This window comes from Meles meles, chromosome 9 (assembly GCF_922984935.1).
Source record: "Meles meles chromosome 9, mMelMel3.1 paternal haplotype, whole genome shotgun sequence".
Lineage (NCBI taxonomy): Eukaryota > Metazoa > Chordata > Mammalia > Carnivora > Mustelidae > Meles > Meles meles.
This window is the reverse complement of record NC_060074.1, coordinates 77,393,967-77,682,324: the sequence shown is the minus strand read 5'-3', so window position 1 is coordinate 77,682,324 and position 288,358 is coordinate 77,393,967. Positions and strand designations below refer to the sequence as shown.

At 39.3% G+C, this 288,358-nt stretch overlaps 3 protein-coding genes across 6 annotated transcripts; 2 read left to right on the top strand and 1 right to left on the bottom strand.

Annotated features, from left to right (window-relative positions):
* Positions 1-48,027: 48,027 nt before the first annotated feature.
* Positions 48,028-52,148, top strand: NEUROD1 (neuronal differentiation 1). Its single transcript, XM_046018081.1, has 2 exons — positions 48,028-48,155; positions 49,766-52,148. Exon 2 carries the CDS (start codon positions 49,777-49,779, stop codon positions 50,845-50,847), a length of 1,071 nt encoding a protein of 356 aa, XP_045874037.1. The 5' UTR covers positions 48,028-48,155; positions 49,766-49,776; the 3' UTR covers positions 50,848-52,148.
* Positions 52,149-66,038: 13,890 nt separating this feature from the next.
* On the top strand, positions 66,039-185,249 carry CERKL (ceramide kinase like). Its single transcript, XM_046018634.1, has 13 exons — positions 66,039-66,308; positions 110,826-111,065; positions 152,207-152,338; positions 160,647-160,710; positions 168,509-168,651; positions 173,667-173,741; positions 174,547-174,724; positions 174,812-174,871; positions 175,482-175,507; positions 175,595-175,703; positions 178,570-178,666; positions 183,951-184,126; positions 185,116-185,249. Exons 1-13 carry the CDS (start codon positions 66,071-66,073, stop codon positions 185,195-185,197), a joined length of 1,620 nt encoding a protein of 539 aa, XP_045874590.1. The 5' UTR covers positions 66,039-66,070; the 3' UTR covers positions 185,198-185,249.
* A 28-nt stretch (positions 185,250-185,277) lies between these two features.
* On the bottom strand, positions 185,278-264,902 carry ITGA4 (integrin subunit alpha 4). 4 transcript variants are annotated; one of them, XM_046018631.1, is made up of 28 exons: positions 264,562-264,902; positions 264,079-264,200; positions 247,140-247,246; positions 246,916-247,045; positions 244,915-244,982; positions 243,402-243,531; positions 241,806-241,891; positions 241,072-241,134; positions 240,838-240,975; positions 237,213-237,324; positions 230,628-230,722; positions 229,334-229,424; positions 228,702-228,747; positions 228,168-228,322; positions 225,463-225,617; positions 213,558-213,707; positions 211,383-211,459; positions 200,048-200,198; positions 198,355-198,450; positions 197,596-197,675; positions 197,157-197,246; positions 195,172-195,262; positions 192,712-192,819; positions 191,810-191,935; positions 190,789-190,908; positions 188,595-188,693; positions 188,094-188,213; positions 185,278-187,675 (listed from the first exon to the last, which is right to left on the bottom strand). In XM_046018631.1, the coding sequence occupies exons 1-28, from the start codon at positions 264,756-264,758 to the stop codon at positions 187,577-187,579; spliced, it is 3,102 nt and encodes a 1,033-aa protein (XP_045874587.1). In that variant the 5' UTR covers positions 264,759-264,902; the 3' UTR covers positions 185,278-187,576. The 4 variants fall into 4 exon arrangements, 3 of the variants coding, with proteins under 3 accessions (XP_045874587.1, XP_045874588.1, XP_045874589.1); XM_046018632.1 differs by lacking the exons at positions 185,278-187,675; positions 188,094-188,213; positions 188,595-188,693; ... (8 more) ...; positions 211,383-211,459; positions 213,558-213,707 and adding an exon at positions 224,852-225,331; XM_046018633.1 differs by lacking the exons at positions 185,278-187,675; positions 188,094-188,213; positions 188,595-188,693; ... (8 more) ...; positions 211,383-211,459; positions 213,558-213,707 and having other exon boundaries at positions 225,469-225,617; positions 228,168-228,192; positions 228,278-228,322.
* Positions 264,903-288,358: the final 23,456 nt, after the last annotated feature.

Genomic DNA, 288,358 nt, shown 5'->3' with positions numbered 1-288,358 from the left:
AGGTCCTTAATGCCACTAACTAGACATAATACAGGAAATGTTATTTAAAAGAAGTCAGCACTTGCCATGCATAACAATTCAAATTCCTGGTTGTCTTTCTCCTGTCCTGAAAATAAGGAAATCATCCAGAAAAAGTCACCTGGCCAAGGTGAGTTAGTTTGAGAGCATTCAGTTTGGCTGATTTCTTCTGACTTGCCTACACTCTCACGTTCCAGGGAATCAGAATGTCTCCAGATCTTGTTGGACAGGTGCAAACTCTCAATCAGACCATACTTGCCTCTAATTTGATCATGCCAGAGCGGCACAGACTTAATTATCTTCTATTGCCTTTTTAAAAGGGCAGGAAACAAAAAAGCTCTGTTGTTTCAACAACTGCCCTTTGGGTTCTGTGCTGAGGCACCTCTGCTTGGCTTCCATTCCCAGCTTGGGGGTTGGAGCCCAGTTGTGTTTTTCTCATAACTTCTGCCTTGTGGTTTGGATCTTGGCTCTTTTAGCTACTTACGTGACTTCTGACTTTAACCATCTGCCATGTTCTTAGACTGACAACTTGCTGCGCTGATTTTGGTTTCCTGGCTTTTTTTTTTTTTTTTTTTAACCTTCTCTAGACCTAGGCTATGACCTTGATGTTGATTTGTAGAACTTCATCCTAATCTTTGCTTTGATTTATGGGGTAATTAAAAAAAAAATGTTTTAGGATGAATCTGCTCAGATCTGCTGGGACAGAAACTCTTTCTAGTTTTCAGACCTGTGCTTAAATACTTGTCCTATAAAAATAAGCCATTTTTCTTTTGTCTTTCCAAGTATGAAGGAATCATTACAGTAGCTATCACTGCCGCAGGAAGAGAATATAGTTTAAATGATCATTTAAGCTAGAAGCTATTAGTTATTATTAGTCACTGTTATTAAGGGCTTTTTTTTTTATTACGTACTTTTTTTTAACCCAAAGAATTGAGGTAGTGGCTTTTTTTTTTGGTTTGTTTGTTTCAGTAGGAATAGTGAAAAATATAAGCCTAGAATAATCATGTAACTGATATATCCAGTTGGTTTATAGAGCCTTATGCACCACAGCTTATTATGTGTACTCTGTAATTTTCTTGCATAGGTAAATTGTTATTTCTTTTAAGTACAGCTGGCATTCACATTTTTCCTCCCTCCATAATTTAGAAATTTTGATCAACAGACAGGTAAATAGATGGTCTTTCTTGATGAGTTATAATTAAAGTACCAAACACTTACTTATGTCAGGAAATGGAGTATCTTAAAATATACTTATGCATACGTCTCAAGTGGACCCATGTGACTTCAGTAGCAGAAAGTACTTATGATAGAAAATTGCAATTCTAAACTATGGTGGAGTACAAATTTTAAACCCCAATACTTGCTAACACTATGCCACAATTTACAAGGATTCTCTGATTTGCAGAAATATCAATGAATTCTTCCCTTATTCTCTGCTGTTTTCAGAGAGTAAGTTGGTAAAAATAGTGTCATTTAACACAATTGCCTAATCTCTCCTTGGTAATCTGCTTTAATTCTCAGAGTATGTGGCTGGGCTGTGGAAGATATAATGACTTCTTGACCCATCCATGCTTTCCTACCTGTAACTATCTGACATGGCCTTCCAGGCCACATGAGCTTTGGATCTGTCTAATCCAGTAATTTTGCTCCCAAAGTGTAAGCCATAGACCAGGGGTCAGTGTCATCATTTGGAACTGCATGAAACCAGAAAGGACATTTCTCCTCTCTAAATCACCATGCTATGCTTTTGTTGTTGTTGTTGTAGATTTATTTATCTATTCTTAGTTCTAAATAATTACCAAATTCCTGAAGCTTTATAAGTCTAGGTGTTTGTGATGTAAGATTCCTTACTTCATTCTTTTTCAAGATTGTTATTTCTATTCTTGGTCTTTTGCCTGTCCACATATGATTTAGATTTGTTGTCAATTTCCACCAAAACAAAGGTGAAACTTTTTTGCAATTCCATTAAATGGATAGACTAATTAAAGTACATTTTATATCATTACAATATTAAATCTTCCAGAAAGAAAACTTCTCCATCTAAATCATCATGCTATGCATTTTTATACATATAAAGCAATAAAGAGATTTTAGTATGTAAATATCAGATCCTAAATCTGAATCTTATAAATTTCAGGAGGTAAGGGGTAATGATATCAAGTGTTGTTAATAATAACTGTTTAAATCACATGTAATTACCTCTTTATAGACTGAAAGACTCAAATGTTGGTGGCTTCAGAGGTGTAACTACATAAATTCAGAGCATAATTAAAAGAATTCATTGAACACAACTATGTGCTAGACATTTTATTAGACACATATATTTTTTAAGATTCTATTTATTTATTTGGCAGACAGAGACCACAAGAAGGCAGAGAGGCAGGCGCGGGTTGGGGGGAGCAGGCTCCCTGCTGAACAGAGAGCCCAATGCGGGGCTTGATCCCAGGACCCTAAGATCATGACCTGAGCTGAAGACAGAGGTTTACCCCACTGAGCCATCCAGGCACCCCATTAGACACATACTTTTATTATATTGGAACTTCACAAACCCCTGCAAGGTAGGTAGTTTATTATTCCTATTCATAATAGAGAAAATGATGTTATTTGACAAAGTTGACATTGCCATCAGGTTTTGCTTTAAACCTACGTCCCTCTCATTGTGCACTCCTTTTTTCTTAGATTATTTGAGTTGATCTCTCTACTTCTCCCCCAACTAGTATATGAATCCTATCTAAAATATTCCTAAAATTTAGTCAAGAAACCTCTTGTTAGATCCATCAACGTGTAACCCTCCACTGAACACTCACTACCTTTAGATACAACCCATTCCAATTTTGTATAACTTTGTTACAAAAGCTTTATTTCTGTTGAATCCAAATCTGCCTCCCTGTAATTTCTACTTCCTGTTTCTGCACACTGAAACAACTCAGAACAAGTCTAACACGCGCAAATAGCAGTCTTTGAAATATCTGAAGGTAACTGTGTTGTGCCATGCTTCAACATCCCTAATTCTTAAAAACATTTTTATATCACAGAAATAGTTGATTTTCCAATCATGGTTTGTTTAATTCATTAAAAAGAAAATGACAATGATGTCCCCTTATTCCTGGGGGAATATTTCAGTTACCTGCTTTTCTGGATGAAGTATTTTGTAGGAAAATAATGAGAAAGACATCCATGTAAGCAGGGATTGGGTTTATGTACATTTCCTTTTTGAAACATTGAGCAAAAATGTAAATGTGCCTGCAAAAAAGACATTTCTGAATGCTGCCAAGTTTGGCATCTTGGAATACGATATGTGTTCCTCCTGTTTATTGATTAGAATTGCAGTTCTAGTTGTTGAGGGATCAAATAAATGTAAAAGATGAGGGTAAGAGCAGAAAATACATAACTTGTATTTTCAACACAACGTAGTCTTGAAAAGGCTTTTTAAGACTTGTTTCATATTTAGGGCATACAGTGTACATAGGTCTGAGATTGAGGAAATCATTCAGCTTGAGGTCAAATTATGACATAGTTTGATATGGGGGGGCAAGCTGAACATGGACAATGACAAGGGTGGTCTTAAAAGATAATGGGGAGAAAGAACTTTCCCAATGGACAGAGCTGAAAGCATGGCACTTTACTATCCTTTTAATGTACAAGAGGAAGTGGCCCAAGTGGATCATTAGATTGCTGGGTGGTGGCCAACTGTCCGTGGCTTAGAAGGAAAAGGACTAGAAATTTAAAGGGAAGGAGATGTGAGGAATGGCACGTGAATGAGATGTACGAAAGTGGGCAAAAGTGTGAAATTTCTGTATTACATGTTAATGGCCACCAGAAAACATCTATCATGGTGAAGGCATTGAACAACCAAGTGAATAAATTGACTTGTCTGGTTGATATTGGACCATCATTTGTCGCTGGCCACTCCATAAACCAACACATGGGTCCATGAGTGGAGGGGCCACCATGGTAGTGGAGGAGGCTATATATGAGCCCACTAACACGGACTCCCATTTAACAGGCCAACGTGAAAAAATTACTGAGATAAATAAATTAAATAAATAAATAAATGTGTGACTATGGCTACACTGGGCTTCTTTTATCCTAGAATGGCCAGTGGTTCATTATCATAGGGATAGATACCTATTCCAAGTATAGGTTTGCCTTTTCTGCCTTCAGAGTCTCAGCCAGCCCTGATTTGTGGGGACTTATAGAATGCCTTGATTCACAGGCATGGGTCCTAGACAACATAGCATCCAACCAGGGGAACCACTTCAATGTAAAAGACATATAGGATATGACCATAGGATCTATTAGTCTTATCGCATACCACACTGACCAGAAGCAGCCAGCCTTAGAGAGAACTGAACAACCTTCTCAAGGCACAGCTGAAGCTTCAGCTCAGAGACAGTTCTCTGTAAGGGCAGGGTTCTGGGGGCACCTGGGTGACTCAGTCGTTAAGTGTCTGCCTTCAGCTCAGGTCCTGATCTCAGGGTCCTGGGATCAAGCCTCGAATTGATCTCTTTGCTCAGTGGGGAGCCTGCTTCTCCTTCTGCCTGCTGTTCCCCCTGCTTGTGCTCTCTTGCTCTCTCTCTCTCTCTCTCTCTCTCTCTCTCTAATAAATAAAATCTTTAAAAGGCGGGGCTGGGGGGGATAAGTTTCTATCCTTCAGGATGCAGTGTGTGCACTAATTCAGAAATTTCTTCATGGTTCTCTATTCCCAGTAGGAAGAATGTGTGGATCTTGGAACCAAGGACTAGAAGAGTGATTGATTTACCGTTCCTCCAAGTAATGCACTGGGGACTTTGTGTTTCCAACAACTAGAAACTCTGCAAGGTCAAGGATATATTTACCTAAAGTTATGTCTGCTACCAGGGTGCTTTGAACCAGCAAGCTAGAAAAAGAGTGACCACAGTAGGTCACTGATAGGGTAATATACCTTGATCAACAAGAGGAGGTAGAGGAACTGTTACATGATAGAGTCTGGGAGGAATATGTGTGGAACCCAGGTGATCCATTTGGGCACTAACAAATACTTCTTGCCCCCCTGTACTGGTTAACATTGCTGTAATGTGCAGCAACCTGGCCTGAAAAACATGATGGCCAATGACCCGAACATTTAAGGAATAAAGATTTAGGTAACACTACTAGGTAAGGCACTTAAACATTACAAGATGGTAACTGAGGGGGAGGGGAATTTAGAAAGCATAATGGAGGGGTAGGAAAATGAATACCAGTTATAGCCTTGAGATTAACTGCCATGATGAGAACACTGATATATCCCATGAACTTCTCTGTGTTTCTCCTAATAAACAGAGGGCCATGGAAACCATGGAGGAACTTTTTCCCAAACCTAAATGGAGAAGTAGATCTGTGCAGTATGAGGGTGGGCTGTCCTGGCACCTATCTCTTGCTGTTGGCCGCAGCGACTGCTGGCCCCATTTCTTACTCCTCTAGATCTATTACTGTGTTCACACTGAGGCCAGACCTTCCACAGGGTGCCTTTGACCTATGCCTGAGGAGAATGAGGAGACTATTCCTAATCCATTCCTACTGGACACAGACTTCCTATGATTAGACATTTTGGTTTGAAAATTCCTCAAGGCCTCAAATGTCACTAAAACTTTCCTGGAACTACACTATAATCTGAGATTCTTTCTACCCACTCCTCTTGCTTTCCTCCACTCATCCTTCACAGGTGCAAGACCTCCATCATAGTCTTGATGCTCTCCCTGTTTACCCTTTGCCCGTCATAGGTTTTTTTTACCAAATAAATGTCTTCCATATATAGTGTCACCTTGGTGACTGCTTCTCAGAAGACCTAAACTAAGATGGAAACCAAACCCAGTGCAGCATCCCTCCTTGTCATCTCCGGCCGGAAGTGGGCAGTATCACAGCATTCTTCAACCACGCAGCCATACTCTGCCTCTTTCCACTGATGATAAGAACCATAAGCTCCTTCTCAGAAGAGAATAGAGAACCCGTTTCCACTAAATATCCTCCTAGCCCAAGGGAGCTGAGTGTATAGGAGATGGACAACAAGATTAATTAGTTAAGATGTTTTTACATCTAATCTTTAGGCCCAAGTAAGTTCTTTTATAACCATAATCTGTATCAGCAATGCTCTACCTCTTCTGTCTTCCAGCTCGTAGGTCATTGACAAATATTTCTTGAGTAAATCCTTGTATTTCTTTCTGTGTCACCAGGTAAGGGCTTCAAAATACTCGAAGTGGTACATGCCAGACAACCTCCCTTACTTTATTTTCTGTCATAGAAGAATCCCACCAATAGACTCCTGCATCGTGCTCAGGCCACTTGCTTCCAGTCTATGTCTGCATTTTGGAGTCTCTCCCAAGGGGCACCTGGTGATTTTTCTCACTTGTTCTTTTCAGTATGTAAAGCACAGAAAGTATAAAATTAAAGCAGATTGTTTAATCCTGGTTCTGACACTTATTCTGAAAACATAGACCAATAAAAAATATAGGCCACTTAAGCTTCAGAGTCCTTATTGCTAAGTAGAAGTGATGATATCTCCTTTAAGTGGTTGCTATAAGTATTAAATTAAATAACAGTTATAAGTTGTAAAAGGACACACAAATATTAGTTATTATTTATTACTTTCCCCTTCTCACTCTTCATTTAAAGAGATCTTATACCATAAGCTGTTCCTTCACAAACTTTTTTCAGGTTGACTACATGGAGATAAATTTCCTGAATTCTTTGTTCTCTGCTCTGAACATGAATTTACTCTCATTCTCTATAAGATTTATAAGCACAATACTGCATATCTATCCAGAAACATCCAGTACTGCCTTTATTCTCATCCTGTTTTCTCTTTGTCCAAAACAGTGTTTTCTCTCATATTTTATAATCTTCCAAAGGGAAAACAACCTAAGCGAATAACTATTTTAACACATCTAATCCAGTAATCTACACAATTAAGCACATAATACATGCTTAAAATGATAACTGTGAGAAGATATTCACTGCCCTTCCCTGCTGGGTTCCTCCTAGTGGAGTCTCTTCCAGTGACAGGATTATATTTCCTACACAAAGATACCAGACTTGACTGCATTACTCACTTTGTCCAAGGATGTATTAGTAGATGCGACATAGGTCACTTCCAAGCAGAAGCCTTAAGAACAGATATGTGATTCACCATTGCTCTTCCCCCACTTTGCCATAAGAAAGCCCATATTCCAGATAGAGGTCTCTCCTTCAGCTTGGATATCCAGTAATGAGGACTCTGGGCAGACATTCAATGTGAGTTAGAAATAACCCTTTGTTGTTGCCAGGAGACTTTGTACTTGACTGTTCCTAATGCACACTAAAGGCCACCCAAGCTGACGGACACAATCATGATAGCATAATATCTAAGTACACTCTTTAACTTCAGTGTTTGCATTATTCCACAAACTTAAGTATGCAAGGGAGAGTGCGTGTCTTCATTTTCTCTGTACTGAATGACTGCTTTCTTTGAAACCTAAACTTTTAGAAACCAAATTTAGGAAGCCTTGGAACTGTTCATGCTTTTCCCTCTCATATGTATCCCCTCTCTGCTGATGACTACAGAGCCCACTGCTGGAGTAAATATGGGAAAGGGGGACTAGAAAATATAAGAAGGAAACAAACAACCTCAGATTATTATTTACCCATTTACTAAGGTATAGAGTAATACAAAGTGAGAAAAGAGTTCAGGGTTACTGAAATCAGATCAGTGTGGTTTTTGTTTTTTTTTTAAATCATGAACAATTCCCTTTCCTTAAAACCCTGGGAACTCTCAGTTTACTACTGCAGACATACTAAAAAGAAACATAAAAAGAGTATTCTTACATTTTGCTCTACTTTTATTTTTAAAAACTGAAGCATGCTTGTAATTTCCATTATTCTACAATTTTCTATAAAATGAAACTAGAATTAAACATACGGATGAAAAGAAGTTTCATTTGTTGCCAAATATCTTCTCTGCATAACATCTGGATATTTAGAACATCTGCACAATTGACAGTCTTTCAACTTTTCATCTGGATGTTTGGCAAATATGGGGAAAACATTTCCTTTATAAATCTAATTGTTATTCTTATGCCGTGTTATTCTAATGACATATTTGTTAATATTGCTATCATCCTACTCTTTTATCAAATAAAATATGGATATAATTTTGGAGCAAACAATAAATTGTTTAATATTATGGTGCGTGCCAACATACAGGCCCTGACAGTGAAAAGGGAAAATTTTGGGTGAATTCTTCCTCCACAGCAATCAATCTATTTCAAGAGAGATTAACAATAGAATGTATCAAAGCACTCACTCCACATTCAGTGTTCTCTATTGTGTATGCCCTTTATGTGAGATGAGAGAATTCTATTCTTTGGCCAGATGCTGATATAGTCCTATAACATCTGCATGGATGTCTGCTTGGCACTTAGGGTAAGGGGGAAATTTGATTGCACTCTGGAGGTTGTGGAACATGGAGACAAGCATCATAATCACCCTTTGCAAAAACTCCAAGGGGCCTAGTTACATGTTTTTCCCTTGTCAACATCTGTCAAGAACCACATGTCAATTACTATTCCATCTTTTCTCAGGTAATAAAGGAACAGAGAACTCCCAGATGAACAGTCTTTATCTTTCCAACAATATGCCCCAGGCCTTTGCTTTTGGATGTAACCCTCATAAATTTTTGTCATTTTCTACTTACAGGGATCTTGGCAGAGAAAGAGGTCTGAATGGAAGAAAAAGGTGATGCTTTTTGCACAGCAAACCATATACGAGTGTTTGTTTTAGGATATCTAATACAAAGAAAGGCAGGGTAAATCTAACTGAACTATTTCACTTTCTCTAGAGCCATCCCTGCATCTTACTGATAAAATCACCTAACAGCTGATTGATATTGAGTCTCATTTTTTTACGCTTGTACAATTTTATCTTCTTTTAGTTGTTATCGTATTTGTTGGCTTGTATAGGAGTGTGTGTTTGTGCATGCATGTGCCATACCTAGCAGAAAACACTTTTTAAGTAGTAAACAGGTATAGACCATTGCCCCATTGTATGCTGAGAGTGGGACCTATAGCCATCTATGCTTCAAAATAGGTAGTGTGAGAACCAACATACTTTTTAATGTATACTTCAGGAAATTTTATTTTCTTCTAAGAGATAGCCAGTGTAAACAGGTAGAGACCTTATTTTAGCAGAATCTTTTTATTTAGTTGTTAATTCATTGGAAAGTGTCTCATCATTTGGCCTAAATTCCAAATGTACAATTTGCCATGATTTTCAGACATGAATCAACAGAAGGGCTCCATATTTCGCCTCATATAGGCAGGTGAACCTCTGAAACTAGGTGAGCACAGAAGCAGAGAACTTAGAAAGGGATGTCAGTGCATTGCATGGTTTCTCTGCTAAGACAGTAGTTGGAAAGAGTTCTCACCAGATTTTACAAGTGAGGAGTCCTGAGGGCCTAAGATGTCCTGAGGGCCTGTGTTCTGTTCTGTGTTCCAGGTCACTTTTTCTGAAACCAAAATTGTGTAGGTGATGGTTTTTCCATAGTTGCTCAATTGCCTTTATTGAGACCCATTAGTCTTAAGGGCTAAAAACAAATTGCAAAATCAGGAAGACCCATATCTTGCCTTTAGGAGTTTATTCGGGATGACAGTGTCAGATAGTCCCACAAAGAATGCTGTGTGGTGGATAAAAATGGCCACAAATTCCTTGTTGTTCATCCTACCAATGTGTGAAGTCTCTTTTCCTCACTCCTTTAATCCAGGATGGCTTCATGGCTCCTTTGACCAACAGAATGTGGCAGAAGTGATGCTGGGCTGGTTCAAGGCTAGACCTGAAGAGGAATGAGAGCCTCTGGTTTCTCGCTTTGGGAAGACAGCTACCAAGCTATAAGGAAGTCCAGGCCATTTCTGTAGAAGGAAGCCATATGGAGAAGTTCTGGAGAGGGAAAAACCATGAAGAGTGAAGTCACACAAAGGAGAACTGAGGTAGGACAGCTGACGGCACCAGGGCCCAAGACGAAGGAGGGTGGTCTTCTTGGGCCTGCTGACCAGGGTTACCACCAGTTGGGTGCGGTTTCCTGAGTGACTCCAGCTAATACTATGTGGAATAGAAGAACCATCCAGTTAACATACAGAATCATGAGAAGTAAGTTTTTCTTGTTATAAGGCCCTACATTTGCAGAGTGTTTGTTACACAGAAGTAATTAACTGATATAGTTTACAAATCAATGTACACACCAAATTTGCATAGAACCACAGAGGAGAATTGAATGAGTATATGCAAGGAATTCTGAATTGAGGAGTGATCAGAAGTCATAAGGGGCAATAGAGTCTGACAGTTCTGGAAGTGAAACCTGTTTGAATCTCTACCCCACTGCTTCCTATCCTTAATATCTGGAGTAAATCAGGACCTTTCTTGGGATTCAGTTTATTAATCTATAAAAGAGAAATAATATCTGTTTCACAGTAGTACAGTAAAAGTAAATAAATTGGATAAGATGTATAAAGCTCTTAGCACAGTGCCTCACACAGATTAAGAACTCAATACTAGCCACTATTCTTATAATTGTGGAAGGACTTTCTGGAGTAGATAACTTTGATTTGCATAAGAATCCATCAATTTTTATTTTGTAGTAAGGAGATAGATTCAGTTCATTTGTCCCTGAATCTCCAGGTGCAATTTAAGTTTTTTGACATTGTTCCCAGTTAGATTATGAAATTGTATTGATCTGCTTTATGAAAGGTGATAGAGTCCTTTTGTATAAAAGTGTCAGAGGCAGAGACTATGATGAGTTTCAAAACCCACATCCTTTCCTTTTGAGTGTACAGTTAAATGTAGTTATGACCATGAGACTAAATTCCATCTAATGGAATAGGGGCCAAAAAAAGCCCCACTTCCAGGCCCAGGCCCAGGCCGTGAAGACTTTCTACCTCCAAAATCCCAGATGATTTCCTCTTCCCATTGATTGGAACATAAGTCCCCACAGAGTGACCCATCAGATCTATGCGTTGAAGACGGTGTCACAGATGGGAGGGGCTTGGACCCCAAAACCTGCTAGAAGAGAGCGGCCCAACCAGGAATCACTTCACTGGACTGTGACATCAGGAAGAAATACTTCTTTTGTGTTAAGCCAGTGATAATTCAGCAATTTTTGTATCATAGCCTCTAGTGTTATCATAACTAGCCATGTTCTGGTACTAGCCCACAATCATCTGTCTTACTGTTTCTCTCCACACACTATCCCTCTTTGTTTCACTCTCACTACATGAGAAGTAAACCTACTCACCTTTTGTTTTATTCATCATCTCCCTTCTCATCTGTGCCCTCTTCTCTCTCTCTCTACTCTGTCTCCACCAAGTCCACCAAGTTACATACCTTCTCTCCTTAAGATCTGTGGGGATTCCTCCCAATAAGCTGCCTTCAACTCAATGGAGATAGAAACTTGGTTTTTTCTCCTTCTCAATTGCCATTTTCATTCATTTGTAAAAATATGACCTAACACTCATAGGAGCATCTCTGCATATAGGCAATGTTTACTTTTCTGTAAAATGGTAGATTGTTTTTAATGCTATAAATAAATGAAAGCTACTGTTTATTGAATACTCGTTATATACAAGACAATATATAAGTGTTTTATGTTGATTACATTATATAGGTCTCATAGCAAACATGTGCTAGGTGTCATTCTCTCCATGCCACAAATGAGAAAGCCAGAAGTCAGAGCATTTGGCAGCCTACACGTTCATGGAAGAGCCAAAAAATCTCAAAGCCAGAGCCTGTGCTCCTGGCTATACCTTCCAGGCTTCTCAACACGTGGTCATAGACATCATGTCCTTTCATGGTGTACTGCATGAATGTGTACAAAAAATAGACAGCTTATGGAAAAGAAAAAAAGGAAAAATTGCTTGTTCATGAGGTAGACTGAAAGTCACTGGCAATATCCAGTTGCATATTTGACATTAGTCTACTGCATGGATTGCATTGTTCCTTGTGTCCTCTTTGAGAGAGATTCTCACTCAGTAATATATAAGACCCTCCTGTCCGTAGGACCACTCTGCTTCAGAGAGGAAGTAGCCAACCAATTCCTGTGATCAGTTTGCCCTTTTCAGTGTCACTGATCCCTTCAGTTCTGACTCCAGCGGTGATAGCATCCTATGCTTTTTCAGCTGGGAGCTTCTTTGCCATGTTAACGATTTCACTGCCATGATTTCACTTATAATTTGGGAAAAAACAACCACTCCGAAGATATCATGAAGGCTCAAGTGCATCAGTCACTTACTATATGCCAAGCACTAAACTAATTACTTTACATATACCACATTTAATGGAACCCCATATGACTGAAATTATTTTATCTCTACTTTTAAAATGAGAACCACTTGTTTCTCCATAAGAACCACTTGGTAGCTGACTTCTTCCCCCTGGTAGAGAAATACTCTAACTCCAGAACATGGGCATGTCAGTTATAAACCCTTTTCCTGCACATATCCTAAGGGGCACTATATTGGGTCAAAAGAGAGACCTGCTAGATGGGGCTAAGAAGAAAAGTGCCATGTTCTTTAGGATTTTTAGGACCTAAAGAACACACATACCAAAATCTCAAGGAAATTATATATATGATTTATATAGGCCAGGACACATTTCTTCTCTCAATAGAGACATAGAACTTCATCTTTGGTCTAGGTATTCAGCTAAAATCTATACTTTTCCTTTGTCTTTGGCCTTGGTCTTTGGAAGATCAAATAACCACGTTCCCTGTCATCCCTGGAACCCCAGGACTGGATGAGACCAGGGACTGTCATGATGTTACCATCATATATAATTGGCTTAGCAAAATCAGTAACATTAACAAAGCAACAAAGCATATTGCTTGGAATATTGTTCACATGTGACTATTCACTTTCCAACATAGGGAGTTATTCTAGATGCAGTCTGGAGTCTCATTACAAGTTTTTGTTCTTATTGCTATTCTATCATTTCATTGAAAAGTCAACGTTGTCCAGGTATTTTGCCTTCAAGTAACATGTGTATTTCTGAAAGAAAAAGAAAAGCCAACTCAAATCTTTAAAATCCCATACAAAAAAATGATAAGGTTTATGGGCAAAATAGTGTCAGGGCTGAACCATTCAAATCACATTCAATTTCCACTCAAAACATACAAAACTCTATAATGATATGCTAACAAAAATAATCCCTAATAAAAACACAGCACAGTTTTTATGAAAAACTATTGTGTGACTAGTAAACAAAGAAATGCTACTAATATACCTTGCATTAGAAAAACACTTGCATTAAGAAAAAAATCAGTGCAAGCAGCTTGTGGAAGGGCTGGGCTGCTGAGTTATGGAGATGAGTGCCAAGGATACAAAGAGCAGGAAGGACCTCTCACAGGCCCCTCCCAGAGACCATGGGACCAGATGGAGGCAAGAGGGGGAGCGAGGATGAACGGGCACCGTGCAACCCAGCCGGAGATGTTCAGCCATCCTCGTGCACTTTGCATTCAGCTGCGGTTACACAGTGGTCCAAAACATGAACGTGCTGGGAAAAGTCACATGTGAACTAATGTGACCTCCAAGACAAAACTGCTCCCTGATCTCAGTTACACATGAGCTGACTCACAATGCAGAAACACATAGACACAGTAAAGCAAAACAAACTGTCAGAGGAGAATGCAACAATAAAAATGATGATTCCAGAAGCTATTAATCATGCACAAAAACAATTATTAAAAACTTTCAAATAGAGGGGGAAATAGGTTATAATTAATCTGATTTTTAAGAGATAATGTATTAGCTAGTTAGCTTTGTAAAGTATGTTATGTAGAATTTGAGTCCATAAATGTGTATAGAAACTTAGATACTAACATTAGGTACAATTAATAAGAAACGAAGGAAAGAATTATAAAGGAAGATCACACACCCCCAAATATCTTGTTTCTCCACCAACTTCAGTCCAATTGTCATTCATGTGGAATCACCAGTTTGCATTAGAGCTACTAAGATATTACTGTTTCTGTCCTATTCAGTACTATTAGAAATTTAACCACTAATTTTTTTATAACACATTTTTATAATAAATGGTAAAAATTCACATTGCCATGTCCCCGAAGTTGCTAGTAGGATGGTGATATTCGGCTGTGACCTGGCTTCATCTTAATATTGATTTAAACATTCGGCCCTATCACATACTTGATTTACCTCTGTCCCTAATAAAGAAAACTATGAGGATGATTTCTGAACAATTTCTTATGCATGATAAAACAGAATTCAAAACTCCAAAGGTAATATTGTCTCATATGGTAGCCACTAGCCACATGTGATCATTTAAATTAATGAAAATTAAGTAAAAGTCCAAGTACATTTCCTCCGTCACACTCGCCACATTGCAGGTGCTCACTGGTCACATGTGACAGTGGCTACCCTACCGGGCAGTGCAGATGTGCCATGTTTCCATCATCACAGGAAGCTCAACAGTGAGACAATCGTTCTATGGACCTAGACAGCTTCTGCCAGATTTCCGAAACAGCGCACTAGTTCATGGGTCAATTCTGCCTTTAGCCTCCTTGTCGCCTTCCTTTATACTGATAAGGATGGGAAGATTCTCTCTTGGTTTTGCCCTGGGTGAGGGGAAAGATCGAGCCCACCCAGGCGCCCTTGGACACAGCGGACCACCTCTTGCAAATGCCGTCACTGCCCTGCCCGTAGTTTTGGCTCTTCCGACGTCAGTGTGCTCCAGCCATCTCCCACCTGCCAGTATCTTCATTTCTTTGCCCAAGGTCTTTTCTGAAGCTGCTACGAGACTTTCTGCCTGGACCCTTGGCAGGTGAGAAGTGCCAGGAAATTAACACCCAGGAACAGAAATCGCCAACCAATAATCGATGGAAGTTGGGGTGAAAATACTCTAGCTCTCTCATCCCTTAGGTGGGGAACCACTGAAATGTGTGCTTTGCAGCACTTTCCAGAGTGGTCAGAGGTGGTAGCTGGTTGAGTAGTCGCCCTACCTCTGCGATATACGTCGGCGACCTTGCTTCTCCACAATCACTTTCCACACTTCACCCTGTGTTTCCTTGCACCTCCAAATAAGCCCTTCGCATTCAAATCCTTGCCTCAGAGTCTGCTTCTGAGGAAACCCAAACTAAGGTGATATCCAAATGGAGGGGTGAGAGGGATAATCAAAAAGAAAGGAGGATTCACAATACTAAAGATAATCAACATTTATGTATCTTTAGATTGTGAGCTCCTTGAGAGCAAGGATTGTATCTTAATATTCTATTCCGAATATCTAGCACATACAAGGAGCTCGAGGAGAATTATAGCGTATAGTGTTTCACACAGAATTGTTTTTTGATAGTCCAACAATTCTATTTAGTAGCTATTACCATCATGTTTTTAGCTGAGTAAATTGAAGATCAAATAACTTAAATGAATTATCCAAAGTCACACTGTAAGTCACCATGCTCAGTGTGAAACCAGGGCTTCAGACTCCAAACCTTGTGCTTGTCTCTGTAGCTGGGGCAGCTCATGGGCTGGCCACTCCATTGACTTTTCTGTTGGCCTCTTTGTGGGCCTCAGCCATGCCCGTGCCACAGTCTGTGCACCAACCTCTGCCTGACTGGATAGAGTGAAGTATGTTATTTGTTTCTGCTCCTGTTTCAATGTGCTGAGTGCCCTTAACCTTGTACAGTGGTTTCTATTTTCATGGACCATGGCTCTTTATCTCCAGACTTGATCCTAGAACAAAATGTAAAAGAAGATAACAGTGAATTCCTCAGTGCCCTACTCTCTGATCTCTGCAAGTCACAGTCTCTCCTCAGAGTCACCCTGGGGGAAGTCTCAAGGAACTAATTCTACCCAGGACTTCCCCATGAGGGCCATGCCAAGAGTCTGGAACTAGTGAGAGGAGCTTCTGCATCTCAAGGGATCATTCCAGGTTCCTTCAATTCTGAATCTTTTGCTCAGACCATTAGCTAGATTCTTGATTAGTGCTATTTTCCTTTTTGTGGATATGATTTCCCTTTAAGGGATCGTATGGTGTTTTGGTCAAGCTGGTTGGCTCTGGCGTGAGAATGCCCGGGTTAGAATTTATTTCCATAGCTTTAAGAGACAATGAATGTGAGCCTTGGGCAAATTATTTTAAATTCTCCAAGCTTTAGTTTCCTGATCTGTAGAAGACAAGTGATAGTAAAAGTGCCCACCTATTTAAAAAATGCACCTGAAGTTCTGAGGATTAAATGAGATAATCCATGTAAAGCACTCAGCACAGAGTGAACATAGTTACTATCAGATACTACAACTGGCCATACATTCTGTGTGTCCCCACCCTTCCCCTCACTCCCCATAAGGCTAATTTGTACCCCAAAACCCCAAGCCTATCACTGAGGGCAGCCTGGCCCCCATTTGTCCAGAATGGAATTTAGATTAATTTGTTACCTCTTTCAAAATTAACAGGAACTCTGGGACTTACAATTCTTCAACTGAAAGACATGCATTTTTAATGAGTGCAGTCTAGGAAGAAAGCCCATTTGCAAGCAGGGTGCCACAAGATGGTAGAAACCATTTGCCTCCACATAAAAGCCAAGCTGTTTATCTCCCAGTTATTCACAAGACTGTGCTAAATGATCAGTGTAGGTTAAACAGTGAGCCCTGTACACGAAGGTGGCAGATATGTTCTGGTAAACACATGTATTTGCCTGTTTTTACATCCAAACCCTGCAAAAAGAAGAGGCGGAACTTCTTCAAATAGAATAATTAAAGGTTGAGAGAGTTTTTAAAATAAAAATCATCTTATGGGTTATATGATTCTTCTTTACGTGCTTGGCTAAGGGTACAATACTGATTTCTTATTTGTGACCTTTCATTTTTAAGGTAGAGATCGTATAAATTTGATACCATGCTTCCTGAATTTGCCTACAACGTCTGACAAATGCTTTTTAAAAAATTGTTATATTCATGCAAACTGTCACTGTTACAAGTACATAAGAATTAAATTCCACATGGCTGTACATTTAAGGAAGCATCTAGCCAAGAGCACAAAACTATGAAATTAGAAAGGCCCCCGAAAATCCGGATGCCACGGTAGAAAATCAAGTCACCCTGCCTTAATTTCCTTGTCGAGGCTTTTCCACAGCGAAGTTCATTGTCCAGCTCACAGACTTTCAAGCTGGTGTGATTAGCTAGGCCAGCATCTTTACTATATCCAGTGAGAAACTATAGTTTTCAGGAAAGCAAGGATGTGGTCACGCAGTCGGAGTTGGCAGAAACATGTTTGCAGCTTCTTATTTTGAAACAAGATGGAGTCATACACTCCACAGAAAAGTGTTCTATCCAGCTTGCCTTGGAGTCTCGTTGGTTTATAACCTTTCAACAAGCTGTCCTGAAGATGGCGCCACGTGCTTAGCTATGTTACATGATAACCGTTCCGTGATTCCCTCTGAAACCGAGTCCCTAACAGCCAGATTTACAGAAAGCGCTGTAGGAAATGCTACCTTGAAATGATATTCCTATTTTAAAGAATAAAGATTAATCTAAGTCACTCAAGAGACCATCTGATTAAATCATCTCTAAATTTTCAGTTAGGAAAAGGAATTGCAGAAAAAAATACAGCATAATAATGCTATTCGAGTTAAATCAATGGCAGGTTCTGAAAGCCAAAGTCCATCCCCGACCTCGTTCCTTCGCCTTTGTCCCCTGTTTGCAGTCAGATTGCAGAGCCAGCAACTTGAATGACATCTTTGATCGTTTTCTCTACTTTAAATCTCCCCTCCCAGCAATGCTACACCCAAACCACTCAGTCCCATCTCTTCTGGTCTGTAAATGTCCACATCCTTCTACTCGCTCTGTCCCAGTGCCGTCCCAAGGCGCAGTCATCTACTCCCTGCGGCACTGAAGAGTATGTTAACCATTTTCCCTTCAATCTCCTCTCTCCATCTAGAATGATCTTTCAAAAGACAGCCTCAGTCATGTAATCCCTTGGTTTATAATCTTCCATGGCTCCCCAGTGCTCTCACATGCAGTTCAGGCTCTTAGATAGCCTGTAGTATTTTTCATAATGTAGCTGCCCCTCCCAAGCGCCCTCCCCCCTCCCCCCATTTCTCCAGCTTCCTCTTGCAACTCTGTCCTACTTGTTCTCTTGCCTTAGTCATAATAGACTCCTTTTTAATTCTGGGGATATTCATCTCAGGGCTGTTTATTTGTTTACTGCTTCTGCTTGTGTCTCCAGGGACAACTGCATCTCACACCTCCCCATAATCTGAGTCATTCCCACCTCTAGCCAACTCGTTCTTCTCCGGAGGGTCTCTGCGTATTTACCATTTCTTCGCGGAAGAGACCCCTCCTGGACATTAGGGCCCTGTGCTCCCTAACGCCCTCTACTGTTCTACTTTTAATAGTTATCTCATTTTGTCGTTATTAATCATGCAATTTTCCCTTGCTAGATTACAAGCCCTTGAAAGCCCTTGCATAACATGCTTACAGTGACCTAGGAGGCCCTCAATCGTCTGCCTCCCTCACCTGCCTTTTCTGCTTGTTACCTACGTTCTCTCCTCATTCCTTTGCTTGTTCCTCTGACTTGTTTTCTCCAGCTTGGCCTCTTTGCTCCTTCTCTAACCTTCCAGGCATGATCCTGCCTCAAAGCCTTTTTACTTGCTACCTCCTCTACTTAGAATGTAATTTCTCCAGTTTTCTGTGTGGCTCTCTCCCATGCCTGCTTCAGAGTTTTATTGAAAGGCCACATTCTCAGTGGAGTCTTCTCTGACCGTCCAATCCACCACCTCCCACCAATATTCCCGTCCTCCCTGCTTTGTTTTTTTATTCAGCTCTTACCACTGTCTAATATGCTTGCATGGCTTATTATCAATCTCCCTACACTAGAATGTAAGCTCCATGAGAGCAAGGAACTTTGTCTCTTTGATTCAACCATTGTTGTATCCCTAGCACCCAGAGTTACGTCTGGTGCAAAGTAGTCAGTTGAACTGTTCATGTTAGTCCCACCCTAGTGATTTTATAATCTAAGTCGTTCGTCCTTTTAGGTATCAAATTGTTCTAATTTATGGGTTGAGAGAACTGTGTGCACCTGGAAAGGCTTTCCTCTTCCTGATTACTTTCGCTTCTTACTTTTAGAACACATATATCTTTGGAGGGGTTGGAGAAATTAGAATTAGAAATCAATCTTCTCATGGAAAGAAGAAAGCAGAAATTTACTGAGGTCCTTCCTGTTTCAGTTGTATCTGAATAGTAAATACCCTGAAAACTAACAGAACATTTGGTGTGAGACCAGGGCTACTGGTCTCATTGAAAATGTCTCCTCGTGGACCGCTCCTAGGGTGGTGATTCCTTATCTTCCGGTTAACTGAGGAGACATTCAGAGAAAAACTGATTCTCTCAAGTCACTGATGCCCTTTTTATGTGGAAAGCCATGGATTTGTCTGGCTGTACAATCAGCCTGACCATTTGGGTAGAAATGTGAGGTTTCTCAAGCCAAACCAGCTGTGCAGTGAGAATAGAGCCCAATTTCCTGAGCAGGAAATGGCAAAGAAGACTCTGATGAAATGACTGCAATATGGGTATAGAGTCATTTTGTAAAATTCCAACACCTTGCAATGATCAACAACTCTAGAGGAAAACAACATTCAGTCTCACAATATGTAAGACTGATTCATGGCTAATGATTTATCACAGATGTTTGATTCAACTTCCATTTTCAGAGTTAGAAGACGAGCAAACAGATGCTCACCACTCTGTAATTTCAAGGGAATATCGTATTCAACTAAAATTAAGCATAGTTTCTATATGAACATGTGAAAAATTGTTACAGAGAAAAGTGAAAATGATCATTATAACAAAATAGAAGTGAAAGTAAATACATGAAAATTTGAAGTTTTGACTGAAGGTTAAGATCATAGTTACTTAAAGCCAAAAGAAAGGAGAAAATTGAACGCCATATTTGATTGCGAGTTCAAAAACACGATTTGAAAACATAGCTCATGGTACGTCATCTTTACAAAATAACATGACTTGCCGACAGAGAGGAAATCATGTGCGTGCAATGAGGAAAGGGAGATGAAGAGGTTGCTATTTAGTTAGACATTCTAAGAACGCTGAAGATTTGGGTAACAATTGGGCTGTAAATGGTCAAGATACATTACGTTTTGTGGAGAAGAAAACAGCAGTCATCATTTATGTGTTCTTGGAGAGAAGTTCAACAGGAAAGAAAATGGAAGTGTACATGGTAATTTAATTAAAATAGGCATCCAGACCAGCAGAGACGGAAGGAAAAGAGAGACGGAGAACTAGAAAGGATGACTTCTGGAAGAATTCTCCACAATTGGGAGAGATCAGGTGAAACAACGGAGGTAAGGTTGTAGTTCAGAAGAAAGAATAAAAAAGTGGCGGAGACATGAATGATTTTATGCAAACTAAGCTACATAATGACCTCTTTCGTTCCAAAGGACTCATCTTCGGAACTGCTAATGGAATTACATTTTCAAAGATACTTCAAGTTAACAAAGAGATGAAAACCAGACAGGAGAGAATAGATCTTCTGGAAAAGAAAAGCATTCCTTAAAATTCCAGAGGAGATTTTGCACAACGGAAGCCTAAATGATCAAATGAGGGTTACGGTAAATGCTAGGGAAATCTACGCCATTCCTATTTGGTTTTGGAAGTGATTACCCCACATCCTGACCAGAAAAAAAATTAGAATATATAAGTCCTAGACTTGGTTCAAAGACAACCTGACTGGGGGCGCCTGGGTGGCTCAGTGGGTTAAAGCCTCTGCCTTCGGCTCAGGTCATGATCCCAGAGTCCTGGGATTGAGCCCCATATCGGGCTCTCTGCTCTGCGGGAAGCCTGCTTCCTCCTCTCTCTCTGCCTGCCTCTCTGCCTAGTTGTCATTTCTCTCTGTCAAAAAAAAAAAAAAAAAAAAAGACAACCTGATTGGAAGAAAGTGGTAAATCCTAGAAAAGAAACTGCCTGCTTGGTCCCACGTTGGGCAAACTCTCCCTTATATGGATACTATTACAATAAATTTTAAAAAACCATGGAGGAACCTAAAATGAAACACTGACCCATGTCCGCCATGGGGAGTCCAAAAGCATGAACAAATAGAAATCAGCTTCCTCAAAATACGTTCTACCGCATGCTATTGTTCGGTGAAGCGTGTTGGGAATTTCTGGGTTGAAGAAAACGAAGCAGGTTTTGTTAGACTTAGAAGAAACAATCCTCGGTGGTCCCCGAGCATACCCGGACATTCTTGCTGGTTATGCCAACATTGCAAGGCCCTGGTCATTCCTTGCCCAGGCTGTTTCTCATGGGTGTGATGCAGTGAGCAGCCTGCAAAAGGCCCACTTCAGACAGGAGGTGAAGTCTCCCTCTGGGACAGGAACAGCCTTGGTAGAGAAGAGATGGATTCCCGAGCTCAGAGGGAAGTTCCTTAGCTGCAGAAAGACCTGCCTTCTCTTTCAATGGTCTGCTGTGTTACTCACAATTCCCACCGTTTGAATTATTCTTCGGGTAAAATGCGTTCTTTCCAGAAGGCTCCCATTAAAATGCAAACACATTACCTGGAGGTGTGAATATATATGAATCTATTTATGCTTTAGTATATATTTATTTATGCTTTAGCGTAGATTAATACCTTCGCATAGAGGAGATTTGGAGAAGAGAGCTGGGCCCTGAAGGCACGTGGAGGGTGGGCTGTGAGTTAAGGAAGGTCCTGGGCTTGAGTTTCTGGGTGGGTAGAAGAGGCAAAATAGGAGTTTTGCAGTGACAGGCCCTCCTTTTTCTTCCTATCTTTTCCCCAAATACCGGACTTTGGGCCAGGATTTATGTTTAAAATGAATTGTAAAAATGTGTATCTTGCTCTTTTCTTCTCTCTTTTTAAATTTTCCCTTTTTCCTTTTGAACTAGAATGTAAATTTATCGGTCTCACCAGGTAGGTAAAAATGTGAATACTCGGTTTTTAAAAGGAAGCTTGAGTCAGCATCATTTTAGGCAGCAGGGGAGGAACAGACAGGGCTGTCTGGCAAATATTTCAAAACAGGGGCGCCTGGGTGGTTCAGTGGGTTAAGCCTCTGCCTTCGGCTCAGGTCATGATCCCAGGGTCCTGGGATTGAGCCCTAGGGTCCTGGGATAGCGCCCCGCATGGGGCTCTCTGCTCAGTGGGAAGCCTGCTTCTCCCTTTCTCTCTGCCGGCCTCTCTGCCTACTTGTGATCTCTCTCTCTCTGTCAAATAAATAAATTAAATCTTTAAAAAATATATATTTCAAAACAGACTCTTCATGTCCTTGAGGACAGTTCTGGAGGGGTCCAAAGAGGATAAGCAAGGGCCTGGACCTCAGGCTTTTGTTTCCCCGACTCTGCCAAATGCCAGCCTTGTCGGTCTGGTGTTTTTATTTATGTTTTAGCTTTGTTTGTTATATGCGGTATTTTTTTAAGCGGGAAACTGGGAAGCTTATAATAGATATGGCTCAATAATTCTTTCAATTATGACAATTTCTGCCTGAAAACAATGCATATTCTAGTGCTCCTACTTGACTCACAGCTTTCTAGAAGCTGTTTATCACAGTTACTTAACTTGTACATGATTTTGCTATGTTCTCACCACCATTTGGGGGAAAGTTATTCAGAGAGAATAAATTAAGAGTTTTTGTATTTGCTCTTTAAAAAAAAAAAAGTTGTGTGTACTCAGCACTCAGGGCATTGTGCAGCAAAGAACTGTGATTTTCCGTAAAAAAAAGGAAGTCTTTCCCTGCAGTGCTTACAATGTGTTCCACACATACCGGGTTTTATGCCAGAGGAAGGACCAGCATCATGTCATCCTGCAATGGCATTTCAAACATCGCCATGCCAGATGGGCTATTACAAGAAATACGTAACATGTTCCAAAACAGCCAATTAAATTTCTTTGTGTTTTATAACCAGATCTAGCATCATGTATTCTCTCTGGACGAAAGTATTCCTGGATCAACCAGCTCTCAGATCTGGTGTCATATCCAGGGGTCATTTGCATTCGTGGAAAGCCTCTGAAAAGTCAGCAGAAAAGCTTGACCTTGGTGTTAAACGTTGTACAAAGTGCTGGGTCATGGGGACCTGAGGAATTCTAAGTCTCCAGGGTACATGAGCCCCCACTTTTGCATGATCCTCTTCTGTATTCCTACATGCTGAATGTCCAGACACAATGAGAAATAAATATCATTGCATATAGACTCCCTGGTTCTCAAAAACGAAATTCATGAGCAAACCGTGAAAGACAAGACCGCCTGCAAGGTATTTTCATTTCTGATTACAAATGGGGCACTCCTTTGGCTCCTTATAATTCACATCCCAAGGTGCTAGTCCTTCCAGGAATGTAGGAGCATAAGAAGATCATTTAAACATTGAGGATTGTCAGTATACTGGCATTGAACCTAAGATAAGTCACCCACTGACAAATTCACACCAAAAAAGATGAATTTTCATTTTACTTTTCAAAGACTCAAGAGAGTATTGAAGATCTTCCTTCCACTAAAATGGATGGAGCAAAATATTTTAGCAGTGGGCAGTGGGTTTTTTTTGGTTTTTTTGGTCATTTTGTTTCATTTTTCTCTCAAGGATTATTATTTTTTTAAGAGGGGAAAATGCAATTTGAGTCTACTCAGAATGAAGAGTTAGTAGGAGAAGCAGGAGTGGCTCTTCAAATGCCACTAAATTTCATTTCAGTGGCTTAGCGTCCCTTATGTTTAGAGCAGGCTACTTCTAATAACTCCTTCTTGCTGGTGACCACAGCTGCTGGAATGCTCTAAGTCACTGTAGATACCCTGCTCAGAAAGTTCCCTTCAGTTCTAACGCCCCTTTTATTTTGACTCTTCTTGCTTCTTTCTGGCTGCCCCCATTTGTATCCCATGGCCTTCCCTTAGCTGCTGTTGTTGCCCTGCCCATAGCCCCCAAGAACTTGCCATTAGGGTTCACATAGGCCAGACTGTTCGCTGCCAGCATCAGCATCTCATAGCATAGCTTGGCCCACGTGCACGGCAGGCACACGCCCTCACCAATGATGGACAGAAGTTGGTATATACAACATTAAATATCTTACAGTGTTGCTATTTACACTTCAGTAAAGCGGCGGGTTGGGGTGAGTGTGAAATTGGTGTATACCTATCCCAGCTCTCTCAAACTCAGGTGGAATATCTCGGAGGCATGTGGTCTGCAACGGCCCCATGATTCCTCCAGCAGCATGAGCTTCAGTTTCCCCCTGTAGTAACTGCCTGATGATGCCTTCTTAATTAACTTTAATTTTTGTAATCATATCTCCGTTCCCCTACCTATGTTTCCTAGGATAACGTCCCAAATAACTACTTGGGTTTTGTCTTGGGACCTGCTTTTGGGGAACCTTCATCAAGATACTGGCACTGGATTTCCTTCTTTCCCACGTGTTTCATGTGCAAATTAGGCAGCCAGATATCCCAGGACCGGAACCCTACATATCTTGGGATAAGGCTGGCGATTAGATGCCATATTTATATTTGAAAGGTATGATTTCATACGCAATATGGTTTTCTTTTATGATATTTTTGTCTTCCTAAATGAATTGCTCTATTATGTTAATAGCCAATGATTCAGAAATGTGAGTCTCCAATCCAGCTAGAACTCTCTCGTGTTTTGAACGTGCATATTGGACGTTCCATGTGTCCCTTGGTTATACCCACATCTATTACACTTAGCATAGACCATCTTTAGCCCAACAGACTTCCATTTTGCCCCCAGGCTTCCCTGAACCACTCACCCAGTTGCCTAAGTCAGAAACCAGAAAAAAGCCTTTTCAGCTCTCATTTAACCTAATATCAAAGAGGCACATGTTCAGCTACAAGCAGTAGGCAATTTTTACATCCTTTATTAATAGCAGCTTAAAAGATATTGCTTCATTTTTCTCACATAACAAGTAGGTTCAAGGTAGGCGGCTGTGGTATTGATTTAGTAACTAGAAAACACCCAGCGTTACTTCTGCAGTTTACTTGATGTTCCCCACTGGGATTGATACAGAGCTGCATTATTTCTTTTTCAAGGAAAACAGAAGTAGAAAGACACAGCAACAGGCATGAGTCCCTTCCACCAGGGGAAAAAGCTTTCCCTGAAGAACCTCCTAGCAGGTTTCTCTTTCTGGTTTATTGGTCAGAACAGACCAGATGACTAGCCCAGCTCCAAAGGAGACTGAGAAAATCAACAGCAGGATTGCTACGATTGGATTACCCCAGTTGAGATCCGTCGCCCCAGGATGGGCACACTGGGACTTCAGAGAACCAGGAAGAAAGAGAAAAATAGATGTTAATTAAGTAATTTGTAGCATTTGCAACAAACTCCAAACTTCTTCCAATCAAGCATCAGGCTGGGTCTATTCTATGCCCTAAATATCTCTGAAATATATCTGCCTCACCACTACCCCCACTTTAGTGTAAGTGATTATCTCCTGCTCAGGACAACAGCAACAGATTCCTGCTCTTTTTTTCTACACTTTAAGTCAGAGTTTCTTCCTCCTGAGATCTTCTCCCATCTTATCCAGAGTGATCTTTCATGGAGAGAAATCTGAACTTGTTATCCATTTGGATTAAACCACGGCAGTGGCAAACACCAGCTACTTCTTTCCTCTGGTTGTCTTCTCTCCCTTGTTTAATATTTGTTTCACCAACCACTTTCACTTACTGCCATTAGCTAATTCTTTCCATCACATCCCTCATCTCCCAGCTGAGGTACATGCAATTTTATAGGTTCTCAAAGAGTGTATTGGTATTGTATAGTTGTTCGTCTAATACAATGTTGTGTTATCACTGTCTCATATTGTTATCATCACCATTAGACAGACTTTCTTTAAAAGCAAGGCATTTGTTTCATTGACATCCAGGTCGTCACCATATGCCACCAGAAGTATATGGCATATGGAGTTCAATTAATGCTTCTTTTTTTCCCCTAAGATTTTATTTATTTATTTGAAAGAGAGAGAGAGAGAGAGAAAAATGGAGAGTGATCAGGGGGAGAAGCAGAGGGAGAGGGACAAGCAGAGCATGGAGCTTGATGCAGGGCTCGATCCCACCCCCGTGAGATCATGACCTGAGCTGAAACCAAGAGTTGGCCACTTAACGGATTGCACCACCCAGGCACCCCTCAATTAATGCTTCTTGAATAAACAGATTCATTAATTAAAGAAGAATATTTGCATGTTGTTAATTGAAAAAGTTGGGTGGTAACTATTTCTTTAGACAGCTGTAATAAAAGAGTGAACAAGAGACAGCATAGCAAAGTTATTGAGAGGATGGATGCTGGACCCCCCACAGACTAGCTTCACAAGGTCAGCTCTGTGACCTTCAGTTAGTTAAGTTAATCTTTTTGTATGAATTTCTTCATATGTAAAATGTGGATAATGATAATACTTAAAAGATCATTATAAAGATTTTAAAAGTTAATGCATGCAAATTTTAAGTAATTCATAGAATAATACCTGATACATGGTGAATATTACAAAAGCTTTTTTAAGTAAGTGAATAAGACCATCATGATTCCTGTCCTCACAGAACTCACAGTAGAGGTCTGTGCTGTCCAACAGAAATATAAGGTAAGCCACATATATAATTTAAAAATTTCTAGTAGCTACATTAAAATAATTGGATTATAAGCAAAGTTAATTTTACGAATTTATTTAAACCAATCTACCAAAATATAACCATTTTAATATGTAATCAATATAGAGTCATAAGATATTTTGCATTCTTTATTTTGCACCAAGTCTTTGAAACACAGAGAATATGTTATACTAATAAGACATCTCGATTAAGATGCTTAATTGTTAATTATATTTAGACCTTTATATAGATTTAATAAACTTACAGTTGAAAAAGTAGATTCACATATACAAGTAATTCCAAATATATTTTTACAATAACTGATTTGAATATTATTTTCTAAAATTGAAGCTTACTAAATTAAATAAAGTTAGGAAGTCATTTTCTCAGTCACAATAAGTTATAGTTTATCGTTTAAGAGCCACATATTAGATGGTGCCGGACTAGAGAAAAGTATGATACATAAACAGGAAATTATAGAATGTGGTAAAGTGCTATGTTAAAGCAAGGATAGAGTGCTCTGGGAGCACATATTAGGGGTGCTGATATAACTTGGGCAGAGGAATTTAATCAAAGAAATTTTCCTGGAGAAAATGCTGTCTATCCTGAGACCTCAAGCAAGAGCCAACCAGCTGACAAGGAGGAAAGGGTGTCTAACAAAAGAAAGATACTAGAAATGAGGGTAAATGCATTTTCACAGACCTGAACATATTTCAGAGTGGCCAATTTGGAGTGTACATGTATGTAATAAGTAGAGAGCAAGTTAGAAAGGAAGAGGTGGAAAAGGGAGAAGTGGAAAGGGGAGGCTGGGAAAGTAAGCAAGGGAAAAAGACCTGATGGGTTTCCTGAGACATATGAGAGGGGCCAGACTAGTCTGAAGGTAATGAGGAGCTACTAAAGGATTTAAACAGTGTAGTGGGAGTGCCTGGGTGGCTCAGTGGGTTGGGAGTCTGTCTTCGGCTCGCGTCATGATGCCAGCCAGTGAACTGGGATGGAGCCCACCTCAGGTTCCCTGCTGGGTGAGGAGGCTGTTTCTCCCTCTTCCCCCTGGTTGTCTTCTCTCTCTCTCACTATCTCTCTCCCTGTATCTCAAATAAGGATAAAAAATTAAACAGGGTAGTGACATGATCATACTGTATTTGTTAAATATCATTCTCACTACTATATGAAAAATGTTTAGATGACAAAAACTGATGCTGACACCTCATGTCCATTAGAATGGATACTATTAAAACAACAACAACAACAACAAAATAACAAGTGTTGGCAAGAATGTGGAAAAATTGGAACTCTTACGCTCTGTCAGTGAGAATGTGAAATGATGTGGCCACTATGGAAAACAGTATGGACGTTCCCCAAAAAATTAAACTAGAAGTACCATATGATCCAGCAATTCCACTTCTGGATATATATCCAAAAGAATTAAAGCAACATCTCAAGGAGGTATTTGTGTATTCATGTTCATAGCAGCACTATTCACAAGAGCTAAAATGTGGAAACAACACAAGTGTCCATTGACAGATGAATGAATAAACAAAATGTGGTGTATACACAATGCGATTATTATTCTTCCTTAAAAAGGAAGAAAATTATGACATTTGCTACAATAGATGAAGCTCAAGGACATTGTGCTAAGTGAAATAAGTCAACCACAGGAAGACAAGCAATGTCTTTCTTGCCACTTACATGAAGTACTTAGGGTAGTCAGGAGCATTAAGACAGAAAGTAGAATGATGGTTGTCAGCGGCTTCAGGGGGGGGGGTAGAGAATGGGGAGTTATTATTTAATGGGTATGGAGTTGCAGTTTTGTAAGATGAAAAGAGGCTGTATTGTACACTTAAAAATGGTTGGAAAGCCAAATCGTAGGTTATCTGTTTTTGCCACAATAAAAAAAAAAAAAAAAATTGTAGGTATCAAGTTAGAAGAGGTTATCACTGTGATGTCTTCAAAAGTAAAGATGAGAGCTGAAATGGGGTAAGAGAAATATAAATGGAAAGAAATGAGTTGATTTCAGGGATATCAGGAGTACAGATAAAAATTTGTTGGTGATCGATTTTAGTCAAGTATGAGGGAGAGTCAGAAGTCAACCTGTGCCCCAGGTTTCTAGTGTGATAAACTGGGACAGAAAGTGTTGACATTCTCTGAGGTAGGGAACAAAGAGGAGACCCAGGTTTGGCTGGGGTTGAAGGTGAGGAAAGTAAGGGTTCACCATCAGACACACTGATTTTCAGGTGCTTGCAGCAAATCCAAGGGAAATTGTCTAGCAAGGAGTTGGAAATAAAGGTTATAATTTCTGGAGACACATCTGGAGCCCCTCTCTTTTTTTTTTTTTTTTAATTTTATTTATTTGTCAGAGAGAAGGAGAGAGAGAGAGAGAGAGCACACAGGCAGGCAGAGGTGGAGAGAGAAGCAGGCTCCCTGCCGAGCAAGGAGACCATGCGGGACTCGATCCCAGGACCCTGGGATCATGACCCGAGCCGAAGGCAGCGGCTTAACCCACTGAGCCACCCAGGCGTCCCTGGAGCCCCTCTCATATGGAGGGTAATTAAAGCTGTAAGAGTTGATGTTTAACAATGAGTATGCCATGGACATTTATGGTTTGTCTGTCAGCATATTTCCCTTGGTATTCTTTAGTGTGCTTTGTACACTCTCATCAACAGTGTGTGGTTTGGGTGGAGAATTCCCCTCCCGCTCCAAGGATAGAATGTGAGACCTAGGTTGAGGTCAAGCAGAAGGTCACAATGATTAGAGTGGAGGATTGGCAGCCATTAAGTGGGAACTGAAGGACTCATACTGGAACTACTTCTTTTTAAAAAAGCTTCTTCTGCTCTATCCATTGGTCTAGAGCTTGGAAAAATAAGGAACTAAGGCTACTGCAGCCATCTTGCCACCATGAGAGTGAGACTCACTTAGAGCCTGAGAAAGAAGCAAACACACAGATTGGAGATAAAGAAAGCTTTTCTTTTTAACGTCATTTCAGCCCTGAATCCAGCCATGCCTGAAGGAAGACCTAATCTTGGACATTTAAATTATGTGAGCTAAAATATATATATATACCTTTTCCTTCTTAAGCCAGTTTGAAATTTTTGTATCTGCATTATAACAAGTACAGGCAGTCCTCACTTTGCGTGGTAACATGAGACCATAAAAATGCTCTTTCAAGCAGAAACTATGCAGTGATCTTAAAAATCAGTAAGAAAATTACAGTGGTCTGTGACCTTTAAAATGCTCTTGTCAGGGCACCTGGGTGGGTCAGTCAGTTAACCTCCAACTCTTGATTTTGGCTCAGGTCATGATCTCAGGGTCCTGAGACTGAGCCCCTAGTGCCTCGGGCTCCACACTTAGTAGGGACTTTGCTTGAGATTTTCTCTCTCCCTCTGCCTGACCCTCACTTGCATGTGCATGCACTGTCTCTCCAAAATAACTATGTAAATCTTCAAAAAATATATTCTTTTCAAAACATTAAGAACTCTCATGGTTAGGAAATAAAAATAATTATAAAATTAATATTTATTTAGTACACTGAAATTTTCAACATTAGAAACATTGAGAATTAAAGTTTTATTTCTTTGTACAAAATGTATCAAAAGGAGTTTGAGTAGTTTTTACCTTCTTCTTATGATGTAACCTAAGATACAGAGTGTCTTTTCTAGGCCTTGGTGAACTCTTGTATTCCTTTCTACATTTGGATCAGCTTCCAACATTTTCTCTTTTTACTTTTTTTTTTTAAGATTTTATTTATTTATTTGACAGAGAGAGAGAGGTCACAAGTAGGCAGAGAGGCAGGCAGAGAGAGAGAGGGAAGCAGGCTCCCCGCTGAGCAGAGAGCCAGATGCAGGGCTCGATCCCAGGACCCTGAGATCATGACCTGAGCCAAAGGCAGAAGCTTAACCCACTGAGCCACCCAGGCACCAATCTTTTGTACTTTCAATACCATGAAATTCTCCGTGATTTCCTTTCCTTTGAGGATTTTTGCCAGCATTGCTTTCTCTGGGACATCATCCTTGCTGTCGCAACAACTCTCCTCATTTATGTCAGTACATTTTTCTTCCTGATGGTCCCATGGCTGCACGTCTAGTCTCCTGGACAGGGGGCTATTTCTTTTATAACTCTATTTACTTTCACTTTGAATTCTGTGAACTCATGCCAATTTCTGAAACAATGAAAGCCTTTACTGGCAGTAAAATGTTCTTATTTGGTTATTTGGTTGTCTTATAATTACTGTTTTCTTTCAATGTAACACCTCACTTCAGTGTTTGGCCTAAATGTTGTTTAAACTGATTCGATATGTGTTTTCATTACAGTCTTCAAAGTAGAAGTAAACACTCCTTTTCCACCATTTAGTTGATTTCTGTTCTGAGAACAACTTAAATAGTGTTGAAGCCACTTACCTTGTTTTTCTTTGGTTCCTGGAACTTTTTCCAATGTTGCATTCATTGGCTTCATGCAGACCAGGACTTGTCTTATCTTTGCTCTGCTATCTCCTCCCAAATCTCCTAGTCACATCCTATTTTACTTCCAGTGTTATCACCTTTAATTTCTTTGTTGCACTTCCAGGTTTTTCTTTTTTTTTTTTTTTTTTTTTTTTTTTTTTTTTAAGATTTTATTTATTTATTTGACAGAGAGAGAGATCACAAGTAGGCAGAGAGGCAGGCAGAGAGAGAGGAGGAAGCAGGCTCCCTGCAGAGCAGAGAGCCCGACGTGGGGCTCGATCCCAGAACCCTGAGATCATGACCTGAGCCGAAGGCAGCGGCTTAATCCACTGAGCCACCCAGGCGCCCCCAGGTTTTTCTTTTATTCGTTTTTGTAAAATATCATGTGGGTTTATCACTGAGCGACAAGGAGGCAACCCAACTCCAGGCCTTGGTGTCTGTGCATGACTAAATAACTGGTATGTAATGGCCAACCATCAACAGACTTTGAAAGAGGGGGTGTGGTTGGTCACTGATGTGTGCCTGTTACTTATCTGGGGCTTGTGGATCTGGCTGTGAATTTTATATTTTATGCAACTACAGTTCATATATAATATAACTGAAATTTGAACCATGTTATTGGGATACTGGTGTTATTTAACTAAACCACAGTCAATAAAATTTGTAAGTATCAGGTCTGTTCAAAGCAATGACTCTCTTGCAACCTAAAGCAGTGATTAAGTAAGAAGAAAACAGAAGAAAGCCTGGAAAAGAACCCTAAGAAAAACCAAGCTTTAAGGAATGGCAAAAGAAGAAAAATGTGTGCAATAACTTATAAAGAGTGACCAAAGAGGTAGGAGGAAAATGAGAAACTTATGGTATCACTACAAAGCAAGAAATGAGATATTGCAATGCATTTTACACTTCTTTAAACTGAAATATAATTCTCATCCTATAAAATTCACCATTTTATTCTTAAGATTTATTTATTTATTTTAGAGAGGCTGTGAGAGAGATAGAGCATGGAGAGGGGCAAAGGGAGAAGGCAAGAGAGAGAGAACATCTAGAAGACTCCCTGCTGAGTGTGGAGCTTGACATGGGGCTCCATCCCAGGACCCCGAGATCATGACCTGAGACAAAATCAAGAGTTGGACACTTAACCAAGTAAGCCACCCAGATGCCTCAAAATTCACCATTTTAATGTAAAATCCAGTGATCCAGTGGTGGTTTTCAGTTTATTCACAATTCTGTGCAACAATTACTACTATCTAATACCAGTGTATTTTCATCATCCCCCAAAGAAACTCTGTACCCATTCACATTTTGCCTCTTCCCAAACCCTGGAAACAATGAAACAACTTTCTTTCTCTATAGATTTGCCTGTTCGTGACATTTTTTTTATAAATAGAATTATATAACATATGCCTTTTTGCACCTAACATCTTTTACTTAGTATAATGTCTTTAAGGTCTAACCATGTTGTAGCAGCTACCTATACTTACTACTTTCTATAACTGCATCACACTCTATTGTGTGGATATGCCACATTTATTTATACATTTATTAGGTGATGGACACTTGAGTTGTTTCTATTTTTTACAAATGTTACAATGAATGTTTGTGTAAAGTTTTTGTGTGAACATACTTTTTCAATTTTCTTGGGGATATACCTAGGGGTGGAATTGCTGGGACACATGGTAATGAACTTTTTGAGAAACCATCAGACTGTTTCTGCAGTAGCTGAACCATTTTATATTCCAAAAAGCAAAGTATGAGGGTTTCTTCGCTTCTTTTTTAAAAATCTTATATATGAATATTTCCTCTTAATTTATTCTGCTTGTCTAATTTCTCATTTTATTTCACCAAGCATACTTCCTCCTTGCATCTTTGACTTTTGCATCCCACATTTGTTAAAGTTACTTCTACCTTTACATATGATACATTTCTTCATACTGCAAATCACTTATGGCTTCCTTTTCCCATATCATCTACAATTTAAGGCATAAGGTCTCTTTCAATTCACGTGTCCAAGATGTTCATAACTACCAAAAACATTTCCAAAGTTGGTTAAATATAGATAAGAACCCTGGCTTTATTTACCTTCCTTTCCTCTTCAACTAAATTTGTTTAATCCAATTTAAGAATTTTGGATTAAAAACTTGCATAATAACCTGAGCAGTAGGTGATGCACAATGAAGAAAATAACCCTTTACTTCAAAAGAAATATCTCAGTGTGTCCCCCATTATTGAATGTAATCTTCACTGAGGTATCAGTCTCCTAAATTTTCCTTGAATTTACTTCCCATCCTCTGGCATGTATGAACTTCCTTAATGCATCTAAAGTATCTGTCAATTCCTACATTCCACAAGTAACAACATAAACGCCATTGACACAGTAGACCAGCATGACGTTCTACAGAGGAGTGAGATGATCACAGTCCTCGAAGGCTAAAGTACCTGAAATAGAGTGTGTCAAGGAAAGCTATTTCTGCTGTTCTTTGCTTATCAGTATTAAAAAAAAATTATCAGAATAGTAACTGGCTACCAGGTATCAAGGCTGTGTTGACTTACTAAAGAGATCATGTGAAATAGCATCTACTTTAAAATCATCACTGGTTTAAATTTATAGTAGCTCACTGACATTCTCCAAGACTGATTGATCATCTGCACAAACTAGAAAAAAAAAGTGTGTTTTTTGTTTTTGTATGAAGATATGACAGGAATCACTACCTAAGTTTGTTAGCACATGGATTCATTTGCTGGAGAGAGATCCAGGGTGATGGAGGCATTAACAAGTTTAACATTTATTTCTCATTAAATACAAGTCCTTATATAAGTATAGCTGGCATGATGGTACTCTTAGTGACCCAGTTTCTTTTGTCTTATCCTCACACTGTCTCTAGGGAAGTGCCTTGGTCTGCCTTCTAGTTAGCACCAGGGGGAAAAGGAGAAGGGGTAGCTATATTGTCATCACTTCATTGTGATGACAAGATCCCCAGAAATTGTTCTCATCACTCCTCCTCATGTCCCATTGACCAAAATTTAGTCACATTGCCATACATGGCTACAATATGTCAGAAAAATACTGACTTCTTCTGGAGAGGCTATTTTTCTAGCTAACATTTGGAGATATTACTTCTATGAGAGTAAAGGGGAGCACAACCATTGGGGAACAACTAGTAGCTGCTGCCATATCACCTTAATCTTTCCAAACCAGCGATGCTGGACTCATCTCTGCAATTTCCTCAGTGTGCAGCTTTGCTTTGGGTAAGGTCAGGAAGTTCAAGACATTTGTGTGGCCCATTGTTGCACAATAATCCTCATTTTGGAAGTCAAGGAGCCAAGCTGTGTATTCAGTCATCTCTATATGCAGGAAATGTGGAAACAACCAGAGTATGGGTTTGCAGACCCACAGGTACTACTGAAGCAGAATTTGGCCCCCAAAATCTAATTGTCATCTCACCTTCATATGCCCCCATTATTCCAGGTAGATCATAATGACATCCTGGACAGTGTTACTTCAAGGTCGGGGGATAATCATCCCTGGAAGAACCAGCTATTTCCCTTTTCCAACTACCCAGTTACCTTGGTAAATAGTCAAATATCCTTTTGGAGAAGGCTGAAAGATTTATAAGATGTACTTGTGATAATATTACAAGATCTTCCTTCAAGGTTGGCTGGTTTCCTCTACATTCAAAGAGTTGTGGGTTTGGGGATAGACTCCCGTTTAGAAATTGAGTGAGAAGCCGTGGTGATACTTTTGTGACTTGTGATAAGCCACTTTAGGTGTTATCATTCATTCTTTATTACTGTTACTATGAATTTGACCTAATTCATTCCTATGGAATCCCATGAAATGTTAAGATGCCACAAAGGAATTCTCTTTTAAATCACCACAATCACCACTCTAGCTCTACTGTACATTGCGGTTAAAATTCCACCTTGCTTCTGATTTTTTTTTTTTGCTTCTGATTTTTATATGATGCTCCCTGGCCTGTCAACCCATCATCACAATTGCTATCAAGGATCCCATTCAATAGTAACATCACCCTCCTTCCTTTCCAGTCTGAAGAGGGGATTTTAAAAAGATACTGTTGGTCCCAAATCAATAATACAGTGCTACTGGTCATAGTTAGGCATAGTGAGATGGTCATCCAGCAGGTTGCAGATAATGAATTCACTCTGACCTTTTCTGCTTAAAACTTTGGATTTCTGGACTATTTTTCTATGTCATTTCAAGAAATTTTCTTGTATTTCAACTTCATGCCATGTAGGTGACTTTGGAATGTACATTTAGTCAAGCTCTGAGCACTCTTCCCCAGGGCTTCATCAGCACTTTGAATCCATAATGATTAATAATTATACCAGTATCCCTACACTCAGCCTGATCTGAAGTAGTGTTCTATCCTCCCTAGATCAGTATGTTCAGAATCTGTTTCCACACATTGGCCAAGCCATTTAGAAAAATAACAAACAAAACTTTGCAATTATTTGCTGGTCTCCTGCGTGTGCCATTGCTCTTGTCTCACGTGCTGGAGTCTGACACGCTCGTCACCGAGAGGCAATGAGAAGTGAAATGAGTGCGGCAAGAAGAGAACTTCTGCTCTCTTGCAAGTTGCGTACTTCGGGCAAGCTCTTCAGCAAATCCAGGTCGGCCTCGCTCGATGTGGCAGGAGGAGACGCTATCAATTGGACATCAGTTGGACATGGGGAGACTTTCAGTATAACTTAAGGTTCAGAGTAATCGGAGCCATCTCAGTCTTCCCTAGTGTTGACATTACAGTCTCAGTTTTTGTTCCTTTACAAAAGAGATCTGCAGGTGGTTGTGGTGAAATGCTGAGAATCTTTAGTGGTTCTTAAACATTACTATGAGTCAAAATCACATTGAAGATTTCTTCAGACATAGGTGTCTGGGCCCTACCTCCAGAGTTTCTGTTTCAGTAGTTCTAGAATGAAGCCCAAGAAATGCCTTTCTTAATGAGTTCCTGATAGTCGCTTAGGCTACTGACCCAGGGACCAAATTTTGAGCACTACTGCTTTACCCTGTAATTCAGTAACCTATCTTTGGTATCTGGCTATAACAGTTCTGTAGTCACAAATGACTGCAGTTTCTTTCAGAGAAATCAGAAATTCCTAGCTTTTTGACTGTTTCTTGAGTAAGTCCATGTACTTTCTTGAAGTTATTCAGTATAGTTAATGGCAGACAGCCCAAGTCTTCATCCCTTGTATTCCTGTGGTCCCAGGATGGTTAATTGCAGTAGCTACTGAGTGTGGCATTTCGCTCCAGGTGACCACAGGTGAAAAGTTAACTAATTTATTGTTGGGTGTCATGAATTACTATCATCTCTTAAAAGATTTATTCTAATCTTCTAACTTATTCCAAATACATATATATGTATTTTTCATTTCCTAATCACATATTTCCACCTTTTTAATATTCTATTGCCCATAAACCCTTCTGGTACCAATTACTAAACAGGAAATAGTTTTTAATGACAGATTACATAGTAAACGCTACTTGGAATCTATACAAATGGATTTCTTTGACAGAGATCACAAGTAGGCAGAGAGGCAGGCAGAGAGAGGAGGAAACAGCTTCCTTGCTATGCAGAGAGCCTGACGCAGGGCTCCATCCCAGGACCCCAGACCATGACCTGAGCCAAAGGCAGAGGCTTTAACCCACTGAGCCACCCAGGCACCCCTCAAATGGATTTCATAATGGTTATAGAAAATTCACAGAAATATTATGAGACCTGACAAAAAACTGTAGCCTGAGAATTCCAGGGATGAGATCCAAAAGTGTATCACAGAAGTAGGTTATTTTTTTTTTAAGATTTTATTTATTTATTTGACAGAGAGAAATCACAAGAGAGGCAGGCAGAGAGAGAGGAAGGGAAGCAGGCTCTCCGCTGAGCGGAGAGCCCGATGTGGGACTCGATCCCAGGACCCTGAGATCATGACCTGAGCTGAAGGCAGCGGCTTAACCCACTGAGCCACCCAGGCGCCCTACAGAAGTAGGTTATTAAGAAAAATACTGCCTTTCTAGATTCAGAATGCTGACAACTCAAAAAGCGTCACTACATCTGCTGGCTTCAGTATAGTGCATCAGAATTTGTGCCAACCGAATAAATCCCCTGTCCTCTGACTCCCCCATGTAAATTTGTTTTAAATTAAGACCTAATGCATACGAATAGCAGAACACATACCACATCTAGGGAGTGTAGGAAACATTTCTGATCTATTCCTTTGTGGTGGCTCTCCAACCTTTTCACTCTAGAAGAGCATGCAAAAAGGGAACGAGATTAGGTGCTGAGTGAACCAGTCCATTGCATCTGCTACAGGTGGAAGGTGCAGCCCATATTCTGCACGATTGTGCATGGCTGGCTAAAAGAGAAGAAGAATTGAGAGAATCATAATGCTGAAGGGAAAGTGTAACCACGACATGGTGGGCCATGAAGTTTCCCAAATATTTGCTGTTCTTCATACTGAATTAAATTGGTAGTCAAGTAATCTGAACACAAGCGGAAGTAAAAAGTAAAAGAGCTCCACCTCTTTCTAGATATATAACTTCAAACAAGTTATTTAACTTCTCTGTCTCCTCATCTATAGAATGTCACTAATATGAATATAATAATACCTGCTCATAGAGTTGTGGAGGATTAAATGACATGACTTTTCTATATCATTTAGCACAGTCCCTAACACGTACATAGGAGTTTAATGTTTATTATGAGGTGTAGCTACAATTTCAAAACTCCTGAAATACTTGTAAGTGCGGGATATTGATGGAAAGTCTCACCTGAACAGGTATTTTTGATATTTTGATTAATCAAAACATCCAGATCCCTGAGCCATCTGGAAGAAATTGAAGTTTTTCAGAGTAGTGTATCATTTAACTATTGCTGCATGGCAAACTACCCCAAAACTTAGTAAATGAAGGAAACAAACTATTATTTCTCATGTATCTATGCTTTTGTTGATCTGGGTTGTATTTGTCAGGATTCTTAAGGAACCCTTCTTTCTGTTCTCACGGACCCTGGTACACTTCCAGGTACATTGCTTTATAGAACTCTCTTCCTCGTGTACTAATATTGATGTTTGATTATACACGGTGGTTTGTAGATACTCATATAATAAAAAATAAGAAATTTTACAACATATAATAAAAAATAAGAAATTACAACAGCCAACAACTGTCAAGATCCAATTGCTAAAACTAATATTGAAGTATTTATGAACATAGATTTATAATCTTCAATAGAAAAATAGCATATTTGGCTATTATTGTCAATAAAATAATTCTATTGCATGGGAAAAAATAACGTTCCAGTTCAATTATAAATATAAAAAAATAAATTCCCATAGACTATGTACTATAATAAAGCGAAATTTCCCCTAAACCCGTGGTTTATTCAGACACTGAAGGATAATCTGAAAAGTTATGTGGGAATTGAAGGAAGGCAAGGCTTTAGTGACCATATCAGGGGCTAAATGGGAAAAAGGTTCCAAGATGACCCATGCACGTATATGTGTGAAGAAGGGAGCAGACAAGGAATATTGTATATGTGTGTATGTAAAACTAAGAAATGCTAACATGTGTATAAAGAACCCCAAAGACCACATCCAGTGTGCTTTCTGAATTAGACAACTTTTACAACAAAGTTTTCATAAAACTGACACAGACTTTCTTCAGAGAAGGAAAAATGATACTTTATTTTTCTGCTTTTAAATTATGCATTTGATGTATCTCTTTGTCAGCTACCCAAATTGAAACACACATCATTGAGTTTTGGGATATTTTCATGTTTAGAAGCTAAGAAGCTCATCAATAAATTAATTTGTTAATAAGAGATTTCAGTTACAGCCTTTCCTTTGCCCTCTCCCCAACTCCATGTGAAAGTACACGCTTTTAGGCAATGAGTTTGCTAAAGAATAAGGACTGAGCTGCAATTAAATAAGACAGTTTTTCCAAATAAAAACAAAAATCTTTGATTCTTTATTAAAGGCCAAAGTAGGAGCATATTAAACAAGGGTTACTTGTTTTGAACTAGATATATCCAGAGTCCAAACAATTTGAGGACTTCCAAGAAAAACAAATTTTAGTGTGATTCTTGAATAATGAGCTTTCAATGAGAATGGATATTCCTACGATGTCAAACAACTTATCTATATGATTTCCTCCAACTTGATCTATTCTCATCATTTGGTTCACTATAAAACTTGGCTGGATATAACTGACTAAATTACTCATTATCATTCCCCCATTCTTATTTCCAGAAAGACTCAGCAATTTATAGTATAGTTGTATTTATTAATGTTATTTTTAGATTAATTGAATGATTAACATCAAGCTTAAAACTATTTGAAATAATATTAAAGTGTGTATCTGTGTGTTTACAAAACATAACATACAAATAGATCTTGGTCATCTTCTTTTATTGGTACAATGTAGTGGCTAAAAGATACAAGCTTTGGAGTCAAGTAGACCTGACATTGGTCATATCCCCTGACCTGCATAAGCCAAATTTTTCTCAACTGTCGATGAGAATATCATAGTTGTTAACTTAGTGCACCTGAAATGTCTTAAGTGCCCATTAAATGTGTACTGTTGTTCTATTACCTGCTTTGCAAGCAGGCAGTACTGTTAGATTGTAATTTTTAATGGGTTCATACATTCTTAATGAATTAAATTAAAGTCAGCATGTTACTTCTGAGGAAGCCAACAATATTGCCACAAGGCTGTAAAGAATCATGGTTTTTAGTGGCCATTGGGTAATTTGTGCGGAACTAGGCTGTGGTTTCAGGATAGTCTTTCTTAGTCTATTGAAATGTGCTCTCTAATTTCTTCTGCAACCAGCCTAATTTGAGTACCACCTTCTCCTGCTAGGAAAGCTGAAATAGCCTCTTTTTATCCAACCCAGCTTCTATGCAATCATATTTCCAGACTGTGGTTAAAATGATCTTCTAAAAATGCAAATCTTACTCAAGTCTCATTCATACTGCGTCCAGCAGCTCAAAGCTCTTCAATGGAAAGCAGGTTCTGAGACCTGTCTTTCTTTTCGCCACCTTACCTCTTACCATTATCCCTCATCTTCTTAGTGTTATGGTGAATGTTTTTAGGTTTTTAGACTTCTCAGCCTGTTCTTGCCCTTTACATATATTCTTCCCTGTGCCTGGAACACTCTCTCCCGGAAGAGCCACTTTCACACCTTCACTGGGTAGAGCTCTTCTCATTGCCTCAGCTCTGCTAATGTGGGGAGCCCTCCCACATTAGTCTTTTGCCAGTCCTTTGCCCTCAGTTTTATGCAGTTGTGGGTTTTGTTTTCCTTCCATGCACTTATCTCAAGTCAGATGGGTGTGTACTTGCTTGTGAGTAAATCTTATGAAAGTCTATCTCTTTCACTAAAAGGATTTGAGAAAGCAGACTATTGACTGTTTCCATGTATGCCTAGCACCTAGAAGCACAGCGCTTAACACATAGTGACCCTTGATATAGATTGCAGAATACATTTATTATGCAGTGAAGAAGGCAGTTCCTGAAAGGAGGGGAATGAAGAGACAAGCTCTCCAAAAATAAACTGAAGCCACTATAGAGTCTTTGCTTAGTCCCATCCTGGTTCTCTACATAGTCTCTATATCCCAGCACTATGAACTAATGTGAAAAGATAGGACTTCACTCCCCGCATCAGAGATGATCAATCTTTTCCATGTCAAACCATCTGAGGTAGGATCCAGGAGTGAATGCAAAGGGGCGGGGGGGGGGGGGGGGGAAGCCATATTTGATTTGATAGAGGGCTGCTTTAAATCATCAATCCCTCTCTCGGCTTAATTTTTTTAGTTCCTTGAAAAAAGTTTTCCACATCTAAGATAAATAGATAAAACGTCTACAAGATGCATGGCTTTCTCCTTGAATCATCAAACCATCTGAAAGTTTCAGTAAATGATGGCTACAGAGAGAACCTCCCTGGAGTCTGGACCCTCCTTTGTCCCTAGCCGCGTATGCCACCACCTACCTTTGAGACTGGTAGGCAGAGAGATTGTAATCTGCTTAAGACAACTGCAGCAGAGCATGGTGCTCCAGCCTCCATCCAAAATATAACTCCCTTAAGTTGTATTCATCTCTGAATGTCAATATCAAGTACTCATTTTTTTCTTCTGCGCCTTGTTACTTCGCAAGTGCTGTAGGTAAAGGCATCAAATCAATTAACATTTCTCTTTCTCTCTCTCTCTTAATCTCTTAAAATGCATGAATTTACAGATTCCTTTCAACAATAAGTATGGGCCAGAAAGAGTATATAGTTGCTTAGAGCACCTGAGGGGACTTGGGAAGATGTGTTCAGTGGCTAGAAAACAGGAACATGTAAAGGGTTGGTGGAGGGCACTGCAGCCACCAGGGTCTAATTTATAATCTTGGCAATATTGGTTGTAATCTGCCTCATCAAACTGAACAGTCATCAAAGAAAAGAGAAAGAGTTATGTCGAAGTTCATATAGTTACCTGGGTAGAGGAGAATTTGTCTTACTTACATCAGTCCATTATGGATACCTCACCTCACAGCTTCTCACGACATATTAGGATTATGGGAGTGGCCAATTCCCCTTGAGATAACTCTCAGCATTCATACTCCTCTCCCTTATGCTTTTCTGCTCCCTCTTCCTTCTTGCAGAGCCAGCTTGCCTGCTTAGTGAAAGAATAAGTCCATGAGAATGAGTGAGAAAAGTCTCAGATCATCAGAGTATCTCACAAAAGAGCAAAGATCTCACAAGAGGAAAATAGACTGCAGTATTTCTCCATAACCTGGGAAGTCATTTTTAAAATCTAGTCCCATTACAAGTAGATCCTGTTATAACATCATTGTTTGTAAAATGCCTAGAGCTTAGGCACATTTGTGTCACTTAGGCATGTATATATGTATTTAAGTATTTATCTGTTTATTTATTATTAGAACCTAACTTCATAATCAGATTGTCCTGTTTGGGCTCCAAAAGTGGCTTGTCACTGAATAAAAGTAATTTCCCATGGCAGGTGCTCCCAGCAGGTGGCTGCTCACAGTACCTGCATCAAAAAGGTAGATTTAGTCAGAGATTTTATTTTAATATGAAATCTGTATTACAGCCTGAGCCACTACTGGGTGATGTGCCAAAATTCATGTCTGCAGCATGATTTATTATGTGAAAATACCACAGAACTAATCAGTGGAGTTACTAATTAATACAAATCTGCATTTTTTGCATAAGCAATTAGTGCAAAGAGAGAGCAGTGAAAGAGGAAGTTTGACTCCTTTAATCTCAGTGCCTACTCAAGCAGAAAGACCCACCAGGGCCAAACTCCAACATCTACATTTGGAATTTCCCCCCTTTGGTTAGTTAAAGACATAAAAGGTCAAATTATCAATATTTAATTCAGGTGAAAATATATCTGTTAAAGAAGAAAACATTTTATTTAAAGAAAGTGAGACTCTAGGTGTAAATTCTTGAATCAAAAATAATTATATTTTCCATTTCAGTAAAGTCTGAATAATACTTAATAAGGATTTTAGTTGCTAATAATGGCATTTAAAAATTACATAATAATAGCGGAAGGGGTGTGTGGCGTATGTTTCTAAGATGTTGAAATCACCAAAGGTGCTTGTTCTTCTAAGTCACATCTCTGCTAGATTTTTTTCCAGTATGTTTTGGATATAATGTGTTTAAAGTGCAGTATTCGGGGCGCCTGGGTGGCTCAGTGGGTTAAAGTCTCTGCCTTCTGCTCAGGTCATGATCCCAGGGTCCTGGGATCGAGCCCCACAACAGGCTCTCTGCTCAATAGGGAGCCTGCTTCCTCCTCTCTCTGTCTGCCTCCCCATTAATTTAATAGAAATTGTTTATAATATGAAATAACTTGAGAGTTGAAAGGGTAATGGTGATGAAAAAAGACTTATATCATCAATAAAATGTATACTCCATACAATAAAAGCAAAATTAAAAAATAGTTTGATGTTTTATTATTTCTATGCACAGCAAAAACAAATAAGAGTTCATTTTGATTTTGATACTGTGTGGCAAACAAGTGCAACTATCTTTCTGAAAGTTACTCAATATATCATTTCTTTGTTTCATGCTTGCCAGTTCAGAAGATAATTTAAGCCCTTCCCTCACTCCTTAACCTGGATATCTAGTTTTCCAGGAAACGTATTCTGAAAAGAAGGTGGCTAATTAAATGCAGATTTACAGGGCCCTCTCATTAAAAGTTCGCATGTGGTGGTCAGTGGTTTTGTGAAAGAGGGCAAATAGGAAAAAGCAAAAGCTGCTGGAAGGGGTTCTTTTGAATCTGGGTACTGAGTTTTTTAAGGCCGCGAAGTGGGAATTGTCCACGGTGCTGATACCTTGAGGAAACTGTTTTTCCTACAAGCTGCCTGGGGCTCTAAACCTGGCTCGCCTGGCTTCTCTGTAATCCAGGAACTTGCCGGGTCTCCTCCCCCAACCCCGCGGCAGCCTTTGTTCAGGGAATGCTTAGGCATCGTCGGTGTTTTTCTGCTTTCGGTACCGGCAGCTACACCCAGTTACGGGGGCTTGTTGTTTGCTTGCTGCTCTCGGTTAAGGCGAAGGTTGGCAAACACGGGGCGCTTGTCAGTTACCCAGCCAGCCCGCGGCCCCCTTTAGACCTCAAGCTGTTGCTCAAGGCCCTTCAAACAGACGCGCGCCCTCCGTTTATTTTCCCTACCTGAGAACAGGAGCCCCCACGAATACACACTCATGCACACACTCACACACACTTAACTCACAAAACCCAACACACATACTGACACAAGTCACATTCACATCCACACATTCTCACATTCACACACAATCACACACGTTCATACATTCATGTACACACTCCCAATCTCACACACTTACACACTCATTCAGATTCACACACACTTGTACACTTAAGCACACTCACAGAGCGCATCTAACGCACGAGGCCTTGGGCAATCATGTGGGTGACCGACGCCCGCCACAATGCTTAGAGCCGCGTTGATTTTACATTGTGGATTTGTATGTTGGATGGTTTAAGGAAAGCCCCTCACTTCTGACGGAGAATCAGAGACGAGGTCCCTCTGAGCCCTGTAGGCGCCCTAAGGGGAGCCACCCAGGCCCCGCGGGGCAAGGAGGACGTAAATAATAAAAGAGCACAGGCAGGCCTAGCTGGGGAAGCCCGGTACTAAATCACTTCCCAAATCACAGCCGCGTTGTGCTCCATCCAATAGCTCTAAGCGATTTGTGGGGCTGGGGGTTGGAATCAATTTTTTTCCCGTTCTCGCAGGTGCAATATGAATCAATTATCTTAATTAAGATTATGCCGCAAGCCCAGGAGATTTGGGGAGGACGGGTTTTGCGCTCGGGGCGACGGCAAGGCATTTTAATAGCTTCTCTCTTGCTCCCGGCTCTCCCCCCGCCGCCTGACTGTCGAGCCCGGGCAGCTCCAGCCTCTGGCCAGGACCTGGGCGCCCAGCGGCCTCCCCGGAGGCGTAGGCGCAAACCTGGCGCCGCACAGACGAAGATGGGGGGAGCCCATAACATTCCCCTCTGGCTTCCCAAAGGTCCCTGAGCTGCCAGGCCTATGAAATACCTACCTACAGCTTTCTGACCCGAGACTTCTTCGGCCCCAGCGCCCTACGGTGTCACCCGCCCCGAAGCCTCCCACCACTCCCGCTTCTAGAACAGGATGAGGCCAGGACACCCCCTCCTGGGATGCGCTGGGAGAGGACGCGGGAGCCTCTCAAGGTCGGTGGGGCCACCCGGGCTACACTTGATTCTTTCAGCCTCACTTTGCAAAAGCAAGCATCTGTTTCCGCGAGAAACAGGTCACCGCCAGGGACGCCGGCCCTGCCCCTGCTCTTTATCTAGGCCCGGTGAATGCGTCGAACACCCCACCCCCACCCGCGCCGCCAGCTACACCCTTCCCACTCCCTACATCCCGACCACACGCCTCCATCTCGCCTCCCCCCGCCCCATACACAGTGCCACACGACCCCCTTCCCCAGTCTCCCCACCCCGGCCACACGCCTCCTCCCGCCCCCCTTCCCGCCGGCGCTCCTGCTGCCGCTTTAACGGCCGGGACCGCCCGGCCCGCGCCGCGCTCTCCAAGCGGGGACCCGGGGGGCGACAGATTTGGGGCATTGCTCGAGGGCAGTGAGTCATGAAAGCCGCTTTTGTTACCCGCGCGTGCGGTTCGCGTGCCGCTCAGCAGCCTGCAGCGCCCAGTGGGGACTGGAGCTGGAGGAGTACCGCTAACTGGCAGCGCGGGCAGAGGGAAAGGGCGAGAATTTAGGCAGTCGGGAGGGGAAAAGTGTGCAACTGTCGAAACAAAGTCCAAAGAGGGAGAGGAAAATAAAAAGGCGGGGCGACTGTGCCTCCTACCGAGCCCCACAGCGCTGGCACTCCATCCTCTTCCAGCGTTACCGCCACCACTGTAGTCCGGCCTCACTTTCTCGCCCCGTCTCTCTCAACAATAAGCGCCTCAATCTAGGTCTAGTTTGTACTTTTCCCCTCCCGGGCCCGACTACTAGGCTGCCGCCTCGGGAGGTCCAGCCTGGGCTCTCTCGGCGCCAAGATTCCCTCGCTGGGGGACTGACATCCCCCGCGCAGAGGAAGGTTTGCTCCCAAGCTCTTGTGGGCCGTGAGGCTCGTTAAGAGCCAGTGTGACCGAACTTCGCCAGGTCTCTAGAACATCCCAGAGTGGTCTTTTCTTTGTATAAATCCCAGGCACTGGATTAGGGATGAATTTATTAGAAGGAAAGGGAAAGAACGGGTCTACTAATTTCTGCACCTTGAGTATTTGAGTATCGGCTGGCGAAACACTCAGTCCTTTTCTGCCCTGGAACATTTGGTTCCACAAGAATCTCTATTCCACAGGATGTTGCAAACTGAGGAGGTTTCCGCTTCCCTGGGAAGGAGGGATCCCCTAGTCATCCTCGGGTCTTTGGGCAGCTGGGACCATCTCTTCCATTCGCCCCTAACGTTTCCCCTAAAGCTCCTCTAAGACTGAGAAGGAGAGCCAGGGCGCGAGTAGCCGCACGGTGAGCTAGCCTGTGGGGCGGCTGCCCGGAGAGTGGGGAGCACTTGGTCCGCCCTGCAGCAAGTGTCCTCAGACCTGCGAGTTGTGGACTCCTCTTGACTTCCACGCCCCTTAAATTTTAACCCATCACTAATGATACAGACGGTGCAGGGGTAAATAATGAGACTAGGTTCTGAGGTGAATTATTTGACATTCTTCTGTGCTCTTTGTACACTGAAGAGTGAACGCAGAAAAGCAAAAACTCCTTATAGCTCTGGTCTTGGAAACTCAGCATAATTCACGTCATGCTTTCAGTGGACCAGGAATGTTGCAACCACCGCCTTCCAGACACCAGTGATCCTGTTAGAACACTCTTCCCCTCTCCACTGCATCACCCCTCCAGTTCCCAGAGGCACCTAGCTTCTGCCGCTCAATCCTGACATTGTTTGCAAACTTGAGGGGCTTTTAGAACGATTACCTTTAAATAAACAATCCAAGTTCGAGGCATTCATTTGAAGGGGCGATGGGTCTGGGAGGGATAAGGTGTTAGTTAATGGAGGATTAGAGAAGAAGCTGGTGGAGAAGGAATGGAAAAGATGGGATATGTGACTAAAACCTGCCTTGGTAGGAATGAATAAATAGAGAATCACCATTCAAATACAAATATAGCTCCTTCAGAATTAGTCAGGAATCTCTATGATCTTTGTTTGACGGACAAGGTGGAGGTCGCATCAAGACAGTGTCTTTGAGGTATAGAGGAGTCATGGCCATTAACCCCTTCCAGTGTTGTGTTACAGTTCTTTCTTGAAAGAGGAACGAAAAGACTCATTTAGCATAGGCCGGCTGCATCCTCCTATTGAGGAGGCTTGTCTGAGCCAAGTACCCACTTACAGGCCTGAGAGGGTGGAATGCCAGCCTATGGCAAGGAACAAGGGGCATCAGATGAGGGCATCCTTTGCAACAATCCAATGGCCTTGGCAAAGAGGCAGAATCCAAGCATCAAAGGAGTGACCCAGCTTTCACATACAGAGCTCTGAGGCCGAAGGAGCCAAGGCCTGAGCTTGTGGACTAGCTCGCGCCAAGGGCCAGGACTTCTGTGGGGAAGCCTTCAGGAATAGGGGTAGCTGAAGGTGGGGACACACCGAGTTATATTATATATGGTCGGGTAGAGTGACTGGTACAAAATTTCTGGACTATAGAGAGTGGGAGTGGACGATACAATTAAGGAGGCTAAAGAACTAGCATCAAAGCTGCGTTTACAGATGAAGCCATTTTTACATGGCTTATATGTTTTCTTAAAGGTTTGGTGGAGATGAGGAGAAGCCACCCTTTGGCGCCAATAAGCAAAGCGTCTGGCAAGAGGAGGAAACCCAGAGATGGACTACTCAGAGAGGGCAGGAAGTCTTGGTGCTCTGGAGACCAAAGCCTGGAGGAGACATCCAACGGAGTCAGGACGCTTCCCTGCACGCCTCAGTCTCCACGCTGCTGCCTCTTTCACCTCTGCCCTACTTCCCGCCCCAACGCGGGCCACTCACTCTGATCTAAACGCACTCAACGTTAGCTTTCCCGCTCCCTTCCCTCAATTCTCCTCCCCCCTTGCCCCCTCTCCCTTCTGCCGCCTGAAAGGGTTAATCTCTCCTGCGGGTAAAAACAGGTCCGCGGAGTCTCTAACTGGCGACAGATGGGCCACTTTCTTCTGGCCACAAAGGGGCCGGAATGGAGCGCTCCGCGGCATACAAATGGGCAGGTCACGTGGTCCCCGGCTCCTGGCTGGACGGGGAAGACCATATGGCGCATGCCGGGGAGGAAGGAGCTGGGGCGGGGGTAGGGGTGGGGGCTAGGGGAGCTGGAGTCGCAGGAGGGTGGGAGAGCAGCAAGGCTGAAGGGGCGGGCGGTGGGGGAGGGCAAAGGGAGCGCTCAGCTTGGACGCGTGCGCAGGCGCCGGGCGCAAGGACCTGCTAGCCGCTCCGCTCCTGGCCCCGCCTGCGCTCAGCATCACCAACCCGCCTATATAACCTGAGCACCCGCGCGGCCGGGAAACGAGGAATTCGCCCCACGCAGAAGGCACGGCATCCGGAGGCCCCTGGGTTATGAGACCATTACTGCTCAGGACCTACTAACAACTGCAGGTAATTACAATTCTTTCATTTTTGCCTGGGAATAAAAGCAGTAATTGAAGACCGGATATACCTACACATATTCTGAATGTGTGCGTTTGTGAGCGTGTGTATGTGTATGGAAACAGGACTCCTCCTTATGATTGCGGCAAATACGCACACATTTCGACTCGCATCACTCAAATAACCACAGCAGGCTTTATGATTTTAAAAAAATGTTTTAGTATATTGGTTTTGAGGAGGGGAGAAATTATAGGAGCATCTTTGGATTTTTAAAATAATGCACAGTAACTCTGATTATTTGCTAGTGGTGATTTCAAAGTCAAGAAAGCAAATAACTAGTTCACTTTCTCACTTCTTCCAGTAAGGAAAAAGAAAAAAGAAAAGCCCTGCTACCAAGATTTGTTTTGTGTGCATCTATTTTATGCACAATGGAAGTGCCAACTTATTTTTTCAGTGAATAAAAGGGACACTTGATAGCCAGAGTATACACACCCCGGGGGGGAAAAATCCCATTGACAAGTAGTTTAGTTAGGGGGGAGGGAAGGAGTGTGGAGGAGAGAGGAATCAACTCCTGCTACCTGTTACTGCTCCAGAGGCTGCCAAGTCTCCAGCAGCCACTGAAAAAGCCAGAAATTCAGTTGTCTCACTAAAGGCTTTTTATTTTCTTTATTAGAAGCGGCAACTTCTCTATTGCCAATCGCCGACCATTATAATTACTCATTCTTTTAAAAAGAGGTTTGAGGCGAAGTTTGAAAAGCCCCAATAAAGAGCGGGCAGCTCTTTCAATGGGCTGTTTATTAGAGAGGAGCCTTCCGCACCTGATCCCAAGTGCGTGGAAGGGCGCTCTGCACCATGCCCTCAGCCCTGGTCATGTAGCCAGAGCTTTTGTAGAAGGTGGAAATTCAGCAGAGGGACTGTGGTGGGAGTCGAGAAAAAAAAAGAGGGTGGGATGGAGACCCCGACCACTTTTGTTGCCAAATGTTTCGTTAATGGTGAAATAATTTGGTGGATACTACTTTTTCTCCGCCAAGCATTTGCTTTTCAATCTCCAGTTAGTATAATCTTCTTAAAAATCACTGCCACTGCTAGTAAATTACGTAAGGGCTCTTCAACTGTAATCGCTAAGTACAAGAAGCCAGGGCAGAGAAGGGAACAAACAAAATTGGGATTTTCAAACTCCTCATTTTTTGTGGAGTTGCGAGTGACTTTGAACTCATGCAGATAAATGTGAGGCAGTCAGGGAAAAAAACAACAAACATGAAGTAGTCGAAATGTATGCTCATTTTCACGCATATTATTCTGCCACATAATCACCATTAACACACTTTTACCAACCACTAGGAAACATACTCACAGGAGTGTACATATACACATATTTACTCTCTCCCCCGCCTCCAGCCCTGCCCTGTCTCCTATGTGTCAGTGGGACACACGCGCGCCATTATAAAGCAGAGCATTAACTTTTTCTTAGGAGCATCCATTTTGTAGTGAGCTGGTACTTCTCTTCACGTGCATTTCTACAAGGTTAGGGAGTGGGAGCTGAAGGCTTAGGTAGTTTTTGAATGTAGAGTTTTCCTCCTTTTCTTTCTGTTCCTCTCTCCCACCCCTGTTGAATGTAGGAAACTGAAACATGACCAAATCATACAGCGAGAGCGGGCTGATGGGCGAGCCTCAGCCCCAGGGTCCTCCCAGCTGGACAGACGAATGTCTCAGTTCTCAGGACGAGGAGCACGAGGCAGACAAGAAGGAGGACGACCTCGAAGCGATGAACGCGGAAGAGGACTCACTGAGGAACGGGGCAGAGGAGGAGGATGAAGACGAGGATCTGGAAGAGGAGGAAGAAGAGGAAGAGGAAGACGATGACCAAAAGCCCAAGAGACGGGGCCCCAAAAAGAAGAAGATGACCAAGGCGCGCCTGGAGCGTTTTAAGCTAAGGCGCATGAAGGCCAACGCCCGGGAACGGAACCGCATGCACGGGCTAAACGCGGCTCTGGACAACCTGCGCAAGGTGGTGCCCTGCTATTCCAAGACGCAGAAGCTGTCCAAAATCGAGACGCTGCGCCTGGCCAAGAACTACATCTGGGCTCTGTCAGAGATCCTGCGTTCGGGCAAAAGCCCTGATCTGGTTTCCTTCGTACAGACTCTCTGCAAGGGCTTATCCCAGCCCACCACCAACCTGGTTGCCGGTTGCCTGCAGCTTAATCCTCGGACTTTTCTGCCTGAGCAGAACCAGGACATGCCTCCGCACCTGCCTACCGCCAGCGCTTCCTTCCCTGTGCACCCCTACTCTTACCAGTCGCCGGGGCTGCCCAGTCCGCCCTACGGTACCATGGACAGCTCCCACGTCTTCCACGTTAAGCCGCCGCCGCACGCCTACAGCGCTGCGCTCGAGCCCTTCTTTGAAAGCCCCCTAACTGATTGCACCAGCCCTTCCTTTGACGGACCCCTCAGCCCGCCGCTCAGTATCAATGGCAACTTCTCTTTCAAACACGAACCGTCCGCGGAGTTTGAGAAAAATTATGCCTTTACCATGCACTATCCTGCAGCGACCTTGGCAGGGGCCCAAAGCCACGGATCAATCTTCTCGGGCGCCGCTGCCCCTCGCTGTGAGATCCCTATAGACAATATCATGTCCTTCGATAGCCATTCACATCATGAGCGAGTCATGAGTGCCCAGCTCAATGCCATCTTTCACGATTAGGGGCATGTCAGTTTCACCATCCCCGGGAAACGTACCCACTGTGCTTACAGTGACTGTGGTGTTTACAAAAGGCAGCCCTTTGGGTACAATTGCTGCAAAGTGCAAATACTCCAAGCTTCAAGTGATATATGTATTTATTGTCGTTACTGCCTTTGGAAGAAACAGGGGATCAAAGTTCCTGTTCACCTTATGTATTATTTTCTATAGCTCTTCTATTTTAAAAAAGTAATACGGTTAAAAAAATGCACCACAAATTTGGTGTAGCTGTATTCAGATCATATTAATTATCAGATCGGGATAACAAAATCACAAGCAATAATTAGGATCTATGCAATTTTTAAACTAGTAATGGGCCAATTAAAATATATATAAATATATATTTTTCAACCAGCATTTTACTACTTGTTACCTTTCCCATGCTGAATTATTTTGTTGTGATTTTGTACAGAATTTTTAATGACTTTTTATAATGTGGATTTCCTATTTTAAAACCATGCAGCTTCATCAATTTTTATACATATCAGAAAAGTAGAATTATATCTAATTTATACAAAATAATTTAACTAATTTAAACCAGCAGAAAAGTGCTTAGAAAGTTATTGTGTTGCCTTAGCACTTCTTTCCTCTCTAATTGTAAAAAAGAAATTGCACAATTTGAGCAATTCATTTCACTTTAAAGTCTTTCCTTCTCCTTAAAACGAAAACCAGATCCATAACTCTTAAGAGGATTAAAAAAAAAAAGAGAGAGAGATGTAGTCCCTATCAAAACATATCAATTCAACACATTACTTGCACAAGCTTGTATATACATATTATAAACAAATGCCAACATACCCTTCTTTAAATCAAAAGCTGCTTGACTATCACATACAATTTGCACTGTTTCTTTTTAGTCTTTTACTCCTTTGCATTCCATGATTTTACAGAGAATCTGAAGCTATTGATGTTCCCAGAAAATATAAATGCATGATTTTATACATAGTCACACAAATGGTGGTTTGTCATATATTCATGTAATAAATCTGAGCCTAAATCTAATCAGGTTGTTAATGTTGGGATTTATACCTATTGTAGTCAATTAGTACAGTAGCTTAAATAAATTCAAACCATTTAATTCATAATTAGAACAATAGCTATTGCATGTAAAATGCAGTCCAGAATAAGTGCTGTTTGAGATGTGATACTGGTACCACTGGAATCGATCTGTACTGTAATCTTGTTTGTAATCCTGTATATTATGGTGTAATGCACAATTTAGAAAACACTCATCCAGTTGCAATAAAATAGTATTGAAAATCTGACCAATTGTTGCATTTCTTCTTAAAGTGATTTTTAGGTATAATTCTTAAGCAGAATAATTGCTTTATTTGCTGAATTAAAAAATACTAAATGTTAAATGTAGAGTAAAAATAAAAGACAAAAGTTTACTTTAGCATACTCTCTAGTCTGATATCTTGATTAGGGAGTCACCAGCTCTTTGTAGATAATGAAAGAACCTAACTCATATTTCATTACATGGAATATGAGGTGGGGGGTTGGGGTGGGGTGGGAAGATAAACGGTTGTGTTTGTTTTTCTTTGTTTTAAGTGTCATCTCTTTTAGCTTTTTGATTTTTATTCTTTTAAATGATTATATTTCTTCCCATTTTTTAAAAAAAGGGATATTTAATTTATTATTAATAAGCAGACACAAACAAGTACCCTAGCTTAGTTTGTCTATACATTTAAAAATTTTTGAGAAAACTTTGCCATTTTCTTAGTGCATTGTTATCTGTGCATTTTCCTGAACAGAATTGAAAATCAGTACTATCATAAAGTACCATTGCACTTGGCAAACATGTATTATACAATAGTACTATACAATATAGTACTGGTTTGCAAACCAGTACTATCCCCAAAGAAAGTTATGTACCTTTAGAAAATGCCAGGGGGGATTGATTTAATTAATTTAAAGAATCCAAGAAGTAGCATTTTGTAATTACCTTATGAACCTCTTGTGATGATTACCAGGAGAAAATGTAGTGAGTTATTTGTACTCAAGAACATACTATGTGTAATGTAATATATTTTAAGATGGTACAATTGTGTCCCTTCCCTTTTTGGAACATTAAATAGAATTCTGTGGAAAACTTACAGATGACTCTGTCCATTGTTAAGTCCACCAAAAACAAAGTTTGGCATTTCTCTTCGTCTGGATGTACTGACTGACAGGAATGCTTCCTAGGGAATAACACTTTGGCACTTGTGTCCTGGCTCTACCATGGTGCTCTGATTACTGTCATTAGTAACTCCATTGTTCCTCCTCTGATTCGGATGCCACATTGGATGGCTACCTCTCTTTCCAAGCTTGTTCCTTTAATCTCCTTCTCATTGGTGATTTAGGGGTTCCAGAAAGCTGACCTCATTTAGCAAACTGCTCCAGAAAAATGTGAGTAATCTAATGGACAGGAACAATTAGCCATACTAATAACATTGCCAATGGGGCTATGTCAAGCTGTGACAGTAGCAGTAAGGAATATTTCAACATTAAAAAATGTTTGAGTTCAATTTAAAATATATCATTTTAACATGTTTTCCATCAGCCTTCATCAGATGACAGAAATCCTCTTAAGTTAGTCTCAACTTTATCCAAAATGCAGTAATCTCATTCCAAGTGAATCAGAGTTGTTATTTTGAAATCAAGCTGTTGCTTCTAGGATTGCTCTCACTGTTCTTACTTTAAGAGATATAATACTGATAGGATATCTGAACATTGCCAGCCTTCTAGCCTACGGGACATGAAGTGAACATTCAGATCTGATGTGATCTATTCAGCAGCTTAATTTCACCTATAATTAATATTATACATCTTCATTCAAACTAAAAACTCTTGCTGTAGTAAACAGAAGAAATAATAAAAGAATGGATTTTAAGGATTCCAGCTTTTAAAACATCAAGCAAAGAAATGTATATTGTGGATTTTTTCTTTTTTTGTAAAGTAGAAATGCAGGATCTTAAGTTAGATTGTTTTTCCCCCTTTCATTTTGCCTATATAACTTCATTCTAAAACATAAGGATTCTTTCAGTCAGTCAAGGAGTAACTCACATGCCACCATCTTTTATTCAAAGGCAGGCACAGATGTTCCTTCTGCAGGGGAGGTTTTAATTTATGAAAATGATATTGTTTATGCATGAATGAACTGAATGCACTCTGCATAACACACAGCACTTCCATCTGATCAGAGAAATACCACAGAACCAGTGCCAATGTCAGAAACATATTCTACAAATTTACTCACTTAAATGTTTAATGAATATTTGGAAGGCATTTTCAAACCACAAGAAACCTTTTCAATTATCTTTTTCTTTTCTTTTTGAATTGCCACCAATATTTAAAAGAGACTTGGTTTTTATGATTTGCTAATACCTATATCTAGCTAATAAGAAAAGAAAACATTTTACTACGTCAAAAACCAACCAAAAAGAAGAAACACTGACAACTTTGATTTCATTCGAAAAAATATATTTTTTAGTGTTGTTGTATATTGTTTGTTATGAGTAACATTTAGGGTTCTATGTGGACAATTACTATTCCTATTAAATACAAAGCTTAGATCTACTTATCTAATGTGAAAATGCACTAAAGAGTTATTTCCAGGAAAAAAAAAACTGGTATTTAAAAATCAGCAACCAGTTTTATAGTGGGAGATGAAATTTGGCTAAATATTTTAACCAGTGCATAATTCCCTTTGAATAGAACACTGCATAACTTAGATTTCATTTACATCACCAACTGCATTCATACAGTATGATCTACCTACTTTTAATCCTAAAAATTACAATTAAATGCAAATTAAAATAAGGAATTAAAATATCTTAAGAATGTTCTGATAATTTTAGATTTATAATATGATACAGTAAAATAACATTTGCAACAAATTTTAAGTGTTCTGATGTATTAATCTTAAAAACACCCTATGTTTTTTACATTTGAAAGTGTATAATTCTTACAAAATTAATGCATTTCTGAAAGAAGCTAGCAATTACTAAAATGATATCTGGATCATTAGCTAGCAGTTTGAAGCAAGCTGTTTTAGTTCTATAATTAAACAAGAGATTTAAAGTGAAAATATCTATCCAACAATTAATAAAACTAGGCTTCAAATGTGGACCAATTTTGTCCTAATGGGAATTGTAAAACAGCAAAGCTGTTCTTAAACTACTCTAAAGCCTCCTCTCTTCCCTTTTCCTCTCCTCCACCACCACTTATTTCCTAAAAACTATCTAAATAAAATCTTTAATTCCAGGGTCTGATAAAGAATAAAAGAGCCAACGCAACATCTTGTGGAACACCAGGACTGAGAACTCTTGTTGCTACCATCGCACAGAGGCATTCTGGCGTCAGATACACAGTGATTTGTATGGTGGCATAATCATTGGCACTTGGCCAGGCATTATGTTTCAGAGGACACTATTGTCAAGAACCATTCAACTAGAAATCTGCACTGTATGCACTCAAAAGTTGAGATCATCTGCCTTCCCATGTCAGGAAGAATTTTGTGCTGGCAATTGACTCCTAGACTCTTCACACACACTAACACTTGGTTCAATGACTCTGATGGAATTAGCTGGGTAACCAAACTAGTGGCATTGACAAGGCTACAGCCTCTGGGGACTTCTGTTTAAATTGTGAATTTTAAAATATCTTAAAATGCAGAGTATTAGACTAAATCTTCAGATACAATAAATGTGGATTTGGCCATCTCAACATTGCTGTGCTATTTGCCCAACTGATAGAGAGGTAAGTGGATAGTGACAATAATCACTTTTATAGATCCCCAGGTATAGAGCAATCCAAAGGGATGGATCCACTTGTAAAATAACATCTAGAGATTGGAGAATAAGTTTAATCTCACATCTATGGGGAAACTTGGTAACTTACTTTGCCGTTAATAAGATTAAAAGTTAACCCTACTTTAGGCTTTGATGCATTAAAGACACACCTCCAGGAAGATGGCCTCACACGCTTACTAGGTTGGTGCTAAGTGCTCTCTGTTCATTTACACATTTCATAACCAAAGCAGCCCTGTGCCTTATTTCACAGATGAAGGAATTGCAGGAAGCTGGGTTACCTAGATACTTCAATGATTGGTTTCCTTTGTTCATTCAGGTTCTGGTTCAAATGCCACTTCCTCAGATCCCATCTAAAGCAGCAACCACTTTCAACCTTAGCAAAATCAAAATTATATTGCATCCTCCCTTTTCCAGAGCTTTTATCTGATGTTTTCTTGCTTACTTATTTATATCACTTACTTTTGCATTATCTAACTCCCCCTGTAGAATGTGAGCTTCATAAGAACAGAAAACTTGTTTATTTGCTGTTTCTCTGGTGCTTAGAAGATCTAGAAGATCCTCAATAAATATTAACATTCCAAGAAGAACAAACCGCACTAATCTAATGCTAAAACTGTGTTATCAATCGAGTCAGCTGAGAATGGGAAAGGACCACAAATGATTCTCAACTCAGTGAAATTTATAAGCATTAATTCAAGGAAAAGAGAAAAATTGACACTAGTTTCATTTTTTAAAAGAAAAAGATTTTATTTGTTTATTTATTTGTCAGAGGGAGAGAGAGAGAGTATGCGTGTCAGGAAGAGGGAGAAGCAGGCTCCCCACTGAGCAGGGATTCCTGACATGGGGCTCCATCCTAGGACTTGGGATCACGACCTGAGCCAAAGTCAGACATTAACCAACTGAGCCACGCTGGCCTCCCTTGACTCTAATTTCTTATAACATGATACCAAACACCTTTCTCCCACTCTTTCGGAGGATAAAAATCATGACTGATCAGTTCTTTCTTTTGATTTACTATCAATTTTTAAAGTATGATTTGGAACTGTAATAAATGAGGGATCAAAATATTATAGGTTCTTTCCAGACCCTGCCTTTTTTTTTTACATTCCTTAAGAACTTGAATGCATGCTACTGTTTTCTTTTCTGTTCATCATTCTTTCAGCAACTGTTCTTGTTCTATTGTTCGTGTTATATAAAATTGTCCCAAACGTCCTTATCATCACTGAAGAATTTAGATAAGGACTATGTATATAGGCCCTCAATGAGCTTGAGAATTTGAGCAGCATTCAACAAATTAGAAAGTAAAACTGGTCACCCCTAGGTAGATGATAGCTCAGATATAGAAATCTACAACATAAAAGAGTACTGTATCATCACAATAGTTGTTAGTTACACTCATCTTCCTCTAAAATATCAATCAGAATAGAAAAGTGGCAAGTTTGTGGCGGATATGATCTTCTTTGGCAATGCAACACAATAGAAGAAAAACGTAGAGTGATTGTGGTCAGAACACCAGGTATGTATTTTAGCGTGACACATAAGTTATTAGGAGAGGTGCTTACAGACCAGAAACATCAAAGGATCAGTATTCTTGGAAGATGATTTAATTTAAAATCACTGAAAACTGAAGGGTAACTAATGTTCTTTATAGTCATGATATTTATGCACAGTATGTGCTATTGGTTGAGATAAATGCTGATGAATTACCTAACCTGTAATTTCTACTTCAAAATGTTCACTGTGTAAACCTAACACATCAACAGTATTTCTTTAGTGTTCTCTCTGAATGATGTCAATTAGAAGGTCATCCCCACTTTCAGTGACGTCAATGAAGGGGTGTTACAATGCTTGGGAAACTGTTAATTCCTTACCACTGGTGTCACTAACAACTGTAGTGCTTGTCTACTCATAGCAGGATATTATAAATTTATAATCTGTGGTAGGTTGCAGGTATGTGACAAGGTGACATTCACATCCAAGACCATCGAGGATAACGTGAGTATTCTAAAAAGGAGAGTTGGGCTAACTTCACTTGTCCCTGCTAGATCCTGAATAAACTTTATTCCAGCTGGTGATTAAATACACGGTAAACAATAGTCACAAATGCATGTAAATTATAACTGGAATCTAAGTAGGATTCTTTATCAAACTATTTCTTTACTAAAAGAATTTCTTAGTTAACAGAGGCAAGCCTGCTTATTTGGATAACTTTAAATTCCAACATGAGCTATTTGGTTATAGAAATTGCATTTTCATGCTCCCTTGACTCTGACTAGCATATTAAAATATTAAAGAATAGGATCTTTTGCTTCCCAAGGTTTCATTTTTGCCTAATTAACTAAAAATCCATTTATCTTACTTAAAATACATTATATATATATATTCTCTCTATGTATTGAACTGAGTTAAATAGTGCCTTCCCCCAACTCCAGAAAATTCATGTTCAGCCAGAACCTCAGAGTGCGATCTTATTTGGATACAGTGTCTAAATAACACATCCTAATATGTAGGATGTAAATTAACATGAGGTCATACTGGATTAGAATGGTGGTTCAGGAAGGGGACTGACGTCTTTATTAGGAGAGAACAGAACACACAGGGAGAGCACACAGGGAAAACGGAGATATAGGCAGAGACCAGACTGACATTTCTATACACCAAGATGTGCAAGAATTGCTAACAATCCCTAGAAGCTAGAAAAGCAGCATGAAACAGAACTTCCCTCTAAGTCCCCAAGAAGGAACCAACTCTGCAGATGCTTTAATTTTGGACTTCTGGTCTCTACCACTGTGAGCAATACTTTTCTGTTATTTAAAGCCATGCAGTTTGAGCTAACTTGATATAGCAGTACTAGGAAGCTAATATACATGTTGAAGGCTACAGTAAATTGGTATGTTAAATATGCATAAATATAGGAGAGTTCATTTGAATTCTTATGAAAATATTACTATGAAGTTTTAGTGATACAATATGTAACAACCAGCTTATTTCAGTTAATTCCAGGTTTGATATTTGAATAAGCTGACAAATTATAGCTATTTCATAAGCATCTGAATTATGTTAAAGTTTTATTGGCTTTTATTCATGTGAGTTATTAAAGTGACATGTAGATTTAGTGTGAGTGGGCCTACCTAATAATCTAATTTTGTTTAAAATTCTTATCCTAGAATTTATAAAAGCATGAAATATAAACTGCTATTTATTCTTCATGTGAAAAATAACATGCTTATTTGATATGTGGGGGAAGTGGGTATACTAATAGACCTCTGAAAAAAGAAAGATAGCATTTTCTTATTTCACAAATAAGAATATTTCACTCATTTAACACATAATTGTATGACATGTAACATTACATAGTTTTTAAAAATTATATAGTCCAAATGAATTTAAGTGCCATGACCTCTAAAAGTTCTACCTACCTTCCCCACGTTATTTAGAGCCTTGAGCCAGTGCTCCCCTTGTGAGCTTAAAACCCTTATACAACCTTAGTTGTATAGGGCCATACGTCTCCTTATCTGATTCGTTTCATTGCTCAAAATACCAGTTACTGATTATATCTTCTGAAGGTATTCAATTAATCGAAGTTTTAGTTTTTATAGATCTGGGATGCTACCTTGTTTTTAATCTTTTTCTTTTCTTTTTGGATTTGTTTGGCAGAATATCACAAGTGTTATTTGGCTTCTTTGAGGGTCTTATAAGAGGCTGATGAGCAAGCATAATTTAGGGGAACTAGAGAAGGCCCAGGACAGACCCAGACCCTCTGGCAAAATCAATCAATCAATCAATCAATCAATCAATCCTAAAAGCAAGAAGTGGCCTCAAATTAAAGATGAGATGTAGGCTGCTTCCAGTTAAACAAGCCTTCGGGTCAAATCCTAATCAAAGGTATGGTTGGAAGACATAGTATACCTAGACAAAAGTACTTCTAAAAACAACTGAAGCATTATACCCCAATATCCTGACTTGGAGTCCAAAGTATAGAGAGGACAGTCTCAAAGAGATTTGTGGGAATGGCTTTTGTATAATATGATATAATACACACACACACACACACACACACACACACACACATAGATATAGATATGTGTACATATAGTTATATACACATCTATATATAAGGGATGGACAAATATTACATATCATATATGATATATATAACTGAACTACATATAAAAAGCTTACATAGTTTCTAAAGGAGTTATACCTATTTGAACTAAAAGTTCAAAATTAAACGAAGCCTCTTGGATAGTAAAAAGGCTGAAAATCTCCTCAGCCGTCATCATGGTCAATTTCCTGTTGAAAAGAAAAATGGTATAAAGGGCAGAACCAAAATCCCAGAGGCTGGAGCGAAGAGCTGCTGAGAACAGTGAATTAAGGAACCGCTACTAGGGAGCAGAACTGGATGCGGGATAAGGAACATTCTCTTTCTGAGTCTCTGGAGCTAACAACACATGCCTACTTGGATCTCAGAATCGCTCTGAACAAGTGACTGCGATGTGCTTTCAATATCTTGTACCCCCGCCCCGCCCCCTGTCACCGCCTCCGTTTTCCAATGGGAGCATTTTCTGTGGTTATTTTCTGCTTGTCTCACCATCGCGTGTTGATGTGTGGGGGCAGATAATTCATATTCTTAGTTCACAGTTTCCCAGAATAAGAGGCACACTTCCAAAAATCCTCATCTATGAGGTCCTGGACTTTGAGTCTGATTCTATAATTTTTGCAAAGGCACAGTGCTCTCTACCTTTTAGGCAGCAAGAACTAGAGTAGCAAGAGCATTCTGACAAAATCTCCACTCAGGATGAGAGGGAGGCAGACCCCAGGAGAAGGTGCACATTTTATATTAGAAATGACTGAGAGTTGGACATAACTAAAGCTCATTTCACCTAAAATATATTTTGATATGGAGAAATTAAATATGTCAAAAGTTTTCTTTTTTCCTCATCTATGAGATATAATATATTCAATGATTTCAAAAATTAATACAAGAACTCAATTTAAAAGGTTAATTTATTTCTTCATGGATTCAGCAAACATCTACTCAGCATCTATTCTTCTAAAGGTCCTGTTCTAGGCATAAGAGACAGAACCATAAGCAAGCAGACCAGGTCACTGCTGTCATTGAGGTACCCATCTGATAGGACAGGGGATACAGACAAGAAAGAAGTAGGCAAATAAAACAATGATATACACCTGGATAGTGGGAAGACAATGAGGAAAATAAGCTTGAGTAGGGGTGAACTTCTGATTGGCCAGGGAAGACCCTCGGAGAAGGTGACATGAAGATGATCTGGGCACCCCAAAAAGCTGTGCTATCGTAAAAATGGTTCCACACTGAGTAAATGATAACAGCAGGGGCCCTGAATGAAGAAGAAACTTGGTTTATTTGAAGTATGGAAAGAAGGCCAATGTAGTTAGACATAAGCGTAGGAAGCATGGAAGGAAGAATGATGATAGGAGATAGAACATGAGTGGGAGGGGAGGAGGCCGATCACAAGGCATCTCATAGGTCATGGTGAGCGTTTGGATTTGAGTCTACCTGCAACAAGCAGTCCTCAGTAAAAAATATTCTCTGAAGTAAGCTAGAGTTTGAAAAAGGTTGTGTTGATGGTAATTTGATAACACCGGTACTCATTTATGCTCACAAACATCAAACTTTGAAGCCAGCAGAGCCTGTGGGGGATCAAATGGTGTGATCTAGGATTATCCACTGGCCAAAACTCAGGCCTTAGAATTCCTTGTCCTCTGTGGCGCCTGGGTGCCTCAGTGGGTTGGGCCTCTGCCTTTGGCTCCGGTCGTGGTCCCAGGGTCCTGGGATCGAGCCCCGCATCAGGCTCTCTGCTCAGCGGGGAGCCTGCTTCCTCCTTTCTCTCTCCCTGCCTCTCTGCCTGCTTGTGATCTCTGTCTGTCAAATAAATAAGTAAAATAAAATTTAAAAAAAAAAGAATTCCTTGTCCTCTGCCCTTGATGCGGTAGATCTGGATGTCTCAGTTGGCTGTAATTTCACCTGCCTCCATCTGTGGAACTGAGAAGGGGTCCCTGACTTAGGAGACTGTCCCATTAGGCCTAAATCTCTCAGATACTTAATAACCTCCTGAAAACAATGTTAATAGCAGAGAGTTTTCCAAGGTCTTCTGCTCAGATGTGAATTTCTAAGAACAAAACAAAACCAAATAAACAACAACAACAAAAACCAGGGGTGCAGACTGTGTTTCCAGACCTAGTCAAATGCCTTCCAAACATAAAGCAACCATGTGCCTGCTGAGTTAGGACTCTTCCTGTTTAGTGCTCTGACAACAAACAGCCAAGCTTCAGCCAAAGCCGGGAAAGCAATGTTCAGGAAGCTATCTAAAAATTTTCAGAGAGCAATTTTCATGCATTAGGGTATCAGATATATGCATCACTTATGGAACAACTGAGCCTCAGGAACTGAGGGGAGCAACTATGGCGGTACATTACTATTACAGATATTTCTGGAGCACATACTGTGTGCTAGGTGCTCTGTCAGTTACTGAGACTTCAGTGGAGAACAAGAGAAATTCTCCGACATCACGGAGCTTTTATTCCAAGAATAATAATAATAATAGCTCTTAACATTTTTAAAAAGGTTTATTTATTTATTTATTTATATGTCAGAGAGAGAGAGAGAGAGCTCTCGCACAAGCAGACAGAGTGACAGGCAGAGGGACAGGCAGAACGAGAAGCAGGCTCCCCACTGAGCAGGGAGGTGGATGTGGCCTTGGATCCTGGGACCCTGGGATCATGACCTGAGCTGAAGGCAGATGCTTAACTGACTGAGCCACCCAGGTGTCCCAACACTTAACATTTGTTGTTTCTTACATTCCAGCACTGTTGCCAAGTGCATTAACTCATTCAGTGGGCTATCTAGACCATACACATACAAGTAAATGGAGTAAGAGGTAATGATAAGGCACGTTAAGAAAAATAAAGCAGGGGATGGTAGAGAGATCAATGGTGCCCTGAAGATGTCTATGCCCTAATTCCCAGAACCTCTGAAAATATTACCTTACATTGCAGAGGGGACTTTGCAAACACGGTTAATGATTATCCAGATAGGTCCAATGTAATCACAAGGATCCTTATAACAGGGAGGAAAGAAGGGCAAAGTCAGAGACATAAGAAGGAAAGATGGAAGCAGAGAGAAGATGTGATGGTGCTAGCTTTGAAGATGGATGTGGGGGTGGGGGGAGCATGGACCAAGAAATAAAGGCAAGCTCTAGGAGCTAGAAAAGGCAAGGCAATGTCTTCTTCCCTGGAGCCTCTAAGAGGGATGCAGGCCTGTTGATGACTTCATATTAGTCCAGTGAAACAGAGTTTAGGTTTTTGAACTTCAGGAATGTCCGATAATACATCGTGTTGTTTTAAGCCACTAAGTTTAGGGCAATTGGTTGCAGCAGCAATTAAAAAAACAAAAACAAACAAACAAAAACGAATCCCCATGGTTACAGGAAGGTGAATGATGGAGGAAATCAGCCATGTTCTCTTAGAGAAGAAGATCTTTCAGCAGCAAAGTAATTGAGATGAAGGAGGGAGCTATCTGGTTGGCTGGCTGGGAAAGCATTCCAGGGAGGGAAGAGCAAGGCAAATGCTCTGAGAAGGGACTAGTTTCAGTCTGTTTGAGGACTAGAAAGGAGGCTTGTGTGGGGCAACAAGGGGAAAGGTGTTAGAAGGTGACCTTGGAGAGGTAGCCAGAGCCCTGATTAGGTAGGGCCCTGTACCCTTGCCAAGCATGTTGAGTTTGTTCCAAGAGTGATGGGAGATCACGGGAAGTTTGTGAGCGGGGAGTGATATGATCTTGTTACTTTTAAAAGGAGCAATGTGATTGCCAAGTGGAAAACAGACTCTGGGCTGGAGGAGGGAGTACAGGCAAAGGGGAAATCATAGAAATGGGTGGGAGGCTATTGAAGTGGTCCAGTGAGAAGTGTAGAGGTGCAGACTAGGAAGACAAGAGCCTGAAAGGAGGCTTTTTTGCAGATGGAATTGACAGGATTTGCCAGTGGATTGGATGTGAGTCTGAAACGATGAGAAGAAATAAGAATGACATCAAGGATTCTGATAACAGTATTTGCTGAGATCTGGAACATTCTGGGAGGAACAGGTTTATGATGGAAAATCATGAGTTTGGGTTTAGTTACGTTATGTTTCAAATGGTTATTGGATGGCTGAGTGGTCATGTCAGGTAGGCAGCTGTACATAGAGCCTAAGATTCAGGGGCGTGATTGGGCCTGGTGACTTCATTCCAGGAACCCTGTATTATATGCAAAGCCAAGGCCCTGAGGCTTGTGTAGCTAGATGCTGAGGACAGAGGCCACGCCCCCCCCCCCCCCCCCCCATCAAGAGGAAAGTATGGAGTACAGCTATTACTGTCATCCTCAAGAGAAGCAAAGTCAATTGTTTTGACTGTCTGGCCCTATGAAGCTTGAAAAATGGCAACTTGGCACTTGCAAAGGTTCTAAGAAATAGCCACTGCCTTGGCCTATTTGCCCTGGCTCTCAGTGAACTTTTAAAATGCCAGGGAGCTCTTTGCTGATGGTCTGAAAGCTGTGAATACAAGATGCTGACTCCAAAACAGGCAACTCGGCAACTCGTCCTGCAAGGACCCCGGCCTCCCCACTGATGAGGGCTCGTCTGAGCCACCTGAAGCCTGCATGGGGTTTCACAGCAGCTGCACTTCTGCTCCAAGAACAGCTCTCTGGGATCAGATCAAACAGAGGCTCTTCCCTGCTTTGCCTGGAAGCTTGGGTATTTGTTTTCAGAGCATTAAACAGTCAGAGTCCCAGCTTAACTGACACACAGGCGCTTTATGTCTGAAAGGGATTTGGCCAGGCCTCCAGTCTTCCGCCCCGGCTTGTGTGAAATCCAAGTTTGAGCAGAGAACCTTGAGACACTTCTGCTTCCACGAGCTCTTCTGTCTGGCTTTGCAGCGTGACTAGGACAAGCGCAGGAGTGAGGAGAGCCTGAAGTCACTGGTGAGGCCCAAGCACCCTGCAATGAGAATTCACAACTCTGCGAATTTAATTTGCTCTTTCAGTCCCTCGCCCCTAACTTTTTCTCAATACAATTATTCTGACGTTATGAAAAGGCTGCTGATTTACCTCCCACTCCGCTCCTCTTCCAGAGAACTCCGTTGTTCCCTGCTTCCTTGTCACAGATTGTCAGCTCCCGGTTCATCCACCCCTCAGAGCAGCGATTCCCAGGCCTAGCCGAGCACTGGAATCATCAGCGAAGCTGGGTCCCATCCCCCGAGATTGCAATTTAATTGTCTTCAAGTGCAGCCTGGGCATCTGGATTTTTTTTTAAACTCCCCAGATAACTCTAATGTGCAGCCATGATTGAGAACCACTGGCCTCCAGACTCTCTGTGCTTTCCCAATTAACCATCAGCTAATTTCATGACTCTCCACTCCCAGAAGAAAGTGACGGATGAACCCCTTGGGGCCTTCTCCATTTCCAGGTAACACTGCATTACAGCGGTAGCCTTCAAGAGAACAAGGCCTGCTACTTGTAAGCTCCCTCCAGGGAGTGCCGGATCCAGGCAAAGACAAGATTGCCATGGAGAGATCTTGAGGAAAGTAGGACCGTCCATACTGATAGCACAAAGGCACTTTTTATTGTCTTTCTCTTTCTTTCATTCCAGTATAGTTAAGGGTGTATAATATAGTGGTTTAATAATTCTACACGTTAGTGCTCATGGTGATAAGGCACCTTCTTTTAATACTATGTTTGTCAGGTGAGAATTGGTTGATGCAAACCCGAGACTTTGGCTTCCCCTCGGGGCACTTGGGAAATGCGCGCTTTATACCAGGTGCGAAAAATCAGCTAACACTTGCGGGCGTGCCCACAGCGTTAGGGAGCGTGACCTCCGTCTTCCAAGAGAGCCCACCGGGAAGGAGATGCAAAAAACAGAGGCCCTTGCAACCCGAAGTTTGCTTTGCAGACCAGGACGTGGGCGTCGCCATCACCCAGAGCTTCTTAGAAATACAGTATCCCGGACCTCACCCCGCACCGCTTCAGTAGAAATCTGCATTTTAACGAGATGCCCAGAGGCTAAGTAAAAGTTTGAGAAGCAGTGTGGGCAGCGCAATCCACTAAATCCCCGCGAAGAGTAAGGTTTGGTGGAGGGAGACACTTTTCCTCTTCCCGAACGGGGATCTTTTTGTAGTGAGCGGCAGAGACCCGCGGCCCGCAGGCCGAGGTGCAGGACTGGGTCCCGGCGGCCCCGCCTGCCCGCCCCGCCTCCCTCCTGGGTCTCTGCCCTGCGCGCCGTTGCTGTGGCAGCGCCCGACGCAGCCGGAGCCGTGGCTGCTGCGGCCTCCACTTCCTACTCGAAGGCCTCCCCAGACCCCTGGCTCCGGCTCAGCTAGCGTCTTCGCCATGCCCCGGGGGAGGCGCGGAGGCCGCGTGAGCGCCCTGGAGGGCGGCCCAGAGGAAGAAGCGCCCCCGGCGGCGGCCGCTGTGCCCTCGGCGCTGTGGGCGTCCAGGCTACAGCCGGAGGCGGCGGCCGGGCAGACTCTGCTGCGGGGCATCTTCGAGATCGGGAGGAGCAGCTGCGACGTGGTGCTGAGCGAGCTGGCCCTGAGGTGGTGGCCCATCCAACCCGAGCGACCCGCGGGTGAGTGGTCCCGGCCCTTCCCCTCCAGCTGCGCCCCCACCCTCTCCTCCTCCCTCCACCTTCCGCCCGGCGCTTCCACTCCGCTCCCCCCAAGCTCCTCCTCTCCCAGCGTCCCGACGCCACCGCCCCCTCCTTCCCAAACGGGGAGAACCTTATCTACCCCCAGGGGCCTCGCGCTACCTGCAGCCTCTAGCCTGGCTTCCCGCCTCCGGAGCAAAGTCACGCTCAGCTTCTGTTTTGCGACGCAGAAAAAAGGGACCTGAGCCCCAGAGGGGCCGTGTTTTTCAAGCTGCTTGGAAGGGCCTCCTTCCCTCCAAGTTGAAGTTTTAATCCATCCACTTCCGCTCGTACGCTGGGAGTATAAGCACTTTGCAGAGTACACCAACATGTGGGTTCTGAATCCACCTCTCCTTTTGCTGACTTCTGACCCCTCCCCCCGCCCCCCGCCAACTTTGGGCTCTCTCTGGACTTCGAAGTCCCTCGCATTCCTTGCCATTGTCTAGAATCAAGGCGTCTACAGGCTTAGTCTTAATGTTAACTTTAAAACTTTCATCATGCTGTTGACTTGCATTCGTCTTTTATTGACTTGAGTTACTTAGAAATATTGCATGCCATATATACAATGAAACTATTTCAAGTCAGTCTAGAGATGATTTCTCGAGAAACTGGGATGTGACGCTGTCTCACCTAGCTGAATACCAACTTAAGAAAAATTAAAGATAATGTCTTTCTGGGTTGGAAAACCGGCCACCCTGTACTAGTACTATGGAAACCTGTTACTGTTTTAAAGTGTCTTGTGCAAAAAACTAACAAAATGCCGCCGACTAGTCAGGGGCTCAGCCCTGGTTGAGTGTGAATTCCGCCTCCGCTTCATAAGCCATCCTGGCTCACTTATACTTTAATTAAAAAAATGTTTTCAGGTGTTTTGACAACCAAGGTAGACTATTTTATCAAAGCTCTGAGTTGACAGAATTCTACGTCCATATCCCTAACTTTTAAGTTTTTAAGTCAGTTTGAATTGGGGAGGATATAGAAGTTATAGAGTTTAGCCTACAAGAGCCAATTTTACAATGAAGGGGAAACACGACAGAATTAAAACACGACCTTGCTCAATGATCGCTCATACAGATTGGTGTTGCGGTGCCCCTCCAGAAAAAGGCAAATAATGACACAAGAAAGGAAGTGTTTTAAATTGAGTGGTGATGGAGGAAAAGTATGCTTACTTAGTTAGTGTTCCTGAAGTAGAATTTAAAAACTATAAAGGTTGAAAGTTTGTTTTGTTTTTGTTGTTGTTTGGCTCTGCAACCCCTCTTCTTTCATCTAGGTGTATTACTTTTTTCTTAATACCTAGTGTGCCACTTTAGGCCCTTAAAATGGGAAGGTCGGAATCCTAGCAGCTTCGTAAGAACTTCTGTTTTAGAAGAAGTGGATGTTTTACTTAGTAACTGAGTGGGAAAAGCAAAGGTACCAAGACACAAGTTTAAATGTAAGAATAATCTCTGATGTGGAATTAGGTTAGAGGTGAGTGCTGAAAGACCAGTGAAATTGGTCCAGTTCATGGAGGAAGAGCTGTATCAAGGTTATCATACCTGGGAGGCTGTGGTGTGGAAGGATGTAGTCGGGGGGACTGTGTCCAGCGCTCCTTGGCCAGTGACAGACTATTCCAGGAAAGGGTGGAGTGGGGTTACTGGGCATTATTAGGTCATACACAGGGAAGAGTTGCAAGACCACTCAGTTTTTAAACCTTCATGATTTTTAAAAGTAGGTTTTATTTTTTAGAGCAGTTTTAGGTTCACTGGAAAATTGAGCAAAAGGTACAGAGATTTCCCATATGTCCTCTGCCCCTTCCACATGCACAGCCCCCCACCCCCCCAGCCACATTGCTCAACAGAGCAATTACCGTTCATGAACCTACATGAATCCATCATTACCCAGAGTGGATAGTGTACATTAGGGTTCACTGTTTTTTTTAGAATTTATTTTTTTTATTTGACAGGGAGAGAGAGATCACAAGTAGGCAGAGAGGCAGGCAGAGAGAGAGGGGGAAGCAGGCTCCCTGCCAAGCAGAGAGCCTGATGTGGGGCTCGATCCCAGGACCCCGAGACCATGACCCGAGCCGAAGGCAGAGGCTTAACCACTGAGCCACCCAGGCGCCCCTAGGGTTCACTCTTGATGTTCATTCTTGATGTTGTACATTCTATGGGTTTTGCAAATCTAGAATATGTTTGGGTTCTCCGGAGAAATGGAACTTGGGCTATAGCTTTGAGGAGATCTACTGTGGGATTATGGAGGCTGAGCTGTCCCCCTTGCATGCCATCTGCAAGCTAGAGAACAAGGAAAGCCAGTGGTAGAATTCAGACCCAATCTGAAGGCCTGAGAAGCAGGGGGGCTGATGGTGTAACTCTCAGACTAGATCTAGGTGGGGGGAAAAGATGTTCAGACCATCGGTTTGTTAACTGTCAGCACTTGAAGAGTGTCTGACACGTGGATGATCGTTGAATGGATTTGCTAACTGGTCCCATGAACTTTAGTTTTGCCTATTGCATTGTACTCTTTATTATACTACTACTTAACAGTGGGTTTTCATCACCTGCAGGAGTATCCCCTCCATTTTTCTTTAAAGTATTGGAACTCTTCTAAAAAGAAAAAAAAAATTAAGCTAATGTTGGCCCACTTCTCCAGAGTGGGTGCCTTGGCTAGAAGGTTCCATCTTGTTCAGCTGCAGGGTGGTAAGCACACCTGGGCATAGGTTGACCAGGAGGCCACCACTACAGTGTAAAAGTATGTGCACAGAAGGGCGTCATCTGTTCAGAAAAGGTTGATGATCTGCAATGTTACTCAATGATCTTTCTATGGGAATTTTAAAATCTGGCCATTTTTCTTGTGTAAATATAAAATGAACAGTTTATTCCTGTGAATATAAAGTAATTACCCACTTAGCTGTGACCTAGGAAGGAACAAAATCCTGAAGAAAGGGGAGAGGGATCAGGTGAGTTGTCTGAGACCAGATAAGCCTGGGTTATGGGACCCTGTCTAGGCAAAGCGGATTAAGAGTAGTGCTGTCAGGGGCGCCTGGGTGGCTCAGTGGTTTAAGCCGCTGCCTTCGGCTCAGGTCATGATCTCGGGGTCCTGGGATCGAGTCCCGCATCGGGCTCTCTGCTCGGCAGGGAGCCTGCTTCCCTCTCACTCTCTCTGCCTGCCTCTCTGCCTACTTGTATCTCTCTCTGTCAAATAAATAAATAAAATCTTAAAAAAAAAAAAAAGAGTAGTGCTGTCAGTATGGGCGGCTCCCAACACAGTGCCTGGACCTGGGTTGGGGAGGGGAGGCATCAGAAATGAAGGGTGCACAGGAAAGGGGACATGGGCACATGTATTAGATCTGTGTATTTTACAACTTAGTCCTTATGCTGTTGCTGGATCAGACACTTTCAGAGTTCAAGGTCTTCAAAAGCATCACCAGTTGCCTGTTGGCATTGTTCTAGATCTCAGCCAAGGACATATTTCTTGGCATGTTTGCTTAGCAGGTAGTAAGCTCGATGAACGCAGAAGATAGAAGCATTTTTGTGCCTTCCCAAAGCCAGATCTGCTTATTGTACTGTGTGACCGGGTGGATCATGTTTTACCATAAAGGAAAAGCTCCTGGTGGGGAGAGTTAGGAATGGGTAGGATTAAGCTGTATTAAGCTCAAATTTTAATACAGTTAAGAATGATCAATTTAGGAATTTCTATGACAGGAATACCAAATGCCCACAGATCTCTCTGCCTTTTCACACTGGAAGCCTCACCATTTACTAATGGATAGCGTCCTGATGTATGAAAAATGTGATGGGACCTTTTAGAGGTTCCCCACTCCAGCTGTCTGTAATCTGCCTGGTGCAGGCATGTTCTCAGGACTGGGCACCAAAGGACCTGCCATCTTATCTCTGTGACTACCAGGACTGTAATTGACTTGGGGCACGTGATTTAACCCCACTTAGCTTCTGCACCTGCAGAATGAGACATTTACATTACAGTTGACCCTTGAACAACTTGACTTGGAACTGCACAGCTCTATTGACACATGAGTTTTGTTTTGTTTTTGATGCAGTACAGAAGTATAAATGTTCATCTTGAAATATACATTTTTCCTATAGCTTACTTTATTGTAAGAATATGGTATATAATACATTTAACACAAAATATATGTTAATTGACTTATTGCTGGGAAGGCTGCTGGTCAACAGTTAGCTATTAAGTTTTGGGCGAATGAAGAGTTAAACGTGGATTTTTTTTGACTGCACGGGAGTCAGCACCCACGACCCCCGCATTATTTAAGGATCAACTGTATATAATCGTCGAAAACCATCAACTCTGAAGTTGCTTTTTAAAGAACATACCTATTTTCATAGACTTCAGGTGTTAGGACATAAATAAGTCTCAGGTTTGAATGACCAGTGGGGTCAACCGTCCAGTGCCTGCAGATGAGTCGTGTTTGACAGCAGGAGCCACTCAATCCTAACGAATTTCTAATTAGAAGAAACACATGGGGGAAAACAGGCCCCTTCCTGCCCTTCCACAGCTTCAGGGCATAGTGGAGAGAGGTGGACAGTCCTCTCAGCCCCGGGCCTATCTTTGGAAAGGAAGAAACCATTTTCTGATGGAAAAATGTTGGTTAGTGCTAGTCATCAGCACATTTTTTGATGATGGATAAAAAGACTAGCTTATCCTTGATTTCATTTACGATGCCTTTTTAGCAAATTTCAGGGCAAGGATTTTGTAATCTGATTAGCATATGAATATTATGTATTAAATAGGAAAAAAATGAGAGTTTCAAATCTTGTGGTTTAAAATTCTGTTTTTCATGGACTTCCTCCTTCAGGTTACACAATTTCATGATCTGTTTCACCAAAGGGTTATTCCTACCCCAGCTCTGAGCTGAGTTGAATTAGAGCAGTCATCAGAAAATGTGAGAAAGCTGGGCTTCAGAATAAGGTCTTGAAAGTATTTCTTTTAGGAGCATTAAAATGATTAGCTTTACATGTATAAACATTTGCTGGAAACTTACCAGTGTGAAAGGTAGTGTGGAAAAATGTGAAAATGAGAAAAAATAATTTAAAAACAACAAGAGTTAATGGTTGTTTGGGACTTAGCAGAGCTGGGTGCATTCTAAGTATTAATCTGCCTAAGCTGTTCGGGAACAGATGTATGTGAAACAGATCCCAGTCTTCTGTTGTGTACATCCAAAGTGAGACATCTGTCGGTGGACCTTGTGGTCAGAAATAATGGAAGCAGGGGTTAAACCCCAAAATGACCTGTTGTGTGAATTATTGAAGGATTAATTACTCGGTAAAACATGCTTTGATTTATCAGTCTACATATTAAGAAAATACTTCTTTTTAAAAGATGGTCAGTCTGATACTAAGATATCAGATTTGAAGGACTTTTAAAAAGATGGGTAGGAAAAATCAAGTTTACCAAGGAACTGCCTGTATCGTTTATGAAGTTTTTTAAATGCTTTGAAAGGTCTGTTAAGCTATTATAGAAATATTAAATAGTCCTATTGTATAAAAGCTTCTTATTAAAGTAAGTTGGCCCACACAGAAAACAAATGTTGAGTGAATCTCTAAGCATGACTTGAAGTGAAGCTTCTGTGGTGATGGGATATTCTGTGTCTGAACTGTCCAGTACCCTTGTCACCAGCCACACGCAGCTAGTATGCCTGAAATGTGACTACTGTGATTGAGTAACTGAATTTTTAATTTTAATTGAAATTAATAGCCACAAATGGCTAGTGGTGATCACATTGGATAATGGGGCTCTAATGCATCCAGAGTTGAAATTGTTGATTTCCTTTATTCCTAAGGTGTCAGTTTTAATATAATATTTACTTCTCCAGGACGGTACCGTTTCCAAATCATGTAAAACTGATACAGTCCTACAACTCGAGCAACCAATTTAGACAAAGCCACAGAGTCTAGAGACAGCCAAGTCCTTTAACATATTTTGTGAATACAAAAAAAAGTTTTTGTTGCAAAGTAATAGTTGATAGTAAAGTTGAAATCTTGTCTCTAAAATGATTGTGTTATTCCTCTTGGTGGCTATGATTTACTTGAACTGAGATTTGGCAAACTTAATGTTTCTTACTATAGAAATAGTATATACGAAACAACTGTCTTTAGCCTGCATACCCTAGCTCCCTGAGAGTCTCCATATTGATCGTGTTCCTCAACCATATGGCACCGTCCAAAGGCAAGTACTTTTAGAACCCTGATCTACTTTTCTGTCTCCCTTTCTTTTGCCCTCCCCCACATAGGGATCTTTGGGGCTAGACCTGGCACATAAATATCTTTTTATGTGGGGAACTGGGGAACTGTGCTTGTGCTGAAGCCAAGGGACTTAAAAACCGAGAGTCAAATGTCTGGATCACAGTCAGTAAACCAGAGGCGAGTCCAGCTGGGACTCTAGGAAGCAGGAGGACCTGAGTGAATTGCAAAAGTCTAAACGTGGAGCTGAAGAATCAAAGAGCCAAGGTAGTAGGTAATGGGATTGATGGGTAGGCTGGATACACAGGAGGATGGATGGTATTGCCTGGACTGGGCATTTTCGTGCTCTCTATAATTTGGGAAAAATGGACCATCCTTGTTTAAAGGGCTAGGGAGGTGGTAGACCTAATTCCCTGTGAACTCAGTACTGCACTGCTCTTTCTGAACCGTATCGCCGCTCCTGCTAAGCCTCTTACTTGACTAGGTCATTAGATTACATTTCAAATACTGACAAATCTACAAACATCAGTCCTTAACATGGGCTTCTAGACGTCTTCCATATGAGTGTATCCTGCCCAGGTTTTGGAAGAACTGAGCCAAAGATGTAGTACATCCTGGGCAAGTGAGATCTGGCTGTATGTATAGAATGAGCAAAAGGAGGGGATTCCTAGTAGCCGGGACTATTCATATGCTCTTAAGTTTTCCAAAATCAGTATGTGATGAGAGAAGTAAAAGGAAAAAGAAATGGAGTTTGAAGGGAATTAAATTTTATGCTAACTTCTGGCATGTGGACCCAGAAGTTGAGGATGTCGATGTGATAAATGACTAAATTAGGAAGCAGAGAGGCCAGCAGGTATGCATACCAAAAAGAAAAAAAAATTGGCATAGTGCTGTGGACTTATGGTAAGCCTAAAGATAAATCTAAAATAATATACCAGCTGGCATCAGGGAATTCCTGTGTACATTGCAGGATTTTAATCAGAAACCGTGTTCTGGAAAACTGCTGCTGCACAACAGTGTCCAGTGTTGGACTGAAAACAGTGAACGCTTATTGATGTTTACTCTGCCAAGTCCTGTGCCAAGTATCTTTTTTTTTTTAAAGATTATTTCTTTATTTTAGAGAGACAGAGTGAGAGAGTATGAGAGGGAGGTCAAGAGGGGGAAGCAGACTCCCCATGGAGCTGGGAGCCTGATGTGGGACTCGATCCCAGGACTCCAGGATCTTGACCCGAGCAGAAGGCAGTCACTCAACCAACTGAGCCACCCAGGCGCCCCTGTGCCAAGTATCTTATCTTGTTTAATCTTCCCAGCAAGATTATGTAGTCTAGGTAGGATTTTTATCCCTAGGGCCCAGAGATGTTAAATAACTTGTCCAAGGTCATACTAGCAATGGAGTTCAAAGCCAACCATTCCGACGGGTGAGCCCATACTGTGCCATTAGGTTCTGTTGCTTCCTGGATCAAGCAAGAAGGAATTCCCCCTCATGCCATCAGGAGTCTATCTTGTGTGTGAGTGAGCATCATAGCCCAAACAAAAACAAAAAACCTTTAACACAGTAATGTCATCAGACTTCTTTCAGGCCTTGAAGACCATTCTACCATGGAAATCACATTCTTCTCGGGGTAGTTCCATTTCAGAGTACATGATGAAAAAGAAGTGGGAATTTTTATAGTTAAAAAAAAATCCGGTGTTTTTATTACAAAAAACCTTAAACATAGTCAAATGTGGAAAGAATAATAGAAGTCTTTATATAAAACCCAGAGAAGAGTGAGGCTCTATAGAACACATTGACCTTGAAATTGTTTAAACTCAGTCTTGTTTTATCTATGACCTGGCTTTTCCCCTTATTTCTCTGGAATAGTTGGGAGCAATTCCTAGACCTCATAAATCGCATCTATACATATGAACATCTCAGCGTGTATCTCTAGGAGATAAGGATTTTAAAAATAGGCACAATATAATCATAAAACCACTATTCCAATTTAAAATAATCCCCTATATCCTTAAATATCCAGTCCGTATTCAGTCTCCTGATTGTTTCTCTTTAAGTAGAAATCAACAGGGGGAGGGGTGCCTGGGTGGCTCAGTGGGTTGAGCCGCTGCCTTCAGCTCGGGTCAGGATCTCGGGGTCCTGGGATCGAGTCCCACATCGGGCTCTCTGCTCAGCGGAGAGCCTGCTTCCCTTCCTCTCTCTCTGCCTGCCTCTCTTGTGATTTCTCTCTGTCAAATAAATAAATAAAATCTTTAAAAAAAAAAAAAGAAATCAACAGGGGGAAATAAGGGCCATTTTGCAGTTGGTTGCTGGGTTTTTAACATTTTTTAATCCACAGATTTCCTCTTTTTTCTCTTGCAGTTTTTTTTCTGAACAAACTGAGTTGTCTGGCCTGTAGTTTCTTATTAGAATATGAGAAGTTTATTGGGGGCAAGTATCTGTGAAAGATACAAGTGGGGGAGACTGATAGGGAGGGATACCCTTGTGACTTTGAGGCCAATCCGACACCTGTAAAGCAGACAGGGACAGGGAGAGCCTCAGCCCATAATGCAGGTCTAGTCAAGTCTTTGCTTACCTATGGTGAGATCCTGGGGGAAAAGACTGCCCTTTAGGAGCCCTGCCTTGGCCAGAAATGGCTGAACCTCAGCTGTGTTTAGTCGTGGGATAGTATGACCTCAGCAATGAATCAAGGTGGAGCCTGAAGGGACCAACAGCTGGGGGCCAACAGGTAACTGCCTTCTCTGCAGCAGAAAGGAAAGTTCTTGCTCAAAGGGAGATGACAGCAGCCATAATGACCAGTGAGGTTTATTACGATTGTTAAGAACTTAGGTATTGAAACATATAATATAGGTTTCAATTAACAGCAATGCCAATTCTTACTAATTCTCGAATTGTCCTAATTCTGGCATTTGGGATGGGTGGGAAGCCCTCCAAGTTGACTTCTAAGTTCTTTTGACATTCCCTCTGCTGTCTCTGATCGTTTTCTGGCTTTCTGGAATGGTGGTAGGTCATGCCTCAGACATGGTATCAACCTGATCATCAAGGAAGCTTAGTTACTTTTATTGGGTAGTGGTATTTCACGACCACAGTTTGAGCACTGGTTGTGTTCATTGCCAATATTTCCCTTCAATGGGCCTGTTTTCCCAGGGTTTGTTTTTTTTGTTTTGTTTTTTTTGTTTGTTTGTTTGTTTGTTTTGGTTTTGTTTTCCAGAAAACAGCTAGGAAGGATGTATTTTTCTTCTGAAAAAGAAAATGCATCATGGAATTATACTTCCAGTTTCAGTTCAGGACTAAAAGGTTTTTGCTTTATCTCTTTTCTGCTATCCTTAAATCTTGATTTTTTTTTTTTTAGATTTAATTATTTATTTTGACACAGAGCGAGAGATCACAAGCAGGCAGAGAGGACGGTAGAGAGAGAGGGGGAGCAGAGAGCCCGATGTGGGGCTTGATCCCAGGACCCTGAGATCATTACCTGAGCTGAAGGCAGAGGCACAACCCACAGAGCCACCCAGGTGCCCCTAAAATCTTGATTTTTAACTGCAACAATATACCTACTTGCTCCCTCACTTTATCTTACAACACCTGTAAATCACAGAATAGTAACACCAATGCTGCCATTAACAGTATAACTTCTGAAAACCATTTAAGATCATTCTGTAACTTTTTGTTATTGCTTTTAGGGTATATACCACTCAGGGTAGATGGTGTGTGTAGACAAAGTACTGTGTTTTAAAGACATTAAAAATCATTACTATATGTGATAGTCTATCCTCAACTCAGTGCACAGAATTATCTGTTTAACTTTGTTTTTAATTTTGGGCATTTTTTTCCCAAATCCAGTTTTATTCTGTAATTATGTAAAAATATAGGGTTCCAGAGTCAGACCTTTAAACAAACTATATTCTGGGAAGTGTAACTTAAAAAATTTTTTTTTTTTAAGATTTTATTTATTTATTTGACAGACAGAGATCACAAGTAGGCAGAGAGGCAGGCAGAGAGAGAGAGGAGGAAGCAGGCTGTCCACAGAGCAGAGAGCCTGATGCGGGGCTCGATCCCAGAACCCTGGGATCATGACCTGAGCCGAAGGCAGAGGCTTTAACCCACTGAGCCACCCAGGCGCCCCGGGAAGTGTAACTTTTTATCTATGTCTTTTCTATGCTTTTTCTTCCTTCGTATTATAGGTGAGCTTATTTGTCTTTTCACATTTTTGGCTTTTTCGTTTGTAAATATAAGCAAACGTATGTGTGTGTATGTATGTGTGTGTGTACATGTTTGCTTATATGTATATACTCCTTACCCAACCCTTTCCTACTTTCTTAAATGCATGGTAGCCTACCATATTTTTTCTCCGCTTTGATTTCTTTTTAAATTAATAATATACCTGGCATATCACTCTATAGTGAGAGTCCACACTTGCTTTTAGATCTGCACAATAATCTGTGTACTGTAGTTTGTTGAACCAGCTCTCCATTGACGGATTTGGGTTGCTTCTAGTCATTTTTGTTGCTGGAAAAAAAAAAAAAACAGTGTTGTAATGAAAAACCTTATGTATCCTTTTGTGTTTTTTTTTTTTTCAGTATTTGTTTGGAATAGATTCCTAGAAGTGGGATTGTTGACTCAAAGAATAAATATCTATATAATTTTTAATAGATTTTATTTTTTAGAATAGTTTTAGGTTCATAGCAAGATTAAGCAGAAGTTGGCAAAGATTTCCCATGTAACCCCCGACCGCTTGCATAGTTTTTCTCAATATTTCCAAATTACCTCATAAAAATTGTACTGTTTTGCCTTTTTATCATTGTATGAGGGCACCCGTTTCTGCGAAGTTTCTTCAAAAGACTATGTTGTAAAAGTTTTAAAAAACCTGGTAGATGAGAAATTGTATTTCCCTATGGTTTTAATTTGTCTTTCTCATTAAATTATTCATACTTGTAGCTTATTTCCCCCAACATTAGGGGGCACCTATTTCGTGCTGGGGTGGGGGAGGCTCCAGGAATGCCGTAATCAATTTGACACAATTTCTGCTTCCAAGTATTCACAATCTGCAGGGAGACTTATCGGCAAAATTATTAGTGGCCTATCTTATGTGCCTTTGAGATATTATAGGGCATTATAAAATACATGGAAGTTATCACTTTTAGTTATGAAAGAGAAAATCATATTGTTGGGATGGGTAGAGGAGGAGGTCAGGGAAAGCTACAGAGGGATGTGAGTGAGGGTAAACTTGAAAGTATGACTAGGAATTGGCAACACAAAGGTGTGGAAAAAAAAAAAAACCATTCTACGAACACGATTTTGAGGGAAAAATCTCAGGAGAGAATGCTTTGACCTATTCGGAAAATCAGCATAGGGTATAAAGAGCGTGTATGTGTAAATGAGGGAAATGACAGCGCTTTGTGGTCAGTCAGTAATTTGTACTGACTTGAATATCAGGCCAGGAAGCTGGTGTCTCACCCTGAATTGAGTAAGGGGTGGCAAAATCTGAATGTCAGAGGACGTCAAGTTTGTTTTGTTTTGTTTTTTTAAAGCAAGCGAGTTTGGATTTTGAGAAGACAGGTATGGCATCAGCAGTGGGTATAAATGGGCTCCACACTGAAGAGCCCAGTTCAGCAGCGAGTGTAGCAGAAGATCCAGGAGACCGTGTGCATGTGGCGGGGAAAAGGAGAGGTGAAGCTAGACGAAGGGATGTTGTCAGAGATAGAATTTGGAGGATGTGGGGCTTGAGGGAAGGGGAAGAAATAATGGTGAATCCGAGATTTTTAATGTGTATGACAGAATGGATAGTGGGGCCGCTGCTAAAATTCTCAGAATAGCAAAATGAGAAAGTATCTTACTTGAAATGCATTGTACCATGCATCAAATATGCCAGTGACTAGCGAAATGTCCAAACAGAAGGGAAATTGAAAGCTTGAAAAATGCATAAGCTGGAGAAATGGCTCCTGAAGGACTGTAAGCTGAACCCTATCGAGCTTCAGATCTATGTTTTTCATGAACCTTGGGCTGTCAGCTGTGTCATGTTTCTTACTAGGCTGAGGCTACTTTAAGAAAAGAAATTGAAGCTATTTTCAGAAAACATTAAATATTGGAAATTTATGATCTTTGTACAGCCATAATATTTAGGTATTACTGAAAATTTAAAAATCAATGAAGCTGTTTAAAACACATTAATTTTTGCATGTAGAAAAGGACTTTTTTAAAAAAAGATTTTATTTATTTGACAGATGGAGATCACAAGTAGGCAGAGAGGCAGGCAGAGAGAGAGGAGGAAGCAGGCTCCCTGCGAAGCTGAGAGCCCGATGCAAGGCTCGATCCCAGGACCCCGGGATCATGACCTGAGCTGAAGGCAGAGGCTTTAACCCACTGAGCCACCCAGGTGCCCCTAGAAAAGAACTTCTTACGTATCACTTTAAACTCAGAAAAAAATTCATTTCCTAAAATTAGAGTTTGTCTAATACAAATAATAGTCCAAATTAACCTTCTAAGTGTACTGAATGTTACACTTAATTCAAAGTACTTTCTATGTCCACCTGTGCAGAAAGAATAAGATCAATAAAATCGAGCAACTGTTGGCATGTACGTTTCCTTATATTAGGCATGTTTTCATGTACCGAAAGTGTAAAGGAAAGTAGAGTTTGTTTTGTTTTCATTATATACATAGAAACTTGTTACACGTAAAATCTTGGATAGAATGCATTTTTAAAGTCCCATTCATAACCTACTTATTTCAGATAATTTGTTTAAATACTTAGGGTAAACTAAAAAAGTATAAATACATTTTTGTCATGGGATTTGACAATCTCTTATTTTATAATTTTATAATCTCTTATTTCAAAAGTAGAAATTTTTCTCTAAAAATAATATTTCCATTTGGTAAATTAGCATTTTTCATATTTGGGTGGGGGAAATGTCTGGGTATTCTAGCTTCTGAATTAAAGACAAATCTTTTTCCAAGTTGCTTGAGTGTTTTATACTGGGATCAAAACTCCTCTGTCACTGGGCTTCATGCCGTGGAAATATCTTATGGGTACATCTAATTTTATCCAAATCTCCTTGATACTTGAGCACTTTCCTAGGTGCATGCTAGGTTCATTTTTCCATGCTGAAGCAGTGGATGCAAAATATGTACATTGTAACTCTAACACCTTTTTCCAATTCAACTTTCCTACAGTATAATGTGAATCCCAACAATTAGTATGAAAAGTTATGGCATGCCAGGGTGCCTGGGTAGCTCATTCGGGTAAGCGTCTGCCTTCAGGTCATGATCCCAGGGTCCTGGGATTGAGTGCCCCCCATTGCACTTCCTCTTCAGTGGGGAACCTGCTTCTCCCACTCCCTCTGTTGCACACACCCCCACCCCTGCTTGTGTGCTCACTCACTCTCTCAAATAAATAAAATCTTTAAGTTATGGAATGCCTTTTGGCTTTGGCTTTTCAAAGATCTTTTAGTCAATAATAATTAGCATCCGTTGTGTACACCATATACGACGGTTCCAAAGAACTATCCTTGAAGATCTCAGACTTCTGAGATTGAAGCTGATAATACATTTACTAAATTATTTGCAGCTTTCCACTACAATAATGACCTAGTAGTTACCAGTTGCTTAAATACTGAGTATAGGATACCAGGCTGAACCATGGATTTGAACTGAAGAATTCCTGTTCATATTCTAAACTAATCAAGTACTACCATTAGCTTTGAAAACAACAACTATCTTCACCATTATTCTTAGGAAGCATGAAGAAATCAGAAAACCCATGTCAGAGGTGCCTATAAAAACTTGTGTTCTTAGTCGGTTAATATTCTGCCTTTATAAGAGTCTCCATGAAATCAGTGAAGTGCAGACTCTGAAAATTCAACATACTGTCTATCATCTTCAGTTTACTGTTAAACAATACTATGCCCTGGATATAACCTTCTAATTTTATTTTTTCACCATAATGAAAGCACTGGTCATTATTGCTGCCACCGATGCTCTTTTGTCTGCACATACTGTTGCAACATAATGTGTTGTGCATTTGATACGGATATTACCATATTGCCATAAGGAGCTGCTATTATTTTAGACACCAACTGATTCCATGATAGTGTCAGATTTCTTTAACATATGCTTATGTTTTTGTACAAATGACCTCAAGAAACATCTGCTAGTTTTGTGGTGGTATCTACTGTTTCTTTTTCAGAATTTGACCTGTCAGTCACTTCTAAATGTGAATCTACAGTATTTCATTAGAGTAGGCTCACTGTCTGGGTTTTTTAATGCTGTTGATATTAATTAATAACCTCCATGGCATAATTCAGAAAGAAACCGAAGCTTTCTGTGCGTGTTATTTTAAAAAGCTATCTCGTTTAACTTTATTTTTTTGTCATTGATCCTTCAAATTAGAAAAGAGTCCTTGTATGGACCCTTTAGGATCCAAAATTTGTAGTCCAAAATTGCTTTCTGATGGTTCTGAAATTACTCTTTGAGTTTTATGAACGTGTGTAGTAGTTGTGACATATCATTGATCAGTTCATATCCTGTGCTGATCACTAATCTTTCTTAGTATCTTTGATGGGTTTGGAAGGACAGGCAAAGGAAGAGGAAGTGAAGTTTCTACGAGGTCATGATATTTTTGCTTTAGGATATGGGAAAAACCTCTAGAGAACATAAGCCACTGATTGATTTCTAGGTGGGATCCCTTCTACTCACTTTGGTATGACCCTGAACTAAAAGCAACGACCACACATTACTATTGTCTGGAATTTTCTTTTCTGCACTCCTCTTTGTTTCTCCCATTTTTTTTGAAGACGTAGCTATTAATTCAAAGAAAGCAATATGGCTGTATATCGTATTTAAAATCTCAAAACGAAAGAATGGTCTCTGACTTGGAATATTGGTCCATGTTTTCCAGAGGAAGATGTATAAAAAGATTTTTTTTCCAACCCCATTTATTAGAGGGTATTGTCAATAAAATTCTTACCTACACATTTTATACTAAATCTAAGCCCAACAAAGTAAATATATGTAAGAGATACAGTCCTAGTCACAGTGTATGTCTGTGTTGTTCAGATAATAGCTAGAACAGCTTTTATTTTCTACTTTTCTCTTTTCCATGCATCAGCTGTTGTTCTCCTTCAGACTCTAAGCATGTCCTCATTTACATTTCTCTGCTCATTCAGTCACCCTTGCTGCTCTTAGGCTCTCTCTGTCCCTTGGGTGACTTATGTCATTAGGACAGCCTTCTGTCCCCTGCTTGCCATCCCTTGGCTGAAACCGAGTGGAGGCTCTTGCCAGTTACCTGAGGTGCTGGACCTCCTGTGGCTCAGTTTTGGCCTCTGTGAGGTCTGTGTGCCTTCCATGCCAAAACTTGGTTCAGTGAGGGGGACGGGATTATTGAAAGCTTTATTTGCGGTGGTAAAACCGAGTGAGGCTGTGTTGAGTGCCTAAGCAGCTTTCTTTTAAGCCTGAAATAGGAGAAGCAGGGGCCTCACTGTCCCTTGAGAAAGAGGGATTTCCCTCCACCTTCTGGACCCAACACTCAACATTTAAGTGGGCTAGTGGCCTGGACCCAAAGGGTAGTATAATTCTCCCAAACTGTGGTTGAGTTTCCCTCTGGGTATGATGAGTGTAGGAACAACTAAGGGAGTCTCCAATGACTTTTTTTTTTTTTTGCCTGTTGTAAATAGGCCTTTTACTTTCAGTCATCGCTTCCAGGACAACCCCCTACCCGCACCCCCTTCCCTGTGTAAGACGCTGGAGAAACTAGAGGGATAGCGGATGTTCATAAAGAGTTTTCAGTTGCTGGGTATATCTGGAGTCCTATTTGAAGTAGACTACTTAGTGATTTTCTTTTAAATACGTATTACTGCCTATACTTTTTGTTGTTCGTTTTTAGTGCAGGGGATTTTGTCTGTGATCATGGTGGGATGGAGGAGGGGAAACAGAAGTAAACATTTCCATTAACATTGTATGGTGCCTGGTATGGCATCACGAACAGGTGAAACCATAATTGTTTACTTGATGTGCTTTTTAAGATGTCAGTTATATCATGGGAAATTGAAGAATAGCAAAATTAATTTGTTGATTGCATTCTTCAGGAAATCTTGTATGCATGTTCGCCAGAGAAACAAGGGGTTTCTCTCTTAAAGGACAAGGCTTTGTTTTGTTTTTAACAAGACACACTCTTTATAATTAAAACAAAATCCTAGAGTTAAGGGATTACTGTCTTAAATAATTGGATTTCTTTCATTTGTTTCCCCGATCCGCATATATGAGAATAAGTCTAATGGTGTCTTAGGATAATACATATTTCTAGATTAAATACTCTCTTAACCACAGAATTTTATTAACGCCTCTCAAAGTTTACAGATGATATAGAAAATAATGTAAGGTCAGGAACTTATTTTAGAATTGGGAAGGGCACAGATACAGAAACTGGTTAAGGACAGTGGAAGCTGTGAATTTCGGAACACTGAAAAGAAATAAGAAAATAAAAAAAACTTAAAAGAACAATGGAAGCTGTGGAAACACTTTTGAAAAATGATGCATGGATCTTTGCAATAAATTATTTAAATATAAACTCATTATTTGTATAATTTCTTTAACCCTGCCCTTAAAATACTAAATTTAGTGTTATTTATTATTTCAGGTAAATGCTTTTCTTGAATGATATTTTAATATCTGAAGGTGGTTTAGCTTAAAATGGTTAAGGTTTAAGTGATCTGGGGGAAAAGCAAAATGTAAATGTCCAGCAATTATTACTTTAGAAAATCACAGAATAAGCTCTGTTCCCTCTCCTTTCTCTCTCTCTCTCTCTCTCTCTTTTTTGTAGCCACACTTCAGAGCCCTTTTCTAAGACTCTTAAATCATGTGTGAGTCTGGCAGAGGACAAACATTAGGATGAGTGGTAAGAAGGGGGAGTATTTTGCTTAAGGCAAAGTATTCCTCCATATGGGACCTTCTTAAAGCCTTCCCTTCAGCCCCTTAAATCAGAATTTGAGCTCCCAGGGAGGAGGCTGTCATAGGGGCAGCAGTTATAGGGGTCAGGGGAAGTGAGGGATGGAGGGAGATGAAGGGCCATTTCTCTAGGTGGCTTTGATGAACCTTTTCAAACTAACTAGTTTCTCCACTTAATTCTGGGTCAGTCTTGACCCCAACTTTCCAGGCGTCGCTGTCCTCTGTCTTCCTGGGTTTGGAAGCTCAAGGAGGCACTGGTTCTAGTTCTGTTGGAGCAAAAATATCAAGGACTTTTGGAAGATTTTCTTTTTTTTTTTTTCCCAAAGATTTTATTTATTTATTTGACAGAGATCACAAGTAGGCAGAGAGGCAGGCAGAGAAAGAGGCAGGCTCCCCGCCGAGCAGAGAGCCTGATGTGGGGCTTGATCCCAGGACCTTGGGATCATGACCTGAGCCGAAGGCAGAGGCTTTAATCCACTGAGCCACCCAGGCACCCCCGGAAGATTTTCTGTGTGATGCTGCAGAAAGACAATATGAGAAATAATTGTTAATGGTACTTTCATATCTTCCACAAATTTTTCAGCTAACTTCACCTGTCTTCTCAGGGCCAGACTGAATCACTTGCTATTTTAATTAATTCTCACCTAAAATAATTTAGTGTCTTCTCAGTGTAAGTCTAGCATGTTAACTAATGATAAACTAGGCAATTAAAGCTTTTTCTCCTTTTGGTGTTAAATATTCTTCAGTGTTCCTGCCTGGAAATAATGGAATATAGAAGGGAAAAAAGATGTATGATTGGTTTCTCTGCCACGTTTTGCTTGATACGGTGATGAGATGAGACAAAAGTTCACCTAGCGTGTGGTATTTTGTTATGGCAGCCCCAGAAGACCAATAAACCATCCTTCCTTAAGTTTTCTTTTCTTCTTTTCCCCTGTTCCCTTATGCAGCCTGCTTCCTGTGCACAGAGAGAGAGAGAGCTCTGTATCCTTCTCTTCTCATAAGGATACCAGTGCTATCAGGTTAGGATACGGCCCTTAGGACTTAATTTAGCCTTAATTACTCATTAAAGGCCCTGTCTTCAAATGTATTCACTCTGGGGGATTAGGACTTCATCATACGTATTTTGGGGTGGGAGGCACAATTTGGTCTATAACAGGTGGATTTATTTGTTTAGCTAAATCTTTTGCAGTCCTGAAAGTAGATTTTATCCCCTCTCCTCCAAATTTCTGTTAACAGTGTGATGTATTTTGTTGTTGTTTGATTTTTTTTTAATATAATGGTTACTGTATAGTTACTTTCTCATTGTTTACAATAAATAATAATTGTTAGGAGTGTTGACCATATGAAAATGGTTTGGAAAGATGTGTTATTTCTTTTATTTTTATTTTTATTTTTTTAAAGATTTTATTTACTTGACAGAGACAGACAGAGATCACAAGTAGGCATAGAGGAAGGCAGAGAGAGAGGGGGAAGCAGCCTCCCGGCCAAGCAGAGAGCCCGATGCGGGACTCGATCCCAGGACCCTGAGACCATGACCTGAGCCGAAGGCAGAGGCTTTAACCCACTGAGCCACCCAGGCGCCCCTATTTCTTTTATTTTTAAGTAGGTTTCCTCCACTCTAAATTTCTGTGAACTTGGGCGATCTCATCAGTCTAAAAGCAGCCCAAACAGTAATCTTTTAGTTCTATTATAGCAGCTCTCAAAAGAGCGTGAAATACATTTGAGTACCACTAACACGGTCATGAGTTTGCTTGACCTCCTGAACTTTTCTGAAAGCGTGATGAACTCCGAACTTCAATTTTTTGTCAGTGGTTGCAAATGTTTGGTGAGAGATGACTGTGTCTGATTTGTTTTCCTCATGTTCAGGGTTCATTTCAGGTTTGGTCCTGAAATCAGTTTTTTCCATCTTTGTATCTTTCTGGAAAATCTTGTCAATAAACAATTATCTTGCACATGGAAAAGTTCTCAGGATTATCAGATTGGTGGGTAACCTAAGAAGGCCGTGCAGAGAAGTGATTTGGGTCAGTATTGCTCTGCTTTCTTGAAGTCTGAACGATTCACTTCTGTGGTACAATCAAAATACTGACCTACATTTGAAAGTGCAACACTGTTTTGTCATCGAAATCCACTGTGCTATTAAAGGGTGAAATACAGAAAAGAGGTCACCAGTAATTATTTTTTCTTCTGTCCTTGATTACAGGTTGCTTCGGTTGAGATGGTTAGATGGCCTGAAAGAGAACTGAAGTAGAAAATTCACTAAGGTTTCTATATGAAATCTTAGTAAAGATAACTCAGGATTACTCAATAATATTAAAAATGCTGCAGCCATATTAAAATTTATCTAAGGACCGAAATGAGTTAATTCTATTTGGAGGTATTTAAATTAGAATTAGCTTTCACTTTTGATAAATACAGCCTAAAAACCCTCTTCTGCATATTTAAGCTTTTAATACTTGAAACATTCTCCCTAAGGTTGGCATACAAGCGTGTCCCTTACTTCGGCTTGGTAAGGCTCTGAACATGCAAAGTGACAGATGTTATACCCAGCATAATTATATGTATCCTGGAAACACATCTTTATAGAGTGGAATCGGTTCTTGGGAAAACAAGAATTTGGCAAACAAAGGGCATTAAATTGCTGATCTCAGCAGTAATTACCTGGGATAGATTATAATAATCTTGTGTAGGTGGTAACAGCATCTATGTATTAGAAAAATAATTCTAAAATACATTAAAAGGAAAATGAACTAGTGTAATCTTTAGCTCATCTATGCCTTTAAAAAGCAGGAAAAGCACTCAATTTTTCTTTCTTTCCTTTTTTTGTTTTTGTTTTTGTTATTTTTTGAAAATTCTTACATCTCTTTAAGAAAGATTTCCAGTGTTCCAAATCCTGATAATATTGGTTTTTGACAAAAAAAAAGTTACTCCCATTTTTTCTTTTAATGCCCATTGAAAATAGACCATTTTATTTTATTTTATTTTTATTTATTTTTTATAAGATTTTATTTATTTATTTGACAGATCACAAGTAGGCAGAGAGGCAGGCAGAGAGAGAGAGAGGAGGAAGCAGGCTCCCCACTGAGCAGAGAGCCCACCACGGGGCCAATCCCAGGACCCTGGGATCATGACCTGAGCGAAAGGCAGAAGCTTTAACCTACTGAGCCACCTAGGTACCCCGAAAATAGACCATTTTAAATAAGTAAATTGATCCCTAATCTTCAAGCATCCAAGTAACTGTCTAAAACAAATTGGGCACTGTAAGATCCATAGTTATTTGAACCAACAACCACACTGAAGTTTCTATAATTTTGGTCTCTTTGTTTCAAGGGCATCTTAAAGCACCTGCTCTCTCATCCACCAATAGATAAAGCAAAGCAGAGCTACTTAGGTCCATGTTTTGGAAGATCTAGAATTATCTGAAGGTCAGTTCGAGAATTACTGCATCGAATGTTTCTTAAGTGATCAATACAAGGTTCTTGAGTTCCTTAGAAGACTTCAGAGGGGGGCGCCTGGGTGGCTCAGTGGGTTAAAGCCTCTGCCTTCGGCTCAGGTCATGATCTCAGGGTCCTGGGATCGAGCCCCACATCAGGCTCTCTGCTCTGCGGGGAGCCTGCTTCCTCCTCTCTCTCTGCCTAGTTGTGATTTCCCTCTGTCAAATAAATAAAATATTAAAAAAAAAAAAAAGAAGAAGATGACTTCGGAGGTTGATTGTGTTGGTTTTTGGTCTGAAGCTTTATACAATAAGGGTTTGTCAGTAGTTGTAGTCTAAGGAGCCAGTTAGCACCATGATCATCTAAATGCAGTGTTGTTTCCTCCCCCGCCCCCCCCCAACTAAAAGATTTTGAACACTAATGAAATCTTTAAGACAAGACATACTTTGAGAATGTCCCGAAATAATTATGCCGTGGATCTTGTGTATCTCAGAGAATGGGCGCGTATTTCATTGTTATGGATGATCTTTTAGATACGCCATCACCTCGGCTCCAATTTCTAGCAGCTCCTTCACTTGTAAACTGTTGTTACGGCATCGTTTTCATATCTGTTGAGAAGCTGAAACGGTGATTAAGGAAAATAGCCCATTTCAGGGCTGTGCTCTCATGCCCAGGGTTTCTTTCCAATCCTAGAGTGTGTGAAGTTTTTCTTCTTCACCACAGTCTCTGTGTTTCCATAAAACAACCCAGGATTCAAAGAAGAACCACAAGATGATGAAACCAGGTGATTGTGATTAAATTTCGGTTCCATACTCTGTGCACATACTCATTAGTGTTTCTCAAAAACTCTATCCCATCCTAGGGTGACATTAAGGGAGAACTTTGTGAGTAGGGCACATAAGCCCTTTCAGGATGGATACATATGAACCTGCTACATTTCATGAAGTATTTGGGGAAAATACTTGTGCCTAACCAGGATCAGTGGGAGCAGTGGTGGCATGCAAGTCAACTTCCAGTGATTTTCATTTTTTACAATTATTTCTAATCTATCTGCCCATTATTTTCTATACTCTCAATTCCTACTTTTCTCCTTCTAATCTGTTCCGCGAATACCTTAGTAGACCCTTTGACCGAGGGAGGCTTCCTAGTTTGCTTTAGGGACGGTGCTCAGGATGCCCCCGGCTAACAGGAGCTACCTTTGTGAACTCGAAATAAAGCCACAGCATTTTTGTTTTCTAAGTGTAAGGTAGAGTCTTACTCAAATCATTCCCGCCTATTACCTGTCACACATGCTTCTTTTTCTGGCGTATCTAATTCAGGTATTGGTGTGGTGACTGCAGATGGTTTGCTGAGTTATTTCAGGTAATAATAGTCAACACTTACATAGGACATAGTACGTGGCAGGAACGGTTACCAGCATCTTACTAACTTACTGAACCTTCAAACAGTCTTGGGAGGGAAGAGGCTATGATCATTTGAATTTTCTAAATGAGAAAACAGAAGAGGAAGACTTTAAGTAATTTCTCTAAGGTCATACAAGTAGTAATAAGCAGATCCTGGATTCCAGCCCCTTTCAGAAGAAGTTATCTCTGCTGCTTCTCTTTGGTATCTTTTTTTTTTTTTTTTAAAGTAGGCTCCACACCAGAGTGGAGCTCAGTGTAGGGCTAAAACTCTCAACCCTGAGATCAAGACTTGAGCCAAAATCAAGGGTTGGATGCCCAACTGACAGAACCACCTAGGCACCCCTCATACCTTTTTCTTCTAGAACCTGAAGTGTTGCTTTTAACACTTGAGGTTTCAGAGAGATAGCAAAAGATACACTGAAATGGGAATCTATTCTTTGACATGAACCACATCTTGTTGAAGTTTAATTATAAAGCATGCAATAAATAATATTGTTATAATTACAGTGTGGTTCTTTACAAGTCTGGCTAGCTTATAAAACTAGAAGGAAAGAATATGAGCTTTAGAACCCCATCTTAGGTAACAATTAAGGTTTTGCCTTTTACATCTGTAATTGATAAGCCCCTTTTGCCTCTCTGCGGATCTGTTTGGTATTCTCTAAAATCAAGAAATAGGGTTGCCTATCTTTTTAAATTCTCACTGTAACCTGAAAATAATTTATATTTAATGAGATGGAGTGTCTGACTGGGGACCTAGCTTGTCAGGCCCTTCATTGGGATTTCCAGTCCCTGTGTTTCCGTGCTGTGCTATTTACAGTAAGAACTGGCTGCTTCTTGCATGGCAGGGGCACCTTAATGGGATGTATGTATAGAAGTTAATTTGGCAAAGAAAGAGAAGTTTTATTACTTAATATTAACATTATACCTACTGAGAATTTGGGAAATAGCTGAGCCTCTGAATACAATATTTTCTTTAGTCCGTCATTCTTAGCTGCCTTTAGAAATTAATGAAGAACAGAAACGTGGACTGGAGAACTAATTTTAGGCAATGTAAAAGCTACAGGTTTGAAATATTTGGTTTTTTTTTCTTATTATTTTTCTGATTTGTTATTTTTTCTGATTATAAATGGCACTCAGTGTAGAAATTTAGCAAATGAAGAGTATGTAGAAGAAAATATAAATAAAAGCATGTTTCGCAGAGGGAAATTTGGTTCTAATTTTATCTTTTAAAGATTTTATTTTTATTTATTTGACAGACAGATCACAAGTAGGCAGAGAGGGAGGCAGAGAGAGAGGAAGGGAATCAGGCTCCCTGCTGAGCAGAGAGCCTTATGCAGGGCTTGATCCCAGGACCCTGAGATCATGACCTGAGCTGAAGGCAGAGGCTTTAACCCACTGAGCTACCCAGGGTGGATTTTACCTTTTGATGCAGACTATTTTTGAAGAGGCCTATAGAGCACATGAATGAATTGGAATCTCTGTCGCAAAGGTACTCTGTGGGAAACTAGAATGATGAGTAGAGAAATGGATTGGGTTGTTGTTTCTTAAAATCTCCAGTGGGTCTCAGTGTCCCTTTGTGAAACAATACTTTGGGAATAATCTGGTGAAGTTCCACACAATGATTAGCTATCCAGTGTGCTTTCATTCCCCACTATACAGGGAAAGAACGGTATCTAATCATCCTTCAATTACTGTTTCATTCAGAAAACACCTGGCCTATGGCAGCTACTCAAAATTTTGAAACTAGATTATTGATGGATAATACATTTCTCTCTATAATTTATAAAGCAATATGATCTTCAGAGTACTGGGAAAACGTGCTAGCTCTAAGAATAGTTCTGAAAGTAAGAAATCCATTGACTCTAATATCACCATTCTCTGTTGGAATCTGGGGAAAATAAAATGGCTGCTAGCTATTGAGGCTTCCCTATGCCCCTGGTCCTGCCTGGAGGTCTCTAAAGGGAGGGGCTCGATATTGGCCCTTTGCTGAAAATCAGAAGGAGGCCTCCATGGTAGTAAGACCAGAGGACCCCTCTCTGCCTCCTTTCTCCTGTTTCCTATAAGGAGTTCGGCTCTTAACCCTTAAGAACTTAACTTTTTAACGTGGTTGGAACAAAAAGTAGGAGAAAGTATCCTTTCTGAAATATTTTAGGGGATGTATTCAGTTGGTTAGGTTTGTTAGAAGTGTTGATTCTTATTGGGCCGATAGATGGACAACGGTGCGGGAAGAGCATGGGAGAAGCCAGACTGTTCTGTTAGAGCAACCCCTGCAGCCATGGTGGATGAGGCCTCACCGTTGTCTTTTATGGTTAGGCGTATGGTATCTGGTGGGCCACCCTCTGAAGGGCTATTGCTCTCTTTCCTTCTGTGCCCTCCAGACCTCTTTTTTGTTCATGTTACTCTACTACTTTGGTTTTCTTGGTTTTTTTGGTTTTGTTTTGTTTTTAAACTTTAGATCACTGTTCACTTCTGCAGTTTCATTGTTTTTCTTTTTCTCTCTCACTCCTCACTGTTTGCCATTTTGAACATTTAGAGACCATCAAGAAAAGTAAGATAACAGGAAAAGAAAGTTAAGCACGGTAAAAGAAATACTCAGATAGGAACTAACCATCTATTGAGAGCAACTGAAGGACGGGTTTCTGGAGCTGGACTGTTAAAATGTCAGCTTTGTCATTTCATGTGTGTGTGACTCCCCCTCCCTCCTGTAAAAGGGGATATAATCATAGTACCTAGCTTACAGTGCTGTAAGGTTTCAGTGATACAGTAAATGTAAACCTCTCGGCACTAGCCTAGAATGAAATTTGTCTATTAATATTTATTACATAACTATTAAAGCATTTAGAGCTGAAAAAAATGTTAGATTCTTTGTCATCTTCCTTACTACAGGGTAAGTTTCTGCCTTTAAAAATAATTTTTTTTATCACTGTTTAGCACCTAGGATAGTGTTATGCAACAAATAAGGACCAAATAAATATTTGTTCAATGAGTAAATAAATCTGTTCCCATCTCCTTGTTTTAGGAATGAGCTATCAAGCTCAAAAGTTAAGGGATTAGCCTCAAGATAGGTGAGCAAGCTAGAGCTAAAATTAAGGTCTCCTAACTCCCACCCCAGTGTCCTTTCTGGGAAGACTATGGCATTTTCTCAATATTTATTTCATATGGCAAATTCATAGGAAGCTGTACAATAGTATGAGGATAAGCTCTGATAATCAGATATGCTTAGAATCAATCTAGCTTTTTCATTAAATCATTGGCACACTACTTATCTTAGTTTGTACACCTTAATCTATAAAGTGAGATAATTTCCACCTTTCAGAACTGTTATGAGGATTAATTAAGATTATCTATGTAGGGGCGCCTGGGTGGCTCAGTGGGTTAAGCCACTGCCTTCGGCTCAGGTCATGATCTCAGGGTCCTGGGATCGAGTCCCGCATCGGGTTCTCTGCTCAGCGGGGAGCCTGCTTCCTCCTCTCTCTCTCTCTCTCTCTGCCTGCTTCTCTGTCTACTTGTGATCTCTCTCTGTCAAATAAATAAAATAAAAAATCTTTAAAAAAAAAAAGATTATCTATGTAGAGTACTTGGTCCCATTTCTTTGGTCTTTCCCACACCCCCTCATTTATTAGTCTAGACTAATTATACATTTACAGTCTTCACTTTCTTCTTAAATCTTCTATGATCAGGCTCTTGACTCCCATCCCTCTACAGCTCACTTGTCAAAGTCAGTACTCATCTGTCTTGACCAATGGACAGAGTTTTAAAATATTACAATGTGCTCTTCAATACAACTTTCTCTACCTACCTTCTGTGATGTCACAATTTTGGTTCTCTCCTCTCCCACTGGCCTGCTCCTTCGCAGTTTCCTTTCTTAGTTGTCCTCATTTTCCCTTGTCTGTCCTCTGACTTCTTAGTCTTTCATTCTCTCTCTGACTCAACCTCTCTGGTTGGTGGCTTCTAACACTATCTAAAGGCTGATGACCTTCAAATTTATATCTTTAGTCCAGGCATGTCAGAATTTCAGATTTATAAACCTACTTAGTTGCCAACTTAGCATTCTAATAGATTTCTCAGACTTAGCATATTCTAAAATTCCAGTTTCATCCTACAACCTACAACTATGCACCTCCTATGGGTCTTCCCATCTTAGTATACGAAGACTCATCATTATAGTTACCCACGCCCAAAACACTTGGAAATGTGCTAGATTCTACTCTTCCTCTCTCTGTGTCTAGTCTGTCAACAAATCTGGTGGCATTTCCTGAACTGTATCCAAAATTGAGCAGCGTTACTGCAACCATGTGAGTATGAAACATTATTTCTGACATGGAGTATTGGGTTACTTACTGTTTCCTTTGCCCAGAAACCTATGGAATAAGCTATGTCTTAAAATTCTGATGTTTACTAATTTTAGAAAGCTAGTGTGGGGCATATATTATATGTGTATGTATCACCCACAGTGAGCCTCAAGTATCATCCCATAATCAAATATTAATATTCCTGAATGAAATATGAAGAATATCCATGTTAAGTGGGATAAATAAAGACTTAAAATTTCATTGTCAGTTTGGTTTTAGTTTTGCTACAAAATGAGGTCAGCTCAGATTTTGCTCCCAAATGATTTAAGAAAAAATGTACAATTTTCAGAGCTTTGGGGATTTTGCTATTGCAAATGAGAGATTCTGAACCTGTATTTATATGGCTTGTTCCGTTATATATATATACACACATATATATATTTTTAAATCTTTCTTCAGTGATTATTGAGTAGGCAGGGAATATCTTTAAGAGGCTTTTCTTTGTAGAACCGGTCTGGAAAGTGTCCAGGTAACAATTATTGAAGGAAGGAATGAAGCTGATCCTTTTTTTTCAAATATGTGCTATTTCGAAGAGTGTGACCAGTTTAAGAATAACCATTGTCGAAAACAAAATACTATTTGATAGTTCAAACATTAATATTCAGAGTATCAGAAATTCTTTTTTATTCTACCAAACATTTTATTTATTTATTTTTAAAATTTTATTTTATTTGTTCAGTGTTCCAAGATTCGTTGTTTATGCACTGCACCCAGTGCTCCATGCAATTTGTGCCCTCCTTAATACCCACCACCAGGCTCACCCAATCTCCCACCCTCCTCCCCTCCACAACCCTCAGTTTGTTTCTCAGAGTCCACAGTGTCTCATGGCTCATCTCCCCTTCCAATTTCCCCCAATTCACTTTTCCTTTCCTTCTCCTAACGTCCTCCATGTTATTCCTTATGCTCACAAGTAAGTGAAATTCTTAATGGATGAGTCATCTGTGCACACAAAACCCATTATCTACCTTAGTGCTGGGTAGCCTAATTGATTGGAACCTGTTTCATTGATCTATTATTGGTTTGGCATGTAACTTGAAACCCCTTTTTAGTATAACTCAATCTTTTTCTGATCACTCTGTGTCTTTGAGCATTTCAAACAACTGATTGAGGATATTGCCACTATTCTGATCTAATTAAAATGAACAAATTTAATATTTCTATCCATTTTAAGTATCACTTGTAAAATTAAAAATAGAAGTAAATAATTCTTATTAAAACAACCTGAAATTTTAATATCCATTATATGCCTTACATAAAAGAACTTATTTCTCTCTAAAGAAAATGTAATAAAGTACTGTAGTGTTATTTGTCTTAGTTTTGGTTGGATATCCACAGCAGACAGTTAGGTATGAATAGAATTATTGGAGTACCACTTTTCCCACTGGTAATCCAGCAGGAAAGATTTTATATACTTTTAGAAAGGAATCATTTTTCTCTTCTTTTGTGCTTTGAGACCATAATTTTATTTAAATTGCTAATCTGTTTTTGAAGGATACATAATAAATTGTTTAACATTTATATTCAATCAAATTTGTAATTTGTATGACTTTTTCAGAACATTGGAAAAATTGAATTTAAGAAGATGAGAAAATGGAAATGTGATTGGAGTTGTACTGTATTTTAAAAAGTTGGCCCCTGATCTACAGACTGAAATCATTCTTCAATTATGAATTTTTATTGCTTTTCTCTCCCAGACTAGATAGAGCAGATGTGATTTTATTTTTTATTTCACATTATGGGGAGAGCTTTCTTTGGGTTTTATGGAGAGGATTTTATTTATTATGGTAGTGATACTCAAGTAGCATAAGAAAATGCTGTTTTAAGTACAAGCAGCAATTTACTTGCAGCCTTCAACTTAGCAAACATGCCTTTAGGTAGTCCGTATTTTTGAAGGTTTTTATCTGATCACAATGGCTTATATTCAACAGTGCTATTAAATGAAATAAACATGGATGCCATTTCTGCCACAGAGGCACAGGTGGACATCTTGGTAGCAAGCCTCATGCGGTGTGACACATGGCACAACCCAACATGGGGGCAGAGAACATGCAGCTTGAGCTAGGAGTCATTTTATGGATACTTTGTTGTAGATTTGTGTCTTTCTATGGGATGGCCGTTATTCAAGACATTTACATAGGATAGTGTTTTTTACTAAATGTTTGTTATTTCTTAAAACAGTCAGGCTGTGACTAGCGCAACCTCTTTGGGAGCCAACGGTCCTTCACCCCTCCCCTTGCTATCTATATAAATGATATTTTTGACTCTGTCCTTTATAATGTTGGCACCCTGTGCATATTAGATGTAATCAGGGCTGAAAGGAAACTTGAATCCATCTGGAAGCAATAAACTTTTCTAAAAGACTGCACAGTGTTATTTAATCCTGTGACTTCTTACTGTGAGTGAAATTAAGGTTTGATGCAGTTGTGTCACATCGTATTGGTATCAAATTTATCTTTCTAAAAAAAACCTGACAGTAGTACAACAGTGCAGAGGAGATGGCTTGCTGTAATCCCATAAGCTATTTTGCTTTGATTACGCATTCTATCGTGTAGCTAAGAATATAACATCCTTGATCTGGAATATTTAAGTTTTTTCTAAAATTTTTACACTTTCAGGTAACCATTTCTTTTATCTTTAATGTTGTCTTTTTATTGTAGTACTAGCTACCTGGTAGAAAACCTAGCACGATGAAATGCATGGAGGGGAAACTATTTGAAATCTCTGTAATTGGGAACACATTTGCATTAAATACCATAGATATAGAACACCGAGGTCAAACATGGAACTTATTTGCATACTGGACTCTTTGAATCACTATAAAATTTTTCAGAAAAAAAAAAAAATGAACTTCTAACTTCTACTCCAAAATAGTTTAAAAAGATTTTTTACTTCAAGTTTCAGGTAGAGGATCGTATTTTGTGTGAATAGATTAGATGGTATCAACTGACTAGTATAATTTATAGTGTGTGTGTGTCTGTTTACTTAGACTTAAATTTGTTCTTTACATTTTGCTTACATCCAGCTGAAAATTAATGAGGAAATCTAACTACATTTTATAGGTAATTTCATTGTAATTTTTTTTTTCTTAGTAAATCAATTCTTGCTGGATTGACTTAGCCAAAGTTTTTGAATGTCAAAAGCAAAACAGAAACCAAACATGTTTGTCAACTATCTGCTGTTAATGGTGGAAATGAAATAAAGGCCATATCCCCCATGTGCCTAGCATATTAAAAATAAATATGAACTTTGTCTTGAAAGTTAATTAGATTTTTTAATAAAACCATGATAAGCTATATTAAAATTGTGTAACACTTTTCCTTTGTCTCCACTAAATCTAGGGCTTACAGATGAATAAAGGCTTATGAATATTTTTAGAAAAATCTCAAATTATATGTATTTTTTATTGACATGTAATTGACATAGAACATGGAAATTTCATGTGTAGAACATAATGATTAGACATTTGTATGTATTCTGACATCACTACAGTAAGTTTAGTTAACGTCCATCACCATACATCATTACACATTTTTTCTGTTACGAGAACTTTTAAGGTCTACTTTCAGCAACTTTCAAATATGCAGTATAGTACTCCTAGTCACCACACTATACCTTATATCTCCATGACTTATTTATTTTATAACTGGAAGTTTATACCATTTGACCCCCTTCCCTCATTTTGCCCACCCCTCACCTCTGGTAATTATCAGTCTGTTCCTTGTATCTATGAGCTCAGTTTTTTTTTTTAAATTCCATATATAAGTGGGATCATGTAGTATTTGTCTGTTTTTGATGTTTCCCTTCTTAGCACAGTGCCCTCAAGTTCCATCCATATTGTCACAAAAGCCAAGATTTTTTATTTTTATGGCTGAACAACATTTCCTGATGTGTGTGTATCACATTTTCTTTATATTTATCTATCCGTGGACATTTAGATTATATCCATATCTTGGCTATTGTAAATATGTGTATTTGTTTTAAGTTTGTTTTCGTACGGTTAGTATTTGCAGCTTCTGGCAATCTCTCTTTATCCTCCCTTCCTCCCACACACGCAGTGATTCTTTGCCTGCAGGAGGGCCATTTCTGGCATCAGGAAGGTAGACTGATTGTAAGTTCAGGTGTCCTGCAGGCCGATCATGTGAATCTCTTCTAGTTCATTTCCGGATGGTCAGGATTATGGCATTCTGTTCCTGAGGTGTCTTGGCTCCTCAGATGAACTTCTTCCTTTCTGGTACTAGGACTAGTCTCTTCATCGAGTAAAAATTACTATGGAGTCTCTCACGTAATGGCCCTGTTCCCTTCCAACAACACAGAGCTGCACGTGCTAATAAGTTCAGTTACCCTGGACTTTGAGTAATTACTCTATTTTTTTGTTATCTTGGGAGCGAATAATGACCATCTCGAGGGTAAACCTGAATGGGAGTGGTAATAAAAGTGAGCCTCTCAGTGTCTGTCAGTAACAAACCCATCAGATTATCTGGAGGACTGTGAGAGAGCTTCATTGTGACTACTGTGAGGTAGTGCGGGATTTGAACTGCACAATAATGTGTTGATTGATAGTGATGGTAGAGGTGAAAACAAAGATTGAAAAAAATCTTTGAGGTCCTCAGAAGAAAAAAGTGTCTAGGAGTTGAAATATAAGGGCCTTTACAAGCTGAAATCCCAGATTCAGGCTTTTTTAGATACTGGCAACAGAGGCTATCACTCTGGCTCCGATATATATATAGTTCTGTTCCTAAAGCCCAGCAAGTTCCAGGCAATGAAAGATGAAAAATTCCTTTACCTTTGTTCTCGTAGAAACAGTTGTCCTTGGAGATTGTCAAGTTCATATTAGCATTTAAAAATTTTTTTTATTTGATGTCAATTAACATACTGTATTATCAGTTTCAGAGTAGAATTTAGTGATTCATGAGTTGCATACAACATCCAGTGCTCATTACTTCAAGTGCCCTCCTTATTGCCCACCACCCAATTACCCCATCCCCCCACCCACTCCACCTCCAGCAACCCTCAGTTTATTTCCTATGGTAAAGAATCTCTTATGGTTTGCCTCCCTATGTTTTCATTTTATTTTATTTTTCCTTCCCTTCCCCTATGTTCATATGTTTTGTTTCTTAAATTCCACATATCAATGAGATCATAGATACTTGTCTTTCTCTGACTGACTTATTTCACTTAGCATTATACCCTCTAGTTCCATTCACATAGTTGAAAATGGCAAGGTTTCATTTTTGCTGGCTGCATAATATTCCTTTGTGTGTGTATATATATCATTTCTTCTTTATCCATTCATCCGCCAATAGACATCTGGGCTCTTTCCACAGTTTGGCTGTTGTGGACATTGCATCTATAAACATTGGGGTGCAGGTGCCCTTTCTAATCACTATGTATCCTTTGAATAAATACCTAGTAGTATAATTGCTGGGTCATAGGGTAGCTCTGTTTTAAACTTTGAGGAACCTCCATACTGTTTTCCAGAGGGGCTTTAATGTGTACACAAAAGTGCCTGGAGTATAGTAGGTGTTCAAATATGGTGAAATAGTAAATTTTTGGGCTTAGTCTAAATTATTACATTTTCCTCTTTATCTAGCCCCTCTCCCATTAGTATTTTTGAACCATTGTTTAGTTAGTATGGAAAAAATATATAACTTAAGTTAGTAAGAGGCTTTGAAAGTCCTTTGTGCCTTCATACTCTGGTAGGTGAGGAACTTCTGATATGTGACTGACTGTGATCTGTGTATGGGCCATAGGATCTCAGAGGGACTGGGAAATGATGTTTGGTAATGTACTTTGATAGATGGTTAATGTTTGGAAAAAATAGAGTCAAGAGGACCTTCCATTTGCTAGAAAATGAAGGATCAAAGGTTCAGAGGTTGAAGTGCATATAGTATGATTGGGATATTATATGACTGATGGTAAAGACAGTCAATGGCAAACTTTAATTGGAAACCAAGCCTGAAGCATAGAGCTAGGTGCTAGGATACAGAGATTAGGGACAACTAAGAGGACAATTAAGATACTGTTAAAGTGATTTTCTGAGAATAGGAAAGGAAGACGAATTACCATACTTCTGAGGTTCAAGGGGTATCTGCACAAAGGCCATCTGGTGTGATGTGTATGAACTGTATATCACATGAACTGATATACATACCTGAACAGGAAATGCCCCCAAACAGCTAGAGTAAGAGATTAAGATGAATCAAGACCCTGTTTTATATTGGTGCTGTTTATCAATGTTTTCCTTAGGGAATTATGATGGAAGTGGATATGTAAAATACTGAGGCAAATATCCAATCTAAGGGGCACCTGGGTGGCTCAGTGGGTTGAGCCTCTGCCTTCGGCTCAGGTCATGATCTCAGGGTCCTGGGATGGAGCCCCACATCGGGCTCTCTGCTCAGCGGGGAGCCTGCTTCCTCCTCTCTCTCTGCCCGCCTCTCTGCTTACTCGTGATCTCTCTCTGTCAAATAAATAAATCTTTAAAAAAAAAAATCTAAGTAGATCAAAAAGTTGAGGAATAATTGCCCCAATGAAAAGAGCACAGTGTTGCTCCTGCAGAAGTGAAAATGACAAAACCCAGTCACATTGCATGATAAGGCCTGCGATAGAATGTGATCAGTGAATATGAAATATAGGATATGAAATTTTGAAATGTACTTTTATTTTGCTAGGTTTCAGATGTAATAGGGACTCATAGCAGTGTCTAAAAATAATCTAGTATTTTAGATATTTGATTCAAAGTGATTGAAGATGAGGGCATGAACCATGCCATCTTTAGGCCACATTTTCTTAAGGTTAGACCTATGCTCACCACACTACAGATGAGGGATTCTTGAGGTTTTCAGTCTCAGGACCATTTTACCATCTGAAATAATTGAAAACCACAAATAGCTTTTGTTCCTGTAAATCATACTAATTGGTACTTACTAGGAATTAGACATTTAAAGTATTTATTAAATAAACAGTAATAAATCCATTGCATTTTAACATAAAATATTTTTATTAAGAATATTTTCTAAAATAAAAAAAATTTAAAAAACAATGCCACTTCATTATCTTAGATTTTTTTCAAATGTCTTTAATAGAAAACATAGCTGCCTTTAATAGGATGCTTAATTTAAGATAGCTGAATTTTCAGGATTGTGCTTATATTCAATCTGTTGTGAATATGTTGTTTTGGTTCAAGTGTATAAGGAAAATCCATTTTCACATAGATGTGTATTTGGAAGAAGGAAAGTATTTTAATGTTTTCAGATAATTGCAGATATCCTTCTTTGAAACTACAGCAAAACTTATGTGCCAGTTTATTAAGGTTAGTGACAATATTGAATCTGAAAATATTCTAATGAACTTTTGTAGTCTATTTGAAAATTTATTGGTCTGTCTTGCACTTTGAATGAATCTTTTACTCATGCATGCTTTTGTAACATCCTGCATTGGTTGTATGGAAAGTTAGGTGTATGTACTAAGTTAAATAGAGTTTCCAGATGTTGACACATTATATTACCCAAGATTTTAAAAATATCAGATATATTAATATGACCACCAGTCTCATGAGAAAATTCTTGAAGTATAGGGAAGCTGTCAAGCTCATTGTCATAGATACAAGTTTTGTAAAGTTTTCATTTTTGCTCTAAAGCATGAATTTTGTCATCGACAACATTTTTAGTTGCTTTTCTTGAGTGATTGGCTCACTTTGCTCTTTTCCCAGAAAATGTTCACCAAATACTCATGTCCGAATACCATAGTCTGCCAGTCAATCTTTGAAGTAAAAATAGTGTTCCACAAAACCAGCTAGTTCAATGGCCGCTCAAATGGTGTAAGTGCTTTTCCTGGAGAGAATCCTCACTGTCGTTTGTAGCAGACATGCTGGCTGTATAAAGCACGTATATTAAAATTACATTTAATGTAATTTAAAAAGAAATATAGTGCAGGGTAGAGATTTCTATTTACTTTTATTTTATTTTTTTAAAGATTTGAGACAGCAAGTGCCTCCATGCGTGTGTACAGGGAGTGTAAGGGCAGAGGGAAAGGGAAAGACTCTCAGACAGATTCCCTGCTTAGAGCCTTTCCCCACTCTGGGCTTGAACTCATGACCCTGAGATGATGACCTGAGCTGAAATCAACACCAGAGCTTAACCCACTGAGCCACTCAGGTGCCTCCCAGGGTAGAATTTTTTTTTTTTTTTTTTTTTAATTAGCACTTCTACTTCATAAAGGACAGTTAAGTGAAATGGACCTTTTTTTTTAATTTATTTTTTTTTAAAGATTTTATTTATTTATTTGACAGAGAGAGATCACAAGCAGACAGAGAGGGAAGCAGGCTCGCTGCCGAGCAGAGAGCCCGATGTGGGACTCCATCCTAGGACCCTGAGATCATGACCTGCGCCAAAGGCAGCAGCTTAACCCACTGAGCCACCCAGGCGCCCGGACCTTTTTGTTTTTAAACTGGGAGTTTGAGGTTTGGTGAAGAATGCAGAATTACTGGTAAAAGTGTCATTGCTTTAATTCATGCTGACACCAGAGGTTTTTAACACTTTTGCACTTGCACCTTCAGTGCAAATACCAACATGGTGGAAAAGACAACTAGCAGGTTGTCTGAGTGGCTCAGTCGGTTAAGCACCTGTCTTCCGCTCAGGTCATGATCACGGAGTCCTGGGGTCAAACCCCATGTTAGGCTCTCTGCTTTGTGGGGAACCTGCTTCTCCCTGTCTGTGCTGCTCCCCCTGCTTGTGTTCTTTCTCTCTGTCAAATAAATAAATCTTAAAAAAAAAAAAAAGAAAGAAAAAAGAAAAAGGCAACTAGCATGTTTAGTAGTATGATAAAAGTCATTTTGATCCTATAGAATCCCTGAGACTCGACACTGAGAATTGCTGATGAGTGTTTTGGTTTAAGTATTGAAATGATTGACCTAATTTGCCAGTTTCTCCTGATGAATTATTTGTCTGTATAAAATAAAAGTACTGATCTGCCTTTCAAGTAACGGTATAGTAGTAAAGAGATTTAAGGGAAAACTGATTTCTACGAGCTTGCCAAGATACTTAGAACATGAATAAGTTACATATGAAGGAAAATCTTTAGAACAGAAAATTGTCTATGACTAGAAATTACACTAAATTTTCAATTTTATGCTTTTTTAAAGTATCAGTTTTATGTGGTGTTCATGATTGATTATACAGACCAAGTAATTTAAAACTGCTAACATCACTTTGTATCCTAGGCATTAAATGTTGTTTTGAATAAGGAATTATATGTCGTGTGTATTTCACATTTGTAAATCAAAGAGTAATACTTATATATTTTTGACTGACTAGTTCATTTTGGACTTCTTTTTTTTTTTTTTAAAGATTTTTTATTTATTTATTTGACAGAGAGAGATCACAAGTAGGCAGAGAGGCAGGCAGAGAGAGTGAGAGGGAAGCAGGCCCCCTGCCGAGCAGAGAGCCCGATGCGGGACTCGATCCCAGGACCCTGAGATCATGACCTGAGCCGAAGGCAGCGGCTTAAACCACTGAGCCACCCAGGCGCCCCCATTTTGGACTTCTTGAAAAAATACCTAACTATCTCCAGGTGCTTACATTCTTAAAAGTGTCTAAGCTGTTTACAGGTGATAAAAAGAACTAAGTAGAAAAAAACTACAGATAGAAATTGAGTATTAATTTTTTATTTGGTGTGAGAAAAATGTGACTTTTGGATATTGGATTGGCAGTTTATCTATTTCTCCCTGTAAATGATAAGTTTAAAATTTCCTGCATAATTTTTTTTTTTTTGCTATTTAGAGTGCTATTTCTTTTCACTCTTGATATTTGTATGTATTTAGACACTTTCTCTGCTAACAAATGTTATGTCATGATTCTTGAAGATAGTAATGCATTGTGAAGCTTTTGTAGTAAACTACAGGAACAGCCCTATTTGTTTAAACCCTGGTTTAACCTGATTATTAACAATTAAATTGTGTTTTCTTCTTACAATTAAAGTGTATTCAAATTTATTGGTCCCCTGCTTCACAGATTTATCTCAGTATGTGGTGTATTCAAACAGAATTTTGTATTTTTAATTAGGGGATTAGATAAGTAATTCTGAAGAGCCAAAAAAAATTGTTAGACATCACATTGCTTAACCATCTAATATAGCATAAGCGTGTGTATACACTATGTTGTGGGAGCCATCTCTCAGGCAGGCCTGTTTTTCAGGCAGTATTTTAAAGAGTGGACATGTGCAGAAACTGTGAGCACAATTAGCGCCAAGCAGATAAATCCAGCTCTAATCCTGTTTACGGTCTGCATCAGACAGATGTGCCAAGATTGATTTAGACAAGCCCTCGGCTTACAGTAATATTTTTAAACGTGCCATTCACTGTTCTATTTTTGTTAAACCTTTGTTAAATATTCTTAAGTGTTGTTGGTTTTACTCTTCTTGTTAACCACTGTAACCTACTCCGAGCAGGTCCTGCCTTGCTCTCATGGTGACGGGGTAACCTGCTAGGAGAGGTTATCTTTATTCCCTGTAATTAAATTGACTTTTCCCCCCAAGAAAATACAACAATAGGAAGTGGGTGCTGAATTAAATAAATAGCATGATATCCAATAGACATATACTTAAATCCCTTGCAAGAACAGATGGTCCCCAGTATCTCTGTAAGTAATGTGAGAGGACAGTTAATGTTCTGAAACAACTAGCTATAACCAATATGATACTAATGAACCAATAGATTTCAAATAATAAACCACATGCCACATAGAAAAAATTATATGTCATCTGTAAGGTTTACGTTTTCATAACCTGAAAAAAAAGTATACAGAGGATTTCCGTATTTTTATCTACTATTATCAGATATTATTTTATGGATGAAGGTTTATTCCACATTTTTCACCAATAAAGAGATCTCTTAACATTAATGTAAAATTAATATATATATATATTTTTTTAAAGATTTTATTTATTTATTTGACAGAGAGAGATCACAAGTAGGCAGAGAGGCAGGCAGAGAGAGAGGAGGAAGCAGGCTCCCCACGGAGCAGAGAGCCTGATGCGGGGCTCGATCCCAGGACCCTGAGATCATGACCTGAGCCGAAGGCAGCGGCTTAATCCACTGAGCCACCCAGGCGCCCCCATTAATGTAAAATTAAAGTTGAATTTAAAATACATGCCCCAAAGTTTTTTTGTTTGTTTTTTTGTTTTAACTCATCTTGTAACATGCTGTCTGCCCATGTTCGGTTGTACATGGAAATGTGGCTTTTGCATCCAGAAAACATTTGCTTTTATTTGTGGTGGAAATGGGTTGTATTACAACAGAGGTAGGTGGCATGCAGATCCAAGCAGTTCTCCTGTGGATGAAAATTTAAGCAGAGATACAGGACCACATTTTTTGTTTAGCATTTATAAATAGTTTATATATAAAAAGCAGTATTTTTCTGGTTGATAGGAAGAGTAAGACGAGTCAGAATCATTGTTAAGGTATTACTACAGAAGGGTATAGAGAAGTGGTGAGTTTTATAGACCTATAGCAGTAGTCTTCTCTCTCTGAGTGGTTTTTTTTTTTTTTTCTTTTCCCCTTTAATCTTGTTTCTCATAAATGTTTGTGTATTCTAAGTGTGTCACAAAGAGTAAGTGTTTTTGAGTGGGGATCAGGGAGACATAATGACCTTGGATTTTTCAGTTTATCCTATCAGATGATCTCCAGAACCTTCAGCCTTCACTGAGGTGTTAGCCACAGGGCTTTCCACCTAGAAACCTGAGGAACCTTTGGCCTTCGCTCTCTTTCAAGTCTGGGAAACCAGTGTTCTGCTGCCCCACACAGCCGGCTGGTCCGCTGCTCGTATCTTAAGAACTTCAAAAACAGACCTAGAAAAGCACCACCTAATGTAGTATCTGATTAGTCTGATTAAACAATAGTTCGGCAGTTCCAAGCCTTTAAATAAAAAGTTTAAATTCAAGTTCACAGAATTCTAACAAGTTTTATTCCCAAAGACTATATCAGAATGAAAAAACAGTTTTCTGTAAAGCAGTGATACTAGACACATCTTCAAGTGTTAGGAAACAGCTATATTCAAAATTAAATGAATCCCATTTTAGAAAATTGGGCAGATTTACTTATGTAAATGATTAGTATTGCAGAAATAACCAGAAGTTCTACGTAGGAAACTGGTACCTGAGAGATCAGTATAGCTGCTGAGGAAAATAAAGGGTGAGGAACATTCATCTATTAAGAAATTTGTTAAATGGGGGCGCCTGGGTGGCTCAGTGGATTGAGCTGCTGCCTTTGGCTCAGGTCAGGATCTCAGGATCTCAGGGTTCTGGGATCGAGTCCTGCATCGGGCTCTCTGCTTGGCGGGGAGCCTGCTTCCCTCTCTCTCTCTCTCTCTCTGCCTGCCTCTCTGCCTACTTGTGGTCTCTCTCTGTCAAATAAATAAATAAAATCTTTAAAAAAAATTGTTAAATGTTTTTGTTGTTGTTGTTTTAATTAATTTGACAGAGAGAGATCACAAGTAGGCAGAGAGGCAGGCAGAGGGGGAGAGGGAAGCAGGCACCCTGCTGAACAGAGAGCCCAATGTGGGGCTCAATCCCAGGACCCTGAGATCACGACCCAAGCCCAAAGTAGAGGCCTAACCCACTGAGCCACCCAGGCGCCCTGTTAAATGTTTTATTCACGGATCAATTGCCCTTCTTTTCCTTCCAAATTAAAGGGAAGCATTTTCCCTGAACCTGTAGGTCTTTCTTTTAGTCTCTTCACTTCAGCAAGTAAAAACCCTGAGTTTGAATGTGGACGAAAGCAGAGAAAGAGATGAGGAGCCTGAGTAAGGAGAGCAGGAACAAAAGATCAGGGTTACAAAGGTTCTCGGAATGTTCACTCTGCCCTCCTGGTTGCTACAGTCCCACTTCCTGTTCCTCAGAAGGTCACCTCAGTCTGATCACGTACTACTCTGTTAATGGATACATTCGTTGTCTTGCTGGTAGAGACGCCGTGATGGTTTGCCTAGTGTTTTAGGTTCGACTGGATTTAAAAAACAGATCTAGAGGGTCAGATGAGAACGTGTTTACTTGAAGAAGGCGTTTATGTCGGCCTGGTGTTCTTAAGGAGTTGTGGTTAAGACCAGCCAAAGTGCTGGGATTGGAATCTTGGATGTGCCCCTACCAGATTTATGACCACCGAGAAGTCATTTAAACTGTCCTGAATTTCTTTTCATTTAGGAAGCAGCTAGGATTGCTGTGAGGATTAAACGAGACAATAGTTGTAAAGGGTTTAGGGCAATATGTGGCATATAGCACATGCTCAGTAAATGTTAGCTACCCTTTTTAGGGGATGGAATTTTTTAAAAAACAAGTAACATTAAGGAACTATTTAAGGATGAGCAAAGGAAATCATCTTCTTCAATTGATAACGGAAGTATTCTCATTGTAGAAAAATCAGAAATTCATATACGCAAACTAAATCACAATCTATTTCGAGTTTTCATATATTTTCATATATTACACATACATGATGTATTCAGTAAATATATACAAAACAGTAATGGCAATGTGCTTTGCTATTTTAGACACTTTTCTAGTCCGATTTCTACATTTTAATGGATGAATAGCATTTTATTATATAAATAGATTTTACAGAACCAAAATTCTGCTACTCATTTAGTTTGTTTCTAAGTTTCACTCAATGCTTGGGGAAGCATTCTTTTAGCTAAATTGTGCATATTATTTATTCCCTTAGGGTAGTTTCCTGAAAGTAAATTGCTGGACCCAAAATATAGGTGCATGTTAAAGCATTTTTCCTTTTCTACATTTTTAAAAATTATAAAAGTAATGCTGATTACGGAGAGGGAAGTTATGGAGGTTTACAGGAAAAAATTAATCTCCTACTCCCTCATATTTGTCTTTAATAGGACAAATTGTTGTGTGTTCTCTACTGGAGTTTGTTTTTCCTCCTTAATGAAAGTGAGATTAAATTCCTCTGATTACTTTGTACTTTGCTTTTATTCTCTTTCTTCATACCTCTTGCGGTATGAATGTCTCTAGAGTTCTAACTTGCTGGTTTATGAGCTGCAGAAAACTATGATCCAACCATTCTCCTATTGAAGAACAGGAATATTGCTTTAAGTATTTCTGCTATTATAAACACTACTGCAATTAACATTTTGAAATCTTTTGATACATATTTCCAACTTGTTCTCCAGCAGTTACCATTTTTGCATGCTCACCAGCTCTGGGATTGGTTGCTTTTACCAGCACCATTGTGAAGCAGGATTTTTGATCTTGTGCCAATCTAAAAGGCAAAAACTGGTATCTTGTTGTTTTAATTTGCATTTCTTTGATTACTAATTAGATTGAACTTTCTCATATGTCTATTGGTCAATTTGCATTTCTTCTTTTGTGAAATGCCTGCTTGGGTCTTTTATGTACTTTGCCACTAAAGTGTTTTGTTTCTTGATTAAATAGATTATTTAACTGTCGTATGTTGCAGATATTTCTGCCTGGTTGGCTTCTGCTTGTGACATCTATTTATGGTTCTTTAGGTCTCTATAGGCGATAGAATAATTTTTTTCTTTCTTTATTGAAGTATAATTAAGATACTGTTATATTAGTTTCAGGTATGCGTTGACTAATTTTTATGCTAAGTATCTCAGTCTCTGTATGTCTGCCTTTACTGTCGCTCTTAGGGCTTTACTAATTTATGGTTTTATAAAGTTCTTTCTAATCTAGAAAAACTGGTCCATATTATGAAGTAGGGTTCTATTTTTTTCCTTTTCAAAAAGGAACCCATTCTAAAAAAAAAAAAGTAACCCATTCTAAATCACCTTTTACTGAATATTTCCCACAGAGTTTAGATGCCACCATTATCACATTAGTGACTTTTTAAATTATACATGTTTCTTTGAACCATTCTTTTATCTATTCCTAGATGTTTTAATTATTACAGCTTTACGAAATATCAATATCTGATGAGGCATATACTCCCCCTATTACTGTACTTTTAAAACATTTTCTTCATTGATACAATACATTTATTCCAAGAAGATTGGCAAATCATTTGATTGGTTTCCTTGCCCCTTACATCAAAGAAAATACCATGGAGATTTTGACTGGAATGTCACTTATAGCATTATAAGTAGTTACTTAATAATGAGAATGTGCATGGAAAAAAATGTAATCTCAAAACTTAATAGCTCTTCATTTATTCTGTTCTTTGTTCTCAGTATGTTTGGAATAGCATTTGGAATAGCAAGTCCAGAATCATTTTGCTGAATTTATTCCTAGGTATAATATGTTAATTGGCAAGGGATCTCTTTATCCCCATTCTGCCTTCTTCCTGGGTATTGAAATATTTGTAACCAGCTTCCTTACTGGGTATTCTTATTAGATCTAGTGATTTTAAATGGATTGTTGTGGGTTTTGCAAACATATTGTATCATCTATAAAGAAGTTATGATTTTAGCCTCCCTTCTGCCCCTTTCACCACTATCTCTCTTTTATTTTATTTTTCTTTCATATAGTATTGACCAGATGTACAGAATTATTGGGAATAATAAGAGTGATAATAAGTATTCCTATACTGTTTCCAGAAATTCTTCTGGTATTTACTACTAAGTTTGATCTTGGTTGTTGGTGTAGTATCTTTAAATTTTCAATTTGCAAGAAGCTTTAAATTAGAATGGTCCTTGAATTGCTTATTGCCAAAGTAAAATACACACAGGGTAAACAATTCAAATTATAATATAGGTCTTCTAGTGAAAACAGGACTTTATTTCATCCTTTCCATTCTTTTTTTCTTTTCCTCAGTGGTTCTTGGTTTCCTTTCATCCTTCCTTGGAGCACTTACTGTATGTTATTCTAAATAAAAATTAAATTTGCATAAGAGATAAGGTCATAACCAATATTATGAGATTAGCGTGAAAGAAAGGAGCACCTTTGACAAGGCTGCTTCCTTTCATCCTTGAAGGTAGTGGAAAGATGTAAGATCTCCTTGTCCCTCCCAGGTGTTGTAGAGACCCTGGCCATATATCTCTGGCTGACAGTAGAAGTTCACAAACACAGACTTGAAGCCTGAACTTTCTAAGGAAATGATAGGCCCAACAAATTAGGGTTCATCTTAGTTCACCACCATAAATACTGAGAAAAGGGCTTGTTTCTTTTTCCATGCTTTGTGTGCTTTATGAACAATTGGATGTAATTTGCAGAATGGTTGGGAGAGACGCACTCAGAATACAGGGAAGCAACTTCGCAAAGCACCTGAAAGTCCTTGCTTCACTGGACAATGCCAGTGGAGTCTGGGAAAGGATGAAGGAAGCTGAGAGAGGGCCTTGTGTGGCTGCTGGGCACTGCTGTTATCTCTGCAGCTGCTTCTGTTGACTTTTTCCCTCTGGATAATTTTTTTCCTGCTTTCTTAAATGCACTGTGATTTTTTTTTTTTTTAAGACATATTTGAGAGCAGGTGCAAGTGCAAGTGGGAGGGGGCAGAGGGAGAGAATCAGGAAGCAGATTCCCTGCTGAATGCAGAACCTGATGTGGGGCTCAGTCTCATGACCCATGAGATCATGACCTGAGCTCAAACAGCCAGATGCTGAACTGACTGAGCCACGCAGGCACCCCATGCGTGCAGTGGGATTTTTTTTTTTTTTTTTTTTTTTACAATTTTATTTATTTGAGAGAGAGAGAGCATGAGCTGGGGGTGGGGGGGGTGAAGGGCAGAAGAGAAGGGAGAAGCAGATTCCCACTGAGCAGGGAGCCCCATGCGGGGCTGGATCCTAAGACCCTGAGATTATGACCTGAGCCAAAGGCCTCAGCTTTAACCCACTGAGCCACCAAAGTGCCCTGCTTTTTTGATTGAGTGATCTTTGATCAAATGAAAGAGATTGTGAATTTTGCTGTGTACAGTTGGTGGTTATTTTTATATGCCTATAAATCATCTTGAGCTTTATTCTAGGATGTAGTTAAGTTACTCGGAAACAATTTAATCCTCTTGAGGTTTGCCTTTAAACTTTGTTAGGTGGAATCAGAGTGACCTTTAGTTAACTCACTGAGGAGGCCATACTCTCCCAAGTACTCTCCTCAGTGGCTCACTAATTTCCATATTCTTCCACTTAGGCAGGTGGGAGTGCCTGTGTGATCTCTGAGCGTTGTTTTCTCTAATCCTTAGGGTAGTTCTCTCTCCGTGACTTCTCACATATGTCATATATACTCAGCTGAAAATTCAAGGAGGACCTCTGCAGAATTCACTTTCCTGCAACTTTCTCCTCTCCAGTAGTTGGCTTAGTGAACTTAGTCATTGTGGCTTTCCTGGACTCTTCATTCCAGCTTCACGCATGAAGACAACCACACTCCACCAACGGCTCTCTACTTATATGGAGGCCTGGCAACGGTCTCCAGGCAGTAGCCTGGGGCAGTCCTGTGGCTCCTGCGTTTGCCCTCTCTCAGGGACCACTGGCCTGGACTACTTCCATGTTTCGTGTATCCTGCCACCCTTTTAGTTACTTCAGGCAGAAAGTTAACCAGTCCCTGTGATTCTGTGTTGGCCAGGGTGGAAATTTTGGAAGTACTCTTTGAAAGTATAAAACACTCCTTCTTTGAGAATCTGTTAAAATGGTCTTTTGCTACAAAACATGTTTTCTGACCTGTGGTTAAACATAGCCAGTAAAATTTCATGGCACTCTAAAATACAGTGTGACTGTGGTAATATTCAGGTGGCTCGATCTTTCTAGACTGGCAGGGATTCACAGTGTTTCATACAGGAATTTTACTCGGCTTCCTTTTTACATGTTTTACTTTACCTGGAATGTGTTTATCCTATTTCTTACACTTTGCCTTTTATAATTCTTATAAACTCACTTCTGTTAGTGAATTCTCTTCTTCCCATTATTTTTCCTGTCCTTATGAGGGCCAAGGAGTCTCTTGCATAATGCTAATTTTCTATTACTGAAATATTGCTTTAAGTTCTTGAAATTCTTCTGTTGAATATCTTCAGGTTTTGAATGGGCTGGGTCTTGTGTATCATTCTTGGGAAAATAGACCCAATTTTTCTTCTCTTCCCTCCCCAGCTCACATAGGGATTGACATAAAACATGATCAGTAAAATTAGACATGATAAAGATTTTGTGGATTTTCACTTCTTGTTATTCATACATAGAAGATATGGACACAATGGTTTTGATTGGAAAAATTTTTTTTTTCAGGTGACTCCAAATATGATCAACGTAAAGAAGAATTTATTGAAGTCAAGGACATATTCTCTGTCAAACTGAAAAGACGTTGTTCTGTTAAGCATCAGGGAAATGGTACTTTACTAGGTATCACACTCTTCATTTGCTTGAAAAAGGAACAAAATAAACTAAAAGATTCTACACTTGATCTTATTAATTTAAGTGAAGACCACTGTGATGTATGGTTTAAACAATTCAAGAAAATTTTGGCAGGTAAGTACTCCTCATGGGGAATTTTTAATGAGTCTAGTTTACTTGCTGTAGATTATTAATCTGAACCTGATACTGTATTTGTGAGTACAGCAGTCCTTGATTATGTGAAGATAGTTTGGTTTTTTTCCTAGTTAACTGAGTGTTTTTATCATGAAAATTGAATTTTGTTATCTACTTTTTCTATATCAATTATAATGGTCGTGGGTTTTTTTTTCCCCCTTCATCCTGTTGATGTGGGGTATTACATTGATTTTGGTATGTTGAGCTATCCTTGCATTCCAGAAATAAATCCTACTGGGTCATAGTATATAATCCCTTTCATATGTTACTGAACTTGGTTTGCTGGTATTTTGTTGAGGGTTTTTATATCAATATTCATAAGTGATATTGGTGTATAGTTTTGTTTCTGGTTTGTTTTTTTTTTTTCCTTTCTTGTATCTTTGGGTTTTGGTGTCTGGGTAATGCTAGTCTTGTAGAATGAGTTGGGCAGTAACTCTCTTGAATGATCACTTCCATGAAGAGGCTTTAATAATCTGAAATAATAGTTCTTAAGTAATTTAGTTCAGTTGAATTGTTTTTGAAACTGTGTTTTTCTATTCCTATCTCTTGAACTTCTATTAGAATTATTTTCCTTCGGGGCGCCTGGGTGGCTCAGTGGATTAGACCGCTGCCTTCGGCTCGGGTCATGATCTTGGGGTCCTGGGATCGAGCCCTGCATCGGGTTCTCTGCTCTGCAGGGAGCCTGCTTCTTCCTCTCTCTCTGCCTGCCTCTCTGCCTACTTGTGATCTCTCTCTCTGTCAAATAAATAAATAAAATCTTTAAAAAAAAAAAGAATTATTTTCCTTCAACATATGTACTAATGGCAAGTGCATATAGGAATAGGGTGACTTGAGGATAACAGTTTGTCTTTATAAGGGTTGATTTTTCTAAAAGTTAAGTTCTAGAGGACAGAGAACATATGTACTAAAATATTATCTCATAATGAATTTAGTGTTTCTGAAATTTCTAAATGGCATTTGTATTTTATATGCTAAATAAAATGCATGAGTAGACATACGCAATTTAGATTTCTAGAACATATCTAGTAAAATATAATCAAATTGAGTTTCAAGATGGATTTTTTTTTCCTCCTACACTTGTAAATCTTTTTTCCTTTTCAGCCTATTTCTTTCTGTTTGCCAGTTGGATCAGACAGAGTAGAGGCAGCTTATGTAGTTGATGGTGCAGCTTGGTGTAAGGTGACACAGGGCAAAGAGAGGTGCCAGAGGTAGAGTAGCCACATGGTGATGTTAGAAAGTTGCAGGCCAGGCATCATTGATCAAGAAGACCAAGGACCCAAGTTGACCAAAGGCAACCAACTGACAAGTTTATGCTCATAAACAAGGAGCTGAACTGACATATTAAAACTAGGAGATCCTGTTACTAAGTTACCCATGCTTCCTTGTTAGTGACCCTGGAACTTTTAAGGAGAGCTGATCCTTTCAAGAAGGCAGGAAAATTGCCTGGGCTCAGTAGGTTAAGCTGCTGCTTTCGGCTCAGTCATGATCGCGAGTCCCGAGATCGAGTCCCACATCGGGATCTTTGCTCAGCAGGGAGCCTGCTTTCCCCCTCTCTCTCTCTGCCTGCTTTTCTGCCTACTTGTGATCTTTCCCTGTCAAATAAATAAAATCTTAAAAAAAAAAAAAAAAAGGCAGGAAAACGACAGTGGGCATAGTAGAGTTCCTGTCTCTGGAAACATGGTGGGGGAAAAAAAAAAAAATATATATATATATATATATATACATACACATATATGTATTTAACAAAGCATTCCACTTCAACAGTGGGTCTTTTACAGTGTTTTATTTTAAATTTATGTGAGAAGAGATTCTAAAAAGTTGAAGTAAAATGAAAAAAAATTAGTAAGTTCAGTTGAATTAAATTGCTTTGGGCAGGTACTCATGACACTCGTGTTCTATAAAATAAGAAAGCCATTGCATTTGGAGAGGCAAAGCTCTTCCTTTCACTGAGGGCTTGAGAAAATTTTCTCCCATGGGGCTTATGAAGGGCTGGCAGAGTGACTGAAGAGGCAACTTGCTTACATCTATCTCACCCATAAAATCAATAATAAGTAAGCAGAGGACATCATAACAAAGCTCAATTTAGTAAAAGCAATTTTATGGGCATATTGGGGCTTATCTAAAGAAAACAGACCACATGTACACAAAACAAAAAACACTGCCCAGATATTTTTCCAGCTTAATGAATGATGTTTTGGTTTGGTCTAGGATCAGATCTAGAAAAATTACAGAGATGAATAAATTTATGTATCTTTTAGGATGTAATCTTCAGGGAGTGTTACTTTGTGTAACTTTGATAAGAGTTGGAAGAAAAAACTAAAAAAAAAAAGAAAAACCCAGTTTTGATACAAGTTGGAGATTATAAAATATATGAGGTCATATTCTCTGGCAAGTTTCCCGCAGAACAGTGATTTTGCTGATTCAGACAAATAGACTAACAGTTCAAATCAACCAAAGTGAACAACTGAAACAGGATTGAAATCATCTAATAGAATGAAGGAACTTAACCATGATGGTCTGAATGAATGACTTTGCCCCCAAGTAGCCTTAGAAGTCTTGTAGGAGGAGCCAATTTCTCCTCATCTCCATGCCCCTCAGAGACAGTCCTGTGTTGATTTCATGTTATATGAATTGTAACAATATGTAAACAAATGAATGTTTACAGCTCCAAATCTCTACCAAACTTTATATTACACCAACATTTCCTTTGTAAGTTTGCAGTTTTAGAAAATTTTTCTTCTTCTTCTTATTTTTTAAAGATTTTATTTATTTATTTGACAGACAGAGATCACAAGCAGGCAGAGAGGCAGGCAGAGAGAGAGGAAGGGAAACAGGCTCCCCGCTGAGCAGAGAACCCAATGTGGGGCTCGATTCCAGGACCCTGAGATCATGACCTGAGCTGAAGGCAGAGGCTTTAACCCACTGAGCCACCCAGGCGCCCCTTGTTATTGTTATTTTTACTTGCAAATCTATGTAATGCGTGTGTTCATTAAAGTTCATTAAACTGAGAGGCCAGCATGATTGGTTCAAGCCTCAGTCCAGAAGTGCATGTGTCTTTCTTGAGGGGAATAGGCTATTATTCTTCCAGCTCTAATTTGCAGAGTTGGGTCTATCTGTGGATTTTCCTCCTGTCTCACATTTCACTGTCCCTGTTCTATGCTATACTGTACTGCATCAGGATTAGCAGATGGTAATTGCTGATTTCCATTTTTCTTAAAATCCCTACCCAAGGAATTTGTGTTTGTACCAGACTTGAATGAATTTTAGGGCAGGGGTAGATGAGGGCAACACACACAAATGTACATCATAAAAATATAAATGACTTATGTTTGATTGTTAGACATCACTATTTTAAGTCCCTAAACCTTGCTTTTAACTGGTTCTGTAGCAAAATCAGATTAAAAAATATATTTTTTTGAATGGGTACATTTTGAATGAATGTCTTTAATCAGGAAGTGGAGTTTTCTTCCTGCCAGTCTTCTACATCTCCCCCAGTCCCCCTTTTTTTTTTAATTCTGTGAAGATAAATGTGAAGAAAACATTAAAAGCTTCAGCTGGTTTTTCCTTTAGTCTAATTCATCTTACAATTAGAATTATAGTATATTTGGATACTAAGAATTACTTTCAAATATGCATACTTATATTTTGAGCTGGAGCAATGAATAAGATTTGATGAATTTTTGAGGAAAGAACTAGGCAACACTAGAAAGAGGAAAAATCCAACTCCCAAATACTTGAAGTTTTAAGACATAGAGAAAAAGTGACCAGATTGAAGTTTGTATTTATATTTGTATTTATAAAAAGGGAGTCTTAAAATTCTTTTAGTTTTTTTTTGCAAATAAGTCCTTGTATTTTTCAGGTTTTTTTTTTTAAACACAGTTAAACACAGTATCTTTTTAAATTTTTAGTAATAGAAAAGTCACCATAACTTTATTGGCTAACAGGCAATATTAGGTTTATTCATCCAACACACGTTTTGTATCCGGCCCTGTGTTAATTTCTGAGAATACAGAAATGAATGAGATGTATGCCTGTGTGGAGCATTCTTGCTCTGGGAGACAGAGAAGAAAATATGTATTATAAATGTGTTAAGGGCCACAAAGGAAATAGAAACAGACCAATAGGGAGCATAAACATTGATCGTTGATTCAGAAATTAAAAATCTTTAAAAAATGCAGTTGAATAAGGCTGGTATATAGTCGCTGATAAGCCTCATATATAGTTACTGTGGTGAAAGTAATTTAATAGTATTTTTTATACCTGTGATACAAAGATAAACATGCACAACCTTTAAATACAGCATGTGGGTACACCGGACATGTTAATTTTTATTCAATTAGGGTGTGACCCAGTCTCTGCATATTTGGGTTTCCTAGAAATGGTGAATTGCAAGCTACTCTGGACCCAGAGCAAACCTCTTCTTTAGAAACCGTAACATATATTTTAAAGCATATTCAAAGCCTTTTTTACCCCCCCCTTTTTGTGGGGGGGATGGAGAGGAGAGAGAAAAGGGGCAGAGGGAATCTTAAGTTAATTAAGTTAATTAAGAGAATCCTAAGTAGGCTCCATGCCCAGCACAGAGTCAAATGCTGGGCTGGATCCCATGATCCTGAGATCATGACCTGAACCAAAATCAAGAGTCGGCCACTTAACTGACTGAGCCACCTACGCACCCCCATATTCATAGGCTTTCTGACAGATACGCTACAGAAGAGAATAAAACAAAGTACCCCTCAGATGATGTTCAGGGCCACTCAGGCCTGAAGGAGTTTACAGGAATGAATTGGTTGATCTCCAGTGGAGGACTTAGCAGAAGGTTGAAGAAGTGAGGACAAAGATGAAAAAAAAAAAAAATTCTTAAGTCTCATGCCCAAGTAACTTGGAGAAGGTAATGTCCTAAAGAGACAATGATGAATTCAGAAGACTGGTTAATTTGAAGGAAAGATGTTCTGTTCAAGGCACATTTGGAATATATTACCATATCCTCTTGGAGATATTTAGTATGCTGGTGTTTTGAGAGGAAAACGTGAGGAGGTAAAGTAGAGTTGATGTGATGGGCATGATGAAAGCTTGTAAGAAAGTAATAAGGAGTTATAAAAAAAAAAAAAAAGCAGAGGGCTAAATACAGAATCATGGGTGATACTCATATATTAAAATAGAGAAAGGATGCCTGGGTGGCTCAGTTGGTTAAGCATCTGACTCTTGAGTTTGGCTTAGGTCATGATCTCGGGGTCTTGAGATGAGCCTCCAGTTGGGCTCCAAGCTAGGTGTGGAACCTGCTTAAGATTCTCTTGCTCCCTTTGCCACCCTCCTCCCCCAACCTCCACTGGCTCATGTATGCTCTCTCTCTCTTAACAAAAAGGGGGTGGGGTGGGGAGCTGGGCTAGCAGAGAAGACAAAAGCCAGAACAACAACAAAACAAGTCATGGTCAAAAAAACCAAAAACGAACCTGTTCTAAAATAGGACCATTGAATTTTGTTGATATATTTTGGTTTTGTTAATTTATTTGTAAAATTTAATAGTTACTCAGACACAGGTAACAGAGGCATTTTTAGCACATATCTGGTTGGGGTTTACTTCTGATATTACATTTTTCCATTTCATTTCTAAGAGCTAATTTCATGAAGTAGGCAAATATAAATAAGCCATATTTAATTGAGTATATCTTGCCCTTGTAATGTAACAACCTGTTCTCTATTTCTACAGCCTCCCTCAGTTTTCAGCTATGAAAAATAGAGAAAATGGAAAAATTACTTAATGCTTGTTTTTTATTCCTAAGAAGAATGATTTTTCCCTAGTTTCCCCAAATGTCAAATCTGTTCGCTATGGGATAATAATGTTGGTCTTCAAAGGATGCTCTCTTTGATAGCAAAAGCTAGGGTTTCCTACAACACTGATTTTGTTTAATATTCATGTTCTCTTCTGTAAGAAAATTATGGTGAAATATTTTTTTTAAAATCCAAGCTATATCCATGATATTATCATGAATCAGGCAGAATTTTTCTTAACAGGAGAACAGAATGATAGCAAATTTTACTTGGATGTACTGCCAAATGATGTGCTTATAAGGAATAATAAACTAAAGATGAACATTATAATGATTATTTAAAAATAAACAGTTATATATCAAATGTATGATAGCTTCAGACATTTCATGGTTTGCTATTTGAATTGGCAACACTTGTCTTCTTAGGGACAAGTTATTTTCAGCAAAGACATTATGTCTGAAATATGGATAATTTCTCGTTTGAAGCACTAAAAAAATAATTTAAGACTGTTTTATGACCAGTTGAGTAGGACATCAAAATTATGTCTGTCAATCTTGAATATGGTTTTACTATCAATATATATTAATATTATGTAGAAACTTATTAAATATGTATCAGATTATTTGCATGTAAATATCAAAGTCCAGTCCCACTGGAAGTACTCTGTCCAACAATAGTCATTTGATGTTGGCTTCCTGTAGTGGTTTCAAACTGAGCTCTGGAGGGTCACTACCCCAATCCCCAGGACCTGCCTCGTGGGTGGGAGTCCACTGCACCTGTCACTCACACTTGGGCAAGTGTAGCTCCTAATTTAGATGTTTTATATAATTTAGATGGGACTGAATAAGTCTTTGTTTGAAGGAAGTTTCCAAAACTAAAGCATTGGGAAATCTCTGATTCAGTTGGGGATGATGACCTCATAGTATTTTGAACCTGTCATGCATGTCTTTTTTGCCAACTGCTGGGCACACGGAGACCTGATGTCTTTGAGCTACCAAATGTACACTCACTATGGCAACTATAGATTTGGAACTCTCAGAGACTTCCCATGTAATTTTATTCTTTTCAGTACAAGTTACTTATTAAATATATACTTTAATGTATTTTTTCTTTTTGTAAATTTATATATTGCTTACAACAATTTGCAGATAGGGAAAATATATTTTATCAAATCAAAGACTGAAATTGAGTTTAAAAAATTTCCTTCAGGGGCGCCTGGGTGGCTCAGTGGGTTAAGCTGCTGCCTTCAGCTCAGGTCATGATCTCAAGGTCCTGGGATCAAGTCCTGCATCGGGCTCTCTGCTCAGCAGGGATCCTGCTTCCCTCTCTCTCTCTCGCTCGCTCTCTCTGTCTACTTGTGATCTCTCTCTGTCAAATAAATAAATAAAAAAAAAATCTAAAAAAAAAAATTTCCTTCGAAGTTTTAGAATTTTTTTTCTTTCTTGAACTTTTTGTTGCTTTCTAGCTGGACCTTCAGAGAAAAACACTGAAATTAAACTAGTTTCTATTAAATTAGTAATGATTAGTAGTACTACTTAGTTCTTCAAAGGATATTAACATATTAAAAAGAAAATCCTTTTGAACCAACCTCCAATTTCATCAAATTTCTAACTGAAAATATAAATGTGTGGAAACATTGGACTCATGCAAAATTTGCTTAATAATGTACAGGAAAAAATATTATTTATCTTGAACCAGTTTGACATTTTGAGCTATTGTTTCATTCCAGCAATTAGTAGTGTAAAAAAAAAAAAATCACTGTGAACAAGAGTCCCCAGACATTACAAACTTGAGCAGGAGACACCAACCCCCCCCCCCAAGAATTCATATGCGAGAACAAGCAGAGAATATGAAATAAGTACATTAAAAATTATTTTAAAATATTAGGAGTACCTGGGTGGCTCAGTCTTTTAAAAATCTGAGTCTATATTTTTAAGATTTTATTTTTTTGACAGAGAGTGAGCACAGGCAGGGGAAGCAACAGGGGGAGAGGGAGAATCAGGGTCCCCCCGGAGCAGAGAGCCCAACGTGGGGCTTGATCCCAGGACTCCAGGTTGATGACCTGAGCTGAAGGCAGACGCTTAACTGACTGAGCCACCAAGGTGCCCCAAGTGTCTGACTCTTGATTTTTGATTCAGGTTGTGATTTCTCAGGGTTGTGAGATAGGCCCCCAGGTTGGATCCATACCTCCTATGGAGGCTGCTTAAGATTCTCTCCCTGTGCTTCTCCCTCTAAAACAAGAAAAAAATTAAAAACATGAAAGAATGCATGTTTTTATTCAGTTCTATCCAATTGCAAGGCTGTAATAGAAAAGAATAGCATTTTTGCTATGGCATGTATTTATGGATCTCATTTTTTTAAAAAGTTCATTCTTCTATGGACTTTACTATTCCTGATTCTGAGAATTCAGAGTTTCTGATTAAATTGATCTCAGTAATTCAAGCTTCAGTGTTCTTATGGTCCTTGAGGTTTTAATGTGTTGTCAGGGCCAAAGACCACGATGTCAAAGAGCTGAACAGAAGTTTGGTTTAATGAACATATGTAAAATTCTGTACTCCACACGTACAAAGGTATCTTTCCAGGGATTAATTATAGGTATAGTTTTATTCTTGCTTTGTTAAATATTCTTAAAGGTTAGCCAAAATCTATTCCTGAGTCATATAAGATTATCACCTCTTTTCCATGCCTATTACCTTGGGATTGGTTCACAAGAGCCTGGTAAAGACTGACAGGCATGCCAAGAGTTTCTCTTGCCCCCTGAAGTTTCTTTCTTACTAGCGTCAGCTCTAATTCACAACCATTACTCCTTCAGCTGAAGGCAAGTTAGAATTAGTTCTAAGGGAGCTCATAATGTTGTTTGTACTTGGCATGAGTGACACAGGACCATCTTCCCAAGAGCTGCTTATTGGCCTCTGTAGCATTTTCATCCTAAGGGAGGAATATGTTTTTGCATGTAATTGACTATAATTATATTTTAAAACAACTAATTGGTATTTTATAGGAGAAAATTATATCCCTGCTGCCATCATTGACAGAGTATCTTGAGAATAGGAGTTAAGAGGTATATTCTCAGGTTGTTTCTGATATAGTTCAAATTCTTATTCTAGATTAAAGTCCTTTTGTCTATGCCTTTTGTATATAATTAAATTCCTTCTCTGGAGAAAACATTTAGGTATGCTTTGTCACATTTTACCATGTGATTATATTCAAAGGCTAAATGAGAATTTCTTTAAATATTTCCAGTAATATGTTACAGAAAGTTTTCATGCTGTTAAGTAAATTAGTTAACATTTCTTCTTTTACTAGATTATAAAGAAGTCATTATTTTAAAATTTTAAATATTAATGATAGTATCTGACATTTATTAAGCATTTGTTATGTGCCACTTTTATAAGTAATTTTTAATTATCTCATTAAATCTTCATAGGGTTAAGAACTACAAATATGTTTTCATGTTAAAAGGGGAATATTAGGAGTTTTGTTTGAGGTTTGAGGAATTAAAAGAATGCATGACAGCAAATAGTATAATTAAATTTTTAATATACTCATTATCTCTTGGTTTATACATGAGAAAACTAAGGCTTAAAATAGTGTAAAATTTTGCTATTCTGAGGTTAAACAGCTAATACGTGGTAGAGGAGCTGGGGACAAATCCAGATCTGTCTGAATCCTTAACATGAACCCTTAACTGATGTGTTATCACCTTTCAGGTCTGTGGTAGAGTCTACAGTTTTTTTTTTTTTTTTAAGATTTTATTTGACAGACAGAGATCACAAGCAGGCAGAGAGGCAGACAGAGAGAGAGGAAGGGAAGCAGGCTCCCCACTGAGCAGAGAGCCCGATGCGAGGCTTGATCCCAGGACCCTGGGATCATGACCTGAGCCAAAAGCAGAGGCTTAACCCACTGAGCCACCCAGGCACCCCTAGAGTCCACAGTTCTTAAGTGTATTTTATTTATGGTACAATTTAGATGCTGTCCTGGAAAAAAAAAAAAAAGACATTAAATCCTTTCTTTTTTTTTATTTTTAAGATTTTGTTTATGGGGCACCTGGGTAGCTCAGTGGGTTAAAGCCTCTGCCTTCGGCTTGGGTGGAGATCCTGGGATTGAGCCCCACGTCGGGCTCTTTGCTCAGTGGGGAGCCTGCTTGCCCCTCTCTCTCTGCCTGCCCCTCTGCCTGCTTGTGATCTCTCACTGTCAAATAAATAATTTTTTAAAAAACATAAAAACAAAAATTTTTTATTTATTTCTTTGAGAGAGGGAGAGAACATGAGAAGGGGGAAGGATCAGAGGGAGAAGCAGACTCCCTGCTGAGCAGGGAGCCCAATGCAGGACTTGATCCTGGGACCCCAGGATCATTATCTGAGCTGAAGATAGTTACCCTAACCAAATGAGCCACCCAGGCACCCTAAATCCTTTTCTTAAAAGGAATGGGCTATATCGTCTTGTTTGAAGATTCTCACTGTATGGTATTCCCCACCCCCCCACCAAGCATTATGAATCAGGTATCTAGATTGGAGTTCTAATGCTTGCCCCCAACAGTTAGGGTAAGCAGTGACATTATAATGCACTTCTTAGTCCTAAAAAAGAATTCCTCCTCATGATGGTCACCATTATTGTGGTTTCTCAGATGCCTTGAAATGGATTTGGCATGCACCTGTGAAAAAGATAGCAGTTCTTTTTTTTTTTAATTAATGGAATTTAAAAACATATATAAAAATAATGGTTTGTGTCTGATTTCTAGGCTTTATATTTAGAGTTTCATAAGTGAATCACAAATGCTGTAAGCCTAACATGAGAGATTAAAAGTTGCATCAGTACTTAGATGAGAGTATAATGAATTGTCACTTAACAACTTTTTCATTGGAAAGAAATGAGGTAAAGAAGTAATAAAGCAGCATCCTCACAGTATGCGTAAGTAGGAAATACATAATATTTCATATTAAATGACAAATTATTATCAAGCCCCCTGGCATTCATTAGACTACCATTAATGCTAATGGAATTGTGTGTTATTTATATCGATATTATGTGTAACTCCAGGAATTGTAATCTTGTATGAATATGTTTGTTGCTGTCTGAGGTAGGTGGGTGGATATTTGCGATGGCTACATGCTGAAACGTGATGATGGTATTTTCAAATCAACCATTTTTTTTTTGCCCTTATTGTCATTAAAGAGAAACACCTATTTTCTGTTTTTTTCTTTGAAAAATTACTTTATTATTTTTTTTTCCATTTTATTTATTTTTTCAGCGTAACAGTATTCATTCTTTTTGCACAACACCCAGTGCTCCATGCAAAACGTGCCCTCCCCATTACCCACCACCTGTTCCCCCAACCTCCCACCCTTGACCCTTCAAAACCCTCAGGTTGCCCCAACCTCCCACCCCTGACCCTTCAAAACCCTCAGGTTGTTTTTCAGAGTCCATAGTCTCTTATGGTTCGCCTCCCCTCCCCAATGTCCATAGCCCGCTCCCCCTCTCCCAATCCCGGGAAAAATTACTTTAAATGGAAACGTGTGAAATTTGAAAAAGTGTGCTCTTCTGTTTCTACTAGTTAGACACCCGTAGTTGGTTTCTAATAAAAAGAGAAGAGGTGGGCACAAACAAGTGAAGCCTGTTGGTGTGCTTGCCTTCCTGGGCTCTCTGTGACATCCAATGTCAGGCCAAGTTCTCTTGTACCACAGTGCCTTCCCGCTTGCTGCTACGTAAGTGGCAAAGATTACTTATCTGTTTCTCTCATCTTCTGTTTGCCCAGTGAAGTCCCATTTGCACTCAAGTGGTGTAGCCAGCAAAGCCCTTGCAAAGCTGAGCCACATAGCAAAATCAGGCACTTGTCTCTGGTTTGGTAGCACTTCTCATACCTCTGATAGAACGAGTCGTTGCTTCCATTCTAATTCTTGGCATATGTAGGTGATACCTTATTAGACTGTAAGCTCTTCTGAGCACAGATTTTTTAAGCATGTGGAATTGGGATTCCCAGATTGTAAGTACTCCATAAATGTTTGTTATGTTACAAATGTTTGCCTAACTCAGTAAATGTTGGTGAAGTGAGCGGAATATATTGCTTCTCTGGTATGTGTTAGGCATTGTCCCAGATGCTTTTAACATAAGGCAACTCATTTCATCTTGATCCGCAACACACTGATCATGGTCAAGACTTTTTAAATCCCTGCAGATAGCTAGGGAAACAACTCCAAAGGATTAATTGTCTTGCACTGGGTCACACAGTTTTAAAGGGGTGGAATAACATTCAAACCCATGCTGTTCTAAGTCAGAAATCCACCAGTTTTTCACTATACTCCCACTGCCTCCCCAAAGAAAGATTTAAAATCTGAATATATTGGTTTAAAAGAGTAGTCTTGGTTTCTTAAAAGGCAAAGTGTAACGGACTGTGGCGTGTATTTGGAACTAAATATACTATTGTCAAGAATGTGTATTTTAGGGACGCCTGGGTGGCTCAGTGGGTTCAGCTGCTGCCTTCGGCTCAGGTCATGATCTCAGAGTCCTGGGATCGAGTCCCGCATCCGGCTCTCTGCTCAGCAGGGAGCCTGCTTCTCTCTCCACCTCTGCCTGCTTGTGATATCTCTCTCTCTCTGACAAATAAATAAATAAAAATCTTAAAAAAAAAAAAAAAGAATGTGTATTTTAAAAGTCTGTGGTAAGGAGCACCTGGGTGGCTCAGTGGGTTAAAGCCTCTGCCTTTGGCTTGGGTCGTGGTCTCGGGGTCCTGGGCTCGAGCCCCACGTCGGGCTTTTTGCTCGGCGGGGCGCCTGCTTCTGCCTGCCTCTCTGCCTGCTTGTGATCTCTCTCTGTCAAATAAATAAATAAAATCTTTAAAAAAAAAAAAGTCTATGGTAGTACCGGGAGGGATGACATCATGGGCCATGTAGGTTGAATAACTTCTGGAAGATGAGAATCTGATGAAATTGCTCCGCTGGGAAAGCCAGGTAATACTGAAACTTCCATCTTAGCAAAGGAGAGGCCCCTGTGCAATCTAAGGTAAGGGGGTTTCCCATTCCCCAAGTTTGGAGCAGCAAGACTAGAAGGTTGAAAACAATCTGACAGGATACATGCCCAGCTCTTATTAGGGATTTTCTTCCAGGAAGTGCTGTTCTTCATTCAAAAGTGTCCATGATATCAAAAATATTTCCATTCTGCTCTGCATAAAGACTTACGAGTTCAAACTCCACAAGTTTTGAAACTTAAACTGCTTACCATGGATACTCGTCAGTCTGTCAGGAATAGGGTGACAACGCAGTCCTGATAGAACAGCTGGGTGGAAGGGATGATCACTCTAAGATGGCAGCGTGACTGGCTCTTCTTTTTGTCCTCTTTTAAGTTCAGTGAATGGAGAGTCTGTCATTGCTGGGTTTATGAATGAGTCATTGGGATTTTTATTGACCAATGGGATTTTTATTTGGGTAGTCAAGGTTTGGTTCCTAGCCACTTACTTAGCTGTGTATTTTACTTCATAACTTCACTGAGCCTTTGACTTCCTAGCTGTAAAATCTAATGCCAACCTAGCTAGGTTAGTGCAATACTTAAATGTATGGTGTGTGCCAAACAGTGGGCACTCAGTAAAGGGTAACTGTTCTTACCACATAGCTTGCCAAGTTTTTGTTGAGCTTTTCTAGAATTTACATTCCCAAATCTTTTAGTCCTTCAAAAGTAAGTTTAAGCATCATCTTCTCAGTGGGGTGGGTGAGAGGGACTGTGAGTTCCCTATAGAATATATACTATTCCCTATAGAATATATACTAAAATACTAATAGAATTCATCATTATTAGCATCATCATATTTCACATATACCAACTAATGTTAATTTCCACAGTGTCCTTGTGACAGGGACTGTTATCATTACCATTTTTGAGATGGGGAAAACAAGACAGAAAGGTGGAGAGTTTGCCCAAGGTCATATAACTGTAAAATTGTTAAATTTGGATACAAACATGGGCAGTTTGGCTCCCCAGCCCCAGTTCTTAGCCCACAAGAGTATCACGATGCTGTAAAGGTTAGAAGGCATATTCCATAGTCAGTCATGTTGCTTCAAAGTAAATGTAATATTAACCTGGTGAGCTATATTAGCTACTATTTTTGGTATATTGGTCGGGTCCTGTTATCCTTGTAAGCCCTTCCCTGGCTGCATATCTAATTAGGGATCAAATATATAAAAACTCAAGAAAAGATAGATGCCAACAACGTAGTTATTTACAGTTAATACATATGTAATCTGTGCTCTGTATGTTTAAGTGCTGCTTGGTTCTAAAATGTCATTCAATATTTGACTTTTAGTTAAAACCGTAAGCTCATATTAATGTTAGGCAACTGCTTAGATTTTCCTGTCGTTGACTAGGATAGCCAGAAACAGTAATGACTGAAATTGATCTGGCAATTTTAGATGTCAGACTCAGGAGAAAAAAAAATGTTTCTGTCATGAAATCAGCTGAATCAAGAGAGAGAGGACCCTGATTTCTTGCATTGGTACATACAAATGCCTTGAACTAAATGAAGGAGCTAGGTTTAGCCAGAGAGGTAAGCAGTTCTCTTTTATGCAAATGGAATTTCCTCCGAGGCACAGAAAAGAAGACCTTTTAAGGAACCCTTTAAAGAGGGCTCCTGTATTCTTTCAATCTGTTTCCATTAATTTGGGAAGATTTCTTCATCTTTTGGCACAACAGGATATTCCAGGATTCTATCGGGTCCTGACTGCCCCAGCCCTGGGATCAGCTCTTTCTGTAAGGAGTTGTGGTTCCTTTTGTTGGGGGAGTGGTACTGGGGAATGGAAATCTGGCTGTGGGGTATGCCCATTGCTCTTAAGATGTCATAACTTCCTCCTACTTTGTAGGAGTAGAGCTAGGAAATACTGACTAGAAACAGGACTTTATATAGATAACTGTAGTTCTAATACGATCCTGTTGTCTTCTTTCATTTTTGTCTCCTTTCCCAACTGGTATCTCCGTCCTTCCATAGGAAGAACTCTGACTCCCAACTGCAATACATTGTTCCACGTGTGCAATCATACAGTAGTCACAAAAGATTTTCAGAATAGCTGCAACCATACCATTATGAAAAATGATTCTACCAAAATGAGTTCAAGATTTGTTGGCAGTTTTTTTGTTTTTGTTTTTGTCTCTCTTGGCCCCTTACACCAAAAAAATAGGTATTTTTTCCCCTTCCTAATAGTTGTTATTCATTTGACTCTGTATTCAGTTTTTAGTTTGCTTTTTTCCCCCCTCCATCTTCATTGATCTAATTAGATTTTTTGGATGTGTAGAATATAAACATGTTTCCAAAAGAAAAAACTCCTTCAGTATCCTTTTCACCTCATCCCTCTTATAGATATCATTTCTGTTAGTTTCTGGTTTATCTTACAGTTCTTTTGGCAAAATTATCAGAACTATGGATTTTTAAAATTCCTTTCTTTTTTTTTTTAAATATTTTATTTTTTTTAATTTATTTATTTGACAGACAAAGACCACAAGTAGGCAGAGAGGCAGGCAGAGGGAGAGAGGAAGGGAAGCAGGCTCCCTGCTGAGCAGAGAGCCCGATGCCGGGCTCGATCCCAGGACCCTGGGATCATGACCTGAGCCGAAGGCAGAGGCTTTAACCCACTGAGCCACCCAGGCACCCCTAAAATTCCTTTCTTAAATAAAAAGTAACATAAAATATAAGGTCTTCTGTATTTTGCCTTTTTCACCTAACTGCATATACTGAAAATCACTTCATAGCTCTTTTTTTTTTTCTTGCTTTGTTGGGGCTTTTTGTTTTTATAACTGTATAAAACTCTATTGTGTGGTCTGTACCATACTTTACTCATTACTTGCTCATGTTTGGGCATTTTGATTGTTGCTAATATCTACAGTCACAAAATCTGCAAGAAGTAATTTTGTACATATTGTATCTTGAAAGTAACTTTATAGTGTAAGGTCTATTTAGCCAGATCAGCCCCACCCTGGTTGAACTGCCATTTTGTTGAAAAACTTAAATTGACTCTGCCCCCCCACCCCCACCCCTGGGGAACTAACTTAAAAACAAGTCCCGGAAACCAGTCCCATGTAACAAAGTCCAAGTACAAGGGCGGGTCAGGCCAGGTGGAGGTATTCAATCAGTGGGGCTGCATACTATCTCCTAGCTACCAAGGAGTATGGGCCCTGCCCTTTGGGCGCCAATTCTAATCCAGGTGATAGGTTGGTTCAAATGTCTACTATGGTAGATTGTAATTCAATTGGTCACCTAGCATGACTGTGCAGCTTTCTCTGTGTTACAACTTCATTGGCCACCTGTGAGTGGCCAGGCCCAACCACATGGCCTTTGCTCTGTAAAAGCTAGTCTGTGAAACTGAGAGGGGTCGTCCTCTCTGTAAGGGGCGGCCCCGACTGGTCTGTTTGACGGTCGGTTTGATTCTTGATGCTTGGTGCGAAATAAAGCTTTGCTTGACTTTTGCTTTGTATTGGTCTCACTCCGTTAATCACGGACCCATTATTGGGGAACCCAATATTGGGGACCCAACAATAGAAGTAGACTTCTGGGTTAAAGGGTAGATGCATGTGTGTTTTACTAGATATTGGCAGGTTCCCTACCATAGAATTTTTACCATTTTTCATGTTTATCAGCAGTGTATGAAAGTGGCTTTCCTTACCAACATGTTGTGCTTCCATGCTTTAGAAAATTTCCAGTGGTATTGGTGAGAAATAATGTGTTAATATAGTTTGAATTTGCATTTTTGAAAGTTAGGAATAAAGTTAAACATCTTTTCATATGTCTAAGGGCGATTTTAAATATCTTGTGAATTATCTTCATATCATTTGCCTGTTTTTCTTTAATACTTTTGGTGTTTTTGCTCCTTAATTTTTAAAAGTTGTTTACGTATAATATATATAAATTATATATATTTTCTGTGATATATATTGCAAATATTTTTCTCCTAATACATAATTTGTTCCTTAACTTTTAAAAAAATTTTTAAAATATTTTATTTATTTTTTTGACAGAGAGAGACAGTAAAAGAGGGAACAAAGCAGGGGGAGGGGGAGAGGGAGAACCAGGCTCCCTGCTGAGCAAGGAGCCCAGTGTGGAGCTCCATCCCAGGAACCTGGGATCATGCCTTGAGCCGAAGGCAGCCGCTTAACCAACTGAGCCACCCAGGCACCCCTTTCCTTAACTTTTCTTATAGTGACTTTTGATTCAAAGTTTTTGTTTTAAAATTTTTATGTTGTCAAATTTGTCACTGTTTTTATTACATCTTGTATTTGAGTCCTCGTGGATAGCCTTTCTTTATATCAGGTTACAGAGAACATCATTCATGTTTTCTTCTAGTACTTGTGAAGTTTAATTTTAGATCTCTAATTTATTTGGGGTTTATTTTGTATGTCGTATAAGGTATGGACCTTACTTTTTCTCCCAAATAATCCCACAATTGTCCTAACACTACTTACTAAAAAGTCTTTGTTCCAGAGTTTTGAGATACCACTTTTATCATATACCAAATTTCTGTATGTATGTGGGTTATTTATGGTTTGTTTTTTTTTCCTATCCCACTGGGTCTGTCTATTCATGTACCAGTGCTTATTTGAAAGAGATTTTGCCGTATGTTTCATTATTTGATAGGACTAGTTCTTCTCATAGACCTGCCTACCCCACCTTCCCCAGTGTTTCTCCCATTTTTGCAGGTTAATTTTCAGATAACTGCATTAGTATGAGCTTGTCTAGATTTGGAAAATAAAATCTAAATAAAATTTGGTATTTTAAAGAGAGCACATTACATTTATAGATAAAACTAGGAAGAGTTGACATCTTGGACTAGAGCTTGTGTAGCAAAATTTGCTTCAGTCAGGTGCCATAATCTCCCAGAATGTCCTAAATCAGTATTGTTTTGATGGAGAGCATCCCTTAGATTTTTCCCCCTCCATTTTCTTATAGTGAATTGTTAGGCTTTTGGAAACACACATTATTATCATGTAGAATACAAGGTTAATTTTATGTAAATTTCAGGCTCCTGAAATTTCCCTAGGTGCATCTGCACTCTTGTTGTAAAAATACATTTTTAGCAAGAACCCTGCTAAGTCTGTTTAATTGGACGCCCCCTCAGCCCACACCTGATGACCCTTAATATCTGGTCAGATTCCTGGTTCTCCATCTGATACCTGATTCCTGGGTGTATCTTCAGCAAGAATTCTGTGAAGTGGGTTGAGTCAGAATCCCCTTCACTTCCACTGTTTCCTCTTAGTAACTTTGTGTCCACTGACCCCACCCTGCTCCTTGGCTGTGAGTTTCTGGTTTTTCATTCTGAATATATGGAGGTCTCTCTCCTCTGTTGGAACAGTTTTGAATAAAATCTGTTTTTACCCTCAGGTTGTTTTTCAGAGTACATAGTCTCTTATGGTTCGCCTCCCCTCCCCAATGTCCATAGCCCGCTCCCCCTCTCCCAATCCCACCTCCCCCCAGCAACCCCCAGTTTGTTTTGTGAGATTAAGAGTCATTTATGGTTTGTCTCCCTCCCAATCCCATCTTGTTTCAGGGGTGGGAGGTTGGGGCAACCTGAGGGTTTTGAAGGGTCAGGGGTGGGAGGTTGGGGGAACAGGTGGTGGGTAATGGGGAGGGCACGTTTTGCATGGAGCACTGGGTGTTGTGCAAAAAGAATGAATACTGTTACACTGAAAAAAATAAATAAAATGAAAATTTTAAAAAAAAAATCTGTTTTTACCACTTTACTGTTCAGCTCAGGTTTTTCTTGGACAACACATATTTTAGTACATGAACTTTCTCGAGAATCTTTTTACAGAAACATATGTTCTTGGAATACTAATGATTTTTTTAAAGTCCTGCAGATAATTAAAAACTCTCTCAAAGGCACATCGACTAACTTATAGGTAATCCAGAGAGGATACACTGAAAAAACTTTCTAACTGATAAAATCATTGAATTAAAAAAATGGGTTCATGTAGTTTTTCCCTAACATTTTCATAACTTAATGAAGAGTGCATATAGTTATTTTATCAAATTGGATTTTTGTAAAGTTAATCATATTTAAATGCTATTTATTTTAACTAATTCTATGGTTGACTTCTAAACAGAGCAGGAAAAAAGAAAAATTTTAAAGTGAGTAACATGTATTTTTCAGTTTGGATTTTTTTTTTAATTGAAATGTATTTGACACACAATGGTACGTTAATTTCAGGTGTGCAACATAGTGATTCCACAAGTTGGTATGATACACTTTGGTCACTACATGTGTAGCTAGCATCTATCATGGATTGCTATTAAAATACTATTGCCTGTATTTCCTATTAAAATACTATTGAATATATTCCCTATATTGTTACCTGGTAGTATTCCTTAAATATGATTGACTTTTATTCCCATCACTTACTCATTCCATGACTAGAAGCTGGTATCTCCCACTCTCCTTCACCCATTTTGCCCACCTGCTGCAGAAAACCATCAATGTGTTCTCTGTATTTATGAGTCTGTTTTCTGTTTTTTGTTTGTTCATTTGTTTTTTTTAGATTCCACATGTAAGTGAAATCATATGGTATTTGTCTTTCTCTGTTTTATTTCACTTAGCATAATACCCTCTGTGTCCATCCATGTTGTTACAGATGACAAGATTTCTTCCTTTTGTGTGGATGAGTAATATTCATGTGCGTGGCCTATGCATCGACTTCTTTATTCATACTGAAGGATGCTTGGATTGCTTTCATATCTTGACTGTTGTAAATAATGGTGCAGGAAACACATGGGTGCATCTATGTTTTTGAATTAGTGTTTTTGTTTTCTTTGGGTAAATATCCAGTAGTGGAATTACTGGATATTGTATTTCTATTTTTAATTTCTTTTTTAAAACTTTTAATTTTTATTTATCAACATCTAATGTGTTATTTGTTTCAGGGGTACAAGTCTGAGAATCATCAGTCTTACACAATTCCCCGTGCTCACCATAGCACATACCCTCCCGACTGTCCATCACCCAGCCACCTCCTCCCCTTAACCCCCTTCCCTCCAGGAACCTCACTATGTTTCCTGAGATTAAGAATCTCTTATGGTTTGTCTCCCTCTCTGGTTTTGTCTTGTTTCATTTTTCTCTCCCTTCCCTTATGATCCTCTGTCTTGTTTATCAAATTCCTCATATCAGTGAGACCATATGATAATTGTCTTTCTCTGATTGACTTATTTCGCTTAGTATAATGCCCTATAGTTCTGTCCACCTCCTTGCAAATGGCAAGATTTCAGGTTTTTCAATGACTGCATAATAATTCCATTGTATATATGTACCACATCTTCTTTATCCATTCGTCTGTTGATGGACATCTAAGCTCTTTCCATGGTTTGGCTGTTGTGGACGTTGCTGCTATAAACACTGGGGTGAACGTGCCCCTTTGGATCACTACATTTGTATCTTTAGAGTAAATAGCCAATAGTGCAATTGCTAGGTCATAGGGTAGTTCTATTTTCAACTTTTCTTTTTTTAAGATTTTATTTATTTATTTATTTGACAGACAGAAATCACAAGTAGGCAGAGAGAGGGGGAGGCAGGCTCCCTGCTGAGCAGAGAGCCTGATGTGGGGCTCGATCCCAGGATCCTAAGATCATGACCTGAGCTGAAGGCAGAGGCTTTAACCCACTGAGCCACCCAGGCGCCCCCTATTTTCAACTTTTTGAGGAAACTCCATACTGTTTTCCAGAGTGGTTGCACCAGCTTGCATTCCCACCAACAGTGGAGGAGGGTTCCCCTTTCTCCACATCCTTGCCAGCATCTGTCATTTCCTGATTTGTCAATTTTAGCCATTCTGACTGATGTGAGGTGGTACCTCGCTGTGGTTTGATTTGTATTTCCCTGATGCCGAATGATGTTGAGCACTTTTTCATTTGTTTGTTGGTCATTTGGATGTCTTCTTTGGAGAAATGTTTGTTCATGTCTTCTGCCCATTCTTTGATTGGATTACTTGTTCTTTGGGTGTTGAGTTTGATAAGTTCTTTATAGATTTTAGATGTCAGCCTTTATCTGATATATCATTTGCAAATATCTTCTCCCATTCTGTTGTTTGTCTTTGGTTTTGTTGACTGTTTCCTATGCTGTGCAAAAGTTTTTTATCTTGATGAAGTCCCAATAGTTCATTTTTGCCCTTGGTTCCCTTGCCTTTGGCGATGTTTCTAATTTCTTAAGGATCTCCATACTTTTTTCACAGTTGCTGCACCAATTTATGTTCCTACCAACAGTGCATGAGGGTTCCTCTTTCTCTGCAACCGCATTCTTCTCTTTTTGATTCTGGCCATTCTGATATGTGTTAGGTGATATCTATCTCTTGTGGTTTTGATTTGCATGTACTTAGTGATTAGTAATGTTGACCATCTTTTCACATGTCTCTTGGTCATCTGTATGTCATCTTTGGAAAAATATCTATTTAGGTCCTCTGCACATTTTTTAACCGGATCTTTTTTTTTTTTTTTTGTATTGAGTTGTATAAGTTCTTTATATATTTTGGATTTTTAACCCCTTATCAAAATAGCATTTGTAAATATCTTTTTTCCCTTCACTAGATTGACATTTCATTTTGTTCACAGTTGCCTTCAATGTGAAAAAGCTTTATATTTTGGTGTAGTCCCAATAGCTTATTTTTGCTTTTTTTTCTTACCTGAGGAGATCTATCCAGAAAAATGTTGGTGTAGCCTGTTTCAAAGAAATTATTGTCCTATATTTTTGTCTAAGAGTTTCCTGGTTTCTGATCTTCAATTCATTGTGAGTTTATTCTTGTGTATAGTGTGAAAAAGTAGTTTAGTTTCATTCTTCAGTATGTAGCTGTTCAGTTTCCTGGAACTGTTTATTGAAGATATGGTCTTTTCTCCATTGTATGTTCTTGCCATTTTTGTCATAAACTAATTGATCATATAATCATGGGTATATTTCTGGACTCTCTATCCTGTTCTATTGATCTCTATTTTGTGTCAGTACCATACTATTTTGATTACTACAGCTTTGTAGTGTATCTTGAAATTTGGTGGTGTAATATGTCCAGCTTTGTTCATTTTCCAAATTGCTTTGGCAATTTTAGGTTTCATATAAATTGTAGTATTTTAGTTCTGTGAAAAATGCTGTTGGTATTTTGATTGGGATTGCATTGAATCTGTAGATGGCTTGGGTAGTATGGACATTTTAATGATATTCTTCAAATTTATGAGCATAGAATATTGTTCCATTTGTTTGTGTTGTCTTCACTTTGTTTCATCACTCTTCTATTGTTTTCAGAATACAGATCTTTCATCTCTTTGGTTAAGTTTATTTTGAGGTATCTTATTCTTTTTAGTGCAATTATAAATGGAATTGTTTCTGAATTTTTCTTTCTGCTACTTTAGCATTAGTATAGAGAAATGCAGTTGATTGCTGGGTATTAACTTTTTTATTTTTTATTTATTATTTTTTTATAAACATATAATGTATTTTTATCCCCAGGGGTACAGGTCTGTGAATTGCCAGGTTTACACACTTCACAGCACTCACCATAGCACATACCCTCCCCAATGTCCATAACCCCCCTCCCCCCAGCAACCCTCAGTTTGTGTTGTGAAATTAAGAGTCACTTATGGTTTGTCTCCCTCCCAATCCCATCTGGTTTCATTTATTCTTCTCCTATCCCCTTAACCCCCCATGTCGCATCTCCATGTCCTCATATCAGGGAGATCGTATGATAGTTGTCTTTCTCTGATTGACTTATTTCACTAAGCATGATACCCTCTGGTTCCATCCGCGTCGTCACAAATGGCAAGATTTCATTTCTTTTGATGGCTGCATAGTATTCCATTGTGTATCTATACCACATCTTCTTTATCCATTCATCTGTTGATGGACATCTAGGTTCTTTCCATAGTTTGGCTATTGTAGACATTGCTGCTATAAACATTCGGGCGCACGTGCCCCTTCGGATTACTACGTTTGTGTCTTTAGGGTAAATTGGGTATTAATTTTTTATCTTGCAACTTTCTGAATACATTTATTACTTTTTTAATACATTTATTACTTTTGAAGCCTTTGGAATTACCTATGTATAGTATCTTGTCATATAAGAATAGTGACAGTTTAATTTCTTATCAATATGGTTGCCTTTTATTTCTTGTCTGATAACTGTGGCTAGGATTTGAGTACTTTGTTGAATAAAAGTGGCAAGAACAGACTTTCTTGTCTTATATCTGATCTTAGAGGGAAAGCTCTGTTTTTACCACAAAGTATGATATTAGCTGGGGTTTTTTCATTCATGGCCTTTATTATGTTAAAGTATGTTCTCTATAAACCCACTGAGTTGGCAGTTTTTTATCATAAAAAGATGGTAGATTTTGTCAAATGCTTTTTCTGCATTTATGGAAATAACCATTTGATTTTTTTATCCTTCATTTTGTTAATATGTTATATCATGTTGATTGATTTACAAACGCTAAACTATCCTTGCCTCCCTGGAATAAATCTGACTTGCTCATGGTGAATGTCCCTTTTTTAATGTATTGTTGAATGCAGATTTCTAATATTTCATTGAGGATTTTTAATCTGTGTTCATAAGGGATATTGGCCTATGGTTTTCCTTTTTTTTTTTTTTTGTGATATCCACCTGGTTTTGGTATCTGCGTAATGCTGACCTCATAGAAAGTATTTGGAAACTTTTCTTCCTCCTCTTTGCCTTTTTCTTTCTCTCTCTTTTCTTTTCTTTTTCTTTTTCTTTCTTTTTTTTTTTTTTTTTTTTTTTTTGAATAGAGAGGGAACACAAGCAGAGGGAGAGGGAGAAGCAGGCTCTCCGCTGAGCAGGGGGCCCGATATGGGGCTCAATCCCGGGACCCTGGGATCATGACCTGAGCTGAAGGCAGACCCTTAACGACTGAGCCACTGAAGCTCAGTGATCATTACCTCGAGAATAGGTATAATTCTTTAAATGTTTGGTAGAATTCACTTGTGGATCCATGTGGTCCTGGACTTTGATTTATTGGCCAGAGCAGAAGTGGATATAGGCCAGGGTGGTCCTGAGGCTCTCTGAATAGTGGTCACTCTGGCAGGACAGCTAAAGCTGAGTGATGTGGAAGCTGGGGGGTAGGGCGGGGTGTGTGTGTGTGTGTGTGTGTGTGTGTGTGTGTGTGTGTGTGTCCTGAGGCTCTCTTGCAATTGGTGATCTGGCTGGACGGCTAAAGGTGAAGTGTATGCATACTGTGGGAGAGGGTTCTATGGGTCTACACAGAGGGCACCCTAGTAGGACAGCTGGCATGAGATGGTGTGGGGCCTGGTCTCTCCACATAGGGGGTGCCCCGGAAAGACAGCTGAAGTGGAAGTAGGTGCAAGCTGGGAGTCTCAGGGCTCTATGTGCAGAAGGTACTTTTCCCAGACAGCTGAAGCTGAAGTGGGTATAAAGGTGTTCTAAGAGTCTCTATGCTCAGGGTACCCCGGTGAGGTGGCTGGAGCCAAGGTGTGGAGCATGGGGCAGGGTGGGGGGCATCCCATGTATTCTGCTCAAGGGGAACCCTGGCAGGACAGTGGTAGCTAAAGTGGACATGGACTGAGGTGGTTCTGGGGCTCTCCACAGTGAGGGTACCCTCACAGGACAACTCAAGCTGAAGTGGATGCAAGCTAGGGTGACCTGGGGTGCTCTGCACAGGGGGTGCCCTGGCAGGGCAGCTGGAAATGAGGTGGGCACAAGCTGGAGTTTCCTAGGGTGCTCTCTGCAGGGGGCATCCTAGCTGGGCAGCTGGAGTTGAAGCAGGTGTCAGCTAGGATGTCCTTGAATGCTCTGTGCCAGGGGGGTACTCTAGCACGCTGCCTGAAGCCAAAGTGGTGTGAGCCTGGACTGTTCTCAGTGCTTTGTATCTGTGTCACCTTTGTGTGATGGCTGGAGCTATAGTGGGTGCTGACCAGGGGTGTCCCAGTGGATAGCACCCTGGGGCTGCCTTGGTGGAATGGCTGCGGCTGGGATGGACTAGGATCCCAGGTCTCAGTTAGGTGCTAAGCTGGCTCAGGCACTCAAACCCTGTTCCCATCCATATTACCAAGGTTAAGAGGGAATGCAAACCGTGGTGCATACCTGCTCCTTTGGCCCAGAAAGCTCCAGCAGCTCCCGCATAATATGGCAGGGTTCTAGGGCTAGTTCCTTGATATTCTAGTTGTTATCTTGAACAGTGGCTTTTTTGGTTTGTGCCGCAGGGCATCTGGGGCTGGTGTGGGCCAGGGGCCCAGTGCCTGCTGAGGCAGCCCACCAGCTAGTGTGCTCAGAGCCCTGCTCCCGTCTGTGCTATCAAGGCAAGGAGGACTAGAAACCATGGTGCTCCCCAGCCCCTCCAACCCAGAGTGAGTTTCCATAGCTTTCTTGACATTTGGCAGGTTTCTAGGGCTGGATCTTTTATATACTAGTTGCTTTGTAAAGCCAGAGCTTTTTTTTCCGGTGTGCCAGAGCAGAGGGCCCTGCTCTGAATCCTGTCCCTTTCCCTCCAGTTCCGGGTCAGGGATGGGAGTTCTTTTTGTCAGTGTGTCATCATCTTTCCTATCATTTTCTTACGGTGTAGAGGCTGTTCAGATAGCTCTTAGTTCTTCTGCAGGGGAGAATCGGTCTATAACTTGCTGTAGACTTAATGAGTCCAAGGAGGCAGTGAGTTCAGGATGTTCCTGTATCTCCATCTTGCCCTGCACCTCTTTGGATTTTTAATTGGGTAAAATAAGGATAATAATAATTGAATAAAAGTAAATGAGTAATTTAATTGCTTGAAATTTCGTTTCCCTGTTGTAGCTCTTTTTTCTGTTCATTCCTACTCTATCTGTAGACTTGACCACTTCACCATTAAAATACGGAAATACTGAGGGGACTATTTCTGGCAATAGGTGATTCTTTCTACTAATTGTCGTTGAGCCTATCTTAGCTGTTAGAGATGTTCACATCAGTGAATTTAGAAGTTATGTGAGTTGCGAAGTTACTGGGTTTATTTAAATAGGCTGTAAGACTGTAATTATTTTCATGTGTGTGTAAAGATGTGTGCATCAATTAACTTTTGCTGACAGTGAAGTGAAATCAGTGAATTTTTTTTTTTTTAAGATTTTATTTATTTGACAGAGATCACAAGTAGGCAGAGAGGCGGGCAGAGAGAGAGGGGGAAACAGGCTTCCTGCCGAGCAGAGAGCCCGATGCGAGGCTCCATCCCAGGACCCTGGGATCACGACCTGAGCTGAAGGCAGAGGCTTTAACCCACTGAGCCACCCAGGTGCCCCAATGAATTTTAATATAAATCTCCTGATATAAAATATCTCTGTTTCTGCCCTTTGCTGGGAAGTTGTCATATCTTGTGTGTGAAAGGCTTTACCATAACTGTTACATATTAACTGGGCATAGTTTAATATTAATAGGTCCTGAGAATTGTGGTTAATTCAGGTCTTTATGTCCTGTGTTTGGGTTTTATTTTTGCAACAATTTGGTTGCTTTTTTGTATAAAAGTGTTGTGAGTATACCCAATACTATAACAAGGTTCTGGGCTCTTAACTTTGATGAACACCATGCCATTTCCATCATGCTGCACTCAAAACAGCACAGATGTGAGTCTGGGAGTGGCGTCCCCGCTGCTCTCATGAGCCTTTGTTTGGAGAACACCCTGATTAACCCCCACCCTTCATGGTTCATTGACTCACTGATAGATCAAGTTTAAACTAGTACATATTAGCACATTTGTTACTAACAGAGGAACAGTTGGCCATTCTGTTTTACATTGCTGGTTCATTGCAAACTGGCGTGCTAAAAAGGTCTATACTCTAGAGTATGAATTGAGAGGTTACAGGAGGACCAAGAACCGAGTCAGTTGCATATTAATATTGAATCATGCCTATATTTTAATCTTGAATTATCTATTTGGGGGATGCTTATACTGTTGTGAAATTAGGAATAAATGATTATTATCACATTGAGATTCTTTTTTTTTTTTCCAAGGAGTTCAGGGGATTTATGTATCTCAGTATAGCTTTCATATTAAACAGTTTGTCATAATTGAGAGAAGGGCAAAGTCATAACTGCCTGATGCTTTGTGTTGCATTTTTTTCAGTGTTTTCCAGAGTTCTTCGTAGCTAGTGATTTTACGGAAATCTTCACAGTGTACTACATTTCTGCATTCCATATTCTTGTTTCATCAAGATGACTAGATCTCACAAGTCTGTTTTCTCATGGAAAAAAATTAAACTCTCCTTTTTATTTAACTGTTTTTCAGTAATTTAATTAAATTTTTTAAACATTGAACTTTGTCCTCTTTCTTACTTTCCTAACTTGGTTTCCAAAGTCTTTAAATGCTGTTATTATTGTTATGGTTATTTTTATGGAAGAGAGTTTTCCCAAGCCATTTGGTAGTCTTAACTGGTGAATATGGTCTTGGCTTCATCATCACTCACTGGTGCCATTCCTTTGACCAGCTACTTCTTTGCATTTTTCTTTCTCTTATGAGATGAGGAAGCACATATGCCCTGATGGCGAGAAGGGCACTCTGAATCCAAGCCTCAGATAAGACAGTTGAGGCTGCTTTTCAAAACCAATGAGCCCCGTGTCTAGTTTTAGAAGACAGTTGAAAGTCATCGGAAAGGGAGCCATATGGATATGTGAGGGGGGAACTGTCCAAACAGAACAGTGTGTGTAAAAGGTTGAGCAGGAAAGTCATGTGCAGAGAGTTAGCAGGGAGTAAAGTGGTGGGAAGTGAGGTTACAGAGGCAGCTGGGAGTAGAGTGTGAAGGCTCTTACAAGCTTTGTGTGTGTTTTTTTACTTTTATTTTGAGAAAGATGGGGGCCATTTGGGAGTTTTAAGCAAAGGAGTGACATGATAGAACTTTTAAAGTGAATATCCTGGCTGTTAATTTGAGAGTACGCTCTGAGTAGGGGAAAGAATTGAGGCAGGAAACCAGTTAAGTGGAAATTGGTATAATCTAGGCAACAGGTAGTGATTTAAATTAAAGAGGGAGCAGGACAGGTAGTGGAAAGTGATTAGACTTTGGATTTGTTTTTGAAGATGGAGACTTTGGATTTATTGACTTGGTGGATTTGGGGGATATTAAGAGAAAGAAAGTCAATGATCACAGCAAGATTTTTTTTTTTTTATTCTGTTAGGGAAAATGTCAAATGATATAGAACATATAAACACATTACAGTGGACACCTATATTGTCATCATCCATATTGTATAGTTCTTAACGTTTTTCCATATGTTTTAACATTTTATTCTGTCAGTCTGATTTAAACTATATACATCATGACATTTCTCCCAGAAATACTCCAGTGTGCATCTCTACAAAAAGACATTTTACAAATAACCAAGTATCATTATTACCAAATTATTATTATTACCAGTATTATTATTACCAAATAAATGAACAATAGTTGCTTATCAACATTGAATACCTGGTCCACACTGAAATTTTCCCTATGTTTTCCAAAATTTCTGTTATAGCTGACTTATACCAACTAGTGTCCATTCCAGAGTCTTTCATCAAATTAAGCATATTTAAACTACAACACTAAAATAGTCCCCTCATTTTAAAAATTCTGACATTTATGAAAGAGATGAGGTTGTCCTGTAGATATTTTAGTATGCATGAGGAACACTTAGCCTATTTAAATATATTGTCCCCCATTCCCAAACATTCTGATTCAGTGGGTCTGGAATGGGTCTTTCTTTTTTTTTTTAACTTTTTAATTTTTTAACAAACATATAATGTATTATTGGCCCCAGGGGTACAGGTCTGTGAATCACCAGGTTTACACACTTCACAGCACTCACCATAGCACATACCCTCCCCAATGTCCATAACCCCACCACCCTCTCCCCACCCCCTGCCCCCGGCCACCCTCAGTTTGTTTTGTGACATTAAGAGTCTCTTAATGGTTTGTCTCCCTCCCGATCCCATCTTGTTTCATTTTTTGTTTTCCTACCCCCCAAATCCCCTGCTTTGCCTCTCCACTTCTTCATATCAGGGAGATCATATGATAGTTGTCTTTCTCTGATTGACTTATTTCGCTAAGCATAATACCCTCTAGTTCCATCCACATCATCGCAAATGGCAAGATTTCATTTCTTTTGATGGCTGCATAGTATTCCATTGTATTTATATACCACATCTTTATCCATTCATCTGTTGATGGACATCTAGGTTCTTTCCATAGTTTGGCTATTGTGGACATTGCTGCTATAAACAGTTGGGTGCACGTGCCTCTTCGGATCACTACATTTGTATCTTTAGGGTAAATACCCAGTAGTGCAATTGCTGGGTTGTAAGGTAGTTCTATTTCCAACTTTTTGAGGAACCTCCATGCTGTTTTCCAGAGTGGTTGCACCTGCTTGCATTCCCACCAACAGTGTAGGGGGGTTCCCCTTTCTCCGCATCCTCACCAGCACCTGTCATTTCCTGGCTTGTTAATTTTAACCATTCTGACTGGTGTGAGGTGATATCTCATTGTGGTTTTGATTTGTATTTCCCTGATGCCAAGTGATGTGGAGCACTTTTTCATGTGTCTATTGGCCTTGGATGGTCTGGATGTCTTCTTTGCAGAAATGTCTGTTCATGTCTTCTGCCCATTTCTTGATTGGATTATTTGTTCTTTGGGTGTTGAGTTTGCTAAGCTCTTTATAGATTTTGGATACTAGCCCTTTATCTGATATGTTGTTTGCAAATATCTTCTCCCTGGAATGGGCCTTTCTACTGAACTTCTGGGTGATGCTAGGTTGTCATTCTGATCACCACTCTTTGAGCAGTACTGTTGTACCACTGTCTGATTTCTTCCTGGTGGTATCATTTAACTTCTTCTATTCTCTTTATTACCTAGAAGGTGGATTTCTAATCTAAAGGCTTACTTAGGTTCATACTGTGCAAGAATACTTCATAAGTGGTACTGGATGCTTCATATTTCATTATCTCAGGTGGTATGTAGTGTCTGACTATCTTATGATTAGTGTGGATGAGATAGATTCCCCAAGGCTAAGATTGATCCCAGAGGCAGAGAGGTGACAGCTTGATCTCTCCATTGTAACTCCCCCCTCCCTGCCCTGAGAGATTGTGAGTGAGAGAGTGCTAGGGGCTGGAGAGGTAGAGGGAGGGAGGGAGGGAGAATCTTAAGCAGACTCTCTGCCCAGTGCAGAGCCCAGTGCAGGGCTCGATGTCACCACCTGAGATCATGACCTGAGCTGAATCCAAGAGTCAGACACTTCACCGACTGAACGACCCAGGCATTCCTCCATTGTAATATTGCTATTTGAAACTAATAGATAATTGCTCAGTGGTACTCAGGGACCAGGGAGAACATTTAGTTCTCAATAAATATGTAGTGGTTTTAATGTTTATTACCTTTGCTTGAAATAATTATTTAAGTAAGTGTAGATCATGGAAAATTTTTTATTTAATCATTCTTTCTAAATCAGTGCTATTTTTTCATAAAAGGGATATTTCTTCTACTGGTACTATTTGGTTATCCATAAATATAGTACTTACTAAAGAGTCAGGATAAATGCACAATAGTTATTTTTAGTTACCAATTTTCAGAATAAAGTTTCTAACTGGAGCAGGTAGAAAGAAGTTGTTATTTAATAAAGTAGCAAAGACTGTGGGTAGATAGACCCCATTTGGTAGGGAAAATAAAAATTTCAGTTTTAAATATGTCAACTTTAAGATGTCTATTTGATACCCGTATTAGTGTTCAGTTGTAGGAAGCATAAAATACTTCTAGCTATTTTAAATAAAAAGCTGTATTGTACAGATAATATGATGAAAGAACTAGAGGAAAAGGGTCTAGTAAATAAAATATATTGGTGGCCTACAATTGTTGCTGCATTGCTTTCTTTTTTTTGCCCCCCTTCATATGTGGCATCATGAGGTGTTTTCTATGACCAGTAAACTAAGGGAAACAAATGGATTCTTCATGATACAATAGAAATGAGCTACTAAAGCATTACAGACCTACTTGAGTGTTACTATAAGATAGGGAAAGAAAATCCTTGTGGTGGGCAGAACTTCAGACAATTGATCCTAGTTACTAAAGAGTGATAGCCAGAGGGATGGATGCATACTAATGCATGGACAGTGGTTAAGAGCTTGCCAAATAGTCAGGAATTTGGAAGAAAGTTGGTTTTCACAGACTAAGAACAGAATGAGATTTGTTTTATATAAATGGTCATCAAAGAGCATTTATTTCAAAATATTGCCTACCTAATTAGGTAGGCAAGGTACCCCATTCTATAGATGTCAGTCAGCATCTTTTAAAAACAACCCTAGAGGGGTGTTTGGGTGGCTCAGTCAGTTAAGCTTCTGCCTTCAGCTTAGTTCATATTCCCAGGGTCCTGGGATGGAGCCCGCATCAGCCTCCTTGCTCACCAGGAAGTCTGCTTCTCCCTCTCTCTCTGCTCCCCACTCATGCTTGTGCTCTCTTTCTCTCTCTCTCAAATAAATGTAACCTTTAAAAATGTAACCTTTAAAAAAAATCAGTGCTAGGGCTTGCACAGTGAATACATAAACAAAGTGGCCTTCATGCAGAGATGGGGGAATATATGGGTTTAACAACAAGTACTTCTGCTCAGCAAGACTGATTTGACTCCTGTTATTGATGAGTACTCTGTCTGCAAACAGATCAGCCCTGAACCTGGCTATGGCTCTCTATCTTAGAGCAACTGGTCACCCATTTGGTGGCAAGTTGATTACATTGGAGTTCCTCCATTGTGGAAAGTTAGTAATTAGGTCTCATTGCTATGAATGTTTACTTTAGATGTGAATTTGAATTTCCCATTCACCATGTTACTGGCAACACTACCATCTGTAACCCTACTAAATACCTTGTTCAGTGAATTTGCATTCCGTAGTGCTTTTGATCAAGGGACTCAATTATATCAAAGAAGTGAGGCAATTGGCTGATGAATCATGGGCTTTGCTGATTTTGCCATGTTTCCTGTTGTATTGCATTGTATTCTACCCAGAAGACAAAATTTTGTGAAAGCAGTTTTTAGTTCCATAAACAAAATATATGAGTCTACAAACAAAATAGTGAAGATCTAAGTGTTACCTCTTAACTGCCTATGACCCACTCAGAAAATTTTTGTTTCCTGCCCCTATAACTCAGAACTCTTCAGACTTAGAGGAATTAGTATGAGGAGAATACTTTCACATGGGAACATGCCAATGGTTCAAGTGAATTGGACATTGAGAATTACCTGGCTACATTTTTGAACCATGTGACTGAACCAACAAATGGAAAAAAAAATAATAATGAAGTCGCTGTGCTGGAAACGGTGGTCAGTTCTAATTATCAGGGGGAAATAGTGTTGCTACTATTACTCATAAGAAGATAGTATCTAAACTCATCAGGCAACCTGCGCTGCCTCCTTGGAGAAGGTGATGTGAATGAATCCGTTGTCTAGGAAGGTAAAAATGGCCAAACTGACTCTGGACGACTTAGAAAACCTAAACAGACCGATTACCACCAAGGAAACAATTTTTTTTGGTACAAAAACAGGAAAACATTGACTCTGATATTTTCACAGAGATCTCTACCATACCTTAAAGGAACAGGAAACTTTGATTCTATTTAAACTATTGGAGAACATGGGGCGAGGGGGAAGGAGAACTCCCAGATTGTATTTATAGAGCTCACATGAAATTGATATCAACCTCTGATGATGCAAATCCAAAAAAGGAAAATTATAGATTGGTCTACTTGTGTATGAATACCAAGCAGCTCTTAATTAAAAAAGAATAGATGGATACGTTCTCAACATTATAAAAATATCTCATTTGAAAGCCTCCATGAAGAAACTTGAGGCATTCTCATTAAGTTCAAAATACGGCACTGACATATGAATTGATCAGAAGACTTCAGACTAAATGGTTCAGAAGAAATCCTAACACTCAGGAATTTAATATATCTAAAGGTGGTATTTGAAATACATAAGAGAAAGATTACCAAATGAATGATATTGGGACAGGTGGATAGTTATCTGGCAAAAGAATGAAGTCAAATCCCAATTTTATCTCTCTATTAAAAGAAATTTGGGGGGTGCCTGGGTGGCTCAGTTCATTAAGTATATGCGTTTGGCTCAGGTCATTGTCCTGAGGTCCTGGGATGGAGCCCCTCTCCCTCTGCCCCTCCCCCGGTTCATGGTCTCTCTTGCTTTCTTGAGTAAATAAAATACTTAAGAAATTGTTTAAAAAAGAAACTTTAGATGTGATTAAATGAAAACATGAAATAGAGACCATAAAATTATTAGAAGAGAAATATAGTGGTTTTTTTTTTTTAAGATTTTATGCATTTATTTGACAGACAGATATCACAAGTAGGCAGAGAGGCAGGCAGAGAGAGAGGAAGGGAAGCAGGCTCCCGGTTGAGCAGAGAGCCTGATGCGGGGCTCCATCCCAGGATGCTGGGATCATGACCCGAGCCAAAGGCAGAGGCTTTAACTCACTGAGCCCCCCAGACGCCCCTATAGTGGGGTTTTTTTGGTCGCAAAAGGAAACTATTAATATGACATAAAACCCAGAAACTATAAAAAATGATAAATCTATAGGTGTGCAAAATGAAAACTGTCAGAAAAAAAGGATCATAGAGAAAATGGCATAAATAAAAATGAAAGGCAATTATACAGAAAAGAGTTTGTAACTCATATAACAAACAAATTAATTTTCATATTTTAATAGGTTATTAAATACAGTTTTTAATAGGCTATTTAAATAAAGTTAACCTTACTTAAAAGGTTAATTTTCTTTTTTTTCTCCTTCCAAGAGTGTGGTGATTTTAAGAATAACTTTGGTTCTAAGAATTCCACCCTCAATTCCATAATACAGTCATTAAAAAGCAATTATACAAGAACAAATACAAAAAAAATTACGGTTTTATGAAGAAAGAATTAGTTAATGCTATAAACTGATAGTTCATAGAAAAATAAAGGTATCTCAAATATTTCGAAGTTTCCCAGCCTCTTTCATAAAAGGAGAAATATAAATTGAAATTAGCATGAGATACAATATTTCTTCTCTCACATTGTCAAAGGTCAAAAAGTTTGAAAATATTTTGGGTATATAAGGGTATAGGAAAACAGATACTCTGTTCCTGGGGGAGTATGAATTGGTAGTAATAATTATAAATTGATTACTGACTGTGTGCCATGCACTTGTTAAGCACTTAAATTTGCTGATTTAATCAGCACAATTGCCTTTGGTAGGGAGTACTCTTATTATCCTCATATTACAGATGAGGAAATTGAAAAACCAAGAAATTAGACAAATAACCCAAAGTCACACAGTTGGTAAATGGAAGAGCCAAGACTTAAGATGAATTATTTTAACACTAGCACCCACTTTTGGGGGGTAACAACCCGGAATTATTTCAACTACAGGTAATTGGGGAAATAGGATAAACTCTCAAGAGAGCATACCCCCTTGATCCTGTAATTCTACTTCTAGAAGTTTGTCCTGCAGTTACATGCAAATAGATGCAAAATGACATTCATTGCAGTAAAGGAAGATTGGAAACAACCTAAATATACATCTCCAGGGGACTAATTACATTTTTAAAAAATTTTATGTATTTGACACACAGTGTGCACAAGCAGAGGGAGAGGGAGAAGCAGTCTCCCCGCTGAGCAAGGAGCCCAAAGGGTGGCTCAATCCCAGAACCCTGGGATCATGACCTAAGCTGAATTCAGACACTTAACTGACTGAGCCACCCACATTCCCCTCATGGGACAAATTACTTAAATTGAGGTTCATCCATACAAAAATGCTACTCAGCTTTAAGTAAAGTGAAAGTCACTTTCTACTTACTAGTTTCACTTACTGCTCTGCGTAGTAATATGAAATCTCTCCAAAATACAGTAAAAGGGAAAAAGCAACATACAGAATAGTGGGTAGGAATGCTACCATTCATGTAAAAAGCCAAAGAACACATGCATTTTTATATATGCATAGAATATTTCTGGAAGAATTCTTGAAGTGATACCAGTGGTCCACCAGGAGGGAAACTGGGTGTCAAGGAATGAGCTGAAAACAGAGATTTTGAATTTTGTACTTTGAAAATGTCAGTCTGCAGAAGACAATGGAGCGCGTGATTCTCAAATATAGAATATTTGCACTGAGATCCTTTGTGAAGAGTATAACCTTGTGCCTCACGCAGACTTGGGTGTAGATACTGGTTGGTTTCCTGAGAGGGACAGGGGCTTTGTAGCTCTTCTGGTTCCAGACAACATTGCTCCTCCCCCAGCTTTGGTATTAACTTGAGATAAGATAAGTTTGTAGAGCTCCCTGTGGTTGGGGCAAGACCCCACTCCTCACACCCTACTTTCCAACCTCAACTGCTGCAAAGCATTCTTTCATAGAGTGTCACTCCCTAAAGCCCTTCAACAGTTGTATTGTCATTCCTCTAAGGCTCTTTCTTTGTACCCTCTAACCCAACACCATCCCCACTGTCCTTAACTCCAGACACTATTTTATTCTGTCGGGTGGAATGAATAGTCCATTATTAGCAAAATCTCCCTTACCTTCAGGGTAGAGAGACCCAGCTCTCCCAGGAATTTCTAGCTTCCCCTACAGCCCTCAAGTGGTGGCTGTTTTCTCTGTCCTACATTTCAGACCACTGTTCCTGGAGCTCTTGTCAATGTCTTGATATCTTTCTTTCTTCTCACTGCTATTTTGAGACCATTTTCTTCCCTCTCTTAAAAATCCTCATTTTTGAAGCTCAGTCCATTAGAACCCACTAGCTTAGTGCTACTTGTTGGGGTCCTGTGCAGACCCCTAGCTCATGCTTCTTACTCCTTGAAGACATTAGTTTCTGTCTCACTGTCATTCTCTACAGCACTACTGCTGCCATAATTCTGTGTGTTTTTGTAGATGTTCTCTGAGTTTTTAGCTTCTTTTCTTCGAAGATCTTGATCCGACACTTAATTCACTTACCGTAATACTTTCAGAGCAGTGGTTCTCAAAGTATGATCTCTGGACCAACATCATCAGCATCTCCTGGAAAAAAATCTCAGACCCGAGATTACTGAATCCAAAAATGTGTGTTTTAAGAAGCCCTTCAGATGATTCTGATGAATATGGAGTCAATTTTTATTATTTTTGTATATTGTATATATTTATTATTGTTTTTATTATTAATACCAGTAACAGTCTCACTTTGAAGCATCCTACCCTTCATGTGGCTATTGGCCTCTGTCTTTCTAACTTAATCAATGTAATTGCTCAACTCCTAAAATTTTTTATCCCCCCACCCCAAGACCACAATTAATTGATTCTATCACTTTTTCATTAGTTCTTGACCCTTCTTGTGTTGTCACTTTCTCCTTATCCAGCCATAATTTGATTAGTCTTTGACTATTCTCTTTCACATAACACAAGAGTAGACAGATCTTATCAGCTATACCTTCAAGATATATCTGGAATCTAGCTTTTCTTATAATCTCCACTTTACTCAATCCAAGCACAGTCATTTACCACCTGGAGTATTGCCATTGTTCTTACTTTTTTCTGGCACCTATAGCATCTGCTTTCCACACACAGGCTTGAGTGATCCATTTCATATCCAGAGTTATGTTGCCGTGCGGCTCAAAATCAGCATGCTTCTCTTCTTAGAACAAAAGCCAAAGTCCTTGTAAGTGCCTGTGAGTGATCTGATTTTCCCTGTCCAGGAAGTCATTTCTTCTACTTTGTCCTCCTTCTCTCCCACTGTGAGGTTTCATTTTATCCTTAGAACTTGTTGTCATGTAACATACCTTGAATTCTCTTAGTATTTCTGTCCCCACCATTAAAATGGAAGCTTCCTGAAGGCAGAAGCTTTCTTGTTCACTGATAGCGCCTCAGCTTCTAGAACCCTGTCTGGCAAATAGTATGCACGTAGTTATTTGTGAATAAATGAATGGATGTCAGTACTATCCATATGGCTGAAGGCCAACACTACCCTTTTATTCATTCATCAAATATTTGATCATCTATTATTTCCCCTGCACTAAGAAGATAGAATATGGGGAGAAGCCCCAGAGTTTCAAGTCTAATATGAGTACAAATAATAAATAGATATAAAATGATAGTAGTGTAAGAATCAAGCATGCAAAATGTATGGACGTATAGGAACAAATGATGAGGGGGCAGTGACCTAGCTAATGTCGCGAATCCATAGAAGTCTTTCCCAAGGAAGTGATGACTGATTAATTGGACAAAGTGGCCATGGTGGCAGCAAGCATTGGGGGGTGAACAGGGCAGAGTCAGTGCAGTGGCTCTATGGGAGAGGGAGCATGGTGTGTACGAGGGGCTGAATAAAGTCAAGAGAGGCTTGGGGAGGGATCCTGAGAGAAGAGAAGTTGGAGACTTACTAATTACATCTCTTTATTCTACTCAATGATGAACATCTTTAAAAAAAAATCTTGCTTTATATGATAGAAATCCCCCTTCTGATCTCTAAATAGGTATCAAACTGCTACCTAATTTTTCTATACTTAGACTCTAGCTTCATAATCATCAAATTAAGAGCACCCAAAAGGAAAAGATAGATGAGAAAATGAATACATGCTCTGGTGAAAAATTGGCTTTGTTGATTTATGTTTTGAAAGTGCTCAATTTATCAGGATGTCTAAGGAACGGAACATTCTGATTAATTTATTTAGTTGCTATTGTCATTGTAACTGAGGCTTAAGAATAAAATTAATCCGCTTAAATATTTTTAGAAAATCTTGAGCAGTTTTAGCTCTTTCCTGACTAAGGAGATTGTGTTACAAAGGTTGAATGGGACATATAGTGTATACTTTTATACATAAATATTTAAGGGCTATAAGCCTTCAACTACAACGTACTTCTCCTCATAAGGCCCAAGTGACTATTTCTTATTTCCAAAAACTTTTATTACCTGACAGTCATGAGAGGGGAGAGGGGCAAATAAAAGTGGGTTTTCATGATAACGTTTGAGGACTACCATTACCTACCTAGACAGTTTCCATGCTGAGATTGCCTCTGAGCAAGAAATGAAGCAGCCTCTTTCAACAAATATGCCAGGTAAGGTAAACTTAACTTGGATTTTTAATCTGAGTCTTGGCCTCTGAAGTTTAGAACAAGTGACTTGTCCTTGTTGTGCTTTAATGAAACTGAGCCCTAAATTTATCTGCTTAGTCTCCTGGTTAAAGGCTAATAGTCCTGTCCTTTCTGGCAGTTTTTCACCCGATCCAGAATCATACATTGCATCACTTGTCCTCTATTTAGCCTCCTTGAATTGGGACCGGGTCCTCAACTTTATTTCACAGTATTGCCAGTTCTTAAGAGTTTCAGGCAGTTATTTTGAGAATGCCCCCTCAGTAGAGGTCCGTTTGAGGGTTTCATCATCATTTAATCTGCATTACGCACTTTGGGCAGTTACCATAGAAGCACTGTGTGCTTGGTGCTGTGCGTCACGAATCACAGGGTATCACGGGGCTTACACGTCCATTTGTACGTTGAAGTTATGGTCAGCTCTGATCACTTGACTAAGGCAGTGTTTGCGAGATGTCCCCATTGTCAATGTCCGCTTCTACCCTCTGTAATGAGAACAATAAAGAGGGACAGAGTTTAAAAATAAGGAAACATTTTGTTCCCCAACTGACGGTCACTGATGGTTTTACCACCCATTGCTGATTCTTGCCTGAATCCATTATTAACGGGTGAAAATAGTGATTTTCTGTCATTCCTTCCATATTTATTGTCATTCTACTATAAGACAGAGTTTTTCCTTCTCCTCCTTAGTAAGATATAGTCTTTACTCCATTTCATGTTGTCGTCCCTGGTTTGGCAGTAAGAGTTCCAAGATATTGGGTCTTTCATCAGTTCTTTTTTTAATATGAATGATATAAAAAATAGTTAATAGAGGCCCCCAGAATACAGTGGGAATGAGAAGCCAGAGAGGTGAATTCTGTTGGTGATTACGAAAGTCTTTAGTGAGGAATCATGTTGAAGTGAGCTTTAAAAAAAAATGGCAGAATTTGGGGCGCCTGACTGGCTGAGTGCCTAGAGCGAGCCGACTCTTGATCTCAGGGTTGGGAGTTCCAGCTCTATATTGGGCATGGGGCCTACTTGATGAAAAACAAAACAAAACAAAAAGTAGCAGAATTGTCATAGAAATGGTGGTAAGTTAGGGTGGAAAGAAAAACGGTCTGAGGGATGCCTGGATAGTTCAATCAGTTAAGCATCTGCCTTTGGCTCAGGTTGTGATCTCAGGGTCCTGGGATCGAGCCCCTCATTGGATTTCCTGCTCCCTGCTCCATGCAGAGTCTGCTTCTCCCTCTCCTTCCCATTCATGCATTCTCTCACTATCTCAGTCACTATCTCTGTCTCAAATAAATAAAATCTTAAAACAAAACCTGTCTGAGGAGTGCCTGGCACGTCTGTTATTTGGCAGGTATTTGAGTAGTTTCAGAGCATGATGGGGAAGCAGTACTGGAACCGCGGAACCTCTGCACTTACTGAGCTTCACCCAGTCTCTGCTTCGAATTTGCTCTCCTGTCCCACTCCTACTCCTGCTGTCTGGCTAAGGAGGGTAAGATGAGGCGTGTGAGGAAGGAAGGAGGGAATTCTAAGTAGTAAAAACCACAAGAGATGAAAGCCCCACTCACATACTCCCTTTTCCTGATCCCTAGTGAGAATTAACCAGTCTCTTCTCATATACTCCCAGGGTGATTGGTGCCTCTCCATTAGCAAGTCCATTTTGTGCCGTTTCTACGTATTGGATATATCTTCCTCCTACAAGTCTATTTTACGCTGTTTCTATGTGTTGGATACATCTTCCTCCTTTAAAGCACAAACCATGTGTTAACTGCTTTGCTCCGGTACTCAGTGCAAATGCTCAGTCCATGTTTCTGGAATCTGTGTGAGAGAGGAAGAGGGGAGGCTAGGTTGCAGTTAGTTGGGGAAAGGCTCTGAGTGTCATTTTGAGGGGTTCACGCTTGGCCACAGGCAGTGGGGAGCCCTGGCAGCTCTCTGCTGGTGCAGGCCTGATGGAGGTGTGATGCAGAGGTCATGGAAGGGGGAGAAGAGCGAGGTGCCCAAATGCCTGGCAGGAGCACCAGAGGAGCCAGAACGCGACAGCCAAGAAGGACAGAAGGCACCGAAACAGAATTACCATCTCATGAATGTGGCCACTTCGTTCGAATGGAGGGATTGGAAGGAAAAAAGGAATGGAGCAAAGTTTTGAGATTTTTAAGACTGGGTGGTAAGGAGACTGCCAGAGGCCACTTAGCAAACTAACAAGCAGAGGGACAATGACAGAGACTGTAGGCAGTTAAGCCTGGCCCTGTCTTTTTCTCATCCAGTACAGGGATCCCCCTGAATTCAAAACCTTGTGTCCTGTTGAAGGATGGTATAATATCAAATATGATGAGAAATGAAATATTGTCTCAGCTGGAGGCGCAAGAACCGACTTTGGTGTTATGGACGTTTTCCATGAGGCTTTAGGGATGGTTTTATTAAAAGCAGATGCTAGTTAATTTTTTTTTTTTTAAACCTTGAAACATGGCCCTGTGACAGCAGCTTACCTTGAAAGAAATGGTCGTTAGCGTTCTTTTGGCTCCTCTGTCCCTCCTGCACCTTCCTAACAGAAAATTTGCTTTGCACCTGCTCCAACTGGGTTCTAAGTGATAAGCATCTTGCAAGCCCAGAAAATTGTAGTATCAAATCTCAGCCCCAACTGTGAGGCAGCACTCTCATCGAATCCCCGCTGAGAGGCTTTCTTTACCAGTCCCCCAGGGAAGATCCTTTCTCCCCCGGCTCCTTTTCAGGGTTGAACTTCGACCTAACCCTCTTTTCAGCTCCCAGCATGCATTGCTCTGGACACTGGCCCTGACCCAGCCCTGTGTACTCTGCCCCACCCTGCGCTCATCCACAGGTCAGGCCTGGGTAGCCCTGGGGTCACTGGGGAGCCCAATTCTAATAATGAACATATTTATCTCAGGAGAGGAAGTAAACCTTTCTGTTCTTTGCAGCTTATTGCACCCTCCCCCCAAATAAATGCTGATGGAACATTTGATATATTATCAATGATTTGGTAAATATACATGAGCTTTGCCTAATAATACAAAATTGCTTTCATCCACATTTTCCTTCATAAATGAAATGCTTTGTTATAATTCATGATTTAAGAAGAATATACCTATTTAACTGCTAGGAAAACAAATGTTTTAAAATACTGCCATGTTTGGGAAAACTCGTATAAGAATTTCAAATAAAAAGAGCAAATACTACTTAAATAGATGTAAAACCTTCTGACTGGACCTAGTGTATGGTTTTAAAGGGAAAGAAAAGAAGTGCTGATGAAGATTGTGTAACTTTGTCTTTGTTTTCCTCTTAGGTTTTTCAAATAGACCAAAGTCATTAAAAGTAATTCTCAACCCCCAGAGCCACAAAAAAGAAGCTACCCAGGTCTATTATGAGAAGGTTGAACCACTATTGAGGATTGCAGGAATAAAGACTGATGTTACAAGTAAGTCATTTTCAGAATATAATTTTGTCATTAAAAAAAAACATACTTAAGGAAGCCAAGCAATCTGTATTTGTTCTTAAGCCAAATCGAGGAAACTACCTGTAATATCTAAAGCTTTTTTATGTGTTTCTATAGTCTACTACAGCCAGCTCCAAGGATCATCACTTATTTTGTTCTCTTCTTTGTGTTATTCGAATGTCGGTATTGTCTTCAGACCTTTTTTCAGACTCTAAACATTATTAGGAATCATTTCAAAGGGAGCTGTGCACTTTTTGATATCTTTATTGAGATTTTGGCTATTTACACATTATTTCTACAGTTTGGCCAGAAATTGATTTTTGCTCACTTAAATGTTTGATGTCTTTCCATGGAATCCTTCATTAGGTGGTTTTTGTTCTGACTCTGACCCCTGCTGGTTAGGTCAAAACTACGCATGTAACTGCCGGTTTAGATGAATTCAGAGAAGCCAGTAGCTTAAATTCATTGTCTAAAACAAGAAAGGTGTTTAGGTTTGTGCTGAGGAAAATAGAAATTTGCCAATGCTAAAGTTAATAGAAAGAAGATTAGCAAAATCCTTTTCAATGTTTTGAATTTGGTGACCAAATTCCTTTGTTTCCTTTGAGACCGATTTTTCCCATGGTGGGGGGGGGGGGCGCGGGCGTTGGACTGAGAAAAAGGGTTGATGCTATCAAAAATCACAACCCCAGTTTGTCTGATTTTATTTCTATGTAGCTTCACTAACACACAGTGGAAATTTCTAGCAAATTTAAACTGATGAAGAGTATTGCATAATAAACCTGTTCAGAAGACAACACCAGAGTGTACTTGGATTCTCCTAGTCTCGTTTATAAATTCCTAGGGAAGGGATTCAGAGTGACGTGGTTTTGCTCAGCTGAAACCAAGGGAGATGGGTCTCACAATATAAGATTTGATGCCCTCACTTCATGACTTGATGTATTGAGGTAGAAGAAGTTTCTCTAAAAAAAATTTTTTTTTAAAGATTTTTGTTCATTTGGCAGCACAAGCAAGGGGAGCCCAAGGAGGGAGAGAGGGAGAAGCAGGCTCTCCGCCGAGCAGGAAACCTGATGCGGGACTGGATCCCATGATCCTGGGATCATGACCCGAGCTGAAGGCAGAGACTTAACAGACTGAGCTACCCAAGTGCCCCTAATATATTTTTTTAAACAAAAAGTTCAGCCACCCCTAAAGGCATCTATTACAATGGAGGTTCAAGAGAAATTACCATGAAAAATTCAGGAGGAATTTGTAACTAAAATAAAACTGTAGTGAGAAGTTAATCTTTTACCTTTGTGGGTTTTGGCTTACTTAAAAGGTAATTTAAAAGGAAAAGAAATAATTCTTATCTATCATTCCTTCCCACTGAAGATTTTACAGATTGGTGGGGGGGAAAAAGGTTGAATTCTTATTGGGCGGAGACCATTAAAAGTTGAATGAGCTTATTGGCAAACTTAATAACATTATTATGTTTCATTGATTTAATATCCAGAACAGTTTGATGTATACGCTACTATGTATCTTCCGGTTCAGGAAACTCTTGTAGAATGCCTTGTGTTAAACACTGTGCATAATGCAAGATGAATAAGTTATACTACCTGCTCTTGTGTGGCTCTTAGTTTATTGTGGATTCAAATAAAAGTAATTGGGATATAGATACAAGAATCCTGGTGTCTCAGAGGGTGATATTTTGATCAGAAGATTTGAAAGTATTTGAACCAGACCGTTTCAGAGAGTCAGAGGATTTTTGTGGGTTTTTTTTTGCATAAGCAGAAGCAGACGGAGAAAAATAAGGGAAGGAAGGCAAGCTTGCAAGCACATGTAAGTGTGTGTGTGTGTGTGTGTGTGTGTGTGTGTGTGTGTGTGTGTGTATAACCCGTATCTTTGGAATTCTCTAATTTGCTTTGGCTTCCTCAGTTTTGACTTCATCTTAAATTTAATCCTTTCTATCATCAAAAAGTTGTTGACAGTGGATTAGAGCCTTCTTTGTTCAAATCAAGTGGGATAGGGAGAGGTGTGTGTATGTGAGTGATCCAACATGCTTTAATACTGAGCAAGGATTAAAATTTTCTCCTGTCAGTTGGACTGTCTTGTAATGTGTGCCCAAGCTGGAGCATGCAGTCTCTTAACTCTTAAGACCCATCCCATGGGCTGGAAGTAGGACCCCCTTTTCCTGAAGGCTGAAAATACCTGAACTGAATCTGGGTTCTATTAGGGAGAAAATTAAAAAGGCCCAAGTGGCTTCTGGGAAGGCTCCCAACCATGTCCACTAGAGGAAGTTTAAATCCAGATTCTGGACTGATGTCTTTGCTGTACTCCGTAGTTTACTCACATGTATTGATCCAACATTAGTGTCAATTTTTTATCCTAGCATTGTCATCTGGTTTAGCAGCAATGATCCTGCCAACAGAATAGAGATTAGGAAGGAAGAGACAGCTCCTAGAAGAAAGACTGGTACATGAAAAACCCGATGGAAGGCTGAAAAAATGATAAGAATGTGCTTGCTTATCCTTCGTATTGAAGAGAAGAGTTTTATGTCCTAGGGCTCCTTTTTCCCGAAATTTGTAAACATTATTGAATGTTATATTTCAACATAAAATTAGGACATTTTATAAAGCAAACTTATAATTTTCTTATATATTTGTGTAGAATGGCTAATTATTAGCTGCCTAACACTCCTCCTACAGGCAAAATTATAAAACTGCATTTTGTGTATATAAAACCATTTTAGTATGTATATTAGCTAAATACTTATATTTTGAAAGTTTGCTATTTTGTGCTAAGGACTGAATAAACATATGGATCCTTGAAAAGATTAGAATCTTCCTGCCTGTCTCACAGTGTAGTTTGCAGTTCGAGTCAGATAATACATTTGAAACTGCCTTGTATATTACGAAGTGCCATAGAAAGGTGGTCATAATGCTGTGCATGTCTGTTTCATAAAGTATGTAGTAGATTCAATTCACACCTTGAAAGAAAAAAATGCATGAAAGAGTAAAACAGAAAGGTACGTATTTTCTGGACGTCCAGTGTGACCATTATTTTAACATATCTTGTGTGCACTGCTGAGTCTAAATGGAATATAAACTCCGTAATACATTTGACATGATGATAAATTCACTAGGAGCTAACACTTAGATAAATGAGGCAGGATTTGAAACATTCTAGCTAGATATGTATATTTTAAAGGATTTTTTTCTATAAATTTCTTTTTAAAATGAATAGCAAAATTAATAGCTGGACTAAAAAGTAGGTAGAGGATCTGAAAAGCCATTTTCCCAAAGAAGACCTGCAGATGGCCAACAGGTACATGAAAAGATGCTCAACATCACTAATCATCGGGGAAATGCCAATCAAAGCTGCAGTGAACTATTACCTCACATCTGCTGGAATGGTTCTTACCAAAAAGTGTTGGTGAGGATGTGGAGTGAAGGGAAGGAAAGGAGCCCTTGGTGCACTGCTGGTAGGAATGTAACTTGGTGCAGCCACTGCGGAAAACAGTATGGAAGTTCCTCAAAAATTTAAAAATGGAACGACCATATGGTCTAACAATTCCACTTCTGGATATTTATCCCAAGGAGAAAAAAATCACTAACTCAAAAAGATAGATGCACTCCCATGTTCATTGTAGCATAATAGCCAAGACATGGAAGCAACCTAAGTGTCCATCAGTGGATGAATGGAAAAGAAAACGTGGGGTCTATACATGTGGGTATGTGTGTGTGCATGTGTACACGCACACTTACACACAATGGAACATTATCCAGTCATAAAAAAAAAGGAACTCCTGACGTTTGTAATGACATGGATGGACCTTAAGGGCATTATGCTAAGTGACCTAAGTCAGAGAAAGATAAATTACCATCGCATCTCCCTTATTTGTGGAATCTTAAAAAAACGAAGAACGAACCCCCAATTGAACATATAGGTGTAGAGAACAGATTCTTGGTTGCCAGAAGTGGGAGGTGGGAAATGGGAGAAATGAGTGAAAGGTGTCAGAAGGTATAAACTTCCAGTTTTTTTTTAAAAAAAAGAATCACCACATTAATAAAAATATACTTTTCCTTTTGGTTACTGCTGAAACCCTAACTATACAGATCAGCGTCTTTTGAAACACTTGAGCCGAACTTGGATCCCCCCTCTGCTGCCACCACCAGCGCAGTATCTAACGGTGGTGTCAGAAAAACTTCTGGAAGAACTTAGAAATGAGGTTTTTGTTTTCTTTTTTCTAATAACTTGTTGGCGTTTGAGTCGAAGAAGAACATGAGTGGTAAGCCCAAGCTGGCCTATGATAACCTTTCTTTATCCTTCTCCCAAAACAGAGCAGATTTCAGGAAGTGCATGATTTAAGGTCAAGGAGGATTTTTGAGAGATTATAAATTCATAGGATAATTCATAGAACAATAAAGTGAAAAAAGGCACCTGAGAGATCAAACTGGAAATAACTTGAGAGTGATCTAGTTTAATTTTCCCCCATGTGGTGGAGTGTAGGTGTGGCCCGGCTCATGGATGAACTCTCAGGCTTTGCTTGGGGACCCTATGTCAGTGTCTGCCATTACTGGATAATACTGCTGGTCATTATTGAGTCAGGGTCACTGTACCTTGTGCATATTAGAAAAGACACCTTTTTTTGTTCTAACTTATATAAAGGTGCCCTTCTCTCTGAGCTGGTTCAACCCAAGGCCACCAGCATGTTGAGTTAGGGATACGGGCTGGATTGCAAACGTATCTGTCCCTTTGACCAAATGCCTATGTGCAAGGCATGAACTGCAGGGAGAATTTGTGAGATGACTTTTGCCTCCTTGTAATTTTTAGAGTCAGTGTTCTCTTTTGCCCTAGTACAAAATAAATGCATCCCATCTTGCATATAAGAGTCATTAAAATATTTGAAACCGATAATATGTCTGCCCTTGATCTCTCTTGTTCATGATAGGCAGTTCCATCTCCTTCAGTCAGTTTTTGTGTTAAACAACTGCTAGACCTTATCATACTCACCATCATTATCATGGTCAAAGGCACGTCTCTGAATTTAGCCTTGATCTTTGCCAACTCAGGGCTCATGGGAGTGCCTAGTCCCCAGATAATTTTTACTTCCTATTTGGCCCTGGTGGAATCGTCAAAAAAGTGGAGTTTGTTATCACCTTTTCCCCCCACTCCTTCTAGGGTCATGAGTTTAACTTACAACACTTTTACCAAATCTCCTCTTAGAATTTTTTTTTCTCTTTGGCTCTTTGTCTCTACTTAAAGCCTTCCCTCCCTGGAAATGCCTCCTGTTATTCCTGATCTTGCCCAGCAGAAAGCTAAGCAATTTGATAAAATTGGGTCACAAAAATGCTAGTAGGTCAGGGCATTATTTCTTTCCAATTTTACCTGCATTTTAATAAAAATCTGGAGAGGACCTGTTCATGCATCATATTGAGTGAGAGGTTCTTTTTGTTATTCCTTAAGTAATTGTGGATGTATATGGCAAATCCTGTTTCCAGTACTCAGATGTCTGGGGTTTGGAGCTTGTCTCTGATGACAGTGTAGACTCATCCATGGAGGTTATGTAGGAGAAGGATAGGAGATCTGAGAAAGTCATTCTGAGGAGAGTAGGATAAAGGTTGGAGGCAGACTGGGGAAGACTGTTGTACTATCCACATTAAAAAATATTAGTGCTGGACCATGGGCATTGGCTTGAGATGGGATGCTATAGCAACAAAGACCAAAACAACTGGTCTTGACCTTGGAGTAGTTGTGGAGAGTGAGGAGGGAGACAAGCTAGGAAGTAATTTTCCTATCTTGGGAGCAGGGAGGAGATGATGGAACACTAAGAACAATATTTCTGAGAGGCAATCTGAAGGTGGAAATAACAGATTCCATCTGGAGCTAAGTTGGAAGTACCTATAGGCCATCTCAGTGTTTTATCCCATTATAGAATTTTATCACCAGACTAAGGAAGGTTTCTTGAAGTCCAGGTTTCATCTGATTTTACTACAGCCTGTTTCCTCATCAACATTCAGCATTAATATCAAGACATTGCTTTCTTCCAATCTTGTCTTCTTGAGGAAGTAATATATAAAGTGAAGGTTCTGGTGGTTGGAGGAATCCCGGCACTGAGAACTGAGTTCAAAGCCTTGCAAAGAACGGAATCTCCAGATTTTCTGAATAGAAGGGACATAGAGTATCATTCTTTTTTTTTTTTTTAAGATTTTATTTATTTATTTGACAGCACAAGTAGGCAGAGAGGCAGGCAGAGAGAGAAAGGAGGAAGCAAGCTCCCTGCTGAGCAGAGAGCCCGATGTGGGGCTTGATTCCAGGACCCTGGGATCATGACCTGAGCCAAAGGCAGAGGCTTTAACCCACTGAGTCACCCAGGTGCCCCATAGGGTATCATTCTTATCAGAAAAGGGAAGCAAGTGAAAGAAGAGGCCGGTAACTTTTTGAAACTGTGTTTGTCTAGCCGTCTATTCCTTATGTTTATTTGGAATGGGATGATTTGAATCTGGCTCTTTCTCACTCCAGGGCCCCTAGTATTATGTCTAAATAAATACTTAAATTTCTTCTACTGTATCTAAATAATAGTCTCTATTTAGTCTACGGTATCTAAATAGTATTCTCTATCCTTTTTCCCTGTTATTTTTTTATAATCACCTACTACTACTTCCTATTGTACATTTATGTTTTAAAATTAGTGTCTCATTTCTGTCTCCAGAATATGAGCTCCCTGTTTCCAAGGACTTCGTTCTTTTTGTTCATTTTCCTAATATCTTGTGATCAAGTTTCTTTTCATCTTTTCTCCTTGTTCCAGGTCACTATTTTTTCTTTTTTTACTTTTCCAATGTCATTTTAAAAATTACTCTTCTTGGATAATTTGCATCAATATATCATCAAATTCTACCTGCAAGATCAAAGAAATAGAGTATTATTTAAAATTTTTCTTGAATAAAGGTAGTATTTAGCCATAGCCTAGTTTTAAAGCCACCTTTGTATTGGATTTGAAAAGCTTTACCAGAGTAAGCTGCAGCCTAAAAGCAAGATTTGATAAACTGATTCTCAGCATAAATATTTCTTCATAATATTATTTTCAGTGCGTGTATGTTTATAACATTTTATTTTCTATTTTTAAGGTTGCAGCTACTTGCTGAGGTTATAAATGCTCAACACAATCACTTGTGATAACTTAACCTTCTAAGTTTATTAATATTAATATTTTATCCTTAGTTTCCTCCTAGCTTTCTTCTGATTAGAATTTAATACAGAGAAGTTTTATTCATGTGAACATTAACAGCCTTTGAATAAGCTGTGGGAGAACTACAATGTAATGCTGCTGGATACAGAATGATTCTTTTCGACACCAAGACTAATAATTCTTAACAATATCTAGAAACATTGTAGGAAAAGCTTGAGCCATGCTGGCACCAGGGACAGACAGGCATGAAAGATTAATGTAATCTTGCATATAATGATGCACATTCTTACACAAAAAACCCATCTGCAATGTCATGTCAGTGAGCAGAAATCTTTGATGGGTGGATGCAGCTGGGCTGTCTCTTCTGGCAGCGCTGCCCTAAAAAATGCTAAATGTGGTGGGGATGCTTGGTGCCATCTGCAGTGTGCCAGTTTGTGCTGTCTCCACTGGCATTTACAATACCGCGTAGGGCATCACGACTGTAGAGACAGCGATAGGGAGTGACAGATCCGTTTCCTCAGAGGCTTGGGCGCTGGTGGGTCCGTGCCACCTTCCTCCTGGGCTTTGGGTCTGTTATCATTGGTGTTGGCTTGCCTTCGTTATTTTCACGTCCAGCTCCTCCTCTTTTTAGTCTAACTGTTCCAGATACACATTCTTCTAGGATGTAAATCTTACACTAACCTTTCCACTAATTTATTCGTGTGAGGTTGCCAAAGCGATTTAACATTGACTGTTTGATGCCAGCTAATGTGCCTTATTTTCAAAATACTGCTGCTCTTGGGCTTCTGATTTGAGGGAAATGCATCTTCTTTATAACATCAGGAAGGGAACACTGAACAGTCATGCACCAAGATAAATGATCTGACTGCTGTGTGTGGGATAGCTCTGAATGACTTATGTAGTTGGAACAGATATATGACCCTCTTTTACATAAAGCTATAAAACACATCAGGCAAGTAACACTTAATCCTCTTTCCCATGATTAAAATATAAATATTCAAGGATAAATGTTGTTTTATGACCCGACCATATGTTTATGATATTATTTTGCCAAACTAAGTGAAAGAGCGTAGATCATTGTTTAAGACTTTAACCTGTTTTTCGGGTTTTGTTTTTAAATAGTAACAGAGTACGAAGGGCACGCTCTGGCACTGCTGAAGCACTGTGAACTCCAGGAATTTGATGGGTAGGTTATGTTATCGGTCTGTATGTGTCCCATGGCTTATGTTCTGCAATGTTCTCATTAGTTTTTAGCCACATATTTGGGGCTTATAAGTATTCCAGTATTTGTGGTGTATGTAATTAGACTATTTCATTCGTATCTGTATACTAACAATTAATGATGACAGTATGGCACGGTCCTCTGCCTCTCAGGATCAGGCATAGGAAAACAAAAGGAGAGATATCTAAGTGCTGGGAAATCAAAGAGGACCACATCATACTGACCTAGCGTGCATATATTTGGATCTGTAGTCCTTAATTCTTGGCTTTAACCGTGTGAGTATCTAGAAAAGCATTAATGGAAGGTTATATGGTGTAACTGTATTGGGATCCTCTTTTGTACATTTATTAATAATATTCATAGTTACCCACTGGTTCATTTGGCTGTGATTGCAGGTAAATATTTTATATATACAAATATATTGGAGTGCCTGGGTGGTTCAGTCAGGTAAGCATCTGCCTTTGGCTCAGGTTGTGATCTCAGTGTCCTGAGATCGAGCCCCATGTCAGGCTCCCTGCTCAGTGAGGAGTCTGTTTCTCCCTCTCCCTCTATCCCTTACCCCATGCTTTTGTGCTCACACACGTGCTCTCTCTGTCAAATGAATAAATAAAATCTTTTAGTATGTATATATTATTTTCAGTATAAATAAAGATGCTAATTTTAATTCTTTTGTAATTTAGTGGCTACCAATTAAGTGTGCTATCCAGAGTGGGCATTGGAAACTGTTGTTTGCAATACATGGCTGGAGTGTGTAGAAATCGTTCACTGTCATGCAAACATTAGAAATGAGGCGAGTGACATACTTTAATAACCATTTTTAAAAAGTAGGCAAATCAGTTTGCAAAGTGATGGATTGATGTGTAAGACAAAAACATTTTAGGGAAGATTTTTTTTTTTTTTTACAAGAGTTGATATTTCAGGGTTTTAAAAGGTGGCAATTATGTGAATTACCTGTGTCACGTGGTAATGGGCAGGAAACAAAATGTAGTATCAGGAAGGACAGTTGTGTCTTTGAACTGTAGAGTGAAAGGCTTTGCTCTTCTCAAAGAACTACTAGAATATTTTAGGAAGGAAAGTAATGCAGTCAAATAGAGCATTAGAAGGTTTGTTTTTCCAGAAGTGCTTAATATTTTTTGATAAGGAACAATATTAGTGGATGAAGAAGAAAGTTTGATAAGTAAAATAAGACTTTTCAAAAAGGAATCTGAGAGGAGCAAATCTAGATGGCAACATTACATGAATACTGAGGACGAAGAGTATGAGGTAGGAGATTATTTAAGAGCTTTGCACTTAAAGGGGTGCCTGACTTCAGCTCAGGTTATGATCTCAGGGTCCTGGGATTGAGCCCTGCATGGTGCTCGCTGCTCAGCAGGGAGCCTGCTTCCTCCTCCTCTCTCTCTCTCTGCCTGACTCTCTGTCTGACTCTGCCAACTTGTGATCTCTGTCAAATAAATAAATAAAATCTTTAAAAATAAAAGAGATTTACAATTAAAGCTAGAGAGATTAACAGGATACATTTGGCAAATTATCTTGCAAGTATACAATTCAAGAAAGATAATTGGGGTACTATACAGTGGTTAACTGAACATAATAAAAAATTAAAATACTAAAATAAAAAAACTGAACTTTTATAAAAAATGTAGACTATTCCAATGTTCTAATAAATTCCTACTTTTACACTAAAAAAATTTTAAAAATGGCAACTTCATCAGAAAAAAAAAAAAAGTAATTGGGGGACTCATGCCCACCACCTATTGCCTGTTAGTATAGTCCTGAAACACAGCTTGTGAATATATAAGTGTGGCTGTATTGCAGATAAGTCCTTTTTTCAAAACATAATTATATAAATAATGAGGGTAACATATCATAGATTTAGACCTGGTTTTGCCCATCACCATTTTGAAGTTCTGTGTGCTATGTAATGTGTAAATGTGCTATGTATAAATAAGTTTCATTAGTAATTATATTATGTAAGGATGAAGAAGAATTTTGCAGAGGGGCGCTTGGGTGGCTCAGTGGGTTAAGTGTTTGCCTTCTGCTCAGGTCATGATCTCAGGGTCCTGGGATAGAGCCCCGCATTATGCTCCCTGCTCAGCAGAGAATCTGCTTCTCCGTCCCTCTCTGCCCCTCCCCATTGCTTGTGATTTCTCTCTCTCAAATAAATAAATAAAATCTTTTTTAAAATTTTGCAGAACGACAAAAGACTCAAGTGCAGTATAGTAATTTTTTTCTCTAACTGAATGTACTTAATTCTTGTTTATTTCACATGGCAGGTGTTGTTATTTAACAGTGTGGCCCTAAAAGGTATGCAGATCTTTCAGTTATTATCCACATTTTTTTAAAAGATTTTATTTATTTATTTGACAGACAGATCACAAGTAGGCAGAGAGGCAGGCAGAGAGAGAGAGGAGGAAGCAGGCTCCTTGCTGAGCAGAGAGCCCGATGTGGGGCTCGATCCCAAGACCCTGGAATCATGACCCGAGCCGAAGGCAGAGGCTTTAACCCACTGAGCCACCAGGTGCCCCTCCACATTTTTTTTAACCACATAGTTTGACCTAACTATTCTATGATGTAAGTTCAGTGATTTGATGGTTTCTGAATTCCACAGCATGCTGATTTATTTAGGTCTTATAATAATTTAAAATTTCTATTGAAAATCATCTATTTTCTAAGATTCTTTCAATACCTCATTTATTTTCATGGGCCTAGCTAGTTTTTCCATTGGGATCTGGGAAAAATTACTAAAATGGTCATTTTAAGTCACTCCACTTAGAATTAAACAGATTAGGTATATGAGGAGAACAATGGAAACATAGTTTCTTTAGACACTTTAAGAGAATAATTCTTTGTATGCATTTTGTTTTTTAGATTCCATATATGTTTGAAATCATACTGTATTTATCTTTCTCTTATTTCAGTTGGCATAAACTCTCTAGGTCCTCCCATGTTACAATATTCTCTAGGTCCTTCCATGTTGTTGCAAATGGCAAGATAAAAGAACAGATTGGTGGTTGCTGGAGGGGAGGAGGATTGGGGTGGGTGAAATGGGTAAAGGAGATCAAGGGGTACAGACTTCCAGTTATAAATCAGTCAGGGGGCTGTAATATACAGCATGAGGACTATAGTCATAACAGTGTATTGCATATTTGAAAGTTGCTAAAAGAGATCCAGAAAGTGTGACAAGAAGATAGTTTTTTATGACTTTAAATGATGATGGCTGGGAATTAGACCTACTGTGAGGATCACATTGCATGCATACAAATGCTGAGTTATTATGTTATATACCTGACCCTCATAATATGTTATATGTCAAATGTACTTCAATTAAAAAGAAAGAACAATTCTCTAACAAGTTGAAGCATTTGAAAACGGAACGCACTCCGTTTGTGAGTTCCTGTTTCTGAACGTGTTCAAAGAGTGGCTGTTGAAGGACTTCCTGAGAAAAAGGTACAAATGGTTCAAGGTTGGGATAAGCTACCCCCAAGATTCTATGGTCTTTGATGAGAGAGGGGGTTCCTTCAAGAACCTGAGCCTGGAGCATTTCTGCCTGACTCAAGCGAAGCTACTGGTAGGGAGTGATTAGAAAATCATCTAAAGGTTTATAGACACAGACCAGACAGGTTAAGGTCCAAGAAATATTCTGTATATACCTGTATATACTATTTAATAAAGCCAAATGGTTTGGTAAATAATGTTTAAGAAATGTTACTTGTTAAGATTTTGGAATTTTTAAGGAGTTACATATGTTTCTATAAAGACATATCATGGCAAAAAAGCCAACAGGAACACATCTATCACGCAAGACCGCTGTTGTGCATCTCTGGTGCATTCTAGCAAAGACTCTTGAGATCCATCACTCAAACTTGTAGGAGTGCCACTTTTTTTTTTTTGCCCCCGATTTTTACTATGCATGGAGAGAACGTTTTGTAACGGCAAAGAAAAGAAAAGAGTACTGTCCGGTGAGGAGACCCGTGGCTGTAACAGTTGAATTTACAAGTGTGAGCATGGTTAAGCTAATCTGTAGCTCTTACGCAGTTACAAATGTACAAACATTTCCCATTTTACTCCACAGTGTGTTATTTGAACTTGAATTAGTTTTTCTCTCCTTTTAAAAATTTCACCGTGAACTAGACCTATGCTGATTCGGACATTATTTGACTAACATTGAGATTTGACCCCATTGACCATGGTATCTGTATTACTAAGTAAGGTATTTTTTAAAAAGTATTTTTTTTCAAAAAAGAAAAAGTTTAAATCAAAACCTAGTAACGTGTTGAACATTTCAAAGATGATACTGGTTTGTAGATGAAGAAACACAGATTTAAAAATTACATAAAGGGAAATTTTATGAAGAGAAATAAGGTATCAGCCTCTGCGTCTACCTTTCCAGGCAGAATGATTGTATTTGGGGTTATGGCAAGAAGGAGTTTACTTTTTCTGAAAATACAAGAGGTAGCACCTGCCAAAGATTAGCTACTCTAAGTTTTATGTTTAGGGTGACTCTTAAGAGTGGTTTCATGAACACAGAAAAGGTTGTGCATGGGTGTTTGCTTTGCCTTTTCTTGTAATGTGCAGACTCTTGTGATAGGTTTGCCTGAAGTATATCCTCGAGGCTGAGTAACTATTCCTGCAGGTGATCTTAATGATATAATAGTTATCAACATAAGTATATTACTTTAACCCATTTAATTTAATTACACATTGATTCTATTGGTAAACTGATTTTCAAAAGAGTAAACTTCCCATGAGGTGATTTTCATTAGATTTCACATATAGAAAGGATACGATACTCGGACTAGTAGTAGTGCCGTCTCTTAAGGCCGAATTGTGATGTTTCAGATCCTCCTCCTGTCACTTACTGTGTAATGACCTTGGAAAAGTTACTTAATCATTCTATGCCTTAGTTTCCTAATTGCAAATTGATGGTAAAAATATCTGTTGCATATGGTTTGTGTCCAAATTAAATGAGTTAATAACATGGAGGGTGCTGAGAACAGTGTCTGGTACACAAGTAACCATTCACTAAATGTTACTTTATTATTGTAATTATCATTTGTTAAAGTTTCAAAATAAGTACCTAGGACGTGTTAGGACAAAAACTCAAAGGCTTTTGTGGCAGAGTATGTTCACAGTGGAACTGTAAGACCCGCGGATCCCCTTACCCAAGAATTCAACACTGCCACAGGATGCAAACAGCAAGAGGTTCTTTATTGTAACGCGGGCGCCTGCGGGTGGTCAGCAGCTCCTGCCAGCTGAGCACCCCAAGCTGGGGTGGTGCAGGGTTTTTATAGATAAGTACAAACAAGTTTTGGGTGAGGCGGGGCTGATTGGCTGACAGTTTGAACTTTTGAAAAAGGCATACTTGGCGTTTACGGATTGGCTTTGGGAGACCCGCGCGCGCAAAGAGAAAGGCGGGAAAGGGAAACAAAGAGGGGAGTTTAGGCCTTGGGATTCAGCAGAAAAGTATCTTGTCTACGTGACTATGCAGCCCCCTGCCTACGTGACTAACGTGACTATGCGGCCCCCTGCCTACGTGATCAGGTATTAGGCCATATCTTAGGAGAAAGCTGTTTGCAGGGAGTGCCCTATCTTGCTAAGAAACAGCTGTTATGAGGTTACCAACTAACATTGTATTGAGGGAGCCAAGCGGTTACAGAAAAGCAAAAGAGCAGTTAGTTACATCCTAAAAGCCAGGCAGTTACAGAAAGGCAAACGAGCAGTTACATTGAATTCAACCCTGGGGGAAGCAGTTACATTGAATTCAACCCTGGGGGAAGGGTCTTTGCAGGCAGGGGTACTCTTCACATAACAAAGGAACTAATTAACTGCTCCTTTGCTATGCAAAGAGCACTCTTTCAGAACCATCGCTATCAATTCTAGCAGTGAGTTAACATGTACCTCATGCTCTAACTGGGTGCAGGATCCCAGGGGTCAGATGCTGCCATACCGAATGGCAAAGTCAGGTTCAGTGCTAAGTTAGATGCTTTGTTGGATGACCTTATGTGCTCCGTTTAAATCACAGACACCTCAGCGGGTAGAAAGGGCGTGCATCTCCTAGGTGTGCTTAAGTTCATAGAGTGTTGGCCAGTCTCCACGATCTTTGAAATCATATTAGACAAGGTTCACATCAAACCTTGGCTTCCCCCTTTATGAAGTTGAGGCTTATGCCTACTTCATAGAATTCTGAGGATTTAATACAAAAGAACCACATGAAGTCGACCTTCAGTAGGTACGATCACTTTTTTTCTGAATCAATGGCCACATGATGAACCCCTAGAATCCTTTCAGACCCCCAGAATCCTTTCAGACCTTTCAGAATCCTAGGCAACAATGACCGGGTCATATCCCACCTCCCGGAATCTCTGATAACAAGGGTGGGCCTGGATCCTGCCAGGCAGTGTGCGGTCCCAGAGCTGAACCGCAGCTCTGTGCAGGGGCTGGAAGGCTGAGAGTAAGGTCGGGGACAGGGAATTGAGGAACCCTCAGACTCTGGGTTCACCAACGTCCAGAGTTTCCTAACTTTAAGGAATCATTTAAAAGCTGGTGACCAGGGCACCTGGGTGGCCCAGTCAGTTGAACGTCCATCTGTTGATTTTAGCTCAGATCTGATCTTAGGGTCCTGAGATCGAGCCCCACCTCAGGCTCTGTGCTGAATGTAGAGTCTGCTTGGGTTTCTCTCTTCTTTCTCTACCCCTTCCTCCCACACTTGCTTTCTCTCTCAAATAAATAAATCCATTTTAAAACGAATAAAACCTGCTGCTCATGATCCATAGGCTGTTTGTTTGGCACATAGAGGTTTTAAATAAATTGAATGCTAGTTGATAATATTGACAAATTAGGAGACTCACCCAAAAATCAGAATCTGTGGCTTCTCTGGAAAAATCAGAGGATGAAAAATGTCTGAAAAATCTAGACATGCCTCCCAGATGATGTGAGTGGGCTGAACTGAAAATCCATCCCTCCTTTAGACTCACTGGGCCTTTCCATTTTTGCTGGGCTCTTATAGGCCTTCAGTTATGACACCTGCTTTCAATAACACAAACTCTTCCTCCTTTGGGTAAATTAATGTGCTTTTGCTACTTAAGATTATTTTACATCTTTTAAATACAAATAATTATGAAACAAATTTCTGAAATTCTATGTATTTCTTTCATGAATTTCTGCCTCCACCTCTGCTGTAGTCTACTTACCATGAAGTCTTAAAAAATTATTAGCACTACTGACTAGGATCAAAAGGGCAGTAACAGTAATTTTAAAAGTGCCATCTAGCAGTAATGTCCAAAAGACAAAAAACAGTTCAGGTTTGTAATTACTATATTTATATACTAATGGGAAATCGATTCTTAAAGTTTCGTATTTCACATGACTTTTACAGCTGTCTTTTCAGAGCTATATTGATAATTAGCAGTTGGTTAAATGAATTGTACATGACTGCTAACATAAAATGAGAACAATATACTTTTGGATATCAACAGAGCCAAACACAGATTCAATATGAATTAACATGTTCAAGTGTTTTAATGCCTCTTAACCCACTTAAAAACATTTTGTCTACGGGGTATTGTGTAGGAATCATCTCTGTGAAGTAAACTTGACCAGTGCAGCATTAGGGCCTTCTTATTCATTGATAGTCACTAAAATGTTGGAAGGTGCGTGTGAGTCATCTTGCACTTGAATATATAAGGTTACCCTGTTGAAGTTGAGATTTCATGAATAATTACCAATTATTGTAAAGTTGCATTCTTAATTTCTTGTTTTCTAGTGTCGTCTGTGTCGGTGGTGATGGATCTGCCAGTGAAGTTGCCCATGCTTTGCTTTTCAGAGCCCAGAAGAATGCTGGGAAGGAAACAGACCGCCTCCTCACCCCTGTCCGAGCACAGCTGCCACTCGGGTTAATACCAGCAGGCAAGCCAGCGACCATGGATTTGCTAATGGGAACCTCTCCTCCTATCTTTCTCTTGTTTCACTTCCTATCCTAAACAATGTAACACAGAGTTAAAGGCAGACTTTGAATCTGAAAGACCCAAGTTGGGCATCTCCACTAGCAAGTGTGCTAGTTATGTGCTAGTTGGACAAGTTATTTAATTTCTTTGAGCCTCGTTTCTCTAATCTATAAAAAAGATACCCTTATATATATTCACCTCAGTATAAGGTTATTGTAGTATTAGATGGTATATGTGCAGGATTTAATACATAGCTAAACAATTGACAAATGGGGTAGTTATTATTCTGGCTTCCCCTATAAAGGTCTAGTGATCACACAGCCCCAGGTATGAAATTTCACATTTTTTAGTCAAGCCGCTTACAATGTCATATGAGGTAAAATGTTGTCACTCCCATTATCGGAGTATAAAGAGATAACCCGGAGTTGAGAATGCCAGAAAGATTCATTCTCACTGCTGTATTGCCAGCAGCTAGAATAGAATGTGACACAGTGAACGTTCAATAACATTTATTAAGTGAATGAACGTAAAGACATTAATAGAGCGCGTGCACTTGAATTAGGCCTAAAATGGGTAAGATCTGGCCTGATGAGGATGAGTTATTTTCTTCATTGCAAAAATAATCAATGCCAAAGCGAAATCCAAGAGCATGGAGAAATCGAAAACAGGTCACTTGTTGGGTGATTACAGGATCAGAATTGTCCCAAAGCAGGGTGGCTCAGGGACTCCACAGGGAGGGGTCTGAATTGGCTTTGATAAACAGTAGGAAACAATGGGAGTTTGAGAGCAAGGGAACACCCTGCTGGGAGGCTTTCTGGGAGAATTGGTGAGTAGGGGAAGGGAGGGGAAAGCTGTGGGAGCCTGGGAGAACAGCTAGAGTAGTCCAGGCTTCCAGAAGAGAGGAAAATATCTTTCACAAGGTTATTACATTATACCAGTCACTCCTCCCAAATTATTTAAACAAACAGTAGTGATGGAAAGTGATTATTTCTTTTCTTTTCACTTGGAAAACCCCACACAGTATTCTCTCTACAAGAAAAGTAGAAACAATGACCATTTCCTATGAAAATAGGAAGTAATGTGACTGGTTAAAAAATTCAAATTCTATCCATTTGATAGCCACATTCATTTAGTATGGATTTCGGTATATTTAGTATTGTTCGTGGACAGAAAACAAAAGATACACAAATGCTCTTTTAGACTGTGAAGTCTTTTTAAAAAACCAGAAGAATTTAAAAGGAAACACATATTTGGATATATCCTGATAATTATAAAGCATATAGAGAAAAACCTTTGATGATCTTTAAGCAGAAGAGAAGAAAATAACCTCAACTGGGAGGGGGAAAAAAATGTCGCGAAGAGGAGCCAGTCACTTTCACCTTTTTGCATCATTTTAGTGGCTCTCTTTGTAATGGTAGAGTTTTTCAGCATTTCCTTCCAAGCCAAGTGGATGTGCTTAGGTCATTTCTTCTTCAGTAGTATATACACTCACACTAGAGGTCACTTCTTAACTGTTGTGAATCAAAAGTAAAATTGTTATCCTCATAGGTAGGCATTTGACCTAAAGTGAATAGTTAGCTAGAAAAACTAGTGGTTATGCTCATCTTCTCAATATGCCATTTGAATGCACTTTGCTTAGAAAATACAGCCTGTTGCCAAAATTGTGGTCATGGTATAGGAGTTCCAGCTTATGGATTCCATAAAGAGGGGGAAGTCACCTGCGGGATGTACTAATAGGAGGACCCAGTGCCCCATCAGGGCTTTGATAGAGAATGGGAACAAGAGCAGGGCAGGAAGTTTCCAGGCTGCACACAGAAGACAGACTGCCTTTGAAGCCATTTGCCTCCTGGAGAGAGACACCCAGAGGGAGAGTGTTTAGTAAATTACTCCACTGAGCCAACAGACTAAGCCGCTGAATTACGGTCAGACTCAAATGGATCAGATGTGGGGAAGCCTGTATTTGAACTGCTGGCCATTAGCAATGGTGTTTGTTGCCATGGGAACTGGTGCTAAGGAACTATACAGAGAGATTCCGATTAAACGGGTGAGGGGAGGATAGAGGAAAAACCCAGAGAGGGCATAAAAATAAAAAAGCAATCCAGTTGTTGTAAAACAAGACTCAATCCACATACTGATGGCTGCAAACCATATATTCCTATAGCGTTCACATAAATAAATTCATGCTTTCTAATTAATTTGAGGAGAATAAAATATTGCCAAGGGACTGTTAATTTCTATGATATTTCAGGCAAAGAACCAAAGTGTAGGTGCAGTTTTCATGAGAATTTTAGATATGCTTGACTAGGAAGTCATTACATCACATTTATCTGTTTGGATGTGGGAGACATTAACGGCCTTATGAATATTCATGGTGTCTGGTTAATTAAGTTAATTGTTCTGCAGAAGTGCTTGCACTTCCAAGGACAATTTTTTTCCTTGTTTCTTTTTGCCTCCGTAGTTTCTGCCTGGTACTTCCATCACTCATGCTTTACATGAACTGCTACTTCTGTCCTGACCCTCTTTGTATCTGGCTCATTTTAGCAGGTCTGGGGAGGTGGTGGTGAGCAAAATTGCTGGTAGTTGTTAAGAAAAATAACTTTTCAGACTAATTAAAATGTTTACCTTGAGGTAGAACATTTATAGCTTTTGTGAGAATGCTAAAATTACATAGTTGTTATTTATGTGAGCAACATGTTCTTTTGGCATGTAGACGTCTTTTCAGACGGATCACATTTTGTTTTTGGAAATTGTACTCTGTCTTTTAGATTATCCAAACAAAAACACTGAGCAATCTATAGTATTACCATTTTATAATAAGCACTTTACTCACACACTTTCCTTTTTAATTCAGCGTGTAAAAAACTGTTCTTCAGGACTAAGGAATGGGTTAATCAGAGTAGAAGATGACCAAAATAATTTCTGGTCATGCCTCTTTGCAAATTCTGTGGATTTAAGAACAAGTTGTCAAGGTGCAAAGCCCGAGATGTAAAAATTTTAAAAAGTGATCTTTGGCAATCCGAAAAGATTTATATTTGGACATGCTTAGCATACTTCAAACTCACAGGGAATAAATGGTCTTTATTTTCTTGGGTCATGATATGTGTCATTCTCTATTGTACATGACAACATTACATTATGTTCTTTAATAGCCCTTCTAGAGGAATGCTTTTATGGTCTATTCCTAATTAACCATGGTAATGGAGGAAATGTGTTTCATGGAGTACTGTAATCCATTGATAATCCTAAATATCTCACTCTAATTATGTGGCCTCCTTCAAAACCTTTACCATAAATCTGATTGGGAAGCAAAATAGGTTGATTTGTTTCCTTTCTTCCCTCCCACCCATTCCAGATTAATTAGCAATTAGATGACCAGAGGGTAAGCTGTTAGATGGTCAAAGGATAATTGGAAAGGCTTAGGTAATTGACTCCTGGGTAAAGATCCACTGAGTAACAGGTTTCTGGACCCGTTGTTCTTAAACCTTAGGATGCCTATGAGTCACCTTGAGAACTTGCTAAAGCATGGACACCCGGGCCTTACTTCCAGACCTTCTGTTTCCAGTGGTTGGAGGTGGGACCCAGAAATTTGCTTTTTTAACAAGCTCCCAGATGATGTTGATGCTCCTGGTCCCTAGACCACACAATTCTAGATGAGTGCCTCTTCACGTTACTGTTCAGGCACAAAACCTGAGGATCTTATAAAATGCAGACTCTGATTTAGTAGGTCTGGAGTGGAACCCCAGAGTCAACATTTTAATAAACACCCATGTATTGTCCTAAGCACCAGAGTATTGTGGCTGGAAAGTGGGCCATATTCTGAGTAACAAAGGTCAGAGCATCATTTGCCCTTTGATGAATCAGTTGGAACAGCGTTATTAATTAGGATTGAGATGGACTTTTCTTTCAATTGGTGTTAGTAGAGGTCTGGAAGTCATTAATATTAGATAAGTCCCTTATGACGATTATTTTAATGACAGCCTTGGTTGAAAATGTCTGAGTTGCCTCAGCTTCTTCAGCTTGACAACCCTAGAGCACATCAGTTCAAGTGATACCAATCAAAGAGGTCTTGTATGACCACACAGGAGTGTTCCCAGCTAACAAATCCAGGGGCTAACCTTCATGCTTTCATAGCTCCTGGCCGTTACTGCATTTCTTTCTTATAATCTGTAATTCAAGAAAACTTGTAGCCTCTTAATTTTAAATCCTTTTAACCTCCTGGGAATGGCAGGGACCAGTTGAAATTTTCTTCTTCAAAAAAAGGTTTTTACCCCCAAGATCTCAGAGACACAAAAATGTTATAGAAGCCTGACTTGAGAGAACTCTTTTCTCTGTAGGGTGGTGACAAAAATCCATGTGGATCATATATTATCCTAATGATTATGAAAATAAATCTATAATGTCTCAAAACAGACTTTTATGGTGGTAAATACCATGGAATTAAATATTTTCTTCATCGAGGATACCATTTGTTCTGTAAGGGGGAAATCCCCTCTTGGATGAAAGCTTATCTCTAAGATTCATTAAAAGTATTTAAAAACTGTCTAGTACTTTACAGTGATTTTAGATTTTTTTCTTCGTTATTATTTAGATTTTTTTATATATATTTATGCATTTGCCTCTGCTCTCCAGGGACAGCCTTAATGCTGTTGGTGCTCATTTTGTGATAGAAATTAGAAGCCCACACATTGAAGTTGGAGTAGACTTTGATATAACTAGTACATTTTGGTAGAAAGTAGACATTAATGATGGAAAAAGCAGTGAGCAAGTAGACTATAAACTATTTACTAATTTTAAGTTGTTTAAAGTCTAAACAAAAATTTGGCAACTATTTGATGTGAGTCTGTGAATGAACACTTAGAAACTTCCATTAATTTTTCATTTGAACATTACATAGGCATCTCTGTGTAAAGTAGGAACAAGTGCATAAATGAAAACATATACTACATTGATTTTACATGTTTTGAATTGATTTGGCAGGCTCTACTAACGTACTGGCACATTCTCTTCATGGAATCCCTCATGTGGTAACTGCAACTTTGCACATTATAATGGGTAAGAATTCTTTCAAAGAAGTTCCTGTTTTATAAGGAAGTTGACTTTCTTATAAGGAAGTTTTTATATTTATATATGACTGTTTTATTTCTGTCAGACACATCTAAGGAAGGACAAGTTCTTTGTCCCTCAAAGCAGAGACATGTTTTACTGAAAACCAAAAGTCAATTAAGGCAGAGCTTCACCATTTGGACTGCCTCCCTTTTCAGAGCACAGGCACTATAAAGAGTAGAAAATGAGGTTTTGTATAATCTTTTGAGAAAAAAAAATCATCATGGTGGTCAAAAATCACAATTTTACGATCAGATTAAGAAAACCCGTGCATCCTTTTGAATTATATCAGATACTGTTGTTGGGCTACATCAAGATGGTAGGGCTGGGATGATGTTATTAAAAGAAAAACACAAAAAGAAAATGCACTGCACAGCCACTCTAGAATTGTTATTATTCCAGTTAATGGAAGGTCTGTAAACTCAGATAAGTGCAATGCAAAACGACTGTTAAATCTAAGTTTAGTTTGCCCGTGTACTTCAACTTGACTTCTTTAACCACGTTTTACATGAAATAACAATAAGTTGCAGTATTTACTACTTTGTGTTTCTCCCTTAGGACCTGAAAAATTTACAAATGGCAGTTGCAGTAGTTGTAGGTCAGGGGAGATGAAGAGAAAGCCAGGATATTTATCCTGGTAGGAAGTTGCTTGAGATCTTCTATAAGTAAATAAACAGGCTCTTCTATGTTTGCCGTTTTGACAACTTGCCCTACTCCTCTCACTGCTTGACTAATATCCAACATGATATTCAAGGGCACATACAACCAGTTGATGTCTGCACTTTCAGCACCACTGACAAGCTTCTTCGCTTTGGGTTCTCTGCCATGTTTGGCTTTGGTGGAAGAACTTTGGCCCTTGCAGAAAAAAATCGATGGATGTCACCCAGCCAACGAAGGGATTTTGCGGTCATGAAGGCACTGGCAAAACTCAAGTAAGCTTTTTTTTTTTTTTTCCTTAAACCAAAAATTTTGTATCTTAGAGTACATGAGTGTTAACGGCAAATTTTACTGTATTTTAGGCCTGAAGACTGTGAAATATCCTTTTTACCATGTATCAGCTCTCACAATTTACAAGAACGGTAGGTAAAGAGCTCAAAGTACTATCAACATCTGTATCTTTCTTTAAAGCATGAAATAGTTTGACACAATTTCTTAGTCTCGTGATCTTTAGTTGTTTTTCTAAAATACTAGCAAAGAATGTAGAGTAGTGTAATTCTAGTCGGCCATGTACTTTTGACTTCTGTCTTCAGAAACAATGATTCCTTCCATCCATCCATCCATCCATGCAATCATTCACTCATTTGTTCAACAGCCTGTTTATTGAATGTTACATACCAGGCACTTTGGGTACAACAGTAAGCCGGAAAACAAACAAAACCCGTGGTTTTTGCCCTCAGGAGAATTTCAGTCTAGTGTGGAACACAGATATTACTCAAAGCCACACAAAGCAAATGTTCTGGTGTTTAAAAGAAAAGCAAAATCATCATTGTGATGGTGGTTATGACACCACCTTTAAATGAATCAGCACAGTATAATGCAGTAATGGGATATACTCACATATTTTTACTTACTTGATCTAATCTAAGAAAATATTTAAGAAATTAGTTTCTTGAAGTTTCTCAATTGAATAGATGTTATTTTTGGTGTGATGTGGTTTTATTTTGTTTTGTTTTGTTTTCTTACTTTTAGGAAGGCAGAAGGATCTCCCAAATCTGGTAAGCTTAAAAGTACCTCCTTAAGAACTGAGCCAGACCCTGTTGCTCTGGTGAGGGAAAGTAACCAGTCACTTCCATTGCCTTTAGACAGTAGTGATCAGTGGCAGACCATCCACGGCCAGTTCTTGAATGTCAGCATTATGGCAATCCCTTGCCTGTGTTCGGTGGCACCGAGAGGCTTGGCACCTACTACCAGGTTAGTAAGCATTTTTATTGAATCACTGATACTTTTCTATAACCAGTTGTTTTTTTTGTGTGTTTTTTTTTTAAAGATTTTATTTATTTACTTGACAGACAGAGATCACAAGTAGGCAGAGAGGCAAGCAGAGAGAGTGAGAGGGAAGCAGGCTCCCTGCTGAGCAGAGAGCCCGATGCGGGACTCGATCCCAGGACCCCGAGATCATGACCCGAGCCGAAGGCAGCGGCTTAAACCACTGAGCCACCCAGGCGCCCCCTTTTTTTTTCTCTTTTAGAATACCTTGCTAACTTTTGGCTGGCTAGAATATTATCAACAGGTAGTCTCTTTTGGACTGTGATAATAGTAGAGATTCTAAGGGACTTTGCCTCAGAGTAGGCTGAGACCAACCGTTAAACTGGAAATACTAGATGATTACTGATTTATTTATATTACTGAGGCTAAAATATTTCTCGGGTTTTATTAACATAATTTTATTATGTCATTTTATGCCTACTTTGCTTGCTTTATTTGTGTTTATGTACTGGTCGTTGAAAAAATTACATTTCTGGTATTTCTTTTGAACGTCTCTACTTTCAAACTGTAGAACAGACATAAGTATCTTCAGCATGAATAGCTTGTCTGTGGGTATATTTGATACCTTTGTCAAAGGAAGCTGAATTTCACTTATTTGTATTTAGTATGAATAGTGGTACATATGAATCTGCTGCCCACATTTTCTTGAGACATTTTATATATCATTTTATCCACAAAAATATAAACCATCTCTTACACATTCTTTTCAAGCAGCTGTCCATTATTCATCTGAAAATCTTTCTCTCCCACTCCCATAGAGAGCATGGAAGGATCATGAATATTGCATAATATAGTCAAATCTAGATTTTGCCTGGACATAGAATAAAAGAATGTCTTCTGTGCTGTGGCAATTTATAACATAATTTCAATGATCAGTTTTGTCTTCCCTGCAAAATATTTAACCAGAATGATTAACAGCTAGCAAGAGGGATTGATTTACAATTTTTTCCTCAGCAGTTGATATGAAGGTGATAGAGAAATATCCAAAGTTAGAGAAGAAGAAAAACTATGCACTTTGATATTAATAATCTAGACACCAGGGTCCTCTTTATCTTTAGTAACTGGAAGGGAGTTATTTTGAAGCTTGTGTGATTTAAAATTTGTAGCTTAATTGTTTCCTGCCTATACTGTCAGAAATGCTTGATAGATGTGTAGCTCCCTAGTATAGTTTCCCTCGCTAAAAGTGAAACCAGCTAGCTGACTAAAGGAGCAATGTTCTACAGGACTGGAGACAATACTTGTCTAATGCTACTTCATCTCTGACTCTCACGTTTGCTGAGGGACCTTCATGAGACGGTGGTCTGCTCTTCTGGGAGTGGATTCATGCCTCTCTCTATGCTGTTCCATACAGTTTTTAACTTGCCTGGAATTCCATTGCTTATTCTCATGAGGCTTCATCAGTATTGATCAAATTTTCAGAAGATGACTAGTTAGAGATTTCCTTTTGGACTATAATTAAACACTCCCCCCTGCCTTTTTTTTTTTTTTTTTTTTAAAACCGTTACACCACGCCTTGGTTGACCAGAGGTATTCAGAGATTTATCTTCAGAACGATTCAGGATCATTGCACAGGAGATTCAACTTCCAACTTTATTCACCCCCCCAATAAAGTATAACTTAATTCAAAATACCTCAGTGAAAATTGCTGATAGAAATTAGTGTTGTTTCAGTATCCTAAGATTAAATGCATAATATATATAAAACATTTAGAATAGTGAAGTCACATGACTAAGTATTGAAAAGGAGACATATGAAGTGCTTTTCATATTTATGAAAAATTAAGCAATTTTTGAAGAATAAAAACACGAGACAGTACTCTGAATGTGTTGGAATGTTGAGTAAAATGAACATTGGACCCTAGCAACTAAGAGATCGGTTACCAGTGATCATTTTGTTTTTCCCGGTGTGCCTTTGAGCAAATCACTTAAACTTGGGGTCTTCTTTTCCATCTGTATAAACCGAGTGAATGACTGGATAATCTCCAAGGTCCCTTGCAAGCTCTAACCTGAGTTTCCATAAGATTTAAAGAGCTCTTTTTCATGTTGTTGTTATTCTTGGAATAACTTTATATTTGCCTTGAAATCAAGCTAGAAATCATTTGCACATATTTCTGCAAACTGCCTTCTAAAGCTAGATGCATTTCTGAGTGGCTTTTTTGGCACTAAATCACATCTCTAAATTTGTAGTCTCTTATATTAAACTGAACTGTTATGCAAGATTAAAATGCTCAGTCATTTAACTGCACATGTGTGGCAACATTTGTCCCTTTTATCCATCTGTGGGCCCCTTTGATTTATTTTTCTATGTCACTTCGACCTGCCCATAAGTAAATATTTAAATATCACACTGTAGGTTTTAGAAAGTGTTGAACAATTTGTTATACCATTTGTATTTATTTGCTATTTTACCTCTTTTAAAAACACACATGATTTCACATTTTGAATCCCTAAGTAAATAAATTGGATTTTAAATGATGTCTTGCTAGGTATATAGGATGCATGATCGTTCATTTTCTAAAAAAGCCCCTAACGAACTTACAGAGAAGGAAATCAGTCACTTAATAAAAAACTAACTCGAAGGGCTGTGCTGTTTAAAAAATAACAACAGCAAGATAAGATTTAAGAATTTTAGGTAAATGTAATGTGACGATGACTAATCTCTCTGGCCTAAAACTTCTAGTAAGCGTGATATTTGTTATAAGCGTGATATTTGTTAGAAGGAATGATAGAGTAATTTCTGTTGCAATCACTTAATAAACTTCTCAGTGTCAAATACAAATATTTAATTCCAGATTAAATAATGGAAGCATGGCTCTTATCGTTGTACGAAACACTTCTCGACCAGAATTTATAAAACACCTAAAAAGATACGCCAGTGTTAAAAATCAGGTAGAGTAAATTATTTTTATTACTTGTGTGCAAAACTGTTAATCCTGGAAAGAGAGATGCTGCAAGAGTTGACATCAAATCCTGCATCATAAGAAGGCATTATTCTCTTAATATATTAATATTTTTTTTCTTTCAGTTTGTGGTTCCTCCAAATTTTGAAGACTGTCTATCGTATTAATATAGATTGGTCCTTTTTGAGCTATCCGTTGGTGGATACATACATTTGTGTGTGTGCGTGTGTGCCTGCAAAGAGAAAGTAGAATATGTAGTGTTATATTGAAATGTGAAGTAAATTAAAGATAAAATTATATACTTGGCTGTTCTTCAGAATGAAAAGTAGTGAAATCTGAGATGTTTAACCTTCTCAGTGTTATGGCAGCAGACTCTCAAGATATGACCTTTAGATTCTCCTGCCATTTATGTACAGATCAGCCTACCTTCACTTAATTGAGATAGATTTGCAGACCTATATTTAAAAACACACCACTTTTATACAGTCAGTATTCTATTCAGAACGAGAACATGTGGTTGCGTTTTGGGAGACAGATAAAATTGTATTTCCCCTGAAGGGATTTGTTTTAAAGAGAAGCAATAACTATTATAAGCCACATTCTTTTGGCAGAGATTTTGACCCAGTTTTTAGGAAACTGATCCAGAAATATGTGAATTTCTGAAATGATGAGTCTTGAGCTACATCGGTATGCTTGTAAAGCCCTGTAGTCTCACTCCCTACAGGTACAGAACTGTACCTGCATGCAGCTGGAGACAGTACACGGGAGGAGGAGCGTAAGTCCAACCAACCGTAGCGGTAGCATCTTGCTGGTGCAGGTGGCCATTGCAAGGCTCACACTGTAGTAAACTTCTGTAGGCAGTCCTCATGAAGTTTCAGTTCTCTTCTGCCCGCTACATTATTTGATCAGTGTTTATTGAGCAAGCAACTGAATGAAGTGTCTAGGAAATCGTATCGTAAAAATTACATTGCCTCTTTCCTTAAAACGCATCTCAAAGTACACAGAAGCAGACATAGTGTAGCTTGTGAGCCGAAGTAATAACTTCACGTGTGTGTGTTTGGGGAAAGACGGTGACTGACTGTCCAAGGAATGTAGGCCTTTTCAGATGTTACTCATTTTGTTTGCAGTGTTACTATTTTTCTTAATCCTCAAGCAGTACATGTTCATTATTATTGTTTCCTAAGTCAGAAAGCAGAAACAGCAAAACAATATAAAAAGCACTCAAAATTCTGTATTCCAAGAGATCAGGATCACTACCTTGGTATAAACCTCTTAATCTTTCCACATTAAACATAAGTGAGAACCTCAGTGGGTATTAACCTGAAGGTACACGTCCTGAGAAGCTCTGTATTTTTTTAGGGAGGTACAAAATAACTTGGAAATTCTCTTTTGGAATTGCCTAAGGGGCAAATGTCTGAGGTAATTTTTTGTAGTTATCCTTTTTTCAACATGAAAATATCCTTGTGAGTTTGAGAGTAATACATGCTTACTATAAAAAGAAAAGCAAAGAGAGTGAATAGAACTCTCTATAGGAAAACAATTTTTGAAAAAAGTGAGATCGTGTTATGCAAGATATATTATAATCTGCTTTCCCCATTTACCAGCCATGTCTTATTTTTTTTTAATATTTTTTATTTATTTGACAGAGAGAAATCACAACTAGGCAGAGAGGCAGGCAGAGAAAGAGGAGGAAGCAGGCTCCCTGCAGAGCAGAGAGCCTGATGTGGGGCTCGATCCCAGGACTCCAGGATCATGACCTGAGCCGAAGGCAGAGGCTTTAACCCACTGAGCCACCCAGGCGCCCCCCATGTCTTATTTTTGATGCAAAAATTATTGCCTCTGTGTGTAGGGGGGTAGGGGGGTGGAGGAGGGCAGTCATTAGTCCTAACTCTGATTGAGTTAGCTCTTTCCAAAAATTGAAATCCATGCTATTGCTCTGTAATTATTTTTTTTAACAAACTCTGAAAACGTTCAACATGATGGTATGTATGAATGAGTAGATGGATTCCCGAGGTCACTGCTTCCAAGCAATGTTAATTTGATACATTTGTTTAAAAAAAAAAAGACATATATTTGCACATAGGTGTGTATGTGTAGTCTCTTTCCTTCCTGGTGACATTTTCAAAAATGTAAATTTATGTAAATTATGTAATATGATAAAGACCACATAAAGGTAAGATTATATAAGCAACAGTCTAGTTAGCAGTAACTGTGGTATCCAGAAAGGAAAACACAGTACTTCGGCCTCGGGAAAGCCCCAGTCTAGGTCCTGGAACCATCTTTGCCAGGTTGAACTGAATCTTCACATATATTAACAATCATAGCGCATAATGAAAACCACCATCATCCTGCCTTCCCCATCACTGTGTCAAATAGAAAAACACTACCCTTCCTTTCAACTCTATCCTATCACGGTCCTCCTTTTCCTCTGTCTTACATTCCCACGTATACTTTGACCATCATTTTTGGTAGGGAGTTTAAGACCCTTAAGTCAGCGCTTTCCCTGAGGACTTGTTTGCCAACTTCTAGTCCTCTTGTGATATTTTGTCCTGGGGGATCTCATTCCCCACCGCCACCCTGTCTGAACCATTATCTGAGCTTTGCACAATTAGCGAAATTTGCAAATTAGTGTTCTCTTTTCTCTGCTGATCAACAGGATCATGGTGCTTTCCTGTGTGTGAAGTAGGAAAACTCATAGGCATCTTGAGTTTAGCATGTCCATATCTGACCGTATTGTGTTCCTCCTAAAGGTCCTCCTTCCGTGTGTCCCTACAGAAGACGGCAATGGTACCACACTCTACCCATCCTGGAGTTACTCTGGAATCCTCTCCCTCCCTCATTCTTCATAATCAGCCCACCAAGCACTTCTGTTGGTTTCCCTCCTAAATGTTTCTGAAGTTTCTCCTCCACCTTATTTTGAACCTTAATCCCTTCTAGTTTATAGCACCCTCTTTCCAACCTTTCTTTGCTCTGGTCTTGTCTTCCACACTTCGTTTTAGAGGGATTTCGCTAAAATACTTTGCTGATTCTCTCGTGCTAAACTCTTCAGTGCCTTGCTCATTCTTGTCAAGATGGCATCGGATGTCCTTGGCATGGAGTACATGGCCCTTTGTATTCTGGCTCTTGGCTTATGTCACAGCCTCACCTCTTGCCATCCTACCCCAGCTTTCCTGTGTTTGGGCCATTTTACTAGTGTGTTAGGGCTGCCATGACAAATACCACAGACTCTGTGGAGGCTTAACAGAAATTTTTTTACAGATTTGAAGATTAGAAGTCCAAGATGGTGTCGGCAGGTTTGGTTTCTCCCAAGGCCTCTTGTGGCTTCGAGATGTCTGTCTGCCTTCTGACCATGTCTTCACGGGGTCTTTCCTCTGGGTGTGCACATCCCTGGCATCTGTGTGTCCTAGTTTCATCTTTTAGGGGCACCTGTCACGGTGGATGAGGTCCTACCCCCAAACCTCATTTTAGCCACCCCTTTAAAGACCTTCTCTCTAACTATGGTTACATTCTAAGGTATGGGGGTGATAAGGTCAATTTACGACTTTGTGGGAGAGACACAATTCAGTGGGTCACCCCATCTATGTCTTTTTCTAAAAAAATCAAATATAGCTGTTTATATCTTCTTTAAAAATAAGTGCCAAAACACCAGGCTAAGAGTTAGCCTCCAGGCTAACCCTTGTGTGTTAAGACTCCTTCAGATAGGAAGCTCACCCAACATCCTGAGCCTGCTGCCTCTTGTTTCTCTCATTTAACTCTCTGCTTACACCATCATGGCAGTTGTGTGTATCACAGTGTGAACTGTTTCCTTCTCTTCCTCACATCTTAGACACACCCTCACACAAGATACTAAGCTCTTGGCTCCCTGACCTCCCATCTAATGACGTGGCTTCATCGGTAATGAATTTGTTGGCATGCGTGGAGTTTCATTGGTGAAGGATGCACACGAAAACTGAGGCTTTAAGATAACAGACTTACTGGTGGTGGCCATCCCTCCGTGGCCTCTATCAGCTTCCAGCTGCGTGCCACAGGCTGACTGTTTTTATCACATGGCCGTCTCCTCTCTTATAAGGACATCACTCATGTTGGATGAGGGCTCAACCTGATGACCTCATCTTAGCTCAGTCATATCTGCAAAGACTCTCTTCCCAAACACGGGTGACCATTGCAGGTACTAAGAGTTAAGGCTTCCAGGCATTGTTATCAGGGATGCAATTTAACTCCTAGTTAGCCAGTTAGCAGTGACTCATTTAAAACCCATTATTTTTACAAGTTCGCACAGAATGAAGGCTGTCCCCAAGGCTCTGGAGCTAAGATGGAAGTCTAAGGCAGTGCCTGCTGAGCAGTTTCACAGGGAGCCCCGTGCTTCCACAGAGAGCTACTTGGGGCCCTGTAATTTTGTACCTGCATCAGAATGGCTGATACCACCCTGTAAATCCAGTATAAGCCATGGTAGTAACCCAGTGCATTATACAGTATAACTGTGAAATCTGCTGGGCTTTGGTTTCTACTTGGGTAAAATAAGGGTGTGGGGAAAAATACTAGTTTTCTGTCAACTTTTAAAACTCTATACCTTACCGAGGTTCATACATGGAAAGGAAAAAAACCCCATGTAGATCATAGGAATAGACCTCATGCCATTTACCTAAAAAGTGAAATAAGTGAGTGGTTATTGTGCATTGCTACTAAACAGGTATTTGGCTATCTTCTCTTTTTTATGAGAATACATATTTTTTTCCACTAAAGTTTCCTTAGACAAACAAAAACAAACTTGAAGATAGCCTGCACCCTTCAGAGTGGTAGCAAGCAAACAATTATCTTGCGACTTGTATCCATCTTGACTGTGGGACTGAGGCAGGGGAAAACCCGCAAAAATCACATTAGATGGACTTCCTCTTTCTACCTTCATAAACTTAGGACCAGGTTCTTCCTGATTAAATTCTAAGTGTAAAACTTAGTTTCTTTTACATCACCTCACCTAATTGACAAGATATAAGTTGGTGGATTACACAAATCTGTGTCAACAACTGGGTATTAAAAAGTCTTTAATTGAAAATGGTATGAAAATTGTATACAATCTCAGACTAGTGATCATAAAACAAGTTTGCTAGATCTCCCAAAGAAATTGGGGACCCCTGACAAAGAGTTTCAAAGCTATAAAAATGTCCTCATGCATGTTGATACTTATGTGCAAGAGAGCACAGTGAACTTTTTAATTTGCATGAGCAGTTAGGGATAAAGCCCGCGCTGTGACTATTTGTGTTTGTTTTATTTAGTTCAACTTTCCGTTTGTTGAGACTTACACTGTTGGAGAAGTAAGAGTTCGTCCGAGGAACAAAAGCGGATGTGATCCGGAGGAGGATGACGGACAGCAGGCAGCTGCTTCAGAACACAGTTTCCCGTGGAACATAGATGGTGACTTAGTGGAAGCCGAATCAGAGGTTCAGGTCAAGTAAGTGTCATTATTTCCCCCCCCTTCACTATCCACCAGTAGACACAAAATTAAGTGTAATGGAAGCAGCCTTGTCATGACTTTTTTTTTTTTAATGAGTAAGTCAGGGAAGCATAAAAAGATGTACAATTTTAATAAATAAAGTATAACTTTACATTTATTCACCAGTTGTTACATACAGCCCAAGCATTTCCGTATAGACTCATCACCAAATTTTCCGAGTGTCTATATTGGCATTTCAAATGACTATTCTCCCTAAACTGTACAGACAATGTCTACAATTTGTTTTGTAATTTTAGCAATATGTTTTGTAATCTTTTTTTTTTTTAAGATTTTTTATTTATTTATTTGACACACAGAGAGAGATCACAAGTAGGCAGAGAGGCAGGCAGAGAGAGGAAGGGAAGCAGGCTCCCTGCTGAGCAGAGAGCCCGACGCGGGACTCGATCCCAGGACCCCAAGATCATGACCTGAGCCGAAGGCAGCAGCTTAACCCACTGAGCCACCCAGGTGCCCCTATGTTTTGTAATCTTAAAAGGGGATCGAGAGCTTAACCTTGTGAAAGCCCTCTGCGGAGCGGATGGGTACACATTGAAAGCTCCAGTCTTGATCACTTTGTATTCAGTGGCGTGCTGCTCTCAACTCTTTCCACAGCATTCAACCTTCTCGACACAGGAACAGTTTTATATACTCTGTAACAGGACAACTGGCATGAACAAGTTTAGGACCATGCAAACTCATTGCTGGAAAGCATTAGGACTCAAGGGGTGGAAGACCGGTGCAGGAGCAGCACCCTGTAGGCACAATGTCTGGATGTTATAGTAATTACCAGCTCTCCCTCCCCATTTACGAGATTGCAGCTCTGCCACAAATGGAGGTTTGCTAGCTCTCATTAGATGGGTATTTGGTATTATGTACCAGACTCAATAGGTATTTGTGTGAAAAATAACAAGAGGTTGATGAAATAATTATACATCTATTTCTTACAGATTACACCCAAGACTTATCAGTCTTTATGGAGGAAGCATGGAAGAAATGAATGATTCCAAAGTAACATGTAATTGTTTATAAAAGAAATGTACAAACTAGCATTTTAATATGAAGGAATATGGTCATGCTTTAAAGATACAGGGGAAAAATTATTTTTTTTGAAGAGACAAAAATTGCTATTTTTATTGCTAAAAATTAGCTTCTAGAGCTTAAGCCATGAAATATAACAATTTAAATTCTGGGTTTCAGAAAGTATTTATTGGAACTGAAAGCAAACATTCATATACTCAAAACGTGATAACCTGTCAGTAATTCCCAAGTGAAATAATTTGGATGTTTTCACCTTTCAGGATTTGAGTCCATCCTCTATGGATATAAAATTTCCTACAGCCTGGTACAGATGGATGCCAGAGGTTACTTAAGGATGCCCTGGTGAGATCCTAATCCAGATTTCAAAGTGGCTCCAATACCTACGTTATTTGCCAAAGAGATAAGCATTTTAAGTTGTTAGGGAACCAATTTTGTGACTATTCCCTGAAAGCTGAAAATTGTTATGGATTTGAAAAGACTTAAAGAAAATCAACAAATTTCGAAGTATGAGAAGTAACTAACTAGTGAGGAGCTGTTTTCTCTTTGCTTCTGAAAGTCATGTTATCCAGCAATCCTAGCACACTGGTTTAGTGCACTCAATAATGCCCCAAATGCTCTCATTTCTGGATAGAAAAGAGCCCAATTTAAAATTCCTAAGGGATCATCCTCCACCAATGATTCCAGAAAATCTCCTGAAAGGATTACTTTGCTTTTTATGTAATGAAAAAAGCAGATTATTTGCTTATATAATACCTTTTTAAGTTTAATTAATGACTGCTGGGATATACCATGTTCAGGAGGGTTCATGCTCACAGATTGGGTTTCACCCATCGAATGCCTTCAGAAACTCTGCCCCCCTTGTTCTCTGGCCACCAGTTACTAATGTGGGCTCATGAACAGAGAACCTGCAGGAATTTAGGCAGCCTGAGAAAGACCGCTGTTGGCAGGGGCTTTGGATAGACAGAAGTCTTTTACTATTTAATTGCTTCCAATAATAAAGACAGATATAGGACAACGCACAGCTATCAGCATCCAGGTCACATGCCTGGATAAATATGAAAAAGGACTGTATTTGCAAGTGAAAAGATACTAAAGATTATTGAAAATCCAGAAGCTTTTTCATAAAAACTATTTCACTTACCACTAAAACTTAGATCATGGAAATTTTTATGTCCCATTTATATTCACTGAATACAAGCTAAAAGTTAAATTTCTAAATTTTGTTTCTCTATTTCCATGCAGACGGGAATGCTCTTATACACCTGATAAAAACACATGTAATACATACATCTGAGGAGAGAGTAATATCTATACAAGTAGGGGCATTTGCTTGATTTGACAGTCACTATTTTACATAGTATCTAATTTATATGAAATACTGGCCTCCAAGCATGGTCTTCGTAGAGTTTGGCTTTTTAGGAGTCATTAATGAGGTACAGTTTTCATATTTTACATATTATCAGTGTATTTATATTTGAAATATCAGCTAAAGTGCAACATTCACAATCTGTTTCAGAGTATAAGTTAGAATTCTTAAGTACTGTTGTTTTTATAAGTAAAAAAACTCACTAAAAATGGATTTTAGACATTACTCCTGGGTACCCTTGATAAAAATGTGTTATATTCTTTTAAGAACTTGTGTATATATACAGAAAGAATCCATAGCTGTATAAACAGTAATTATCCAGAAGTCATTAAACTCAAACCAGTGTATAAATTCAGTCTGGAATTTGCTCCTCGGGCCCAAAATGCTCTTACATAGACTGCCGACTAAATGGTTGTTGATCAAAGCCCATCATAAAGGTATTAGAAATAAAGGTCTTTAAAGATAAAATCTGCTTTAAAACACTAGTGGTCTTCTTTTATTCATAAGAAAATTGAGGAACAGCTCTTCATTCTTTAAATATATTTAGCGGGATTTTTCTAATGAGTCCCAAAGATCTATTAGAAATGAGTCATTGCCTATCCAGTGGAGTTTATTTTACCGAAGCAAGCACACCTGGCAAATTATTTCTTTTAAAGGAATGATATTTCAAGTCCAAGACTTCTCCAAATGAGTTGTTTACTTCCTCAACATGATTTAATTCAGATGCACTTTATTTCAAGGTATCTTCGAGGGATTACTTACCTTGAATAAATTGAATGCCTTAGTGTTTTTTCTATCCATTTGAGAACTGAGAGATTATTTTCCTCTGGAAGAGTAATCATTGCTTGGGATTTTTCACTTGCATCGAGACCTAGTATGTCACAAGGTCATGAGTAAATGAAGTACATAGGAGAAATCTGAGCAGAATTCCGGGGTTTCTTGTAAACACTGTCTTGAATTTCTTTGGTTAACCTGAGTCTATTCTCTCAATTTGAAAGAAGTCTTTAATCATCATTGTTGCTCTTGCTGTTAACATAGCTCCAGCTGTCTCTTCTGTTTTCTTCTTGGAGGACAGATTTGTACTGTCTTTTAAAGAAGCCAGCCTGTAAACAGTATTGCATAATCACTAGTGTATAGTTACGAACATATTACACTCATTGGACACCTGAATAGTCACCGTCCCACGTAGTAAAATTCAGAGGGGAAATATTGTGTTCAAGAGCAATTTTACTGGACTGCTCGGTGACACACACTCTCCAAAGTGGACATTAAAAATAATATGCAGTGTTTTCTAAGAGCTTTCTTAAAGAACATCTTCCCAAACTACTGTCACAGTTAGAATACTGGTACTGTAGTTAGGAGAAACAGTAGATCAGTACTGCATAGTCACTTGGGAATTTAAAATGTTAACTTTAAAAGTGCTACAATATTTCATAATTTGGGAGTCACAAACGGGGCTTCGTCACAAATTAAAAACAGCATTACTGAGTAGTTTAACATGGATAATTATTAAAGGCTTACCTTCCACATAACATATGAAATCAATAAAAGTAAAATAAGTCCAAGGAACAAGCTACTTGAAATTATTGCTATTGTGAAATGACGTTTGGGTCTTTGATGATGTAGTCCTTCAAGCAGAACCTACACAAAGAGCCACCAGTTTAAAAACTTGCTTTTAATTCCCTCTGAATTACCTCCCCACCCCTCCCCAACCCATGAGTCCCATAGTATTTTGAACAACTCCCGTCTCCTCCTCTCACTGGTTCTAACAACCCTAGGGAACATTGGCAACCATTTAGTAGAAGCGGCTTGAGCCCTGTTTCTTCATCCAGATAATTCTACCAAGTTCACCTCCTGAAAAAGCCATCTGCATTGTTCCCTCCCACCAGTTGTGGAAAATGCCAAATCTTAGTAAAGTATTTCAAGCCTTCCATGATCTAGGCAATCTAGTTTCCTGACTGAAAGCTCCATCAATAGTTTTTCCTTATAATCCTAAGGCTTCAGGTAAAATGGTAATCTTACATGTGCAACAGTCTCATCTTTGTTTAGTTCAATAACTTTTGGGTTAGGCTCTGGAAAAGCTGTTGCTCTTATTTCAAACTTGAGGGCCGAAGTCTCATCCTGTTTAATAAAAGAAAGATCACTGTAGCCTGATTCGTGAAGACAGATTAATAATTTCTCATGATCCTTACCTACTCTCTGAGGCTTTTACAATGGATATTCCCCAGTTCATTTCACCATTTGTATTAAATTGCTATGCAACACTTCCTGTGCTTCCAAAGGCATGGCCATTGTATTATTTTTCCGGGCATCATTTTGTTGAAATCCTTTTATTAAACTTAATTAGTTTGGGCACTAGGGTGGTTCAGGTGGTTAAGTGTCTGCCTTTGGCTCAGGTCATGGCAGGATCCTGGGATAGAGTCCCACATCGGGCTTCTTGCTCAGTGGGGAGTCTGCTCCCTCTGCCTCTCCTGCACTCTCCCTCTTGCCTGCTTTCTCTCAATATTTTTAAACATGACTAGTTTGCGGACAACTTGATGCAGATATTTGTAATACTTAATAATTTAAAGATTTGGTAGTTAGCACTATTTTGTTTCCTAGAAATTGAGTCTTTTACCAAATAAGACTTTCTTCACCTAATAAATGTTTCTTCAAATTTATTTTACCTAGGCTTTTCCCCCCCCCAAACAGTGCTGTCATCTTGCTGCTCTGATAAAATGCATATAGTTTATCTAATGTCGTAACAGAAAAATCTAGTATAAGTAGTTATAACATTCAAATATAAAATTAGTAGATGAACTCCAAGATACACTACATAACCAAGAATCCAGGTTTTGGCTCCACATTCTCTGAGAACCTCTTAAAATTGCATGTAAAATTGAGTTTCTCATATATGCATTCATTGTACTAGAATAATATTCCTAAAGAGATCTATGACCTTTAAAAGTGAAAACTACTATATAAATGCTGTAGAATTTTAGGGCTGAAAATAAATTACATACTTTGTTAAAGCAGTGGTTTCCAACAGGGATTCTTTTATCACCTTGAGGACAGTAGTTTCTGGAGACATTTTTGACTGTCAGGACTTGGGAGGTGGTGTGCCAGCATCTAGTTCATAGAGACTAGTGATGCTGTTAAACATCCTACAATACACAGGACTGGATCTGGCACCAAGGAATTATCTGGTCCAAAATGCCAATAGTGCCTATTGTGGAGAAATCCGGACCTCAAGGGTATGAGGCTGCAAACTGCAAAAGTCTTAGTAACGCGTTGCTGGTCTCAGGTTTTAGTTTTTAGCACAACTGGAACTAGAGCAGAAATCTCTTACTTCAGTATCTGGTGGATCTTTTTTTCCCTCCCCTCCTTGACCACTGTGTAGCAATTTTAAACATTCTTCTTTAAACAAAATAGAACTACTGTTTTCTTTGACTTACTATATACCATGCACTAAATACTTTACAATACCTCTACAAAAAAGTTTATCCATATTTATCCGGTAAAGTGAGGAACAGAACTCCAGATAAAATTGGTTTTATCTCTAATTTTTTTTTATAAGATTCATTTATGGAGAGAATATGAGTGGAGGAGGGGCAGAGGGCAAGTAGATTCCCCCCGAGCACAGAGCTCAACACAGGGCTTGATCTCAAGACCCTGAGATCATGACCTGAGCCTACACAAAGAGCCTGACATTTAACTGACTGAGCCATCTGGGTGCCCCAAAATCTGCGTACTCATTTCTAGGAAGAAGTTCAAGATGTATTATTTATTCAGCTTTTCAGAGTTTCTCTTAATGTGTTATTGTATGCTTGTGTTTTATTGTTGATAAATTTTGATGTTTTGATTTTATGAAAGCCTTAGTTTAACTTCTTAAATATTTAGGCATAATTTAAAGTACTTTAGAAAAAATCTTAAGATTATATAAAATAGGGAGCCAATTTCTGTGATTTAATCAAAATTTATAATTAGTTGGACATGCTTTATAAAATAAACCTAATTATTCCATAGTCTATTTTACAGTCTTAATTCTCTTTAATTACTAAAGCCATATCACTTAGTGTATGCAGCTGAAACTATACATGGAAACAGTTGTAGAGTTCCACTCCAGATTTTACTATTCATACCTTAATTACTTAAATGCCTCCTCACAGACCATCCTACATAAATAAGATGATTGTCAGAATCTACAAACTCAAAGTTGTCATTTTTTCTTACTTACCATTTCTGAAAGGTATGGCCGGCCTTCCAGCTGAATGTGAACACTGGCTTCTTTTCCACTTTCCATTTTCCCAAAATGGCAGAAAAAATGTAAACAGTATGGATCAGCTTTTATGCAGAACTTGAAAAAAAAAATACAAAAGTGCTACATTAAAACTTTTTTTATAGGTAGCTAAAATATTTTACATGGAATTAAACATCTCCCATGAGTGGCATTTAAAAATTATCTTGCTTTAAACAAAACGTGAATGTTTGTTTGTTTTATAAATTACAACAAAAAGTATTTGAGCTGAAGCATGTGTTCTGAGATTTAAAACAAAGACTCCCTAATCAGAACTGTGTTGAGGTACATGTTCTATGTTGCTTGTAAAACTTGGATCATTTGAAGGGAAGACCACTTCTTCAGGGTTTTTGGCATTTTCCTAAATTCACTAAATGAAAGGAATGAAAATTAATCTCATGTTACAAAGTCTGCTCAGCTGAATACTCTAGCTTGGCCTCCTAAAGGGTCTGGAACAAGGCTTGGCTGGCACAAAATAGGCATTGGTTTGGGGCGCCTGGGTGGCTCAGTGGGTTAAAGCCTCTGCTTTCGGCTCAGGTCAGGATCCCAGGGTCCTGGGATCGAGCCCCGCGTCAGGCTCTCTGCTCCGCAGGGAGCCTGCTTCCCTCCTCTTTCTCTGCCTGCCTCTCTGCCTGCTTGTGATCTCTGTCTGTCAAATGAATAAATAAAATCTTAAAAAAAAAAAACATTGGTTAGATTAATAATGAAATTATGTATATATATATCTGCACATATATATATGCATATATATATATATCTGCATATATATATATATCTGCATATATATATATGTAAACTCTGGGTCTCTCTAATCATGTGTGTTTCTTGTGCAAGAGTATTACCTTGGGTTGTTTCTTTCCTGAACAGAACTGACTGCTCAAACCCACTGGTTCTTCGTTTTAAGTGCTTTGGTTCTGTATGTTGGAAAGCAAAATCGGCAACCAGAAAAATGGAAACTTACCAGTAGCTTCTTATCAGTCTTGGACAAGAATTTGAAAATGTCTTTCAGGAACTCCATTGAACCTTTCTCCTGCTCTAATGCACACTTTCTTTGATAATTTTTAAAATGGCATTCTCCAGCAGTAGTCTATACAGATAGAAAGTGAGAAAAATCTTATTTCATACTGGAGAGAACTGCAAAAACTACATGCTCTTAAAATTTCCAGTTGCTTACCTTTTCTAAAATATATCAAGTATTTCTGAAATTGTGAAAATATCTCTGGAATAGACTTTCTTGGGAAAGATTAAGTCTCCATGGCAAAAACTCAGAAACCCAGCAACATTTTAACTAGGTTGGATATAGGTGCTCAAGTGAGCACAGGGCCTTAACTTGACAGAAAATAAGGCAACGTGAAAAATGGACATTTGAACTTTGGCATGGAATTAACATTTCTTTGGCTTTAGACACAAAATAAAATGATAACACATAATAACAGCATGTCTTGCCATCTAAGCCTGGAACTCAGACTTAGACAAGATACTTTAAAATTATATCTCAAACCCAAGGAAGGATTTTATTTGTTGACTGCTTGTCTTGAAAATGGGAATTTAAGAAACAATTCTGATACAGTCATCAACATAAAAGTATCGATTCCTATTAAAAAATGGCTGAAAACTGGTTTTCAACGGCAGACTCAAGATTTATAGAGCATTTCACCAGTTACTTCCAGAGGCACATTTCACCACGAAAACGCACTGAAGACGGAAGAGCAGAGGTCCCTCTAACCCTTTAGTTCCGATGGATAATATTCAAAGTGTACTCAGAAATTGTGTGGTGCGTTCACAGCTGAAAGCGTGATTCAAGTAAGTTAAGAGATATACCCATTTAGCAACATAACTTCGAATAAAGGAACACATTTTTACCTGGACATCCAAAATGTTGAACAGCTTATCGGTTTGGGGGGTAAAAGAATTCGGTACCATTATTTCCACACTAACATTTGGAGCCATGCTGTGACCCATGTTGATAACCTGGGAAGGAGGAAAATTTTTTTACAACCTATTTTTCATACATATAAATACAGGTATCAGCGAGCTTTTGGGTGAACCCGATGTTTCAGGCAACATTTATAACTGGGGGGGTTTGTAGTCGGCATCTGCATGGCAAAGGGAGATCGAATATCCATAATCAGACCTTTAAAAAGTGTGCTAATTGTTGCTTATTCCCAGCCCTCTCCTTTTGATATGCTTAGGCCAAATGTCCAGACTGTTAGTTACTGCAGAAACAGTCTAAAGGAAAAGACAATAATGTGTATGGCACGTTATGTATCTAAAAACCCATGACCAGGTGATCCGCACAACTGTCCCATGAGGTGAGCTGACATTTCATTCTCCAGCTCCAGAAGAGGCTCAGACGTGTGAACGATGTGCCTCAGATGGCTACAGAGTGACAAGCAGCTCAGGTATTCTGCCTCTAACTCTTCTGTGTCACAACATCACTCTGCTGAGAGGATGCTCCTCATCACAGTAAGTGAATGAGAATATGTTACCTAGTTCAGGGTAACGGTAATGCCGAGGCACTCAGAAAGTCAGAAAGGGGTAGAGAAAATACAACAGCCTTTTAATAATAAGGCATAGGTAGATGATATTTCATTACTGATAAATTTGGGGATTTCAGCTCTTTGAGGAAGAAAATTGGCTCAAAATTGTTGCCTCCCGAGCCCTTAACTATGAAACCAAGAGAGTAAGTCAGAAAAGAGATGTGCCACAACACCCGAACGAAATAGCGTGACTCCAACATTTGCAATAATCCTTAGGAAGCACATGACATGGAAGAATGTGTCTCTGGCGATGGAAATGGCTAGGCTGTGGGGCAACAGGGAGTTGCCGAAGGAGGTTTCAGCAATGAAAACCCGGTACTGCCCTGACCTTTAGACAGGGTCTTCCTCGTGCCAGCCAGTGATCAGTCCAACCTCAATATCCTTCATCCTGGTTCCCCTAGTAACACCAAGACCCCTAAGAACCTCCTCACATTTGCACAGACACACTGAGCCTACAGACTGAAAATACGTCCAGTGTAACTTAGTGCAAAACACTTTCCAGTTAAATTACTGAAAAATACTTAACCATGAATTGTAAGCTAATGACTAGACCTTCTAGAGTCTGTGCTCTGATAAACTATAACAAACTGAGCTGAACTCCCATGGGCTCTGATAGTAGCACTCCTTGGGACTTCAAAGCAGAGGGCTGTATTTTTTCAACACTATTGTCCACTAATATAACAAAAACTTGCATATACACAGACTCGGCAGGATTCCAAGGTCATTGTAACGATCTGGAGCAGGGCCCAGGCATTTGCATTTTGTGTAAGTACCTCAAGTGATTCTGACCCACATATTAATTCAACTTTAAAAAAATATATTTATTTTAGAGAAGGAGCACAAGCTAGAAGGGGAGGGGTAGAGAAATTCTTCAGCAGACTCCGCACAGAGCATGGAGCCTGACGCGGGACTTGATCTCACAGCCTCGAGATCAGAAGAGTCAGATGCTTACCTGATGGCACCACCCACATGCCCCGCCAACCTACATTTTCAAAAGCATGGCCTTACAAAAAAATATCATCATGTACCTAAAGTCAGACTCATGCACACTGTGGATTGTTATATAGTTCTATATATCATCATATATTATATAGTTCTATATAGCATTGTTTTTGATTCAAAACATATTGTTGTGGACGTTATCTATAATTATCATATCCAGGATGCCCCAGAAGTGTCAGTTTGGCAGTAAAAATTTTTTAAAAATTACTTTTATATTAATGTTTGGATGATGATACTCATTTTTTTAAAACAATTTAATAAATGACATCACTTATAACAAGTCATATGCTCATGACCTAAACAGCTGACCAAGACCTTAAACAGGGGCGTAGGAGGTAAGAGCTACCTTTACTGGTAACATTAGCGCTTGTATAAAAGCTTGAACCCAGAAGAGATTTCGCCAATATGCACCCAAAGATGCATTCCCTTGGCCTGTCCTGATCTGTGCACCTCTAGCAGATTTGGTTCCTCTGGTAATTTTGCCTGTTTTCAGGAGTTCCCTCTATCCTGTGCTTGTTCCTTCCCGTGGTATTTGTAAGGAATCAAGGGCTTCGGTGAAGGGGAAAGGCAAAGGGAAAACAAGGAGCATTAACCCAGGAGGAGAGGGAGGGAGGAACCAGTAGGCCCTTAAGCCGTGGGGGGGCTCCTCAGCCATGGGGGGCAAAGCCGGCGGGCGGGGGGCCCCCTAAGCCTCTGGCATCTCAGCCTATGATGTCCTCAGGAGCAATGCAGCAGTACGAGGCTTTCACTTTGCTGCAAATATCAAAACAACTCTTCTTACATGGAAAGTGAAGTTCATTTTCTCTGCCATGCACGTTTCAGGCTCATTTTCTTCCTTTGGTCCATACACAAATGAAGTTGGGTTGACAAATCTGAAAGAAACAAGTTCAAATTTAATTGGTCTTACTTGTTGAGCTATTAGAAACAGTCTTTCTCTATAGGCTGGATTATTGTCTCTCTCTTAAAAATGCTATTTAATACTATATTCCAGACTATAGAGGCCTCTAAGCACCAAGGAATAATTTTGGTTTCTTGGGAAGCTATGAATTTTAGTGAAGTGTAATAAATTCAGAAAGCCATGTGCTCTGACTTGGGTGTTAATGTCTCTTCCCACGAATATCCTTTGTTTGTCTTCCCAGCACTGCCTGGTTCAGTCCACTGGCCATTCCTTCTCTGTCAGCCCTCAAATGATTCATACAAATTTGACAAATAGATAAATTAACTTTATCCCTATAGCTCCAATATCTTCCTATAAGTCAATCGATTTTACCTATTTTTGTATTATGTCTTTCTGTGATCTACTTCCTGTTGGCTATTTGTAATGAATCCCAAAGCTGGGGAACAATTCAAACATCAGTAAGTATGGTAAACTTTTTGCTTAGGAATACAAGGTTGTCACTCTTGCCTGTGATTAGACATAGAGGTCAGTAGTGGTTTCTAAGAAGTATTTTTCTGGGGAATCCCAACTTCACTAGTTGCTTTTATTTGGCAGTGAATGTGAAGAAATGAAAATTAGCGACTGGCTACACAGAAATATTGAAATACTGTAGATTTAGGCAGTTTTATGCTCGCAGAACATTCCTTGCCCAAAATATGAGGTGGAGGACACTCATCATGAGAAAATCATGGAAAGGAAGTGAGATGAGGCTTCAAAATCAGGAAACGTGGTGTCAGCTTTTCTCTGCTCCCCACTGATGCAGCAGGGTCTTCCCTCCTGAATGGCTTTCTCTCTCTCCTGCTTGTTTCACCTCGGAAATGTGATACTCAGTTCTTTCAGTTGCAGACACCATTTTATTTTTATATAATTATATGCCATCTCTGTGAGTGGTTAAAAATGATTGGGGATGGTTTATGTTTAGAGCAACAAGAAAATCTCATCAGTCTATTTGTTCAGTATCTCCTATTTTTGGTCCTTTAAAAACAGGGTTTTAGGGGTGCCTAGGTGGCTCAGCTGGTTAAGCATCTGCCTTCAGCTCAGATCATGATCCTGGGGTCCTGGGATCGAGCCCCATGCTCCTCCCTCTCCCACTTTCTTTTTCTCTCAAATATATAAAATCCTTTTAAAAGAATATGGTCATAAACAAAGACTAATAGTCTGAATCATTTCCAGTAAAATCAGTAAGGGTTTTCTTAATACTCCCTAAATCTTTTCTACATGTTTCCTTCTTGAATCTGAGGAGGGCCCACACAGTCACTAACATTGTGGGGAACCTGTGAACACTGGCTCTGGGGCCATGGGTGAGAAACTCCATAATTCATGGGTCACTGAGTGGTCAGGGGACACCTTGCAGGTTGGTGCTCTCCCGTCTCCATCGATTTGCCACACAGGTGGAGGTGGGTTCTGGAGAGTGGTGACTGCGCCAAGCTTACACTTCCTAGAGCTTCACTCTCACCACAGCCACTGAGCATTATCAGGCTAACGGCACACTGCCATTTCCCCCCACCCCACCCCTGCCCTGGGCCGCTGGCCTTTATAGCGTACAACTGACAGGCTGAACATGACCTGCTAGGCTTCTGGGGCTTTTCCAGGAAGAAATCCCCAACCAGGTACTAGCTTAAAGAGGCCTCAGTAATGATTATAGAGTACATGAGACTAATGAAGAACGAAGCAAGAGAATGCAACACCAGGTCTTTTTTAAAGGATAGCAACAGCACAGGAGCTTTCCTTAAAAAATTTTTTCAATCTATTTTTTGACCAATAATGTAAGAAGCACCAGAATTTAAAATTGGCTCTCAACTTTACAAGAGGTGTCCATATTTACTTACCCATGAACAGTTAGCATGACTTCGTACTTGAGAGGTATTGCTAAAGTCACTCTGTTCCGCTTCACATCCTCCCTTTCCCCTTCATTTGCACTACAGAAACAGACAAAAGACACCCTGTTAGAATCCCCCAAACATAAAAATCATCCTCAGAGAGGACCAATCACCTATCGTGTATACCGAATGTATTTGGAGGCTTGGGGAGTGGGGGAAAAAAGACGCGGTATAAGCAATATTTATGACAGGGTTGGCAGGAATTTGCTCTCATTATTTAGTGTTATTTGCTCCAAAGGTAGTGAGAGATCTTTTTGTTTCTTAGATCACACAAGAGAAGTTTTTCCTGCAGACAGTGGATCACAGCTCCGTGGTTCCCTATGTCCCCCCACCCTAAAGTCAAGAGTCCGCTTCTGTAGCACCATAGTTTTTTCACAGTGATATATACCAGGTGGCATGTACTGTGATGCTGAGATCCTCCTCTGCTCTGCTGAGTGAGCTCACATCCAGCAGAAAGCTGACGTCTATCTGTGAAACAGAGAGGGAAATGCCCATTTTAAACAAAATCTAAAAACAGTATTTTTTTTATCATCTGAAATTTTCTTAATGTTGATGTTCTGTGGGATGCAGACTGGAGACTATGTTCTAGAAGCACAGGCTACACCTCCCCCAGGCAGTGATGAGTTAAGGGGGAAAGCTGTTGGGGTTGGGGCGATTTTCAAGCACCAGCGTTTCCACAAGTGACATTCAGAGACAAAGCCTCCTTCTAAATGTAAAGACAGGCAGGTCCAGACTGACAAAATTAGAGATGCTTTAACAACTTGAGTGAGGACTCTTGCCAGTAACACCTTTTTGTATAGCAGAGGTAACATGCCTGGCAGATAGGACCACCTGGGGTGGAGAGTGGTAGGGGGAGTGACAGGGAAGGGTGAGACAGGGGAGGAGAATGCTGATCGACACATTCACATGCCCATCTTGACACAAACATGTGCCCCTACTTTTTTTTTTTTTTTACAGTGAACATTGCCAAGAATATAAACACAATCTCAGAGATCTAAGCCCAGTTGGTTTGAGTTTTATTTCATCACTTAGCTGCTTACCCTAAGCAAATAAATAATTATATACTTGTATGCAGCATAAACAGAAAAAATAAAAAATATTTTATGTTCATGTTAGTAAGCAGAAACTATACATGCTAAATGCTTACCCTTGATAGGTGATCAACATATATGTAACCAACACTGCAGTCAAGTCTGACTAAGCCAGAGCTGTCTGTTACTTCACAGCTTATTTGTTTTTCTTCCTAGAAGGAAAAATGAAACAAATGCTTTAGGTAAGAAGGGAAGGAAAAGTTTGTAACATATGTTTAGGAACAGTCTTTGAAAAGCAAATCATTCCTGAAGAATTTGCCTTCCTGGACGAGTTTCTGTTTACTTTTGGGATACATAGAAATATAAATAAAATTTATAAGTGTGTACACACACACACACACAGATGTATATTTTAATATTCCTGTAAATTCACCAAAGAATACACAGAATAATTTCATAATTTCTGGCCTTGTAGCTTTCATCCATGTTTGTTTTCCTGATTTAACTCAAGGTCCAGTTTCTTGAAAAATCATGAAGCAAGTAATTCATGAAGTCCCTATTTCATTGATCTTCTTTTGTCTGGGATGTGAGAATGAGGTAAAGGTGTATAATTACAGTAACTGTCACCACAATAGGAGATATATATATATATAAAATCAAATATTCAGGGAAATATATATGTTTATCTATATACTATAGATGAATACATATAAATACACACTGTGTACTATAGATGTATATGCACTATAAATGTGTATATATATAACAGAAGTGCTAAATATATATATATAATATACACCGAAGTATATAATTTTTAAATTTTCCCCTCATACTATTGCAAATAGGCTCCCAGTGCTCTAGAGAAAGGGGTAACATATTCCAGAGAGGTCAAAGACCTCTCTAAATGTCCTTGGTTTGAAGAGATAGTCTCTGGGTAAAAGAGGTGTAAATTTGGTAAGGGATAAGATAGGCACCAAAGGGGAAAGTGACTGAGGCTTTTCTCTTTGAAATCGACCTTATTAATGCCTTGCTGATAGATTTAACTGTTCACGACTGAGGCATGATGGTAAGAAAAGGTCTTTAAGTGCTTCAAACTCTTGTAGGAAAAGAGAAATTGCCTGTGATCTGGTTGATACCAAGACTTCAGAATTTTGGAGGATCGCTGGTTTTATGGTATTTGTTGGACGTTTTGGGGGAACAAGACTGGGAATGTGAACACAAAATGCAGAGCAATAACTCTGGGCGCCTGCTTGGAAGACCGGTATTGCTTGTTCAGGGAGCTCAGCCACAAAGAGCAGCACCGTGGTGCCAGATGAGCATGTCATCAATGAGAGAAGCAGCTTGCTTGGACAAGAGGATCTCTCACGTGGTAACATGTAGAAAAGGGAAGCAGACTTTTTCCATCTCAGATACCAAGGAACTTACCATTTTGATCAGGAGCAAGAAGGAAGTCTGAAAATCAATGGAATTTTGAGTGGTAAGTCTGCATATACCCCAATATTTAGGTCTTACTTCCATGAAATGGATTATACCATTGACATTTTAAAAAAAAATTTATTTCCTTGAGACAGGGAGAGCATACAAGTCAGGGTGGGGGCACAGAGAGGCAGTGGGAGAAGCAGCCTCCCCACGGAGCAGGGAGCGCAGACATGGGGCTTGGACATGCGGCTTGGAACCTGGACCCTGAAATCATGACATGAGCCAAAGGCAGAAGCTTAACCGACTAACCCACCTGGGTGCCCCTACACCATTTATATTAAAAAAAAAAAAAATGAAATATAGTATCATGCTATGGTATTTGATACTTACCAGATCTAAAATCTTAATGAAGTAAAGGCCAGTGGGGAGTGTGATGTGCAGAGCTGTTTCATATGCATCATCTCCAGCATTAAACAAGGACACATTCAACATTACTGTCTTCATACTTCCAACAGCAAGATAGGTCTTATTCTCATGTGGCCTAAAAATTAAGTAATATTTAATACTGCTTAGTAACAAGTAAGTAATGTTTGGGAAGTAAAAATCCCATCCCCTCATTTATACTGATCATAAAATACTAATTTTGTGATAGCATAAATGAGAAAAAAAAATGGGGGAGGTGAGCCCATATAAGTAGATACCAATTCATGTTAGAACTCAATTCTTCATGCTTCGGATAAATTCAATCAGCTATTTCCCAGGAAGTTTGTTATTTTTTAATTAGTCACAATTAGGCTACTCTTTCTGTTTCACGTCTAGAGCTTTAACATATTTTCCTTAGTATTTCACAGTATTTTTCTAAAAGCAAAGTGTTGTTTCTTTACTTTGGAAAAGACCTTGACCTAGCTGCTGCGTAAACCGAAGGGGGAAATGGGGAGACCTGGGGGAAAAGGAGATTGTGGAGCAAACCACCACCCAAATAGAGGCAGTTTGGGTGGAATGAGTGCAGCTCCAGCAGGGACGGCTCTCCAGCAAGTGGACAGCACTGCAGTCTGTTGCAATACGATTCATTTCTTAAGGCAGGCGGGTCCCCTCTACCGATAACTAGACCACATTTAAAACAGAACTGCAGCCATGCTTTGCCGTCCTGTGATCTGGAAAGAAAGAGAAGACCGCTGCAAATCCAGACCTACGAATAAGGATTTCCAGTCCTGGCTCTGGCCCCAGGCCTTCAAGATGGGAAGAAGTGCTTCAGCATCTTGAAGTCTCAGCCACCATCCGCAGGAGTAGTAAGTACTATGCTGAAAATTTGGCTCGTGCATATCCATGAGATCCTCAGACTAACACGTTTATATATAAAGAACCTGAAGCTTAAGGCCCTTCTTCAAAGCACCACAGCTGGAATGTTCTAAAGTCTCCAGGAAAATGCCTGCACAGCCCATTCTCTTTACCAATGAGAGAATTAGAAGAGCCCAAAGAAAACTTTTACATGATGATTCTTTTTTTTATATATATATTTTTATTTATTTGACAGAGAGAAATCACAACTAGGCAGAGAGGCAGGCAGAGAGAGAGGAGGAAGCAGGCTCCCCGTGGAGCAGAGAGCCCGATGTGGGGCTCGATCCCAGGACCCTGGGATCATAACCTGAGCCGAAGGCAGAGGCCTTAACCCACTGAGCCACCCAGGTGCCCCTTACATGATGATTCTATAGAAGAATTTAAAATTTAGAAAAATTGGTTCAGCCAGTGATGGATGTGACCCAGAGGAAAGGGTCAGGTGAGGCTAATCCCGGCAATAAGAAAGGTAACCTCTCTCCTGGCTCTTGAGAAGCTTTCCTCAAGCTTACACTGTACCATTCTGATCAACAATGTATAGAAGATCAGTGTCCGAATAAACTATAGAAATGCTAAACACAGAGTCCATATTCAATGGTTATTTGTGAACTGATTTAAAACAAAGTGTGTCTGAGAACAGGGTTAAAGAACAGGTTTCCAAATTTATGCTTGTAGCCATTATTTGAAGACACATGAATGACTGACTATAACTGAAATCCTCTACATAATTATTAGGTTCATCATTCCCAGATACAAAAGCAGTTTAAGAGATCCCCACCTTTGTAGAGCTTGTAAAAGACAGATGTATAGACAAATAGACAAATATAAACAAATATTACCAATCCATGGGAAAGAGTTGTGAATGAGGGGCCCTGGGAAGTCAAGGCAGGGAACCACTTTTGCCTGAAGGTAGCAGGGCATGTTGCTTCTTGCTTTTCTACCATTCTGGTTATTTAGGTTTATTTAATTTTAGGACTATTTAATTTCTTTTTTAATATAAAAGTAGGAAAACTTCATGATTGAACATGACTTAACATGGATTATACCCTTAATTGATTTCTCATGCCCTCCTTCTCCAGTCTAATTTTCACACTGCCAGAGAGGATCACTTTCCAGAAAGCAAACTTGACAATGTCATGTGCCTGCTTAATGCGCTTCAGTGCCTTCAAGACGAAGGCTAACTTACTAGCACAGCACAGGACACCTCACTTTCCACTGCACAACTCATTTCTTTGCTTTAGACATACTCACATGCAAATAGGTATCCCAACATCTGTGTCTGTGTCTTAATTCAAGCTACCTCTCCTTTAACATTTTCCCTTCTTTGTGTCTCTGGCTGATTTGCTCTTGTTGAAGACTCAATGAAGTGTTAATAGTTAGGAGAAGTTCTTCCAGTTGATACTCTTTGCTAAGCTGAATCACTCAGCACTGCATTCCCCCTAACAAAATTAGCTTCTCCCTCTCCCAGCACACTGGGCCCGCCTTTAAGGCAGTATTTTCACAGATTATTATCACTAGAGTGAGTACTGGAAAGTAGATGCTAGATCATGATTACCACTGTTTTCTCAGAGCCTACACAGTGTTAAAAAATATATGTGGTATGTCACTGTATCAAACATTAAAGACGGTGGGATAACACTAAAGAAAAACATCAGAAAACCTGAAGAAATTATTGGATAAATGATTGTAAAAAAAAAAGTTCATCAACTCATCATTATAAATTCTACCAAATGATATCCATGTTTGTCTGTCCTGTGACAGTATACAAATTCCAAATGTTTCATTAAATAAACATCTACCACTACTACATTCATATGATCTATACCTTATCACACAACATAACATTTTAGTAGCAATACAGCTTTTGAACTAACCAATAAATTAATGGCAGTATCAATACAGGAAATAGGTTTTTTTTTTTTAAGATTTTATTTATTTATTTGACAGATAGAGATCACAAGTAGGGAGAGAGGCAGGCAGAGAGAGAGAGAGAGGAGGAAGCAGGCTCCCTGCCAAGCAGAGAGCCCGACGCGGGGCTCGATCCCAGGACCCTGGGATCATGACCTGAGCTGAAGGCAGAGGCTTTAACCCACTGAGCCACCCAGGCGCCCCCAGGAAATAGGTTTTGTTGTTTGTTTGTTTTTTCCAAGATTTGAGACAGCATGTGCATGAGCGGGGGTAGGGCAGAGGGAGAGAGAGAAAGAGAGAGAGAGCAGACTCCCCGTAGAGCACAGAGCCCAATGTGGGACTCCACTGGGATCTCAATCCCAGGACCCTGAGATCATGACCTGAGCTGAAGTTGGATGCTTAACTGACTGAGCCACCCAGGAACCCCTGGAAAGAATATAGTTTCTGAGAAGTAATTATTTTCATGAACTTCAGAATATGCAAACAAATTAAAGATGCTTCTCCCCATTCTTCTTCTAATGGTAGAGATCTAAGAAGCTGCACAGTTCAATTATACCTAAAAATTCTGCCTCTTATCCTGATTTTTCTTTCCATTTTACACTTATCAAGATAGCACATATAGAAAAACAAACATATCCTAAAATTAAGTTCAGGGAATTTTTACAAACTGAATACACTAATGAAAGCAGCACCCAAATCAAGAAAATGTATCACCAGCACGAGAGAGAAATGCCTTTGCAACCCTCCTTTCCCCTACCCATCATCTTCCTTTTTTATTTTAGTATAGATTGGCTTTGCCTAGTTTTCTATTTCTTATAAGTGGAATCACAGAGTATTTAATTTTTACCTATCAGGCTTTCTGTACTTAAAATTTTGCTTAGAACATTAAAATCTACAGATGCATGAAGTTGTAAATGGTTTATTCTCATTGGCATATATGTATCCATTTGTAAACATACCACATTTTCTTTATCCATTCAATAATCATTAGGAATTTTGACAATTCTAGTTTGGAGCTATTATGATCTTTCGGTGAACATATAAATGTATTTCTGCTGGGTTAGTTTGTCTATCTGTCTAGAAGGAGACCTCTACAGTTTGTGAACCCAGGATTAGCTCCTAAACATGTCTAAATCTGGCTAATTTTGGCACCCAGCTTAAATTATACCAACAACTTATTTTAAATAACAAAATACACTTTAAGGCACTCTAGTATACCAAAAAATAAAAACATACTACAGAATGGTCATGTAAAAAGCAAGTGTACATAGACGAGGGTCTCAAAATCTGTCTAAAGGCCAAATTTGGGCCCCTTCCTGGTTTTGTCCTTGGGGTTTACTGGAACATTGCCACGCTCATTCATCTGGGGTGACTTCTACACTGTGACAGAAGAGGTGAGAGGCGGAGACAGACCTCTGTGCCTAGAATATTGACTCTGTCCCTTCATGGAAAGAGTTTGCTGCCTCTGGCATAGAACTACCTAAGTATCATTAGTTTCAAAATAAGCACAAAAAAGGACATCACTGTATTTTAAATCTGATCATTCTGACACAGATAGAGGCTTTGCCCCGCCCCGACCTCAGGATCCCTGCGTTGGCACTGGGGACATCGAGGAGGAAGGAACGAAGACCAAGTGGGTGCACGGCATCTCTAGCTTGTGATCCCTGGGTGTGAGACGTTGGGTCTTTTCTGGAAGGATGTGTAATAACTAACAAAACAGTAATCCTACAGCACAGCTGGGTGTAGGAAGCAGACTCCGCGACCGCACGCTCTTCCTCCCACCATTCCAGGGAGTACCTGTGATTTCCTCAGGCTCCTGTCCTAAACCTTTGTGTTCCACAAGTACGCATCTGCTTGGCGGCATGAAGGGCAGAGAGAAAATAAATGTGTGAGGACCCGGGCGTCCTACATTCCCCCCACTGCTCTGCAATCATGTTACAACGGAAGGAACCTAAGAGGTTCTAAAAGTAAACTTCAGCTTGACATTAAAGTTTAATTAAGACTTGTGGAAGAGCTGCCTAGAAATAGACATTTATAAAATATTCTGGCTTGTAACCAAAGCATTAGTCACTGAGCACCTTTGGGAAAGAAGTTGGCACTTAGACAAGCAACAGAAGGTGAGAGCACTGCATAAACAGCTAGGTTCCAAGACAACAGCAAATTAAGGAGAAACACTGTGTTCACATTTCAGCAGCCAGACTCCCGGTTTATTTTCCATTTTTAAGCTATTTTGCCACATGACCACAATGACGATATACGTCTTACTGTATCTGGATTCATTAACAGGGTGGCCTCAGAAAGATACCCACCAGCTTTCTATGTGAGACAGAGGAAAGGTCCAGGTGCACATCTGGAAATGCGACAAGGCTGAACGGAGCTTTCCCCGGGAATCGTGGTTCATTCTTCATTAAAACATGCAGAAGGCACGCTTGAAATTTACAAAGCAGCCCAGAATCCCCATAATTTAAACAAATCAAGGTACTGTGTACATGGAGAATCATAACTTAATAAGTGAAAAAGGAAGAATAGAAAAATGATGGATTTCGGCAGCAGGCTCTACGTTTTCCCCAAGTGAACAATACTGTTTTATTTTGCAAGAAATTCTCCCCATGTCTTAGGATAATGAATGCTTTGATAAGATGAATTAGGGCTTCGCAGCTAACATGTTTTTAATCAAGATGCTAGAACAAAATATAATGCAAACAGAGATGTTACCTGTGTTGAGGTCCAGGAGTCATTTATTTGACAAAAAACGAGCCTGCAGCAAGTGGCCTACAAGTCTATGTGAAATGGTGCCCTCTTTTTTTCAGAGAAAAAGAAAATACTGGAAAATTCTCATCCACTAAGATATGTCAGTTAACTAACATTTAAGGAGACTGCATTTGAATAAAGGCAGACTCCTGGAGGTCCCAAGGAGTAGAGCAGGAGAACATAGATTGGAAGATATAATTAGTAATTAGCATGTTTTAATGTATAGAGGATATAATTCCTCTTTCAAGACCCTGAGATCAGTGAGGCATAGAGTCCTACCATCGCCATTTTAAAAGTGGATAATTTTGATAGACTTGCTCTTTTGGAGACAAACAGCATAGTGGTAGATACTGCACTTTGCTGTCTACCCAACAGTAATTTCCATTCTTAGCTGCTAGAAGAACCCCAAATTATTCAGGCAGAAGGCAATACTCCCTTGCTGTTGCAGAAGAGAGGCCCCTCGTTCAGCTTCAGGGAATGAATTATGATTGCTCTACAATAATTCATGGATGAGCTTGCGACAAGGTCCTGTAAATCACAGTAAGAGGTCTGCTAAGGTGCTTCCCTTCCTCAAAGGCAGCCACGAGGGGACACAGAATTTTGCTTTTACCCCTTTTCTTTGGTCAGCAACCTTGATGCTGCTACAGTCTTTGGGGGACCATGAGGGAAAAGCCAAGAAAACTGGGAGGATAACCATGCATGTCCAGATTTTGGGAGCTGCCTATTAAGCCTGTAGCCACCTCCTGGTTATTACGCAAAAACAATTAAGCACCTTTATTATTTAAGTTACAATTCATCAAATATTGTCACCTGTCGTTAAAAGCGGTCCTAACATAATGAACGCACTTGCTCAGGAAAAACCTACGTCGCTTACCCAGGATGCGTGACTGTGGCAGAGAAGGGAAGCAGAGTCATTTAGATGAGTCATTAATATGAAAGACTTGATCTTAAACTGTCTACATGATGGCTAATACCTGCTACTGTATTTGGAATCTGGATAACATTTGTTCATCTTCATTTTGTCGTGCAAACTCATACGATCAGGGCTGATTGTCCAGAGAATTTAGACCCCTGGTTAGAAGCCTCAGGTTAATGAGCACGTGAGACAGTGTGTGCGTACGCTGCCTGGCTTGCTGTGGGCACTCTGTTACGGCAGTTCTCAAAAAAACTCCTGCTCTTTGCTGTGGAAATGCATTTACTGAAAGCGGGTCTGTAGTCGGAGGCACCTCTATGCCCTCCGTGCCAGAGGGGTTATGGTTGGGAGAATGGGCCGCAAGCGTTGCCGTGCTTACTATTCCTGAGCAGAGAGAGAGGACCTCTGTGTGGGAGAGGCCCAGTTTGGTCTGATAGATGACAATTTATCACAAGACACAGCACTTTGTCGGAACACTTCACTGGGGGCCTAAGGATCAATGAAAAGAGCTTTCACGTGAAAACTCCTCAAGTCAGGAGCATTTACCTAACAGAGATGGCCTGTAACTTTCCTAGTTGATGCAAAAGATGGGGGACTTATACCTTTTACTGGCATCCATGCCACTTCAAACCTCATGAATGACCAACTACCGACCCAGTCCATCAGCGGCTTTCTTGGGACGGAAAGAAACCTTCAACTCCAGAGAAACCACCAGTCCACATGCAGAAAATGCCAAGGATTCAGTGGCAGTATTTCATGTTTATGGCCAAACTTTTTTTTAAAATCATGGTCTACCCATATCCCAGTAACAATGTTACCAGAAATAACTTCTATGAACCTTCATGTATTTCAAGCTTTGTGCTATGCACTTGGTTTGCAGTATTGCATTTTATCTTTGAAGCAATCTTATAGAGTAGGTATGATTTTATCTTCTGATCAATGAGGAAAGAGGTTTACAGAGGTAAAAAGGCTTCTCTAAAAAGGCCATTCAGCTAGTAAATGGTAGATAAACTTTAATCAGATTAGCTCGACTAGATCTGAAACTTCACCACCACCACATTGCTTCCCAGATTTTAGTTTGATAAAAACCACTCATAGCCCTATTAATACTATGTATTTCTGGCCTGGTGCCCATAGATTCTGATTCAGATGTTCTGGGGCCTAGAAAACTGCATTTCTATTAAGCACTCCAGGTGATTCTCATGAAGGTGACTCAAAGCCCACACCTTCAGAGATGCTGCCTTCCCCACCACTGGCTGCCATTTAAAATCATAATGGATTTGACAGATGTCAAGAAATATTATCACTTCAGTGCTCGCTTCGGCAGCACATATACTAAAAAAAAAAAAAGAAAAGAAAGAAAGAAATATTATCACTTCAAAGTAAAAAAAAAAGTAGGTAACAGAATTTCTTATTGTGAGAAAAGTGAGAAAATATGTACTGAAGACAAATAAATTATTTCATATTGTATTAAGATGTATTTTTATTCTTCAGGAAAGAACTTAGTGTTCTTAGTAATATTTTCATATAAACGTCACTGTCCCATTTTTTCATAGGCCGGTGTGGTTGCAGAGAAAGACCACAAAGTGGACAGTGGGAGTGTCTGATTTAAGAAAATGAAAACACTACTTATTTATAGCTTAGATAAGAAGAGCTGTGTGGGTGAAAGCTTATCAGAGGCCCATGACAGCAAAAACACCAAGAAAACTAAGCATTTGAGGAAGAAAATAAATACATGAATGGGGAGGCTGTAAATTATTCGTCTAATAACTCAACAAAGGCCCCACATTACATGCTGGGATACAAAGTAGTTAGTAGTCATTGTTTTTGGACTCTCTGAGCAGCCAATCTGGATAATTTAAGTATAAAGTCCAATTATAAATCAAATAGGTTAGGGCTTCTTGGCCCTCAACTGTGGATGCTCAAGGCTATATTGGCATTGCCTAAGTGAAAAGAATTAATTTATTCTCTGCCATATGTGATCCCACCCCAGCAGGGTACTCAACACTGTTTGTCAACCTTTTTACTTATTCCTATCCCATTTATCTTAACAGCTATTTTTAATCTTTTCCCATTCCCTTCAGGTTCCCAAGTCCATCCTCAAAGCCCTCACTTTCCATATATTAACTTGCTTTTTATCCTGGCCATCCCTGATTTCTCTGTATCTCCCTTCCTGCCACTTTGAGATTTCTTAATTTTTGTCAAGTACCTTTTTCTTAGCTCAAGATAAAGACAATCTTAACTTCTCTCCAAAGCTAACTCCTCCACCGGAGTCTGATCCCATTTTATGCTGTTTCCTTAGGACCTTGTTCTAGTCTCAGCAAACAACCATTAGTCACCTATAGCACTCCAGCCTCTCTATAGGCACTGGGAACACTCAGATGAAAAGACGGAAACCTCTCTTGATGCAGCTCACAGGATAGTGTGGAGACAGATATTAATAGTAGTGAGCGTAAATGCAATGGAACCAGGGTCACAGGACTTGTGTTCCTGTAGCTGGAGACAAAAACAGCTGAGATTTATAAGACAAATGAGAGTTAATCAGGTAGATAAGTAGGAGGAAGAAAAAGATATATAGGCTTAAGAATGCGTGGTCAAACAAGTATTCTGCCATTCATGGAGAAAAGTCCCGTGGCATGGTTGAGATTTTAAGTTTTAATGAGCCCTTGGAGCCCTGTTATCAGAATGTATGTTAGAAAGCTCACACTCTGGAAATACCACAGTCGAGGATTTAGAATAATATAAAATCAGAGGTCAGAAGCCCAAAGAGTGGAAAAGGCTGGTGACCCAGGAAGGATATTGAGTATCTAGTTTGGAGCAAGGGGGGGGGGGGCATGATATATAAAATACATCTGTAGGTGGTAGTATTACAGAACTTAGTAATTTACTGTACCTCAGGGATAAGAAAGAGAAAAATGCAGGTTGAGCTCTAGGTTGTTGGCTTTGGCGACTAATGGTTGTGTCACCGGTGGATAGTTACTGGGCATCCAAGAGGACACATCTAATGGACAGTTGCATGTGTGGGTGTGAAACTCAGATACTGATTGGAGCATCAGCAGTGTAGACAGGCCAGGTGAGGTCACAGCTGTGGGCACAATTACCCAGCGAAAACAGGTGGGTGTGAGAAAGGGGTGAGAGGACAGGTTAGGAAGCCAAGAGAGCCAAAATCAAAGATCCTCAAACGACAAGTGAGAAAGAGCTAGAGAAGTTGGAGGGGAACCCGAGTTTGATGGCAACGTGGAACTTAAAGCAAAAGACGTGCAAAAGGTGAAGTGAGCAGCTGCCAGGCGCTGCAGAGGAGAGAGTTCTGATAGAGTCTGAAAAGTGCTCCAGGCTTGAAATACATTTCCCTCTTCAATTTAGTTTTTCCTCTGCCTTTGACCCTCACATGTGTTTGTGTCATTCCATAATTAAATAAATAAAAAATTTCATCACCACATAGAAATTTTTCAGTTGAACCTACTCGTCCCCAGTATATTCTTTTTGCCTTTGAACTCAGACTCTCACTTGGCTACTACTGCAGTGAAATTTCCATCTTAAAAGTTGCCAGGAACATCCTTTTCTCACCCACCAGTCACATTTTCAATGCTAGTTCCCATGACCTTTCCCCAGGCATTGTGCTATCTGAGCTCTCTATAAAATTTTACAATATGAAGTCCCTTTTTCTGTATTTTCCACTGGCTCTTTCACTATGGATTTGCTTGTCTTAGTTCTCTGGGGATACCTTTACAGTTTCCCCCAGGGACTCCCTATTCTTGTGAAGATTGTTAAATAAAACTCTCCCCTCCCCAACTTGATCCCTCATTCTTTCCTCTGTGAAATTCACATTTCCACACATTGCCCAACCCCCCGGCTCCCTCATGCTCACAAATCGCTAATGTGTAGATGACTTCCAAACAATCCTGAACTAGATTTTCAAGTAGAAAGCTGCATGTAGAAATCCCACCAAATTCAACATGTCCCAATTTAAGCTTGTTTCCTTTTTATCTCTGCCTCCCCAAAATAATTTCCCATTTTCCTGTCCTGTCACTGATGTCTCCGTCCCCTCTTACTTCCTGTACGCAATCAGCCCTCAACCTCACTATGGATTCTCTCTCTCTGGTCCTCATTTTCACATCTTCCCTCTAGTATGCAGACCAATTTCAAAACAGGGTATTTAGACATGATACATTTGATAAAATTGCAGTTGATTAGTTTCTGGTAAGATAGTAACAGCAGCCAACATTCATCTAATTTTCACTGTATGCTAGGTAGGCACTATTCTTTGCATGATATGTGGATTATCTTTTTACTATTCCCTCTTCTATGAATTTAGAAAGCAAGGTGGTTTATTCCCTTTCAAATGTTCTCATATACATTTAGGGGTTTATTTTGTTTTGTACATCAGTCTGACTTATGTTACCAGTTTTTGGATGATAAAAAACCTAAGGATTATGTTAGTGAACACTAGCTCATTTTGCCACCAAAACTCTATTAATAGGCACTTACATGTGCCTAAAACATAATAACAATCATGATAGCTCAAGGCACAACTAAATCCTGAAATATCTTCTGAGTGGTCAGTAAAAGATTAAAATATGCTTTATAAAATCTTGGTGCTCACATATTCTCATTGTTCAAAAACTAGTCACCTCTGATATTTATGTTCTGTAAGTGACAAATAGATTACTTAATCTCTTTCAGGAGAGTGTTTTTTTTTCCCCCCAATTCTTTGAATGCTGCTAATCCCTAAGGAATAGTTCTTAGTCCTTTTCTCTTTAGAACCCACAAGCACACACCCATTGCCCATCTTGATGAGTAACAGTAAATTATACTTACTTAAAAAATCCAATTCTCGCAGAAACCTGTAAATCAGCTGAACAATTTTCATGGGCACAAAATCTTGCAAAGTTTATCTGGAAATAAAACAACAGTATTTTTTATGGTAGTTCAACAATTTGGGATACCTCTATTCTTAAGCACAAGACATCTATGACTTATTTTGCCACTTTTGAATTAGTCGCAGGTTCAAATGACAACTGTAGGGCTAAAGGAACTGATTTTTCCAATAGGTAAACCGGAAGCCTAAATTTGTTTAATGGAAAACATTATTGCTTCTTTTCTAATTGTTATGGAAAACAATGGAAAAAATGAGTTTAATCAAACTGAGATAAAGTTTTAAAGGTAAGTGTTTAAAACCTGTGCTGCCAAGATGGTCATTGCTGAGTTCCTTTCAATTTTCTGGTGCTACAGTTTGATCCCACTTATTACAAATAAACATGGCACTTACTTTTCACAGATGGTAGGACAATGGGCTTATATTTATTGAAAACAGTAAAATGTAGAAATTTAGAAATTTTACTCTGAGGACACATTGAACACAGTAATAGTTGACACTCAGGGTTCTAGAATTTATTTAACTCAGCATTTTAATAGGACCCAGAGATACTCAGAGGTACATGGGAAAACCTGAGGTATAAGATAAAGAAAAGAGTGGAGAGAGAAAAAGGAAGTTGAGAGGAACAGGTGAAAAGGGAGAGATGCTAAGAGAAATCTAGAAAGTCAGAGAAGGAGCTAGGTTCATTAAATGGGAACTAGCATGTTGTCAAATAGCGCATCCGCCCACAGACTACCTCAACCCAGTGAAGCAGAAGGGAAGTGTAAATCTTTCTCTAAATGATTAGGTAAACATGATTTTCCCCTATCACTCTTACTCGTAAAGCATGGTGCTCTAAAAACCAAAAGGTAGAATTTTATTCTAATGTAAATACACGTTGCCAGGTTTGGGCTTATGTACTTAAACACTGTGGTTTTCATTATTAAACGTAGTTAAGAGTAGTTGATAGTGACAACTAAAGTTCAACAGAAGGGTGAAAACACTGACTTCCATAGATATATTCATAAGGGTATTGAGAAAACTTGCCTTGAGTTATTATGTTCACTTGATCTAGTGTTCTAGAGAATCATGATTGTCAGCCCAAACTGCTTCAAGTGACTTAGTAGCAGTTTGTCTAGACAGGATATGAACTAGCCCTTCGAGTGTCCCTTCTGCCTTTTACATTCCTTGTGCCAAGAGCAAATTTTTTTTTCTTTAGATTTTATTTATTTATTTGACAGAGAGAGAGATCACAAGCAGGCAGAGAGGTGGGCAGAGGTGGGGGTGGGGGGAGCAGGAAGAGGGTGGGGGTGGGGTGGTCTGGATCCCAGCACCCTGGGATTATGACCTGAGCCAAAGGCAGAGGCTTAACCCACTGAGCCACCCAGGTGCCCCTAGCAAATGCTTTTAATGAATGTTTTTACCATGCCCTCAAACATCCTGTTGACTAGGTCTTTGTGTTGTTGGACAGTAAAGGTCCAAACAACCGGACTCCTGGGAGTAAACGCACTGCCAGTGAAATGGAGGTATTTCGGAATACATTAGAAAAGGCTGTGCACTGGTTAGAACGCCAGATCCATCTCAAAATGCAATGGATCCTGGGACGTGGCTGCAAAGCCTGTAGTCGAATTTGAAAGAGAAATTGTTGTATAACAGAAATACTTATGTTTATAAATGAGTAAAAGCCAGCAAGGGAATTTGCCTACTGAGATATGAATGGATCTGGGTAGAGTGAATGAGAGGGAGACAAAATGAGAGAGAAGGAGTCAGAAAATGAAAAAGGGGAAGAGAAACCTCATGAATGTGACTCACTGTCATTATGAGCACTCCCTAGTAATTTATTTTCCTCATGGGCAAGGAATCAAGGAAAGAAGATTAACATCTCATGTATATGGGAAGCTATTGCTGGGACTAAATGCATATTTTAAAATATTCAGTTCAATATCCTAAAGGAAATATAAAAAATAAAGAAAAATGGAAAACAAGACATACCATAAATCTTTTTATATTAAAAAATTCATAAAAATTTTTAAAGAAATCAGAAAGATAACTCACTTCCCCAGAATTAGGCAATGTTTCAAAAAAAGTTACTTTAGTTATATGCACATCCCATTTCAAATAAAGGAAAATATTCTTACTGTTTTTTCAATTATGTCTTTTTCTTTCTTCTGCTGGAGAATTGGCTGAAGTGGTGGGAACTCTTCTGCATTTCGTTTACTGATGACATGATGCCCAAGGTGGTAAGCAGCTTCAATCCGAATTGGGGTGAGGATGTCCCGCACATCTTTCTAAGAAAATTTAAAGCCTTAAGTTAGAAATAACAAGTATGTAAATAAAAAATACATAGAAAGTTCCTCCATCCCTGCATTAAAGTCAAACAACATGGAAAATAAAGGAAGTATTTACCTTTTCATCAAAATTGTTAAAATACACTGAATGTGTACATTTTTTTCACATTACAAAAAGCATGTATGTTTATTAGAAAAAAACACAAAAAGAGTATAAAATTAAACATATCCAGTCTGTGGTATAGTTATACATTAGGACATATGGTCTTTGATTTGGATATTTTCTATGCATACTTTTTATCAATTGACATAAGCATTTTCCATTATGAACTCTTTGTAAATCCCTTCAAAGTACTAATCAGCATTTTATTCTGTTTAACATGTCCCTGTAGTAAACTTGTAGAAATAGGGTATCTCAATTTATTCTAGTTTCTTTTTATATGTCTCAGTAACATTTTAATTCAATTTGATTCATTTGATTTCATATTTATTATGAAATGTATCTATTTTTCTATTATTTATGGAGCTTTTCCAATTATATTTTTAAGAAGGTTATAAATGATATGTGGGGAAGTTATTTGTTTTATAGATTTAATCTTTTATCCTAGTCACTTTACTGAATTTTATTAGTTGTTACAACTTTTCTAAGTTTATTGTGCTTTTAGACTTCACAAAGAAAATTCTTGGATTATTTATCAATTACAGAGGAATTTTACCCATCTGGGATCCATTCTGATTTCCATTCTGCATGACATTCTTTTCAACATTTATACTAATTTTTACACAGCATTTCTCATTCATAATCTTATTTATATGTGGTCAAAAAGCCTTTCTGAATGATTTTTTAAAAGACTTTATTTATTTGAGTCAGAGATAGCAAGAGAGAGCACAAGTGGGGAGAAGCAGGCTCCCTGCTGAGCATGCAGGACTCAATCCCAGGACCCTGGGATCATGACCAGAGCAGAAAGTAGCTGCTTAACCAACTGAGCCACCCAGGCACCGCTTTTTTGGATGATTTTTAAATTTATTTTATTCTGCCCCCAGAGAAACAGCTCTTAAGTTCATTACACTCATTGTCAATTCACATATTTTAATCTGAGTTTCCACATGCAGGCATTATTTTTCTCTTTTAAAAATATCTTCCCATGTACTTAAAGATTATTTGATTATTCACCAGCCTCCTACTGCAGAATATACCACATAGTGTCAAAATTATTTGCTAACATACATATATATACAAAAAACAGTAAAATAGCTGGCAGGAAAGTAACTTTGAAAGCAGTTGTTCTCGAATCTTATGCCTTTGGGGGGAAAAAGTCAGTAATGCATAAAACATGGTACTTCTTAGAAAGCACTTCACCCAGCCCTCTCTAGACAGAAATGAGATTTTCAAAGTGTACTGAACAAAACAGACACCTTTCTTTTTCTCATTATCTAAGTAGGTAGGCAAGTAAGATTTTACTGATCAAGTAATCTATGAGGATTTATATCAGAATTCAGGAGACAAATTTCATGAAATAAGACATGTTGATGGCAAATCTATAAAACAAGTATCTTAAGTGCCACAAAAATTAAATGGAGAAATAATCTCGGGATTTGAGAAGGCAGCTAACAATCAGTAAAGACTATCTACTTGGAGCTACGCAGTTTTTTCTTTTAATACTAGAATTATTACTATACTTTGATGTGTGAGCTTTACATCACAGTTTGACCCTACCTTTCAAATACCCATTTCAATCTACAGGTTATTCTCATTTTATTTATATATTTGTTTGTTTTTAAGTAATCTCTATGCCCAACGTGGGACTCGAACTCACAAACCCTGAAATCAAGAGTCACATGGTCTACCAATTGAGACACCCAGGCACCCTGGTTCCTGTTTTTTTTTATTTTTATTTTTTTTAAAGATTTTATTTATTTATTTGACAGAGAGAGATCACAAGTAGGCAGAGAGGCAGGCAGAGAGAGAGAGAGAGAGGGGAGGAAGCAGGCTCCCCGCCGAGCAGAGAGCCCGACGCGGGACTCGATCCCAGGACTCTGGGATCATGACCTGAACCGAAGGCAGAGGCTTAAACGATTGAGCCACCCAGGCGCCCCCCACCTGGTTCCTGTTTTAAAAAGGAAATTCAACTAAGTTCCTTTTGACCATTTAAAGAGACTCAAGTGTTTGCACCAGGGCTAGACATATTACCTTAAACCATAACTGAGGTTTATGTTTATTCAATTCCTGAGTAGATCCATGATTTTGTCATTAACAGAACTCCTAGTAAGTAACATTAGTGGCCTAGGTTTTTATTACCTACAGACATTTCAAGATTGGAATATGGCTTAAACATTAGTGCCTAACAGCAAATAAAGAACAGATAGTTTGTAAAGCTCATCAATTAGTAATCCCTAACGGGTATGGGAAAAATGCCTGTAATACAGATGACGGCTGTGATGTAGCAGCTTGATAAAATTCAATGAAGTAAATTAATCATGATGATCTATTACATAAAAGACTACATGGACTCTAACTTTATGTAAATAAAGATGATGTAATTTTTTCTCTTTACAATATTTATAACTATCAATATATGTATATAGTGGCTAAGAGCAAGTAGTCTATAGGTATAGAGGTTCCAATCTCAGGTGCAGCACTTACTAACAACTTGAACAAATTACTTCATCTGTCTACGGCTTAGTTACCTCATCTGAAAAATGGAAACAAAGACAATCCTTATGATACCTGTACCTACTGCTATGAGAATTCGTAGCATGAGGTTTGCAAAATACTTACTTAGCATAACACTTGGCACTTAAGAGTTCGATAGATGTTAGATATTGACTTATTATATATATGCTGCTTCAAAATATAGCTACATCAATGAATCAAGAAATTAATGAATTTCAGTTTCTAATAAGAAAAGCAGGAGAAGAATAAATGAAACAAGATGGGATTGGGAGGGAGACAAACCATAAATGACTCTTAATCTCACAAAACAAACTGGGGGTTGCTGGGGGGAGGTGGGATTGGGAGAGGGGGAGCGGGCTATGGACATTGGGGAGGGTAAGTGCTATCGTGAGTGCTGTGAAGTGTGTAAACCTGGCGATTCACAGACCTGTACCCCTGGGGATAAAAATACATTATATGTTTATTAAAAAAAAAAAAATTTGGAAGGGGAGGCGAACCATAAGAGACTATGGACTCTGAAAAACAACCTGAGGGTTTTGAAGGGTCAGGGGTGGGAGGTTGGGGGAACAGGTGGTGGGTAATAGGGAGGGCACGTTTTGCATGGAGCACTGGGGGTTGTGCAAAAACAATGAATACTCTTACGCTGAAAAAATAAATAAAATGGAAAAAAAAAAAGAAAAGCAGGTGAACAATTGGAAGGAATTAAAAAAAATCAAAAAAGAAAAGAAAATCAGACCATTGCCAGTCAATGAGTATTAAGTAGGAAATGAGTTAGATACGAAGTATTAGACTTGCATTAATTAACTGGTACCTGGAAGATTTGGAGCACGAATCAGAGTACGCAAGATCTCTTAGTACTTTTCCATTCTTATACATGGAGGTGATTTTATTAAAGTACTTGATAAGTGATCATCTCAACATGAAATTTTGACTGTATAGGAATGCTGCAAATCAAGGCCCAAATCCCAAGTTATCAACTTGTGAAAACAGAACAGCTTGAAGCCCTGAGTATTACAATAGCAAACTTGATTAAATTATTCCCTAGGTGTACGAGCTAGACAGCCACTGATTGTCCCTCCACATGTCCACTGTTTTAATTCTTCTCAACAAGCTTGCTTTGACCAAATCGCATGTTATCTAATTCATACTAATTTTCCACAAGGTCTTCTCTACATCTGGTGTATATTACTTTCATTATCCTAATTAGCTATTAATTATGCTTTTCTCACAATATATAAAATGTACGTGCACTCTTGCAAGAACTGTATTTGACAAATATTCACACTTATTTAACTTTAACAGCTCCACCTAAGACAAAGGCTAGAATATCAAAAATGTCTTGAAGTGACTAATTAAGTATTTGGGAGGGAAAAAGTAGATTTGCTTAAAATTCTTCATTTGGATGGGCATGTGCTATCTATATTAAAAATAATGAAGAGTCCATGCCACATTTTTATGGACAATTACGTAAAATAAGGCAACCCACAAGCGTGCAAATGAGCACATGTCTGAAATTACACGAAGTCCACCTTCTTGTTTGACTTTTACAGAAATTCATATTTATGGCCACTTGAGGACTGAGCCATAGACCCGTGTCTTCCTACTGTGTGTATGCAATAAAAAAACCCAAATGTTCACTGAATGAGAAAGGACACTGAGGTATAGACATTTCAATGTATCTATGCATGGGTCTTCTGTGTGGAAGGGAGACTTTGGGGATACAAAACCGAAAGTCAATACCTCTTGTCACAATCCATAATAACCCAGAAATCCACACGCAGTGTGGGGGATGAGCATGCTGATGGATGTATACACAAGTACAGAAGGAGGAGGGCCACCAATCTACAGTCAAAAGAGGATGAGAAGGTCTTAGGAGAATTTTAAGCAAGGAATATGATCAGATTTATGATTCTGAAATACCCCTCTGTTACAAATGTGGGAAATGGGTTGGGGAGGGAGAAGGAAAGGCAGAGGCACAGACTGCAACTGAAGCCAGCACCACCACTTGTGACGATAACTGCTCTAGCCCCCTCAGCTTGGTTCAGGCACTACCAACACCCTGGTCTGGCACTACCAACACCCTGAGGAAAGACAGCACCCCCAAAGCAGGTGCTAGAACTGTAACCCCAATACAACATTCTCAGCTTTTCCTTTATAGAATTCTTTAAACAGCACGGAGAACATATCTATAAATTTTAAAAATATTTATTGATTTCTACCTCATGTCATGAGTCAGATTATCTCTAAGGAAGAATACAAACATGCAAAAAGTAGTATTCTGTCTTCAAAGGTCTTACAAACTAGCAAAGAATTAACATATGCTGGAACAATGGATCCAATTCTTGACTACCATAACATCAGGATAGTTGCATAGGTGGTTGTACTTAGATTTTCAGCAGAAATGTATGCATATATGGATCAGTTCATAGTCTGCTGTGTAGACTGAGCTAGGTACTTGTATAGCTGAACAATAGAAACAAATAAAATATAATTTACTAATGAAACATATATTCATTTCCTGGAAGTTATTTTTGAAAAAGATGGGCTTTAGAAGTCACCTAAACACTTACATAACAAAATAAAATTTCTTTGATTTCAGAAATCCAAATATCTAGAAATTTGAGAAATCAAGGGAAAGAATGAACTAATCTACTGTATATGTAGGCAGGTTGATTTCCTAATTACACAACATGCTAAGGCCACAGAACTCACTGAATATCAATGCAGACAGGCATTCCTGGTCTGATGACTAAGCTATGTATTTCTAGCTTTTACTGAAAATGTTGCAAGCAGGGTGAGAATCTTGTTACTTTATTTGTTGTCCCACTTTACCACCCTTTCTTCTCTTCTCAAACATCAGTGAATATTTTGATGTAGAGATTCCATCAAGATCAACCAAAAAAAATCTCTATAAAAGCCTTAAGGGAAGTCTCACTCCACCATAGCTACTCCAACATTCCTAAAAATCGCTGCCAATTGTTAATTGAGTTTCCCTAAATCAAAGCAGCCTCAAAATTATCCCTTGTTCTAAGAACTTGTACTAAGAAATCACTAAGATCTAATCAAGTTGTATATGTGAATACAGCAAAGACAAAGATTCATTGTCACGTATGTATATGGACAAGAAAACATTTTCATAGTGGGAAAAGTAACATTTAATAGAAGAGCATTTCAGTAGATAAAACACTGTAAGGTGTAAAAAACTAAACATTTCCACTAGAAGAAAACTATGAAAGGGAACAATTTCAAAGGTAGAGGCAATCACATAATAAAGGAAGTAGATTAATCACTTATGAAACCATTATGGAAGTTAAAACATAAAAGGCGTAAAAATCAATTTTATGTACAAAAATCAGTCAAGGAACTCACAAAAAAGGATGCAAAATATAACATTATATACATACAATGTGGAGGGCGGGGTAAAAATGTAGTGCTTTTAGAACGGGTTTAAATTTAAATGACCAACAACTTAATAGAGATTGTTATATACTTAGGAGGTTATATATGATCCTCATGGTAACTGCAAATCAAACACCTATAATAGATAGAGAAAAATCCAGAGACAAAAACCCAAGTGTAACCCTCGGCCATCAAACCACAAGAGGAGAGATCAAGAGAAGAAAGAAGCAGAGAACCATAAAAACAACCATAAAACAAATAATAAGATGGCAATAAATACATACCCAACAATAATTACTTTAAATGTAAATGGACTAAATGCTTCAGTCAAAGGACATAGGGTGATTGAATGGATTAAAATAACTAGACCCATCTATATGCTATATATGAGACTCACTTCAGACCTAAAGATACGTGCAGACTGAAAAAGGGGTAAAAAACATATACATACATGCAAGTGAAGAAAAAAAAAAGCTACAGTAGCAATTCTTCCATCAGACAAAGTAGACTTTAAAACAAAGATTGTAGCAAGAGAAAAGAAGGCACTATATAAAGTGAAAATCCAACAAGAAGATAAAACAATTGTATCTATGCACCCAACAATGGAAGCATGAAAACATAAGGCAATTATTAACACATAAAAAGGGAGAAACTAATGGGAATACAGTAATAGCAGGGGACTTTAACACCCCATGTATATCACTGGACAGATCATCCAAACACAATATCAACAAGGAAATAGTCATTCAATTGACACATTAGACTAGATGGACCTAACAGATACATACAAAACATTCCATACAAAATCAGTAGAATATACATTGTTTACAAGTGCACATGGAACCTTTTCCAGGTGACATCACATGTTAGGTCATAAAACAAGTCTCAATAAATTTAATAAGACTGAAATCATATGCTGCATCTTCGCGGACCACAAGAATATGAAACCAGAAATCAGTTACAAGAAAACTGGAAAAAACGCAAACACATGGAGGCTAAATAACATGGTACTAAATAATGAATGGGTAAACCAAGACATCAAAGAGGAAATAAAATACATGGAAACAAATGAAAACGAAAACACAACGGTCCAAAATATTTAGGATGCAGCAAAAGCAGTTCTAAGAGGGAAATTTTATAGTAATACAGACATAGCTCAGGAAACAAAAAAAGTCAAGCAAAGACCTAAAGGAGCTAGAAGAACAAGAACAACAAAACCCAACACTAGTAGAAGGAAGGAAATAATATAGATCAGAGCTCAAGCAAATGAAATAGAAACTAAAAAACACAAAACAATAGAAAAGATAAAGAGCTGGTTCTTTGAAAAGGTCAACAAACCTGGTAAATCTCTAGGCCAGACTCACCAAGAAAAAAGTGAGAGAAGACCAAAATAAAATCAGAAATGAAAAAGGAGAAACAACTGATACCACAAAAATATAAAGGATTGTTGAGAGAATATTATAAAATTATATGCCAAGAAATCAAACATAGAAGAAAGGGACAAATTCCTAGAAATATGTACTATTCCAAGACTGAATCAGAAAGAAATAGAAAATCTGCACAGACGGATTACTAGCAGTGAAATTGAATCAGCAATCAAAGAACTCCCACCAAAATCCAGGACCAGGGGACTTCACGATGAATTTTACCCAGCATTTAAAGAAAAGTTAATACCTATTCTTCTCAAACTATTCCAAAAAAATAGAAGAGGAAGTAAAACTTCCAAATTCATTCTATGAGGCCAGCATTAGCCTGATACCAAGACCAAAGAAAGACACTACAAAAAAGAAAATTACTGGCCAGTTTCCCTGATTAACACAGATGCAAAAATCTTCAACAAAATATTAGCAAACCAAATTCTGAGTAATACATTAAAAAAATCATTTACCAAAATGAAGTGGTAAATTATTATTGCAGAGATGCAATGGTGGTTCAATATTCACAAACCAACCAGTGTGGTAAATCAAATCAATAATTAAAGGATAAAAACTATATGATCATCTCAACAGATGCAAAAAAAGGCTCCTGACAAAGTACAACATTCACTCATGATAAAAACTCCCAAAAAAGTAGATTTAAAGGGAACATACCTCAAGATTATAAATGCCATATCAAAAAAATCCACAGCTAAAATTATACCCAATGGTGAAAAACTGTAAGCTTTTCCTCTAAGAACAAAACAAGGATGCCTACTCTCACCACCTTTACTCAACATAGTAGAAGTCCTACCCAGCAATCAGACAAGGAAAAGAAATAAAAGGCATCCACATTGGTAAGGAAAAAGTAAAACTTCCACTATTTGCTGATGAAATGATTCTATATACAGAACACTCTAAAGACTCTCCAAAAAACTACTAGAATTGGGATCACGCACTACATTGGGCTCCCTGCTCAGGCAGGAGCCTGCTTCTTCCTCTCTTTCTGCTGCTGCCCCTGCCTGTGCTCTCTTGCTCTCACTGTCAAATAAATAAAATCTTTTTTAAAAACCCCATAAAAGATAGGGCTAGAATCAAAATCTTAATCTTGTGAGAGTAGCTAGAATCAAAAAAAATAAGAAATGACAAGTATGGGCAAGGATGTAGAGAAAAAGGAACCATTGTGTACTGTTGGTGGGGATGCAAACTGATTCAGCCACTGTGGTAAACAGTGTGAAGGTTCCTTAAAAAGTTAAAAATGGGATTACCCTATGATCCAGTAATTCCATTACTGGTATCTACTCAAAGAAAATGAAAACGCTAATTCAAAAAAATATATACCCCTACTACTGCAGCATTATTAACAATAGCCAAGACAGGAAAGCAACCCAAGTGTTCACTGATAAAGATGTCACGTACACACACACACACACACACACACACACACACACACACACACACACACAGAGGAATATTACTAAGCCATAAAAAAGAACGAGATCCTGCCATTTATAACAACATGGATGATCCTAGAGAGTATAATACTAAAGGAAATAAGTCCAAGACAAATGTCAAACAATTTCACTCATTTATGGATTTTAAGAAAGAAAACAAAGAAAAAAGAGAAACGAAAAACAGACTCAAGTAAAGAGAACAGAGAAAGGGAAGCTGGGAGCATGGGGGCAACAGATAAAGGGGTTTAATTGGAGGGGGAGATGAACCATGAGAGACTATGGACTCTGAAAAACAACCTGAGGGTTTTGAAGGGGCGGGGGGGGGGGTGGGAGGTTGGGGGAGTCAGGTGGTGGGTATTATGGAGGGCATGCATTGTATGGAGCACTGGGTGTGGTACAAAAAACAATGAATTCTGTTACGCTGAAAAGAAATTAAAAAAAAATGTAAAATTTAAAAAAAAAAAGAGTACACTTATCTTCTGAGCACCGAGTAATATATGGAACTGTTGAATCACTACACGGTACACCTGAAACTAATAACACTGTAGGTTAACTACTTGGGAGTTATATTTTAAAAAAGAATACATTAATCGTGATGGGCACTAATGTATAAAATTGCTAATTGTTATATTCAACATCTAAAACTAATATAACACTGTATGTTACCTGTACTTCAATAAATAAAACACACCCTTCATTTCTTTCCTAGCACTCTACAATTTCCTGTAGGCTGCAATTTTTCCTTTTTCAATCACCCTTATCTTCTAAAACACTATAAAATTTACATGTTTACCACATGGTTTGTCTCACTCCATTCTACTGGCAACTCAATGAGGGTAGTGATCTTTTTGTATTTCATTCACTGCTATACCCAAGTGTTTCAACAGAACCCGATGCAACACCGGTACTCAAATACCTACGGAATTAATCACGTGGATGGAGACTTGGAGCTTCACTGGTACGACCAATGGGAACAACCACACAAGGAAAGTGTGCCCAGCTGGCAGGCAGAGAGCCCTGAGGTGGGGCGGTCATGGGCCTGGCTACGTAATCACCAACTCTACCTCATTTCACTGTAAAGGAAGCCGAAGCACAATATGCCTTAACTCTCCTGATACTGGGCACGTTTTATGGAACAAAGGAACAATCCAGGCATCCTGACCCACTGCCCATCTTTTCTACGATCATTAAGAAGGCAGAAAGTATCAGTTTCTATCCCATTCTTTTGGACTGGAGAAGTTTAACAGTGTTCATGTTTCTGAACAGCTTCAGCTACCACACTGGTGGGGTAGAAAATGTACTCAGAGTATTCCCTTATCCTCCTACATCACAACTAGAGCTGTTTTCATTTTAATAATGGCCTCAATTACTTAAAAAAAAAAAAAAAAACCTCACTCTGTACCAATCCCAGAGGTAAATGTTTTTGTTTGGCATTGACAGTATGGTCGAAAAGTCAATGGCTGTGACCTGGGACCATGATACCAAGGTAACACTACAATATGTGTCGACAACACAGCCCTCTGCTAACTTGTGCTTTGCACTGCAAGTCATTCTGATGAGAACGTACAATTTTGTGGAATCCTTACTTGTTAGAACAATGCCAAGAAACACAGGACGAAAGAAGTCAGGTCAATTTCCAGTTAGCGATACAAATTCAACACAATAGGTTTCTTTGTGAATGTCTAATGTTGGCCCTTTTACTGCCTTGAAAATTGTCTCAATGATACTGTCCAAGATTGACTAACCTAAGTAAATTCACAGCTACAGGGGATTAAAAAACAAACAAACAAACAAAACAAACCCCTCTTTAATCCCTACGATATAAATAATGGTTACATTAGTAATATTATATACTTCTGGCTCTCAACCATCTAATAGATTTATTCTAATGCTATAATAAAAACTGTTAAGGGAAATGAGGAAACAACACAGGGATTATTACTCTTAGCATTTAATAGTGTTAGAGTCTTGATGCTTGTTTGCATTTGCTTGGAAAGAAGTATCTCAGGGAAAATTAAGTTCTAAACTGAGGCTACCTTTTGAAATCCCAGAAAGGGCTCCCGGGAATAGTTTGGCTTTTTTGTGACAATAGATTTTGTGATGAAGTACACCATTCCCTAATAGAAAAGATCTGGCACCGCTTCATATGAAGAAAAAAAAAAAAAAATTGACCAAGGCAAGGAACAGGACGATCAGTTGGGAATGAGTGCTTTAATAAAAGGAACATGAAATTGGCTGTGCTTTGGCAGGACGTACCCCCAGACATCCCGAAAGCCATTGTCCTGGCCTGCAGATGATCCCCATCAGGCTGCAACTGCGCAAGTTCCCACTGACATCATGGACAATGCTGGCACAGAGACAAAGACTGCATCCAAAAGCAGTCATGGTGGATTCTGCTTCCCTAGAGTCACATGAGAAACAAACCAACTTCCCGGCCTCCTCTCTCACCACCCCCACAAAACCCTACTGGGGGAACAGGCGTGAGGCTCAGCAGCGCCACTCAGCATGTACATTTCTCGGGAAGTGCATAAACAGGGATATGGACATAGCAATCATGGGAAGGAAAAGGCCAATCTTTAAAAAAAAGAGTGATGCAGTCAAGTGTGATAAATGTGAAATAAAGACGATGCAAAAAGTAGACTCGGAGTGATCCAGGTCCCAGAATTGTCGAACATTTTAACTCTGGAACAACAAACACATCAGCTAGTTCAGCCGGAGGGGTGGGGATCACACTTGCTTACAACCACATTTCATAAAAGGATACCGATGCAGTAAGATTTCTACTACAGTGATAATAAAGGAGGTTACATTACCCGCAGAAACGCTTGATGTGTTCTGCAGTTAGCTACTCTGCTTGACACTTTTATGCTGCCTGTGATCACATCAGATGTTCCATTAGAAGAAAAGTAGAATCTTGACGGAGAGTCTATCTTCCGGTTCACATCCAGACTCATGTTATAAAACAAAACTGCAAAAGTAGAGAGAATTGCAATTAATATAATCACCTAAAAGCATTATTATTTTTGAACTGAAAATAGTCAAAATTATATCCAACACTGGAAATATCTTAAATTCTCTTCATTAAATGTCTTTTAAAAAATACCCCAAAATATGGAAGAGGAAACAATTTAAAAGTTACAAATTGCTAAAATTGTAATAAAGATTTATAAGCTTCTCTCTAGGTTTCTACTTTTAACTATTAACATCTTTAGCTATTTACTTAATTTTCCGACATATAAATATTTCAAAACTACAATACTAAAACTGACTACCAATAAAAGTTCTAGGTAAAGTTTCAGATTTCTCTGGAGTCCTTTTGTCCTTAGAATATCCAACTAAGGAAGCATAGACATAACACAGCACTCAAAGCCCACTTGAGATTATTCTACCTTGTGTGGTTATGGAAATAATTTTGTATATGGTTAGGTTCATTTCTTTCTGTTTGTTCCTAATTTGAGGGGTTGCTATTTACTAATATTTTTAAAAATGTAATGTGAACAAGTGGTTCAAAAGTCAAACCTATATAAAACAGTTGAAAGATGTCTCCTTTTCCAGCCCTAGACCCTGATTAGTCTCATCTGTATTTTTATTGGTTTCCAGTTTGAACTTCTGGTGTTGATTTGGGCAAAATACAGACATTCTCTCAATATTCTGGCAGTCCGGTAAGATGTACTCCAAATCTGACACAGTACATAATCATCTGCTAATGAATATCCTCAATTAGCAAAATAAGTCAAATTAACAAGCAACCAAGAAAATTCCAAGCCAGATATTACCGAGAAAATCAGAGACATTTTTTAAATCTATTAGGGTTCTTTTCAAAATAAGCTACATCTAATAGTCTGCTGAGAGGTCACTCATACAGAAGCAATAACTCAGAAATGGTATTTTAAAGGATTTATTGAATTCCTTAAGCGTTCATTCACATTTTAGGAGTAAAATACTCTTCTGGAAGGATTTTGTCTACTTACTTCAAGGAAACGTAAGTCTAAAACCTATCTTACTCCTACAAATTTCAAATAAATCTTTAACCTTCCTTTTATTTCGAAAGTGAGTAACAAAGTCCAAATCAATTGGCCTCAAAATGACAACAGCAGAGACTCGGTGCCTGGGAGTGGAGCTGCAATGGAGTCAGCTACCGAAAATTCATCACTGTAAGTTCACACAAAAAGTAAATTAAAAAAACAAAAAAGTGAATAAAAACCCACTCCCAGTAAGTGGCAAAACATCCTGGTTTTATGCAACACGCTTACCACATGAAGTATTTCTCCCAAGGACTCATTTTATGCAACTGTAAAGCTTGTATTTGTAACAGTGCTGGCTGTGATTATTTATGCATTTCATGTATTGTTTTCAACCATTTTTAAAAATGTCTCGTCACAATGGAATTGGTGGTACAACAAGCGCTGATTTTGCATAAAGGGAAACAGTGGTATCTGTTTAAGGTGTATTGTTCGGATCATCCGTCAGGGTGCTTGTGTTGCTGGGGCCACACTCGGACACTGCCACTTCTTGGACCTGTAACCCTAGATTAAGGTTTTGCCCATTGTCCTACCACCGTGGCTCTAGCCAGGACTTCTGCAGTGCACTATTCAACAGGAGTCTGATCTTAAGTAGATATACTTAGCTCATTCTGTACTTCTCATTTCAGGCCAATTAAGGCTGAGACCTCTGAAATTATGTATCCATCGTTTAGCTCAGGATTTGCTGTCCTTCATGATGTTTAGATGATGAGAGCCTACAGGGTCACAAATGCAATCAACTCGAGAGGTCTTGCGTGGCTCATGAAATTTAGATATTATTAACGTCCAAATAATAAACCCAGGTCTGCTTCTCTCCTACTGGCTAGTTTCATTAGTTATTCTATTATTAGCTTAAGTATAACATAAGTAGGAGTGTAACCTGCTAGAAAAAATGTAATATTCACCAAGACACGTATCTGTGATTTGACAGTAACCACAATTTTGCGTGAGCCATCTCAATACTACTTTATCCAGAGCAGGTAACTGAGAGCTACCTGTGTAAAGGGAAAAGGACAGGACTCTCAGGAGCAGACAGTCACAGAAAATCCTTAAGCGATGTGTGTTATTTATGGAAATTAGAATCGGGGTCTAGATTTGACTTCTTCAATTACTCAAAGGATAAAATACAAAGACAAGAATTGTCTCCCTCTCTGGGCTTCCAACTTAAGTTAACTCCAGCTATAAAAGGAGCCCAATTAAATGGTGGAGAAGCTGTGGGAATGTTCTTTCTTTTCTAAGGATAGATTACCTATGAAGCTGAGTTTAGCTCACCCTAATATAGCAAGTGATACTCCTGCTTTTCTTGTTGTAACTTCTACACAATTATAGCCTCCTACGTTGCCCCACTCATTGGTAAGAACAACATGAGAACTCAAAAGATGAGGCAGAAAGGTGTACTGGCCTCTAGGGCAAGACACAGTGAGGGCTCAGAAGAGGATCACGAGACAAACGAGCAGAGCACACACTCAGAGTAAATTCTGTAAGGGCACACTTACCAATATAACCTGGAACCTCTTTGCCCTTGTATGAGAAACAGAGTGTTAGATCCATGCACACAGAAGGCAATCCATTTTCAACACAGTCAAAATTTGTTCTATTTACTGACTCAGGATGGTTTAAGGAAGCTTCGACAATCACTACAGGTCTTGTCCTAAGAAGGAAATAAAATTAGCAATATTAACTGCAGAATTATTGTCCTTAAGAAAAAACTGCATGTGTTTTGTCAGTTGCCATTGTCCAAGTGACTTCATAAAATTGCTTTTTTAATACTATGTGCATAAATACTCAATTATATTTCTGTGCATGAATCAAGAGAAATTTTCATTTAAATGCTGAAAAATGTTGACTTTGCCTGATGAATTGATTATAATACCCTGTAAGGTGGAATGAGTATTCTAAAGTACAATGAAATTTCAGAATACCAAAAAAAAGCATTATGAGGTCACCACCACTGTTGATTTTAAAAATTGCCTCCCATCATTTACAATTAGGTTCAATTGTCATTAAGCAGTGAAATGCATCAACCTTACCTTAGCAACACAGCAGAATTAGACCGAAAAGCACCAACTGCCACATCTGGAGGAGGAAAAACAACAGATTAATGAACATCATTAGTCAAAGAGAATTATTTTTCAGCCATAAATACTTAACTACGTATCACCTTTTGACTGTATCAAATACTATTTACAGAAAAATTAATTAGAAAAGATATACTTACATCTTAGGATTCATTCCACATTTGTCTGAGTCTATTCATCTATAATAATATTCACCCCTTTACTATATAAACAAACTTTATGATAAAGATAGGATATAACAATAAGCTTACTAAAAATTCCATTTTTAAACTACATTCACCCAGGAATCTCCTCTCAAAGTACAAAAAAAAAAAAAGCCTTTCTTTTTAGCATCTTATGTTTGATTTATTTCCATGGATGCTTTTCATTTTCTCAAGAACAAAGAAAAAAATGTCAAGTAACAGTGTGAAGCTGAGAAACTATTTGATCGTTTCTGACCCATCTTGAATTCAAGAGCTTTAAAAATGAAGGAAATAAATTACCAGTAAATTAGAGCTTTTCTATACCAGTTTTCTGTACTTTGCAATAAAGCAGCATCCACAATAGGACTCATTTCAATTTATGAAATGCAATTTTATACTCACCTACATATCCATTATTATCTGCATCAATTTGTCCTGATATAGACTGTCCAAACATACTCAATGATTCGCTGATTTGAAGTCCTTCAATTCTCTGAAAAATAGGTAAGTTGAGTAGGAAGCAGTTTTTGAACACCTAGTATCTCAGAGAAGCAATCATTTAGTTACATAATGAGCCTTAAAACACCCAGGCACATTTTGTAACAAAATGCATTCAAGTCAAATGCATGCATCTAAGAGCAACAGAAGTTTCCAGCTTGAACTGGACAGGTGACGTCTACTCTGTGACTAGAAGAAAAAAAAAAAAATCACTTTGTGACTAGAAAAAAAAAAAATCACAAAGAGAAAATTATATAGTACAGATCTTCTTAAACAGTCTTGACTCCCTCTTCCCAGTCTCCTTTCAGGCTCTGTATTTATCTCCCAGATGAACATGAATAACCAAACAAGTAATCTGGAAAAGGAGACATGCATAATCACTGAGCGGAGCCTACTACTCAGGCTTATGATGAAAGTCACCCTATTGAGCCAAACTGTTTCCTAGCACACAACTGAAGTCAGACATGTGTTTCCTATTCCATAGGTCTAACTTCACATCCAGATACTGATTTCCATGTATCAGCCTGGATTCCATGCTAAGAAAATCAGTAATTTTTACTAGACAAGTATAGATTTTTCATGTTAAATATGGAGAACCATTTGCTGATTTTGCTCCCTCAAAAATTACAGTATTAGCTAATATTTCCCTAAAAGTATCTCTAGAAAATCTTTTCTGCATGAGTATGGAGGGTTTTCTATGCGCTGAAATGGCCTGATTTGTTTAAAGACAAAAGTGAGGTCGGAATTAAATCAGGGAACTTTACTAGAAGCTCCCATCTTGAGCTGTGCCCTGAAAGGAACACAGTAACACGTGCTCGCTCTCCCGGTGAGACCTCCCTGAAACATGGGGCTTTAGGCACCAGGCAAGACAGCTCATTAAAGCCACAGGGGCTTATTCAAAACAGGACAGATACCATCTCAGAACATAAATTTGCAGAATGCAAAGAAAATCTTCAGTAGATTAAAAACAAACGAGAATGGATGTGAACCAAACTCTTAGTTACGGAGAAAAAGTGATTCCAAAGAGTTATTAATGACCTTCAAAATGAGACCACCTACTGTTATTATAAGATAAGGGTGAAATAGAATATATTAAATACTCAAAAGAACAAATTAAGAAAAATAAATCCACATTAACCCTGGAAGTTTCAGAAACGATTTATTATCAGGGCTTCCTTTGGAAATAGTAGTATTCTACCTGTGAGAACACTGACGAGATTCCATCTGCTCGGCCGTTGTAAATATAAATAGCACCTCGCAAGTCATCTTCTTGCGGAGCTCCAATAGCGACATCTATTCCAGAATTTCAATGGCAGAAAAAAATGAATTCTTAGTATAAAGAATGCAACTCTAAAAACTAACTTTCATACTTAATTCATATCACACAAGAAAATTCCTTATCAGGGTGCCTGGGTGGCTCAGTCATTAAGTGTCTGCCTTAGGCTCAGGTCATGATCCCAGAGTCTTGGGACAGAATAACACCCCCCACCCCCAATCTGGGTTCCCTGTTCAGCAGGAAGCCTGTTTCTCCTCCTCCCACTCCCCCTGCCTGTGTTCTCTCTCTCGCTGTGTTTCTGTCAAATAAATAAAATCGCTAAAAACAAAAAAAGAAAATACATTATCCAAAAACAAAAAACCAAATACTTTCCTCACTAGACAGAAAAAAGGATCACAAAACACAGTATCATCAGAACAACGCATAGGACTGGGCAGAATCATCAGTGCATGGAAGCAGCAGAGAAAAAGGGTCTGAGAGGCCCTCTAACACGATGACGGTTAAGGGCATGGGTTCTCCAGCAAACCACCAAAGCCTGATCAGCCCAATTCCCGCCACCCCCGGGGCCATTTCCTAACCTCATTGTGTCTCCAGTCTCCAGTCCCTCAACTATAGCATGTGATCATAACAGAAAAACTCACCCTCAGCATACGACAACCCCAGCACATAAATTATCATCTGTGAATATTATAACCCTAAGATTCTCTATTTGGATTTCTGGGTTCTACTTTATCTGCAACATCACTTCTAAACCCCTGTTCCAATGAAACTAATCAAGGTATTTTTTAAGGATATCTGTATTTACACACATACATACAAGCAAACTCAATTTTGGAAAGCGAATCTGTTCTGTAATGAACTACATCACTTTTATGATAAGGAATTCATGTCAGATTATGATGCCAGGAGAAAAAATAAAGAGTTAATTGAGTAACATAAGCAAGAGAAAACAAGCTATGAATGACATGGTTGCTTAAGGTCAATAAATATATAACACCCAGGAAAAATATAATATTTTATGGTTACAAGAGCAATTCATTAGTGTTACAAGGTATTAGGTCTATTTATTTGGGTATATTCATGTAATATGTTCTTATTACTTCAATAGAAACCTAAAAGAGAAAGTTTACTTTCATAATAGTCAATATTTACTAGTTTATCAGATTTAAAACTTTTAACAACTATAGTGGTAATTTCTGACTGCTATTTCAATGAGAATAAAAGCCTTCCTTAAATATAGTTCTATGCCAAATGCTGTACAATTAAAAAAAAAAAAAAAAAGCTTTTCTAAGTAAGCTCCATGCCCAGTTTGGGGCTTGAAACTTACCACCCTGAGATCAAGAGTCATATGCTCTACCAACTGAGCCTCCAGGTACCTCTTGAAGATTTTAAGTAATCTATACACCCAAAGTGGGGTTTGAACCTACAACCCCAAGATCAAGAGTCACGTCTTACTTACTGAACCAGCCAGGTGCTCCAAATGCTATACTATTCTAATATCCAAAAGTAAATGATACCTTATGTTTATTGTTTAGACAGAGTAAGGCTGCTCTCTTGATCTGTGCAAGTTATTTAAAATTCTCATATACAACTATACCCATTCATTGACTTACAGTTCATTGATAATTACTATATTCTAGGCATTTTCCAGGCGCTGGTCATACAGAGGGGTACCATGAACAGGAACTATAGCCTTACAGGGAAGAAGGGAGGTAAAACCAGAATAAAACCACCACATACAAGATGGTGGTGGAAATGAGGGAAGGCTTTGCATAGAAGAGGAAGCCCAGGCTGAGACCCAGGTATTGACCAGTGAAAGTTGGGTGAAGGCTGTTTAGACAGAGGCAGCAGGCACATAATGGCAGGTGACAAAGGGGAAATCTGGCACCCGTGAACAATGGCGGTGAGTTTGAAATACGTGGAGCTATATATGCACAGACTAACTACTCACAGGAACATCAGGGGAAGGAGCAGAAAGGGAGAGAGAGAGAAAGGGAGAAGAAGAGGGAGGTAAGGAAAGGAATGTGAGGAGAAGTGGCCTGTGGCCATTGAAGACAACAGTTACAGAAGCCATTCCTCATGGCCGGTTTATACTTCGGCCAGTGTGGCTGCATCCCAAGTAACTAGGATGTAAAGATCGTTAAGCCTGGGCTACAAAGGGGTTGATATGCAGAAATTCTTGCAGTAACAGTTACTAGCCATAGTGATGTAAGGCACATGTCTTGAAACAATACAAATGGGCCTTTTCAAATGAAATATAAAAAGTCCCAGGTCAAGGTCATTCCAAGCAGAAGACGTAGGTTGCATTCAGTCTTTTCCTATCTTATATATAGATCTAAACTCTGCTAAGATTATATTTGCATCAGTTATAGAAAATACTAAAATTTTAGCAATAATTATAGTTTTAAGGAAAGTACATTTTTTTTTTGCTTGTTTCTTTTTTTGTTTTTTTTTTTAATGCCTGTGCAAATCCATTTGGTACACAACATACAGAACAAACAGACATTTTTGACAAATTTTCCTACTTTCCCTCTGAACATTTGATTTCATTGTTAGTGTAAACTACAACAATTATCCCTGGTATAATCACAATAATTTTAACATCAGCTAACACACAATGCTTATGACAACGTGGGCACCATGCTAGGGACTTCACACGTATTAACTCATGTAACTTGAATAACTCTATTGAGGAAGTACTTTTTGATCCCAACTCTGATGAGGAAACGGAGGCACAGAATGTAACTTGTTCAAGGTTCCAGAGCTCGAATGGGAAGAAGTTGGGACGCAGACCCTACAGTCTGGCTCCAAAGGCTGTGCGCACCCATCCCCACGCTCTATGGAATCATTAACTCCACAGGCTGTGCCCAGTGTTCTCCTCTCCTGAAAACTTCTCCTGTTCTGTATCAAAGAACTGCTTGATTCATGATTTGGTAATGTATCAATATTTATTTCAGAGGCACATAAAGTAATAATGCATTTTATAATTTAAAATTATAGAATTTTCTTATGGCTCAGTTCAAAAATTATTCAAACATACAGTCTAAAAGTGACATAAAAATCCTCAAGGTGAGGGCGCCTGGGTGGCTCAGCGGGTTAAAGCCTCTGCCTTCAGCTCAGGTCATGATCCCAGGGTCCTGGGATCGAGCCCCGCATTGGGCTCTCTGCTTGGCTGGGAGCCTGCTTCCTCCTCTCTCTCTCTCTGCCTGCCTCTCTGCCTACTTGTAATCTCTGTCTGTCAAATAAATACATCTTTTAAAAAAAAAAATCCTCAAGGTGAAAAACCTAACCAAAAAGAAATGATTTTGCCAAATGTCTTTTAGAGATGAAATCCTGAATGCTGTCTGCCAGGCACATCTGTCACGTAGGTCCGTTCACGTACCTTTTCCCTAACTTCCTCATCCCCCCGATGCAATTTTTATGTGAGAATGATGCCAAACTGATTATCTCCTTAGAAAATGGTTCACTTTGCTTTTCTAAATACACAGGAAATTCGTATTTTTTAATACAAAAAAAGGACAGAATATGATGAAAACAAAAATAACTTAGGTTTGCTACAGAAAACACCATAAAAGGGTGCACATTAGGAAGAGGACATCAACTCTGATTTGCATCTCTGCCTGGAGGTGGAAGGAAAAAGAACAGGTGAGATTTTATCCCCTTTCTATACAACCCCACACAACCTGCCATGAACAAAAAGTAACTTCATCCATTTACCCCAGAAAAATTAGGTAAGACAGAAGTTGGGGTAAAGAAGTAAGGGAAACACATAAAGAAAAATAAAACTTAGGTGCCTTGCTTTCTCACCCAGGCAGACATGGTGCAAAGGGCCTTAGTGAAGAAGTATTGAGACGGTTTCCAAACCATCAGGGGCTTGTTAACATCTAAAATGTATAAAATGCTTTCTCACTAGCAAAATAAAAAATGCTATTCAGCCCCAAAAAAGAAATTATCCTGCCTTTTGTGACAACATGTATGTTCCAGATGGCATTTTGCTCAGTGAAGTCAGTCATAGAAAGACTAACATTACATGACTTCACTTAGATATGGAATCTTAAAAAAAAAAAGGAAACTCAGACACAGATCAGATTGGGGGCCACTAGAGGTGAGGGTAGGAGAATTGGGTGCAAAGGTCAAAGGGTACAAGTTTCCAGTTCTAAGGCAAAGTTCTGAGATTACACACATATCATGATGACTGGAGTTACAGACATTGTTTATTTCAAAGTTGCTTAAAGAGTAGATCCTAAGTTGTCACAAGAAAAAAAAATTGTGACTATGTGAAGGAATAGATGTTAACTAAACTCATAGTGGTAATCATTTTGCACTATATACATAAATTTAATCATTATGTTGTACACCATCAACTTATACAACATTATATTTCAATTACATCTCAGTAAAACTAAAAGTAATTAGAAGTGACAAGTAGAAAAAGCTATGCAAACATGCACTGAAGTATTAATGTAGCTACTAAATGTAAATATGTAGTGAATCATAAATGAAATTATAAATAGCACAAATTATGCTAAATATATTGAATATGATGAAATATTAGAAATAATTGGTTGAATAATAATCTTCCAGACAAAGACATTACCTTTAGGAGTGGAAAGCTGAGGACTCCAGGACACAAGTGCTGTCCAAAGCCTCGGTTCTCACATGCATCCTGAAAAAATGCCTGGTGCTCTTGGGGTCCTCCCCTCGGTTCCTTTTCCCAAGTCTCACAGACAGAACACTTTCTGTCCCTCTTGCACCAACGGAAAACTGCTTGGGATTCTCCCAGCGACTGGACTGATAAAACTCCCTACTGTCCATGACATTCTTACCACTCTGATTTTAGGAATTCAAGGTTTGTCATTGACATTTTGATGCCCCCCCGCCACCATCACTCCTCAGGTGTACATACATGTGTATTATTTTAGTACATTCAAAACAGCAAATGCTATACCTCAACTTTGTTGATTAAAACAAAATATAAGGAATCATAAAGTATTTTACTTAATGATTATTTGAGAGAGAGAGCGCGCGAGGGGGGGGGGGGGAGGGGCAAGCAGACTCCCCGCAGAGTACGAGCTCAACACAGAGCTAGATCTCTTGACTCTGAGATCATGACCTGAGCCAAAATCAAGAGTCAGATGTTCAACCAACTGAGCCACCCAGGAGCCCCTAAATGATTCTTTTAAAAAGAATTTCATTATCTCATAATACATACAAAATGTCAAGGGACATAAATGTGGCTTCAGTCACATATATTAGGTAGGATTCTTAAATTCACCACTTAAGGTTTTTTTCTCTTTCATGTCTTAATTTTATACTCCATTTGATTATAAAATTATAGAAAAGGGTGCCACCATTTCCTTTGTTTGTATTTATTATAGCAAATACTCTATACCTGACCTGGTACATTTGTCACAAAGTAAGTGTTCAGTAAATAGCAGAATTGCCCATTCTTGTGAAATGTAACATCATAATAAAACCTTACTGAAGTTTTAATGTAGAATGTTATGTGTCATAATAACCATAAAAATATATATTTATTTCCTTTTCCTTTTAAAACAAAAACTCTAGAAATGGTAATATTTGTACACCAAATTATACTCTTATATTTAATAGGGTTCATATATTCAATATGTGATATACCTTCTAAATATTCAAAATATATACCCAATAACCTGCTAACTTTCTTCTCAAAGACTAACACATTTTATGCATTTCAAGTAGAATGAAGCCTTTAGGTATCAGAAATTAAACTACTACTTAAAGTAGTCCCTCACTTATTTCTAATATCCAAGTAAATTTCGACCTAACACCACGATAAACCAATTGCCAATGACCATATCAAGAGGAAAGACAATTCTGAGCCTTGAAGGCATAAAATACTGACTTGCTGAACTCTAGAAATTACACACATTCCTCTCAAATCCATTCACCATTTTATGCAGAATTTTACCAGACTTAGTTACGCCTCAGTATTAGACTAAAAAAAGTCAGTGTTTAAGAGGGAAGGCTGGTAGACACTGGTATTACAATAGCAGGCATGCTATCCTTGCAACAGGCACAGTAATGACAGTACCATCTATTCCGTTCTGGAGAGGCTTCCATATCACTTGGCAAGTAGCCGTTATTGCTGGGTCTACCAGTTGCCCCCTCATCACCGCTTAGGAATCTCTCTCACACATTTCCCCAAATCCTTCCACAGTACAGCTGCTGAACACTAGGAAACTTCTGGAACTCTGCTCCAGCTCTGCAGCTAGTCTCTGTTGGGTCTTATCAGTGTCTTTCCCCTACTTGTCATCAAATAGTACAGTCTAAGGAGTCTGATCAATTAAGAATCAATAATTGACAAGTGAGGAGCAGTCAGATGTAACACGAAAAAGAAAATAAACAGTGTAATATTCTGGCTCCATTTTCTGGAGAAAGGCAAACGACCTGAAACTCCACTCATATTCTCTTTCGTGTATCATTTTCAAAGCAGAAATCAAATACGAATTAGATTCTTTTAATTACCTTCAAAGCCATCATTATCAATGTCACCGAGATTAACTATAGATTCCCCAAATCTTGCAGCATATTTGTCACTTCCAATGAGCTCTGTTTCCATTTCATTCATTACTGCTCCCTAGACAGAAAAGGGGAGAAAAGTGTCATCATAACACTCCCTGACAACTTTACACATGATTTACCATTGTAATTGGATATGGATTTTTTTCTAATACTTCAAACAAGTTGGACAAACTACAGACTGAGCTTTAGTACACACATCTCAGTTCAATTCAATAAATATTTATCAAGTATGTCAACACATATAATAGTATGATTAGAGCTCAGAGGACATAAAAATTGTCAAACTCATGATCCCTAGCTTTGAAAATCCAATAAATCACTTTGATAATTCAATTTAGCAAATATTTATTGAGTTCCTACTAAAGGCAATCCACTATGCAAAGAGTGAACAGGCACAAGAGGACAAGGCAGTGTGTGTATAAGACATCCTCCCCTTCTGAAGAAGCCCGGTTACAGGGAAGGCTTCGCACAAACATGTAAATGACTCAAGTACAAATTACTTGGTATCACCAAGAAGCAAGGACATTCATATCTAATTGTGAAAGCAAGGTCAGATTTCATAAAAGATGATATTCAAGGTGGCTACTGAAGGGTGGACATAATTTTGATATATAGAGAGTATCATCAGCAAAACAAATTCCAAAGAACTTGTCTTTATAAAAGGTATGTATAATGAAGGAGACCCCCCCCCAAAATCAGATGGGAGTGTTATGGTGTGGTATTTAATAGGTATTTAATAGGGTTCATATATTCAATATGTGATATACATTCTAAATATTCAAAATATATATCCAATAACCTGCTAACTTTCTTCTCAAAGACTTTTGAATACTAAGGGAATAGTATATATTCCCTTAGAATATATAGAGTATATATATATATATTCTAGTATAGCGTATATATATATATGGGAATATATATATATTCCCTTAGAATAGAAGAATACACTTCTCAAAGACTTTTGAATACTTAGGGAAATTTACCTTCAGTTAGAGAATAGGAAGCTGTCAGAGCAGAGGAGTTGGCACAAATGATTGGAACCTTAGCAATGGAACCGTAGCAATGAAACGTGAATTGGTCAACTGCTGTCTCTTAAGTTGGAAGATGAGTTACTACATTAAGATACTCAGTGTATTGCAATAATGAGTCATTATAAGAACTACCAGATCTCTTTCCAAACTCTGATCATGTCACTCCTTTATAGTTAGAAAAATATCTACTCACTACTCATCATAGAGGATCCTTTCCTCTTCTTAAACAAGTCTGCTCAGCATTCCCTAATCATACTCAAGTTCTTCTGCTCGAGTGATTGCGAAACACCCTTCACCTTTTATTTTCCAACTACAAAACTCCTAATCTTGTCTTGTTCAAATAGTACTTCTCTGTGAATCCTTCTTGACCACAGTGAATTGCTTCTTCTGTTTTGTACATGCTACTAATGTGCTATTTACCAGTTGTATTCAATTCTTTACTCTCATGTTTAGGTCTTTTTCTCGACCCGAGGTCGTAGAGGTCAGGACTAAGATTATTCTCAGCTATTTTCATAGTATTTGTTCCATTTCAGATAGCCACTAAGTGTTTATTATTGTTTTTTAATGAATCATCTCTATAGACAGAATCATTGGCACCAGAAACAGTAAATGATTTTCATCAAGAAATAAGGGATAAGAGGGCTCGGCTCAAAGGAAATGCCTAATTAAGCGAGAAGGGAGAAAGGGCTTCCAGGAGGATGAGAAGGTACAGACCTAATGCAATGGAATGGCACTGAAGTTCCCAGGAAGAGGGTTTCAAGCAGGGGTGATCACTCTTCAAGTATTCTCCAGTCAGAGAACAGTGACCAAGAGTTCTTTGGGGATGTCTGAGAGTTATTTTAATAGAAGTAGGTGGAAGCGAGATTCATTCAAGTATCATTCTTCTTGAGCATTCAAAAACAATTACTGAGCACCCATTTCTCCACTACTCTTTGAAACCCTAAAGAAACAGCAGTAAGCAAGATGGAAGATTCCTCTCCACACGGTGTCTATATGCCATTAGAAGAACAGACAGTATCAAACCAGATGAATAAATAGGTAATATAATGTTAGGTAATGGTTAGTGCCATTTTAGAGAGTTAACAAATAGGAAGTTAGAAGGGAACAAAGGTCACCTATGTCAGAGGTGTTAAAAGCTAAAGTCAATTATGAAATTACCCTGTGGTTCAACGTGGTGGCTCAGGGTAGGCATGAGCAAAGAACAAGAGCGTAGCCTAATGGGTAGGGCTCTTTACTTGCCCTTTAAACAACAGAGACACACTTGAATCTGTCTTTTCTTGTTAGAATTGCTGAGGATTTCGATGACAAAAAATCATATATCTCCCTATTTTAGGTGTATATGATACTTTATAACTAAGCTTTATGGAAACACTTTATAAAGAGAAGGAAAAGTATGCAGAATGAGGATGTAGCTAATATAAGAAGACCATTTATGGATAGGGAAATGTGAAATGTCTATGTAAAAAAAAAAGTAAAGCCTAATATTGCTATTAAGGACATATGAATGATCACTTTGTAAATAGTATGACTTTACTACTAAATTTAAGTTTAAACACAGTCTATAGAAATCCCAGTTCATACATAACTTTGCTGCTCTATATTTGGAACTTTGAAAATTTCTTAGCTTTATAAGACAGTATTTCTCTTTTGAATTGTACAATGTTTAGTCTGATGCTTAATATAGGAACTTATTAAATGCTCTAAACCCATTAACATTACAAATGCCTTCTTGAAACAGATTTTACTTTGTTATATCCTGATTAAAAATCCTGTGCCTTAAGAAATGACCCAATTTTCTCACAAATCCCTTCTTACTCTTAAATTAAAGGAACAGACCAAGACGACCCCGTTAAGGCCCTATCAATTCTTTGTTTTGATTTAATGCCAAGAAGATAGACTGGCAAGATAAGGTCAGCCAAACTCTTTAAGCTGAAATATGAAGTGGTCAGTTTCCACTCCACAATATCCCCCATGATTTAAACCTCAACTGTAAGTGGTAATTACCTATTTCTACAACTACTGTATCTACTTTGGAATAAACTATGCCCATTTTATATTCTTATTAGCAATATCATCTACAAAAATCATGCGAACTAACATTTTATCAAAACACATCTTGTTTCTTACTGTTTTCAAGTCAATAAAAGCATTTCACACTTTAATTAAAATTATTACCGGAAGAAGATAAAGACATTCACAACAGAACCAATAATAAATCCATATTTTGAGGGGCATAGGAAAATCATTCTTTCAAATTAGGCTTGGATCATAATAAAACTACAAGAAACTTCAACTATTTGAAGGACAAGATGTGAGTAGAAAAAATCAGAACAATTAATCTCCTGCTTCTGGAATATCAATAGCTTCCCATCCCCCAGCATGTTACATTTTTAGAGCATTTAGGACAATACCAGAGTTTTTACTTTCATCAGTAAAATTAGCCTAAGAATCTACATGCAGAACTCTGGAAGAAGAAGAGCTTCAGTTTCTCTCGTAATCCCATCAACAGCCTCCAGCTGGTGAACCATCAGACTCACCCAGCCAGAGTTGACGTACACGAACACTCTGCCTTCCTCCCTGATGACGCTCTGCATAGGCGCTCCCACCAGTAGGTCTGAGAAGCCATCTGCGTTGAGGTCCACAGCACACACAGAAGCTCCAAAGTAAGAGCCAAGCTGCCGGAAAACAAAACCAGACCCAGTCACCCGCGGAAAAAAACATGCACGGTTATTCACAAAAGCCCTCAGTGATGCGGAAGGTGGAGACATTACCTTTTTTCCTTTCACTTCATGTAAGATATTTAGTTCTTTCGCATCAATGCTGAATATGTATGCCTGCAAATGGAAAAGGAATTAGAAGAACTCAGATGCTATCACATTACAAAAAAAAAAATTTTCAGGGGATCAAAACATCAATTTTCATAACGTGTTAACAGTTCAAATAGACTTCTGAAAATCCTTTTCAGAGGGATTCAAAAGGTTCAGGGGGAGCGCATTCACATTAACAGGACTTCCTTGCCAAACTGTCTTCTCCACAATGATGGTATCGATCCCCAAAGGCACAGCAAGTGTTGTTGGCCTCACTTTTCAAAGTAAGGCTCAGAAAAGTTTAGTAATGTCTATACAATAGCATAACAAAAACCAGAACCAGAAATAACATCTTCTTTCTGGTCTTAACCCCAAAACATACAGCTGTCTCAATATCCCATCATCTATATAAACATGTGAACCAGTTAATACATTCCCTGGACATCTTGAGATCGTTTTATTTCAGGGACAATTTACTCATAAGAAAGAAAAGCCTCATTTGACTTGTAGAATTTCTCCTTAAAGCTCTTCTAATAGATTTTTATCTGAAAGCAATTTCACCACGAAATGCAGAGCACGGCTCACCACGTCTAGCTTTCACTTCTTACCGTTTTGGCAGTTCCTCCTTTATTATCTCATCTCTCCAGCAATCCTGTTGAAACTTGGTGTAGAAATAAAGGTAAAAATGCAATTCTTACTTTACCAATCTGTTCATGTTGAGGGGCTCCTCCAACTACTTCAGTTGTATGTGGACTCCGAAAATGACCAGCTCCTACTGAGTATCCTTCAAATAAAGTGGAGAAAAGTAGGAGAATTATCATTTGCAATGGGTAAACTATATCATCACAAATCCATTCATAGGCGTAATTGAGACTGAACTCCAAATGACTACACTAAACAGTCTGAAGAATATTTAGCTTAGCAATATTCAAAACTGGTCATTTAGTCTATGCTTTAAGCAATTATTATGTGTTATGAAACTAGGCTCATGGCTTATATGTCCAAGTCCTAGAAATTAAAGACAGCACTTTTACATTTGGTTAGTCTCTGTGTAGTGCCAAGAAATGCTAGCTTCTAGGATTACAACCCAAATATTTTGGGTATCTAAAATAGAACATTTTAAACTAAGTAAAAGAACTTCCTAAATTTCAACTTTTTCTCCATGAAATCTTATTGTAACAAAACTGTATTATGACACAAAAGGTAAAATATTTTATTATATGACAAAAGGCATAATACCAAGTCACTTTTAAGATTTGAGAGAGCAAGCACGCACAGGAGCAGGAGGAGGGGCAGAGAGAGAGGGAGAGAAATCCTAAAGCAGACTCCCTGCTGAGTGCAGAGCCCAAAGTAGGGCTTGATCCCAGGACACTGAGATCATGACCTGAGCTGAAACTAAGAGTTGGATACTTAACCGATTGAACCACCCAGACACCCCCAAATTACATTTCTTATAACACTTCCAGATATCCCTCAACCATAAACAAGTAAATGTTGAATTATAAATGAATTCCCTCTGTTTGGAAATGAAACCTTACTGTATGAATGGGAAAAATACTGCTTTTTTTTTTTTTTATTGTAATCATTTCTGGGTATAGGCTGCTTACATTCAAAGCAAGCCACTTAAACAAACCTGTATTTCCTAAGAAGCTATAGGAAAAACATCCCTTTTACTATAACAGAGGAATTAATTATACCAGGAAAATCTTGCGTTTCTATAGAAATACAGACTCTTAAGTGTCCTGCTGCATAGGAGGAGGAGGAAATGGAAGGGGAGGAGGAGGAAGAGGAGGGAAAGAAGATAAGAATAAACTCTGGGAAATATTCTAAGAACTTATGAGGCGAAGGTCAATGAGCTGTTTTTAGATCCGCATGCTTCATAATGTTACCCATTGTCTAGAATGCTGTCAACAGCTCCACTGACTTTCACTTGGCCCTTTAAGAAACTACACTTACTCATACATGATTAAATGAATGCATGAGGAGTGCTTACACAAGTTCCTGAAATATGGTAAGCACTCAACAGATGCAACCTTTACAATAACAAGTTGACTGCATAAAGATACAAGCTTGCAAGAGTAAACTAAAGCAGGAATTCTAGTCTAACTATATAATAATGATTGCAATTTACATATGTAAAGTATTAAGTTTCATAGATTATACTCTTGAAGCAATAGTTACTGAACTTATTAATTGCTAATGGCTAGTTTGATCTTTTGAAGAGATTAGTAATCATAAAGGAAACTTGTATCTGTAAGACTGAGATGATTGGAGTTTGTCAATTTTTACAGTACCTAAGTAACTTCCAAATTTAACTTGATTATTTGTGTCTAAAAAAGCCTTGTATTTATTTGTGGTTATATTGTAGACAAAAAGAGAGCCGGTCCAATAAGATGATCCTGGGGCTCCCATCACAATTAAGTCCTATAAGACAAAAACAAAAAACAAAAAATAAAAAACAATTTATCATCTATTCAAAGTTTAATCCACCCAAAACCTCCTCCAGATATACATTTTAAGTAAATGGCGATGAGAATATTTTTATAATACATTTCTAAAATCTGAAATTTGATGAATTTAAAAACATATCTGAAAAAAGCCAAAAGAAGTCAGTTAACATATTTTTGCCTACAAGCACGATTTCAGAAAAGAAACTCTCACTTCAGTCACTTAGCAGTGGACTTTAAAATTGAAGCAAGAATCATGGAATACTAGACTAAGCTTTTAGGAGACAGGCAATGTGTTTCTGTTAAAGTGAATGGTATTTGGGTAATTCATTATTGTTTATTATGGAGAGAATCACATGTTGCCAAAGAGTAAAAAGTGGAGTTAATTTATTCCTATTTGCGAAGAGCCATTGACATTTTCTTAACAATGTTAGCTTAGAAAAAAAGAAACCCAGTGGAATTTGGGGGCATATTTGATGATATATCCAAATTTAGGAAAAGGAAACAAAAGGAAAGTTAGAATGAACAGATATATTCAGTGAAATATTAAAGCTTTTAGCAACCAAATGTATTTAACATATTTCTACATTTCCTAAACAATACTGAACTCTTAAAAAGGTCAATTTAAATATAAAGTCTTTTTTTAAAAAACATAGTAAATAATATTTATGGAAATTGCTGACCCAAGGCTTGATACAGCTTGACCACAGATTCAGAAAACAGTCATAAATTCTTACTGGGTTTTGAAGGGAAACTGGGAGATTTGGGGGTTGGATACAACTATGATATTTGATTGTATATCCTTGAGTGTTAGAGGAAAAAAATAGAGCTTGTGAATATGTCTAACTTAAGACAATAAATTTTTAAATCTCTTATTTCTAATAATTTAAATGAAAGATGTAGATTCATATGCTTTTCTCCTTCAACTAGTAATTAAAAGTAACATATCTGGATAGAAATTTTAAACATTTAAGTTAAAGCAAATAACAATAGCTACTTTTGATTCCCATCAAATGATGAGCACTGGGTGTTATATGTAACTAATGAATCATCAAACACTACATCAAAATCTAATGATGTACTTACATGTGGGCTAATTGAACATAATAAAAACAATTCTTGATGCAGGTAGTATTCCTTAGTGTAGACTTGTAGTTGGTCTTACATGGTACAGTCATCTTAAATATTAACCTTTTTTCAAAGTACATGTGGAATACTGAGTAGTAAAAATTAAGTTGTAATACACTCAATTTTAAGAGACAATTTTTATTATTAACTATAAAGCATAATATCACAGTCTCAATCTTAAGAATCAAAATCCAATATGTAAACATTTAAAGGCTATTTTTTGGACTATTACCTCTGTGTAAAAACTAGATATTCCAGCTTGACACGATGCAAAATTTTCTCCAAATTTTTTCACATAATCTAAAATGAAGTAGAAAAACAACTCAGGATCTCATTGAAAAAATAGGCAAAATTTGCATGATTTTGTTAGTCTTCTAAATCCTTACAAATAGACCTTTTTAAGGTCTATATTTTATATTATTTCATCTTTAAAATCATCACTTTGATAAAATGTAATATCACAACTATTTCATATTAATCCTCAAAGATATCCCTCCAAAACAGCAATAAAAAGATGGACCTCTACCTCTTTTTCATGGGAAGAACATGCAGCATACACTCAAAACCACTGTCAAGTGCACATCTAAGATAGATGTAGACTTGTAGCTCCCAGTCCAGGTTTGCATTTAAAATAGGCTTCCTAAATTGTGCCCAGCTGAACGTAACAGGGAGTTAAGATCTGCATGGAGATGGAGGGTCTCGTACTACAAAGCCGTCATGCACTGGATGCTTTTGCAACTTACTAGGAAGACAAAGCCCTGCTTCTCCGGAAGAACTGACATAAGCAACCTCTATAAAAGAATCAGGACCACATCTTTGTTTTGGCTTTGCTAACTAGAAAAATTAAGTAAATTGTTAAGTCAGTTGTAAATACTAGTCCTGGCCATGATTTTTCACTCCTTTAAGATCTTCCCTGACTTTTTTTTTTTTTTTAAATACATTTCCCCCATTATTTTAGGTGCTATAAGTGTATTCCATCTTGAATTTTTTTGTAGAATGTGGCTAGGGATATATGAATAAAAAAATTCTACTCTGAAGATGTTTTAAAGTATAAACTATAAACTATTAAGAAAAAGAATGATAAACATACAGAACACTAGACTGAGTTTTATTTCGATAAGGAATTTAAAAATTCACCTTTTGTATCCTTAACACTCAAAGGCAAATTAGAAATATTATAGGAGCTTTTCTTAGACATCACATACCACAGAGGACCCCCATATGAATTTGCACACGTGGTCAAATTTTGTCAAATAATAGAAATGTTCTTTGGATACTGTAGTCATCATTTTGGTTAGAAAAAAGTGGAAAATGGAATATATATATATATAAAATTCTGAGTTCTCCAAAGACATATTTTTAGAATTTTAGTTCTGCTACAGATTTGTTTTTAATGCTCTGTTGACATTCACCCCTTATTTTTCCCACTTTAACTGCTTATGTCCTAGCTCTCTGCATACACTACTGCTACCTAATGGCCTAGAATGTTCATGGGAAATCTTTTCAAACTTAAGATACCAATCTCTTATCAAGGAAGGCATGCGAATTTAAGAAAAAATAAAGGGGGGGAGGGCGCCTGGGTGGCTCAGTGGTTTAAGCCTCTGCCTTCGGTTCAGGTCATGATCTCAGGGTCCTGGGATTGAGCCCCGCATCAGGCTCTCTGCTCAGTGGGGAATCTGTTTCTCCCTCTATCTCTGCCTGCCTCTCTGCCTACTTGTGACCTGTCAAATAAATAAATAAAATATTTTTTAAAAAAAAGGCACAGTGAATGGGAAAGATTTGCTTACACTTATATTTGAATCTTTGAATATTCTTGGAAGCTAAAGATAAAGCAAAAAATCTAAACAGGTCTCATCGTTCTTGTCAGACTTTTCAATCTCAAATTTTCAATCATAATTTCATGATTTTAAGTGTCTGGTATATGATGAGCATTAGACTTTTACAGAATTAAAAATATATTTAATGTAAAAGTGGATAATGATCAACTACATTCTAGAGTTATTCAAATGTAATTGGACAAATTTCTATCCTAAAAACATAAAGCACATTTTTTGCAACTATTACAGCAATTGAGTAAAAAAAGAAAACACTCTTGAGTAGTTAAAAAGAACACAGCTATTATAAAGGTCTATCCCCCATCCTCTGTACATGCAAAACTGAAAATTAAAAAAAAAATAATTAAAGGCATTCACTTGTTTCTCTTGATCCAGTTAAAATCAAAATGATTCCTTACCTTGATAGCATGGAGCTATTCTTTTACTTAGTTCTGTCCGTAAATCAGAGGGCATTCCATAGCAAACACCCGTAGGGAGCTTATTTTCATTCTTTATATAAAATATATTTTTCCATCTATGCCCACAAGTCTAAATAAAACAAAAGTAGACCAAATGATGTGAACATCACACCCGGCATATCTGAATCCACAGTGTTATCAGTGGACAAACCCTAATAACCTACCACAAGGGATCCATTTTCTCCCGGCTGTCTGGAAAGTGTGACCCCCAGCCACTGATTGTCTCTTTCTTCCAGACAAGTCTTTCCACAAGGTTCTCCAGTAGGGCTACCTACAGCATTTGAAAATACATTGTATCATTAGTTATCTTGAAACCCTGTTATTCTAAGACGGCAGAGATAATAAACATGCTTATCCCAAGTTTTCTCCTTCAGCCATGTACAAAATGCCCTTGATACCTCCTTCTCTATCATCTCCTACTTGGCCCACCGGATGGGGGTAACAGGACGGTTCTCACACCTGGTGGTGTGCGTTTGTAGAAATGACCTCTAGCAGGTAACGTCCTGGGGAGATGGGTGACCAACATGACCGGGGGTGGGGTTAGGGGAAGGAGGTGGTGCGAGACCAGTTTAACCCAACAGGGGCTGGGCAGAAGCCCCTGCGGTGTCATCTGCCGCAAAGAATTTGCACCTTCGCTTTAATCATGTGTCTAGCATTACAGGCAACATTGCCTGAGCACTTTTTAAGACATTTCTTGGATTGAGACTTTAGGGGGAAAATGAGAACAATAGGGCCCTCAGTGCTTAAGTCTCAGTTTATAGAAGCCGGAAGGTGAGAACAAGCACAGGGAAAGTCACTGTGTCTAATTAGCATATTAATAATCCCTGGCATTTAAGACAAACTGCCCTATGGTTTACATTTAGTTTATTATGACTATGTTGAACAAAATAAAAAAGACCTGAAAAAAACAGATTATTTCAGCAGTAAATAAAACACATCAGAAGGCGTTTTGGCAAATACAAAGAGCCAGAAAGCCAAATGTCAGTATTCCTGCTGGGCAACAGAGCACTTCTAAACTGACCAGGAAAAGTGATCTTCCAAAGGTAATTTTTTTTCTTTTGCTAGAGCGACTTCTTCGTTTTCTAGCTGGGATCCCATTAATGTGATTTTTTTAAAAGTGAATTGGGAGGGGCGCCTGGGTGGCTCAGTGGATTAAGCCGCTGCCTTCGGCTCAGGTCATGATCTCAGGGTCCTGGGATCGAGCCCCGCATCGGGCTCTCTGCTCCGCGGGGAAGCTGCTTCCTCCTCTCTCTCTGCCTGCCTCTCTGCCTATTTGTGATCTCTCTCTCTCTGTCAAATTAAAAAAAAAAAATCGTTAAAAAAAAAGTGAATTGGGAGGAGAGTAAGATGTAGTACCCTCAGAATTCTTTTGCTGACTTCATTCCCTTCAATTGCCCTGGGACACTTCCCTTCCACCTGAGCTCAATTCCAAAGGGAATTGCATTTGCATCAGGCTGCGGAATTTGGTTTCGTTTACTTAATTTTGAACACCAGTCACTGGTACCACGTTATCATACGTTTATAGTGACCATTCTCCAAATCATTTGGCACCCTGTCTCCTAGAACCTGGACCTCTAGATAAAGCTTCCTGGGCAAATTCCTCATTTATGCCTATGTACATAAGGCTGATATTTTGCAAGTTATGTTAGTTGCAGTAAATGTCCTAGAGACATGTAGTTTTTCCGGAAGGAATTTTGTTTTCCAGGAGGAATAGAAAGCTGCTTGTGTATACATTTTTTTTTTCTCCAAAATGTCGTTCAGGACAAACAGTAAAACGCTTCGACACAGCTGAACTGAACAAAGTTTCCTAGTGTCTTCCCTGAAGATTCTGACTCAGTAGGTCCAGGTGAGGCCCAGACTACCCCCAGGTGATCCTCAGGGTCTGGAACCTTATTACAAGAGAACCTGCATACGGTTTTTCTGGCCAGATTTCTTACATAATAGGGACTACTTCCGCCGATGGGTAGCAGCTGGCGGGAGCACTGGACTTGAGAACAAGAAGAGGTCTGAAAAAAAGAATGCTGGGGTTGATAAGCAATGTCAGCCTGGCATGAAAAGGGAGTTCGCTGCAGCCCAAACCTTGAAAAAAGGTGGTCCAGATGGAAACATAAGGCTTCTTTGTTAAAATTAACAAAGGAGGTGCCTGGTGGCTCAGTGGGTTAAGCAGCTGCCTTCAGCTCAGGTTATGATCAGAGTCCACAAATCAAGTTCCATGCTGGGCTCCCAGTTCAGTAGGGAGCCTGCTTCTCCCTCTCCCTGCCTCTCCCCCTGCTTGTGCTCTCTCCCTCCTTCTCTCTCCCCCTCCTTCTCTCAGATAAATCATCTTTTAAAAAAATTAAAGAGAAAAAAGAAAGGAAGAAGGAGAGCAAAGGAGGGGATAGAGACAACTCTGAGTGCTGGGTGGGGAAGGTCTGACAGAATTGTTACTGTGGTTTCATGGTGCCAACACGATGGAAGGAAAGTGAAAAGGGACGCACACAAAACTTTAACTTTCACTGTGATGCCATTTTCAGTTTGGACCTTTCACCAAGACTGCCGGTTATTTAAAATTTTTACTAATGTCAAAATGGATACATGGTAGACTGTCTACCCGAAGGTGAAATTCCTGTTACTTATCACAACAGACACTTCAGTTATTATCTTCTCGGAAAATACCAAAGTCCTTCTAAAATTATTGTCCCTCGGTTAACTAAGGCAGCTGAGCAAGAGGAAAATTAAGGTTAAGAGAAAAAGGAGGTCACAAACAATATCTCAGTGCTCCTCAAATGTGGCATATTTCAGGGGCACTTTCATCACGATTATACCATCAATTATACCCAATATTTAGAAACAAATTTACTGTTCCAGAGACGCCATCCTGGAGTTCAAATAAACACAGAGCCACAAAAGATCACGTAAACTGCTCAGTGAAAATGGCCAAAAAGTTCTTATGTCAATTGTTAGTGCCTGTTTCTTAACTCAGCTCTTTCAGCAATAAATTTTACAATGATAACCACAGAAACCGTGGTGTTAAGCAGTTTTCTGGGGCTGTAGGTCATTCCACATCACATCTGACCCACCAGGTGACACCAGGGAATCTTCATTGCTCAGAGTCTCATACAGGAGAGCCAAACCACTCATGGTCCTACTTTCTCAAGGTCACTTCGCTCTAGCATTTTCCTCTCCGTGTCTGTGTCTGCAAAGCTCTCAGACCTCTGGGACTTACACCAATCATCCCCGCTCTTCCCACCAGCTGCTGCTCTGGCCTTGGACCTGAATGACACTGCCCATTTTCCTGGTTCTTCAGCTTTACCGATCATGGGACTTTGCCTCCTCAGGGATGAAACCAATTCCTATAATAAATCTCCTATCTATCTACCCACCTACCACCTACTGACCCTACTGGCTCTGTGTCTCTGGTGACGGCGAACACAACTACATTCCTTTCCTTGCAACTACCCTACTTCTAGGACTTAATAATAACCAAACTCATCGTGGCCAGTACCCCACCTTGTTCACCCTTATCCCCCCTCAATACACAGCCCAGAAATGTGTGCTGGTAATGCAGTAGGTTAAAAAACAGCTCAAAGCTTCAACTGTGGTTTGACTAAGTTTCTTCTATTTGTGCTTTTGTGTCCTAAGATGGGCACAAAAGGAAGAATGCACAGGCATGAAGAAATGTCACAAAGTCATGAAACAATTATTCTTCCATGTGAGGAATAAAAACCAATTCTGATAAGGGCTCAAACACACACGTTCATAGGGATTTCTCCTACCCACTGCCTGATGTGCTTTTGCCGCAGAGGCAGCACCCAACAGTGCCGGTAATACCCGGATACTTTCAGCTCTGATCCAAACAGGATTATTTCAAAGAACAGCCTCGTTGTCACTCACCACTGCTGTTCTGGGGCTTTACTTAATTTCAAGGAACTTTTTAGCCTTTTCTTCTGTAGTGCTCGCAGAATCCTGTCAAAGAGGTAAACCATTCGCATCATCAGCTCCTGCTCAGGGCCGTCTTCAGAGCTTTCCCTTAACCTAGCTTGCCCGAGGTCACGCCTCTAGAACGTGCGTGGTTCTCAGACGCATCTGGACATTAGGATCACCTGGGGGGAGTTTAGAACAAGTACCGACACCTGGGCTCCACTTCTGGAGCCTCATATTTGATGCGTCTGGATTAAGACCCAGACCTAAGAATTTTCCGAAAAGCTCCCCCGACAGGTGTCCATGTGCAATTGAATGTGTGCTCTACAATGTAAAGGGTTATGCCTTCTCCTATATTACATCGTCTTTGAAAACACTCCATTTTTAAAATAATTGTATTTTTTTTTCTTCCTTGGTTTCAGCTAGATATCAAAATAGGATATGAAATGTTGGACAAACTTTCTTCATGTGGAAATACAGTATTTCTAATGTGGTCAGAAATGATTATTTTTAGAACTGTCATGAGAAAGTTAATTCTCTTGAATTTCCCTGACAGGACATCATAAATAAACTCAGATTATCTTTATATTTTATCCAAATGTCACACTGAAATGATTTATAATCTGGTTTTCAATCCAGCTCATACATTTCTAATCTAAACTCTTAGTAAATCAAATCAGCTTCATAACTGAAAAAGGACTTTACATGGTTTAACATAAAAGAGGTCAGCAGAAATTAACATGTGATCATTTCCCACGCTTTTGTACAAGTAGAATGACTAATCTTAGCACAGTTGAATGCATTTTCCCAGTAGATATTAAAAATAAAACCATATTCTTTATTTTAAAAATTAGGCCTACTTTTCATTTTTATATTTTAAAATTTCCTTTTTATTTATTTATTTATTTTATTTTTATTCCTTTTTTAAAAAATAAAAGATGTATGCTTTTTACTTCAGTTTCTTATTTCCATCGATGGATTTTGTATCAGTCTGTACACATGTCTATAAATGTGAATGAGCGGTTCATTTTGTCAGATGACTACAAAGGCTGCTAGTACAAAGTCAGTTTGGTCCATTCTTCTCCAACCCTTTTTTGGTTGGTATACATATCACCAGTTTGAGTTTCATCGCTCCGAGTGAGTGCCAAAATATGACAGACACTACGGAAGACTAGTTGTTCACTCCTGAATGTCCCCTTCATAAGGGCAGGTGGACTATCTTGTTGACTGTAGCATGTCCGCAGCACAGAATGGGACGTTATGTACAATAGGCGGGAACGAAATATAGGGAGGGATTCTCTAATCCATTGATCATCACAAAAATCCTTTAGGAGGATAGGTCTGCGAACTTTTTGCCAAATTCTCTGGGATTTAAGCTTTGGTGAGGTCTTCTTTCTTCACTACTATTTGTCTCTCCTTCTCCAAAATATTCTCTTCAGTTTTAAGATAGTAACAGATGGTCTGAAGGGAAACATTTGCAGGTTTGAAGATCTTTACAGAGTGTGATCTGGGAGTAGGACAAATTAAGATAGAGAATCAGCTGGGGCCCACAGGAGGTACCTACGTCAGAGGGTTTCTGTGAGCATCTTGAGGAGTAAATGAGATACCCGTGGAGTGCTTGGGCCAGAGCCTAGCAGAGGAAGCAGGCAAATGTTCGTCGATGTTGACATTATTATTATTTTAAGGATTAAGCTAAACATGATTAAACTGCACATCTGGCATGTCATATATCCACCTCCGTAAAATATTTGTGGCCCATCACTGCCAGGCCTCATCATTCACGTTTAAGTCTTTTAATTTTCACAGCAGCAGCAGGGGACTGTTATCAATCCCATTTTCCAGAGGACACAATTAAATCTGAAGGAAGTAAAGTAACTTCCTTGAATCCAGGGGGCTGATAAATTAAAAGGGTCAGAATAAAAAATTAAAAGCTTGTCAGAAATCAAAGGTCTTTGTTACTTCCTATTACTCTATCACATATACAATAGAACTCTACAAGTATTTCAGAGATATGAATGAACTGAAATCAATTTCACTTTCTAAGTCTTTTGTTTCACCGTAAAATGTGCTTATATAATATCACAAATCTGCCCACAGGCTGTTCAGTCAACTTTCAAGAAAGATGGCACTTACTCAGTCCCTCTCTTGCCCTGCCCTTTTCCTCAATTTAGATCGGTTCTTGGTATTTTGGCATTACCACTGAGGAAGGCCCAGGGGGAAAGATCAGACTCCAAGTCCTTCTTCCTACAACTTGCTGACAGCTTGAGTGAAACATTTTGTGGGTGAAGGAGCCTGGGACTTTTGGATGCAATGACATGTTTGGTTTATCTGCCTGAGTCATGGGGCTGTGGGTTCCCCATCGGCTCAGACATTTGACTGGCGTTCTCAGTCTGACTTTCTAGCTACTACAGTAACATACACACTTATCTGATCTGATCTTTCAAAAACACGATGAAATTTTAAGTTTCAGGAAAAGGCCAATTCCTTTTTTTTTTTTTAAGTTGAAGTCCTTTTCCCTTGAAAGATGAGTCCTATACATCTCAAATTCTTCTTAAATAATTCTGAGACATGGAGGAACACTGTTTTATTCTATGTTCTATAAAGAGTCACTTATTTAGGATATTTTTATTTGTAGAAACAATAATCACTGAGTACAAATAATTGTACAATTCCTTCCTCTATTTAAATTCAGAATATTAGAAAAACATATGCGATTAAAAGTGAAAATTCAATTTAACTGTGAAGATGATCAGATCTACCATTGCAGGGTTATGAGAATCACAGAAAATTTGCCCTTGTGGCTACAAGACTTCCTGGCACCTAGTAGGTGTTCATTAAATGGAAAATGCCTCTGCTCCACAGCATCCCCACGTTGTGCTGACTTAGACTGCACCAGCAGAGGGCGCTCACGGCGCTGCGAGATTTAGCCAGCCAGCCTTCAGCTCTTTCACCCAAGTGGCCCCTTCTTGTAGTTTTTCTTATCAAATTCTAATTACTATTAAGTCCATTATGTTCACTACATTAAATGATGTACTTTTCCCACATACATAATAAAACACAGTGGTGATATTTTTGAAAGATAACAGTGATGTTTATGATTTCAACTACAGTAACAATAATTTTAGGTCGTGAAAAGTAAAATGCCAAGTTTTGGAGAAGACATGGGACGTGAGAATACTGAACTTCCAGGACTGTTTCCTCCAGCTTCTCTGGAGTCAAGATATCAAAATAAGCACAAAGGAGTCAAAGATCAAAGTAAACATCAAAATTAGAAATTAGTCTCAAAGTATTTTCTTTCTAAAAAGACATGTATTTACATCTCATATTCTCAGGCTTCCTAGTCCAAATCTCATAACGGTTAGTAACCATGTGCAGTATAGGTGAGAAAGAGCTCAGAATCGTAGACCTGAAAAAGCTGGTGGTGTCAGTCCTCTGTTTCATTTTATTTAATATCCCCTTTTTTAGTTTATACTATTTATTTATTTTCCCTGATTGTATTCATAGAGTTCAGCACAGAGGTAGATGTCCCCAAGCAGAAGAGCCAAGTTTTAGGGCTGCAATTTTATAAATCAGGGTTGATCCTCAGTCATCACTAGACCTCAACATTCTAGAAAACCAGGTCACTTGTGAGCTTAATTCTGGGTTCAGGTTCTCCTCCCACAATAATAACTAATATTTATTACATGCTTCCTATGTACCCAAGCACACTTTTAATACCATGTAGACATAAATATTAACTCATTTAATTTTAATTACATTCCTATGAGCAGATATTATCATAATCCAAACTGCACAGATGGAGAAGCTGAAACAAAGGGAGGCTAAACATCTTGCCCAAAGTTACACCTCTCATAAGTGGGGAAGGAAGGATTCAGGTAGACACTGTCAACTAATGTCACAATGATGGCTATTAGGGGGCACCTGGGTGGCTCAGTCGTTAAGTGTCTGCCTTCAGCTCAGGTCATGATCCCAGGGTCCTGGGATCGAGCCCTGCATCGGGCTCCCTGCTCAGTGGAAGCCTGCTTCGGCCACTCTCACTCCCCATGCTTCTGTTCCCTCTCTTGCTGTGTCTCTCTCTGTCAAATAAATAAATAAAATCTTTAAAAAAAAAAAAAGAAAAGAAACAATGATGGCTATTAGTACTTTTTCCTGTGAGGCAGGGAAAGAATCCAAATATTGATATTATTCATAAACCTATATAAACTCTATTTCTATAATAACCTACTCTTGTAACACTAATTTCCAATGTAAGAAAACAAGGAAAGAAAATTTTCTATTTCCATGGTTTTCAATTAATCTCTTGGACTTACAGATTCATTTGAAAAACTATCACTCATAGTTGGATACCATTTTGGGTGTCTTTGAAACAAGAACAATACAAAAATGTAAACTGAAAAAGAAAAAAAAAACTCTAGGGAAACGCGCTCTCACTTAACAGCAGGTGGTCATTATTGAAACACTGGGCTTGGTTTGGAAATTTACAAGCTAGGATGGAGGAGGTCAGGAAGATGTGAGGTATGAAGTATATGAGAGAAGTAAGAGTCAGTCCAGAACTCTATGGCATTATTCAATGTATGGCATTATTCAACCCTCCTCAGTTTCTTTTGTGACATTAAGAGTCTCTTATGGTTTGTCTCTCTCCCGATCCCATCTTGTTTCATTTATTCTTTTCCTACCCCCCAAACTCCCCACATTGCCTCTCCACTTCCTCATACCAGGGAGATCATATGATAGTTGTCTTTCTCTGACTGACTTATTTCACTAAGCATAATACACTCTAGTTCCATCCATCATCACAAATGGCAAGATTTCGTTTCTTTTGATGGCTGCATGGTATTCCATTATATATATATATACCACATCTTCTTTATCCATTCATCTGTTGTTGGACATCTAGGTTCTTTCCATACTTTGGCTATTGTAGACATTGCTGCTATAAACATTCGGGTGCACATGCCCCTTCAAAAAAATCCCCATTTTTAAAGATGGTCAGTTCCAAGCTCCCTGTCCCAGGAGTGGGTATTATCATTCAGATTGTGGTGTGAGCAGGAAGAATCTTTGGAACCCAAGACTGGCCCAGACTTCTGGAAATGGAGCTGAAGTGTATAGGAGAGGAATCATCCAGATCTGATAAATGTATCCATCCATTTCACATTTATTAAGCTTTTACTATCTGCTCATCTGGCTCAACTAATCAGGTGTCTGCTCTTCCAGGAAACCTTCTGTCATTATTCAAGCAGTTTCTTCTCCCCACTGTATCTCTATCATCACCTTTAATACATATTCTCATCATTAATGATCCAATGTTTACCTGCCTCTCTTGTCATCTAGAGTGAATTTAGGGCTTCAGCCATGTCTTACCCAACTTTCTATTCCTGCTACTTAGTGTAAGTAACCAATAAAACATATTTAATTAATGAAGGAGGAATCCAGATAAAAGTGTTGTTGACACTTGCTACCAGTATTTTCTTACTCCTCATTTCTCAAACCTCTGCCGTCTGGCTTCGCCACTAAAACTGGTCTTACTAAGCTTACTCATGAACTATTTCTCTCTATAGCCAATGAAACCTTCTAAGTTCTTACCTTGCTTGACCACTTGGCAACTTTTGATACTGCCAACCATTCATCTCTTCTTAAGATCTCTCATCCTTTGATAATGCCACACTGACCTGATCTCCTTGCTACCTCTTTAGCTTTTCTCCTCAGTACTTTTTTCAGACTCATCTTTCCTTCTCTAGTTGTTTTCAACCACGGCTGAATATGGGTATCATCTGGGGAACTTTGGAAACTCTAATGTCCTACTAAGGGTTCTGTGTTCAATTCCATTTGTGTGTGTGTGTGTGTGTGTGTGTGTGTGTGTGTGTGTGTGTGTGGCTTGGGGGAAGTGGTTTCCACCAACAAGCAATTCTCTGACCCTCACAGGGTACCCTATAATTCAACTCAATTCTGACTCTATCTGGTGATAAGCATCAGATCCCACAGGTTAAGGTTTCATTCCTACAAACTGTCCCATTCCCAACACACACACACACACAGAGTTCAGATGTCCATCAAAAGTCCAGGTTGTCACCTATACTTTTAACCACTGGCTATCAGAAGTTTCAACTACGGCGTACCTGGGTTTGATTAATTTGCTAGAGCACCTCACAGGATTCAGAGAGGCATTTTACTTCCTAGATTACTAATTTATTATGGAAGGATATAACTCAGGAGCAACCAGAAGGGAGAGATACACAGGAAAACGCATGGGGAAAGGGTATGGAACTGGCACTTTCTCTGAGCTCTCCACTAGTCCCCGAATCTCCATATCTTTACCAATCCAGAAGCTCTCCCAGCCCTGTCCTTTTGGGGTTTTATAGCAACTTCTTTACATAGACACATGACTGATGAAATCACTGGCCATTGGTGATTAATTCCATGCCCAGACCATCTCTGCATCCTGGAGGTTAGGGGGTGGGATGGAAAGTCCCAACTCTCCAATCAAATGTTTGGCTCCACTAGTAACCAGCCCCATCCTTACTTGGGGTCCAAAAGCCACCTCACTCACAAAAGACATCTTTGTAGCTCTCATCACTCAGAAAATTCCAAGAGTTTTAGGAGCTCTGTGCCAGAAACAGTGAATAAGACCAAACGATATATATTTTTTTAATTTTAAAGATTTTTATTTATTTGACAGAGATCACAAGTAGGCAGAGAGGCAGGCAGAGAGAGAAAGAGGGGGAAGCAGGCTCCCCGCTGAGCAGAGACCCTGATGCGGGGCTCAATCCCAGGATCCTGGGATCGTGACCTGAGCTGAAGGCAGAGGTTTAACCCATTGAGCCACCCAGGCGCCCTGACCAAATGATATTTCTTACTATAAATCACAATGTCACAGCTACCTAGACCCACCTGCAGAGATTTTATTTATTTAGGATGAGCACAGGTATTATTGTTTTAAAGATTTTATTTTTTTACTTGAAAGAGAGAGCACACTAGAGAGCATGAGTTGGAGGGGGGTAGAGGGAGAGAGAGAGAAGCAGCATCCCTGCTGATCAGGGATTCCCAAGGCAGGCTTGATCCCAGGACCCAGATTATGACCTGAGTTGAAGACAGATGTTTAACTGATTGAGCCAACCAGGTGTCCTGAGCGCTGGTATTCTTTTTTTTTTTTTTTTCCTTTTAAGATTTTACTTATTTGTCAGAAAGAGAGAGAGAGTGGGCATAGGCAGGGGGAGCAGAAAGAAGCAGGCTCTCAGCTGAGCAAGGAGCCTTATGTGGACTTGATCCCAGGACCCTGGGATCACGACCAGAGCGGAAGGCAGATGCTTAACCATTTGAGCCACAACTCCACAGACTGCCAGGTAGACCTCTCCTGCCCCACAGACTCACACATCCAACTGATTATTAGATATCTGTTCCCATGTCTTTCGTGGACAGCACTACCTTCCATCCAACAGCCCAAGTCTGAACCTTGGGTAACATCTTTGAAACCTTCTTCCCTTTTATCTCTCTCACTTAATAATTACCAAGTCCTGTTGAGTCTGTCCTCTAAATAGCTGTATTTGCTCCTTCTTGCTGCCACTGTCTTAGAACAAGCACTTATCACATGTAGCCTAAATTAAAACAAAATCTTACTACAATTGTTTCTCTACCTTCAGCCCTGACTCATTTACTCCCAAGCATTCCCTACCCTGCAACCAGAAGTATCTAAAACACAAATCTGATCATGTCACTCCCCAGCTTTAATTACCTATGGAAAGTTCACACGACTTAACCAGAGCTCACAAGGTAGTACGAAAACAATCCCTGCTTAGCTCTCCCACCTACCATCCACTTCACACTGCACACTCCAATTGTATGCATTCTTCTTTTGTTTCAAAGATGCCATGCTCTCACAGACCAGAGACTTCACATACATTGTTTGCTCTGCCTGGCACCCTTTGCCATAAACCTCCTCTTCCCATGAACTTTGATAGTTATTCAGTCCTCCACTTGAACATCAATCCCCAAGGAAGTCATCACCTTATTTTCCTAATTAGATCCTCTCACCACGCTTTCCTTTAATAACCTATCCTACGGACTCTAAACCCTCTTGGGGCAAAACCCATGTTTCTTTTCAACTTCCAAGTTTCTGGCCCTTTGGCACCCTTCAGCAAGTGAAGGAATGAATAAATGACCCACATGTACAATGGATTGCCACATCTGGCTCTAGGATTGCTGCCTTCGGAGATATTTGGAGTCATTAGGAATATTACTCAGTGATCAGGTAAACAAGGCAAAAATGAAATGCATTTAGAAAACCTCAGCTCTCAAATTAGGTGGAAACAATTCTTTTAGAGATGGAGTTTGGGAAATTGCTGGAAATCAGGAAACTTAATTCTCTTAACATGATAGTTTATTAATGAAGCTCTCTGTCTTGATCTTCTGCATAATTAGAAACTATGTTCAGGGGCAATTTTTCAAAATGACCAGAGTGTATCAGTCTCAGCTTCATAAGGTACAATTTAAAGAGTATTGCAAATGAAGAAGAAACGTTATCAAGAACATTTTTGAAGTTTCAGCAGTGTGAGGTTTGCCTTTTAATGTTAAGCTAATAATTCCTACAAATCAGGCAGAAGTGAGAATGAGATAATCATTAGTTTAATGATGCAATGCTAGTTAATCTCTTCCAAATAGGTTGTGTAAAATAACCCCTGAGGTTGGCTAGGGTGATTTAATTCTAGAAAGAAATCTAAAGGGGAATAATGATGACCAACTTGTGATGGATCATTGTTCTTTCTGGTAAAGAAAAGAGAGGCACAAGCAAGAACCTTAAAGGTCTAGTAATTATGCAGCGCTAGGTATGGAAAAGAAAAGTGAAAGTCCTATTCATTTACGCACAGATACTTGGAAAGCACCTGTTAAAAAGTTAGTGGTTTTTTTTCATGCAGGGGAATTATATTTCTCTGGAATAGTGGTGTCCAATAGAAATTACAATATAAGTCACATATGAAATGTTTAATTTTATAGTAGTCACATTAAAAAAGTAAATGAAATAAAAATAATTTTTAAAATATACTTCTTTTAACCTAACACATCCAAAATATTATTATTTACATATGTAATCAGTATTAATTTTAAAATATTCACTTTGGCATATAATTAATATCTAAAGAATAAAGGAGATGTTTTATATTCTGTTTTTTGCACTAAGTCTTTGAAATCCATCATTTAATTTACATTACAGCACCTCTCACTGCAAAATAACTATATTTCATGTGCTCAATGGCCACAAGTGAATACTGGTTACCATACTGGGTACGTTTGTAACTGTAGACTCTTACTCAGATGTGTGTGTGTGTGTGTGTGTGTGTGTGTAGCATGTGTATAATGTTATTAGTGGTGACTCCAAAGTAAGAAAAGGTCTGGATGTCTTTTGAATGACCAAATAAAGACAATCTTTTTAGTGTAATTTTATAAACATTTATGTAATTATGTTCTAATTCTTTGAATATTAGTAATCCATGGAAAGTCTATGATTCCATATAGTAATGGAGTCATTATTTATAATGCCTTAATTTAGCAACCACCTGTGATCAAAGTTTCCTTTAGGGGCGCCTGGGTGGTTCAGTCATTAAGCCTCTGCCTTCAGCTCAGGTCATGATCTCAGGGTCCTGGGATTGAGCCCTGCATCAGGCTCTCTGCTCAGCGGGGAGCCTGCTTCCCTCTCCCTCTCTCTCTCTCTCTCTGCCTGCTTCTCTGCCTGCTTGTGATCTCTGTCAAATAAATAAATACATAAAATCTTAAAAAAAAAAAAGCCTCAGCAAGGGCGCGTGTGTGGCTCAGTCGTTAAGCGTCTGCCTTCCGCTCAGGTCATGATCCCAGGGTCTTGGAACTGAGCCCCACATCAGGTCCCTGCTCTACAGGAAGCCTGCTTCTCCCTCTCCCACTCTCCTGCTTGTGTTCCCTCCCTCGCTGTCTCTCTCTGTCAAATAAATAAATAAAATCTAAAAAAAACAAAAAAACAAAAAAAGCCTCAGCAAGGATACAGAATGCCTGAGTGGAAAAGCAACTGGATGTGTGAAATCACTATCGCCTCCTCAGACACAACGTGTTTGGGAACAAGTCTGGGCTCAGACCCTTCTATGGGGACACCACCTTCCTTTGGTTCACAGAGGGAAGTACCACAGAACTGAGGGGAGAGACACTTCTCAGTGTGGAAGATACTCTCAGGGAGGTGGAGGCAGCCTGTCTGCACGCAGGACCCAAAGCACCTCTTCACAAGTCAATTCACTTCACTAAAAAGAGTATCTCACTCTCAACACCTTACCCCCTGAACGTTCTAGATAAATGGGCATCTGCTGCTCATTTCTGATTATGGCTACAGTGAATATACCATAGCCTGTGACAACATTATCCAGGGAGGATGGCATGCAATGGGAGGGTACTGATCTCTTCCAAGGGAGGAGTCTATCTGAGCCAAGCTTTGATGTGAAATTCTAACTGAGAACTAAAGACCAATCCATGTGGATAGTATTGAAATTATTAGGAGACAGGCACCATTTTAAGAGATCTTCCAACTTCATCTCCTTGGTAGTCAGTTAAGCCATTCCAAAGGAAAGAAAACACCTTACTGACATGGCAGTCGTAGCTCCATACTTAGTGACGACTGTAAGACTTTTCTGGTTGGGTCCACAAGAAAATATTTTCACCATGTTTCACCTCAGCTGTTACCTCTTACTTCCTACATTTAACTTTTTGTTTAGTTTATTGATTGTCCCTATTTATTAACCTCAACCTGTCTATAGCAGGTAACATACAGATATCGTTTTAAGTAGAACACAGGGACAAAAAGTAATAAACTCATACTTTAAAAATACCTGTTATATGTCAGGTAGCAAGCTAAGCATTTTCTATACAGTATAGCTACCCCCATTTGAGACAGGCTAACTGAATCCATCCTCATAATCTGTAGAATTAGAATACTGTACATGTCCATAGTTAACATTTTTTTTTCTTGAAGCTTTTCCACAGAAAATATTACACAGTCCACAAACCTGATAATCTTAAATGTCTTTCACTACCAATTTATTGTTTTTAGTGTTTCCTTTCTGGACTTCATCCCCATCCCCCTATTTTATAGGTTCAGGTTACTTCTGAGATTGTTCTGAATAGAAACACACAATTTCTTTATTGAAGGAATAAAAGATATATTGTTTAAAATGTTCTATGAGAAACAACTTCAGTCAGTTCTTTTGCAAATATTCCAATCTATTACCACAGCTAGAAGTGTTTCAAATGACTGACTGACCAGAAAACTTGTCTTCCTTTTTGCCTTTTATCTCAGTCAACACCTTTTTTTATGGACCAAAACTTTGAAAACTAAAAATGTCATTCAGCTTATCATTTCTAATTAAGTCTCTTATTCATCAAACTTTCACTTTGCCTTTATTCATTTATCCATCTAATAAATCTTCACTTAATTCCTGTTTCTGGCACATCAACCATGTGCATATGGCTCTAAGGATATGTCTATATTCAATCCCTTAGCTCCACATGCCCCAAAATTTAGGTTTTCCTTGCATTTCAACAGGCATTACTATCTCAAATTGTGTGTAATATTATGACATGATCTTTCCGGTTAAACACAGACATCTAGAAATAGATTCAGTGCCCTTCCAGACAGGAAGTAGGTAATACCAGTAGTTACAAGGCCATGGATCAGGAAACTGACAGGACAACAGAAATGAAACTTTTCCTTGCTGAGACTCTGTCAAGATCCTCTGGCGATCAAGCTTGTCTCCTCCACTTCCTAATTCTTTATTCCACAACTATTTCATATAAGGAAAATTATGCTTTGCAGAATTGTTCCAAATGGATAGGTCTATGAACATTATGCCTTCCTAGTGTGCCTTTTGGGATGGAAGAAACTTAATGAGAGGCCAGTGCTGATTCCACATGCTACAGACAACTGCTAGACTTTCCTGGACGCTCTCTGAGTTATGTGTATACTCTCTTTGAATTCATTCACAATGAGGGAAACCATCTTCCCAGTTGGAGTAAGCAAAAATTACTATAAAAAGAAAAAGTTTAAAGATGCAGTAGCTTATCCCAAAGGTCTATTTATGCAAAGATAAACATGAAAAAAGTACCAATTGTAACCTTTTATTCACCATTTGCAGATGATGTATCAGCAGGCAGACAACATACTGGACTCTTCATTTAATTTTATTTGCACTGAAGATGCACAAAGGAAAGGAAAGGGCTTGGACGTTGGAACCAAGCTGACTTGATTGACTTGAGGTTCCATCTTTCCCTCATTAGCTGAGTAACTTCAGAAAAAGTACTTGCAATCCTCTGAGTCACAGAGCCTTCATGTGTAAAGTAGGAACAATGCCAACCATGACCCAGTGGTGCTTTTGGGGTGGAGGGGCAGAAGCAACACCACACATATCAGTGTCTAACTGTTTAGAACAAGATAGGTCTAAATTAATATCAGTTCCCCTTTCTCCCCCCCCCCCCCCCCCCCCCCCCCCCCCGTGTCTGTGCAAAACAACTTTGGCTTTTGGCTTTGAAATGCAAACTTTCGCCCCCACCAAAATACACTTTTTCAAGTTGTCACCTAGCTAAGAAGAGACATTAAGAAATGACTTCAAGAAGAGCTATCCATTTAACACGGGAGTTTGGGGAGAGAAAAATGAAAAATTATACCTCGTTTTAACTCTAGTGACAATGGAGATGCCCGTTTTTCCTTGAGCTCTTCTTTTATTTTTCATATTCTAAACAAAACGGTAACATTTTCTTTTTTTAGAAAGCCCTCAGGCTCAATGACAGGATATGGGATCAATTCCAACTGCTATTCCTGATCGGCCCCTTAGCCTGATCTTTAACAAGCCAGAGAGGTCAAAGATGGAAATAAAATGCTTAAGTGATGGCCTAGCTGGATCCTGTCTTCAATGTGCTGAGAGCTTTAAAATGTGTTCTACATAAGGGACAGAGAAGGAGAGCTGAAGAGAATGTATCCTAAGAAACTTTCCTCTCCACAGTTTTTCCAGGGTAATCCAATCGTCCTCCTAAGCAAAAGGGAGAAAAATATTGACAGAAAGAAGGGAATCGCTTTTGTTTTAACAAGGTTAGATGGTTTGGAGCGAAGAATGAACATCATTCATTTTAGACTAGAATTAGGCAACAATGAGTTTTTCCAGGACAGATGCTAGTTCCCCCGGGGTCCCAGACCCAACTCACCCAGCTGGAGCTGTTCGCAATTCAGGTCTGGATTCTTTCCGATCTTGCATCTGTAAATCGCACCGGGATTGACCACTGAAGCGTTGGCAAGCCAATTGGCCGTGGGCGCCCCCACTACGAGCCTAAAGCGAGAAACGTGCACGTGCGTGCAGACGTGAGCTGGGCTGCCCACTGAACTCCTGGTCTCCACGACTCGCAGCTGGCAGAGGGGCCGCTCCCCCAAACCTCCATCTCCGCCCACCACCTCGCGCATCAACCCGCCACCCCCAACTCGCAGCTCCCAGAGCCTCGCGCCAGAACGCACCCCAGGCGTGCCACCCCGAGATAAGTTAGCTGCCCGAGCAGATCCAGCGAGCTGACCGTCCAGCGCTGCCCTTCTGGCTCCTCCAGAGGAAGGAAAGTTTGAACTGGGCAGGGAATCCCTGACGCGCCGTTCTCCCTCGGCTCTCAAATGCTCAAAGCGCCCAGTCCCACTCCACTCACCATCGGTTCGCCCCGTGGCTGTGCAGCACCACCGAATAGCCGAACAGGGTGTTGGGGGGGCCCTGGTAGAGCAGCGCGCTCTCGGTGTCCACGTTGTAGGGGCGCCCGGTCGGGACTCCCAGGCACAGCCACAGCAGCACCGCCTTCCAGACGGCGGCGCCTCGGGGACCGGGCCCGCACCTCGCTTCCCCAGCCATGCGCTCTCGGAGGAGAACATTCAACACCAAACAGCCACTGTCCCAAAGTTGAGCGGGATGAGAAGGTCGGCCAAGGGGAAGAGCGCCCCAAGAGAAGTGCAGCGTGTCCGGCGCCGGCGGGCGAGAGGGAAGGAGGGAGGGAGGGACACACAGAGGAAGGGAGGGGAAGTCGGGCCGCCGCGGGCGGAGCAATCGAGGTTGATCTGGGATGCAGCAAGCCCGCAGGGCCCACGCCCCGCTTCTGCACCCGGGAGCTGCGGGTGCTCGCGCGGTCCCGGGGCGCCGGCCTCTGGGTGGGGTCCCGGGCGTGGTGCGGAGGCACAGGACCCTGCGCGGTCTCGCCCCACGCGTGGCTGTAGGGGGCGCTGGGGGACCTCGGCTGCGCCTGACGTGCGTCCGAGCCGGGGCCTCCCAGCCGGCGGAGCGCCGGGTGACTCTGGACTCCCAGGATTTGCGAGAGGGGAGCTGGAAGGGACACGGGGCTTCTCCTTTTAAGCGTGGTTAGGTCCGCCTGCGGAGCGGCGTGGCCCCAGCCTGACCCGCGGGCGCACCACGATGAGCAAAGGATCTCCGAGGCCTGCCTGGTGTGGCCCAAGAGGCCAGCCACAAAACTCGGGCACCAGGACGGAGGCCGAGAACTGTCTGCATCTTTCGTGGATAAGCTCTATCTCCGATAGTGGTGGGGGTTGGTGAGGGGCGGAGAGGGCATAAACAGCCACAAGAGAAATTAACCAAAGGGCCACAAATTAAAGCCAAACAAAAAGAACTCCTGAAAGCTCCGGAGGCACCCTTTGGTGACAAAGACGTTATGGCTATTCCCTTCAAAAGCCCTGCAGCCTTCAGTGCCCACTTCCTTCCTCCCTATACTTCTCTAAAGTCAGGGCTGTGTTCCTGAGGCTGAGAAGGGGTGAGAGGGCCAAACTGGATGGAACAGCGGTTAGGCTTGGCTGAGTCCAACGTGGAGGCTGGGTCACGGAAGTACTCACTAACTAGGCCTCACTTTAACGGGTATCTTGGTCTGTTTCTTGATGCTCCTCCCTTCCATGCACTCATCGTTGCCGCTGGATACACCTGCCATCAGGGGTGTAGACCCAGTACAAGGTCAAGAGAAAACCATAATGAGCCCCTGAAAATGCACTGGCGACCTACAGCACACCATACCAGAACCGCGTTGACGATTTTTATTCCAGGGCTATCCCGATGTGCTTCAAGTTCTAGAGCAACTAGAGAGATGGCCATAGCCTGTTAGGCTGGTATTTGCAGGAAACGCAGATCGTTATTAATTAATACTATATGAATAAGAAGAAAGAAAGAAAGAAAGAAAGAAAGAAAGAAAGAAAGAAAGAAAGAAAGAAAGAAAGAAAGAAAAAGGATTCATTAAAGCCGACGGAAACAGCGCATCTTCGGTTATAATGGCAGACACATCATTAAAATACTTGTTCCATCTAACAGCATATTTACTGAACAGTCACTATGCTAAGCCCACAGGATATCTCAGTAAGCAAGGCAGGACAAGCCTTCAGGAAAATTTTCAGCCAACAAACTTTTGCTAACTAGAGAAAGTTCTGAATGATTTAGGGACACTCACAAAGAGATCTGAAAGCCAAAGAGGGGTAAGTTAGGCTGAGCAATCTGAGAGGAGGAATGAGGGATGATGCTGGCAGGGCCAGATAGAGGAACTGGCAGGGGGGTCTGGGCTGGAGCTTTTTGCTGCCCGCACACAGGTTAATACTACAGGAAGCTGGCTAGGGAAGGAGGGACACATCATGAACCTCCTAAACCAGGTTAGGAATTTTTAACTCTCTGCTGGCGTGGATAGGAAGCAGTTGCAAGATTTGTCTTGGGCTGTGTAAGGTGTGTAAGGAAAAGACTGAAAACCTGATTTTGGAGGCTTCCTGCAACAGTAACTGTCAAGATGATGGTAGCCTGGGGCGCCTGAGTGGCTCAGTGGGTTAAGCCTCTGCCTTCAGCTCAGGTCATGATCTCAGGGTCCTGAGATCGAGCCCCGCATGGAGCTCTCTGCTCAGCAGGGAGCCTGCTTCCTCCTGTCTCTCCACCTGCCTCTCTGCCTACTTGTGATCTCTCTCTCTCTCTCTCTGTCAAATAAATAAATTTAAAAAAAAAAAAAAGATGATGGTAGCCTACACTAAGAAGGAGGGAGAGAGGAAAAAAGAGATTTGAGAGATATTTGTGAGAGAGAACCCAATAAGACCTGGTCATAGTATTGGTAAATACGAATGCAGAGCTGAGACAGAGTGAGAGTGTGTGAGTTTGGGATCTGGGTATATGGTGCTAATTCAAAGAGAAAAAAAAAAAATGCACAGGAAGAATGAGGTTATGCCAGTGTGTGTGCGCTAGTGTGAATGTGTACGATGGGCAGGTGCCGATGAACTGAGTTTTAGACAGGTGGAATTTGAGCTGTCTGTGGGATGTTAGGATATTCTAGCCATACCCAACCCAATTATTTTTACTCTTTTGTCGACAAACAGAACAAAAGCAACAGTAACTCTCATTATTTGCAACAAATAAGAGGCAAATAATAGTATGTGATAAATCTGTTGTACAAATGAAATGAAGTGGCTTCCAGAAAAGTAGCTATCAGGGCCCGGTGGTGAAGGGTCCTGCTCTGTTTTTCCACTCAGGGTGTATTTCTTTCTGAGTAGATCAACATGCTGATTTCAACCGGATTTTACGACTAGCTCACATCGTTACCACTCTGAAATGAGCCATCCCTCTCGTTTGCAGCCACAACATTTTCAGCTGAAGCTCAAGAAACAGATATATCAAAGGCACTCCCACAACCCCCAGACTCCAGCCACAACGCTCACCTGAACACCTTCCTTTCTTTCCCTCCCTTCACCAAACGCTTATGCAATGAAATCGACTCCACACAATTTTTTTCATAGCATAATCAAGAAGAGTAACAGTCTCTAGGGCACTTGTTGGGGCACGACCTTATTTCTGTGAGTGTGGTGATGATTGTGGCTATAACTCACCACCTTTCCAGAAAGAGTTACCCATCACTACTTCATACTCTGTATTAGCCTGACTTTCCTTCCTCCAAGGCTTAGAGAGAACAGTTCAGTTTTGTTAAGTCAAGAGGAATAAAGGGTGTTTAATGTTGCCCAAAGATACTGTTATCTCTCTAATAACTGCCTGTGTAGGCAAGTGTGAGAATCATGTGGGGGGAGGAGGATAGATGGGGAGAAGAGGACAACTTTTCGAAATGACTTATGCCTATTCCTCACCCTCAACTGAACGTAAATAAGCAGTCATCCAATTAATACGTGCCATTTGATCAATAGGTTACAGGTGGCCACTGTGTGCCAGGAGCTGCATCAAGGCCTCAAATAAAAGTAAAAGATGAAATCCACGTAATCTCTATCCTTGGTAAGAAGTCCTCCCCAGTAGAGAAGATTCAAATAAGGGCTCACCCAGCTTCTCAGAGTGAGCATTTCTCCTCCTCGAAATTCTCTCTTCTAGGGATACCACCTTTTTGAACCCCCTTCTACCTCCTGAGCTCCAGATTCATATGTTTTATTGCCTACCTGACCTCTCTACTTGGATGTCTAGTGGGCATTGTGAATATAACATACCTAACATTGAGTTTATTCCTCACTTGAGTCTAAACTATTCCTCCACCGTATCTTTTCCTCCAATAGCACTAATAATCTGCCCAGATATTTTAATAGCACTCCATCTGCCCAGTTGTTCAGACCAGAAATCTGGAAAGTTATCCTTGACTTCTTCCTCTCCAGACCAGAAATCTGGAAAGTAATCCTTGACTTCTTCCTCTCTCTAGTCCTCATACCTAATCCACCACTCATCAAGGTCTATCAATTCAACCTTCAGACTATACCTCAAGTTGATCTGTTTATTTTCTTCTGTCCTTCTGTTATGTCCTGCTGTCCTTCTGTTCTGTCTTCTGGTCCCCTCTTCTGGGTGGAGAAATGTCACCTGGATTTTTCAATAACGCACTACCTGGTTTCCCTACTCATCCCTCCCCACACTATCAATCAGAGAAGCTATAGTGAACTTTTAAAGTTCTAAATCAAATCATGCATGCTACTCCCTTGTGTAAATCCTTTCAATAGTTTCCCACTGCTCTTCTAGTACAAAGTTAACGTGGCCTACAAAGACCCAATGATCTGGGGTCTGACTACTTTGCACGCTTGCCATCGGCCACTTGCCCAGGTCATGGTGTTTTAGCCACCCAGGCCTTCCTTGATTTCCCTAAGTGCATCGAAGTTTTTTCACCCTTGGGGCTTCTGTCCATGTTGTTCCCTCCACCTGGACACACAACCTCTGACTTTTCACATGATTCCTATCTTTCTTCAGCCTTAACCTAAAGGTCTCCTCCCAGAGGACTTCCTTGACCACGCATTTAAAATAGGTCACCATGTTGTTCTTTCACAGGCTATGCTGTTTATGCTCTTCAAAGCCCCTTAACTCGTAATCATATATGTGTTCGCTTTTTCATTTTGTCTTTCTTTCTAGAATATGAGCATAAAACACTCGTGTTGTGTTGTTGGAGTTCTTCACCCCTAGATCTCCAGCACCTGGTATCTGGCTGGCACAGAATAGGTGCTCCATAAGTATTTTTTGAATGGTCCTTGTGTGATTTGAACTTTTTACATTAGTAATGTCATAAATGGAGAGAAATATGAATGTTTATGAGTTTATTTTCATGCATCATTATATGCAAAACAATGTGTTACGTCCCTTAGGAGATGCAAAGACATGTCAAGTTAGGTCCTACTCTCAAGCAGCTTATAGTTTTCAAGGAGACAGATGAGATGCTTTAGAGAACCAGCCAATATAGTCAATTGTGAATGTCATATACATTGCAGGGGAGAAGGGACCATTAGTTGAGAGCAAATGGTGTTGGCATGAAGGACAGTCTCGAGACCTAAATTTAGGTACAGTGTGTAGGGCAGGGGAAATGAAAGAATTGGTACGATACATTGGGGAAAAATTGACATGATTTGGCAAGTACAGGTAATATGGAGAATTAAGGTATGACAGCCATTTTTAGGCCAGGTGACTGAGACAATGGTGATGCCATGAAAAGCAACATGAAAAGCCCAGGAAAGAGTGGGAATGGAGAGGAAAGGGAGAGCGGGTTTGGATAATGCTGGGTGGGTTTTAGAGATTAGTCTATGACAGTAGAATAATCAGATACATCTGGCAAGTACTGTTGGTTAGTTTTTCTTTTCCTTTTCCTTTATTTTTAAAAATTACTAAAGTAAAAGCATGCGATAAGTAAATCAATTAGTGATCCATAAGGAAAATGTTTTCAGTCTCTCCTCAACTCCCTTTAATCCACTCTTCTGAGGCACCTCCTCCCCTTTCCTCAGTAATTTCACTGCACTCAAGTGCTTGTCCCAAGGTCTGCTCTTGGAGCATTCAAACTAAGTCAATAAAGGATTTTTTGGTTGCTTTGTTTTACTTTTACAGTAATATAGTTCCCAACAACAAACCAGCAGCTCTAATTCTTTTATCCTGAAAGATAATATTAGCCCAGATTTCCTGATGCTTGAATATAAATATCAATTGACAAGTTTGCTTTTAAAGAACCATGAAACAAGGCACCTCCTCCGTCGTAAGAGTTCTGAAACCTGCTGAGAAACTGTGTGGGACACACTCTCGAATTCCTCACTGGAAAAATGAGAAGCTGGAGCATTTACCTGAGACCCATTCTCTACTTTGTAGGATGTGAACTTTGCTGGTCACACTTTGCAGGCCAGCATAGGCAGAAGAGAGACACCGACTCCCTGCAAAGCTGCTAGTGTGCTGAAAGGGTGCACCCAACAGCAGGGGAGATCAGGAAACCCAGAGAGGGTGGGTCATCGAAGGTGTCTGTTACTAATGCCAATCCAAACCCTGGGTGGTGCATTAGTGTTGCTCAAATGGCTTTTAATCTCTTAAGTTGTCTCTGTTTGGATGGGGAAAATGAATGATTGTGGGTAAAGCACTTAATACAGTGCTTAGCACATAATCAATACAGAATAAATAGTAGCCCTTACTCCTTCATTCTTTTTTTTATCATCATCATCATCGTCATCATCATTAATGATATAATTTATGTAGAAATAAAGTACCTCTAGGGATAACCAGTGTATGGAAATCTGAGCTCAGGGCTCATATGTGGAAGGCTAAGTCATAAGAGGTATTTTCTAATTGCTTATATTTATTATACACTCATTCAACAAATATTTAGGGAACAACTATTTTGTGCCGCTGAGAGATGCTGTACATAACATGATATACAGATTTGGGATCCTTATCCTTTTTTAGATATGCCTTCTAATAGGCAGTCAGACAATAAATAATAATTTCCTGTTTTTAGCCTTGTGGCTTTTCAATACATTGACATATATAACCACATGATTTTTTTTTTTTTCTGTAGTACAAATACAAATATGTCATTTCCCCATTCAGGGACTCCTAATGGCTCCTACCCCAACTCAACACAATTAAGTTAGGATATCTTACCCGGGTTTGATACCTTTTTTTTTTTTTTTACACCTACCCTAACATAGCCTTCCCTCTGGAAATGCTCCCTTTAATTTGGGGTATCAAGAGATGAAAAATAACTATTTAAGCCAGTAGGTACCCAATGCCATATAAAATGGGACACAACAGAGAAATTCAACAAAGAGGTTTCTTCTGGCTGGGGTGTTTGGGGCAATTTTTCTGGAATAGAAGGGCAATTCTGAGACATTTTCTTTTTACAGTCTTTTCAAAACTCCTGAAACTACTGATACTTTATTACTTCTTAAACCAAGTCTATTTCATGCTTCAGTTCAGAAAAAGAAACAATTGCTCCTTCTGTTACAATGTATAGAGGACCTAGTCTAAAGCCATTTTCCCCACCGAGCACATAGTTATTATGTGACAACATTTTATCTCATAAGTAATCTGACCTGGGAGATTGGATTTGTGCACTGGAATGATTTAACAACTGGTCCACGCAGGGATCTCAGAGGCTCACATGACACACAGATAGTTCATGGTATCACTCTCCTATATTCTCAGAGGCTAGAGTGATTGTAAAAGTGCTGGACAACAGTGTCTTATCCAAAGCCTCTCATAGGATGACCTCATCTGGTAAAACAGCATTCCTAGGCATTTTGGAGAGGGATGTGGTGAAATAAACAGTGTAAAATTGTCTAATCATGGGTTATATCACACAACAAACATTTATGTACATATGTTCCAAGTACTTTGAAAACACAAAAGAGATGAAAGATATGTTCCTATTCTCAAATAGCTGTCAATCTGATTAGACTATATACACAAACTTCAAACCAGAAAACAATTTCCAAGCAACATAACAAGATACAGTATGAACAGAGCAAAAATTATATAATGTAATAGTGATGGGTTCAAAGTAGCTCAATGTTCTGTGGGGAGACTAAAGGGGAAAAAATCTAGTTTAAGCTGACTTCCTTCCTTTTCTTTTCTTCTTTTTAAACCGGACCACTCAGAAAGAACATGGAGATTATTCTTTGTAGACCAGATAAAAGATAAGAGAACATCAGAGACTAAAATATCATCAGTAAATAGGAGGAATGTAAACAGTGAAGAGGAGCTATACCCCTTTGTAATAGTGAGAAATAAGAAAAATAATTTAATGTACCACAGTTTCCTGAATTGTTTAAAATCCTACAGAGATTTTAGAATTATTTCTAGTTTGGATTAGTAAAATATAATGAATAATACTACAAAAACTAATTTTAGCTCCATCTCATGCCTATGCATTGGAAGACCAGCAGACAGACTGGATATTCTATTTTTGGTGCACACTGAAGATCGGCTTTGTTTATAACAGTTGCACGGTATATTGACCCAGTAAAGTAAATTTCCTCTGTTTATAGAAACTAGAAAAATTATTTTGGTTTTAAAGCCACATGTTGTCATAAGGAACTCATTAGAATTATGGATAAGAGTGGGAAAAAATCCATTTTATATCCATCTTTTGTTATTGTCTAAGGGATGGTAATACTAATTCAACACAATAATAATAAAAACATTTTCTTTGTGAACTGTAGGGATATTTTTTACTCTTTTCATGCTTCACATAAGAATACACAGCCTTTTTTATTTTCTTTTTTAAGATTTATTTATTTATTTTAGAGAGAGAAAGAGCAAGGTGAGGTGGGGGTGGGGGGGAGGTGCAGAGAGAGAGGGAGAGAGAATCTCAAGCAGAGTCTGTGCTGAGTGCAGAGCCTGTTGTGGGGCTTGATGTCACAACCCTGAGATCAAGACCTGAGTCAAAACCAAGAGTCAGACGCTTAACTGACTGTGCCACCCAAGCCCCAAGGCAGGCTTTTTTAAACACCAGTTTTAGAGACCATAGAGTGATTTGGGAGACCTGAAGTCTAATAATGAAACTGTCCTTATATTTTTATAACTTTTTTATTATTAAGATGAGAGGGTTCAATTAGATCATCACTAATGTCATTTTTATTTCGAAAATGTTACTGTTTTAAGTTACCATATAGAGCTGGGGACTGTTATACTTTCAGAGCCTGCAAGAGGAGTCAGGAAATCACACAGACAGGCAGGTGGAAGGCATTCAGTTCAGTTGTTAAGTATTTAAAACGTGAGAAGATGTAAATGTAAGGAGAAAAATATGAATCTTGAATAAATGTCAACATTTATATGTCTGTACATCAAAATCTATAATTGGCTATCTGTGTATCAGTCAATCATCTGTCTTTTATATGCTGGGTTAGTTAAGTATGTGCTGAATAGAAATGCTTAACTTTTCTTTCCACAAATGTCAGATAACACTCTTTTCTAGCTGTGATGTTATGATATAGTAAGAAATATATATTTTGGTCTTTGCATCCAGCTCCTGGCCAGAGCTCCTAAAGTCTTGTAATTGCCCAAGTGATAAAGGTGAAAGGAACACCTTGGTTAAAATATTTAGATTTTGTTTCCAGTTCCTAAAATAGAATATCCCTCTGGAGGGATAAAGGTGACTTTTGGAAAGCCCCTGAAAATTGGGGCTGTTTGCCAGGAGAACCAGCCATGTGATTAGATGATTGGAATTTTGAACCCCACTCCCCAACCTCCAAAGAGAGAGAAGGGAGGCTACAAATTAGGTTCAATCACTAAGGACCAATGATTTAATCAAGTGTGTCTGTGTAATGGAACCTCTCAAAAACTCTAGATGATGGGCTGTGGAGAGCTTCTGGGTTGGTGAACAGTGAGGTTTCAGGAGGGTGGTGTGCCCAGAGAGGACATAGAAGCTCGGCACATCTCCCCACCCCCACACATTGCCCTATGCATCTCTTCCATTTGGCTATTCCTGAGTTGTACCCTCTATGATAAACTGGTAAATAGAGTGTTTCCTTGAGTTTTGTAAACCATCCTAGCTAATTATGGAACCTAAGGACAGGGTCATGGGTACCCTGATTTTTAACCAATCAGTCAGAAATATGGGAGGCTTGTATTTCTGACCAGCCTCTTTCTTTGTGGGACTGAGCCCTTAACCTATAGGGTCTGTGCTACCTCTGGGTGTCAGTGTCAAAACTGAATTAAATCATAGGACACCCAGATGGTGTCTGCAGAGAATTAGAGAATTACCCGGTACAGAAAACCCACACACTTGGTGTCAGAAGTGATTAATGTAGAGAAAAGAAACAGTTTCTTCCCTTATGAGGTTTCACAATTGCCTTGCCCAGGACTCATTTCCCTTTGTATTCATATATATGTGGTCTTCTGATAAATGACCAAAAAATAAATTACACTTGCATGGATCTTTACAATTTACAGAGTACATTTTCCGAACGGCACTAAAGTAGCTGTGAAATAATTATCAGTAAAGCTTGAGATCCCAGGGGCATTGTATGGTGCGAAAGGAAAGAATACAAAACGCAGCATGGTAGTCAAAGGTATACTTTTATTTTATTTTTTTAATATTTTATTTATTTGACAGAGAGAAATCACAACTAGGCAAAGAGGCAGGCAGAGAGAGAGGAGGAAGCAGGCTCCCCGCGGTGCAGAGAGCCCGATGCGGGGCTCGATCCCAGGACCCCGAGATCATGACCTGAGCGGAAGGCAGAGGCTTTAACCCACTGAGCCACCCATGCGCCCCCAAAGGTATACTTTTAAATTAAAGAGAGAGAGATTGCGAGAGATGATTTTCATCTTAGCCTTAAACTGAGAGTTCCTCTTCTCATCAATAGATGAGCAACTAAGAGCAGCGCCAGTGCAAACTCAGAGACAAATGTCAAAGGCATCTACCCAGATCACCAACACTTAGATCTCAGTGGTGGGGAGAACTGCAAAGACAACATTTCCAGAATACGCAGACCTCATTAAAGATTATTTTGTAGCATAATTGGAGAACACTGTAACCTCTATTAATGGACACCGAGCTTTGAGTAATTGTACGTAAAGAACTGAGAATCCTCTGTATGTAGGGTGAACTGCCCTAATAAAAGGAAGTGTCAGCCCAGCCTCATTAATGTGAGGCCAGCATAAATTGGGGCATAGAGGTAAAGGAGGTACAGGAACCAGGTCAAGAGAATAGATAAGAAACAGCACTGACCATGTTAACAACTGCATTTTGTCGTCGTTGTTGTTTTTTTGTTTTCCCTCTTTGGCCTCAACAAAATAAAGACCATTACTGATAATTCAGGGAGGAGAGATTGAACTTTTAATATAAGGAGTTTGCACCTTAGCTGATATCTTTTAATGTTAGTATGATTATAGGTCGTTCACACTCCTTTGTGAGTTTCGTCAGTCCTAGTTGCTGCATTTATTCCTAGAACAAACTGCTGAGACACCAGTTCTAATTACAGGTAGAACTCTGACCTAGTCAATACTCTGCTACCTAGAATATTCACCAGTTAAGTAGGAGATAATGCCGTCTTACAAAGGCTTATTCCTGGCTCCTTAAGTAAACTTTATATTACAGGTTTAATCCTTAGAAGACAATACTGAGTAAGGTAGAATATTTCTTTTGTTTTAGATATGAGGCAGCGGCTTCCCAAGTGTTAACTGGCTTACTCCAAGCCAGTGACCACAGTCCTGACCCCCCCTCCTATTTCCTTTACAGGGAGACTGGATTAGCCGATCCAGAGGGACAGCCGATCTGAGTGGTTTGCCAGGGTCTCTGGGAGTAGCACCGGGCAAAAACAGAAAGACCTTCCTCAAGTCTGAGTTAGGGAAACTAAGAAAGACCTTCCTCAAGTCTGAGTTAGGGAAACTAAGATGAATCCATTCAAATGAAGAATAAAAACGGGGGGGGGGGGGGGGGGGAGCAGAAGAAGAATCAAAACTAAGGTTCAGGAAACAGGTGGAAACTGACAAAAGGAGCGGGTCTCAATGTCCCTGCATAATCACTGTGATCAGAGCTGAAGAATCTATGATTTGTCTTGACTGGCTTTGGTGTCTTTAAGATATAAAGATTGCCTATGGGGGGGGGGGATTGCCTGTGGAAAGGGACATCTTATAGCATTAATAAGTGACTACGGGGGCACCTGGATGGCACCGTTGGTTAAGCGGCCACCTCTTGGTTTCGGCTCAGGTCGTGATCTCAGGGTCGTGAGATCGAGCCCCGAGTCAGGGTCTGCACTCAGTGTGAAGTCTGACTAAGTTTCTCTGCCCCTCCGTCTCCTCTCTCAAATAAATAAATAAATCTTAAAAAAAAAAATTCATCCTGGTCTGCTATTCAAACAAATTTATTTATTTATTTACTATTTCTTTCCAATCAATACACTCCAGGACCTATGCTGTGTATAGAGAAGAGTTCAATATCCAAAGAAATCTTGCCTTTGCAGGTTGAGAGTATCTATCTAACTCCTAGCTTAGTTGGATTCAGATTCACAATGTTTTCCTTGTAAATTAAGGAAGTTTTGGGAATTTAAACTTTTCACCACTCTATCAAGGTAATTTTGAGAAGCTGCTGTGCCTCACCTAGTGCCTTTCCCAGGCATAAGAGGTTAGTATTGGAAATAAGGCTGAGGGAATGAAGTTACACAAAATGACCTTCTAGATCCATGTAAGTCAAATATTCATCATGAGACTTTTCATTAAAAATAATTACTGCAGCACCTGACCCACCTACATTCAAGTGTAAATATGAAAGCAAATCTGTTTCAACTCTTATTCAGAGTAATTTTCAGGTTATTCACAGTTGAGACATAATTGCCCCTTCTACATTTCTGCCGATAATTAAGGTGGGTTATCTCAAAATTTAACTGAACTCCAATAAGTTAATAGTATAAAGGATGCACTCCAAGGCTTCGGCAAGCTTGCAAAATTCTTCAGAGGCAGCTGGCATGGGCTGGCAGGAAAGCCATTAGTCTGTGGTAGATGGAGCAGAGTCTGGGCAGAAACAATCCTAATCCATGTCTGGCTCTCTGACCACTGACCACTGGTCACTTCCACAAGCCTCACATTTTATTCAGACATGGAAAAAATGACTACATAGCTTTCAGCTGTTAAGTGTTTTTGGAAGTGTTCATAAATCTTCATGAAATCCAACTCAGTCTTCAACTAGTAGTAGTTCAAGGAATGAGCAAAAATGCCTTCATAGCTCTGTTGAAAAAATTTTCATTGAGTCAAATGCAATTCTAGTGGTTTGACAGAAATGAATCCTTGTTTTGGGATCAAAAATAATATTGACAATGCTTACTGCCAATGGGCACGTTAGCAACTCTGAGCTGGTTGCAAAATAAAAACAGGAGAGCAGAATGGAGGCAGGGCAGGACTAAGTCTCCTCCACAGCCCTCAACAGACTCCCATCATAAGAGCACACTGTTACTAGCACTAGCCTGGTTTTAAAGTCAGGAGAACAGTTTTGAGAGAGAAAAAAAAAAAATCTCCCAGATTTCACAACCTCATTTGATAATCTTTCAGACAGGACTTTCAAATGGCTTTTGACTCTGGTTTAGAGGAAATCCTCATTTTTCACCAGAGAGCTCAGCTACACACAGGCTACGGATATCGTCTGAAGTGAAATGATAGTCTGACTTGTAAACAACATCCCCAGATCTCCTGTATGGAAACTGAACCTACGAGAGAAACATCTGTCTGAGGGTAAGCCTGCTTGTTCTCTTATGCTCCTCTGTATGTGTAACTCCGACGTCTGTTAACAGATAAAATCTGCAAGGCTTCTTTTGGAACCTCCCTGACCACTCATCTGTGCCCATATCCCTCAGAGATCTGCTTCCTCTCATGTCCCTCTTTCGCAAGCACAGCTCTGCTATCATTTCTTTGGCTCATGCTGTGAAACTGTCTAGTCTACCGGGGTATCCATTTTAAGCCTGGCTTTGCCGTGATAAACAAGGTTTAGGCATCAGCAAGTAAACTATAAACAAGTTCCCAGTTTCCTTCATATTCCTCCCAGGCCTATATATTTATTCTATGTCTCAGCGAGTATTTACTGACGCCTACCCTATGCAGGGCACAGTGCTTGGTGCTACAAATGCAAACATAAATAAGACAGAATCCCGTACTCAAGGAAATTACAGCATGTAGATGTGAGATCAACATATAACAAAGTACTACCCTTTTTTAAATTGCGATATTCCATGTGGGAACAAAGAAGATGTGGTCAACCACAAGGGTCAGGAAAAGCTTATTTAAGGTAGGGGCATCTAAGTCGAACCTTCTGATATGAGAAGATGCTCGTTGAATAGGGGGTGAAGCTCAAAGACAGCATGAAATACGTAGTGCACTAAGGGGACTTGAGGCACTTGGCATAGATCAGGGAGAAGCAGGAAGAGATGTCAAAGTGGTGGGCAGGAATTAGAGTATGCAAAGCTCATATGCCATGCTAAAGAATATGAATTCTTATTCTATTCAGAAAAAAAAGTATGCAGTAGAAAAACATGCCTAGAGAGATCAGGGTTTGAATAGGAAATTAGAAGCAGAGAGTCTAAATGATGTATAAGAGAGATGCCAAGAGCTCAAATTAAATGGGTCTTAAAGGGTTAAAGAGAAAGGGATGAGGTGAGGGCAAGGGAGGAAGTGAGCATGGTGTCCACAGTTCTTGGGTGATTGGGTATTACCATTCACTGTGATAACAGGTTAAGGGGAGAAGCAGATCTGCATGGGAAGATAATTATGACAGGGCTGGTCGTTGAGTTTGAGTCTTCTGAGACACATAAAATGATTATGTTCAAGAGAAATTAGACGGAGATACCCCTGTGCCAGAGATACGATCTTTGTAGCATCATAAACATGCAAGTAGATGATGAATTTTATCTCATTTTAGAGAATGGGAAAAGTCTCAAGAAGTATATGGAGAACAGGTCAAAAACCACCAATACGGGGCGCCTGGGTGGCTCAGTGGGTTAAAGCCTCTGCCTTCGGCTCAGGTCATGATCTCAGGGTCCTGGGATCGAGCCCCACATCGGGTTCTCTGCTCCGCAGGGAGCCTGCTTCCTTTCCTCTCTCTCTGCCTGCCTCTCTGCCTAGTTGTGATTTCTCTCTGTCAAATAAATAAAATATTAAAAAAAAAAAACCACCAATACTTGGGTATTACATTTGGATGGTGAGGACTTTAGAATTGTGTTGGAAAAAGACACTATGGATGTATGGTGCAATGGTAAAAGAATGGAGACAGCAGGTGAGTTTGTAGATGACGGGACTGAAACTCACTTCAGTGTTGGGAACCATGACTGTTACATAAAGGCTGTCAGTAGTGGGAAGCGGAAAGAAGGGATTATCCATAGTCTCATTGTGGATAATAGAGAAATTCCAGAGATTCTTGAATGACTTCATGATAATGAATTTTAATCTTAAGATGTAAAGATCAAGACTTTTAAATTACTGTGGTAATTAAATATGTTCAATATGTACTTTTCAGTACACTTAGTCTGCCAGGTGTTTATTTTTTAGTTACTTGAAACTGTAATATTCCAAGGGTCAAAAAAAATTATGTACAATCATAAAAATTGCAGTTTATTTTGTAAATGATGTAAAGTGTTTTAAAGCCAAATGGAAAATAAGATATGGACCAAAATCACTCGTGTTTTACAAGAGGAACTTTTACTATAATAAATGCTATAAAATAAAAAAACAAAGGAGAGAAAGGAAAAGGAGAGAAATAGAGCACTGGAAAAAGAGAGAAAAGGAGAGAAATAGAGCACTGGAGAGAATTGTGGAGTTCTGGGTCAGGCAAAGGAAAAGCAACCCACAATTGAGTCTAAGAGGAAATCATCAGAGAGGGGAGAGAACCAGAGAAAGGTCAGCTTTCTGAGGACCAAGAGGAGAGACTATTAAAAGGAAGTGGCCTCCATGTGAATAGGATCGATGGCACAAATACTATGGAGACTTAGCAGTTTGGGTGCACAGTGAAGGGGTTGAGCTGTAATCCCAGTGTCGAGTTCTTAGGAAAACCTGCTGATTGCCCCAGGTGGTGGCAGAATAGTCTTCAGTAATAGTAAAACACCTGGAGAATGTCTTCTAAGACAGTGTTTCTCAAACTTTAATGGGTCTATGAATCACTTGGAAATCTTGTTAAAATGCGAATTCTGATTTAGTCGCTTTGGGGTGAAGCCCAAGATTCTGCATTTCTACCAAGTTTCCAGATGATGCCAAAGCTGCTAGGCTATGGATCACACTTTGGGCAGTAAGATCTCCGAGAATATTCTTAGTTGAGTTTCATTACACAGTTATACCAGTAAAGTAACAAAGTCTATTGTCAGAAATGCCAGAAAAAATCTAAACTGAGCAGCTAAATATAAATTACTCTTTTCTGCTAACATCTTGTGGTTGAGAAATTGAATTAGACGGTGTACTGAAAATCTATTTTGACATTTAGTTATAAGCCATATTAATCCTTTTTTATGATGAGATAAAATTTCACAGCATGCTTTTACTACCAGATTCAATGAATTATTCTTAGAAATCCTATTCTCCCTATGACTGTAAATAGTCATGGAAAAATTTCTAGTGTAGTTCATATTCTTTATTAAGTGTTTTTTTTTTAAATAATGACAGAATGAACTATTAGTAGAGAAGACTCTTAGCCCCTTCCTTCTTTCTTTCTTTCCTTCCTTCCTTTCTTCCATACTTCTTTCTTGGGATGAGGGTAGCAGCTTCCATAATAACTCAATTTCATAATGAGTCTCTTAGCAACAGTAGTTTCCTAGCTGTATCTTTATTGAAACAACTTTTCTAATTCTTGAGAATAAGTAAGATTTATGAGAATCCAATCTTAGCACCGAACATCCCAAGTAGTTGATTTGTTTTTATCTTAGAGGGCATTAACACTTAAATCTTTAGATATTTTCAGCCTGCTGTGAGTTCTCTCAGCACATCCTTGACATACCATGATTTTGAACAATATTTGATTAGATAAAATTCACTCTTTTGTCCAATATAATCACAATGGTGTTCTGAAGAAGACTAATTCTGTGAACCATCCAAGAATGGGAATTCTATGGTCACATACATTTGGAAAAATCTAGTTTCTTTAGCTCTCTCTTACATAAAACACACAGATATTAAAAAAACAAACAGGGGCGCCTGGGTGGCTCAGTGGGTTAAAGCCTCTGCCTTCGGCTCAGGTCATGATCCCAGGGTTCTGGGATCGAGCCCCGCATCGGACTCTCTGCTCTGCGGACAGCCTGCTTCCTCCTCCTCTCTCTCTGCCTGCCTCTCTGCCTACTTGTGATCTCTGTCTGTCAAATAAATAAATAAAAATCTAAAAACAAACAAACAAACAAAAACTTTGAGAATAAACCAATTGTGCTCTATCACAGTGATCCTCAAATTCATTACTTAGAATATACAGAATACACTTTGGGAAATGTTTTCTTTTTTCCATGTTCTATAATCAAGTGTTTGGTGTGAAGCAGAGCTGGACAGAATGAATGCCTTTCCTTCTATCATCAATAAGAAGAAAGCCTTCATAGAAGGGTCCTCCAGAAGACTTTCTCTGAAGTCTTTTTGGATAACCAGGACATTCTGAGCTGTGTTAGGAAAGTGAATGTGTAAAAAGTGGGGATGGGATGGTTAGGATACCATTGGACTAATCATAGTTTATCACCTGGAGCTGGTATACCACATTCCTTTCAGAGGACTATTAGCAAGGAATGAAAAGGGGATGGCTTCCAGGAAGGCAACTAACAAAGCCTACAGGAGATTTTTCAAAAACATGTGTTTACTCCACCATTTTTTTTTCATTTCTATAAAAGCCATTCTACTGGTGCTTCCATTCTTGTCCCCTTATGATTAATTCTCCCCACGGCTACCAGAGAATCGTCGTTTAAAAACATTAATCAAATCACATTCTTTCCCCGCTTAAACTCTGCCGATGGCTTTTTGTTTCTTTCAGCGTAGACTCCAGCCCCTTGTAGTCCTGTCCTTTTTCCTTTCTTTTCCAAATGTCAGACTTTTTCCCTTTCCTTCCTTCCTCCCTTTCTCCATGCCTCCCTACCTCCCTCTCCTTTTTCTTTTCTTTCTCTCTCTCTCCTTCTCCTTTCTTTTTCTCCCTTCCTTCCTTCCTCCCTCCCTTTCTCTTTCCTTCCTTCCTTTCTCCTTTCTCTTTCCTTTTCCTTTCTTTTCTCTTCTCTTTTCTTTTCTCCTTCTTTCTCTTGTGCTCTTGGCACTTTCTATCTCCTGCCCAGAAGTTTCATTCTTCAGATTTTCATATCATTTGTTCCCTTATTCTCTGATCATACGTCACCTTCTCTAGGAGAAACTCCCTGATCAGGCTTTCAAAGATACCTGCTTTATTTTTCTTCTGTACATTTTTTGGGGGGTCATATACATTTATACTTGCCTATTTTACGCAGCCTTCATTAGAAACTTGAAACACGAGTTCATCTCTGTATGTTTAACATCTAGTGTATCACGCAGTAGGCTCATAAACATTCATGGAATGAATGAATGAAATTTATAAAGTTAAAAGAGAAAGCTATCATAGCCAGTTAAAAGATGTGATGGGATGTTTGTAAAGTAGACTACAGAGTAATTGAAATTACTTAGAGACTTCTACTTAATTTATAACTTCTCTGTGTAGAAAAGAACCAGTTAATATCCTTGAACTCCTTTAAACCAAGGGATGAGGCTGAATTTAACTGGGTGTGAGCAAGGCTAACCAATTATATTTGCAGTGGTTGATTTTGAAGTTCCGTACCTTCGATTCCACTCAAACCTCCATCTGAGCCACCTCTTAATACCTCTCTCACCTACAACACTATCATAATGATGTTGGAACCAGATTCATCAGCATAAGGGAGAGCTACCTTTAAAAGATTTAGGAATGTGGCAGTGATTCTTAATATCGCAGATTGAAATGGAAAAGAAACATTTCTGCATTAGACAGAATCTAGGATGCCTTCCACATACCAGGTTTTGAATTTCAGTTTCCCATTCAGCCAAAAACTGATCCGTCCCTTACATGCAAATTCTATTTAAAAGAAACTTCCTTGAGGAACTTCTTACAAGACATTAAAATTCAAGTCTAGGTTATTCATAAATTTACCATTTTTATCTGGGTTGTGCATTGGTTTACATATAAAGAGCCCAAATTAATTTTCCTTGTATGTAAGAACATTTTGAGTAAAGACGACATGGTCAGACTTTAACACATTGTCTGATTGCTGTTCAAACCAATATTTTAGAAGCTTATGGCTTGCCTATCATACCTTGCTCTTATAGTATATATTAAATTCAAGGAGCAAGATTTATATTAGAAGTTAGATTGGAAATCTGGAACTGATTAAAAACAATCACTTTTAACTTATGGCCTTAGTCCCAGAAGTTTTATATTAGCAGTGTAAAGCATTCCAAGCTAATAGAAAAATTGGATTAAAATTAATGTGAGGTTACTTTTCAAAAGCCTTTGTAGTTATGTCAATGACCTGATGATAAATGTTCAAGGAACATTTTCACCATGAAGAATGCTTTATATACAACCATTGCATCCTGGGCATACCACGGTGTGCTTTTGGATGGTAGACACAGAAATATTCTAGAAGGCAGGACTGACTAAGAAGTAGCTGTGGCAGGGACTGCTGGCTGTACACCAGGGTTTACTCTCTCCTTATTCCCTAGTAATACAGTTAGGCTAGGGGGCTGACTACCGAGTCAGGGCTCTATTTTCTAGCATTGCCACCCCTCCCCCAGTCCTTGCAGCTTAACATGGCTGTGTGACTTCATTTTCACCCCAGGGGGTGGGGGGAAGGGATAAAGGAAAGTGCTGTGTGCCCCTTCCAGTCCTAAGTCTTAAAACATTGTGCATATGCTCCTTCATGCATTTTCCCCCTCAACCAAGCCAGAACAAATTCTATTTAAAGGAATCTGCCTTAGAATACACTCCTTATGGAGATACAGGAAACACTTTCGTGATAATGGAGAAAGAAGATAGAAGGAACCTGGATTCCTAATGGTATGGAGCATAGAATAGCAGTCTGCCTTCTTGCCCCAGACTGATACATGAGTAAGAAGTAAGAGTCATTTTTAAAGCCTCTCTCTTGTTAAGACTCACTTGGGTGGAGCATAACAAATAACATGGAGGACATGGGGAGATGGAGAGGAGAAGGGAGTTGAGGGAAACTGGAAGGGGAGGTGAACCATGAGAGCCTATGGACTCTGAAAAACAACCTGAGGGTCTTGAAGGGGTAGGGGGTGGGAGGTTGGGGGAACAAGGTGGTGGGTATTAGGGAGGGCAGGTATTGCATGGAGCACTGGGTGTGGTGCAAAAACAATGAATACTGTTACACTGAAAAGAAAAAAAAAAAGACTCACTTGGGTAGCATTATAGCAGCTCAGCCCTTTTACGCTAAATAGTACAGGTATTAAAGGCATCTTTGGTGCCCTCCCCCTCCCTTTCACACACTGCTCTGTGTTCCTAGTGCCCTCTCATTCACCAGGACCACTGGGATGAGAGCTGAGTGTGTGGTCTGTTCTGGTTCTCTCCTTCATGCTCTCAGCTTGTTTGACTTCTAAGTCCTGAGTCCTATTGCATTTATTTTTAGCTATTTGGCACTTTCAAAGAATTGTCATGAACTCAGTCAATTTTTTAGAAGCTTATAGGCCACTACTTCACCTAAAAGTATGATTTTTTTTTTCCCCTAAGAGTTGTGACTTAATCCAAGTGAATAGATTTTTTATTGGCAGAAGTTCAGGCAGAAGCCCACAGACCATTCCAGTATCTGTCTAATTAGACTGTATAATGCTAGACTTTCTCTTGTATATGCTAGGAAAGAAGCTTTTCCTACCAGATTTTCAGGTTAGAACAGGGCTCAAACACCCCTTCCAAGACAGAAAGAGAGCAAAAAAGAAGCTAAGCTCTTCTCAACTCTTTGCCACTGCTTCTCTAGGTGATTAGAAGTGACAGATTATCCCAGTTCTTAGTCTGAGGAACATAGACTGAATCTGTAATTTCAAACAGGCATGAACCAAATAAGTATCAGTCATTACCTACTCTCTGTAAATAAATTTAATAAGATTATATGACTCAACTTATGTTTCAGAGGTTTCCACTTACTTGCCTCATTGACTTCGAAGTTCAAAGTTCCTGAGTACCACCTTATATTTCCCAATGTAATCAGTCTTTGCAAAACTAAAAGTGAAAGCATTTGTAGAAGACACGTGATCAAAGGAAGTTCATGTTCTCTTGGCTACCTCTACTTGGAAATCAGAGTGTAACAGGTGCTTATTGTATATGCCATCCTTTATAATGCATTTTAATTGACACAGTTTTCCAAAATGCTTGGTGGTTCTCTTTAATAGGACATGGCATAACCTATTGGGTCTTGGTTGACATACAAAAAAACAGGATGCATAAAATAGTAAAATAGTGTTTTGGTCATAATTCCAAAAACATTTGTTTTGTGGAATTTAGTTTCAATTGTATATAAATGTGAGTGTATGTGCATTAGTATGTACTGGGTTGTGATGTACAAATGTATTTCTTACTAAAGCCTTGTTTCATCCATCAGCTCATTTTGGAATCAGGATTGGTCCTCTTCATGGGCCCTAACTACTATGCGAGTGTCATTTCATGGAGTCTCTTGACTTGATCTTGTAGGTGCTTCAGTGTCATGGATTCAAAAACTACACATCCATGCATCAGAGAGTTGGTTCTAGGACTGTCTTTTGCAAAATTATTTATTTCTCTCTAATTTTATAAAAACCAATCCCCAAATCCTAACAGTGCTCCAGCTTACTAAGAATAATGTCTAGAAAAGAAAAAAATGCCCCCATAACATAAATTTGTGTATGGTCACTAATTAAATTAAATATATAGAATAAACATATGGCCTCTAATTCTAAATTTCCCTAATCATAGACAATCACATGCTGTACTTTCTCAAAGTACCATGCAGTTCCTTTCTAAGTACCAATGTACAACTGAATGGCTCAGATGATGGATTGTTTGTTTCAATAAGAGAAATTTGGTCATCTTGATGCTTAAATCCATGTATAGATTCTGTGATGGATTATCTCCTGGGGGAAAGAGGTTTGGGAGACATTTTTATTCTAAATGCAAAAAAAGTACGCATTAGTTAGTGGTATCTTAATGTAAAGTAAAATCGCATCCACTTGGATTTTGGATATTTATGTATAGCATTATTTATATTCCACATAAAATTACTTAAAATTAGATGCATTTGTTTAATTACTGTACATAGTAAAGTGTATAAAACATTTGCCAGCACACTCAGAAACATAAATCAAGGGAAAGCAGAAATTCCTGACTGATTGCCTTAGTTAGAAATACTGACATGCTAGTTTATCTTATGAATGATCATATCTAGTAGCTTAACTAATAACCTGCACCATAGTCTATTCTAAAGTGAAAAGAAAATTTGGCCACAAACAGGAATGAACAATGAGCACAGGAAAATATTTACACTGTTCTGAAAAATGGTTAACTTTTTAACTCTAAAGTATCCTGCTTTTCAGAAGTCAATCTCCCAAAAATAATGTCAACTCATTAATCTACTCAAAGTACCAACTTTAAAAGTGAAAAAAAAATCAGAACTTACGTCTCAAGAAGAATAAGTTATAATAATTTCAGTTATTAATACTTCAATCTAGAGCTCCTTATTATATGTTTGAAAGCTTTATGAAACTGCTTTATTCTTTTCCTATGTGCCATTATTGAAAAATGGTGTTCAAATCATCTACAGGCTTTACACATTCACTAAAACTCTGCCATAAAATAAATCATTTTGTGCTAAGACTGTTTCTCTGAGCAGGGAAGCATTTGAAAATATGCAAAAATAAAAAAGGCAAAGACAACAAAGTATATTTTTTGGTCTTCTCTAATAGGAAATGTGTGATTATTCATATTTGGCATAAGGGACAGTTTATCTTCACATTATCTTTTGAGGAGAGGGAAAGGAGCAGGGAAAGGAGAGCAGCTTGTTAAGCAAATGAATAGTGCTGGTTCATTACTGGGGAAAGACTATTTCGAAGCACTTGAGAAGTGTGTAAACACTGAAATTGCCACATAAACAAAGGCCACCCAGCTCAATCAGTTTACCTTTGATATGGAAACAACAAATCTCTTCTTTTAAAATAAAGTAGAATCTCTAGACAGCAACTCTTGGGTACTATTGGTTTATAGACCTGATATACTTCCACTTTTTCAGACAATACTTTCCTTCTAAAAATTTGGATCAGAGGTGGTTTTTAGTGCTTTGCCTTGTGCCGCCTTGTGATGTACCAAGGAGGTGTTGGGCATTGGCCTCCCAACCAGTGGATCACTAAAACTGGTGGATATATAGAGGAATTCCCAAAATTGCAGATATTCTTTTCTGTCCCAAAAAATATCCCTTAAGCTTGTCTTTGAATTTTGAGAGATTTTTTTTTTAAGATTTTATTTTAAAGTAATCTTTATACCCAATATGGAGCTCAAACTTATAGCCTTAAGGTTAAGAGTTGCATGTTCTACTGACTGAGCCAGCCAGGCACCCCTGAAAGATAATTTTTGGATTAGCATTTTCTCATTACTTGCAAGATATGAATAATGACAGTGCTATATCCATAAGCTATAAGCTTAACTGTATGTAATCATTTATTAGAGAATATTTTGTGGTCTCCTAAACAGATACATATGAAGTCAATTTACCCTCCTGAAAATGTTATCTTTAACAATTTGACACTAAAAAAAAAAAAAAAATGACACTAGAACGAGTCCCAAGTGTTCAAAGGCTCAAAAAACACCAATGACCAGCCCAAGGAGAAATTTGGCAAACAGAAATTTGCTATAAAAAGGATGTCCTTGGTATCAGGAAAGGAATGGCACACTCATAGAGAGGGAGGTCAGGGTAATGGGCAGATAAAAAGTTGTGGGAAAGCATCCACATCATCCATAGTAAGACCCAAAGGGCAAGGAAAGGAAGCAGTTACTGGGTTCTAGAAAGAGAGGGAGATACAGCTGATGGAGAGCTAGCTATAACATAAGAAGACTGTTCTATTGAGGAACAAGCTGCTGACAGCCTATGGTCTGACATTGAATAAAATCCCCAACTTTTTCCCCTGCACTTTCCAATGACCTTTGAGGGCCTTCTAATGGCTAAGCCCAACCAGAGCCAGAGGAGAGGGATGTAAGTTGATACAGCCTATAAAAGGTAGACTTCCAATACTCAGAGCAGAATGGAGATGCATAT

What these genes read in the sequence shown, in the direction of transcription:
- NEUROD1 (XM_046018081.1), top strand. Translation starts at nt 49,777, where the DNA reads ATGACCAAATCATACAGCGAGAGCGGGCTGATGGGCGAGCCTCAGCCC.
- CERKL (XM_046018634.1), top strand. Translation starts at nt 66,071, where the DNA reads ATGCCCCGGGGGAGGCGCGGAGGCCGCGTGAGCGCCCTGGAGGGCGGC. An exon ending in AATAAAGACTGATGTTACAA is followed by an intron (nt 152,339 to 160,646) that starts GTAAGTCATTTT and finishes GTTTTTAAATAG; the next exon opens with TAACAGAGTACGAAGGGCAC. An exon ending in AACTTTGCACATTATAATGG is followed by an intron (nt 173,742 to 174,546) that starts GTAAGAATTCTT and finishes ATGATATTCAAG; the next exon opens with GGCACATACAACCAGTTGAT.
- ITGA4 (XM_046018631.1), bottom strand. Translation starts at nt 264,758, where the DNA reads ATGGCTGGGGAAGCGAGGTGCGGGCCCGGTCCCCGAGGCGCCGCCGTC. An exon ending in ATGAAGTGAAAGGAAAAAAG is followed by an intron (nt 240,976 to 241,071) that starts GTAATGTCTCCA and finishes GTTTTCCGGCAG; the next exon opens with CTTGGCTCTTACTTTGGAGC. An exon ending in TCATTAAGATTTTAGATCTG is followed by an intron (nt 198,451 to 200,047) that starts GTAAGTATCAAA and finishes TTTTCCTTCTAG; the next exon opens with GAAGAAAAACAAATAAGCTG.